Source organism: Leptopilina heterotoma, unplaced genomic scaffold (assembly GCF_015476425.1).
Source record: "Leptopilina heterotoma isolate Lh14 unplaced genomic scaffold, ASM1547642v1 Lhet_60, whole genome shotgun sequence".
Taxonomy (NCBI): Eukaryota; Metazoa; Arthropoda; class Insecta; order Hymenoptera; family Figitidae; genus Leptopilina; species Leptopilina heterotoma.
In genome coordinates, this window is record NW_025111138.1 from 5,168,769 (window position 1) to 5,416,841 (window position 248,073).

The 248,073-nt window shown below is 23.7% G+C and overlaps 14 protein-coding genes and 2 non-coding genes across 20 annotated transcripts; 7 read left to right on the plus strand and 9 right to left on the minus strand.

Moving 5' to 3' along the window:
* Nucleotides 1-301: 301 nt before the first annotated feature.
* On the minus strand, nt 302-46,500 carry LOC122509298 (RING finger protein 44-like). Of its 4 annotated transcripts, none has more exons than XM_043623251.1 (10): nt 46,063-46,500; nt 37,466-37,797; nt 12,969-13,170; nt 12,365-12,452; nt 12,069-12,115; nt 9,635-10,204; nt 7,381-7,713; nt 4,932-5,206; nt 4,197-4,503; nt 302-1,812 (listed from the first exon to the last, which is right to left on the minus strand). In XM_043623251.1, the coding sequence occupies exons 2-10, from the start codon at nt 37,513-37,515 to the stop codon at nt 1,738-1,740; spliced, it is 1,947 nt and encodes a 648-aa protein (XP_043479186.1). In that variant the 5' UTR covers nt 37,516-37,797; nt 46,063-46,500; the 3' UTR covers nt 302-1,737. The 4 variants fall into 4 exon arrangements, with proteins under 4 accessions (XP_043479186.1, XP_043479189.1, XP_043479188.1 ...); XM_043623254.1 differs by lacking the exon at nt 37,466-37,797 and adding an exon at nt 17,346-17,476 and having other exon boundaries at nt 46,063-46,499; XM_043623253.1 differs by lacking the exon at nt 37,466-37,797 and having other exon boundaries at nt 46,063-46,499.
* A 721-nt stretch (nt 46,501-47,221) lies between these two features.
* On the plus strand, nt 47,222-58,009 carry LOC122509316 (proline-rich nuclear receptor coactivator 2-like). The gene is made up of 2 exons (XM_043623276.1): nt 47,222-48,076; nt 51,253-58,009. The coding sequence occupies exon 2, from the start codon at nt 51,323-51,325 to the stop codon at nt 51,755-51,757; it is 435 nt and encodes a 144-aa protein (XP_043479211.1). The 5' UTR covers nt 47,222-48,076; nt 51,253-51,322; the 3' UTR covers nt 51,758-58,009.
* Nucleotides 58,010-65,674: 7,665 nt separating this feature from the next.
* On the minus strand, nt 65,675-72,250 carry LOC122509440 (cytoplasmic dynein 2 intermediate chain 2-like). The gene is made up of 10 exons (XM_043623534.1): nt 71,898-72,250; nt 71,670-71,754; nt 71,370-71,585; nt 71,059-71,293; nt 68,244-68,445; nt 67,923-68,122; nt 66,713-66,855; nt 66,361-66,563; nt 66,175-66,246; nt 65,675-66,000 (listed from the first exon to the last, which is right to left on the minus strand). The coding sequence occupies exons 1-9, from the start codon at nt 71,954-71,956 to the stop codon at nt 66,177-66,179; spliced, it is 1,413 nt and encodes a 470-aa protein (XP_043479469.1). The 5' UTR covers nt 71,957-72,250; the 3' UTR covers nt 65,675-66,000; nt 66,175-66,176.
* A 221-nt stretch (nt 72,251-72,471) lies between these two features.
* Nucleotides 72,472-92,239, plus strand: LOC122509303 (E3 ubiquitin-protein ligase RBBP6). The gene is made up of 15 exons (XM_043623262.1): nt 72,472-72,679; nt 73,333-73,516; nt 73,599-73,833; nt 73,925-74,164; nt 74,242-74,408; nt 74,752-75,096; nt 75,296-75,611; nt 77,832-78,325; nt 78,506-78,572; nt 78,832-79,113; nt 79,390-79,500; nt 81,782-82,066; nt 88,809-89,033; nt 89,222-89,410; nt 89,492-92,239. Exons 2-15 carry the CDS (start codon nt 73,351-73,353, stop codon nt 91,815-91,817), a joined length of 5,448 nt encoding a protein of 1,815 aa, XP_043479197.1. The 5' UTR covers nt 72,472-72,679; nt 73,333-73,350; the 3' UTR covers nt 91,818-92,239.
* Nucleotides 92,240-93,970: 1,731 nt separating this feature from the next.
* Nucleotides 93,971-96,667, minus strand: LOC122509378. The gene is made up of 5 exons (XM_043623390.1): nt 96,510-96,667; nt 96,202-96,326; nt 95,479-96,124; nt 94,724-94,933; nt 93,971-94,298 (listed from the first exon to the last, which is right to left on the minus strand). The coding sequence occupies exons 1-5, from the start codon at nt 96,535-96,537 to the stop codon at nt 94,147-94,149; spliced, it is 1,161 nt and encodes a 386-aa protein (XP_043479325.1). The 5' UTR covers nt 96,538-96,667; the 3' UTR covers nt 93,971-94,146.
* Nucleotides 96,668-97,099: 432 nt separating this feature from the next.
* Trnaq-uug lies at nt 97,100-97,171 on the minus strand. Its single transcript has one exon. It is a non-coding gene; the product is annotated as a tRNA-Gln (tRNA).
* A 306-nt stretch (nt 97,172-97,477) lies between these two features.
* Nucleotides 97,478-97,549, plus strand: Trnaq-uug. Its single transcript has one exon. It is a non-coding gene; the product is annotated as a tRNA-Gln (tRNA).
* Nucleotides 97,550-97,969: 420 nt separating this feature from the next.
* On the plus strand, nt 97,970-101,280 carry LOC122509458. Of its 2 annotated transcripts, none has more exons than XM_043623566.1 (4): nt 97,970-98,145; nt 98,363-98,913; nt 99,258-99,432; nt 100,941-101,280. In XM_043623566.1, the coding sequence occupies exons 2-4, from the start codon at nt 98,363-98,365 to the stop codon at nt 100,986-100,988; spliced, it is 774 nt and encodes a 257-aa protein (XP_043479501.1). In that variant the 5' UTR covers nt 97,970-98,145; the 3' UTR covers nt 100,989-101,280. The 2 variants fall into 2 exon arrangements, with proteins under 2 accessions (XP_043479501.1, XP_043479500.1); XM_043623565.1 differs by lacking the exon at nt 100,941-101,280 and adding an exon at nt 99,679-100,138.
* On the minus strand, nt 100,131-101,569 carry LOC122509459 (28S ribosomal protein S18c, mitochondrial). The gene is made up of 4 exons (XM_043623567.1): nt 101,380-101,569; nt 101,172-101,239; nt 100,560-100,770; nt 100,131-100,283 (listed from the first exon to the last, which is right to left on the minus strand). Exons 1-4 carry the CDS (start codon nt 101,456-101,458, stop codon nt 100,192-100,194), a joined length of 450 nt encoding a protein of 149 aa, XP_043479502.1. The 5' UTR covers nt 101,459-101,569; the 3' UTR covers nt 100,131-100,191.
* Nucleotides 101,570-101,697: 128 nt separating this feature from the next.
* On the plus strand, nt 101,698-175,702 carry LOC122509483 (Kv channel-interacting protein 1). The gene is made up of 5 exons (XM_043623601.1): nt 101,698-102,802; nt 166,865-166,934; nt 167,022-167,092; nt 173,012-173,290; nt 175,564-175,702. Exons 1-5 carry the CDS (start codon nt 102,638-102,640, stop codon nt 175,609-175,611), a joined length of 633 nt encoding a protein of 210 aa, XP_043479536.1. The 5' UTR covers nt 101,698-102,637; the 3' UTR covers nt 175,612-175,702.
* On the minus strand, nt 146,096-166,160 carry LOC122509482 (dynein regulatory complex subunit 5). Its single transcript, XM_043623600.1, has 9 exons — nt 166,046-166,160; nt 163,519-163,791; nt 157,079-157,270; nt 156,503-156,679; nt 156,103-156,241; nt 154,337-154,574; nt 153,061-153,216; nt 152,423-152,537; nt 146,096-146,555 (listed from the first exon to the last, which is right to left on the minus strand). The coding sequence occupies exons 1-9, from the start codon at nt 166,090-166,092 to the stop codon at nt 146,102-146,104; spliced, it is 1,791 nt and encodes a 596-aa protein (XP_043479535.1). The 5' UTR covers nt 166,093-166,160; the 3' UTR covers nt 146,096-146,101.
* Nucleotides 175,703-186,352: 10,650 nt separating the features above from the next.
* LOC122509485 (alpha-aminoadipic semialdehyde synthase, mitochondrial) lies at nt 186,353-193,406 on the minus strand. The gene is made up of 10 exons (XM_043623604.1): nt 192,968-193,406; nt 192,132-192,614; nt 190,782-191,007; nt 190,373-190,700; nt 189,336-189,705; nt 188,927-189,249; nt 188,383-188,632; nt 187,863-188,126; nt 186,927-187,308; nt 186,353-186,578 (listed from the first exon to the last, which is right to left on the minus strand). Exons 1-10 carry the CDS (start codon nt 193,061-193,063, stop codon nt 186,463-186,465), a joined length of 2,838 nt encoding a protein of 945 aa, XP_043479539.1. The 5' UTR covers nt 193,064-193,406; the 3' UTR covers nt 186,353-186,462.
* A 128-nt stretch (nt 193,407-193,534) lies between these two features.
* LOC122509486 (general transcription factor IIF subunit 1-like) lies at nt 193,535-198,811 on the minus strand. Its single transcript, XM_043623605.1, has 6 exons — nt 198,642-198,811; nt 198,086-198,129; nt 196,804-197,175; nt 195,884-196,499; nt 195,409-195,749; nt 193,535-193,904 (listed from the first exon to the last, which is right to left on the minus strand). The coding sequence occupies exons 1-6, from the start codon at nt 198,654-198,656 to the stop codon at nt 193,691-193,693; spliced, it is 1,602 nt and encodes a 533-aa protein (XP_043479540.1). The 5' UTR covers nt 198,657-198,811; the 3' UTR covers nt 193,535-193,690.
* A 98-nt stretch (nt 198,812-198,909) lies between these two features.
* On the plus strand, nt 198,910-207,518 carry LOC122509484 (intraflagellar transport protein 140 homolog). Its single transcript, XM_043623603.1, has 12 exons — nt 198,910-199,317; nt 199,465-199,750; nt 200,169-200,416; nt 200,517-200,835; nt 201,003-201,219; nt 202,494-203,364; nt 203,456-203,588; nt 203,856-204,344; nt 204,542-204,828; nt 204,926-205,202; nt 205,775-206,676; nt 206,772-207,518. The coding sequence occupies exons 2-12, from the start codon at nt 199,487-199,489 to the stop codon at nt 207,082-207,084; spliced, it is 4,320 nt and encodes a 1,439-aa protein (XP_043479538.1). The 5' UTR covers nt 198,910-199,317; nt 199,465-199,486; the 3' UTR covers nt 207,085-207,518.
* A 1,784-nt stretch (nt 207,519-209,302) lies between these two features.
* On the minus strand, nt 209,303-224,563 carry LOC122509487 (nuclear autoantigenic sperm protein-like). Its single transcript, XM_043623606.1, has 3 exons — nt 224,329-224,563; nt 212,141-213,661; nt 209,303-210,453 (listed from the first exon to the last, which is right to left on the minus strand). Exons 2-3 carry the CDS (start codon nt 213,659-213,661, stop codon nt 209,746-209,748), a joined length of 2,229 nt encoding a protein of 742 aa, XP_043479541.1. The 5' UTR covers nt 224,329-224,563; the 3' UTR covers nt 209,303-209,745.
* On the plus strand, nt 215,783-222,880 carry LOC122509488. The gene is made up of 5 exons (XM_043623607.1): nt 215,783-216,230; nt 216,316-216,543; nt 220,731-220,838; nt 221,163-221,300; nt 222,227-222,880. The coding sequence occupies exons 1-5, from the start codon at nt 216,152-216,154 to the stop codon at nt 222,484-222,486; spliced, it is 813 nt and encodes a 270-aa protein (XP_043479542.1). The 5' UTR covers nt 215,783-216,151; the 3' UTR covers nt 222,487-222,880.
* Nucleotides 224,564-248,073: the final 23,510 nt, after the last annotated feature.

Here is a 248,073-nt window from a genome sequence, read left to right on the forward strand (position 1 = left end):
TTGAAGATTAAGAGAATTCTTAAAAGACAGTATTTTCAAAGAGAGATAACTATCGTTCTATAATTATAGCAAAAAAAAGCGACTTCTAGAAAAGAGTCGCAGAAAAGAAAAACAAGTATTACGGCTCATTTTAAATTTTTTGGAGAAAATCCCTAACGAAGCACACATTTATACTTGGGATTATTATTTTCCACAATAATCTTTCTAAGCGTTCATTTTCATTAACACCTGTTTTACTAAAACATCTTTTCCAATATTGCAAGTAACGTATTATTTTGATATTTATTTTCATCTACCATACGTTTTTAGTATTTTTTTTTTCGTTTTTTTCTATCTTTTTACGAGATGCGCATATAAAAAAATATTAATCGTCTCATTTTCTTCTGTTAGAGGTAGATACGCAGGAAACAGAAGCTGCTATCGTATATTCTTTCAATTTGTCTAGTTTTTCTTCTTTTCTTTTTTTGTTAATAGTATTTTTTTTTCGTGAACTCGGACGACATTGATCTTCGCGATTTGCGACAATCCCTCCCTAAAAAAAGGACCTTTCACACCCTTTACAAGAAAAAAATTACTATTATCTTTTTTTCGCGGGAGGGAATAATTTCTGAAAGCTAAAAACAAAATTTAAATACCAAACGAAACTTAAATACCAAAGAAAACTTTCTTTTTGGAAAAAATAGACACCTGAATTATTAAAAATTATTCTTCCTATCTAGAGCACCTAAACTTACTAAACATACCTAGAAATTAGCTTCTTAAAGTTTAAAAACAATCACCTGGCCTGCAAAAAAAACACGTACACACTCATACAATTTTTTCATATCATAGGGAAAAATTCTCATCTCTCACAAAAACAATGCTGAAACCCTAACCGCTAGTTTTGGTTATAAGTCCTTCAATTGCATATTTACATTGACATTCACAAGATGAAACAATTAAAATATTGTTGTAGACGAAAAAAGTCAAACAGTATATATACACATATTATAATGAAAGTGTTTCGTTTACTACACACCAAAAAAAAAAGTGTGTATTATGAATGCACACAGACTGGTTGCACGTATATTTTTTTAGCCCTCAACAATTCGAAACGAAACAAATTCCCCTTTTTCTAAACGTAGAAAATTTCCAAATTGCGTCCAACCTTTTTCACACCTTCCCTTTTTCACAAGTGGTATTAACATTGAATCTAGCTTTTATTTTTAATGCAAAAAAAAAAGAGTTAGTTCTTTTGCGAGCGAAATGCGCACAACAATTAAAAACCCTAAATTAGATAAAAAGATAAACAGAAAAAATATATATGTATATAATTAATAATAAACAGATAAAGAAATCTCGTACAAATTACAAATAAAAAAAGTACGATAATATTTCTAACAAACACTCATCTTTGATTGCAAACAATGTCAAGATGCCTTTGCTGTCCCTCTTTGGCAGAAGCTAACAAGGACGACTTCTACTATATGGTGAATTATTATAATATTATCCCAATAAAGAAAATCGTCATCACGCTTCCCGAGTATAATCTGGTGTATATATAATATATATGTATATATATTATAAATCTCACGTTATAATAGGTTCTTTTTTTTTTGATAATTTGAAAAGAAAGTATTATGAGGCCAATTATCGGTACAAATTTGAACAAACCAGTAACGTGATGATTGGAAGTTGGGCCAGGACGAATTGTCTCGAACCTGATAATTGACGCTAATGCGCCTGTCCATCATGACGTCAATCGCTAGTTGAACTTCCATTGTTTAAATATTCCCCGGCATCGCCACGACAGATTGGACACGTTCTATTGGACTGTTGAAACAATGAAAAATATTTAATTTTTTTAAATTCTTGAAGAGATTTTTTTTTAAATTTATAATCAATATGCATACTTATGCATAAAAGGATAAAGAAGAAAAGTAGAGAAAGAAGAAAAGGAGAGAAAGAAGAAAAGTAAAGATAAATAAAAATAAAGAAAGTTAAACGAGAATAAAGAATGTTAAAAAGACAATTCAGGCCTCGGATTGACTTTATGGCACAAAAAAAGTCGATTAAAGATAGAAAAAAAATCGTTTATTCAGTGTTTGTTTGTTTATCCGCTTTCCTTAACATTCAGCAAAATACGAAATTATAAAAGTTTAAAATAGATTTCAAAATTCAATTCTTCAAAACTTGATTAATTCAGCTTTATATAAATATTTGAATACTTGTTAATTATTTTTCCACGGTAATTAAAATTTTTTAAATTTCAAATATTTTTGAAAATTAATTTAAAAAAAAAAGACTGAAACCATTTTGAAATTCAATTATTTTCTAGAATTTTTAACTTAAACTACTTCCCCTAATTATTTTTATAACAATTTCGACTGAAACCATTTTGAAATTCAATTATTTTTCTAGAATTTTTAACTTGAAATTCTTCTCCCAATTTTTTTCAATAACTTTTCAATGTAAATATTTTCAATTTTAAAATTAATGATATTCAAATTTAATATTCTCAAAATAGGATGAGAAATAGAAGCAAGAAAGAAAAATTTAGAAAATATTTTCTTTTCCACTTCACAAATTTGCGTTAAAAAGTAAATTTTTATTTTGAATATTAAAAGATATTTTTCTTAATAAGAAAGTATAATTTTTGTAAATTTTATAATTTTTAATTTGAAATAATTTAATTCTTGCACAGAATTTTATAAAAAAAATTTAAAATAATTGACTTAATTCGAAGAATTTCTTATTAAGAATTTTATCAAAATTTTTAGAAAAAATTGAATTCTTTTGAAGAGTTTTCTTAAAAATTTTTAAAATTAATTAAATTCTTTAAACAAATTCTATTTTATTGTTTAAGGAACTAATTGAATTTTTTTCAAAATTATAATTTGTGAAAATAATTGAACTTTTTTCAATATTTGTAAAAATAATTGAATTTTTTTAAACAATTTTATTATTATTTATGAAAATAATTGAAATTTTTTCAAAGAATTTTATTATTTATGAATATAATTGAATTTTTTCCAAAGAATTTTATTATTTATGAAAATAATTGAATTTTTTCTAAGAATTTTATTATTTATGAATGTAATTGAATTATTTTCAAAGAATTTTATTATTTGTGAAAATAATTACATTTTTTTCAAACAATTTTATTGTTTAAAAAAAAAATTGAATTTTTTCTTGAAATTTTAATGAAAATAATTGAATTTTTGCAAAGATTTTACTATATTTAAACAAAAATAATTAAATTGTGAAAGATTTATTAAAATTTTTTTAAATAATTGAATTCTTTCAAAAAATTTTATTATTTATGAAAATAATTGAATTTTTTCTAAGAATTTTATTATTTATGGATGTAATTGAATTATTTTCAAAGAATTTTATTATTTGTGAAAATAATTGCATTCTTTTCAAAAAATTTTATTTTTTAAGAAAAAAAATGAATTTTTTCTTGAAATTTTAATGACAATAATTGAATTTTTGAATTCTAAGAAATACTGCTAAAAAATATTTTAATTTCACTGTTTTAAGAAATAATTCTCATTAATTTTTATTTTCAAATTTTTATTTTAAGTTTTTCCTTTAAATTTCTTGAGAGTTCAATTATTTTCAAAATTTACAATTAAAATTCTTCAAAATTTGCCTTTTAAAAATTTTAATGAAATACTAAAAAAAATTTAATTATTTTCAATACAAATTTGTATTCAAAATTTCAATTATTTAAAAACTGTTTAAATATTTATTTCGAAAATTAAATTATCTTAATTTATTCAAAAATATTATTTGGAAGATTTGTCTATAGTTATTTTTCACACTGTATCCAAATAAGTTGTATTTTATACCAAAAAACAAGGTGTTTTGTTGTAACATTAGGAAGAAAACTTGAAAAAGTCGCAGTTGAAAATAAAATGGAAAAAGTCGTTTTTTTTTGCAAATAAGTTGAAAAAATCGACTTTTTTTGAAAATATGTCGAAAAAAGTCCTAAAAATTAAATTATCCGAGACCTGATAGTTTATAAAATAGAAAAAAAAGAAAGAGTGAATATTAAAAAAAAAATTTTTAAATAATAATGTTAGAAAATTAATGTAAGAATAAATAATAAATAAATAGGTAATAAATAATAAATAAAAATAAATTTTCTTGAAATGAAAATCTATTTCAAAAGAAAAGTAAAAGATGACTAATTTTTGTTAACATTCGCTTACCTTGAGCCATTTGTCGATGCACTTGACGTGAAATTCGTGTGAGCATGGCAAAACGCGAAGCGATTGCAATACTTCAAAATCGCACATGCAAACAACGCAATTTGTCTGATCGCCTTCGTGCGTGTCGGAATCGAATTTGTATGAAGGTAATTGATCAACTTCCGTACGCGACAAACCCCTTGCTTTGGCTTCGCCGAGTCTCTCGGCAAGTGACAATAGTGTCTCATAGTTTTCACTTTCTAATGCATCTGCCGCTGAGAGATCCGCCTGACTATACGGCGACAATGGTGGATTACTGAACATTGTTCTACAAGAAAAAGAAGAAAACAAATCATTAGAACCATCGAATTACATTTTTTTATCTTATCTAATTCTAAACATCCTGTGGAAGTTTCCTTCACCTTTTTCTTTCAATTTCAGTTCTCAACATGACTTTTCTAATTCTTTCAGGACTATAAATTAAGCATTTCTTTCGTCTCTTCAAAAACAAATAACGATAAAATTAATTTTCGTTATTTTCGTCTCTTTCAAAATATTGAATAACGTACAGCATATAAAATCGTTATTTATTGAACTTCTCGAAAAAATTAATTTTTCCGTCTATCTTTTTAAAATAAATAATGAAAAAATGGATTTCTTTTTGTCTTTTCAAAGTATTGAAAGTACAGGAAATTGAATAAATAAGGAAAAAACGAATTGAATTTTTTCGTCTTTTGAAAATGTTGAATAACGTACAGGAAATGGAACAACAGTCCCGGGAACGGTGAATGCGGTAAAGTTGACTGTCGCCGCCAGCTGGGTCTGTTCCTGGGCCTGCGGACATTATTGACTGAGCTGCTTCTTGCATGTATCCTTTCCAACTGATTTCCACGCACGTCGGACAGGAAAAATGAGGGTGGTTGCGCAACATGCGTTATCGTTTGTGGATTGTAAGGTTGAGTTATCGGGAGTGGCGGTGGTACCGGATTACCGCCTCTATGAGAACTTAATATCTCCAAATCCACTTCTCTCTGAAAACAAAAAGTTCAAAATTCATTAGAAATTTGAGAATAAAAGAAAGAAAAATTATTACATTCAATTTTTTTTTCACTTTTCTTTTTATTTAGAGAAATAATTGAAATTTCAAATGAAATGTGTACAAAACATAAATAATAATCAATTTTTGATTTCATATTCAAATTTTTTTTTAAATCACTTATTAAATACAAAATTAATTATTATTGCTTATATTTTCAAAAATTTTAATATAATACTTGGCTGGAATTCAACTATTTTCATAAATAATAACATTTTCCGGAAGAATTCAATTATTTTTATAAGTAGTAAAATTTTTTGCAAAAATTCAATTACTTTGAATACAATTTTAATAAAATTTCACGAAAGAATTCAATTATTTTTAAAAAATTTAATAAATCCTTCGAAACAATTCCATTATTTTAATACAATTTTTAAAATATTTTATGAAAGAATCCAATTTTTTTGAAAATAATTAATAAAATTTTTTACAAAAGAATTCAATTATTTTTAAAAATTTTAATAAATCTTTCACAATTTAATTAGAAAAATCTTTGCAAAAATTCAATTATTTTCTACAAAATTTTATGAAATAATTTAATTATATTCAGAAATTTTTATAAAATTGTTTGAAAAAAATTCAATTATTTTCATAAATAATAAAATTCTTCTTAAAAAAATTCAATTATTAATACTATAAATAGTAAAATTCTTAGCAAAAATTCAATTACTTTTTAAAACTTTTAATAAAATTTTTCAAAATAATTCAATTATTTTTTAAAATTTAAATAAATCCTTCAAAATAATTTTTAATACAATTTTTAAAATATTTCATGAAAGAATACAATTTTTAAAAAATTTTTAATAAAATTTTACGAAAAAGTTCAATTATTTTTAAAAAATTTAATAAATCTTCCACAATTCAATTAATTTTTTTTTTAAATATAATAAAATTTTTGCAAAAATTCAATTATTTTCATTAAAATTTCAAGAAAGACTTCAATTTTATTCTGAATTCGTTATAAAATTTTTCAAAAGAATTTAATTATTTTCTAAAATTTTAATAAATCCTTCGAAACAATTTTTAATACAATTTTTAAAATATTTCATGAAAAAATCCAATATTTTAAAAATTTTTAATAAATCCATCGAAACAATTCAATTATGATTATAAATAGTAAAATTCTTTGCAAAAATTCGATTATTTTTAATACAATTTTTAAAATATTTCATGAAAGAATTCGCAATTTTTTAAAAATTTTTAATAAAATTTCAGGAAAGAATTCAATTAGGTATTTGAAAAAAATTTTTAAAATAAAAAAAAATAAATTGAAAGATATTCTTCAAAAGAATTTAACTAGAATTTTCAAAAATTTTAATAAAATTCTTGTCTTAAATTTTTTTATTTTCATAAATAATAAAATTCTTCGAAGAAATTCAATTATTCTCAAATAATTTGATAAAATTCTTTCCAAGAATTCAATTATTATCATAAATAATAAAATTCTTTGAAAAAATTCAATTATTCTCAAATTTTTTTATAAAATTCTTCGTAAGAATCTAATTATTTTCATAAATAATAAAATTCTTTGTAAGAATCTAATTATTTTTATAAATAATAAAATTCTTTGAAGAAATTCAATTATTCTTAAATTTTTTGATAAAATTCTTTGCAAGAATTCAATTATTTTCATAAATAATAAAATTCTTTTAAGAAATCCAATTATTCTCAAATTTTTTGATAAAATTCTTTCCAATAATTCAATGATTTTCAATATATAAATTTTAAAATTAAAAATTTTGTTTTTCTTGATTTACAGAAAGAATTTTTGCTTTTCCCTGAACAAAAAAATATTCTGATGCACACTAAATATTATTAGAAAAAGAAAGAAACAGAAGAAAATGTTTCTGATACATTTATTTGTTTATGTCTTTAAGAAGAAAAAGAAGAAAGGGGAGAATACAAATAACAATAAAAGGAGAAAAAGAGAAAAAAAGTAAAAAATAATGGGGGAAAAAGGATGGGAAAAAGATGGGAAACAGTGAAATTAAGAGGAAAAAAAGGGATCAGGTAAAAAAGGGACTAATTCCGATCCCAGTAATTAAAATTTAGGCATCATTAAATTTAAAAGCAGTAATTTCAAAAAAAAAAGAAAAATCGTCAACTTACAGGCTGAGTTAATTGATGATGAGCAGTGTAATGCGTCGGGTGGACCGTCGGTGGTGGTGGATGCGCATGATGAAGTGCAGTGACTGGTCCTGGAGCCGGGAATCCTCGAGTGGGAGGTCCAACGAGAGATCCTACCAGGGCATGACTCGAGTGTCCTGGATGCGTTGTATGTACAGGATGCGCTGGATGTCCAGGATGTCCAGGATGCGCTGAATGTCCAGGATGTACAGGATGCGTCGGATGCGTCGGATGCGTTGGATGATTAGTATGCGGTGGATGAGCATGATGTCCGGGAGGAGCCGAATAATGACTATGATGATGAGGATGTGCCACCTAAAAAAACAATTAAATTCAAAATTTCAGACAAAAAAATTCAACTACTCTCCACAATTATTATTATTTAATAATAAAAATAATATTAATATAAATATTAATATTTTTTAATAGTTACTTAGTTTTTGGCTTTTTTCCAATCGTCAGGGAACAAAAATGTTACAAACTTTTAGGTATGGAATAAAACACATGGAATGAACATATAAATATATTTATAGAATTAAATTCTTTTCTCTTTCAAGTGCATTAAACTTATTTTTACTATTGCAAAATACGGATAATAATATTTATTTAAAAAAAAACACTGGATTCTATTTATTTTTATACAATCTTGTTCTATTTCAACTTAAAAAAAAAATTTCAGAAATTTCGCATCACTTTTGTTCTAATAAGTTCAAATTTTTACTAATTCAGATTTATTAATTACTTATTCAAAGAATAAGTTTTCTAAGAATATTTTAGAGATTTTATTGTTTTCCATAATTTTGCCTCAATAAGTAAATTTAAAAAAATTTTAAGAGATGACATTTTTTGTTTAAAAATATGTACCTAAATCTAATATTTTTAACTTTTATAATTTCGAATCTGAAATAATTTATTTTTTGTGTAGAACTTAATTAACATTTTTTTATAAGAATTCAATTATTTCAAAAAATTTATTGAGAACTTTGAAAATAGGTAATTAAATTCTATTAAAAAAAAATTTTAATAATTGAATTAAATCCAGAAATTTTGTTATAAAATTTTTTAAAACAATCGAACCACCGAAAAATGTTATAACTTACGAAAATAATTGAATTATTTCGAAAATTTTCGTTAAAATTTTTGAAAATAATTAAATTAAAAATGTAATATAAAAATAATTCAATTTTTTCAAGAAATTAAATTAAAAATGTATTGAAAATAACTAAATTCTTTCACGGAATTCAATTAAAAATGTATTGAAAATAATTGAATTTTTCAAGAAATTTTATAATAATAATTTTTATAAAGAATTGTATCAAAAGTTATGAAAATATTTGAAATCTTGCAATGAATTTCATTATTCATGAAAAAATTGAATTCTTGCGAAGAATTTCATTAGTTTCTGAAAATAATTGAAATCTTGTGAAGAATTTTATTATTTATGAAAATAATTGAAATCTTGTGAAGAATTTTATTATTCATGAAAATAATTGAATTTTTTTCAAGAATTTTATAAACGTTTCTGAATATAATTGAATTTTTTTTTATGAAGAATTTTATAAACATTTCTGAATATTATTAAATTATTACAAGAAAAATAATTAGAATTGTATTAAAAATAATTTCATTGTTTCGAAGAAAATGGAAATTCTTATGAGGAATTTAATTAAAATTGTTCGATTGAAAATAATTGAATTCTTATAAAGAATTGTATCAAAATTTATGAAAATAATTGAATTTCTGCAAACAATTTTATTAAAATTCCTAAAAATAATTTATTTGCTTCAAAGAATATGATTAATATTTTAGAAAATAATAAATAATAATAATTAATTAGCTAATATCTGATATTTAATAAAATTCGAATCTGAAATCATTTAAAAATAAATAAATAAATAATGATAAATAAATATTAGGTATAATGTGCATAATAATAATAGATTGAAAATCAATTGCCAATTCATTGAATACTTATAATTAAATTGTTAAAATAATTCCTTATTTAGTTTTTTTCAACATCGAAAAAATGACTAAAATTTATTGTTTCTAGTTGTACAATTTTTAGAAGAAATAATTTAAATTTTGCTTCTGAAGACATTTATTTTTTTAATTTTTTAATTTCTTTTGCCTTAAATGAAAATGTAATAAATGTAAAAATATGAAAGACAAAAAGTTTTTGAAGAATATTAAAGAGACTAATATGAAGATTAGTAAAAAATTGGATTTAAATTCTCACCTGACAAGAATGAGCGAACGCGTGCGGTCCAGCGGGTGTATAATATCCGTGAAGTTGACAAGGGAGTCTGTAGCCAGCGGTTTGAGGATGCCAGAGTGTATCACCGCTTACAGCGACACCCAAACCTGAAACTCCGACTTGACCAACTTCAACGACAACGGGTCCACTTGTACCTTGAGCAGGATGATGCGACGATCCACTTGGATGATGAGCATGGGACGGGTGAGCGTGAAGACTATGATGTGGATTGTGAATATTGTGATGATTGTTGTGTAATCCCGGATGTACATTATGTGAAGAAGGCAAATGAGGATTGTGTACACCCTGAAGAAATGGGCACGTTTGTGCATAGGTCTCAGATAAACGTTGATAACGATGCCTCATTAGTGCACTCTCACGTACATGGATACCTGGTGATCGTCTCTGTGGTGGCGCTGCCAATTCCCACGGTTGTGTTGGTGCATGTATCGTCGGTGCACTCGCCACTGGTGGCGTTGTCTCTTGAACTTCAATTCCAGAAACTGTGCTATTGCGAGAAATTCTGCGACGTTTTCGCGATGGCGATTCACTCTGAAAATTAAATTCATAAATTAATATTTTATTTCTCTGCTTTTTTTCTTTTATACATTTTTCAGGCCTCGGATTGACTTTAGGGCGAAAAATTTTTGCTTTAGTGGATAAATAGAAAATAGAAAAAAAAATCGAAAGTCTATTTAATTCAGCGTTTTCACAAACAATTTTTTTGTATTTCCCTGATTTTCCCTTTTTACTGATTTCTAAATTCAATTATTCGAAACTTGAATAATTTTGTTAAGTAAATATTTAAATACAAAATTATTACAATTTTTAACTACACTTCTTCTCAAAATCAATTATTTTTAATAATTTTCCGAATGTTCTTCGAAAATTCAATTATTTAAATACAAAAATTCAATTTTTTTTCATAATAATTGTAATTGTAACTATGCACTGTTCGTTTTTTAGTTATTAAAGAATGTATTTATGAAAAATTATAATAAAGAAATTCTTAAAAAATAAATATTTTAAAGATGATTTTAAATAATTTTGGAAAGATAATAGTTTTTCAATTCTATAAAATTGAAAAATTACCAAATAATTGCAATTTTAAAAAATCATTAACAAATTTTGAGAATTAAATTATTTTCAAAATTTGTAATTAAAATTTAAAAAAAACAGTTTTTTTCACTAAAATTTGACAAAATTTCAATTCTTTTCAATATTTTTTAATATTTATTTCAACAATTTTTTTCTCCAGAATTTTAATATTAATTCTGGAAAATTAGATTTTAATAAAATTATAATGAAAAAATTTCCAAGAATTACTTTTTTAAAAAATAATTTCATACAATTCTCTAAAGCTAATTTGTATTAATTTTTATTCACAAATCTTCATTTGAAGATTTCTTATTGAAATTTTTGAGAATTACATTATTTTCAAAATTTGCTATTTAAATTCTTCAAAATTTGATTTTAGACAAATTTGTTTAATTAATTTTCGAAAGACAATACCTAGTTTTTTAATTCTATACAATTAAAACATTTCAAAATAATTGAATTTTTGAAAAATATAAAAAAAATATAAAATTTTTAAATATGATTTCACCATAATTTTAATTTTAATAAGTTTAAAAAAGTAAATTTTTTAAAATTTTAATTTACTTTATTCTTTTTTATTCTTATTCTTTTTTATTTTTAAATTCTCTTTTGAAGATTTTTCATTAAAATTTTCGAGAACTGCATTATTTTCGAAATTTGCAATAAAAATTCTTCAAAATTTAATTTTTTGCAAAAATTTATGAAAATTTTATAAAATTTCAATTATTTAAAATGTTTTTAATTATTTATTTCAAAAATTGTTTTCTCTAGAATTTTAATAATAATTTCAAAAAAATTATAATAAAAAATTCTAAGAATTAGTTTTAAAAAAAATAATTTTAGTCAATGTTCTAAAGCTAATTTTTTATTAATTTTCATTTTTAAATTAATACCTGAAAATTTTTCATTAAAATGTGTGAAAATTAACTTATTTTCAAAATTTGCAATTAAAATTCTTCAAAATTTAATTTTTTCAAAAATTGTATTAAAATCAATTGTTTTAAATTAAATTTTACAAAATTTCAATTATTCAAAAAATTTTTAATTGTATATTTCGAAAATTTAATTAAAAACATTCTTGAAAAATAATTTTTGAAATATTTGTCTATGGTTACTTTTTACACTTTAAAAATGGAAAAAATTCATTTTTTTACTGCAAATGTGTTATTTTCTTGTACTGTTTGGTAGAAAACTCGAAAAAGTCCCGATTTTTGAAAATAATGCGAAAAAACTTTCATTTTTTGAAAATAGTCGTAAAAAGACGAAGAAGTCATAACATCCGAGGCCTGAATTTTCTATTTTGAACTAAGAAACTTACCTTTCTACCATCGTCTTGACTAGTTGGTCTATAAATTTGACTCGTACCTGGAAAATTAAAATTTGTTTACTCTCTTGCAAAATTTTTTTGGAAAATAATTCCAAAAAATACTAATTAAATATATAAAAATAAAATTTGACGTTTCGAAAAATAATGTCGAATCGTCGTTTAAATTGATAAAAATTTAATTCAAATTTTATGGTTGAGAATTTAAGTTTAACTATCATAAAGGTAAAGTGTGGATAGAGAAGACGGTTTCCCATGAATATCAAAAGTATTATAATAAAGCTGAATACCTTGTGCATTTCTGCGATACTCCATATCTACACCGTTGGCAGTCAAACCGGGGCTTATGTTGAGTACTGGACCGCGCATTGTATTCTCCTGTAAAAGAACATTTTCATCGGTTATTTCACAATTTCAACAAATCTTCCACAAAATATACTCATAACGACTGTTTAAAGGCTTTATCTAAAATAAGAATTCAATTCAAATTCTTCGCAATACACTTTTTTTATATTGTAGAGAAAATTCCCTCATTCATAATTATTTACATAATCGAAAATATTTCTTAAAACTCGAATAAAAGATTTTATTTCATTTCTTTTTTAAAAATACACTATTCAATACCTATATGTTGGAAAAATTATGAAAAAAGAAATATTTTTAAAAACTCAAAAGATATTTTATTTCTGTTTTAGAAATACTATTCGATAATTTGGAAAAATTATAAAAAAAATTGTTGAATAGATAAAAATTTAATTTGGTAAAAAAATATTTTTTTTTAAATTCTTTGGAAATTTCTCGAAAATTGAGTTTTAAAATTTCGTTATATAAAATTTTCTGTGGAAAGTAAAAAAAAGTTCTTGCGTAAGGAAAAAATTGAAGTCTTCTTTTTACCTGTGTGCAGATATTGATGTGCAGGAGAGGCGCAGTTGCTGGTGACTCGACAGTTTCCTGAGAAAAATTCGGTAGAGGATGCCTCGTTTGAGAATTGTGCTGAGGTGTTGTTTTACACCCCGCACTGGGTCCACCAATTCCCGTGCTAAATGGAACCTCCTTCACGACAGGACCTGACGAGGTACCGACTCCAGGACAGTCCCTAAAATCAAAAATAATAATTTCCACATTAGATTTTTTCAATTTCAATATTAATATCAATATTAACAATAACATTCAATTTTTTTCCAATTTTCATCTGACTTTCTAAATACATACTGAAAAAAATATCCACAAACATTCAGAATAATCGAAATTCGACAAAATAATTCCAATTTTCTATTGAAAAAAATTCCCTCAATAAGATTTCTTTTTTCACGACTAAAATTGATTGTAATAATAAATTTTCCAAGTGCTTAAAAATTTGCCCAATGTGCAAAAAAAAAAAAAAAAATTACTCCAAACTGACCAATAGAAAAAATGTGAAAAAATGAAAAGGAGAAAAAACAAGATGGAAAATAATAAATAAAAGAATATCAAAAATGTGAAGTATCTTCAAATATTGGAATACATTAATGTCTTCCCCTAGTAACCCAATACAGTAATAGCCGGAGAGAGTACCTAATACCAAATAGTAAGGCTTCCTGATTGGAAAGCACTAATGAACGCAAAGTATCGTTTCCCATTAAAACAAAATCAATATTTCAACTATGTCGTCGTTCTATCGAAATTATGTCGTGATATTTCAGCAATTTTCTAATCTCAAAATCACTCGAGTGTATAAATCAGGTATCAAGAACAACGAGTTCAAGGTTCAAAAATCTCTCCATCGGTCCTCGAGAAAAATAAGAGAAAAAAAAAGAATCCAAAAAACAAAAGATGAGGAGAAATGAAACATCTTTGTATTCAACATTTAATCGTTTGAATTTTCAGTCCCTCGGATCGACTTTAAAACACGAAAAAAGTCACATTAGCAGTGAAAATTCAAAAAAAAAAAAATAAAAACGTTCGAAAAAGTCGTTTATTTTATTCGGTATTGTCACAAATTTAATTTTTTATTTCCTTGATTTTTCCCTTTTCACTGATTTCTACATTCAGTTATTAAAAACTTGAATAATTTTGTGAAATAAATATTTAAATACTTATAGGTATTAAAAAAAAATTAAAATTACATTTTACAAATTTCAATTTCAAACATTCTAAAATTTATTTATTTCTAGAAAACTGCAATCTCTTCAAATATTTAGTTATTTTCAGGAATTAAACATCTTCTCTCATTCAATTATTTTTAGTAAATTTTCTAGAGTTTTTCGAGAATTCAATTATTTACAATACAAAAATTTCAATTTTTCACAATAATTGGAACTGCAAAGCTTCATGATTTCTATTTAAAGTCATTCAGGTCAATTATTTAAAAATTATGTAACCAAAAATAGTGAAAATAATTTACTTTTAAAGATACTTTTAAAAATATATAATAAACCAATTTTTAAAATTTGTTTTCAAAAATAGTGAAAATAATTTACTTTTAAAGATATGTACTTTTAAAAATATATTATAAAACAATTTTTTAAATTTATTTTCAAAAAATAATATTGAAAAACAATTTTTGAAAGACAATACGGTTTTTAATTGTACATAATTGAAAAATGTCCAAATTATTGAAATTTAGTTAAATTTGTTAACAATAATTCAATAATTGAATTTTTCTAAAAGAATTTTTGGAAAATATTAAAAAATAATCAAGTTTTTAAAGAATATTAATTACAAATATAAAAATACAGGATTTCTCGAAAATTTTAATAATGAGTTTAAAAAAGTAAAATTTATAAAAATTTTAATTTTCAATTTCAAATTCTCATTTGAAGATTTTTCATTAAAATTTTCGAGAATTCAATTATTTTCAAAATTTGCAATTAAAATTCTTTAAAATTTCATTATTTAAAATGTTTTTCATTATTTATTTCGAAAATTGTTTTCTCCTCAGAATTTTAATAATAATGCTAAAAAATTAGGTTTTAAAAAATTATATAATGAAAAAATTCTAAAAAGAACTATTTAAAAAATATTTTCATACAATTTTCTGAAGCTAATTTTTATTCTTTTTCATTTTTAAATTCTCTTTTAAAAATTTTCCATTAAAATTTTCGAGGACTGCATTATTTTCAAAATTTGTAATTAAAATTCTTCTAAATTCGATTTTCGAAAAAATTTTATTGAAAATTTAAAAGAAATCAATTATTCTCAAAGAAATTTCACAAAATTCCAATTGTATTTGAAAGGTTTTTTATTATTTATATTTAGAAAATTGTTTTCTCCTCAGAATTTTAATAATAATTCTAAAAACTTAGGTTTTAAAAAAATTATAGAATAAAAATTTCTAAGAATTTCTATTTAAATATTTTCATACAATATTCTGAAGCTAATTTTTATTTTTTTTTTCATTAAAATTTTTGAGAGTTGCATTATTTCCAAAATTTGTAATTAAAATTCGTCAAAATTGTATTTTTGCAAAAATTTTAATGAAAATTCAAAAGAAATCAATTGGTTTCAATAAAATTTTACAAGATTTCAATTATTGAAAATCTGTTTAATTTTGCATATTTCAAAAAATTCATTATTTTGAAAAAATTATTCAAAACTAATTCTCGGAAGATTTGTCTACAGTTATTTTTCACACTCTATCAAAATAAGTTGCAATTTGTACCGAAAAATGGTATTTTGTTGATATTTTTTGAATATCATATATATTTATTGAATATTTCGAAGAAAAGTTGAAAGAGTCTCAATTTTTCAAAAATAAGTAAAAAAAAGTCGCTTTTTTTGAAAAGAAGTTGAAAAAATCGACTTTTTTAAAAAGAAGTCGAAAAAAGTCGAAAAAGTAATCCGAGACCTGATAAAATGTATAAAATAGAGAAAAAATAAGAGAGAGTCGAGAAAAGTCGAAAAACTTGATCTTATCCAAAGAATGAATTTTTAAATCGAAAAACTTTAAAATCAAAATTGCTAAATTAAAAAAAGCCTCATATTCATCAGAAGGGTAAAAAACTAAATTTGAATTCAACCAAGAGGTTTTTATTCCCCACTTCTTTTCTCTCTCTCTCTCTCTACTTCAAAAACTTTCTCGGGGGGCTTTCGAGTCTATCGATTTTCTGCTAATAATTGGAATGAAAGTTTTTTTTTTTCGATCGCTAAGTTTTCGCACGGTCACAAAGAGTGCATCAACAAACCCCTAAATGAAAAAGAGAAAAAAAATTCGAAGGAGGATAACTTAGAGAATAGGATATTGTGTATATGTATATATATACGGATATATACATATGGATGAAATTATTGTTGTCGACGTGAGTGTGGAATGGCAACGGAGGGTTTATGATTAAGCTTGTCGATACGGGTACTCCCGGTGCCGTTCATTACGTTGTCCATGAGGGTAATGCGCCAGTAGGATCCTGGTTATGGGGGTGCCAGCTTCCAATACATTTACATGAAACAACTGCAACTCACAGCAGATTGGTCTAGCTCTCAAAAAAGAAATTTTCCCCCGAATACCCTCATCTCCAAGAAAAATATTTCTCTTTCTCAAAATATTATAATCTAACTCTCAAACAGAAATTTTTCCCACTTTTTCGAAGATTCTCATTTTTAAAATCTAATCCATCTCTCAAAAAAAAATATTTCAGCTTTGAAAAATATTTCTGTTTTAAAATATCAAAATCAAAATTCAAAACAGCAATTAATCAAAATTCATAATCAAAATTGAAATAGAGAAATGGGAATTTTAAATCAATTAACTAGTTGATGATCGAAGGAATTAATTTTTTTTCGCTGTAATATAAGCGAGCGATAGAAGAAAAGTAACAAAAAATTTCTTTTCCTTTTTGGCAAAATTAGAAGAAGAATTAGAAGAGAATGAAGACACGGCCCTGAGACGACTCGAAACCGAGTCTCAACTCTCGTGCAGAAGGTGAATACGGACCTGATGTTTTCCCAGGGCCGTTCGTTCTCTCTTGCTCTCTTTTTTTCTCCCACTCTCTTCTTTTTGATTGGAGTGTTTTCAGGGCCCGTATTTCTGCCCCTTGACTATCTCTCTTCCTCCGATAGTGATAGTTGAAAATTCTCTCTCTTTTTCTCTACTCTCCTAACCAACATTTCATTTTCTCTCTCTCTCTCTCCTTCTCTCCTATAGACGAATATCGAGCCTCCACTTCGCGTGGCAGCAGCATTTGCTTTCGATTCGGTTGGAGAGGCCAAATGTAGCAAATTGCACGCATTTTGGGTTTCCTCTCCTCAAAAAAAAACGACAGGAAAAAAAACACCATCGGGATCTTGCCACAGTACCACAAAGAAATAATGATGTCGATAACGTTGTTCTTTCTCCTCTGTGGTTTTTCGTCGAATTACAAACACGCTTTTCAAGCTGTTGCCTTTCTCTCGCACATAAATAAATGGGGGTTGAATTATACACGGACCTGCGAATAAAAATTTTCTGTTAAAAAAACATTATTATAGCAAAAACAAATTAGTAAAAAAAGAAATAAATCCCGCCTAATCGAAATAATATCCATTTAAATTACACCAAAAAAAATTTCCCTTTCAACGAAATTTGAAATCAACCCAACTTAAAAATACAAATTCAAAGAATGATTTCCCAAAATTTAAAAAAAATCCTTAATTTTCATTCAACGAATTGAATTTTAAATAAAGAATTTAAAAGAAAAAAAGTTACGTTATCAAGTGGAAACATTTTTCCTTGATTGAAGAAACAAAAAAAAAAAAAGAAAAAGAGTACGATTGCACAGAGCGTTTGAATTATTTCACAACATCGAGAGAAAGTGAAAGAAAAAGAGAATTCGGAAAAAAGGAGAGAAAAACTGTGGAATAAACGGAACAAAAAGCGAATAGATGTCAGAAACTTGACCCAGAACAAATATAAACGGATCATTGCTTGCATATGGTATCGTTTCAAAGAATCGAAAATAAAAATCGTATACTGAGAAAAGCGAATACTTAAGAGAATAATAGACGATGTCCAACTTCGCATCACAGCAGGGACTTCCGGTTTGTAAATTCAAAAAGAAAAAATAGAAGAGATTGATTTAAAAGTGTGCGAAATTCGAAATCTGTATTTTTTTGTCGAATAATCAATCAAAATTTAAAACTACTGCATCATTAAGATCAATTATTGGAATTTATAAATATCACCAAATTTTTGAAAGATCCAAATGTACGAAAAAAGATTCTGTTTGTTAAATTTATTTCAACAATTTGTAAATAAATAAATTTAGTTAAAAATTTTACTATTATTAGGTATTAAATTATTTTTTTTTATTTAAAGATATAAATTTTTATATTAATTTTTCTGTTAAAAATTTATCGAGCAAATAAAATTTTTATTGGTTAAAAACTTTGCTTTAAATATTCAATAAACAGAATTGTGAAAAATATTTCAAAGAAAGAATTTTTTTTCAACATCAGAGTTGACACAAAAATTTGATTTCATTTCTCCCTTATTTCCAGAGAAACTTTTAACTTTTTTCGTGATCCTTTAAAAAAAATTTTAACGGGAAGTTGAATTATAAAAAAAAGATAATTTTTAGAAGGAGAAATTTAATTTTAAAACTTTAAAAGTTTCTATCAAAAGCCACAAATTTGAGTGAAATTATTAATAAATTCAATTATTTTTAATAGAATTCTTAAAAATTTCAATTATTTGAAAAAATTTCAATTACTTGTTTGTGAAAATTCAATTATCTTAAAAAAAATAGAATTGTAATATTCTACAAGGTTAGTTTTTCAGATTTTTCAATAAAACTTTTCGAAACTTCAATTTTTTAACAAAATAAAAAATTTCAAGATTTTTAAAATTAACTAATTAATAACAATTTTAATTGTATTTCCTTAGATTATTTTAGATTCAATTTGGACTGTTCAAAATTATAAAATTTAATTGTTTACCAAATATTAAATAAATATTCTTTGAAAATTCGATTTTTTTTAAATCTCTAATGAAATTTGTTAACAAATTCAATTATTTTCAGTTCAATTTCACAAAATTTCTATTAGCCTGATAATTATTTAATATAATTTTTTTAATTCAAGTATCTCTATAAAGTTGAATAAAAATTGCTCGGAAAGCAAATTTCATTTTCAGAATTTTTAATAAAACTTTTCAAAACTTTAATTTTTTTTAACAAAATTAAAAATTCCAATCTTTTTAAAATTAACTAATTAATAACAATTATAATTTTAATTCTTTCTGTATTAAATTATTTTAGTTGCAGTTTAAACCCTTTAATACAATTTCTAAAATAATTAAAGAATTAAAAAATTCTTTGAAAATTCGAACTTTTTGAAATCTTTAATGAAATTCTTTAGCACACTTAATTATTTTCAATTCAATTTCACAAAATTTCTATTAATTCAATAATTCAATAATTTATTTTTTTACATAAAATTATTTTTTTTTTAAATTTAAAAATAAAATACTTTTATAAAGTTAAACTAAAATTTGTCAAAAAGCAAATTTTTCCAGAAATTCAAATAAAACTTTGAATAAAATTATTTTAGACTTAAATGTCATTTTAAATAAATATTTAATGTTTTTAATCTTTTCAATAGTGAACAAAATTCAAGGAGAATTCAAATTTTTCATGCTTTTCAAGTATTTCAAAAATGTTTTTAAAGATAAAAAAATAGAAATTTTTGCAGTAATTACAAAAATTTTGTATTTTTTCAATTCTTTCGATTAAAATTCCCTGATATTTCCACTAATTTCTCTGACCTATTTAATTTTCCATGAATTTTTTCCAACTTCCCGTGGTAACCCTCAATGTTATGGAATCAAACTTACAATAATTTAATAAGAAAGAAAAAAATAATGAAGAAAGAACCAAAAAATATTTCTAAAAATTCATTGACAATAAATTTTGGACTCTAATCTTTTTTCCAAAAATTATACGAATGGAATTCTTTTTTTAAAATTTGATTAAATAAATTGAAATTAGTTTTTAGTATTAAAAAGTATGAATTTTGCTTCCTCTCAGAGAAAGTATTTATATGGTTATCTCTATCAATTGGTGAAAATGGAAAATTGACAAAAAAAGCGAAAAACGAATTAAAATTCGTTTCTAGAAATTCGAATTAACAAATTTTAGTTGCGTTCCAATAACGATAGTGACAAAATTCCATAATCTTCAAAAACTTTTCTATATTTCAGGAGAGAAATATTTTCCAAATAGCGAAGAAAATGTAGAAGTAGTAGAAGAAGTCGTCGACGACGAACAAGAAGAAGTTTTCTAAGCAGATGGAAATTATCCGAAGAGTATTTTTAATAAATATATACTCAAAAGAGGTAATTTTAATTGCCGTTGCACACATGTCGCACAATTTTCTCGCACATATAAGAAATATTCATTCCCTGCTGCATATCACTCTAGATGGCACAATGATAATCGTTTAGGACAGGTGTAGCACCTGAATGGCACTCACAAGAGGGTGGTGGTTGTGTATCTTGTCTCTATATATGTAAGTCGTATTTACAAGCCATATTCTTCATTGAGAGGTTTCACTTTAAGTGCCTACAACAGTCCATAAAATATAAAATTATTACCAAGAAAATAAATTACAACCAGTTTCAGGTAATAATAAACAAAAATAACTCAACTGCAAGTGAAAAAAAACAATTATCTAATTTTACATTCGGCAAAAACAATTTTCCAAAAAAAAATTATGTAACGCTACTTATATTTTTAAATCCTCACTTAGAATATTAATTATCGTACAAAAAAAATCCATTTACTAAATTAATTAATTTACACAAAAAATTCTTTCCAATCATTTTTTTTTTTCTATATCAAAAAAATCTTCAAATTTCAAGATCAAAAAATTATAAATCTCCAAAAGCTATTTCATAATTAATAGAAAACAATAATTGCAAAATACTAAATAATTCCCACGTTTACCTTTCTAATTACTGTGAATTTCATTAATAGAGAATAAAAAATTGAAAAATAGAAAAACATTTTATGAAAAAAAAAAAAATAAAAAATTGTGTAGAAACATTTGGACATTTGAAAGGAGATAAAAATTGTAAAGCAAGGCGAGAGAATTTTTCCGAGACGGGAGAAATTCTCTAGGTTTGAAAATAAGGACCACGTGTTAAGGCGCAAGTAATTTACAAGTTTCGAGAGTCACCTTGTATAAAACAGCTGGCACTGGGGGAAGAGAAGAAACCCGTTTACCTTTAATCTTACTGACTCGAGCCACGAGTGCAAAGTAGAAATATAAAACCTAAAAGTCTCAACGAGAAACATAGCGGGATCTCGATTTTTGATTTTCCAGGCCATTTATAAATCTCTGATACATTATTCGATCACATATTTATTTTTCTCTTTTTTGAAATCCAAGAAAAATTACCTACTCGAATTTTTGAAAATAATTTCAAAAAAAAAAGAAGAAAGATTTATTGATAACACGCACAACATGTGCAAGTCTTGGATCTACTTTAAAGGCGCAAAAAAAGTCGCTTTAGTTGATTAAAAATAGAGAAAAAAGTGGAAAAAGTCGTATATTTAATTCAGTGTTGTCAGAAAAATTTTATTTTGCATTTCCCTGATTTCTAAATTCAAATATTCGAAACTAGAATAATTTTGTTAACTAAATATTTACTTTCTATTTGTTGTTCAATGGGAAATAAAATAAAAAAAATCAATTTCAAACATTCTGCAATTTGATAATTTCTAAAAATTCTAACTAATGACCCTTCCAAAATTAAATTATTTCGTGCAATGTTTAACTAAACTTCGTTTCTAAATCAATTATTTTTGATAATTTTCTGAAAGTTTTTCGAGAATTCAATTAATTAAATTTAAATTCTGAAAATATTTTGATACAATTTTCCGAAGCTGGTTTCTATTAATTTTCATTTTTAAATTTACACTTGAAGAGTTTTCATTAAAACTTTTGAGAATTAAATTATTTTCAAACATTGCAATTAAAATTCTTCAAAAATTCATTTTTCATTTTAATGAAACTTTAAAAAGCTAGATTATTTTCAATGAAGTTCTACAAAATTTCAATTACTTAAACTGTTTTTAATTATTCATTTCAAAAATTATTTTCTTCAGAATTTTAGTAATAATTCTAAAAAATTAGATTTTCAAAAAATTGTAATGAAAAAATTTCTAAGAACTACTTTTTAAAAAATATTTTCATACAATTTTCTGAAGCTAATGTTTATTAATTTTCATTTTCAAATTCTCATTTGAAGATTTTTTATTAAAAATTTTTAGAATTAAATTATTTTCAAAATTTGCTATGAAATAATGTTAAAAATTTCATTTTTTTCAAAAATTGTAATGAAACTTTAAAAGAAATCGATTATTTTCAACGAATTTGTACAAAATTTTTATTATTTAATATGTTTTTAATTATTTATTTGGAAAATTGTTTTCTTCAGAATTTTAATAAAAAATCCTAAAAAATTAGATTTTTAATAAATTTTAATGAAAAATTTTCTAAGAATTATTTATTAAAAAATATTTTTATACAATTTTCTGAAGCTAATTTTTATTCATTCAAACACTGAGAGAAATGGATAGTCAGATTTTGATGTTAAAAAGATGATGTTACACGATACTATCATTATGCTACTGCCAACCATCACAGATGCTAAAAAAAATATAGTTATGCTACCCCGTACTACCAAGATGTTACTCCTGATGATATTGATGGTAACGGTGACTATCTAGATAGCTGTCTGTATACGTAGCATTAAAGATGGTCACCCTAACCACAATTATGTTACCCACTACTATAAATTTCTCTCCGTGAATTATCAAATTCTTATTTGAAGAATTTTCATTAAAATTTTCAAAAATTAAATTATTTTCTAAATTTGCTATTAAAATTGTTAAAAATTTCAATTTTGCAAAAATTTTATTAAAAATTAAAAGAAATCAATTATTTTCATTAAAACTTTACAAAAATTTAAATTATTAAAATGTTTTTAATTATTCATTTCAAAAATTATTTTCTCCAGAATTTTAGTAAACAATTTTGAAAGAAATAAAAAATTATTTTCTCCAAAATATTAGAAATAATTCCGAAAAATTTGAATACTATTACTTTTTGTATGTTTTTGAATTTTCTGAAATATGTAATAATTGAAAGTATTGAAAATAATTGAATTATAAAAAATTAGAATGAAAAAAATTCTAAGAATAACTTTTTTCAAAAATATTTGAATATAATTTTTAGAAGCAAATTTTGATTAATTCTCATTTCTAAAATTTACATTTAACGACTTTTCATTAAAATTTTTGAGAATTCAATTATTTTCAAACTTTGCAAACAAAATTCTTAAAAATATGATTTTCACAAAAATTTTAACGAAAATTGAAAAAAAACACTTATTTTAAATAAAAATTTATAAAATTTCAATTATTCAAAATCTTTTTAATTGTGCATTTTGAAAATTTAAATAGAAAAATGATTCATAAAGAATTTTTCGAAAGATTTATCTGTTATTATTTTTCACTCTATAAAAATCGAAATAAGTTGAATTTTATATCAAAAATATAGTATTTTGTTGCAATATTAGGAAGAAAAGTTGAAAAAGTCTAAATTTTTTAAAATAAGCGGAAAAAGTCGCACTTTTTGGAAAATAGTCGAAAAAGTCATAATATCCGAGGCCTACATGTGTAAAAGAAGAAAAGTGTTTATTTCCCTTCGTTGAAAAATTGTAAACTAATAATTATACGACATGCACTAAAAGAAATTATTTCTGCCTGTCGTCTTGAATATGGAGGAGACAATTTTACTGCTGGAAATCATCAATAAAATGGCAATGCTTTAAAATGCCCCCAAGAAGTCGAGGAGAACTTCGAAGTTTGTGCCAAACTTTCAAGAGCCAAGAAGCAAATATCCAAGGGCCAAAACTCAATAAATGGTCACCATTTATTGGGCATATAAAAAAAAGTAGAAGAAGAAGAAGAACAAGCTCCAAATAAAATCCATAGAAATTATGGCAGGGAAAATTTTTCCATTTCGTCTTCTATTTATAAATACAATAATCTCAACAAAAACCATTCATTATCCAATATTTTCGAAAATTGAAAATTCAAATAGAACCAATAATTACAAAAGAATAGAAAAATATTTCCAGAGAAAAGTAAAATATTTCAACATATTGTAAATCTTCATTTTTAATAAATACGATCACTTTTTCTCTAAAATAGAAAATAATTTTCAATTTTTACTATATATATATAGTATATATCCTTTTACTAATTTTTCTTTCAACAGTATAACATCTGTGACGACAGTGTTCTCCGCCCAATTTCCATTAACAAAGATAATTTTCCAAAGATCTACCTAAGAAATAAGCCATACTGAAAATATCCTTCGTATTAGCGTAATGACGAATCCCTCAAATATTAACAATTGTCGTACGAAAAGTAAAGGATCGAGAGATTTCATCGCTTATAAACACACCCATAAAGGAATATTACCGAGTGTGTATTCATATTATTAATATTTAAAGTTTTAAATGAAAAATTTTAATCTTTTTCGTATTGGGAATCCTTCTGATATTTTTAGGGGGAACCATGTATATAAGAAAGGTTAAGAAATAAGCCGAAGATTTAAATCTTCCAAGATGAGAGAGAGGGAGAGAGAGAGAGAGAGACTCTCTAAATAAAATAATCCATATACCTGGACTGCAATTTCGAGAGGGTCAGTTCAAATTGTTAAATTTTTCACACAAGGCTTTAATTCGTATGGCATAAATACATTATTTACAATCCGATTCTTATTTTGTTCAGAGAGTAAGAAAAAAATTTTCTTTCCTTAACAATTATAAAGAAAATCAAGAAGTGTTTTATACTTTCCGAAATATTTTTTACACCCAGATATGGAATTTTTCCTTATTTTTACTATCCTTCGTATTTTGGGTTTTTACGTTTATTTCTAAAAGTTATTTCTTTAATTTTCAAGTCGGTATTTTTCTTTTCTAACAGATGGGATCAGAGTGATTTTTCTCATGAAATATAAAAAGGGGAAAAGGAATTTTAATTTTAGGTTTGCTACGAAAATTTGATTTTTCTTTTTTCTGATTTTTCACTAATTGCCAGAGATGGAATTTTGATTTTATGAAAAAAAAATTGAAGAAAAGTTCAAATTTTTAAAAACAGGTTATTTTTAAAGACAAGAGTTTGATTTTAAACCAATTTAAAAAAAATTACTGTGGCTAAGTTTCATAAATTAGGTATTTTAATAAAATTCTTTTAGGAAAATTCAATTATCTTTTAAATAGAATTTTAATAAATTTCAATTATTTTTTAAATATCGAATTTAAATAAATTTCATTTATTTCAAAAATTGTCAATCACTTACTTATAAAAATTCAATTATTTTTAAAAATAGAATTGAAATAATTTACAAAGCCATTATTTTAGGATTTTAAATAAAACTTTTCGAAATTTCAAATGGAAATTTTATTACTTTAAGGGAATAAAAAGGAGAAAAAAGGGAAATAACTGTGATCCTCGTAGAAGGAAAAATTTTTTCTTTCATAAAAAAAGCAAATTTTTAGAAATTCTACCTAATTTTCAAATTAGACTTTAGAATTTGTAGAAATGGGAATTGGAAATTTCGAATTTTGAAATTAGAATTGAAAATTGAGAATTTAGAAATTAAAATTTAGAAATGAGAATTGAAAATTGAGAATTTTGAAATTAGAATTGAAAATCGAGAATTTCAAAATTAGAATTGAAAATTGAGAATTTCGAAATTCTAATGGAACATTTAGAAAATTTAGAAATGAGAATTGAAAATTGAAAATTTTGAAATTAGAATTAAAAATCGAGAATTTCAAAATTAGAAATAAAAATTGAGAATTTCGAAATTATAATTGAAAATTTAGAAATAAGAATTGAAAACAGAGAAATTTGGGATGAAATTAGAATTTAGAAATGGGAATTAAAAATTGAGAATTGAAAACTGATAATTTCGAAATTAAAATTTAGAAATGAGAATTGAAAATCGAGAATTACGAAATTATAATTGAAAATTATAAAAAAAAAAAATTCAATTCTCATTTCTAAATTTTCTAAATGTTCAATTAGAATTTCGAAATTCTCAATTTTCAATTCTAATTTTGAAATTCTCGATTTTCAATTCTAATTTCAAAATTCTCAATTTTCAATTCTCAAAAAAATTCAGAAAATTTAGAAATGAGAATTGAAAATTGAAAATTTTGAAATTAGAATTGAAAATCGAGAATTTCAAAAATAGAAATAAAAATTGAGAATTTCGAAATTATAATTTAAAATTTAGAAATAAGTATTGAAAACATAGAAATTTGGGATGAAATTAGAATTTAGAAATGGGAATTAAAAATTAAGAATTGAAAAGTGATAATTTCGAAATTATAATTGAAAATTTAGAAAATTTAGAAATGAGAATTGAAAATTAAGAAATTCAAAACTAGAATTTAAAAATGGGAATTAATAATTGAGAATTTCGAAATTCTCAATTTTTAATTCCCATTTAGAGACAAGAATTAAAAATTCAGAATTTTGAAATTAAAACAGAGAATTGAAAATGAAAATTTCTTTCCCTAAAATAGAATGCTTCTAATTTGAATGTAAAAACCTTGGAAAATAAGCATAGAAATTTAATCTTTTTATAACAATTGAAATATATTTAAAAGAGGGAAATACTATTTGCGACTTTTCTAAATCAGAATTTTCTTTTGAATTTTCAAAATGTATATATATATCTATATACATGTATACTTAAGTAGTTAAGAAGGTACGGTCATAGTCGTAATTGTTCGTTATAAAAGGGACGGGAAAGTAAAGGGGCTTCGATGATGGTCATAAGGTTTATGTCGTTTTACGTTTACGGCACTGGGTTCTATTCCAAGGTACAACCGAGGGTTATACACCGTAGTTTCAGGGTGGGCAATGCATTTCTTGAAAACCCCAGGTGAAATGTCTATGAACAACACCTGCCAATGATCCACTCCTCATATACCAGTATTAAGGATCAAACTATTCTCTCGCCTCTATAAATTGAAAAACTTGATTCTCCTCTTCGAAATTTCACATCTTCAATACGCTAATTCGAGAAAATTAAAAGTCTCCAACTCTTTCGAAATTTCCACAATTTTTCTCTCTCTTTCTCTCTTTCTCTCGTGAATGGTCGAAAATTATAAATTTCCTTACCTAAAAAATATAAATTTCTTTTAGAATTTTTCTACTAACAAATTAACAATTAACAATTATAAATAAAATAATTAAAAACATTTAAACAAAAAAATTAAATATATCCGAAAAAAAGAAATTGAAGAAACAGAAAAAATAAAAACGCCTTTCGTTAAAAGTTCGAAACACACCTGAACAACCAACACTCTAATGCAAACATGAACCGGAAAGAAAATCAAATAAAAGTTTCGTGACTAACAGTCACATTTCTCAATGATTGCTCAAGTTTATTTAGTTTCAAAAAGGACAAAAAAAATAGTATATAAACTAATCTATTGTTAATCTCAAAGTAAATACGGAAAAAGAAGGAAAAATTTTCTTCTAAGAGAAAAAGAAAAAAGAATACCAAATTACTCCAAAAAAGACAATTCTACTGAATCATTCGCATCTGTTGAAAACAAAGTAACTTTTTTCTAAAAAATTATCAGCACATCTCAAAAAGATGAAATCGAAGAAGTCTTAACAAAGTTTGTTAAATTCAAAGAAGAAAGAAACAAATATTTTTCTTTCTGAAGAAATTAAATTCATTTTCATAACAACGAAAGGGAAAACAACTTTTGGAAATCTTAAAAGAAAAAATTAAACTGAAAGTTGTAAATTTGTGAACTAAATAATTTTGAATAATTTACAGAAATTTAAATGATATCTACGCTCATTTGAAAACTTTAGGGGAACAGGTGAATGAAGAGAAATTGAAACAAACCTTCGCCCTCAAAAAAAAAAAAAAAAAGTTTGTTAAATGGAAAAAAAGCAAAATTTGCCTAATGTGAAAGAAAAATAAAAAGCGCTAAGAAATTTTCTATAATGTCCAATACAAGAATGCATAAGCCCTGCGCACACATAAGAATACGTAAACACACATAGTGATGCTACAATTTCCATTTGTAAAGTTTCCCTTTCCAAACCAAATTTGTAACAATGCCGCATTCTCCTTTGGCTTAGTGCCTATAATAATTTTCCCAACACAAACTCCAACAAAACGTCCATCGATGATGTTTGTCTAGCATTAAAAATGTAAAGCCTTCACGGCAGACTCTCTTTCCACATCTAAAGGACTGTATTGTTATTGTCTGATTGTGAGCATGAATTTCAAATAATATATATCCCCATATCGAAACATGTGCGTGTAATTGCAAGATCATCTGAAATGATAAAGTCGAATGCATTTTTTTCTCAGAGTTATAAAATTAAAATAATAAAGTCGACTGTATTTTTTTCTATCAGTTAAAGTAAAGAAATTTAACCCAAAGTATTCAGAAAAATATCAAATTATTCAAATAATTTTTCAAATGGTCTATGAATTTTCTTTCTCAAATTAAAAAGAATCCATAAGTAGAGTTACAGTTGCAATTTTTGGAAATCAATTATTTTATCACTTATTTTTTTATTAAAATTATTGAATTTTCTTACAACTTTTTTAAAAAAATTAAGTTGAAAAAGAATTTCAGTTAAAATTTTAGAAAATATAACAATTTTATATTTTCAAAGAATTTTATTTTCTCATTTTAAAAAATTATTTTTAAGTGATTATTGTATTTTTTAAGAATTGTAACTAAAAATTTGTAAAATAATTAAATTTTACAAAAATTTTTGTATTTAAATAATTTGATTATCTAATGAGAATTGACTTAAAAAAAATTAAAAATTTTAAAAAATAATTGAATATTAAAAGCATTTTAAGAGGAATTTTAAAAAACAATTAAATTTCAAAAGGTTTTTAAAGAATAAATAATATTTAAATGTTTATTTAAAAGTTATTTATATTATTTATTTTCCTTTAAAAATTATTAAAGTTTTGAATAGTTTTATTCAAAAATTCTATAAAAAATCATTTCCTTTTGAGAAAATTGCAGTTGTAATTTTTAGAAATAATTAAATTTCAAAAGGTTTTTTACATTGAAATTATTTGAAATTTCAATTAAAAATTAAAATAAATAACATAAAATGTTTAAATATTTGTTTTAAAAAATGAGAATAATTATTGAATTTTAAATATTTGTTTAACAAAAATTATTGAATTTTTGGATAATTTAATGTGGAAATTCTAAAAAAAAAATTAGGTTTTTGAAGAATTGTAATTAAAATTTTTATCAAATTTTATTAAAGTAAATTTAGTATTTGAAAAAATTTAAATTTATTACCTTTAAAAAATGCTTTGAAATATAATCGTATTTCTGAAGAATTATATTTCGAAAAATTATACTTTTTAAAAAGTAATAAATATCCATTAAATTTGAAAAAAGAAAGTTTTTGTAACTAACAAGGGGTGGAAACATTTCGTTAAGTTATAATGTTTATAAAATTATAATTATAATGTTTATAAAAATATTGAAAAATTGGTTAAACATAAAGTAACTATAGTTACTATTAAATAGATAAAATTGTTATTTAATAGATAAAAATGCACTTGATGTGCAGTTTTTTTTTGCATTTGGAAGAGAAGAAAAAGAACAGATACCAAATGAATGCAAAATGACACGATTGACGCCACAAATTCAAACTCGAATGTTAAAAAGATTGAAACGCATACGGCGAACGCCGTTTCCGGCGTGTGTTTCGTAGAATACCAAATGATTTCGAGGGCGTATCAATTTTCAAAATAGTTTTGTCGAGTTCCTTTAAAAATCGTCAAATTCACATCAATTCCCCTAATTTTTGAATCCACTTCCTCTTAATTACAACAATATGCGAATTTTTCAATTATCCAACTTCTTTGCATTCTGCTGATGAAACTATTTCCGAAAATTGACCGAAATTTGAACAAAAATTAGAGCAAAATTGTTTTCGAAAATTAGGCGAAAATAAAACAAAAATTAGACGAAAATTAACCAAAAATTTGACGAAAATTAAACAAAAATTGGACGAGAATGAAACAAACGAGACGAAAATAATTTTTGAAAATCGAACCAAAAAAAAATTCGTTTCTTCCTAAAGAGAGAAATTAAAAGTGAATTAAGTCCTAATTACTGTAATGTGAAGAAAATGTTGAATTTTCGAAAAGGAGAGGAAACAACAAAATAATGTTCAATGAGGATAAAGTCTAATAGCACTTCAGTTGATATGTATCGAAGCAGATGTTTCTTATCTGTTGAAACGTTTTTTGCCCAACAGGAACGATAAGCTTCATCAAGATATTTGGATATCTAACAAAAAGAGTTTCCTGTTTCTAGAAAAGCAGTTGCTCATGAAGCAACATTTGCTTTCAAATTGTAATCCACAGAGTGAATGTTTAAAAATCCAACACAATTTTTTCCACGAAAATCCAAATATTCCTTTTTCTTGGCACCACATAAATATTTTTTATTATAATACAAATTTTCTTTTTTTGAAAATAATTTGATACTATCAGAACTTCCTATCAAAAATAATTATTAACAAATAAAAATGTAAATCGAAAATGGAAATTCAACTCCAAAAGTTACAAATAGAAAAAGAGGAATAATTCCAAGGAAATTGTAACTAGAAACTTTTGTTTATCAACTCAGGATCATTTTTCTTCAGAATCAGCAAAAAAGAAAAACGGTCAGTAACCAAATGAGGCAAAGATTCGCACAACTGCTCCAATTCGAAGGCATTTCCAATGCGAAACAAATCAGGGACTCTCTTCTTTTTAAATTATCTAATTGTAAACTAAACGAGTCTTAAAGAATTAAATTGTGTAATTCCAATAGACGATCATGTGGGATGGTGTAAATTGTCAGAGCTCCCAATGCTTATGAACAGACTTGATATTTCTCTGAGCTTTTGCGTCTCTTGGGATGATATAACCAGCGTTAACAAGTGTATATATATTCTCTGGATGAAAAAAAATATATATCCCTACCGTATGGGGTAATACTCCCGCGTTGCCGGCATATTTGCCCTTCCTATCCCTCAATTGCTGGACTCTCTCTCTCTCTTTCTCTCTATCTCTCCTTGACGGGTAATGGAGATCACACCAACACGCCAACACCACCAAGAGAGTTTTCACAGATAAAAGCACCACATTCAACCACTACCACAACATGAAAATGTAGAACCACGCGCGATGGCAGCGCGCAACAAACTGAAGCTGAAAGCAAAACTCCGTTCGTTCGACTGGAAGTGGGAGGGCAAACTAAAGGGAAGGTGCGGGTGTAGGGAAAGCCCGATACAGGGCCGCACCTACATCCTTCATTTTCTCCTGATAATATATATACACAAAAACCAACAGCTGCGAAAGCAGCTGCACTAAAAGCTTCAACACTTGACAAAAAAACATTAAAAAACATTAAAAATCAACACTAAAAAATATTCCACCTGAATAACTATAAAACCATTATAAATTAATATTTCTTTCAAGTATATTAAGCCGGGAAAAACGAAAGATTACCATCGTTTTTCCAATAAATGAACCAAAAGAAGAAATTTTATCAAAAAAAAAAAAAAACGAAGAAAAATGCCAACGTCAATGAAGAAAAATGCTCACTAGCCAACGATGACGAAAAAAAAGCTGTACGAAGAAGAAAATTGATACTCGACTTGTAAAAAGTTTTCAACAATTTACGCCAATGATGTGATTATTTAAGGAAAATAAAATTTAATATTCCGCGATACGGAAGCTTCTTGATACTTGAGAAACATGCAAAGAACAAACGTAAAACTGATATCACCACGTTGTTTTCGTAACAGTCACGCTCCTATCCTGAAGAGATACGAATAAAACCCATGATAGGAAATTTCTACACAATGAATACCTAAAAATGAAAAAAGAATGAAATAAATATTTGTTGAAAGAATTTGAAAATAACGTTGCTTATTGTTGAAAATTATTATTTTGTAAATAAAAGACTTCTTCTTTTTTACCTTCAAGCTTTCAGATCGTCAAACTTTTCAGGGAGCATGATTTTTAAACTGAAAAATTGATTTTTAACGACGAAATTTTTAATTGATACCAATTTTCAAAAAATTCAAGTTGTACAATTTTTAATGAAAAAGAAGAAATTATTTTGAACTAATTTTTCCTGACATTTTGTTTTTTTTTCTTATGCAATAAAAATTTTTTCATTTTCTTCTTTGATTTATTTACAATATTCTAATCGTCAGATTCAAAAAAATTTTGAAACTATTAAAAAAAAAATCCAAAGTTTATTTGTATAACTATATTTTTCGAACACAATTTGTTAATGAAATTCAAAAAATAATTTTAGAGCTAAGAAGAAAAAAAGGATAAAAAATTACGAATTGTTTTAAACAGAATTTTTCATGAAATTAAAGACAATTTAATGGAGATGGTCAAAAATAGGGATAAAAAATACAAATTGTTTACTAAGTTTGAAGAAAACTTTTACTACTTTTATAGTAAAAAATTTCTGGTAAAGCATTTTTGGTAATTTTTACTACTTTTGGAGTAAATTTTGCTACTTTCAAAGTAAATTTTACTAATTTTTACAAATATTTACTTCGAACGTAGCAAAATTTACTCCAAAAGTAGTAAAAATTCCCAGAAATGCTTTACCGGAAATTTTTTACTATAAAAATAGTAAAAGTTACTTTATATTTTTCTCCGTCTAGAAAAATGAAATAAATATGAAAAATATAGAAGATAGAATAAATAAGAAAAAATATAAAAAATAAAATTGCGTTTTGTTAAATAGTGTAAAATTTAATTTAAACTATTTTTAAAAAACACAAATTTGATGTTCTATTATTTTTTGAAAAAAATTATTAATTAACAATAAAATTGTTTATCAAGTTTAAAGAACAATAAAATAAATATGGAAAAATACAGAAAAATGAAAAAAATATGAAAAACGTAGAAATACAAAATAAATAGGAAAAAATATAGAAAAATAAAATTAGATTTCGTTAAAAATAAAATATAGTTTAAACTATTCAAAAAAATCCAAAATTTATTTGTTTAATTACTTTTTGAACCGAATTGTTCATGGAATTCAAAAAACCATTTTAGAGAAAGTAAAAAAAAAGGATAAAAAAAAAATAAAAATTGTTCATGACATTAAAAAAAAATGTTAGAGAAGGACATAAAAAAGGGGAAAAAAATAAAAATTGTTTACTAAGTTTAAAGAAAAATAAAATAAATATGGAAAAATATAAAAAACTAAAATTAGATTTTGTTAAATATAAAATTTAGTTTAAAGTATTAAAGAAAAATCTGTTATTATTTGAAATAATTAATAATAAAATTCCAAAAATAGAAGAGAAGGGCAAAAAAAAGGTAAAGAAATTACAAATGGTTTACTAAGTTTAAAGAAAAATAAAATAAATATGGAAAAATCTATAAAAATATAAAATAAATAAGAAAAAAACGTAGAAGAATAAATAGGAAAAAATGTAGAAAACTAAAATAAATAAGAAAAAATACAGAAATCAAAATAAATACGGAAAAAAATGTAAAAATCTAAAATAAATAAGAAAAAATATAGAAAAATAAAATTAAAAAAAATGACAGAAAAATAAAAGAATTAAGAAAAATTGCAGAAAAGTAAAATAAGAAAAAAAATAGAAAAATAAAGAAATTACACAAAATACTAAATAATTCTATGACAAAAATATTTTTTAAATCAAACTATTTCTTTTTCTAAAAATTATACAACTTGATCTTTTCCGAATTTGAATAAAATTCCATTTCGGAGTTAAAAAACGAATTTTTATAGTTTTTATAATTATGTAAAAAAAAGAGAGTTTTTGTACCTTCGTGAACATTTACTTCGTGAATTTGTTACTATCGTACGTAAGATGATGAAAAAATAATGTTGAAAACTCTTGCAAAACTTTCTTGCTCTTCTTTTTAAGCCAAATATCGAATCAATGTTTTTCTCCTAATCTATATTAGCGAAACTTTCCAACAATGAAACTGTTTTTCAGTCAATGGAGTCCTAACATTTTTTTCCCCTGAAAAACATTAAGAAATTAGTAACGAAAATCATAAAAGAAAATTTGATTGTCACATTTTAAAAATAAAAAACTATTTCTCAAAAATGTGAATTTTTTTTTCTCATTTTGAATTATTTAACTGAATTACCTACTGTTTAAATTGTTTTATTCAAATACTGAAATTATTTATGTAATTAAGTTACTTAAATTATTCAATTAAATTACTTTTTAAATTATTTAATTTAAGTACTTAAATTATTGAATTTAATTATTTTTGCTAAATTATTCAATTTAATTACCTAATTTTTAAATTATTTTATTATAATATATAGATTTCAAGTGACTGTAAAAAGTCTTTCTGAATAATGGAAAAATTTAATTATCACGTATTAAATTTTTATTTTTCTGATTTCTTTTTTCAATTTCAAAAGTAAAAAATTTTCACACCTAATGAGCGTCTCTATGTTAATTAAAAGAATAATGTATTAATTGTCCCTCAATTTTTTTTCACTTCAAATATTTCTCCATCAGACAATTTTGAAAAAGTAAAATTTCTGAAACAATTTCTAATTAAATATAAGAATTGAATAACCTTGAGGAGACGAACAAAAAATAAAAACCATTCGAATGTAAATGCGCGCGTTATGAAATTTTTATAAGCTTGTCGATTTAAATTGATACGTTAATTTAAATGTGAATATTGTAAGCCAAAGAATTTCCTGTCTTGCAAATGAAAAACGCTGTGAATTTTTTTTTTTATTTTAATTTCGAGAGTGTTAAATATTAAAAGACGGAGAAAATCTATATTTTTCAAAGAGAAAAGTTTACAGTTTTACTATTTTTTTTGTAGTGAAAAAAGAAATTATTTTTAAATAAATAAATTTTACCAAAATTAAAAAAAAATCAAACTTATCTCGGAAATTTGGTTTTTAATAAAATAATTGAATGAAACTCCTTTTCTTATTCCAATAATAATTTCAATTCTAAATTTTTATAAAATTCAAATATTTTCAAAACATTTTTTAACTTTTTTTCAAAAAATTATAATTTTTCTTTACATTTTTTATTATAAATAAAAAAATTCTTTCAAATGTAAAATTTACTTCCATAAAACTTGATAAAATTTACAATTATTTGACAATTTTTCAATTAATTAATTTCAGGAATTCAATTATCTTCAAAGAAAATTGTAATTAAAATTTGTCAATTAACAATCTAATTTTTTCAGAATTAGACTCATTATAAAATTAGTGGAAAGTTTAATGAGTTTTTAAAATAAATATATTTAAATATTATTGAACTTCTACATAAATTGAAATTTTCAAACATTTTAAGTTGAAACCTTCTGAAATTTAATTATAATTCTAAAAATTGCTAATGTTTCTATTCTCCAAAATTCAATTCTTTTTTTTTAGGATTTTTAACTGAAATTCCTTTCTAAATCAATTATTTTTCAATACTTTTAATTTATTAAAAAGAAAGTTCACATAAAATACAATTAGAAAATTCAATTATTTTCTAGAAATTTTAACGAAAAATTTTGTACAAATAATGGTTTTAATTTAAATTTTCAATTTTAATTTAAAATTGCAATTTCTTTTTGGAGCCGAGTATAAATCAAAAATTGTTTAATATTTTCGCTGGAAATTCTGAAAATTGCTATTTTTTTTGTTCTATTGAAAAATGAATTAAATGCACAAAATTTTTTTAAAGAATTTGAAATTTCAATTAGTTTGAAAGGGGTCGTCCATAAATTACGTAAGACATTTTGGGGGGAGGGGTGGGTCTGCTAAATCTTACGAACCGTAGAAAAAATGGCGCTAATGTATGTAAAAAATCTTACAAAGGGGGGGGGGGGGGTGGTCAAATTTTCCAAAAAAATGACTTACGTAATTTATGGACGGCCCCAAAGCAGAATTTAATTAGAAATTTGTATGACTTTCTTGCTGACAATTCTAAAAATTGTTAGTTTTTTAGTTTCTTTTTTTTTAAAGTTAATTAAATCTACATATAAATGATACTTACTCCAAAAATTTTTATTAGTATTTAAAATTGTAAAGTTTTTCTGCAAGTAAAGTGTAAATCGAAATTTGTAATATTTTTTGTAAAAAGCAATTAAATGTACTAAAATTATTAGAATTTCATATTTCAATTTATTATTTTGGATGAAGAATTTAATTCGAAATTTGTAATATTTTTTACAGAGAAATCTGACAATTACTTTTTTGATTTTTATTTTAATTTTGTAAAATTAATTAAATTCACCAAAATTTTCAGTAGAATTTGAAATTTCAATTCTGCGGAGTATTAATAAAAGTTTGTAATATTTATGTATTTAAATTTCTGGAAATTACTGAAACATTTCTGAAAATAATTCTTTTCCCTGTATAGTTAACAATTTTTATTAGATTTTAAAATTTAAAGTTTTTCTTGAAGCAAAATATAAATTGTATAATTTGCAATATTTTTTTTACTAGAAATTTCGAAAATTGCTATTCAATGTATTTAAATTTCTAAAAATTACTGAAATATTTCTGATAATAATTTTTTCTTTCCTGTAAAGTTAACTAAATGAACGAAAATTTTTATTAGAATTTAAAATTGCAATTTTTTTTTGAAGCAGAGTATAAATTTGTTATTGTTTTTAATAGAAATTCTGAAAAATGCTATTTATTTTCTTTTTTTCTAAAATTAATTTAGTGTACTAAAATTTTTGTTTGAATTTGAAATTTTAATTATTTAGAAATCAGGGCATAAATAATAGAAATTCGTAACATTTTTTCCTTGGAAACTCTTGAAAAATTACATAAATTTTTTCAAAATTCTAGAAAAAAATTTTTTACAATCATTTCTTGGGAATTTGGTTTTGAATAAAAATGTGCCTACATAAATGTCACCAATTCAATATTTGTGAATGAAATGAAAATTTGAGATGGAGTACACACGAATATACATCTATATATATAACGTGGTAGTAAACAGAAATTTGAGCTCGTGTTTAAAAAAGGAATGTATAGGAATTTTTCTCCAAAATGGACATGGCGTTGAGATACACTATTTATTCGGTCAGCCGAATTCTAAAGGAAAGGATCAGGTCTACTTCCCTGAGGCCCATTGGGTTTTAACCCACACAGACACAGACACAGAGACACTATATCTACATCTATAGATACACTCACACTCTCAAGTAAATCACACATGATGAAGAGGAGAGAAGGTTGTTGGAATGAACCGGAGGGGTAGCGTCGACCCTACGGACGGAGAGAGAGTGAGAGAGAGAGAGAGAGTGAGTATAAACCTAGGGAAGTCCCCTTCGAAGCAAGAGAAAGGCCGTACCTCGATGCGGGATTCAGAACTCCTGCAGACTCCACTACCCATTCGCGCATAGGATTCTACCAGGCCTCACAAAAGTTCTTCAAAATGTATATAGAAGAAGCTTGTATTTGAAACGTGTTTCAAAACGCAAAGTGCACAAGGTTTTCGTCCCCTGAATGACCATAGCATCCGGCTCTCCAATATATACACGAATCCATCCACTCCTCCTATAATCTTTTATGCTCTGCCCATTTTCGAATCTTTGACTTTTGATTTTTTTCAAGTATTCCTCGTGGTTGGATGATCCATTTTAACATAAGCGAAAATATCTTTCTCTCATTTCCACTTGAAACCTATAAAATAAATCAACTAGATGAAAAAAAATCCAAGAAACAACATTTTATTTTTTTCCCTACACTCTTTGTACAAAAAAAAAATAAATATACTCTCTTGAAACATTATTTTATTCAATTGAGTTTTGAAAAATTGACTTGAAAAACCGAATTACAGGTCTTGGATCGACTTTAAGGCGCAAAAATGTAGCTTTAGTCGTTTAAAAATAGAAAAAAGTCGAAAAGGGCCTTTATTTATTTGACTTCCCACAAAAAATTTGTCTTCTACTATTTCCCTGATTTTCCCCTTTCATTAATTTATAAATTCAATTATTCAAAACTAAAATGATTTTCTTAAATAAATATTTAAATACTTATTCGTTTTTCCATGGGGAAAAAAAATTTCAATTTAAAACCTACTGAAATTCAATAATTTCTAAAAATTACAACCATAATCCCTTAAAATTCAATTATTTCTACAATTTTTAACTAAACTTCATCTCTAAATCAATTATTTTTAATAATTTTCCGAAAGTTCTTCGAGAATTCTACTATTTAAATTTAAATTCTTAAAATATTTTCATACAATTTTCTGAAGCTGGTTTTTATTAATTTTTATTTTCAAATTTTCATTTGTATATTTTTCTCTAAAATTCTTAAGAATTAAATTATTTCAATGAAGTTCTACAAAATTTCAATTACTTAAACTGTTTTTAATTATTCATTTCAAAAATTATTTGCTCCAGAATTTCAGTAATAATTCTAAAAAAATTAGATTTTTAAAAAATTATAGGAAAAAAATTTCAAATAATTAATTTTTAAAAAATATTTACATAAAATTTTCTGAAGCTAATTTTTATTAATTTTAATTCTCAAATTCTCATTTGAAGATTTTTCATTAAAATTTTGGAGAATTAAATTGTTTTTTTAAATTTAGAATTAAAATTCATCAAAGTTTCATTTTTACAAAAATTTGAATGAAAATTCAAAAGAAATTAATTGTTTTCAATTAAATTTTACAAGATTTCAATTATTTAAAATATTTTTAATTGTTTATTTCAAAAATTATTTTCTACTGAATTTTAGTAAAAAAATTGGAACATGATTGTTTTCTCTAAAATATGAAAAATAATTCTAAAGAATTTTAATGCTATTATTTTTTTCATGTTTTTGAATTTTCTGAAATATGTAATTGAAAATATATTGAAAATAATTTAATTTTAGAAAATTAGAATTCGAATAAATTCTTAGAATTACTTTTGTCAATAATATTTGAATATAATTTTTTAGAAGCTAATTTTCATTAATTTTCATTTTTTAATTTAACATTTGAAGGTTTTCCATTAAAATTTTTGAGAATTCAATTATTTTCAAAATTTAGAATTAAAATTCATCAAAGTTTCATTTTTACAAAAATTTGAATGAAAATTCAAAAGAAATTAATTGTTTTCAATTAAATTTTACAAGATTTCAATTATTTAAAATATTTTTAATTGTTTATTTCAAAAATTCTTTTTCTTAGAATTTTAATAATAATTCTAAAAAATTTGATTTTTAAAAAATTATAATAAAAAAATTCTATGAATTACTTTTTTAAAAAATATTTTCATACAATTTATCAAAGCTAATTTTTATTCTTTTTCATTTTCAAATTTTCATTTGAAGATTTTTCATTAAAATTTTCGAGAATCAAATTATTTTCAAATTTTGGAATTTAGATTCTTCGAAATTTGATTTTCGCAAAATTTGTAAAAAATATTTTTAAACAATATTGTTGAAAGATAATAGTTTCTCAATTCTATATATATATATATAATTGAAAAATATCCAAATAATGGAAATTCGGTAAAATCCTTTAAATTGCAATTGAAAAAAAAGAATTCAATTTAAAAAATACATTTTTTTCGAATCGAAGAGATTTGAAAAGAGTGTTTCCGAATTTCAATTCTACTAATTAAAATATCGAACAATTTAATATAATAATGAACTCTTTGAAAACTTCCTTTTATCGCGGACCCAATTAATATTCAGATAATAAAAAAAGAAGAACAAAGCGACTGACAGAGATAGGAATATAGAAAATATAATTTCTCTTATTACTCAACCAAATTATATTCTATGGAAAACTCTCATTATTTCTGAATATATATATGTATATATATAATTATATATCGTACAAAACGAAATAGAATGTGGAGAATATTTTGTGGACAGAGCATCTAACAAGTAGATAATAAAAGAACGAAAATAATGTTTTTATATCAACATGACATGCGACAATATTCGCATGTTGGAAAAAAAGATGTGCTAAATGATGGGCGGAATTTTTTTTTTTTAATTCAGAGAACTATTTTTTTCAAAGGCGAAAAAAAATTTAGGATTAACGTAATTAATATGATATTCAGCTCTAGTAAAATTAAAAGTTTAAGTAAAATATTAATTAATTCTACAAAAAAGCAAGTAATTTTTAGAATTTTCAGTGAAAAAATATTACAATCTTTTATTTATCTACTTCGTTTTCAAAATAATTGAAATTTCAAAATGCTAATAAATATTTTCTTACATTTAATTAATTTTCCAAAAAGAACAAAAATCGTAATATTTAGAATTTCTAGTAAAAAATAATGCAAATTTTACAATCTGCTTCCAAAATTATTGAAATTGCAAATAATTTTAAAATTTCCAGAATAATTGAAATTTTCAAATAATTCTATGCACTTCGAAAATAATTAAAATTTGAAATAGTTCCCTTCGCACTTCGAGAGTAATTGAAAATACAGTTAATGCAAATTCTAAGCAATTAAATTTCATAATGTCAATTTTAAGTAATAAAAGTTTCAAAATTAATTGTAATTCTCATAAGTAATTGTTTTAATTCATTATAATTCAGAATAATGATACTTTTCAATTATAATCATATAGTCGCAGGCAATGTTACTTTCAATTAACGGTATAAAATTAATGTTCGTTTCCACAAATGTCAGTTTCATTAAATGAAAGTCGTCAACTTATAATTATAATCGCAATTACTGAAATCTGTCCATTATTAAGTATTTTTAAAATCATCAATTACTCTAGAGAAAAAATTACAATTATTTCGCCTTTTTTTCCACATGAAAATAATTTTCTTCAGATTCGAATTTTATTGTTCGTTTTCTTTCAGATTTTTAAAGAAAAATTATCTAATTTCTCAAGTGCATTAAAATTTGGTAAAATTGATTTTTTTTAAATAAAAAAAAGGCGAAAAACAAAATTTTAATCTGGAGAAAATTAGTTTCATGTGTGGAAAAAAGGGACAAAAAATTATAATTATTTATTTAATTACAATTGTAATTATTGAATTGTAATTATTAGGTAAATATTTCTAAAATTGTCAATTACTTTAGAGAAAATTTATATAATTGTTTGCCTTTTTTTCCACATGAAAATAATTTTCGCCAAATTAAAATTTGATTGTTTCGTTTTTTTCAGATTCCAATACAATTATTTAATTTCTAAATTCTTTAAAATTTGATGAAATTTATTATTTTACTCCAATGAAGTTCATAAACGTTTATAGTCAATGATTTAAAAAAAGCATTTTTCACACGAATGACAATAAATTTTTCCTCTTTTACAAATTTTTCTCTTTTAAAAATAATTGATTACCAAAATTTGTAAAATAATTGATCAAAATAATTAATTGTGAAATAAATGATCAAAAAAAAAAATTGTAAATTATTCAAAACATTTGCAAATTATTTCTAAAATAATAATTAATGAAAAATTTGGTTAAAAGTTTGTAAAATAATAAATTAACAAAATTCGTTAATAATTTGTAAAATAATTAATCCAAAAATTCGTTAAAAATTTTGTAAATTAATTAACCAAATAAATTCGTAATCAATTATTTTTGAAATATTTAATCAAGAAAATTCATAAAGTAAAAAAATTTATCAAATAAATTCGTAAAAAAATTTGTTAAAATATTAATCAAAAATATTTGTAAAAAATTTGTAAAATAATTGATCAAAATAATTAATTGTGAATTAATAGAACAAAAAAATTGGTAAATTAATCAAAGAATTTGATAATAATTTGTAAAATAATTAATCCAAAAATTCGTTAAAAATTTTGTAAAATAATTAACCAAATAAATTCGTAAACAATTTTTAAAATAATTAATCAAGAAAATTTGTCAAGAAGTTTGCAAAATTATTAATCAAAAATATTTGTGAGAAACTTGTAAAATAATTAATCAAAAAAATTGGTAAATTTGTAAAAAATATTGAAAAAGTGAAAATTTACAGAAATTCGGTTAGAAAAATATTCTTTCTTCCGAATCGTCGAAAATAGAAGTTGTGAACTCTACATTTAATTTCGGATAGAACGTGTTAAAAATTCAAAATTTACGTAACAATATTGCAATTATTAAAAAACGAAGAAGTAAAAAAAGAAAAGTGCCTACGGTGATTGCAATAAGGAATCCAACGGAAAGATATCCTGTACTTAATAAAAGATTATAGTTGCTGGTATATAATTCGAGGATAATAAATATAAAAGCAGCACAAATGGTGGTTAATCCAAGCATATCTTTTTCTTGGTAAACCTTATACGCAAGAGCAGGTTACTTTTGCTTGCTTTTGTCAGAAAAGGTATCGCCACTCTTTTCGCCTTGAAGATTATGAATCATATGAATAGAGGATCAGATTTTTTTTCTCTCCACTAGTGTTAAGTTACTTGAGGGATAAAATGGTACAAATGTGTGACCCATCATTGTCAAGGAAAGTCAAGGAAATCCTCTTTTTTTTTCTTTTTTCCAATTCATAAATATATATATATATATATATATATATATATATATATATATAAAAATATGTGAACTTTTTTTCTCACTGTCATTTCTGAATGACAAATCTCTATCGTGATATTTTGTCAATAGATATCGATTTTTTTTTCGAGGAGCAGTCAGTTTTGAAATGTGTGACAGTTTAATGAAGCTAAGAACAACAGACGCCTCCTGTTGCTAATCAAAGTCGCGCAAACACACATCATCAGCAAAATGCAATTTCGAGTCATCAACTTGTGAACTACGTCATCCTGAAAATGAGAATGAGTGTATATATTTTATTTCTGTTTCAAGTACGAGTAGATAAATCTTTTTTTTTCCATACCATGTGCGCACTCTGAGAAAAAAAAATCAATGAACACTTCTTTTCTGAACGTTTTCCCAAAATTAAATTGTTTTTTTAATTTCTCTGTAAAATTAGATGATTGTAGAATAATCAATAATGAAATCTCGACGAAGATCATCAAGTCCAAATATTAAGATGAGAAAGTTTAGGAATTTCGAATTTTTACGTAATCCACATGCGGCTAATTTCCAATTCGAGAATTTTTTTTTCCCCCTATAACAGCGCTGAGAACAAAAATATCAACTGAAAAAGTCAAAAATTAATATTCAAATTTTGCAATTTTTGGATATATTTAAAAGAGGGAGTGAAGGCAGTAAATTTTCACTTTTCTCAGATTAACAGAATTTTCCCGTTTCGGATAATCCTTTGCTAATCCACAGGAGAAGAAAATTTTTCGGTAGATTTTGAAGCTTACTGATATCGAAAATTGTATCTTTTCTTGTGTTTTTACAATAAAATAAATATATTTTTTCAAGAGAGGGGAAAAACGGAGAAAGGACTTAAAATCTTTATACTTGAATCAAAATAATTTTTTCCTAAGTAATTAAATTAAATAAAATAAATCAGGATTGGCACAAAAATTTAATTTTGTCTTTCCCTCACTTTTCCCTGATATTCAGTCAAAATTTTGACCTTTTCATTCTGATTTACTCTAAAAATGATTAGATACGCAAAAATAAAATAAAATAAAAAAATAAAATAGTAGATACTGAAAATCATTGAATTGAGGTAAATTTTTGAAAATAATAGAAATTTTGCCAAGAATTCTATTAAAATTTTAAGAAATAATTGAATTTCAGAGAAGAATTTTATTAAAATTTTAATTGTTTTAATAAATAAAACAATAAATGAGAGAATCGAATTGTAGAAACAGAAAAATAAATGTATAAAAATTAAAAATAAATGAACTGAAAGAAGAAAGAGCAATAAAACAAATAATAATTAAAAGTATTCGTCATTTTTGACCGGAGAACAACTTTTTTAAAATAAATTTCAACTCAATTTGGTCCAATTTCATGAAACTCATCAAGATCACTTTAAAAAAATGAAGTCAGCCTGTATGCTGATTATTTTCAGTCACTATTTTTTTATTACATGAACGTCTCCTTTTTTTTAAATAAAAAATTGTTACCAAAAATAATTATTTTCTCTATTATGAATTTCTTTTTTCTCAAAGGGGAAAAAAATCGAAATCTGATTAGAAGTACATGGTAGAGAGCTAGAGAAGTTTTTTTTACTTCGCGAATAGAATTTTCTTTCCCAATTGAGACTAAGGAATCTTTGAAAATCGATATATAGCTGTGAGTTCAAAGAGAATTTCGAAGCTTGAAGTTATCTAAAAAGACTTATCAATGAGTTTTAAAAGAGAAAGACTGAAGAACGAGTGAGCAAAGGACAGTAATGACTAAACGCGTTAGTATCGAATGCAGGGTCAAAAAAAAAAAGAAGGGATTCGCATCTACAAAAGCCAGGGGCGTATCCAAGATAGTATAGTATACAATTTTATAGAACGCATGCGTTCCTTCGGCGAGATTAAAGTGTTGACACAAAATCCAACTGTGTAATATCTTCAATTTTCCTTTTAACAAAAGGCGAAAAATATTCTCACAAAGAAAAAATAGGCGAAAGAATTGAAAAGAGAATTAAAGGAAATTAAAAATGCATTAAGAGAATTGAAAACGAATTCAAAGGATTGAGAAAGAACGAAAAGAATTGAAAAAGAATTAGAAGAATTAAAAATTAATTAAAAGAATTAAAAAGAATTAGCTGTCAATTTTCCACTGAATTTAAAAAGAATTCTAAATTTTCAAAAATGTGAATAAATTTTGAAAGTGGAGTATAATTTTCCGAATTGGAATTTTTCTGTCGTCATCAGAACTTGGGGAGAACAGGTGTTGATACAGAGCTCCTTCATGTGTATAATGTATGAATTGTAACCCACACTGGAGTTCTCAAATATATTCTAGGAAAATAAGAAAACTTGGGACTGAAGAGGCCGAGGGAATGAATCATCTTGTGGCAACCGTGAGAGTTGAAAACGTCTTCCTCCAAATGCTACCAGAGGCTAATGACACACACTCCAATAATAATATTTCGAAAAAATATCCTGTTCCTATAATGTCAAATTTCATTTCGTTTTTCTAATTATAACCTATTTGGTCAAAGTGTCAGTAAACTGTCATTTTGTTCAATTTTAACCTCACAATTTATATTCGTACAAATATTTAATATTACTTATAAATTATACATTGAATATATTATACATACCACCGAATATTTTAATTGTGTACCCTGTATTATAAATTATTTAATCAATATTAAAAATTAAAACAATTTCTCAATTTCCCAATAAACAAAATTTGAATATTCCCGCCAATGAACGTGACATGCGAATTCAAAATGGCGTCCGAAGTTTAATCACATTTAATTGTTAATTGACAATTGTATTTTTCTCCTGTAGTTAAAAAAAATAGTTTACAACTTTCCCAAGCACGCAAACAACACATGCTAATCTTTCTAATTATACTAAAAATTACAATTGCTAGGATAAAAAATAGATTTCTATCTATTATGCAAATTGCGATCCAAAATACACGCACACACAAAACGTGTATAAACAGAGAGTATATACGACAAAAAAACAAGAATATATTGCTTTCAAACAAAGAACAAAGAGAGAGAGAGAGAGAGATATTTCCTAATATAATTTCAATCTTTGTACTTACAATTTAATGAATAAAAAAGTGTTGATAATCACATTAGTTTGGATTAATTAAAGGATGAAAAAAATGTCATTAAACCCATGACCCTATGTAAATAATATACACCATGCACTTAGTTCCCTTTTGTTAGATTATTGTGAAACATGGTGATAATTGTAGAATAATTAGGTTAATTTTGATATAAAGGCGAAATAGTTATTTAAGATAATATTGAGATGAATTTAATGAAATTAACATTCATCGAGTGGAAATGTTTCTAGTCATTTTATCTAGAATTTGTTTGAGTCGTTTGAGTATAGAGCAAGTATATTGAGCACATTTTTAGAATACAATTGAAAATTACAAAATTACAAAGCAGTTGACGATTAAAGTGTAGAATAGTTTCTTACCTTTAGTTCAGGGATTGTCGAATTTTCACTGAGACATTGTGTTTCACTTATAAAAAAAAACACTGCTTTTTAACGTTGATAGAAAATAAAAATTGCCGACGTCCACAATAACTAGCGACTGGAAACATAGATCTAGAGGTCGCTGCAGTAGCTGTGTGACTTGTTTCCTTTCTCTCCTTCTCTCTCTTACTTTCCTTTTCTTAATGTTTTCTATCCTTTACACACACTGTGTTCAATTGAAAATTGAACGCCCCACCCATTGTAAATAGACAATTGAAACGATATTCGACGAATTTCTAAATACTTGATTCTTGATCTTTGATAACAAAACTTTGTTTTTCACTAATTAGGAACTGTTATTCAAGAAAAGGAAGTAACTTATTCAGTCAGGAAAAGCAGTATTGATGTTCTGGCGTTTAATCAACAATGCAAGCTTCCAAAATCTTCCGCTTCGTTGTTATGTGGAGCCACTTGCCAGACATGCATTTTGTTTCCTCTTTGCTTGGTCGAAAAGCGTCATTTTTTATTTTCAGTTTGTAAATATTATTTCACTGGAGCTAACTTTTTAATTAGGGAGTTAATATTTTTGAATAGAATAAAAATTTTGGTTAGACAAAAATAATTGCAACATCTAATCAAGCCTTTGGAGCTTCAGGAGTAAAGTATTTCTTATGTATTAACTTTAAATTATTATAAATAGAACAAGTTAGTACTAGTAAAATAAGCATAAACAAAAATAAACACAATTATATTATAATTGTTACTAAAATATAATTTAAAATAAACTATTTTGGAAAAATAAACTATTCAAATCGACCGCCATTATTCTTTAAAGCGCAATAAATGAAAGCTGGCTTTTGATTGGTTCAGCAATTCGGATCGTTATGAAATCAATTAGTTACTTTATCTTCTATATTTTCTCAAACTTAGTTAAATAAACCATTATATTATTGAAAAAACCTTTTAAAAATTATCCCACGTGTTTTATTAACATTTTATTTGTTAAAATTATCATAACTTGGAATTTAGAGACAATTATCGAATTTAGCCGGAAATGGCCGAAGCATATTCACGCTTTCTGATTGGCTGCAGGGAACATATAACAACACTGTAAATTGGTGGACAAATAAAAGGAGAAGGGGGAGGAAGAATGGAACTTCTGCTCCGAAGCTGTCACAAAGCATAACAAAACCTGCGCAAACTTTAACCTTCACAAGACAGAGAAAAGTGCTAGAGGAAGGACGTACTCGTCGACCGAGAGTGTGGTTTTTCCGACTGCGGTTTATAACGGGCCGTTGTGTTGTATAAAAAAAAAGAATACGGAAATTAACAATTGAGTTAAAAATACAAAAGTCAGGAAAGAAAGTTTTTCAATTTCATGATTAGAAAGTTGAAATATATCCAAAAAGGCGAGAAAAACCCGTTACTCGAGCCTGCGAGTACCGGAGAAAAATTGAATTTTGTGCGTCACGTATTTTTTTGGAAAATTCGCGTCATTCTATAACTCGAATTGTTACGTGTTTCGCAGTGTATAAAATAACAAACAAAAAAAATAAAAATAAAGGACAATTGTAGTCAAAGAAAATAGGTTGACGGTTCCTGTCGTTTGCGAGACAAAAACAAAAAACATCAAGTCGCGTCCACCATCTTTGTGCCTCCAGCTGTGCTTAAAAAAAGAGAGACGGAGTCTAGTCGCCAGGGCGTTTGTTCGGGGTGTTTTTAGTGTGAGAAAAAAGGTGACCAAAGGTCACCGAATGTGGTCAAATTCGCAAATTAACAGTAGAAGCAGGACTGTTGGAAAAATAGAAACATCTAGGCCGAGGTAGCATTGCGCTTGTGGAACAGGAGGTTCACGGAGTAACCCCACCAAGCTCTCCTCCGCGTTCCCCTTACTCTCTTGTGTCCTGAATAACTAGATTATTGCGCAGTTATTAAAATCGCTTTATAATCCGGTCAAGGAACGAGATTTCAAGAGAATCAACATTCAAAAAACGTGTCCCGACCATCAAAATTGGTAAGTTTTCGAAAAAATTTCACTTTGTTCCCTGTACAGACAAAGGAGAGGCTGATTTCTCGTTTACGAGTTCACAAACGGGCGAGTGCACTGTAGCGTCTTTGTTTGCCTATATATATGCTCTGTCAATAACCTTTGTTTATTTTTTTCAAAAAGTTATAACCATTCTTTTAAACATTAATTAAATAAAAAAAAAGAAATTAAAATACACATTTTAATCTGAAAATCGAAAAAATAATTTTCAATTCGTTTTTTTGAAAACAAAAAAAAATATCCATTGATTCTTTGAAGACGTACGTGGGAACTTTCTAATATTGTCCTTTCTAACATACTTTTTAGTTCCATATGTTTTTTTATTGCGTTACGAAAGATATTATTTCGTGTAAAGAAATATTTTTTTAGAGAAAACATTTTTTTTATACCGAGAATATGTAAAAATGTCGAGATATTTCGATTTGGGAAAATTTGTTCACTTTTCAGTTAAATTTATTTTTATAAAGAGAAAAAGAAGTAATTGTTTTCTAAATAAATATCTATTGTTTCGAATCGTTTAGTTTTTCCAGCTTTTTTTTGAAAAATTAAAAACAGAAAAAGAAATCAAAGTCGGCTTTCGAATTTCTAAATATTTACATAAACATCGGGTTATTGATTTCTCGAAAGTGTGCAATTTTAATATCACAATCTTCGCTTTCGTGACGTTTCACGAGTGAATAACCTTTAGAATCGATTTTCACCAGTGCGAATTTTTTTCTGTATGTAAATACAGGTATGGAAATAATAGTTTCTCCTAAAAATTAAAAATAGAATAAAGACTTACGTCCTTATTTTTAATTTTTAGGAGAAACTATTTGAGTGTGGTCACATTGTTTGTAAAATCAAGAAAATGTCAGGAAATCAAAATTTTTGTCAGTAAATTCATGGAAATGACAAGAAAAAATATTATTTATCATGGAAATTAAGAAAATTGAGACTTTTTCAACTTATTTTAAAAAATTGCGACTTTATCGACATTTTTTTCAAATATTGCAACAGAATACCAAATGTTTTTAGTGTAAAATGCAACTTATTTCGATTTTTATACAGAGAAAAATAACTATAGGTAAGCAAATCTTTCAAAAACTATTTTTTAATCATTTTTTAAAATGATTAAATTTTTCAAATATGTATATATCTATAATAAAAACCTTTTTGAATAATTGAAATTTTGCAAAGATTTAATTGAAAATAATAAATTTTTCTCATGTAATATGTTCCAATTTTTGAAAATCAACTTTTGAAGTATTTTAAATTGCAAATTTTGATAATAATTGAATTATCAAAAATTTTAATAAAATATCTTTAAAATGTAAATTTATAAATGAAAATTAGCTTTTAATTTTTTATTAAATTCAATATTTTCAATTACATATTTACAAAAGTTAAAATACATACAAAAAATAACATTAAAATTTTTAACAAAATTTTTTATTAAAATTCATCAAAAAATTAATTAGTTGTTTTAAATTATACAAAAATTCTTTAAAGAAATTCAATTATTTTTGTAAATAGTAAAATCTTCGCAAAAATTCAATTATATTTTCAAATAGACAAACTCAGGAAAGAATTCAATTTTTTTTAATTCGATATAAAAAATTTCAAATGAATTCAATTATTTTCTAAAATTTTAATAAATTCTTCGAAAAAATTCAATTATTTTCTGAACTTTTAATAAATCCTTCGAAACAATTCAATTTTTTCTATAAATAGTAAAATTCTTTGCAAAAATTCAATTATATTTTCAAAAAAAAAAAAAAATTCAGGAAAGAATTCAATTTTTTTCTTAATTAATTAAGAAAGAAATTAATTAATTCGTTATAAAATTCTACAAAAGAATTCAATTATTTTCTAAAATTTTAATAAATTCTTCGAAAAAATTTAATTATTTTCTGAACTTTTAATAAATTCTTCGAAACAATTCAATTATTTTTATAAATAGCAAAACTCTTTCCAAAAATCCAATTATTTTCAAAAAAATTCACGAAAAAATTCAATTGTTTTCTTAATTAGTTATACAAAATTTCAATTATTTTCTAAAATTTTTTTAAATTCATCAAAAAAATTCAATTATATTTGTAAATAGTAAAATCCTTTGCCAATATTCAATTATTTTTAATACATTTTTTATAATATTTAATGAATGAATTCAATTTTTTTTAACTTTTAATAAAATTTTTCAAAATAGTTCAATTATTTTATAAAATTTTTTATAAAATTCAATAATTAAATGCTTATAGTTTCAATTATTAACAAACACGATTATTTGAAGAACTTGAAAGAAATTGTTCATTAAATTCAATTATTTGAAAATTTTTTAAAGAAACTCCATTATTTTAAAAAAAAATTCAATTAAATTTTTCAAAAAATATTTAATTAGAATTATCAAAAATTTTATCATAATTGTTCTTGAGAGTTTAATTATTTTTCTAAATAGTAATAATTTAATAATTTAAGAAGAAAACATGGAAAGTTACAATTTATTAATATAAAAAATTGAGTTTTTGTATTTAAATAATTGAATTCCAGAAGAACTTTTGGAAAATTATTTAAAACAATTTAGATTTAGAGCTGAAGTTCAGTTGTAAATCGTAGAGAATAATTTAATTCAGTAAGGATTATAATTGTAATTTTCAGAAATTATTAAAATTCATAAATTTTACTCATTTTCCGTATAAACTTTCATAGTTTCCTATATAAAAAAAATTTTTTCAGGGAAATCGATAAACTGAATGATCCTAAAGTGCAGAACGTTCAATTGAACGAAATTTATTTATTTCTTCTTCAATTTAAATATTTATTAGGTACAATAATTTTTTGTCACTATAAAAAAAATAAATTATAAAGTTTCTAATTGTAAAATTGAAGTTTTTAATTTTTATTGCGAACAGTAATTTATAACAATTTTTCGTACATTTGAATATTCAAAACTTGTGGATCATTAAACTAAAACTTGTGACCAACCTGTAAATACAGATGGTTTCTCCTAAAAATTAAAAATAGAATAAGGACATAAGTCCTTATTCTATTTTTAATTTTTAGGAGAAACTATTTTTTCCACTTGAAAGAATTTTCTTTGAGAATTTTTTTTTTTGTGAATTTTTTTCCATCAAAATTTGGCAGATTTGTATTTTTGTTTCTAGACGGGAAGATCTGGTGTTTTATGGGAGAAGGAGCGCAATAACAAAAAAAGCAGTCAAAATTTTGTGAGCCATGACGAATTCAACGCCAAAGTTGAACGATAAAGTGGAGAGGCAGGGATCGCCTAGCACAGGAGGAAAGAGGAATAGCCAGAGATGTGGCTTAATAAAAACGACCTTCATATTTCCAAGTGGAGGAGGACGCTCAAAGGGTTCTCCAGGACGATTAAGTTGCAGTCCACCGTTTTCATCGCGAAATAATAATAACATTAACAACAACAACAATAATAATAATCTAATACGTACATCACCGACGAAAACTGAAAGTCCACGTGGCAGTCCAACGAATAGTTTTTATGCAGGAGCAAAATTCTCAGAACCACCATCGCCAGCGAGCCTTCCAAAACCGCCAAGTCACTGGATGAGTATAATGGACACATGCCACAATTCTGGACGTTCCTATAATATCAACGATCATCTCAAAATGCTTTTAAACGTTCAGGCTTGATATCCAACAACAAGAACAACAATAATGCATGGTTCGCGAGTGGCGTCTCCGTCTCCCCGGAGGAGTAGAGACAGGTATAGTAACCCAAAATGGACTTTGGACAAATCAATATCTAATTCAATTAATTAATGATTGAAAAAGCAAAATTTTTCAAAAATCAATTTTTAAAATGGATAAAAAAAAGAGGGTGCTAGCGCCATGTGTTCCGTGCGTACGTCGTGTTTAGGCTTTTAAAAAACCCTGTTCCTATAAAAAACAAAAAGTAGACTACAGACTTTGATACACGTTTCTGCTATAATTGCAAATGAGAAAAAAAAGCCCAGCGATAAAAAAACGTCTACCGTCAAACTACCTTTCGATGTGTAATAAACATTTAATGAATCTACGCGCCCTGTATAAAAAAACTGTATACATATGTATTTTAGATTATCATATAATAACGAAACACATTCACACACACACGCCGTGATAAAAAAAAAGTATATCGACTTTTCAAACCAGAAAAAAGTCCATATACTCAAAGAATTTCGAGAGATAAGCGCAAAGCTGCACAATGGGTTTTTTAAACGATGCGCTTCAATACCGTTTTTTAATTATCAAAAAAAAAAAAAAAAAAATCCCCCCCCACGGACGATCTTTTGAACACGTTTTTTTTTCTCTCCTGACTTTATCAATTTTTTCAAACATTGATTGAAAAAATTGCATTCGATTTCATGAAATTGATTCCTTTTTTTTGCACTAATCGAAGGGAGGATGAATTTATTTTCGTTTATCAAAGACTTTGTTTTTTTTTTAAGTTTTTTTCGTGGCTTTGTAAGTATCTCTCTCTCTCTCTCTTTTTCTCTCTAAAAAAAATTTAAACAAATCGGTGTATTTAAACAAAAAAACATCTTCGTGAGATTATTTTTTTTTATTGGCGTGTTTGATACGACGAACGAATCATTGATCGAATGAAAATGAATCTGACCATGTGAGTCTGAATATATAAATTTGTGGGTGATAATATTTCTAAGTAAAATTATTATGATTAAAAATTGAGCAAATCCATTTTCGTTGAAGCGAAATATTTTATTGAATCGCGAATATTTTTCCCAAGTTCCCACGAAGCGAACTGGTATCGCAAATTATAATTGCAATTATAGTTTTTTTTTTTTTTTTTTTGATTCGAAAAAATTGAAGGGAAAATTTGTGGAGATTTAATTATATTTTTAATATTGAGATATATATTTTTTCTTGTTATTATTTTTCTATCAGGACCATCGATGAAAATATTTTATTCTCTAGATTGAAATAATGATAAAACATAAATAAATTGAAAAATAGCAATTAAATTCCGCGGCTTTCGAAATGAAGATTGATTTGCTCAATAGGAAAGAAACAAGTTACTTGTTTCTTTGTTTCCAATTAATTATTATTATGATTCAAAAGCGATTTACATTTATGATATATGTATTATTTTTTTTTTTTTACTTAAAAGTGGTATAAATTTTCGTTTAGAATTTCTAATGCATGGGTTGCATTATATTTTGGTTTATTTATTTCTTTTTTATATCGCTTAGTGATCAAAAAAAAAAATTAATCAATGTTTATTTTTTTAATCTGTAAGTTTTTATTATTGAAAATATTATAATTATAATAATCTTGATATTGTATAATTATAACTACTTATAATTATAATCTTGATGTTTATGATTATCTCGATATTTATAATTATCTTGATGTTTATAATTATAATAAAAAATGAATTGCGCAAGTCGCTTTCATTTCTCTTTTTTTTTTTTCTTAAAAATTGTGATTGGCTTGAGTATATGTGAGTTTGAATTTAAGAAATGAATGTGAAGGGAAATTTATGATTTTGGGTATAATTGAGAAATATTTGGATTGTGTAAAAATTTGTCAAGATTATGAAATTTAGACTCTCGTTTAATAATTCAGTCATGCAGTAAAATCACGTTTAGTTTTTTTTTTTCTCGTTTTTAGTTTTTGAAAAGAGGAATTTTTAAAATGGTATCTATAGTATCTGAATATCACGGATCAAGACTTTGATTGATTTAATCCAAAGGACAAAATTTGCAGATTTTCATTTTTCAAGTATTTTTTTTTATTTTTTGCTAAATGACGACTTCTTCAAAATTACATATCAATTTGTGCGAAAAGAACTTTCATTTTTTTTAGGAAAATACGTAAAAATTTAAACGTTCCCGTAAATTTCAATTTTTCGAAACATTTTTATTTTTTAAAATTAATTTTTTTTTTGTTTTTAAAGAGACGTACCGAAAAAATAGACTTAAGATCTATTTCACTTTTTTTATATTTTTTCTTTTGACAAAATTTATTTCTTATTTATTTTAAAAAATTTTATTGAAAAAGAAAATTCAGCAATGAAAAAATTGATAATTGTACTTTGTTGAAGTCGAAAGAAATTGAAATCTCAAAAAAGAAAAAATTTGTATAATCAATTGACAACGTCACGTTTTTCAATAAATGAAAATGTTTTTGTATTGTACTTGAGACGTTCGTTTTAAGTAGAGAGTAAAAAAAAACCGGTGATTATTTTTTTATTCTTTAGCCAGTATTCAGATCTCTTGTTTAATTGCGTGTTATCTAATTTTATTTAAATGGTAATTGATTCGTAAATTCTGATGATTTTATTTGCAAATCAGTTACTGCGAGAGGGAATTTGTAATTATTTGCCAATTACAAAAAAAAGAAAGAAAAAAAATACTTTTTAATTAGTTTTAAATATAAAATTTCGAATAGAAATGTTAAATTATAGTTTTTAATCTAAATATTCGATGTGAGGAGATTTTAACAGATTTTTATCTCCGAGACGATTGAGAAAGAAAAAAAAATCCCAGTGACGTTGTTTTTTTGAAATACGGATTTTTTTCAGTAAAAATAAATTTATTTACAATAATTGTTACATATATCTGAAATTTTGTTGCTTACGATTTAAATTTACTAGTCCAATCTGTGTTAATTAAAAAAAATCGAAATTAAATTTTTACTAGAAAGAATTTTTTTTCAATTTTTGTCAATCTTTTTCAATATTTTCAAATTTTTCAGACAAAATCATTTTTTTTATATCGATATGATTGTATCAATATATAAAAAAAAATTGAAAATAATTCTTGTCCGGAAATTCTGTACATAAACAATTGGTCGAGATAATAATTTTTATCAGTATTAATTATTTTGTAAATAAATGACACGCGCTTTAACGTCAGCGACACGGGTATCTTAACATTTTTTTTATTTTCCTTTTCATTTGCATGAAATCTTTTTTTTAATTTCAAAACAAATCGAGTCGTTTGAAGAAATGACATTTTATTTTGAAGAAAGAAAAAATATTAATTAATACAATCAGGGAAAAAGGAGAAAAATCAATCGGTCGAACGATGAAAGAAAAAAAAAATATATCTTAGCTGTGATGATGACTCTATAGGTACTAATAAGTTTTAATTAATTACTGATCTATGTATATTATATACACAATGCGCATATATATATATTATATATATATATAAATAAATAAAATATGTACATGATTAATAATAGGAAAAAAAGTAATTAATAATTGTACAATAATAATAATTTTAAACAGTCGAATGTAAGGTCATAATATGATATTTCCAAGTATAGAAAAACGAGCAATATTATTGATTCGCGACACTAACAATGTTTATTGATACAAAAACAAATTGTAAATTAATAATTAACAATGAACGTTGAAACACAGAATATTTCCCTTTTTTTTATCGATATAAATATTCAAATCAAAATTCTGCTTTTCAGCGATCATTGTTCTTTCTAAAAGTGGGATTTTAGATTTACAAATGCGATGACGAATGGTTGGGTCATTCGGAAAAAATATAGCAAAAAATAAATAATTTTTCGGTAAAAAAATCGTACAGTTGAAAAAAATGAAATGTTTTAATGAAAGTAAAATTTTTTAATTTGCATTTTCGATGGCCCCCCCAATCGATCGGCACTTTTTAATGTGATATCGTAACGTACAAAAAAAAATCGTCGCAATTGATCCTTTTCTTTGCAAAAAAAAAAAGAAAGGAGCGAAAAAAAATGATTTTCTATTATTTCAATGAGAGAAAAAGAAACTTTTTCGATCAGAAAAAAAGAAAATTATTTTTTTTGGCGCGAAAAACTGAACATGGTTTTGTAAAAAAAAAGAAAAGTCGCGCATTATCCTAAAATGCCAATCGGGGAATAGCGTTTTTTATTCTAAAATACAAAAAAATAAAACACGACCAAACCAGAATTTGGAACAAGGTCGTTATCATCTCTTCATCGCAGAGTTCATCTTCTCCCTTCGTTTTCTTTTTTCTATTTCTATAAAAATACAAAAATATGTACATAAATATTTCACACTGAATGCAATTCTCTCAATTTTATTATAAGTTTTAAATGAAAAAAAGCAGGAAAATCAATTTTCAAATTGAAATCAATTTCAATTTTTTTTCAAAAAAAAAAAAAACAAGTTTATTTTTAATCGAGGACCAAAAGAAACGAAATTTCCTTCTTTTCGGCAAAATTGATTTTTATTCCGTTCTTTTCGAATTTGAAAATATTTTTTTAATTTTAGTCTTATTTTTAGATTAAGGATTATTGAAGCACATCGGAAATAAGGCCAATAATGCTCGTTCCCTCTTTTGCATAGAGAGAAAGTTAATTTTTTTTTTATGTAAATGAAAATAACAATTTTTTTTATTCGAATTAAAGGAAAATTTTCACTTTGTGCAAAATGAGGCGATCGAATAAATCTGTCCAGTTGCAAATTTGCAGCTTTTTTCTCTCATTTTTCTCATTTTTCGTATAAAAATAAAATAGTATAAGAATAATCCAGGACACAAAATACACAAACAATATGTCATACTCATACGAGCCAGCATACAAATAATTAATGAAAAAACAAAAGCGCGATACCACATCCGTTATAAAATGATTAAGCCTTAAATTTAGAATCGAGTTTACAGCTGGGGAAAAAAAGGGAGTAAACGTAAAAAAACAAAAAACAAAAAAAAAAACAAAAAATACTTCTTCTTTCCAAAGAGGAAGAGAAAAAAATGTCAATATTAATTTAATCGATTCGTTAATTTCCAAATATTAAACCCCGATTAGAATTAATATTGACATTTTAATGTAAGTCAATAAGAATTTTTTAGATATTATCTCTAACTGTGAGAAAAAAAATCTAGCTTTATCATTTTTGTGATTCGTTATAATTCTATAAATGTCGATATTACTGTATTTTATAATAGAGAATATCATTTCGGAATTAATTTGAATGAGACGCAAAATATTGTACGACCGATTTTATTGAGTCTATCGGAAAAAAATTCCTCTAAATGAAAAATTAAAGAAAAAAAGACTTTGAACAATAAAATCGGTGGTTCATTGTGTTCGATTTAAATCTCCCTTTTTTTTCTTTTCTTTTTTTATTATTAAAAAAAAATATATATATATTCTTAATTCATTTAGTATAACGCTCTGTGAGTTCACGCGACCTTTTTAAAAGTTTGCAGATTTTTTATTGAAAAGGAAAAAAATAAAATCGCGTGAGTTCCCAAAGACGTGACTGATTTCAACACATATATATATATAAATATAAATATATATAAATATATATTTATATAAATATATATTTATATTTCTGAAAAAAAGAATTGGCTCTCCTATCTTAACATCATTTTTCGGGGTTTCTTCTTTTTTTTCGGAATGAAAAATAAGAAAAACATTACTTTTTATATATTATAAGAGTTGCGGACTAGTTGCGTTCTCGTCCGTCGTAAATTCTGCTGCGCGTTCAGCAAAAAATCGTACTGATTATTTTAAGAGAAATAAAAAAAAAAATCGAGATTCGATTATGTACCTTGATATATCAAAAGATATGTTTATCACAACAAAAGCAAACAAAAAAAAAAACTGAAAATAAAAATGTGTTAAAATAGTACGATGATTGTGAAAGTATTGTGTATGTGAGCGTGAAACAAACCGACAGAGTGCTTCCTTGTTCAAAGAAAAAGGGCATATTTTCTTTATTTTCTCCAACAAATTATGTAAAAAAAAGCCAATTTATTTGAAAATGTGCTCTTTTTGTATTTTTTTTTTGTATCCATTATAATGTTTGACGCTCTCAATAAAATGGACAAGTGGTGAAAAAAAAGAAATGGAAAATTTAAAAAAAAAAAATACTTCGGTCCGAAAATAGAAAATTGGAACGTCAAACATTCAAGCTATAATTGCCTTTTCTTCTCTGTATTAAGTTACACGTATTATGTATACACTTTTAAGATATGTAATTCACTTTTTTTTCTCTTTTTTTCGTTTTTTATATCTTGCTCTTAAAGCAAAAATTATAATTGATTAACGAAATGTTTATTGACAAAATGTTAATCCCAGATATTGTAAGTTGTACGAGGCATTTCCTATAGTTTGTTTCTTTTTTTGCGATTTTAAAGTTATATATTTGTTACCAGCGACAATGGTAGTTGTTTATATTTTTAAAAAAAACTAAGAAGACGAATACATAAACAATTTAATTCTTCGAGAGAAAAAACAAGAATAATTACATTTTTTTCTAAAAAAAAAAAGAAACAGAAAATAATTTTTATTTCATTTTATTTGAAGAATTAATTTTTATTAATTAATTAATTATAATTAAGTACAATAAGTACATTAATTAATTATAATTAAGTACAATAAAGTACATTAATTAATTATAATGAATTACAATAAGTTCGTTAATTAATAATAATTCTTAAAATAATTGAGAAAAAAGATTGCAAATTAAAAAATTATTTTCCAAACGAAATTATAATTGAAAAAATTATTTTCCGAGCGAAATTATAATTGAAAAAATTATTTTTCAAGCGAAATTATAATTGAAAAATTATTTTCCAAACGAAAATTACCAAATAAAATTATAGAATTGAAAAAAAAATTTTACAAACGAAATTATAATTGAAAATAATTTTTTTCGAAACGAAAATTATGATTGAAAAAAAATTCCAAATAAAATAACAGAATTGAAAAAATTATTTTCCAAGCGGAAATTAATATTGTAAAAAAAAATTGAAACGAAATTAGAATTGAAAAAATTATTTTCAAAACGAAAATTACAATTGAAAAAAATCTAACGAAATTATATAATTTAGAAAATTATTTTCCAAACAAAAATTACTATTGAAAAAAAATTCCAATAGAAATTATAATTGAAAAACTTTTTTTCTAAACGTAATTATAATTGAAAAAATTATTTTCCAAACGTAAATAACAATTGATAAAAAAATTCCAAAGAATTGAGAAAAATTAAAAAAAAAATGATAGAATTGAAAAAATTATTCTCCAAACGAAAATTACAATTGAAAACAAAAATTCCAAATAAAATGATAGAATTGGAAAAAATTATTTTCCGAAAAAAGAATTATAATTGAAAAAAATTCTATTGAAAATTAATTTGAAAATCGATTTCGAAAAAATTGGTAAAAAAACATAAAATTCTAAACAATTCTAAAAATAAATAAATTCTTTACAAAAAATATATTCTCTCTGTTGAAAAAATTAAAATTACTAATTTTTACTTACAAAGCGATTGGAAAATTTTTCTTTCATAAAAATAGAAACAAAAAATTTATTCTAACTTTGAATTTAAAAAAAAAATTATATTCATTCTGTTAGAAAAAATTTACATCGACAATTTTGGAAAATTTTTTTTTCTTTCAAAAATAAGAACAAAAATATATTCTAACATTTTATTTGAAAAAAAATTATATTCTTTCTGTTAAAACAATTAAATTTTTATTTTCCGATAAAACAGAAGAATGAAAAATAATTTTTTCTCATAAGGAAAATAATTTTTTCCCATATTAGAAAAAAAATGCAATTTTCTCTTTTTTTTTCCTCCGAAAAGAAGTGTGATAAACAAAAATTTGATTCCTTCGAGGATGAAAGATTTAAAAAAAAGAAAGCAGCAGAAATTTGATTTTTTGATTTAAAAATGAAAGAAAAAAACAAAACAAAAAAGACGAGATATGATGAATTTTTCGGATAATGAGGCAATTCCTCGAGTATGTAAATTTTTTTGAATGAGAGAAGCAAATTATAATATTGTGTAAATGTATGCATGTTTTGTGTGTTTGTCAATGCGTATGTGAAAATTGAAAGAAAAATAGAATTTAGCCTTATGTTTTAAGCTACGATCACTGTGATTTCCGTTTAATCTCTTAAATGGTCAAGCGGACGCAATGCAATGAATCGAATAAGACTTTAAAAAAGAAAAAATAATGCACGAATAAAAGAGCGATTGTTAAAACGAAGCGACATTTTTTTTTCCTTTTTTTTCCAACAATTGTAAGTGTGCGTTCATGACGCAAAAATAATAAATGCGTCCAAGAGACTATTAAAAAAAAAAGAGCACGAACTTTGCATACAAATATTTAATGTAGCCGGGGTGATATAGATATTTTGTAAATGATTAAAAAAAAAGTTATATCAGAAGTTAAGATGAACAGGAAACAATTAACAAGTGCTAATGAAAGTTAGGGGTAAAAAAAAGTAAAATAGAAGTGAAAAAAATAGTGAAAGAAGAGATGAAACAAAAAATAATAGTGGGAGGGAAGTGATTGTAAAGTGAAAGAAGAAAAGAAGATGCAGAAGAAATGGAAAAAGAAGAAGAAGAAGAAGAAGATGGAAGTGGAGGATTTGGCGAACGTGAAGGAAAGGCTCGCAAAGCGTAAGAACGAGAGGACATCTGCTCCCTTTGTGCCAGTAAATCGCATCCGATTGTTTTTTTTCGGAAAACAAGTTGTACTCGTCGTGTTTGCGTAGGGCGTGCCTGACCAATTCCAAAACATCTTCAGAAAAAAAATCAAATTCAATAATAAAATCCCGTTTGAAAATTCTCCAAAGATCAATTTTTTTTCGTAACAATTGAAAGACCCGAGAGATCGGGGAATGGACACACAACGGTTAGGAAAGAAGGGAGAAGGTGCTATTGATCCTCGAGTCTGCAATTGAAAAGAAAAAGTTCCATCATCTTCCACGAACCAAAAGGTGAAAAAGTCAAATGGAAAGTTTCCCTTCCCCCCTCTCAGAGAAAGGATCAAAGAAACGAGAATTCTGAAAGGAAAGAAAGAAAAACCGAATCACAAAAGCTGGAAACTTAAAATGAAAAAGAAGAAGAAGAAATGAGAGAAGAGTACCGAAAGTTTCATCGGAGAGTTTATCAAAGAATTGGGAGTTTTTTTTTCCCCCTCATCAAATGAATATTTGCTTCTCATTCCAAGCAGATTCACACTCCCTCTATCCCTCTCTCTGATGAATTAATTGCAATTTACAAAAAAAAAAATGTGTCTTTTCATACACATACAGTCGCTCATAATAACAATTGAAAAAAAGCAGTTAGAATGTTAATAATAAAGGAGAACTTTGAAAATAATAATTATAAATAATAAATGAAGGCCTGGAATTATTTGTCCAATGCAGCAAACATATATAAAAAAAGCTCATTGGCAACCTTCTCGATTTAACGAGGAGGATAATTTATTATCAGTCCTTCTGTCACAAAGTGGAGATGCAATGATCGAATTCGAGACTGAAGGCGAGAAAAAGAAAAAAAAAGAATGAATATTTGAATGCATGAAAATGAAAGTTTCTATATGGAAAAAACAAAATTATGTGAAGGGAAAAAATATGCGTAAAAAATCCTTTTTGCGATAATTTGCAAAGAGGGACCAAAAAAAAAAAAAAAATATATATATATATATATATATGATGAAAAGAACAACTCAAAAAACCACGAGAGAGAATGAATGCTCGAGGGATATTTGGAGTCTACTTTCTCGAAGATGAAAAAAGAAAGCTTTAAATTGTTCGAGTTTTTTGAAATGCTGTTTAGATAATTCGGTATTTTTACCTGAAAATTTTACATCATTAGATTCAAGATCACTTTGATTTTCAAAATTTACATGCACAATTGAAAATTAATCAAAACGAAGAGAATGGCATTTCGAATTTTTGAGAAAGATGGAACGAGGTGGAAGATTGAAGAGAAGTTCGAGGATGTACAGAAAGAAGAAGTGAAACAAGGAGGAGGAGAAGTAACAGAAGAAGAAGTAGGAGAAGGAGAAAAAGAAGAAGAAGAAGTGAAAGGAGAAGAAGAAGTAAACAGGAGAGTAAAAAAGGACCAAGTTTAAAACTTGTTTCCGAAAAAGTATTCACCGATGGAAAATTTATTGATCTCATTCATTTTTTTTTTCCACATCAGCATCAATTTTATTGACAATTTCATAAGAGAGTCTTTATCATTCCACAAAATCGATCAAAATTCACTTTTGATTGATTTGCAATCAACGTGAAATGTTTTCAACATTGAAGCCAAAAAAAAAAATAATAGCCAAGACAAATCTCTAAAAGCAGAAAATTTTCAAAAACCAATTTTTTAAGAAGAAGAATAAGAAGAAAGAAGATGACGAACAACAAGAAATTTACAACAAACAAACCAATTTCTCAATATACTGTGATCTATCCTTTTCCTTTTTAATTTCCCGTTAATAGTCTAAAAATCCAAAAATCATTCCTTTCCTGCAAAACAAAAAATTTTCAAATCCTTTTTTTTTTAATTTTTATTCACAAATCCGTGTACCTAATTTACATAAATCCCGTCCACATCCAAAATACCAATTTTTTTTCCTTTTTTTTTAGGGCCCTTTTCAGGGCCCGCAAATGTTTTCCAATGAAGGAATATGCTTTTCTGGTTCAAACATGCAAACAAAAAATCTGTCCTTTTAAGGACAAAAAAAACGTATAATTGGTTCTCATTTTCTAATGAGAAGGTTATTTCTGTCTTTTTTTGTAAATGTTAATCTGATTTTATTGTGAACGATTAGTTCGGAATAAAATTATTGTTAATGTTTTATGAAAAAAAAGAAGAAAAAAATGGTTCAAACGTAATGTCTTTTATAAAGACGAGAAAAAAAATAACGTAAGAAGGTTCTCTCTAAATTTGAAAAAAGTGGAAATTTGTCCACTAATTGAATTTAGTAAAAATTCTCACTAATTTTTAGTAAAAAGTAAAATTTTTACCAAAAATTCTCATAAATTTTTAGTAAGATTTACTAATTTAATTTAGTAAAAATTCTCAATAATTTTTAGTAAAAAAAATAATTTTTAGTAAAAAACAATATTTGTCAAAAATTATCAATAATTTTCTGTAAGTAAAATTTTTTACTACAAATTTTGACAAATTTTCAGTAACGCAAATTTTTTAATAAAAATTCTCGATAATTTTCAGTGATAAAAAATAAATAATTTTGTAGTAAAAAATAAATTTTACCAATAAATTTGAGTACAAAAAATTATTTTAGATTAATAAATAAAAATTCAGAAGAATTTGTAGTAAAAACAGTAATTTTTAGTTATAAAACAAATTTTACCAAAAAATTCTCAATAAATTTTAGTAAAAAAAATTTTTTTATATTAATAGATAGAAATTCTCAATAATTTGTAGTAAAAAAATATATTTTTTATATTAATAAATAAAAATTCTCAATAAGTTTTAGTAAAAAAAAATATTTTATCATAAATTCTCACTAATTTTTAGTTAGAAAAACAAATTTTACCAAAAATTTTCATTAATTTTTAGTTAAAAATCAATTTTCAAACTTGATATTTACTAAAAATTCTCTCTATTATTTAGTACAAAAAAAATGTTTTACCGGAAATTCTCATTAATATTTAGTAAAAAAAAAAGGTTTGAAAAAAATTCTCAATAATTTTTACTTAAAAGAAATTTTTCACACGTTTATAGTGGTTCTAATTTTTCCTTACTAAATTTTTAGTTGGTTTTTCAAAACGTTAAAGAAGTTGACAATGTTTATAATTAACGATTTAAACAAAAAATGTTATTTTCTTGTGGCAGGAAAAATATTTCTTTTTCTCTCAATCGTTGATTAGAAACCTTGTGAACTTCACCGACGTTTCTTTAAATTACATTTTAAATTTCAATTAAATTGAAAATTACTCGCAAATTACTAATTTAAATAAAACCATAATTTTTTCAGTTAAAATTTCATCAGAAATGGGAAAAAATCTCGGTATTTATTTTTTCATAATGTTTAAAAATTTTGTCAAACTCAATTTTTATAATTTTATGATAAAATATTACAAGTGATTTAATAATTTAATAATTTTTTAATAAAAAATACTCTAATAATCGTTTCTTTCTAGGATTTTTATTTTTTTTCTTCACAGCTAATTTTCCACGAATTTTCTTTTCTCTATAGTTTATTTTGTTTCTTATTTTTTCAATTTTTTTTTGAGGAATTATTTTGAAATAATGGAAATAAATTTAAATTGGAAAAACGAAAGAATTCGTCCTTGATCTTTCTTGTGGGAGAAGAAAAGAGAAGAGATATATTCATCGTCATAGTTTGCTGTTTTTAAGACAGCAATTATTCTGAGGGTCATTGACATCAATTCAGTATAACGCAGAAGTTGAATATAAATGACGAAATGGAAAAACATCTTCAAGGAATCGACTGTTTAGCAACGCAAAGTGGCGACTATTTTTAAAAATGTAAGTGGAAATTTTTAAAAAAAGATTTTTATTGTCATTCAAATGGGTTATTTATTATCGATCCTTTTAGAATTCAGCTGCGTCGTTTTTTGTGATTTTAATTTGGAATTTTTATATTTTAATTAAGAATCTTATATTTCATTTACGAATTTTGTATTTTGTATTTTTGACAAAATTAATTAATATTTGTAAACTATTTATTCTTATCTTTTTATTGTTTGGAAAAAAATTCCTTTTGTTTCAATTGTGCGTATTTAATGACACTATTCAACTCGATTAGATAATTACTTAAGTTCTTTTATTATGTATTATGTACGATTAATGAAATAACATGAATTCTAGAAAATTCGATAAATTTAAATGACTCAAAACATTCTTTAACACAGCCAAGAAATTACGCCAGTGGAAATTTTGAATGCGTCGTATTTACAAGTCATATAACGTAAAGCAAATGATTCATCGATGATAATTAATATTTCGTTTCTAAATTTGACATATTTTTTGAAAAACAGAATCTAATTTCTGAATTAAAATACTTTTTTCAATATTAATTTTTAAATCAAAATTCAGTTAAAATTAAATTGTAATTTAATTTTATTTAATTTATTTAAATTTGAATTTTGAAATTTGAATTTCAATTACAACTTCAAATTTTTTAAAAATTAATTTTTTTGAATTAAAATTTTCTATTTTCTTGGTAAAATTGTTTTTTATTGATCAGGATTTAATTTTTCATTGTGTCAGCATTTTTTTAATATAAAAAGTTTAGTTTGAAGTTGAAAAACAGACAAATAGTGTAATACAATTTATTATTCTTTACTGAGTGAAATACGTATCATTATCTTCGTAAACGTAGATTATTTGAAGAAGGAAAACATTTATAATTTCTGCGTCGTAAAATTTCATCAAGGCCTTTTTAAAAATAAGCTTCTTCAAAAATTGTTTACATTTTTTTTAAATTATACAATTCTTTATAGAAGCACTACAAATATCTCTAGGCAATAATTGTAATGATTATTAAAAAAGTTTTTAAAAATAGTTTGAAATATATTTTAATGTACATTCATTATAAATATATTTATATGAAACTTCTTTACAATATAATTTCCTTTTTTCCATCAAATTTTAGAACTTTTTACTTTTATTTTACATATTATTTTGTTGAATTTTTTTTAAATGAGTAAAAATTAGTATTTTAAAAAAAAAATAAACGAAAATTAATTTTTTTAGGAGAATAAATATTTTTTTAATAAATACGTAGAAATTATTTGTTAAGAAATAAGTAGAATTAATTTTTTATAAAAATTAGTAAACATTATTTTTTATAAACATTAGTGAACATTATTTTTTATAAAAATTAGTAAACATTATTTTTTTAAATAAGTAAAAATATTCATTTAAATAATAATTTAAATAAGAAGTTTAAGTATTTTAAAAAAAATTTCTCCTGATGCTTGTGCGGAGAAAAGTGTAATGCATACTGTGTTGTGCTTTTTGATAAAATATAAAGTTGCAATCTTTCTTCATTTGGCTTCAGTGCTGAGACATTTGAGCCAAGTCTCGACCAGAGTTCGCAGAAAAGATTTGTCTCATTCCTTTTTCATTTCAAACATCTATTTCGAGTCTTGCCATTAGAATCTTTCCTTCCTGACTGTAAAAGCGAATATTCCTTAAATTATTTCTCCAAATAATTCGAGATAAAATATAAACTTTCGACTTCAAATTTTAAACGAATTCTGAATTTAATTCACAAGAATTTCTATCTCGAATATTAAATTCCTAATTCAAAGTAATACGGAAAAGGTAAAATTTTTTTATTTTATACCTTTATGAGTAGTATCTTGGAATTTTCCAGATTTCGAGGCAAGCACGAGTGTCTCCCACTGCCACCATGTCCCTAAAATAATTAACAGATTTAATAGAAGAAATTGTAAACGAATTTATAAAAAGAAAATTTTAGTTAAAATTTCAATATTGAACTTTTTATTTCCTTCATTTTTGACGAATATACCTTTTTGAATTAAAGCTAAGACTGCTCGTATTTTCCCTGGTATCAGATTGTAGGATTACATTAGGTAAAGCACTGCCGGTATTAACATTATAAAATCCAACAATAGAAGTTGCTCCATAAGCGGCAAAAATATCTTTGTTTCCAATACACCATGAAAGTCCAATAGTTGTACTCTCGAGATTTATAATCTTCTGATTTGCAGTCTGCAAATAAAAAAATATCAATCAGTAAAAAAGTTTTCTTAAAATCCAAATTTTCAATTATTTAATTATGAAAAATAAAAATTTTCTATATGCGAAGAAATTCTTTTGGAAAACGTTAATGTTAAATGTTAAAAAAATTTTCTATTTACTTGATCAAAATCGTAAATTCTGATTTCTTTGTCAGTGCCACTTGTTACGAAGAGATTTTTCGTTGGCGAACATTTGATACTTGTTACACTTCCTTCATGTCTATTGTATTCATCAATAACCGGATCTAAAATCGACTCGTCTCCTTTAAAAATAGAAAGTTGTGTATTAATTAATTATTATTGTTTATATTTTCAAAAATTTTAATATAATTCTTCGGAAGAATTCAATTATTTTCCATAAATAATTGAATCCTTTTCAGAAATTCAATTATTTTAAAAAATTGAAAAATATCCTTGTCAAGAATTCAATTTTTTTCATAAATAATTGAATTCTTTACAGAATTTCAATTATTTTCATAACTTTGAAACAAATTATTTTCAAAATTTTTAATTAAAATTATTCAAAAAACTACATTATATTAAAAGAAACACAAAGAAATTCTTCAAAAGAATTTAATTATTTACAAAAACTCTAATAAAATTATTTAAAAAAGTTTAATTATTTATCAATAATTTTAATAAAGTTTTGATAGTAAAATTATTAAATACAAAGAACTTAATTATTTTCTATATTTTAATAAAATTCCTCGAATTAATTAAATTATTTTAGAAAATTGTAATAAAATTCTGAGAAGAATTTAATTATTTTCTAAAAATTTTAATAAAATTTACTATAAGTGTTTAATTTTAATTATTAAGAAACACGATTATTTTAGACTTGGAAGTAATTGTTCATAAAATTCAATTACTTTAAAATTTTTCAATTCAAATTATTAAAGAAACTCCATTATATTTAAAAAAATAATTCAAAGAAATTCTGCGAAGGAATTCAATTATTCTCAAATATGTTGGCAAAATTCTTTGCAAGAATTCAATGTTTTTTAATACCTACATTAATTTTAAAATTGAAAATATTTGAAAAGAAAAATTATTAAACAAGTTAGGAAACAAAAAAGCAGACAAAAACAATTAAATTCAAACTGCGAACAGATTAACGGAATTGAACGATTATTAATATAAATAAAATTTTTTTGATTATTCAATTTTCTATATTTGAAAATTGTCGAAATAAAAAGTTTTCTATATTTGCCATTTTTTCAAATAAATTTTCCTGAATAAAAAAATTTCTATTTGTAATTTTTTCAAATGGAAAAAAATGTGTATTCCCTTCTCAACGAAAATGGTGTATAAAAATTAAATAATAATTTACCTTCCACAGAAACGGCTTGATCGACGCTGCATTTATAAACACCGCCGCATAATGTCCCGACAATGAATATGGACGGATCCTTCGATGAGAAATCAAAACTTGTGATTGTTAATCCAGCTTCAATTGCACGTTCTCGAGTTCCACCGGAACTACGAGGTCTTGCACTCTCAGATGGATTGTGCTCCTTGGCCACCTTGAATCTACAAGAGAAAATGAGAATTTTCAGCGCTAAAATTACTTAAATCATATGGAAATATTTTTTATGAATATAAAGAATTATTATATTTATAATTATGCAAAAAGAAGAAGAAATAGGATTACCGTTTAAACAAAATAACTGTCGTAAAATTAGCCAGAAGCTTGTGAAGTAAAATATATCCTTCGGCACTCGCCGATACCAATAGAGAAGAATCGGTTACAAGTTTTGTATGCCACTGAAGCTGTGATACAAAATCGCCATGAGAGAAGACTTGAACAGGAGTCACCGACGTATCATCTCGAAGATTCCACACCAAAACATCACCTGAAATATTTATTTAATTTTACGACGTGATTGATTTGTTTTTAGAAAAAAATTTCTTTTTATAGAAACTTTCTTTCTTAGAAATTTTCTTTTTATAAACGATTATTTACACTAGGGAAGTTTTTATTTCTATAAACAAATATTTACAGTAAGGAAATTTTATTTATTTGTAAACAAATATTCGCAGTAAGAAAATTTAATTTATGTAAAAAAATATCCACACTAAGAAAATTGTATTTATATAAATTTATTACATTTATTCATTTCAACTTTGTGTATTTAAAACTTGAATTTCTACATATCTTTTTTTTAATTTATCAAATTCGTTATTTATTAAAATTTGTTAAATTATTAAATTATTAATGTTTTTACTGCTCATAAATTGTAAATATTTGTAATAATTGTTACAAGGTGTCTAATATAATTTCTGTAAATTAAAATTATAAATTCTGAAACGAAAAATATAACTAGAACACATTTCTTAAATTGTTTAAAATTAACAGTATTATGTTAGAATATTTCTGTAATAGTCTGTAGAAAATCAATTAAGTAAACCAAAAAAACAATTTTTAGACGAAATATTACTTCTTAATGACTTAATATTATTAATTAGGAGTTAATTGATTTTAACTGTTCTTCACTTAACGGTAAAATGGAAATTTATTTTATTTAAACGATACTAGTAGACACCTTGCTGTTAATAAATTGTAAAGAAAAAATAAAATACATTTTTTAATAGAAAATCTGTTTTTTTATTGTTGTAAGAATTAATAATAAACTGTTTTTTAAGAAATGTAATTTTTCGAAATTTATAATTCTTCAAAAATATGATTACCTATATTTCAAAACAATTTTTAAAAGTAATAAAATTAAATTTTTCCAAATATAAAATTTATTTCAAAGAAAAACTTGCTTTTTTGTTTCCTAACTTTATAAATAATTTTTATTTTTAAATGTTTTCAGTATTAAAATTAATGTACTGAAAAACACAGAATTCTTGCAAAGTATTTACCAAAAAATTTGAAAATAATTGAATTCATTTCAAGAATTTTATCAACATTTTCTTCAATAATTGAATTCTTTCGAAAAAATGTAATTAAAATTGTATTGAAAATAATTTCATTTTTGGCAAGAATTTTATTAAAACTCTTTAAAATAATTTAATTGTTTTGAAAAATTTATTTCAATTTTTTTGAAAATAATCGAGTATTTTAAATTATTTTTACTGAAAATTTTGAAAGTAATTGAATTTTTATTAAAACTCTTGAAAATAATAGAATTTAAATAATATTATAAAAATAATTGTATTCTTTTGAGAAATTTTATTAAAATTGTATTAAAAATAATTGAATTCCTCCGAAACATTTTATTATTTATGAAAATAATTGAATCCCAGTAAAAAATGTTGTTATTTATGGAAATAATTGAAATCTTACGGAGGATTTTATATTCCATAAAAATAATTGAATTATTTCGAAGAATTTTATTTGAATTTTTGCAAATAATTGAATTTTTCGACTCATTGCAGAATTTCAATTATTTTTAATATACAATTATAATCAAATTCTTCAAAAAATGTAATTATTCTTAAAAATTTTATTAAAATTCGACGAAAGAATTAAATTATTTAAAAATTCGATGATAACATTATTTATGAGATTTGAATTTTATGAAATATTCAATTATTCAATAAATTATTTTTTTGCATTACAAATTATTGCAGAGATTAAATTATTTTCATTAATAATAAAATTTTCTTGAGGAATTCAATTATTTTCACAAATAATAAAACTTTTCGCAGAATTTAAATTATTTTTAACACAATTTAAAACAAATTTCTTGAAAAATGTAATTATTTTTAAAAATTTTGTTAAAATTCGTCGAGAGAATTCGCTTATTTAAAAATTTATTTGATAAAATTCTTTACGATCATTCAATTAATAAATTATTTATTTTTGTATTTAAATAATTGAATTCTAGTTGAATTTTCTAATATAAATTGATTTAAAAATCAATTTCAGTTAAAATTGTAGATAATAATTGAATATTAAAAGCAATTAGGCGTGAATTTTTAGAAATACTAAGATTTTTGAAATTAATTTTTTTGGAAAAATTGTAATTGAATTTTTTTTAATATTATTTGAAGTTTTTATTTTCTAATGTATATTTAATTGAAGAAATTTACGAATAATTGAAATTCGTAAAATTGAATAATGTAAACAAATGGATTTGAAAATTGTCAAAGAACTTTTTCGAAAATTATTTGTTTTAAAGAAGAATTTTAGTTAAAAATACTTAAAAATAATAATTTAATTGAAATGATGAAAATAATTTTAAAGAAGTTACAGTAACAATAATTTTATCAATTTGCCATTTTTAATTATTATAAAGCATGAAGAAATCGAAGACTCGGAGTTATCGATTTCTTCATGTTTTATAGTTAATGATAAAATTTAATTTATAGTTTTAAGTAAAATGTTTTCTTTTTTGACTCGGACTGGTTAAATTTTTGTCAGAAATTGGTCCGTAATTTTTCATATTTAGTCCGTATTTTTAAATACTTTCACTGGTTCGAGCCATGTAATAATAATTAGAAATAAATAGAAAAATTACCGTTGAATAAACCAGCTGCCAGTATGGAAGGTTCGTGTGGATGATAGAGAATTGACGTTATACAGGAATTAACTTCCAAAACTTTATTAGGAGCTGCTGGAAATTTATTATCACGTGTAAAGTTGTAAATTTTTATTTTCGACAGATGATTACACCAATTCTCGTGAAATGTAACACTGTAACCTAATGCCAGTGATCCACCACCAGGACTCCATGTTAATCCACTTATTTTCGTCTGTTGAAAAAAATTTGAGATTAAAAAAAATAGAAAACTAAGATTAATCAAGTATTAATTGTTATAAAATACTTTCTTTAAAATCAGGATTATCCCAGGTTTTCATTTTTGTCAGACAATTCACTGCTGAGAATGATTCACTGGTAGTTTCTGGATTATAATCTTCGAAAGCATTACTACCATAGGTCTCATCCAGAGCTTCCAAAATTCCTGGTGTAACTCGTTTTAAAAATGCTGCTAATCTTTCGTAATTGAATTCAGGAGTTTTTTTACTTTCCGTCTGAGTTTGAGTCTAAAAAAAAGTAAAAACAGTTAGTATTTGTTTTTTAATAACAGAAAAATAAATAATTTTTTCCATGTAAATTATTATTATTACCTCGACACTTTTTTTTTCTTCACTTTGAGAAGAACCATCTTCGTAAACAACAATGTCAGTTTGTATATTTGATGATTTTTGCGATCTAAAATATCTCTTGTAATTAATTTTCACACTAATTGTAAATTTGTCATGTTATTTAAATAATTTATTTAATATTCGCAGTTTTTGTTTTGAATGTTTTGAAAACAAACATAACCTCAAAAGAAAAAAAAATTACAAACTTACTTCTCTGTTGAAGATTGAGATCTAAAACCAACTGGATCAAACGATTTATCAGAAAACATTTTAATTAATTTTCTTAAATTTAATGTGCCTAATATTAAATATCTTAAAAAATAGTTTTTTAAATTATAAACTAGTGTGCACTGTGCAGTTCAAACAATAGTTGTAAAATTGTTTTCTAAAGCAAAATAAATAGCAGTTAAACATAAGGAACACAAGTATTAAATACAAATTAACAAAGTTAATAAAGATTGTAATAATTAACTCTTGAATCTTAATTAATTATTATAAATAAACATGAAATAAACTACCGAATGAGAAATTTTTGTTTTGACAGTTACCGGCACATAATTAACCACATTTCCTACATTATCAATCAATAAGCCAAGTGTTAATTGATTTTTTAAACTAAGCGCGGAAGCAGCAACCAATCCTATTAGTCAATCGAGACCATGCGCAGAGGAAAACTTGTCCACGAATCAGAATTACACATCATTGTATCAACAACCAATAGTCTGCAAGTTTTGCAATAATATGCGCAATAGACAAAAAAAAACTGTGAGCCTTGAAGATTGTACGCCATTTTCAGCCATTTTCCAGCGACGACCAGCCGTTGATGGCTTAACAGTTTAGGCTAAAATCAATCAATTACTGCGTCTATCGTTTTATTTAAGAGTTTTTCTCTTTTGTTTGTTAAATTAAATAACAATTCTGCGACATCCGGCAAAATTTTTATATTCCTATTGAGAATTTTGGATCTGGAACATGAGACTTCCAAGGCGTGGGTAAGTAATTGCATCCATTTTTTATTCAAGTAGCTTTTACTCACTTTATTTCTTTAAAAAGAAGTCTGCATGGAATAGTCTAGAATAAAATTTCTTGATAATCGGAATATTTTTGTTACCCTAATTCAGTTTTATGGACAGGGTAATTTTTCGAGTATGGAACTTATTTTTCTCCCTTGAACCCCAAGAAATTGTATTTGTCTATATAGTTAAAAATTTGTCATGCTCAACGTTTGCAAATTGTCGGCGTTTTTCGTATTTTTTCAGCTGTGTCATTATGGGAATATTCTTTATCTTTTACTGCTTATTATTTATTTTAAAATTAATTTTCAATGAAATTATAATGAAATTCATTTCTACGAAATAATTTCTCGATCATTTCGTTTACTTTGTTTCTCTATTAAAAAAAAATTGGAGTTCAATATTTCTATGAAAGAACTGGAAAAAATTGTTTTTTAAAATTATTAACCAGATGCGTTTGTATTCATTGATTTAATAAACTATATTTTGTCTATCAATTGCTATCAATGGCAATATTGGAAAGGTCATGAATCATGGCGATTAAATGTAAACTTCTCCATGGTAATTACTAGGTATATATTTAATTTTTTTTTAAACATTTTAATTTAATTTGTTTCTTTTATCCTTGATAGAATATATAAATAAGAAGAATGTCGGTCCATTATAAATTTAAATCCACATTGGATTACGACACAGTATCTTTCGATGGCTTACATATTTCCGTAGGAGATTTGAAGAAGGCTATTTTTCATCAGAAGCGTATCGGTAAAAATACCGATTTTGATCTACAAATAACTAATGCTCAAACAAAAGAAGGTATTTATTTTTTCTATTTTCTTTCTATTTTTATTTTCTATCTTTTTTTTTTCTTTATCAAAGTTGCTTCTTTTTATTTTAGATTACAATGATGATAATGCACTGATTGCAAAAAATACAAGTCTCATTGTTGCACGTGTACCATTGACGGTACAACAGAAAAGATCATGGGATCGTAATGAAGCAGTTCCGTTTGGAAATTCCAAAGAAGAAACAGCTTTAGGACGTGGGGTAGATTTAACGCGACTTGATGGCTCAGAAGAAGATAAAATTCGCGCTATGATGACGCAATCTACTCAAGATTACGATCCATCAAAGTAAGATATTTTTTCCCCTAATTTATTTTTTTAAAATTTTTGGTATTGTAATTTTTGAATATATGTTAATTTTAAATAATTTTCCTCGCAGTTATATGAAAATACGGGGAGCTAATCAAACTGGAGAAGTTCCGACCAATTACAGATGTTTTCGGTGTCATCAACCGGGACATTGGATTAAAAATTGTCCTTTGGGTTCGAATCAAGAGCCTATTGAAATAAAGAAAAGTACCGGTATTCCTAGGAGTTTTATGGTACCTGTTGATGGTCCATCGGTTCCTGGCGCGATGATGACGCCTACTGGTCATTACGCGGTACCTGTTATCGATCAGTAAGTGTATTTTTACTTCTAAATTATTTTTCTTTCGTTTTATTCATATTTTGTTTCATTATAATTTTTACTTACAGTCAGGCGTATAAGGAAGGGAAAAAAGAGCGTCCGCCTTTTTCCCAGGATCCTGATCCCGTGGTTGAAAAGCCAGAAATTCCTGATGATCTGCTTTGCAATATATGCAAAGACCTCATGACCGACGCTGTCATGATTCCTTGCTGTGGAAATTCATTTTGTGACGAATGTAAGTTTTTTAATATTCTTTTTCTAATATTGATATTGATTTTTCTAATATTTAGGGAAAAGTCGGGGATTTTTATTAAAAGGACTGGAAAAAATCTAATTTTTAGAATTTATTTGAAAATTCCGATTTTTGATGTCTTTTTTGTTTGCCTTATAAAGTATCAAATTACCACGAATTCTAATATAAAACTTTCAATTTTAACTAATTCTGAATTTAATTAGAAATTTTGAAGAACTCAGATTTTTGAGAAACGAAATTTCTAATATTCTTATAGTGATAAAAAAAATTCTATTTAAAATTAAAAGAATTTGGTAATTTTATTGACGCAATTGCTTTGTTGCAGGTATAAGAACTTTTCTCCTCGAGTCGGAGGATCATGAATGTCCGGATTGTGCCGACAAGGACAATTCTCCGGAGACTTTGATTCCGAATCGTTTTCTGCGCAATGCGGTGTCAAATTTTAAAAATGAAACTGGATACGCTAAGAGACCAATATTTAGACCACCAAAGATACAACCGGAAGTAGCTGCCGAGCCGGCAAAAGTGGACACTGCAACCGCAACAAGTCAAGAGAAAAATGTACCTAGTCAAGCAGTTGCACCAAATTCATCTCAAGAATCTGTGGAAAAATCGCCGTCTCAAGTTGAAAATTCACCAAAGCCGGTAGCGAAACCAGCATTATCGACCAGTAAGTTTTCACAAGTTTGCAAAATTATTCGAAATCGAAAAATTGTAATAATTATTCTATTAATCATTACAATTTTAATGAAATAGAATTTAATACAAATAAAATTTTAGTAAAATATCTTTATTAATTATTTTTATTATATATATTAATTTATCGTTCATTTTAAAATTTTACTAATTAAATTTATCTTTATGTTTAGTGATTGCAGAATCTGCATCAGCAGCTGCTTCTGCTTCAGCGGCGGCAACTACACCTGCTCCTGCTCCTGCAGCTACTACTGCTACTGCTTCAGCAACTCCAGCACCTGAACCCGAAGTTCCAAGTGAAACAACAAAATTGCATACCGATGATGAATCGGAAGTTCCTCCTCCACCGGGAACTGAACCCCTTCTACCAATACCTTCTGCGCCTGATGCGTTGGAGCACGAGAAGAAGGAAATCGAGGAAGATTATCCCAGAGAAAGACATCATCGGGAAAATAGACGCGCTTACAATCGAGACACTCATCGCGAAAGGTAATTTAATATACTTATACTATTAATTAAATGGGGCTTGTTATTAATTATTAAAAAAGGGAACAAAAAAGTAAACAACTGATTTCAAACTTCGAACAAATTACTGAAATACAACGATTATTATTATTAATATATCAGGGTTGCCGCAGGTCAGGGAATGTAGAATCAGGGAAAAGTCAGAGATTTCTATTAAAAGTGCTGAAAAAAATTAAATGTTTAGAATTTATAAGAAAATTCTGAATATTTGTGTCTTTTTGTTTCCCTCATAAATTATGAAATTTACACAAATTCTAAAAAAGCCTTCAATTTTTTCTATTTCTAAGAATAATTTATTTTAAATAACATATAATTCTATTGATGAACTGCCATAAATTTTTTACTTATAAATCATTTAATGAAGTATTTTTTTAAAAAATTTTAATTTCAATTTTGTTAAAATTAGTTTCAATTTTAAAAATTTTAAGCCAATTCTTTGAAAGAATTCAACTATTTTAATAAATATCAAAATTCTTTCCAGAAACTCAATTATTTTCAAAAATTTGAAGAAAAAAAATTCTTGTCAACATTTTAATTATCTTTATATGTAAATGCAAAATTCTTCATCGAAATTCAATTAATTTCTGGTATTTTAATCAAATTCATTGAAAAATTCAATTATTTTCATAAATAAAGTTATTCAACACAAGAATTCAATTATTTTCAAAAGTAATAAAATTCTCGTCAACATTTCAATTATCTTTGTAAACAGCAAAATTCTTCGTCGAAATTCAATTATTTTCTGATATTTTAATAAAATTCATTGCAAAATTCAATTATTTTCATAAATAATTATATTCATCACAAGAATTCAATTATTTTCAAAATTAATATAATTCTTCGCAGAAATCAAATTATTTTCAAAAAATTTAAAAAAAAATTGTCAACATTTCAATTATCTTTATAAATGAACAACAAAATTCAATTATTTTCAGGAGTTTTAATAAAATTCATTGCAAAATTCAATTACTTTTTATAAATAATAGTATTCATCACAAGAATTCAATTTTTTTCAAAAGTAATAAAATTAAATTGTTTTTAAAAATTTTAATAAAATTCATGGCAAAATTTCAATTATTTTCAAAAATTTTTCTTAAATCAATGATTTTCAATATTCTACTATTTTAATAAAATTTCCCAAATGAATTCAATTATTAACGAAAAATTTTAATATTCTTCACGAACATTCAATTATTTACAAAAAAAAACTTAAAATTCCACATGCATTCAATTATTTAAAATAGAATTTGCATAAATTTTTTCGAAAAAATCAAATGTTTTAAAATTTTGCATTAAATTCTTCGCAATAATTCAATTATTTTTATAAATTTTAAAATTCCTTATAGGGATTTAATTACTTTTCAATTCAATTATTTTCAAAAGTAATAAAATTCAAAAATTTTAAAATCTATTACTATTTTAATAATATTTCCAAAAAATCCAATTATTTAAAAACAATTTTGACAAAATTCTACACGAATATTCAATTATTTTCTAAAAATAATGACAATTTCACAGGAATTCAATTATTTTGAAATAGAATTTGCATCCATTTTTTTTTTTAAAAAGGCAATTATTTGAAACTTTTTTTTTTAAATTCTTCGCAATCATTCAATTATTGTTCATAAATAATAAAACTCATTGCAAAATTTCAATTATTTTTAATACAATTTTAATGAAATTTCGTAAAATTAAATTGTAAACAAATGAATTTGAAAATTCTCAATAGAACTTTATTAAAAATTATTAAAAATAATTAAATAATAGAAATCTACAATTTAAAAATAGTAGAAAATAATAATTGAACTGAAATAATTTCGAAGAAGTTACTGTAACAATATCGTTATAATATAACTCCGAGTTATCGATCTTTTCATGTTTTAGAATAATAAATATTCTATAAGTTATTGAATTTCAAAAGGTTTGAGTTTGAAATTTTTGAAAAATTCGTAAATAAATGTAATGGAACATTTTTTTGAGTATCTAATAATTTCTAGAGTGAATAAGAATATTCTTTAGGGTCAGGGAAAAAGTCAAAATTTTGTCTGGAAATCAGGAAAAAACAAAATTAAATGTTTGTGTCAACCCTGTATAAATTAGTAATACTGATTTATTACTATTAGTATTAAATATTTATAACTGAACACAAAAAAATTTATTTTTACACAAAAAAATCTCTTGCAGACAATCGCATCACGGTGATTATCAAGGTGGTGGATCGGGAAGTCACATGATAAATCAATCACATTCAAAGTCATATTCAAATCATCCGGGATCTGATGGACACTATCAACATCATATGCATTATGACTCTGGAATTCGAAGATCAACTGAAGATAGAGCTGGAACGCCTACTGTTGATGAACCTCATTTACATGCGCCTCCAGCGGCAAATCAACCACCACTGTTGCCATTTCCACCTGGTGATGAGAGAGTACAAAATACTGGTTACAATCCACCGCCACCGAATATGGTTCAACATAATCCGCCTCTATTGCCGGATCCCTATATGGGTCATCGTGTTCCCATGTATCCTCCTCATCAGCAACAAGGACCTCAGTATCCGCCTCCACCGCGCTACGAGAGGCCTCCGTACTCACAATATGGAGGTGCCCGTTCCGCTCCACCTCCTCGAGGCTACACTGGACCACCAAGACCCGCAAGAGGAATGATGAATCGTAAGTATATTCTATTAAATCTCTAATATTTCCTTTTTTGTTAAAATCATTATTGCAATAATTCAATCAGTTCTATTTATTTATTTTTTACCAAGAGTTCTCTTTTGGTAAAAAAAATAGATACAGTGTCTATATATAAATTCGTTGAGGCAAATATTAAATAAATAATTTTTTCTCCAGCCGGTTACAGAGGTATTCAACCACCACCTCCAGGTTTAGGACGAAATATTCACAATGGAGGACAAGGGTAAGTCGAAGTTAGATTATTATTAAGAGTTAATGAATTGAAAAAATAACAGTTTTAATTATATTTTATTATTAAATAAAACAATATCTTTCTAAGCAAATTTTTTTTTAATCTTTTGTATAAAAACCGAAAAACATTTTTTATAAACTTTTTAAAGGAAAAAATTGTAAACAAAATTTTTTTAAACGTTGGAAACTTGACTCGCGTTAAAAATTGTCAATTTTTGCAAAGATTTTTAATGTGTAATCTTATCTTTTAGTGTCATTGATGATCCTTTGGAGGCTTTCGAGCGCATGCTACGAGAAAAAGATGAGAGAGATCGAAGAATGGGAAAGCATCGTAGGCGCACTAGAAGTCGATCTCGATCAAGAAGTTACACAAGATCAAGATCACGATCCTTTGGTCGTAGAACACCAACACGAATAAGTCGATCGAGATCTCCGCCGTCCAAGAGACGATCCTCGAGATCACCACCACCTCTTAGACGTAGTCGAACGCCAATTAAACGAAGGTCTCGAAGTGGAAGCTTTTCCATGAGCAGGTAATTTTTTTTATTAATTATTTTTTCCCTTCTGTAAAAATTAAATTTTTCTTTATTTGTTCTTTGGCTTTTTAATCTTACTCAAATTGTTTCAAATATGTTTATTATAAATTAGTTTCTTTTATTTATTTTTTATTTACTCATTTTTAATTTTAACTTATTTTTCGCTATTTAAGTTTTATATTCATTCAGTATTTCAATATTGAAGAATAATAATTCAATATTCTTGTTTAAGAATAATGAGAAACAAATTTAACTTTAATTTTTCGTTTTCAGGTCGAGATCCTTTTCTCGAAGTCAATCACCAAGGGGTTCAATACCCCGCGATAGAGATCGTGATCGCGATGCACCTCCTAGATACAGATCTCCCGCCAGATCACCGCCAAGGTAAAAATAATTTTAAAAAGAGACTTACTTTTCTTTTATTTTTATTATTTACTTTTTATGTTTACTATTTACTTTATTAGTACTTCAGGATTGCCACAAGTCAGGGAAAAGTCTGGGATTTTTATTAAAAGTTCTGAAAAAAATTAAATTTTTAGAATTCATGGGAAAATTCTGAATTTTGGTGTATTTTTTGTTTGCCTAATAAACTATGAAAATACCATGAATTCTAATACAAAACCTTCAATTTTTTCTTTTTCTAACAATAATTTATTTTAAATAACATAATTCTATTGAGGAACTATCAAAATTATTTCTTAAAAATTATTTAATAATTTTACTCAAATATTTCAAAATTAATTGAAGTTTAATTAATTAATTAATTCTTAGAAATAAAGGATTTACAGAAGAACTTTTGTTAAAAATAATTTAAAAAATTGAATTTTGGAGAAATTACAAATGATTTTAGAAACTCAATTATTTTCAAAAGAAATAAAATTCTTCGCAGAAATTCAATTATGTTCAAATATTTGAAAAAATAAATTCTTCACAGAACTTTTCAATTATTTTCAAAGATTATAATAAAAATCTTTACACGAATTCGATTATTTTCATAAATAAAAAAATTCCTCTGCAATTCAATTATTTTCAAAAATAATTGAATTCTTTAGATGAATTCAATTATTTTGAATGTAATTTTAATAAAATTCTTTTCCGAAATGCAATTATTTTCAAAAATTTTAATAAAATTCTACGCAAACATTTAATTATTGTTATAAATAATAAAACTCTTCATAAATTCAATTGTTTTAAAAAAAATTTAATTAAAAATTTTACGTGAATTCGATTAATTTCATAAATAGAAAAATTCCTCTGCATCTCAATTATTTTCAAAAATAATTAAATTAAGATGAATTCAATTATTTTGAATGTAATTTTAATAAAATTCTTTTCCGAAATACAATTATTTTCAAAAATTTTAATAAAATTCTACGCAAACATTCAATTATTGTTATATAAATAACAATAATTAAGATTATAAATCTTTTCTCTATAAATAATAAAATTCTTCTCCGAAATTCAATTATTCTTAGAAATTTTAATAAAATTCTACGGATACTTTCAATTATTTTTGTATATAATAAAACTCATCGCAGAATTTCAATTATTTTTAATACAATTTTAATCAAATTTCTCGAAAAATGTAATTTTTCTTAATAAGTTTATTAAAATTTGTTAAAATAATTCCATTACCTATTTAAAATTTTGTTGATAAAATTCTTTATGAGAATTCAATTTTAATAATCATTTAATTACTCAAAAAATTATTTATTTTTGTGTTTAAATAATTGAATTCTCGTAGAATTTTCGAATAAAAATTGATTTAAAAATGAATTCTAGTTAAAATTGTAGATAATTGAATATTAAAAGCTAATGCTTTTAATATTCAATTATTACTTAAAATTTATTTATTGTCTTACAATTAGCATGAATTTTTAGAAATACTTGAATTTTGAAAAGGTTTCAAATTAAAATCTTTAATAATCGAAATATTTCATACTTTTAACTAAACTTTTTTTTTAATAATTATTATTAATTATATTATATTCCGAATAATCGATGAAATTTCTTAAAATTGAATTTTAAACAAATGGATTTAAAAAATCTCAAAGAACTTTTTCAAAAATTGTTAAAGTAATTGATTTAAAGATGAATTTTAGTTAAAAATTCTAGAAAATATTAATTGAATTAAAATTTTAAAAATAATTTTATAGAAATTACAGTAACAATATTCTTATGATATAGAATAATGATTTTATCACTCTGTCATTTTTAATTATCTTCTTGTTTTATAATAATATTTTTGTAAAATGTTAATTTGAAAAAGATTTGAAATTGAATCTTTTGTAGAATTTTAATTACTGTGGAAAAGTAATAATGATTAAATATTTATTTAAACAAGAAGTTCTTGATGTTTTCGAATAATTTTACAAGTAAAGAAATTCGTAAATAAACGAATAGAACATTTTTTTTTTAAGTCTTAACATTTTTTTTATCTAATCATTTATAGAGTGAAATATAATTTTATTTTTTAGGGAAATAGTCAAAATGTCTGGAAATCAGGAAAAAGTCAGAGGAAAACAAAATTAAATTTCTGTGGCAATCCTGTGTTTACTGTTTACTTTAATTTTAGTTTTACTATTCATTAGTACTTATTTATAATTCTTAAATAATTAAAGTAGAATAATTTGGTCTAACGATTTTATTTGAATTTCTGTTTTAGATTTCACAGAGATCGTGAGCGTGATCGTCCAAAATCCCGCGAGACACGAGAACCATTTAATACGTACTATAATGATCCTCCAAATCAGGACTATTCGTTCAGAGATCGAGACAGAGATTTACCACCACGTGATAGACCATTACCACACAGATATCCACCCAGGAATCAAGCACAACATAATGCACCATCAATGATGCCTCCAATAGCAGCTGGAGGTCATCCACCAATAATGCCGATGGGACACCCACCACCGGACAGGAAAGACTATTATGATTCCTACAACAGGTATTTTCGCCCTAATAGTTCTTTAATTCATGTACACGCTAAGCAGACAGTTTATATCGAAATACGTTATGCCGCTGTCCTGGTTTAAATAAGAGACTACCCATTGTGGCGGTTTTTTTTTCATTTTCAAATCTTTATTTTGAAAGTAGTAAACAAAAAAGAAAAAAGTGTGTGTGTGCACGCAGTGAGAATATTTTTTAAATAGTTAGCGTTTTATTATTCAAATAAATTGCGACCTGAGAGTGTTATAAACATTTCAGGAAGACAAAGATATAAATAGTGTGCGAAACAGTATGATATCTTCTTTTTTTTTTAAGAATTTCAATCTCTATGAAATGGAGGTTTTTTAAATTTTTTTTCTCCATGTTTTAACATATTTATTGGTTTGGAAAATATTTTTATTAGCAATTCTATGATTCTTCTATGAAGAGAAAGACAATTACAGTGAATGTGTTGAAACAAAATGATATTAATTGTTTTTTTGTATCATTTTTTTAGAGGATACAATTACATTACCTTGCAGGACGTACAATTGCGTCAATTTATTTATTTATTTATTTACATATTTATAAACGGGACAAGCTCTTTTGTATAAGTTTAAATAAACGACAAAATTTTTTTTAATTTTTCAATTAAATTTAAAAAGAAAAATTTTCGTTCATTTAAAGTCTCAAAACTAGGCAAATGAAATGTTAATAATAATTTTGAAAAGTAATTTCTTGAAATTTTATTTTTTACACACATTTTTCATAAATAAAAAATGTTTACATGCATATTTTGTAAATAAAAAATATTTACATACAATTTACAGTAATGGAGAATATTTAATTTTCTTACCTTTCGTTGATTCTCGTTCATCGCAAAAACCGGGCTGAAGAAAATAAATGTTTAATTAAAACTCTATTAAATTAAAAACAGTAAAAAAGTGGAAGAATTCATATAGAAAATAATTTATTTTCATGCAAATTATTCCACAATTATTTAATAAATTATTTTTTCGATTTTTTGAAGATGTGTGTAAAAAGGTGAAAATAATTTGAAAATCCTGCAACGTAATGTGATTAATGTAAGGAGATTCTTCTCAATATAAAAAGAAATGATGCAAAATTTGGTAAAAAAAATAACACCTGAGAAATGTGATATAGAAACTGTACCTGATATTTTATGAAAAACAAGTCATTAGATTTTTAATATTTATCTATTTTTAAAATGAAACTTCGATCAAATGTTCACATACTCATGGACGAACATGGACACAATTTTAATTTACAATTGTGTGATTGGAAATAATTTCCATTACAAGACTGTTATTTATAGAATATAAATAATAATATTAATGATAAAAGTAATAATAATAATTAGTAATTAATTAAATTCTTTAGTGAAAGACCAATGTTTTGAAGAACAAAGCAATGAGAAATTGAAATCGTTTATATATTTCCAAATAAAAAAGTATTCATAAGAAACTTATTTTAAATCTGAAAATATTTTTGAATTGATTTTAGTTTTATTACTACGTCAGATTAATAAATTCTTATTTTGATCAATTTAGGTAAAAAAAAAAATTATGTGACAAATTTATAATTTGTCTAAAATTAAAATCAAAGTCAATATGTATATAATTTGTCAAAAAATTAAAATCAAAATCAAAAATAAGTCTAAAATCGAAATAAAAAATTTGTCACTATAAAAATGCATAGTAAGTGACTAATTTTATTTTGAAAGAAAAAAGAAATTTTTTTTATTAATCTTTAAAAATAATAAGCACGTTTTATTGCTCTTTCACTTTAAGAATTTAATTTTTATTCAAAAAGAAAAAAAAACTGTTCCTTAAAGAATGGATGTACAAAAATCTGAGTGTTCGGGGAACAAAGAAAAAATATTTGTATTGGTATATAGAATTAAACATCGACAATGTTTAATAACTAAAAAATAATCTCAAAGCAAATGTTGGAACTGAAATCAAAAACATCGACAATGTTTATATCCCTTAATTGAATAAGATTAAATAACTTTTTACTGTTATTTAATCATTTATTCGTAGAAAATGTATAGAATTTATGAATTGCTACGAAGAACAACTAAAGGTTAGTATCTCTAAATTTCGAAAATAATTAATAACAGTATTAATTTACTTTAAACATAATATGAGGAATTTTATTTTTTTGGCAGAAGTATTTTTTGTCGATAGTCTGAAAATAAAGATCGAGAATTTTTGTCTATTAAAAGAAGCGATTTTTAGATAATTATCAATAATCATTATATTATTTCAAGTACATTATTATTTAGGGTAATTGTAGGAGGGGATAATATATTACAAGGAACTGGTGGTATTATATCCACCACTCCATGGTTAACAGTAAAACTTAATCTATATCCAGATATCATCAAAACTGATGATACCAGGATGAGATACTTTAAGGACAGCATTGCTGTTATGTAAAAATATCTTCTTTTTCTAAAGAATTTAGTATCAAATAATACAATGTTCTATGTGTTTTAGTTTATCGCCCTAGCGTGCTGCTTAAAAACAAGATCGAGGGGATAATATATTAATATATTATAATATATTAATAATTATTAATTTAGTTTAAATATTAAATTAATAATTATAAATTTAGTTTATATTAAATTAATAATTATTAATTTAGTTTATATTAAATTAATAATTATTAATTTAGTTTTTATTAAATTAATAATTATTAATTTGTAATTTCCAGGCACCTATTGAAAATGTTTTGCATTGTCGTAGTTTCCAGTCATGCCTAAAGCACACTCCAGAATTCTACGACAATCCTTTAAATTCCGTAGATTGTGATCTAGATTTCGTGCTAAAAATTATTTAACTTCTTCATTTGTCACATAATTTTGACCTTCTTCATTATTTGTGTGATGATCATTCATTAGCTCTTTTCGAACTCTTTCCTGTAAATTTTCACAAATTTTTGAATTTATTAATTAATATTTAATATTAATTTATAAATCAGAATTCATTAATTAATAAACTAATTAACGTCAAAGTAACGGAGAAAACAGGTAAAAAATTTAATTAATTCCATTGTCATTCTGTCAAGTAAATTATTTTGCCACTGATTCTCGATTATTAATTGAATTTTTCTATTGTAGGAATTTTCATCAATTTTTTTGATGCAACCTGGCCTTTATTCCAATCGCTTGAGATTTTTCACTAGAGACAGTAAAATGAAATTTCTATTAGCAGAATGTCAATTTTTTCAACGATATCTATATATATAGATACTTGAGTAATCGTCTGAAAAGGAAAATGAACTTTCCAGCTCACTTAAGAGTTGGCCAAATGTTTCTGCTTGTGAGTTTAGCATAAACTCCTCGGCCTTCACTTTAATCTTTTTTTTTTGCACGAACTTGAGCAAAAATTGATGCATCTGTGGTCCTACGCTTTCCGCTAATTCTCGACATTTGTTGATAAATTTATTCACTCATGGAATATTTTCGCCATCAAATTCAGGTAATAAATCTACCAAAGTTTTTAATGCTGAAAAATTGTTATTTATTATGTGTCTGGAAATTTTCCAGACTTTTATTTTTTTATTCGGCAGATGTGAAGCGAAACTTTCAAGTTTTGTCAGACTGCCCTTCCTTTACTGATCTTGATTCAGGACCAACAGTGAATATCATCTTCATAGCAAAGAAAAGTTGCTAACTTTTCTCTTTAGTGCTAACAGGAGCTCTCAGCTTTTTATAGTCGAATTGTTGACCTGCACATTATTCTTCTACCTCATATACACTCATTCCGACAACAATTTTCAGGATTTGACTGTTTTTTGTGTCGTTAATTCTTCAATTGATAGACTCAATTGAAGTATTCTAATCTTTGGTTCATCCAGTTTTAATGAATTATTTAACATCTTCATTTGTCACATAGTTTTGACTTTCATCATTTGTTTTGACCTTTAATTGATAAACTCAATTGAAGTATTCTGAACTTTGATTCATTAAGTTTTAAAGAATTATTTAACATCTTCATTTGTCATATAGTTTTGACCTTTTTCACTATTTGTGTGATGATCATTCATGAGTTCTTTTCGAACTCTTTCCTGTAAATTTTCACAAATTTTTGAATTTATTAATTAATATTTAATATTAATTAATTTAATAATAATTTTATTAATTAATAATATTTAATATTAATTAATAAATCAGAATTCATTAATTAATAAACTAATTAACGTCCAAGTTTGGCGAGTCACTCTCTCATAATGTCATTGGAAAAATCGTTATTTTGTGCCAACGACGACAAAACGAATATTTCACCCCGAAAATATTCGAAATATATTCAAGAAGAAAAATTACAATCTTTAGATAATTAATTCATTCAGTAATATAGTCTCTAAAATATCTGAAATTAACAAAAATTTCTTAAAGAAAAATATTATTTTTTCGTATTATAACAATATTAAGTTTTCCTTATATTGTAATGAAATAAAATTTTAATATAAGGAATAATGAGAATATAAATAATAAAAAGAAAAAAATGAGAAAATTTTTCCAAATCAAAAAAATTTATGTTTAAAGTCAGTTATTACTGTTATTAAATTTTCAGCAATCTGAAAAAAATGAATTACACACAAAATTTCGTCGTACAATGAAATTTGTAATTTTGTTTCTTACATTACATGGTTTATTATTTATTTTTTTTTTTTCACCAATGTTTTTGTTATTTCGTGTATAGATGTAAGAACTATCAACGAGATAATTAACCATGAGAATTGTGTTGAGAAAATTATTATTTGAAAGAAAGTAAATTACACAAGGGAAGAAAGTTTTGTAATTACAGTAAATATTCTTTAAGTCCATGAAATAATACAGAAACTTTTTTTTCCACTAAAATCGACTATGGCAATATTTATTACTTAAAAAACTTTTTTTTACACTTTCTTCTTTTTGTATTATAAAGTACACTTCCTCTTTGTATATAACAACGGATTCTTGTAAATAATGAAAAACAAAGATATTTTCATTTTTCAAAAAGCACATTATTATTTGTCCCTTTCATTTTCCTATAAATGATTTCTTACTAAAATTGCTTTAAAATATTATTCAAAACTGATTTGCATCGGATTGAAGAAAAAAAAAGATGCAAATAAAAATTAAATATTTTCTAAATTGATTTAATTGATTAAATTGATTATTTTTATTATAAAGATAAAATTCTCATCAAAGTTTTCAATTAGCTTTTTTGGTAAGATTGATTTATATAATTTTTTTTGAATAAAATTGGTTATTCGAATAAAAAGCAAGAAAATCATTTTTGTAAAGAATTTAATTTATTATACGTTTCCATGTTTTTCCATTTAATAATTAATAATTAATAATTGATACTTTAATTAATAGTTTAATTTAACAATTTAATAATTTTGAATAATTAAAGATTATTCATACAGTTCAAATTTATTTAGTTTTAAGGATAAATCGATCGACAAAGAAGTGCAAGAGTTGATATTAAAGGAAAATTGTAAAATTTCGACGAAATACAATGCGATATTGTACGGAATTTTTAAAGAAAGAAACAATTGTACATATTAAATAATACAAAATTTATATGTAGACTAAATTTTTTTAAGGATTTTTAGTTTTTTTTTGTAGTTTCTAGATTATTTTAGCGCATTAAAATTATTGTTATTAACATCAATTTCTTTCTACGAATATTGTATACAAATATATATTTTTTGTAAAGAATTCTAATAAAGAAAAAAAAAATGAAACTCAATGTAAAAAATGTTCGAACAAGTGAACGAAGAATGAAAATTTTCCAACGTGGTCCATCATGGATTTTGTGAGAATGCTGCTTTCCATCCGATTCAAAAGATCTTCAACACTGGTTTCTGATTCAGGTGAATTCAGGGCCAAACCAACATTTTTAACACATTTTTAGCAATGAGTTTGCAATGTCTTCCAGTTTCTGATTAATTTTCAACGAAAATTTATCTTAAAAACAAAGAAAAGTTTCACTGATTTTCTATAAATGTTAACAATTTTACGAAATTTAAGAATAAAAATAATAATAATTACATTGTGAATGTAGAAGCTGGTTATAAATGTTGGTTTCATCTTCCTTTACATCTAATAATTTACTTTTACAGTAAACACGACGGAGACTAATTACACAATGTTTCGTAATTTGATTAGCCATTTCCAGCCTAATTGATGACCATTTCAAAAAAGTTATTCTAATCCATTTCGAATAAGTCTATTGATTACAGCTTTGTCATTTCAATAAAGTGACTTGTTTGTCATGTTGATAATTTGGTAACTTTCTTCAAATGATTTCCAAATATTCTATACTTTTGTTTTTTTAGTAAAAAAAATACCTATGTCATTTTTGATTTTTTCTTTCAAACTTCAAGGATAAGGAAATGTACGTCTTTTGTTTTTTTAAATAATGTATTTTTCTTTTATCTCCAAGGGGAATGAAGTATTCTAAAAGTGTAAATATTTAAAAAATGTAATTTAAATATAAATAATAATAATAATAATAATAATAATAATAATAATATTAAATAATGAAATAATGTTAGCTGTTTGTTGTAATCTGCCAATTATTTAGTAAACTATATTTGCTGTGTACGAACAAGTTTTTAATTTTAATTTAGATATTTTTGTCTTTTATTTTTAAAAAATTGACATTTTTATGAATCCTTGAAGTTTCTGGGATTGTTTTAAATATTTGAAAATAAATGTTTTGATTATTTTTTGTTAACAGATATCCGCCTGGACCACCTCCGGCTAGGTATAATAATAGTCCTCATAGAGAACACGCTCATAAGCGATTTGATGACGTCGCGCCGCCCGGTACAGAAGGATATTATGATTTACCGCCTCCTGGTGTTGATCATTTAGAAAGGCCCACTGACAGACAGCCAAGAGAGCCAGCCTCCAAAAATCAGGAACCCGATGATCGTGAGAGGGGACCTCCTAGAGATGACAGGTAATTCCATTCTCTCCTGAAGTTTAATTTTCGAATTTAAAATGAACAATCGTTAATTTAGAAATTTAATTCAAAAAGGATTTTTTCCTTTAGAAATTAAATTCAAAAAAAGATTTTTTAATTTAGAAATTTAATTTTTATTTTTTTCTAATTAATTTTAATATGTATTTTAATATGTAAAACAATAGGGTAAGAGATCGTGAAGAGAGAATCAGAGAAAGGGACGATCGTGATAGACCAGCGCCGTTAATAAAGGAACGTGAGGATAGAAATCGAGAAAAAGACGATAGAGACAGGAGGGATAAAGATCGAGATGAGAAAATTCCTAGAAGAGATGAAGACAGGCAGTTCGAGAAGAGAGATTATGAGAAAGAACGGTAAATTCCCTAAATTATGCATTTTAATAAACATTATTTTTTTTATTCGAGATTTTCTTCTAATCAAAAATTCATTTTCAGCTTTAGGGATGAAAGGGATCGACACAGAATTGACGATAAGGGACGAATGCGAGAAAGAGAACGCGACAGAAGAGAAAGAGATTACGACAGAGATAAGGATCGCGAACGACATGAACGTTATGAAAAATCGTTTGTCGACAGGAAAAAGAAACGCAGTCCAAGTCCCTATGTATCGAAATCAAGATCCGAACTGAAGGACGCGTCACCCGAACGTTCGCGAAAGAAGGATCGCGATCACGACGATAAACCCGATGAGAAGAAGAAGGAGAAGAAAATTAAGGACAAGAAAAAGAAGAAGGACAGCGAGGAAAAGGAGAAGAAGAAAAAGAAGAAAAAAGAAAAGAAATTAATTCAGAAGGAAGCGCAAAAGGAAGAACAGACAAAATCAACAGAAACAGTCGTTGAAGAAAAATCTGAAGAGGAAAAAGCTGCCGAAGCTTCCGCTCTTCTTAAAGTCGAAAACATCAAACCCGAAGAATCACAAGAAATACCAGTCAACAATGAAACAAATCTCCCATCAGCACTCGAGGAATTCGACGAGAAATCCCTCGCAATTAATCCCGAGCCACCTGAAACTGAGAATTCACCGAAAGTTGAGGAATCCGAACCAGGTTCAAATCCACCGAATCCAAATTTCAAACCCATTCCAGAATTAAAAGCGGAAATTAAACCCGAAATCAAAGCAATCGATAGTTTGTACAGTGGTTTAGACGATGCTGAAATAAATACCGTGATTACGGAAAAATATACAATTCTCCCCGAAAATGAAACGGAGGAAAAAGAGGAAAAACCTGCCGAAGTTGCCAAGTCACCAAAGAAGGACGAATTTCTAGCCCCAGTTCCCGAAATTTCCAAATGGGAACGTGACGAAACTATCGAGAAGGCCGAAATACCCCAGGAATCGGACGAGAAACGTGAGATCGACGAGACAAAGGACAATAAAGTAGTCACGTCCGAAGTACTGAAAAGAGCCGAGAACGCAATTTTCCAAAAAGCCATCAACGCCATAAGGCCAATTGAAATTAAAAAAATAAGCGAGAGTCGTAAAATTTTGTACCAAAATCCAGAACCAAAAATTCTCGAAGTCGAACCACCGCGCGAACAAAGAAAAAGTGTCAACGTGACAATAAACGTCGGCAAGAACGAGAGAAACGTCGAAATCACCGAACCGGCAAAGAAAGCAAAATTAGATCGCTCCAAATTCAAACCAATACCCGAATCCCATTCACCAACTCGACTCTCCGCTAAAGAGAGACTCGGCGATAAAGTCGAAGACGACAAGGAACGTAAATCAAGTCCAAAAATAATTATCCGCGAATCGAAAATCGAACCCAGAAGAAGTCGCGAACGACGACTATCGCCTTTGGACGAAAAGAGACTGGAACCCGTCACTCTCAATCCAGAACGAAAGGTCTTTTTGGAAGAGAGAAAGAGAATTATCGACCGACCCAAGGAGAGGAACAATCGTCCCGATCCCAGAGAACTGCGAATCGATCCCCGTCCCGATTTACGCGCAGATTTACGTGCCGCAAAAATAGAACGCGAACGAGAACGCGATCGAACCCCTCCAATAATGTTCCGCAAACTCGACATTCCGAAACCAAGTCGAAAGGAGGAGGAAATTGACAAGGAAAAGGAGAAGCGAAAAGAGAAGAAACGAGAGGAAAAGAAACGAAAGAAGGAGCATCGCAGTAGAAGTAAATCAAAGGATCGAAAGAAGAAGAAGGAGAAGAAGCACAAAAAGGACAAGGACAAACATCCCGAGAAGAAGGCGAAACACAAGGAGAAAAATTCCGTGGAAAAAATAGACATCGATCAAGCTTCAATTACCGGAAATTCCGAGAGTGTGACAATAGTCGAAGAAACGAAAAAGCAACGGAAAAATCCACGTCTCGTCTCCGATCGTAAACGCAGCGTTCTCGATGAATCGAATTTCGAACCTGATTATTCAGCCACTGAGTCCGAGTCAGAAAACGAGGAGAAAATCCTACCCACCAAGAAAGCAAAAATCGACGAGACACAAGTAATAAAAGAAACCGACAACAAATTAAAGAAACGAATCAAATCCATCAGCTCCGATGATGAATCGAGTAGTACCGAGACAACATCCACCGAAAGTGACAGTTCCGATGAATCACACAAGAAACGCAAGAAAAAACACAAGAAACACAAGAAGAAGAAATCAACCAAAAAAGAATCGAGCACCGATTCTGATAGTTATACAGATTCATCTGATTCAAGTACAGAGGAAGAGAGACATCGAAAGAAATCGAAGAAATACAAGAAAAGCAAACAGAAGAAAAAGAAGAAGTCAAAGCATAAATGACGTCACTAAACAGAAGGAGAATTTTGAATTCAATGCCCTTTCGATCGCTTCGTTAGATTTATATTTTTTTTTAGAATTTATTTTCAATAAGCTGATTATTAGATATTTATTAAGATTTTCAGGAATCTTTAAAAAAAGTAATTTTGTCATTCGTTTTGGTTTAGGAATGAAGATACACGTTATTCTTTAAAGATATACGATTAATTATTTAAAGAAGAAAAAAAAGTAAATAAATTGTACAGAAAATAAATGTGTTACGGGATAAAGCGATGAATGCTTCTTGTCACATATTATTAATAACCATGAAAAAAAAGAATTATGAAAAATAAACATGGAAGTCAACATTAATGTTGTATTGTACTTTTCACAGTATGTCTAAAAAAAATAATGTAGAAATACAATAAAATATAAGAATTCGTAAATTTTTTCGCATTTTATTAATATTCACCAATCCCGCAAAAAAATTATTATAACGAATGTTGTTTTTTTTGTTTTATTCGAATATTTATTTGAAATTAGATCTTCTATCTTCTAAAGTTAGTTGTTTGCTTTTTTAACTTTTTAAATAATTTTTCTTTTCAAATGTTTCCAATTTTTAAATTAATGTAGGTACTGAAAATTATTGAATTCTTGTAAAAGAATTTTATCAAAAAATTTGAAAATAATTGAATTCCTGCGAAGAATTTTATTATTTATGAAAATATTTAAATTCTTTCAAGAAATTTAATTAATAGACTGAAAATAATTGAATTCATCTAAACAATTTAATTATTTATGAATTTTTCTATTTATGAAAATAATCGAATTCACGTAAAGATTTTTATTAAAATTTTTGAAAATAATTTAATTCCTAAAAAGAATTTTATTTCTTATGAAAATAATTGAATTTTTTTAATGAATTTTATTATTTATAAAAATAATTAAATTTCGAAAAAGAATTTTATTACTTATAACAATAATTAAATGTTTGCGTAGAATTTGACTGAAATTTTTAAAAATAATTGAATTTCGGAGAAGAATTTTAGTAAAATAAAATTAAAAATAATTGAATTCATCTAATGAATTTTATTATTTATAACAATAATTAAATGTTTGCGCAGAATTTTACTAACATTTTTGAAAATAATTGAATTTCTGCGAAGAATTTATCTAGGTATATTTATGAAAATAATTAAATTCGTGTAAAGATTTGTATTAAAATTTTTGAAAATAATTTAATTCCTGCAAAGAATCTTTGAAAATAATCGAATTCTTTAGAGAAATTTTATTAAAATTGTATTACAAAAATTTTATCCCTTCAAAGAATTTTATTATATACGCAAATAATTGAATTCGAGTGAAGAATTTTATTAAAAATTTAGAAAATAATTGAATGTTTAAATAAATTTTATTACAATTTTTAAAAATCAATGAATTTTTTTCAGGTGTTTATTTAAAATTAATTATTATTTGTAAAAATAATTGAATTCTTATGAAGAAATTTATTTAAATTTTTGAAAGAAATTGAATTATTTTGAAGAATTTCGTTGAATTTTTTGAAAACAATGAAGTTTTTTAATTATTTTAATAAATTAAAAATTTGATTTTTGAATTTGATTAAAATTTTTAGGATATAATTAAATTTGATAAGCTTACTAGTTTTTTTAATAATTGATTTCATTCAAGAACTTTATTAAAATTATGAATAATTGAATTCTTTGAAAGCATTCTTTAATTTTTTCAATATAATCGATTTTGTCAATAATTGTAATAAATTTTACCTATTAAATTTTTTTAAAATTATTAATAGAAAATTAAATTCTTTTGAAGAATTATTTTTTTTAATTTTTTGCAAATAATGTAGTTTATTTTATAATTTTAATGTAAAATTTTGAAAATAAAGAATTTTTTTCAAATTTCTAAAATAATCGTGTCTATTAATAAATATAATTAAAAATTTCGATTTTGAATTTTAATAAAATTGCATTAAAAACAATTTAATTCCTGCAAAGAATTAAATTTAATAAAAATAATAATTGAATTCTTGCGAAGAATTCCAGTATAAAATTTTTGAAAAAAATAATCAATAATAATGAATTATGTACTTAATAAGGAATAGTAATTAATTTAATGTTAATTAAATAATAAAAATCGTCCAATTTTTTAATAAATATGGTTTTGTTTATTTAATTCTTAGTTCAATATTATTAATCACAATTCTTTAATTTAGAATATTTTAGAAAAAAAAATATTATATTTAAAAAAAAATAGTTCTCTTAAAAGTACGAGATCGAATTTATCAATTTCACTGTCACTTAGTAGGAACAATTAATAATGTAAAAGATTTTTTTTAACAGGAACTCATCGTCGAAACTTTCAATTCTTTGAAGGCTTGAATTATACAAAATAACAATGGTAGACTTTTGCTTTTTTCCGTTTCCTTAACTCCCAAATCTTGCGCAAGGAACGATCGGTCCAGAGGTTGTTTTCCCAATTCACATTCTAAAAAAGCAATCATTTTATTTAAAAAATAATTAACAATTAATTGTAAATATTAATAAATAATAAATATTAATTTCAAATAATTTTCTTTTTATTATTAAGGAAAAAAAAAGTATTACTCAAGAGAAGAAAAGTATTACTCAAGAAAAGAAAATTATTACTCAATAAAAAAGAAAATGTTTCGTTCGTAAAAAATTTTCACAGCAAATGATTTTTTTTAATGGACAAAAGTTAAATATTTAATATTATTATTATTTTTCCATAGGAGATAAAATTTTCGTAAATTTGAAATTTTAAACCTTTTGCAATTCAACAATTTATAAGTAAATAAATATTGCCATTATTTTGAGTATATAAAAATTAGGATAGAAAATAAATGTTTTGAATATAAAATATAAAATAATAATAAGAATAAAAAAAATTACCAGTAACGAAAACATTTGTTGTGTATTTGTAGCCAATCCAATCAAAATATTCTCTAATCAATTCGTTCAAAAAAAGCACATCGTGCGGTGATTTTGGTCTCTTTACTCTGCTAGATTTACTAGAACCATCCAAAAGTTTCATCACTTCAGTTCTCATTTCGGCTTTAATTCTTCCAAGTTGTCCATCGGCTTCCAAAGAGTCCCGTACAGCTGAAAGAAAAATTTTAATTTACCCAAAAAGGACCAAACAAATAAACTAATCCATTCGTATCGAAATAAACTATTAAAAAAATAATTCTGCACATAAATTAAAAGGTAATAAATTAAATATATTTAATAAATTACTATCCACAAGTTTTGAAGGTTCAAATGAACGAAAATTTTTAATTAAAAATATTTTCAGAAATTACTGATTGTAATAAAAATTAAAAATTAAAACTTTATTAAAATTAAAATTCAGAAACTTTATAATTAATTTTTTTAAATTCTAACAAAATTATAGTAATTAAAATGTAATTTGACGAATAAGTAAATTTGGTTCTTTCGAAAGTTCATTAGAACTTTAGGATCGAAATAAATTAAATATATTTCATTCCAATTTCCATAAAATATTGTAATAAAATTTTTAATTTTGTGACAAAGTAATTTTGTCCTATTTTTATAATTTGACTACTTTGACTGATATTAATAAACATTTAATTTTCCGTGAAGTATTGGCACCAATAAAATAACTATCACCGAAGCAATAAACTTACTTTCCGACTGAATTTCAATTAGGGGAAAATTAACCCCATCAACTAATTGATCATTCACTGGATCATCAACATCTTCCTCAAACTCATTTTCATTTGAATCAAAACTATTGGCCTGTGTCAATAGATCGTAATTTTGACCAGAAATTTGTATTTTTGGATATTTTTCATTCAATAACAATTGACATATTTTCGTATCCATTAATTGTCGATCAGAATTTAATATCGAACTAACAACATTGTCAGTATTTAAATTATTTTCTTTCAATTCTAAAGAAATTTCTTGATTAAAATTATACAATAAATTATCGTTCATTTCATTTTTAATCGTGAGCGACATTTTTTTGTTATCTGATCTTATTTTGTTTTGTATTATTTGTATTCTTCGTTGCGTTACACCGAGAACGTAACAAAGAGTCTTTTGACAAACCAACACAATTTTCGTTCCAATTTGTAATTTATAGTGGAATACCGATTGTCTTTGGGTAATTATTTTCTCTTTCTTTTTTTTCGTCTCAATTAAATCCATACAATTGATAATATACTGCGATTGTTCTTCAAACGTTTTCTCGTTAAATAAATCGAAGAGATTTCGTTTATCGTCAATTGTAAGTTTATGACATTGATGACTGCATTTACATATTTGAATCTAGAAATTAAATTCATTTTTAATTTCTCAATTAGAAATTTGAAAATTGGTATTTTTTTCATTCATTTTCTACTCACTTCGGAAAGAGGAAAACTTGCTGGCAATAGGGCATCTTGTCGAGAAACAGAATCTTTAAATTTTGTTCGTTTTGCATCTTGCAATAATCCATCCGTAAATTCATATTTTTTCTTGCTTGAACTTCCTACAGATTTTTTTTTTCGTTTTTATAAGAAGTTATAGACCGCGTTTGTAATTTTAAACAATACTTCATGGAAATTTAATATATTAATCATTTTCTAAATTGTTGACACTATGCGTTATCGCGGACGATCGAAATCTATTTTCTGATTCAACGAAGTTCGTAAATATTTAACGAAAAACTTACCGTTTATTAAATCCTTCTCGGTTGCCATTGTCAAGAAACTATAATGCAATTATTTACAACGAATAAATACTGTTTTAATTACTTTTTATCACTTTTTGATCTTTGATTTCGGTTAAATTAACTAAGAGTAAAATTTGACAGTCGCATGTCAATACAAACAGTTGCCATGGTTACGCTCATTTCCCATTGGTTGCGTGTATCAGCGAATCCCCACTTAGCGCGAAATTCAAATTCGACATAAAATCAAATTATCAATAAATTAATAAATAATAATATAAATAAATAAAAGTAAAAGTATAAGAAAATATTCACAAATTAATTATTAACAATTAACATTTATTTATTTAATTTATTTCAAGAATTAATTATTAATTATTTAATATAAAAAAAATATAAGTTCCAAGATGAAAATTCTTATACTTTCTCCTTTTCTGTCTTTCTGATTTCGAATTACGCTTTGAAGATTATACAAGAAAATTCACAACCAAAAATGCGAATTCTCTTTAATCTGCGGTATTTGTAAAATTTTAATTAATCCAATTCAACCATATGGCAAATTACTATCAAGAAATCGAAAATAAAAAAAATATAGGTTCTACCGAGATTTGAACTCAGATCGCTGGATTCAAAGTCCAGAGTGCTAACCATTACACCATAGAACCGTTGTGAAGTTTTTTGAAAAAATTTCGGACCAACTTAATTAATTTAAAAGTGCATATAATTAGTATAGATAAAAATGATAAATAATTATAATAAATATTATAAGTAACACTTTAACATACGGAGAGATAATTGTTATTTTGACAGTGTCAATAGTTTCGTTCTAAATACAAGGACTTTGGATTTTTTCTCGAGAAATTTTATTAAAAGGATTTTTTTTCATAAAATAATTATTATTTTGTTTATAATAAATGAATTTTTTAATTTTTATTAAGTGGGGTGAACATTTTAGCAAAAAACTTCACAACGGTTCTATGGTGTAATGGTTAGCACTCTGGACTTTGAATCCAGCGATCTGAGTTCAAATCTCGGTAGAACCTTTGTTTTTTATACTTTTTATTTATTTATTTATACTCTTTTGTAGTGAATAAATTTTAAATAAATTCTTTGGGGGATTATAATCTTTTTAATGAAAAAGATAAACGGTTTTTGTGAGAATATTTGTTATTATTAAATTTCATGATGATTTTTATTATTTTTTTTTGATTAATTAATAAATTAATGTGTATAAAAAAAAGAAAATTATTTTCTATATTTCAAATTTTGGCGCGTTTACAGCGCATTCTAGCGGACGAATTTGAAAGTGACAGCATGTAAAAGGCCAACGCAGAATAGATCTGTAACCGGAACCGCAATCGTAAGCGTAACCGTAAGAATGAGTTAAAGAAGGATAGGTATATTGTTTATCCTTCTCTAACTCATTCTTACGCTTACGGTTACGATTGCGGTTCCGGTTACAGATCTATTCTGCGTTGGCCTAAACGTGTTTGCTCCTGTTTGTTTTCTTGACATTTGTACAAAGTGTTTGTTTTCTTTATTTAATTTCGCTTTGTTTACTTATGTTCAGTTGCATTTCGTCGTGTAAATAGAAGTGTAAACTGTGTTTGTCTTCTGTCGCAGTGTAAACATCTTAAAGGTATATTCAAATATTTATTTCTTTCCAAAAATTTACGCATTTTACTTTTGTACATAACCTCACTTTTTGTATACTTGTTTTGAACGTTTTGAATAAGTGTTTTTTAATGTTTTTTAAATACTCAATTACTATCATTATAAATATGACAAAATCGTTGTAAATTATTGTTTCCGAATTTAATTTTTCATTTTCAATACTAGAAAATTGTCAATTTCAGATGAGTTTCTATAATACGCCATTGAAACATGGCAAGGGTATCAATAAACCCTTTCGATCGCCTCTTATTACTGGCGATAAAAATGACAGTACACCGAAAAGAGACAGTACGCCTTTAAGATTAAATCCAAATTTAAATAAGAGATCATTAGGTTTCAAATCTCCGATGAATTCTCGAGGATTTAATTCACCAATGAAACCATTATTGTTGACATCACCGTCGAAAGATTCAGAAGTTGAAACGAATAATTATTCGTCACCTTTGAAAAGAATAGAAAATAATTTACCATTAAAACGTTCGAAACATAATTCACTAAAGCTTCAATATGATGATTCATCTTTACAAAAATCTGAAATTAAATTACATTTGAATTCATGCGAAAAAGATTCGTTTGTACAATCAACCAAATTCATCAAATCAACAAGTGAAAAAGATGAGAATTCAGATAATAATTCTCTTCGAGATAAAAATTGGATCATTAAAAATGAAGAAGAAGAAGAAGAATCGTCTGAGAATTTTGAATTTAAGAAAACTCCTCCAATTTCACCCAAGTGAGTTCGAATACCTTTTTCTATTTTTTTCTGGCAGATTAAAATTAAAATTTCAATAATTTATTTAAGTATTTTTCGATTATCATATTTAAAATTTGACCTTTATTCTTGAGAAGAATTTTATTAAAATTTTTGAAATTATTAAACAAGAATAATTAATTAGTAAATTAGTTAATAATTGAATTTTTTTAAAGTTTGAGTCTGAAATTATTCAAAAATTCATACTTGAAAATAAAAAGTTTTGTAATTTGGAGAATAATAATAAATTGAATATAACGTTTCGCGCATATCATTTGCTAGTATTTTTATAATTATTATTAATATAAATTGTAATATTTTTTTAGAAGTCAACAAGCAATAATTGAGAGTCCAGAGTATCAACCGGTCGTAAAACTTCAGCGTTTGAGTCCAAGTATTGTAAATATATACAAACAAGATTTGATCCTATTGATTCAGAGGATAAATGTCAAGAAACAAGAAATGGTCGAATTGAGAGCGAAAATTCCCCGGGAAAGAAAGGTGTGTATTTTTTTATTTTTATTATCTGAAAACTGTGATGCACAGCAAAAATAATTTATTTTAGTATTCTCATAAAGAGACAATTGAAAGAAAATCAATTTATCAGCTTTTAATTAGGAATTATATCGATTTATTATATATACACTTTATATTGATTTATAAAATTAATTATAAAATTACTGATTTATAAAAATTCGAAAATTATCATTTTTCTAAAGTCAGTTATCACTTTGCTGTATTTTGCAGCATAATCTTGAGGAAATAATGATGTCGATAGGGAAATGGAGAGAGGCGTTTGCTGATGCTTTAGAAACATTACGTTCAAGTTTAACAGAAAAAAATGGACGTTATTTTAGTGCAAGTGAAGTCTTAAAAATATTATCCATTCCACATGACATAGTTCATTTTTCCGAGGAAGCGAATGATTTCATTTTCCCAAAAATTTAGTCCATAAGAAATTTTATAAATTCTCCAAAAGAAAAATTTAAGTTAAGAAATTTACAAATTTTTTAAAGGAAAAAATTGAAGTTAAATTTAAGTTTATAAATTATTTATAAATTCTTTAAAGGAAAAATTATTATTCAATATTTTCCATGTGAATGAGAAAAAAAAAGTATTTGTGTCGAGTAAGTAAATAATTCTTGTAAAGATAATATATATTTTTCTACTAAAATGTGGCTGTAATAAAATAATATTAATTTTGTAATAGCAAATTTTTTATTCTTTACAAACAAATCAAATTATTTCTATATGATAAATTTAATGACTGTGAGGTCTTGTGGGATGATCGGGATCAAATAATTGCGGATCGTTAACGTAATCTATTAATTTCATCGTGTATGGCATTAGACCTGAAAAAAGAAAGGATTTTATAAATTTTGAAAAGGACGATTGATTTAATTACAATTAAAATGATTAAAACGTAAATTCTTTAATTAGAACTTGTTTTGGCAAAAAGTGTTTTACAATCATTTTAATTCTTTAATTTTTAATTCTTTAATCCTTTGAAAATGTATTATTTATGAAAATAATTAAATTATTTTGGAAAATTTTATTAAAATAGTAGATATTGAAAATCATTGAAATTTTGACAAGAATTTATTAAAATTTATTAAGAAAACACTTACCCATAGATTGAGCCTTTGCAATTTCATTTTCCACTTGTTTTTGCCTTTTTGCGCATAAACCAGTTATGTGTCTCCCATAAATTCTACCAGTGTATCGACTTTGAAATTGAGATAGTAATCGAACATTTTTGTAATCTGGTTCTATGCTATGTTTACATAAAATACACTGTATTTTATCTTTTTGATATGGATTCTCATCGAGTTCAATAGGCTGAAAAAAAATATTTATTTACTATTCTAATTTTGTAAATTTACCAACTTTTCAATTTCAATTTCTTTCTATTTCTAATATAATTTTTAATTGTTTTTACTTTTCTCTTTATTTACGAATAGAATACACGAAATAAATTTAATATTTTTTCAAAAATTTCCTTTTTTCAGATATCAGAAGATTATAGCGACGAGATGTTAATAGATTTTTTTCCTTAAATTTTATACGAATTTTTTAGAAATGATCAAGTTTCATCGACTTTTCTAATTATTAAAAAAATTGTTCTTTTATACAAAATATTTATTAAAATATACGAGATTAATTCTAACTGATCAAGTTTCATCGACTTTTGTAATTATAAATCATTGTTTTTTGCGAAATAAGTATTAAAATATACTTACAAAATCATCTACATGGGGATTTGTGACATCAATCTCTTTCGAAAAACCACGAACTGATCCGCAAGTTGCTGTTAATGAAAATTGATTTAATAAAAGTTGTTGTTAAACACGCTTGTTTTAATTATTATTATATTATAAAATAAATTCTTAATATATTACAAAATTTAATTTGACATAAACAGTGCGAACATAACCTTAAAACAACTACCTCGCAAGCCAAGGGGAATATTTGCTGAACTGCATAATATACTATTGAAAATTGTCCTTATTTTCGGTAATAATGACATTTTTATTTGTTTTTTCTCTTATATTAAATGAATTAAATGTTAAATAATCGAGGAGATAGCCGGAAGCACAACCTAACCTCTTTTACTCAAGTGTCGATAAAACAGATATTGTAGCAATCTATCTTACCGACCATTACAGACTGTGCTTAGTAGCAAAGTCTACTCACAGATGTCGCTCGGGAGGCAAAATTGGATGTTGCCAAGTTTTTTTCCACAAACTGTCATCGGTAGCAGACGACAGTCAGTTCGCGGCGGTGCTCCCGCAAGTGTTGTGGATGTTGATTTTCAGTTTGCGTGTTTGTTATTATTCACAGAAGAAAGGATTTGTGACTTAAAATTTATTTCTTTTCTTCTACATTCAACATTACTTTATGTGGTAAAAATTTCTCAAGAAGATGAACAAATGATGTTTTTTCATCTAACAGAGTATCAACAATATCGCCATTCTGATCGAAGAAAAGAGTTCTATTTTTCAATGGTATAGCAGATGAAATACAGCCCCCATTATCTTCGATCCGGCATCTTCTCCTCTCCCTATCTGCTTAATATTTCCGAAACGAAAATATTGCTAAATAAAAAAGAAAACAACAGTGTTTCTTAACCTCTACAAATAATGATTCACATAACGCAATCAGTAAAGTTTTTCTTGGAATTTATCCAGGAAATAAAGACTTTTCTCCCTTGATGTTATTGTGTCCCTTCAAACATAAAATCCATCTTTAATAAATAACCAATTTTTCACTTTTATTGCTACTGGAACTAAGAATGCAAATTGCAAAACAAAGAAAAAACAATGAAAATTTATTATTGATAAAGTTTTAAAAATGATAAAGTTTTGTTAAATTTTTCGAATCACACGCCTCTTTTGGCACATTAAACAAAATAACGATAAAAATGACCGTGAATAAAGTGGTGACGTTAATAATCTCGTAAACAATCATGAAAGTAATTATAGAAAACATGACTGCCCTCGATGCCATTTTGAAAAATAGAAAATTACAAGAATATCGAAAGTGATACAGGAAAGAAAAAAAAAGATGTTGACAGTTTTTCATCGGGTGAATGCTCTGATTTAAGGAACGGGATTTTTTTTTAAATAACAAAACAAGTGCTGGTTTTTCCTTTTTCGCGAGTGAAATTTTTTTTTGAGAAAAAAGTGTTTTAAAAAAAAGGAAAAAAATGGCGACACCTCCAGATTCGCCGGGAGCAGAAGACGCACTTTTCGAGTTTGAAAATCCACGACCACGACACCAAAACACAAGGCCTGTTGCCCTCGAAGAGCTCTTGAGGCAAACAAAATTTTCCCGACAGGAAATCCGTGTTATGTATCGCGGATTTAAACAGGTACAATATTATTATTATTATATGTTTATTTACAAAAAAACAAATGAGGCGTATCGAAAATTTGTCAAATTTTCAAAATATTTGAGTTTTATATATTTTTGTCGGTTTTGAAACAATATATATTATCGTAAAAATAGTTACAACTTTTTTTTTACCTTTTTTTTGAAGGAGACATGTTGGTGTGTCTATAATTGTTATATTGATCCGCAGGAAATTAATAATTGATATAAATACTTATATATTGACAGAGTGAATTGTTTTCGATTTTCATTCATAAACACTGTACATGTCGAAGGATAAAATTCTTTTTATATTTTTTAAATTACATTCAAATTGACTATTGTATTTACTTTTTGGTTCACAAAAAAAAAATTCAATGACAGTTTAAACGTGATTTTTTTATTTGCAAAAAGTAAATAACTTGACATAATTTTATTAACTAAATAACTAAATCTATTTTTTTTTGTATATTTCAAAAATAACAAATAATTTGACATAATTTTTCTTTGTTTGTAAAAATATGAAAAACTTAACCTAATTTGCCCCCCCCCCAAATATACATAATCTACAATTCTATCTCCTCCTTTTTTTTATCCAATATTTTTTTTCCGGCCACAATTTGTCCGCACGAAAAAAATATTGATTTACTAAAATAATCTCCCTCTTTTAATCTAGTAAAACAAAAAAAAAATTCTGATTTTATTTTCAAAACGGAAATTCAATCTCTTCAACGTGGATTGTACGATATGTAAATTAAATTTCCAAGGAATATTCGATGTTATCATCTAAATTACTTTATAAAAGGTTACATTTGAAGTGGAAATCAAAAAAAAATTTTTTTTAATAGTAAAAATTTACAAGCGTTTTATTTTCTTTTTTTTGCTCGAAAATATTTTTTGTGACTTTTGGCATTTATATATATAAATGGGAAAAGACCATTTTAATTTTTTTTCTTTTTTGTTGAAATTTTAACGTGTGTATAGTTAAAAACTGAGACGTGTATATATATGCAATATTCGTCTAGCGCTTTTGTCCGTCAATGAGTTCTCAAAGAAAACCTGAAATAGGTGCTTAAGCGGTGCAATTAAAGTACTGAAAACCCACTTGAAAAAAAAAACTTAAAATAAATGTAACTTTAAAACTTTACATGTTTTACGTGAACACACGAATTCCAGGTGTATATTTACATTTTTTCCGCCATTTACATATATGGATGTGATAATAGTGTATTATTATTATTATTATTATTATTATTATTATTAATATTTATATTTCTATTCAATTTCTACATACATATATAAGGTAATTTTCGAAAAGTTTATATTTAAATATATTTTAATAAATTGAAATGAACTGAAATAAATTTAAATAAATTTAAATAATAAATTGTAATAATATTAATAATTTAAATAATATTTAAATAAGTATATGGTGGTTGAAATGTAGTTTTTTTTAAACACTTTTTGTGTTCTCGTGAAAATTAGGGGGAAAATAATAAATTAAAAATGTTTTAACTTCCATTGAAATAATTTTAAATTCTGCATTTGTTTTTTGACAAAAAAAAACAATTGCTTCATCTAATTTTGAGAAATTTTAATTATTGTAAATATAATGTCTTTTTTTACTTATTTAAAAAAAAAATTGAAAGTTTTGTTAAATATTGTGACAAATAAATATATGATGTTCTTTAACACTTTTTGTGTTCTCGTAAAAATTAGGGGGTTATTTATATTTATTTAAAGAATAAATCAAATTTTCAACAAAAAATTGTAATTATAATAAAGTAGAAATTAAATTTTTGACATTTATTTAAAGAAAAGAAAATTTTGTTAAAAATCGTGATTAAAAAATAAAAATTTTATATTCAAATTTTTTAATTCTCTAAAAAAAATACTTGAGATTTTTGTTTAAATTTTGATGAAGAAATAGAAATTTTGCAAATTTTTTTTACTTTTTAAAAAAAATTGGATGTTTTGTTAAAACATTGTGGAATTAATAACCATTTTTACTAATTCAAATTTAGAGAGAATAGTATTTCAAAATGTGAAAGAAAACTATAAAAATAATAAATAATATAAATTCTTGACTCAATTTTAATTAAACATTTTTTTTGGAGTTAAAAACACAGCTTTTCATTTTTGAGATTAATATCAAGTGCGGTTAAATCTTTCCTGAAATTCATTAAAATCTATATATTTATAGGGTCAAAATTCGTGAAGTGGGCAACTAATTTTCAGTTGGTCAATAAGTTTTCATAGAATTTATGTTTTTCTGTTTGAAATAATAAATAAAAAATACAAGTTGAACAGTTTTGCAAAATTCGTTTTTTTGTTGTACATATTGTTAAACAAACTTTTTTGCATGAATTTAGAAAAGTTTTTTTTTTAAATAAAGTAATAGGTAAAATTTAATGATTTTTGGTATGGTTATATAAAAATAACACGATTTTTGATTAACATTTTTCATTTTAAAATTTAACGTAATTTGATAAATTTATAAACAATTTATTTAAACAAATGAAAATAAATGCAACTTCTCGATCTGTTATTTTATTTTTCAAAATTGAATATTGTTCCTTATTTAATGCCCAAGTATTACCAAAAAGAAAAAATTGGTATTTTACATTTGTTCAAAAGAAATAAATAATTATGTTAATAATAATAAGCATTAAAAAATCATAAAATCTTAAAAATATTTTTTTTAGCTTCATTAATTAACAAAATTAATTATAAAAACCTATTAAAATAATGTTTGAGTGTTTCTGATGTATGAAAAAAGTATAACAATTTATTAAATTGTTTAAACAATTAATTGTTGTTATTTTTTTAAATCTGCACTTAGGACTGGAAATTTCTAGTTTTTTCTCAATAATTGTGCAATTTGTCAAGAGTAAAACATCTTGTAATGATAAAAAATAAAAAATAAATTAATTAAACATTGTTTAAACAATTAATTGTTATTTTTCTCATAAAGTGTACTTAGAGCTAGAAATATCTAGTTTTTTCTAAATTCAATCAACTAAAAAAATTAAATTTAAAAAAATAATAAAATAAATGTTAATAAATTGTTTAAACAATGGTTAAATAATAAATTTTTAGTTTTTCTATTACACTTAAGTGTTTAAGTTATATAAAAAATGTCACAATTAAGAAAAAACTAGGAATTTATAGTTTTAAGTACAGTAAATTGAAAAATTAATAGAATAAATTGTTTAAACAATGTTTAAATATTTAATTTTTTGCTTTTCTTTGATACGTAAATGTGGTAGTTACAAGAAAATGCACAATACAGAAAAAACTAGAAATTTCTAATCCCAAGTACACTTTATGAGAAAAATAACAATTAATTGTTTAAACAATGTTTAATTAATTTATTCTTTATTTTTTATCATTACCAGATGTTTTACTCTTGACAAATTGCACAATTATTGAGAAAAAACTAGAAATTTTTAGCCCTAAGTGCATATTTAAAAAAATTACAACAATTAATTGTTTAAACAATTTAATAAATTGTTATACTTTTTTCATACATCAGAAACACTCAAACATTATTTTAATAGGTTTTTATAATTAATTTTGTTAATTAATGAAGCTAAAAGAAATATTTTTAAGATTTTATGATTTTTTAATGCTTATTATTATTAACATAATTATTTATTTCTTTTGAACAAATGTAAAATACCAATTTTTTCTTTTTGGTAATACTTGGGCATTAAATAAGGAACAATATTCAATTTTGAAAAATAAAATAACAGATCGAGAAGTTGCATTTATTTTCATTTGTTTAAATAAATTGTTTATAATTTTATCAAATTACGTTAAATTTTAAAATGAAAAATGTTAATCAAAAATCGTGTTATTTTTATATAACCATACCAAAAATCATTAAATTTTACCTATTACTTTATTTAAAAAAAAAACTTTTCTAAATTCATGCAAAAAAGTTTGTTTAACAATATGTACAACAAAAAAACGAATTTTGCAAAACTGTTCAACTTGTATTTTTTATTTATTATTTCAAACAGAAAAACATAAATTTTATGAAAAATATTGACCAACTGAAAATTAGTTGCCCACTTCACGAATTTTGACCCTATACATTATAGGTAAATTCTATTTGAATTTTCTTCTCAAAATTCCAACAAAAATTAATTAATTTTTAGCAAAACTTAATTCACACGTTGTTGAAAAATTATGCATATATATTTTTATATGAAATATAAATTTAAATTAATAACAGAATTTCGGATATGATATAGATAAATAAATAAATAAAAATATATATATAAAAAATATAGAAAATAAAATATAATTATAAAATCGTGGGCAAATAATGAAAAGGGAGAATTGAGTTTTTGTTATCAGTGATCAGTCTTTTATACTCTTTTTCATAATACTTTCCTGTAATAATGGAATGTATGCATATCACGCATACCTATATATATATATACATTTTTTGTACACGTATATATATATATATATATTTTTTTTTCTCATATACATATTCATACATACGTATATATATAATCCTTGCCACAAAACTGTTTCACAGAGTTAGTAGCACAAATAATAATCGATTATATTGTATAATAAATTGCCTTGTTAAAACCCAGCTTATTCATCATCGAGAATAATTAACTGCCTTAATTGATAGACACATTTACCTTCTAACAATTTAAAATAATTAGTATTTTGGTTAAATTATACCCCCACGGTGTTTTTTTCAGAAATTAAATTAAATTTTGATTTACAGTTATAAAGTATGCGAATATAATTTCTATATAAAAAATTATATAATTCGTATTACGTGCGAAGAAGACTTAAATTAAATTATTAAATCACATTTATACAGTGTATTAAGACGATAAAATAATTTTTTTCTGATTAGACTGGAAAAATTATTATTTACATTAATTTATTTCGCTTTTCTGCTTTATATCAAATTTGAATTTCGCGCCATTCTAGTTCTGTAAAGTCCCGTCTAGAAGGCGTGAAAATTCACTCGCAAGCGAGTTGGAATAGACGGACAATGATTAAAAACAAAATGTAATATTAATAATATTAATTTATAATATTAATATTATTCATTATTTCAATTCAATTATTATTTTTAAGAATTTTTAACTAAAATTCTTCTTTAAAGCAATTTAATTTTCGAAAAAGTTCTTAGACAATAATTTTCAAATCCATTTATTTACAAAATTCAATTTTACGATTTTCAATTATTCGTAAATTCTTCAATTAAACATACATTAGAAAATAACAAATTCAAATAATATAAAAAAAAAATTCCATTAAACTTTTTTAAAAATATTAATTTCAAAATTCAATTATTTCTCAAAATTCACTCTATATTGCTTTTAATATTCAATTATTATCTAAAATTTTAACTGAAATTCAATTTTTAAATTAATTTTTATTACAAAATTCTACTGGAATTCAATTATTTAAATACAATAATAAATAATTTATTGAATAATTGAATGTTTCTTAAAATTGAATTCCCATAAAGAATTTTATCAACAAATTTTTAAATAATTCAATTTTTTGACGAATTTTAATAAAATTTTTAAGAATAATTAGATTTTTCGAGAAATTTGATTAAAATTTTATTAAAAATAATTAAAATTCTGCGATGAGTTTCATTGTTTGTGAAAATAATAATTGAACCCCTGTAAAAATTTTATTATTTATAAAAATAATTTAATTATTGGGAGGAAGTTTATAAAAAAGTTGTAAATAATTGAATTCCTGGGAAATTTTTATTATTTATGAAAATAAATAAAATTATTTTGAATAATTGAATTCTTTTAGAAAATTTTATTAAAATAGTAGATATTCAAAATCATTGAAATTGTAGAAAATTTTTTGAAAATAGTTAAAATCGTGCCAATTTTTAAAATTAAACCTTTTTAAAATTTTATTATTTATAAGGATGTATCTTAAAATGCTTTTAATATTCTATTATTATGTAAAATTTAAACTGAAATTCATTTTCAAATCAATTTTTATTGGAAAATTCTGCTAGAATTCAATTATTTAAATACAAAAATAAATAATTTATTGAATAATTGAATGTTTCTGAAAATTGAATTTTCACCTAAAGAATTTTATCAAAAATGTTTAAATAATTAAATTCTTTCGACGAATTTTAATAAAGTTTTTAAAAATAATTACATTTTTTAAGAAATTTGTTTTAAATTGTATTAAAAATAATTGAAATTCTCCGAAAAGTTTTATTATTATTTGTAAAAATAATTGAATTTCTAAGAAGAATTTTATTATTTTTGAACGTAATTAAATTTCTGCAATAATTTGTAATGCCAAAAAAAACAATGTATTGAATAATTGAATGTTTCTTAAAATTCAAATCTCATGAATAATTTTATTAAAAAATTTTGAAATAATTGAATTCTTTCGACGAATTTTAATAAAAATTTTAAGAATAATTACTTTTTTCGAGGAATTTGATTAAAATTGTATATATATATTAAAAATAATTGAAATTCTGCAATGAGTTTTATTATATTTATGAAAATAATTCAATTCCGAAAAATCATTTTATTATTAACGAAAATAATTGAATCCCTGTAAAAATTTTCTTATTTATGAAAGTAATTGAATTTATGAAAAATTTGTAAATAATTGAATTCCTGTGAATTTTTTATTATTTTATGAAACTAATTAAATGTTTGCCAAGAATTAAATTAAAATTTTTGAAAATAATTGAATTTCGGGGAAGAATTTTATTATTTTTAAAAATAATTAAAATTTTGAGGAGAATTTTTTTTTATTTTTGAACTAACGTTTTTTCTTTTTGCTGTAAATTTCGATTCTTTTCTTATATTTTTCGTTTTTTTTTGCGCAAAAATGGGATTCAGTGTAAGTGATTAAAAAAAAATGTAGTGGGACTAAAATTACTTGCTTTCGATATTTTTATCGGTTTTTTCCGAAGAAAATTATATAGACAGTAACCGGTAGCCGCATATTAAATTCTAAACTCTAGTATCCAATATGCATGACCTACTTTTCATAACGACTCGATACACTGATAGTGTACCTTCCGTAGACGTCATTTTCACACACCTTGCTGCTATCTTTCATATTCTCAAAACCTTTTATCTTTCCTTTTGGCTTTCAACTTTCGTAAGGACTAATTCTAAACAAATAGTTTCTTAATGACTTTTCGGAGTTGTGTCATTGTTATTTATTACTATTATTATGCATAACATAATACTTAGTAATTATTATTATTATTATTATTATTATTATTATTATTACTATTGATTATTATAATTCTAAAAATAATATAGAATAATAATAATTTAGTTTGGATTTTCACCTATAAACTATAAAATATTTATTTGCTACACTGAGAAAAAAATTTAACTGAAATAACCGATTACTTGACTATATTATCAATTAAATATTATACTCGAATCATAATTTTTTATTTGAGTCAATTAAAAGGTATTTGAACCAATAATTTAGAGAAAATTATTAATTTATTATACTCTTATTATTTATTATTTTTTTTAATGTTGCGCTCTCATTAATTTTTTCTTTTTTTTCATAATTATTATTATTATCATCAAGATTGTTGCTGTTTCTGCTGCAACTTTACAGATAAAAGAAAGAGATCTTGAGGAATAAATTTTTAACATTGTTATTACTAACATAATGATATGCAAACTCCCATTCTGTATATAAAGTATATTTTTAGAGGAGACGAAAAACAAAGTTGTCCTTTTAAAATTCTTTTTGTATCATTCCACTTTATCTCCCAACGGGAAGTTGCCAATGTTAACGATTGGTTCAATAATGGGCCATGCTTGGTACCCAATGGTTTTTTCTTGGCAAAACAATTGGCAACCATCATTGGACCACCAATGGTTTAAACTTGGGATGATCACGCTACTGCCAATGATCGGTAGCCAAGCATCGGGCCAATATTATTTGCCAAGGAATTGCCAAGGAGACAAAATCGATTTTCAAAAGCTTGATTTTTTATTGGCAGCCAACAAAAAACCAAGGTTTTGAAAATTGATTTTTTTTAATTATTAATTAAAATTTATTTTTAAAAAATATATTTTTCAAAAATTTATTTTAAAAAAATATATTTTTTAAAAATATATATTTTTTTAAATTAATAGAACATATTAATTTAATTTGTCACCTCTGGTAAAACAAAGATGAAAGACTGATAAATTCCCTCACTTTATATTTTACAGTGGAGGGATGACTGTGAATGTCTTTGCGAGAGAGGAGCAGGTACTTATATAGAGCCAGTGAAACAGGTCACAAGCGAGAAGAAATCACTAGCATGCACTCTGGCGGCGCTTGTCGGAACTGTTTTCTGGCGCGCATGCATATCCTGACGTTATCGACACAGCGCTTGGCAACCAACGTTGCGCCACTTCCGACAAGCGCCGCCAGAGTGCATGCTAGTGATTTGTTCTCGCTTGTGACCTTTCTCACTGGCTCTATATAAGTACCTGCTCCTCTCTCGCAAAGACATTCACAGTTATCCCTCCACTGTAAAATATAAAGTGAGGGAATTTATCAGTCTTTCATCTTTGTTTTACCAGAGGTGACAAATTAAATTAATATGTTCTATTAATTTAAAAAAATATATTTTTTTAAAATAAATTTTTGAAAAATATATTTTTTAAAAATAAATTTTAATTAATAATTAAAAAAAATCAATTTTCAAAACCTTGGTTTTTTGTTGGCTGCCAATAAAAAATCAAGCTTTTGAAAATCGATTTTGTTTCCTTGGCAATTCCTTGGCAACTAATATTGGCCCGATGCTTGGCTACCGATCATTGGCAGTAGCGTGATCATCCCAAGTTTAAACCATTGGTGGTCCAATGATGGTTGCCATTAATGTTCCAATAATGGAACGGAGTTCGCCAAGCATGGCCCATTATTGAACCAATCGTTTACTTCCCATTGGGCTGCTGCTGCTGCTGCTGCAAAAAGAACCTTTGTAGTTTTTAAAAAAATGACAATTTCCAAAAATGGATTTGTTACATATTGTATTATTTATTATATATTTATTTAACTAATTATTATTATTTAATATACTAATAATAAAATAATAAAAATAATAATAATTTAGGGAATTCAGGGAAAAGTCAGTTAAATAATCAGGACAATAATTTCTTTTTAAGTAACTTAATTCTTCAAGAACTATCATAAAATTATTACTTATATACTATTTAATGAATAATTTTATTTAAATATTTCAAAATCAATTGAATTTTAAAAGAATCGTGTTTACAATTTTCATAACCACACGAACTTCAAAAGGTTTTCATTTGGAATTTTATAAAATTTCCATTTTGAATGAATTTAATTAGAAATTTTAAAGAACTTATAGATTTTTTGAAAAAATGTTAATAATAATGGATTCGTAGAAGAATTACAATTAAAAACACTACAAAAAAATTGAATTCTAATGATTGCAAAAATTCAATTATTTTCAAAAGTAATAAAATTCTTCCCAGAAATTCAATTACCTATGTGTTCAAAAATTGAAAAAAATTCTCGTCAAAATTTCAATTACCTTTATAAATAATAAAATTCTTCTTTGAAATTCAATTATTTTTAAAAAATAAAAAATAGCTGTAGATAAATCTTTCGAAAATTATTTTTGAAAATTTTTTCCAATTGAATTTTTGAAATATACAATTAAAAAGATTTTAAATAATAGAAATTTAGTAAAATTAATTGAAAATAAATCCTTTTTTTTAAAGTATTTTATTATAATTTTTGCAAATTACCTATTATAGAATTTTTATTGAAAATTTTGAAAATAATTGAATTTTTAAAAATTTTAATGAATAATTTTCAAATGTAAATTCGATAAAAAATGAAAATATTAAAATAGTTTTGAAAAAAGTAATTCTCTGACAAAGTAATTTAAAATTTTTTAAAATTTACTATTTTAGAATTTATGAGAAATTATTTATAATTAAAATTCATCAAAAATTTGATTATTTTTTTAATATATTTGAAAAACTCAATTATTTACTTGTTTAATAAATTTTTTTGCAAAATTCAATTATTTTAGGGAATTTTTTATTTGAATTTGTTGCAAAATTTAATTATTTTCATAAATTTTAATAAAATTTATGTCTAAATTTCATTTTTTAGGAATTTTACTAAAATTCGTTGCAAAATTTAATTATTTTCAGGAATTTTTATAAAATTTTTGTCTAAATTCAATTTTCATGAATTTTATTAAAATTCGTTGTAAAATTCAATTATTTTCATGAATTTTAATAAAAAATTTTGTCTAAATCCAATTTTCAGGAATTTTTAAAAAATTTATTGCAAAATTCAATTATTTTTAGGAATTTTAATAAAAAATTTTTGTCTAAATTCAATTTTCAGGATTTTTTTAAAAAATTTAATTATTTTCATGAACTTTAATAAAACTCTTTGTAAAATTCAATTTTTTTCTGGAATTTTACTAAAATTCTAATTCATCTATAATTTTAATAAAACTTTTTGAAAAATTCAATTATTTTCAGAAATTTTATTAAAACTTTTGCCAAATTTAATTATTTTAAGGAATTTAATGAAAATTCATTGCAAATTTTAATTATTTTTCAAAGATTTTACTAAATTTAAATTATTTTTAAATAAGATTTTACCAAATTTCAATTTTTGAAAAAAAAATTTTAATTATTATGTAATTGTAAAACTATTGCGTCTTTTAAAAATTATTTAGAAATATTTTTAAAAAGTTAATTTTACGAATTTATTTATTAAAATTTTTGAAGGTATTCTACCTTAATATCTTTAAAAAGAAAAATGAACGGTTTCAATTATTATAAAAAATTGAATTTTTGTATTTAAATAATTAAATTTTATTTCCTGATGAAAAAATAAATAGGAAGTATTTAAATATTTTATTTAGAAAAATTATGTACAAGTTTTGATTAATTGAATTTAGAAATCAGTGAAGAATCAGGGAAATAGAAAATAAAATATTTGTGTGGCAACACTAAATTAAATAAACGACTTTTTAGACTTTTTTCTATTTTTAATCGACTAAAGCGACTTTTTTTGTTCATTAAAGTCGATCCGAGGCCTATAATAATTAAATATTTATTTAAAAATAAAGTTATTGATGTTTTGGAATAATTTCTCAATTAAAGAAATTCGTAAATAAATATAGAACATTATTTCAGTAATATCTAATAAATTGTAGAGTAAATCAGAATATTCTTTAGAGTCAGGGAAATAAAAAAAATAAAATAATAATTATCATTTACATGTTCGAAAAATAAATATTTTTTTATCCTTAGGTAAACGACAATTTAGCAAATTAAAGCAATATGTATGGGAATAATTGTTATAATAGAAGAGACTTTTGAAATGCGGGAAGTGAAAAATTTATTGACTAGTTAATTGAGATTGAACGTCAGACAAGGAGTTGTGTGAAAAATGGCATTCCTAAGCCTAAGTGGTTTTCGTTTTATATAAACTATATAATTGTTCTAGATAGAACAAAGGTCAGTAAGATTTCTGATAAAAAGATATTATCATTATGCTTTCAAACACAAGTGTGCTTGACTGCTCTAATTTCTTCAGTTAAGTGAAGGGCTCACGCTTCTTTTTTCTTCTCTATATTCAGCTGCTTTTGTATTAAAATCAACTTTAGTTTTTCAGTCAAATTAAAAAAGGAAAAAAAGAAAGGAAAAAAATGTCAATTAAATATTTGTCGACAGGTGTAAAGACAAGACGAAAAAAGAAAACATTTTTATAATTGTACCTCGTAATAATTAAATAATAATTAATAATTCAATCATAATTAATAATTTAATAATAATTTAATTTGAATTAAGTAATGAGTGACTTTTTTGCTTTTGAATTAGTAAATTAGCAGACATTACTATTTAATTATTTATTAAGTAAAATTCGCTCATTCAAATTTATATAATTTATTATATAATATAATAATAAATTTATAATAATTATTATTAACATTTTTAAATTTGTTATAATTATTATTAAAATTTTTATATTTGTTATTATCATTATTATTATAAATATTATTAATGATAATAATAGTAATAATAATAATAATAATTATTATTACTATTATTATTATTATTCTAATTTTTTTTATTATCGTAATATTAAATAAAATCGAGTAATAAAAGTCTCAAATAATAACAAATTTTTATAAAAGAAAAAAAATTTGAGGAATATAAAACTTGACAGTGGGAAAAAGTAATGTGCCTGCTATATATATTTGTTGAGAAATGGGTTTTATAAAAGGAGAATTGTGTTTTTAGTTTAAATGAAGGTTGAAAGTAAGGAGTGTTTCAGATTTGTAGCGTTTAACTCTTTTAACTGAACACGCGGGTGAAAAGTAGAGAAGGATCAACTCCGGAAACTCTGACATTTTTATACGTGTGATAAATACATTAGTAGTTTGTTGGAGAACGAATAAAATTTATTTTTTGTCTTTTTTTTCTCACAACTTTTGTTTATATTATATAAACCATTCGCATATATAAGAATCGCAATAGAAATTTTATTTTTTATCTGTCGATTAAAAATTAATAACAATGTCTAAAAATTTAATTAAAATTATTATATACAAATTGTATTTTTAGTGAAAAATTTCAATTTTTACTTTCGGTCATAATATATCAACAAAAAGAACAACAACAATATCAATAAATGTTAAAATCAACTGTGGATCAATAAATAATTATTGGTGTAAAATTAGCCCGTTAGGAACAAGTATTTAACTTGATTTATTTAGTAAATTATTAAACATTATTTACTCTCTAAATTTGAATTTGTAAAAATGTTTACTAATTTGAATTATTGACTGAATTTTTGCTTTTCAATTAGTAAATTTGACTAATAAATTAGTGGAAATTATTATTTATTAGTAGACTATTTATTAGACTATTTATTAGTAGACTTATTAGAATTTTTACTATTTTTTGTTAGTAAAATTAATTTCTACTAATTTATAATTAACATTTACTAATTCTAAAGGAAAAAATCAGTATTTTTTTGTAAATAAAAAAATATTACAAATATATTTTTCTAATTAATTAAGATAAAAGGGAACTCGCAGCAATATTTTTTTGTCTATTCCCCATAATCTGTGTATAATATAGAAATGTCAGAAAAAGCTTAAAACGATTTAACTAGTTTGGAAATGATTGAGGAATTACCTTGAAAAAGTCAGGGCTATATAAATGACTAAGGAATTCGACCCTATTATTACAATTTTCCCTATTAAACGTGAACAAGAATTTTTTGTCGGATTTTGCAGCTTGTGTATAGTATATAAATCGATTAGAGACTTTTTATTATATTTTCTTCATTGTAGTAGAAAATTTTTTTAATAATATAATAATATATAAATAATATTATTAATTAATTAATTAATTAATTAATTATTAGTAATAATTGTTAGTAATTATATTAATTATAATAACTAGCCACATGTCAGTAAAATCAGGGAAATGTACCAGTAAAAAAAAACTTTTGTCAGTAAAGTCAAGGAAATGCCAGAAAAAAAATTTTTGTCAGGGAAATTTAGAAAATCGAGATTTTTTTCGACTTATTTTCAAAAATTGCGACTTTCTCGACTTTTCTTCCGAACATTGCAAGAAAATATATTTTTTTTTAGTATGAAATGTAATTCATTTCGATTTTTACAGTGCGCAAAATAACTATAAACATAAATCTTTTAAAATTTGTTTTTGAATTATTTTTTTATTTAAATTTTCGAAATATACAATCAAAAAGATTTTGAATAATTGAAATTTTGTAAATTTTAATTGAAAACAATTAATTTTTTTCAAGTATTTTGTTAGAATTTTTGAAAATCAACGTTTGAAGAAGAATTTTAATTGCAAATTTTCAAAATAATTGAATTATCAAAAATTTTAATGAAAAATCTTTCAACGTAAATTTAAAAATTAAATTTGAAAATTAGCTTCTGATTTTTTAAAATTTAGTATTTTCAGTACTTTTAATAACATATTTCCAAAACTTCTAATACATATACATACAAAAAATAATAACATTTTAGAATTATTTTTAACATTTTGGAGAATAAAATCATGTTCAAAATATTTCATTAAAATTCATCAAAAAATTAATTAGTTTTTTTTTTGAAATAATACAAAAATTCTTTTAAGAATTTCAATTTATTGTTTTCGAAAAATTACATTGAAAAATATTTTTAAAAACTACTTAATTATTAGAATTATTTTATCATAATTCTTTAAGATTTAATTATCTTTGAATGAAAATGAAAATTTACTTTTTTGAACTTCTTAAAATTTCGGAGAAATCATGATCATATTCACAATTAAAATTCTTAAAAAATTTGACAATTTTTATTTTTTAAAATATTATACTTTGCACAATTATTATTATTATACTTTGCACCAATTCCTATTTTTAATCTTATTTTTGGAACAGGATTTTCCACAGGAATTAAGACATTCAAAAATTTCATTTTAATTCAATTATTATTTTCTAGAATTTTGAATTATTTTTTATGAAAATAATTGAATTCCTTAAAAAAAATTTATTATTTATGAAAATAATTGAATTCCTGTGAAATTTTTATTATTTATGAAAATGATTGAATTCCTGTAAAATTTTTATTATTTATGAAAATAATTAAATGTATGCATACAATTTTATTAACAATTTTTTTTTTAAATAATTGAATTATGTTTTTGGAAAATTTTATTAAAATAGTAGGGGAGAGTCTCCAGTTGTGAGACGGGTTTCATTTTTGACCCGTAAATTGTAAACGGGCAAACGAAATTGTAAATAAAATACACCGTTCGAAAGGTAACAGAAATACGCAACTTTTATTAAAAGAAAGTATAGTGTTTCGATGAACTCAAAAAATTTTACGATACATTTTCCGAGCACATCGATTTTTTCAAAAAAAAAAAATGTCTCCAGTTGTGAGACACTCATTAAAAATTGCTAAAATTTAATAAGTTTGACATAAAACGTTATGTTTAGTAGAAATAATTAAATATATTAATAATATATATTATTATATACTAAATAATAATATTTATTCGCCAAAATATGACTATCAAATAAACACAATTTAATAGCTTCAACAAGAGCATTAAAATTGATTTCTTCTGAATCAATTGACTTTTTTCCACTTGACATGCCCAAAAATACTAGAAAAAAGAATCAAAACAACATTTAAATAGTATGCCTGCAAAGTAGTATTTTTTATGCTGCCCAGATGGGTGTTGACACCGTCTCACAACTGGTGATATGCTGTGTCTCACACCCAGAAATTGGCGCTATTTTGAAAAAGGAGAATTAAATTATTTTCAACCGTAGATTGGAACAATGCAATGTTGCATCACAAAATATAAGGAAAACACTAAAAGAAAATGCATTACATTTACCTTTTTCAATTAATTAAATTGCAAAAAAAGTACTTTGCATTTATTGAAAAAACGCTTTTTAGTCGATTATCACACACAGTGTTAGTATTTAACAAAAACAGTTTATATATCCGCCTCGGTGTACACGAAATAGTTGGCTCATATAAAAAGAAATGTTTTTATATAAACCAATCGGCTTTTTAATATTGCATGTTAAAAAAAATTGACTGTCTCACAACTGGAGGTGTCTCACAACTGGAGACTCTCCCCTAGATATATTGAAAATCATTGAAATTAGAAAAATGCATTTTATTTTTGAAAATATGTAATTGAAATTAGGACAAGAATTTTTTTGACATTTATGAAAATAATTAAACTTTGAAGAAGAATTTTGTTATTTGTAAAGATAATTGGGATTTTTACGACAATTCTTTTTCAAATTTTGAACATAGTTGAGTTTTATAAGAATTTTATTTTTTTTTAAATAATTGAATTTTTGCAATTATTTGTAATTTCTCCAAAATTGAATTATTTTAGTGTTTTCAACAAAGATTTAAATTAGAAAATTTTTAAATTCTATTATTTTTAAAATTGCTAATTTTATTTTTAAAAAAGGCAGCAAGAAGTTAGTAATTTTGAATTGAGAAATAAAAAAAATCTGAGAATAATAAGATCTTAAAAAGGCCATTTCTACTCATATTCCGTTCACTTCATCTCGATTGTGAGCGACTTTTCATGCCCTCTAGGCGGGAATTCACAGAATTAGAATGGCGCGAAATTCAAATTGAATGAAAGAAAAAAATTAATTTAGAGGATATATTATAATATTTAATGGTAGTGTAAAATTGTTAGTAGTATAAATATAATATATATTTAATATATTGTATAATATGTTATAATACATTCTATATTATTTGATATATATTATAAATTTGATACATTATAAATATAATAAATTCTAGATTGATTTTCACACATTCTTATTGCAATAAGATGATGTTCCAAAACTACATCCAGTTTTGGAACAACATTGTCTCGATTTTTTTTTTCGAGGAAATATGCATCATTTTCCCCACTTGCAAGTACATAGAGTATATTATTGAGAGAAAGTTTTGTATATACCCATGAGAATATATAATAATGTATATACATATATAAGAAGATTGCATTTACAAAGGAAGAGTATACATATATACTTCCTGTATAAGCTGCTCCTCACTTGCACATAGAGGGTAATTTCAAACAAGAAGCCTAGGCCTAGACCTCTCCGTTATTGTTAAAGGTAGAAGGATATATTTGCTCATTGGCGTAGAGCCAGTCTTGTTATAGAACAGAACACGTGTACTTTTGAAAATTCAAATTCTTCAACCTCCTTCAAGTTCTAATCTAATTCATTATACATATTTTACAAAAATAAACGTTCCAGTTGATTAATTTAAGCTCGAGGGAAATTTACACCTTTTGCAATCATTTTTAGTCTTTTATATATATATATATATATATATATATGTATACGTTGAGAAATTTTTTCTTCTTCAAAAATAAGTAGTCAACCAAAAAAAAATATATTTGAATTAAAATTTAGAATTAAATTAAAATTAAAATTATAAATTTAAAATTTAGAATAAAAAAACGTAATTTTTATTGAATTAAACTTGTTGTGTATTGAATCAATAAACTATTTCGGGGGCAAAATTTATTAAAATGGAACAAATGTTTATTTAAATCAAATTAATATTTATTTTGTTTAAACAAACTTTATTTAGCAGCTAAAAATTAGGTTTCTGCAATAAAACAGAATATTTGTTGAGAAATTAACTAAATTTATTTTTTAGCTCTTCTCTATTTTTCTCTCTCGTTTTTTCCTCTTTTTTCTAGTTCTTCAGATAATCAATATTATTCTTTGGTCGAGGGCAAAATTTATAAAACAGAACCAAATGTTTACTTAAATCAAATAAATATTTATTTCGGATAAATAAACTTTATTTAGAATAAACTAAAAAGTTTTAAGTGTCCAAACGATATTTTTCGATTGTTAATAAATAAAGTTTGTTTAACGTAACTAAATATTTATTTGATTTAACTAAACAGAAGGTTCAGTTGAATGAATTTTGCATTTGACGAAAGAATTTGGCCATTTAAAGTAATTTTTTATTTAAAACAAACCAATTAAATCCTATTTGCTTCAAATACTGAAATTATTATTGCGATTCAAATACAATTTATTTGATTTAAATAAAAATTATTTGAACCAAGAAAATATTTATTTTATAATAGACAAGTAATCGGTTTTAATTAATTGTAAATAATTATAATAATTATAGTTATAATAATAATTAATTATTATTTTTATTATAACAACTAATTTATATTATAAATATACTGAAATTATTGGTTCAAACACAATTTATTTGATTTAGACAAAAATTACTTGATTCAAGTAAATATTTATTTGATAATAGACAAATAATCAGTTATTTGAGTCAAAGAAATTTTTTTCTTTGAAACAATAATCAATTATTTTTAGTATTATAAAAATTTGAAATCATAATAATTAATGATGATAATTAAATAAAATTAGAAATAAAATTAGAAACAAAATTATATAAATTATAAATTTTTAAATAAAAAAAAAAATTTTAATTATTTTTTCTAAATTTGAATTAGTAAAAACGTTTACTAATTTGAATTAGTGATTGACATTTTGCTTTTGAATTAGTAAATTTTACTGATAAATAGTAATTTTTACTTTATTGGTAAAATTTACTACTTCAAAACCAAAAATTCGGTCACTAATTCAATTAAGTAAAAATTTTTTATTTTTACCATTATTCAATTGTAGAGAAAAAAGTTTTATTTACTTTAATATAACTAAATTATTAATTTTTTAATTAGTTAATTAACTTTCAGTTTATGGCGGAGAGAGGGGTTTATTTATTATTAAAAAATTAAAAATTATCGAGCTAAATTCATAATTTTTTTTCTTTTTATTTAACAAAAAAAAATCATATTTATTTAATAACAAATGCATATTTTCAGAGCACGCATATCAGTTTTCTACCTTTTCTTTTTTGCTCAAGGTTGTGTTTACATTTTTAACACTCACATTACTATCGACTAAATTTACGAGTTCATGACTCAAGCACGTTTTCTACTCTCTAAAACGTGTGCGAATTTCTTTATTTACATTTCAATCCTGATATAGTGCATATTAATAATTAATATAGATATAAATAATACAGTAAATTTTTTTCTATTATTTCTATTAACAAATTATAAATATGACAATAAATTTTTGCGAATAAATATTATTATTATTTTTATTCTAAGATGAATAAAAATAATAATATTTATTTCTAAAAAAAGAAATATAACTTCACGTCCTCCTTATAGCTAAAAAAGAAATTAATATTTTATTATTATTATTTGTTATTATTATTGTTATTATTTATATATTTTTTTGTCGTTACCTATAATATAAAAAATTATTATTAATAATATTAATAATAATTTTTTTATAATATTATTATTATTATTATTATTATTATTATTGTTTATTGTTAATTTCTTAAATTTTTATCTAGAAATGAATTTTTCCTTATAATTGTTTTTATGTTCTATTATTGGAAAAGTACACAATAGAAGTTAACTTTTTGGTGACTAAATATAATATATTCTTCTCTGGAATAAATCAATTAAGTTTTCCAATTTAGATCAAGTTTATTTTTGCTGGTTCATTAAAATTAAATTTGTACCCTGTCCTAAATGTGATTAGTATAATGATAGGTATAAATAAAAGAAACAATAATACTAAAAATAATTATGACAATTATAATAAAAATATCAATATTAACAATACAAACATGAGCGAGAACTAGTTGGTGAATCTATTGTCCGTTATAGGGGTGAAAAGTTGTGAAATCAATATAGCTTATTTGTCCGAATATATATACAATATTTAATGAAGATGACTGTGTAATGAAGGTATGTAATTATATATTCGTATCTACATTATTAAAATTTTAATTAAACTTCATATATTATTAAATTTCATTAAAAATGAAATATATTTATATTTATAAGTCAAATAAATATTTAAAATTCATTATTATACTATATAAAGTTATATTAATTAAACGATTACATTATGTACTTTTTATATAAAATATAAATTTTGTTTTACATTTACACGTTTTTTATTATATATTCCTACACTGAAAAAAAAGTGCTGTTGAATCAAATATCTCCATGCTATTGAATTCCCCGTCATTGATTCAATGACACATTTATTAATCGAAAAGTATATTGCTTAAAATGAAAAAATGAAACTGTTTAAATTAAAAGTACGGTACTGTAGAATTAATGATATTGTGCAAATTGTTTCTATAGTTCATCTATATATAGCAACAGAATAATTTATTGCTTCTTTGACATTATTCATTTGAAGCATCTAATAGGTAAATTTGAAGAAAATGCGTGTAAATTTAAATCAAATGAAAAATTGTTTGCTCCAAAGAAGGGCGCTCTGAAAACGAAAGCATATGCTTTCGTTTCAATGAGTGGTGCTATTGCGGACTGCCTATAGCATATGCTATAAAAATAAGAACACTATGTTTTGAGACATTGACAGGTACTAAATTTATTGAAATACTTACCCACATATATTTATATGTTTATTAAACCTGTCGTTTTTGAGATTCCAATATAAAAAAGTATTATTTAAATTCTTTTAATTAATTAATGACTAGTTAAATATAAATTCCCTATATAAATTCCCTTATATACGCGAAAAATCTCGAGCACGGTATTTAACCACAAAGTAAGTGCCCAACGTTGAGAAGCGGATGTATTACATTGCAGCGCGGCGGTTCTCGTCTATCACGGAAGTTAAGCGTCGTTGGTCGCGGTTACTAAATGGATGGGTGACCGCTTGGGAATAGCCGTATTTTTCTGACTAAAAAAGATAAGTGTGTTTGAATGTGTATGTGTGTGTGTGTGTTTAGCCGTTGGGAAAAATGAAAATAATAATAAAGATGTATATGTTAGTGTGAAAAATTGAAAAAAAGATGTGTATAAAAAGTGTTGTGTTAAAGGTGTGAGAATTAATTATAGTATATAAAAAACATGTGAACAAAAATTCCCTTTTTTCAATTTATCGTTGGTATATATTTAACCACATAAAAGAATTGAATTAACAGTATGGTGTTATTCAATCGATAGCAACAACTAAAAAAATTAAGAGTACAAATTTTTGAATCATAAAAATGATGCTTTTAAATTTAAAAGTTATAGTCATTGACTCAAAAGCATATACTGTTAAATTAAAAAATTTTGTTTATTCATTCAAAAGGATTCACCTTCGAATTAACATAGTATGCTGTCAATTTGAGAAATATGCTTTTGTTTCAAAGAAAGTGATACTATCGAATCATTAGAATCGGTGCTTTCAAAACAACAGCATATACGTTAGGCAGCCCGTTATGACACTATTCAATGAATCAAACCCATATGTCATTGATTCAACAGCATTTTTTTCTCCGTGTATAATAAAAAAAAAAAATAATAAAAATACAAGAGAGAAATTTAAAACTGAGCTGAACAATAAATAAAAAATAAATATATATCTATGTTTGATATATAATAATAGATTGCGAGGTTCATATAATATACATATAGTTTCAAGTAGTAAAGGTCAATATTAAGTCAGACAAGTTCAAGCGAAAGTTTTCTGTTTATCGCTCGCCCTATTTTTATATTATTTCATTTTTTCTTTTCTATATATATTAACCTTTCAATTTTTATAAATTTATTACAGAGAAATATAAAATTATATAAATAAATAATAATATTATATATTATAATATTATAAATAATATAATAAAAAAAAATAATATATACATAAAATAAATGCAAAATAAACATAAATGAATTTAAAAGTGTAGCATATATTTAATTCTGTATTTTTATAATTTATATTTTGATAATAATTTAAAGATGAAAGAGGAAAAATAATAAGAAGACGAAAAGTAGAAGAAAAGAAAATTTTCTTAAGTTGTGTACGTAGATGTAAATATATATATATATATATATATATATATATATATATATATATATATATACGTTTAATGTCTGACTACACGTTGACCTTAATCACTTAAAAACTTTTAAAATTCATTATTAAAATTTAAAAGTAGAGAAAAGAAACTTTTATACGTATTTAAATTTTTTTTTTACACACCATAAGATTTTTTTAAGGTTAATAAAAAACAATTTTATTAAATTTTATTCATTTTTAACACACTGCTATTAAACGCAGGTTTTTAAGCTTATAGCATTAAAATTGTAATTTTAAAACAAATTATTCTAAAATAATTTTGATTATTATTCTAATTAAAAAAGTTTCCTCCACGAGGAAGTAAAATATTAATTATAAATAATGGTAATGATGATAACCAGCAACAACAACAATTATATAATAGTAATGATGATAATAGCAATAACCACAATTATATAATAATAATCGATATAATCTGTCCTCACGTGAAGTTAGTGTTGTTTTATTCCAATTTATTAATTTGTAAATAATAAAAAATAAGTGGAGTAGGAAAATTTAATTTTCAATTTCAAAAACTCAAAAAAGAGGTGAACTTGCAATTTTTTAAAATAATTAATTTATTATACTATGAATTATTTATTTTTGCATATAAATAATTGAATTCTGATAAGAATTTATTTAAAAAAGAATATTTTAGTTAAAACTTTGGAAAATAATTAGAAGTGTAAAAATAGAATTCTTTAGAAATAATTAAATTTCAAAAAGTTTTTTAGTTTCAATCTTTGAAATTATAATTGCTGTAAAAGTATCATAATATTTAAATATAAAAAAATTATTAATTTGTTATAGCTTCCTTGAAAATTAAAAGTTATTATTATTATTATTATTATTATTATTTTTTGTTTAAATTCTTAAAGTTTTTCAATAATTTTATTCAAAAATTCTAAAAAAAATAATTGAATTTTGGAAGAAACAGTTGCAATTTTTAAAAATAATTAAATTTCATGAGGTTTTTTTATTGAAATTATTTGAAATTTTAATTCCTCTGTGGAAAAATAAATAAGAATAAGTTTTTAATTATTTTGTTTAACAAAAAGTATTGAAGTGATGAATAATTTAATTTAGAAATTCCAAAAAAAAATTTTGTTTCTTAAAAAAATGTAGGTATAATTAAAAATTTTTAAAAATAATTGTACTTCAGAAAATAATTTTAAAAAATTGAAACAAATTAAAAATTTTGTCAAATTTCATCGGAATTATATTTAAATTTTATTTGTTTACTATTAAGAACTATTTTGAAATATATAATCGTATTTTTGAAGAAATGTAATTGAAAATTTGGAAAGTAATTGAATTTTAATAGAAGAAATTATAAAAATATAAAAATATTTTAGTAGAAATTTATTATTATCAGGAGTAAAAACTTATTACCTATTTAATCAAAAAAATATTCTAGTTGCTGTTAGAAATATCTTCAATAATTAAATTTAAAGAAAAACTGTTTGAGAAGTTATATTTTTTAATAAATGAAGAATTTTTATTAAATTTCGAAAAGCAAATCTTTTAACTTTTAACGCAGTGTCAAAAGAAAATTTCACTCGCGTTTAGTTTTGCTAGTTTATAATAACAATATTCGATTTTTGTAAGCCCGTATACTGACTGAATACATAAATAAATAATTAAATAAAAAATTGAATAAATAAATAAATACAGGGTGTCTACTAACCGGGAATTCCGGGAAAACCGGGAAATAACCGGGAATTTTATTTGACCGGGAAAAACCGGGAATTAGCCGGGAATTTTATACCGAACCGGGAATTTTTTCACAAAAAGTAAAAAAGTTTTATTATTTTAATTTGTTTTTAAAAAATCAATTTTTATTTCAATTTTTATAGATATTTATACTGTTTTCTAAATTTAAGTTAGTTAAAAATAATTAATTTGATGATAAAAAATCAGTTACCAATTCAAATATATTATGTAAATAAATTTAAAAAAAATTATGGAGTTAATAGAAATATTGTGAAATTCGACTGAAAATATGTAATTAAATTTGTTAAAGAAATTCATTAGAAACTTTTTAACAAATAGAATTTTCAAAGTATTTTAATTTAATAATTGATTAATAATTGAATATTATAAAGAGTAAAATTCTAATGTATTCATGTTTCTTACTGCGAAGATTAATAATTAAAATTTTTATTAGTTAATTTAAAAAAATATACATACTTAAAATTGTTTAATAAAATTGAACTTTCGCAAAATTTTTTTTAAATCTAAAAAATAAAAATGTTGTAATTTTTTAATTCTATTGTTCCAAGATAATTGAATTTTTCTAAACAAATCATTGAAATTTTTTTACTTTTTTTGAAAAATAATTGAATTTTTTTAAAGAATTTTATTGAAATTTTTCGAAAATAATTAAGGGGTAAGACTCCGTCAGAAAAAAAGCGATTTGCAAGTCGTCTTCCGATTTCTTCGAAACCTTGGGAAATAGAAGTCTTATATGAAGTAAATTTAACCCTAAAAGGATTTTGAAAAATTTTTAAAATGGCGGCCGCTACGCCATATTGAAAATGAGTGTTGCGTTTTTTTCAAAAATTAATAACTCTGAAACTTTTTGATCGATTTTAATAAAATTTACAGGCGATATAGTTAAAAATACGTAGTTTAATTTGATATTATGAACAAAAAAAAATTTCCAAAATTTGTCAAAAAAAAAGTCAAAAAAATTTTTTGAATTAATTTTTAGTTCAGTTGGCCTAATTTTTGAATTTTCTAATAAGTAAATATCGATTCCTTGTAATTTCACCTTTCATTTCATAAAAAAAAATTTATGGAGACTCTAATAGTTCTCGAGATATTGCGACTTTAGTGGGAGCGCGTACCGCGGAATTAAACTCCGTAGCGAGGCGGAATATGAAGCGAGCGTACAAACGTGCACAATAGGGTGTCCGTAACAATGCGACTTTCGAATTTTGTTTACGCCACCCCCCAGTTTAGTTCCAATAAAATAAAAAAAAATTTCCCAAAATTTGAAGCCGATTGATTAATATTAACACGTGCCAGAGATCCATCGAAATTTCCCATTAAAAATACATAGGAAAAATGCACTTTTTAAAAAAAAATTTATAACTTTTTTAATTTTCATGCAAAAAATTCTCCAGGTCACATTTGCCTTCATTTTTAGCTGCACTATAAGATAGCACTTTGTCAAAAATTTAATTTTGAAAAATTTTTAAAATGGCGGATGATTAAAGTGGGTTATAAAAATGCACCACAATATATCCAAGGTTTTAACACATAAGTGTTGTCAAAAATTAAAAAAAATTACTTACTCGGGGCTATTTTCGATCGTTCATCATGAATCTGATATCAGAAATTAATTTTTCCAAATTTTCGATCCAATATGGCGGGTTAAAAATTTTGATTTTCTACATTTTTAAAGTAAAAATTCTAAAACAACGTCAAGGGCGATTTTTGGAAGCGCTATTTACACTCAGAGAAAAAGTTTATTTCACTTAACCAAACTGTTTAATTAACCTATTTTATTTGTCACGATAAAACAATTTTGTACATGTGTGAATTTAAAAATGGCGATCTCACTTGTCTACAGTCCGCGTTCGCGTCAAATTTATTTGTTAAATCGGTAAATCAAAGAAAAAAAATTATAAGTGTCGGTTAAATAAATATTAAATACATTGTGTTCATTGACTTACTGCATATTTAATTTGTACCAGTGAGAAGAATATTTACAAAAAGGTTTTGTGAAGTTTTCAGTTTGTTGTTTCGAATAAACTTTTTTCTGAGTGCACGTATAAAAATCATAATTATAATATGTTTAATGTAATATTTCAAATGTTTTTTTACAATTAAGTAATTTTATTTATATGAAGAAATACATATATAATATTTTACTTAATTGTTATTTATTCTCCTCTAATAATGTTTGAGTTTCCTAATTTAATATTTTCTAGTATACATATTATTGGTTAATTTATAATTTATTATATGTATAATTTTAAAATATCAATAATTATATAATAAATTATCAATTAACCAATAATACGTACTAGAAAATATTAAATTAGGAAATTCAAATATTATTAGAGGAAAATAAATAACAAAATTAAGTAAACAAAAATATTTATTTAAATAAACCAAATACGTTTACTAAAACTATTTATTTGAATCAAACAAATCGTTTCTCTTGAAATAAACAAATTTTTTAGTTATATTAAATAAAATTTTTTGGTTAAGTGTAATAAGCATTTGGTTAATACAAATAAACGTATTGGAAGAAATTTTTTGGTTGAATCAAACAAACGTTTGGTTGACTGTATAGCAATGCATTTCTTTGGTTGATTCAACCAAAATTTGGTTGATTCGAACCAATTTTTTTCTGAGTGTACGAATCTAATGTTAAAATTTTATTTTTCAAATTATTCGATCCACTATGACAGATTCAAAATTATGATTTTCTACATTTTTAAGTAAATAGTCTAAATATTAATTTATAGATTAATATTTACAAAAAATAATTATTGGGATGTTTTCGAAACTCTTTTATAGAAATTTAACTTTTTATACCATTGCTCTTAAAAATCGATTATTAAAGGAATATTTAAAAAAAAATTTGAATCCGCTATGCCATATTAGATTCGGTAATTTAAAAAATAAATTTTTAACATTAGATTCGTAAATAGCGCTTCCAAATATCGCCCTTGACGTTGTTTTAGAATATTTACTTCGAAAATGTAGAAAATTAAAATTTTGAACCTGCCATATTGGATCCAAAATTTTGAAAATTAATTGTTACGGACACCCTATTGTGCACGTTTGTACGCTCGCTTCATATTCCGCCTCGCTACGGAGTTTAATTCCGCAGTACGCGCTCCCATTAAAGTCGCAATATCTCGAGAACTATTAGAGTCTCCATAAATTTTTTTTTATGAAATGAAAGGTGAAATTACAAGGAATCGATATTTACTTATTAGAAAATTCAAAAATTAGGCCAACTGAACTAAAAATTAATTCAAAAAATTTTTTTGACTTTTTTTTTGACAAATTTTGGAAATTTTTTTTTGTTCATAATATCAAATTAAACTACGTATTTTTAACTATATTGCCTGTAAATTTTATTAAAATCGATCAAAAAGTTTTAGAGTTATTAATTTTTGAAAAAAACGCAACACTCATTTTCAATATGGCGTAGCGGCCGCCATTTTGAAAATTTTTCAAAATCCTTTTAGGGTTAAATTTAATTCATATAAGACTTCTATTTCCCAAGGTTTCGAAGAAATCGGAAGACCACTTGCAAATCGCTTTTTTTCTGACGGAGTCTTACCCTAAGGGAAGTTAGTGACCATAATTATAATTTTATTTTTAAAATTTTAAGTCCCTCTTACAGTTTTAAATCAATTTTTTGCTTCTAAAAATTATACTATTTTATTATTATTTAATAATTATAATTATTGAACTTCTCTTAAATTTTTATCATTTTAAATTTCTGAATGTTCAAATAAATGATATTTATTTATTTCTTGAGCAAATTAAATGTTTATTACATATTAAGTAAATAATTAATTATTGCTGCTTATTATTTTCAAAAATTTTAATAAAATTCTTCACAAAAATTAAATTATTTTCATAAATAATAGCATTCTTTGGAAGGATTCAATTATTTTTATAAATAGTAAAATTCTTTGCAGAAGTTCAATTATTATCAATGTAATTTTAATAAAATTGAAAAATACAATTTTCAATTATAATTATAAAGAGACAAGATTATTTTTAAAAACTTGAAAAAATTCTTTGTTTAATTCAAGTATTTTCCAAGTTTTTAATTAAAATTATTGAAAAAAACATTATTTTCAAAAAATTTAATGATTTATTTATGTTTGAAATCAAATTTAAATTTAAATTTGATATGAAAAAAAACCGGGAAAAAATTAGGATATAGCCGGGAAAAACCGGGAAATAACCGGGAATTTTGTTAGACGAAAATAGTAGACACCCTGAAATAGATAATTATAATAAATAATGATAATAATAATTATTATTGTTATTATGGTTATTATTATTTTTATAAATATGCTGATTGTAAATCATAATTAAGACACATCAGTTGAAAGCGTCCGACAATAAATTGACCTTAGTCACTGAATTCTATAAAAATCATGCGCACGTTAACTTGTCTGACTTAATATTGACCTCTACTACTGAATGTAGAACCTTGCAATTTATTATATTGTGTAAATTCATATATAATTATTCATTGAAATTTTTTTCTATTGTAAGTTTTCACAGGTTTTGAATTTTTTTTACCAACTATAGTCAATTAAATCATTACTAAGAAAATAAATATTGAAAAATTAATTGAAATTTTATGAATAAGTTCCGGAATATAAATCAAATAAATTCAAGGAAATAAATATTTTGAGTATTTATATAATTGTCAAAAATTATTTTTAAACAAAAAAGTTTAGGTTTTTTTTTACTAAGAGAAACTGTGACTGTTTTATAACTTTCGGCAAATTATAATTTTTTTAAATAATAATTTATTAAAAAATTATAGCAGATTACAACAACAAATTTGCAATATTTATAATTGTGGTAATAAATTTTTAAATGTTTCTTATTACTTTTATAGCTATATATACATACATATTTGAATATAGCTTTGAAATTTAAATTGTTTGTATAAAAGGGAGAAGAGAATAATTTTTAAATTTTGTTGTGTATAGTTTTACAAATAGATTATATATAGTCATATATACAGTTGAAATTTTAGTACATGTTTATATCTATATGTTAGAAATTGGACTGCAGATTTTTGATATATGCAAAAGAATACTCGTATTGGACTGAAATGGAGCCACATACTCTGTAACTCCAGTGCTCTACTTTACATTTATTTTCTTTTTTTTCCTGCTTTTTTTAACACATAACGAGCAAATAGAAGTTTCCGAAACAAATAAATCGATGTACACAGTCCCTTTCCATTTTAGTTTCTTTGCCAATTGGCATAAAATAGAATTTCAAAATTTTCTATATACAAAATTTTAATTTCAATTCTCTGTGTTATTTCTTGATAAGGTAATTTTAAAGATAATTTTGAAAAAATTTTGAAATAAAAATATTTTAATAAAAGAGAATATTATTTATCTGAAATATATTACTATTTTATTTTGAAAAAAAATTTATTTGATACAAACTTGTCTTAATCAAATAAATATTTACTTTTTTAGAATTTTTGAATAAGCGGTGATTAAAATTTTTAGTTAGAATACTTCAATGAAATACAATAATATTTAAAAATAATTGTTTTAAAGGTGAGAAAATAAAATTCTTTGAAATATAAAATTTATTTTAATGAAAGTTAAGAAAATTTTCTATTTTTTCAATTTTCTATAATTATTTTCGGGTTTTCAACTGTTTTTCAAAAATTTTAATTGCGATTTTCTAAAAACCTCATTTTTTAAGAATTTTTAAATAAAATTCTTCAACTTGCATTGATTTTTTGTTTAATAAATATTTGAATTTTATAAACCTTGAAAAAATCTGGAAAAGTCAGGGAATTTTGATCGAAATCCCCGGAAAATTGTTGTTTTCTAAAGTTATTGTGTTTATTTCTTGAAATCTAATTTCACTTAAATATTTCAAAATTAATTCAATTTTAAAAAAATTGCGTTCACAATTTTCATAAGTAGATGAACTTCAAAAGATTTTGATTTAAAATTTTGTTCTAAAAATTTCCTCAATTCAATGATTTTTAATATTTACTATACTTTAATAAAAATTCCTAAAAGAATTCAATTATTTAAAAAAACTTTTAATTAAAATTGTATACGCATACATTTAATTATTTTCATAAATAATAAAAATTTCATAGGAATTCAATTATTTAAAATTATTTTCATATATTATTCAATTATTTTTATAAATAACAACATTTTTTTACAGGGATTCAATTACTTTCATAAATAATAAAATTCAATAATGTTGAATTTCAATTATTTTTAATACAATTTTAAATTTTAATGCAATTCCTCGAAAAAAGTTATTATTCTTAAAAATTTATTTATTAGTATTTAAGTATTATTTTCAATACATTTTCAATTAAATTTCTTTAAAGAATAAAATTATTTTCAAAAATTTTAATGAAATTCTTTGCGTAATAATTCAATTATTTTCAAAATAATTTTAATAAAATTCTTGTCAAAATTTCAATTATCTTTATAAATAATAAAATTTTTCTTCGAAATTCAATTATTTTCAAAACTTTTAATAAAATTCTAGGAAGAATTTCAATTATTTTTAAAACAATTTTCATCAAATTTTTTTAGAAAAATGCAATTATTCTTAGAAATTTTATTATAGTTTGTCAAGAGAATTCAATTATTTAAAAATTTGTTGATGAAAATTCAATTTTAAGAAACATTCAATTGTTTAATAAAATATTTATTTTTATAGTTAAATATTTAAATTCTCGTAGAATTTTCTAATAAATATTTATTTAAAAATGAAAAATTGAAATTCTATAGAATTAATTTTTCTCAATAAATTTAATGGAATTTTTTTTAATTATTTGAAGTTTTTAATTTCTAATATGTAGGGGAGAGTCTCCAGTTGTGAGACGGGTTTCATTTTTGACCCGTAAATTGTAAATGGGCAAACGAAATTGTAAATAAAATACACCGTTCGAAAGGTAACAGAAATACGCAACTTTTATTAAAAGAAAGTATAGTGTTTCGATGAACTCAAAAAATTTTACGATACATTTTCCGAGCACATCGCTTTTTTAAAAAAAAAAAAATGTCTCCAGTTGTGAGACACTCATTAAAAATTGCTAAAATTTAATAAGTTTGACATAAAACGTTATGTTTAGTAGAAATAATTAAATATATTAATAATATATATTATTATATACTAAATAATAATATTTATTCGCCAAAATATGACTATCAAATAAACACAATTAAATAGCTTCAACAAGATCATTAAAATTGATTTCTTCTGAATCAATTGACTTTTTTCCACTTGACATGCCCAAAAATACTAGAAAAAAGAATCAAAACAACATTTAAATAGTATGCCTGCAAAGTAGTATTTTTTATGCTGCCCAGATGGGTGTTGACGCCGTCTCACAACTGGTGATATGCTGTGTCTCACACCCAGAAATTGGCGCTATTTTGAAAAAGGAAAATTAAATTATTTTGAACCGTAGATTGGAACAATGCAATGTTGCATCACAAAATATAAGGAAAACACTAAAAGAAAATGCATTACATTTACCTTTTTCAATTAATTAAATTGCAAAAAAAGTACTTTGCATTTATTGAAAAAACGCTTTTTAGTCGATTATCACACACAGTGTTGGTATTTAACAAAAACAGTTTATATATCCGCCTCGGTGTACACGAAATAGTTGGCTCATATAAAAAGAAATGTTTTTATATAAACCAATCGGCTTTTTAATATTGCATGTTAAAAAAAATTGACTGTCTCACAACTGGAGGTGTCTCACAACTGGAGACTTTCCCCTATTTAACACAGGTTTACAAATTAAAAACTTTTTTTTGCCAATCGAACAAAACAATTTTTTTTCGAATAGTAGGTGTTTTTAAGTAAGAAAATCATAGTTTTAATTTTTTTCCCTCGTGCAGTTTTTCTGTAGCTTCAAATTTTGCATTTTCGAGGTGCGACGCCACTTAAACTTACCTGTAGGAAAATTAGCTTGTCAAAATATAATAAATGAGGTATCATTGGAAAGGTTATTAAATTACCTTTCGATCCATAGGTCACAGAATAAAATTCAACAAAAAACGAGAGAGTTACAGTCGATTAAAGATGAAATTTCATGACAATTTTGATGATTTTTAGACATTTGAGTAACTTCTACTATTTTTTTCTACATCAAACAGGAAAGAATGTTTAGGTTTTAATTTTTTTTATTAATGGACTATATCATTACACAAATTTTGAGCCCTTGTGGACCTCGATTGGATTAAAAATGACAATTCTACACTAAATTTAGTGAACGAAACTACATTCTTCATTTTTAGTATCCCTTAAACATTTGCAGCAAAAATTGAAGTAATAAAATTTAGTTAAGCTCTAAAGTTAGTAAAATCACTAATAAAGGATTTCTGAAATCGTAGATTTCGAATCCAATGTTAGTTTTCTAAATTTCAAAATGGCGGATCCAATATGGCGTCACGTTTTTAAAAATCGATTAAATTCGTCTTAAATTCGTTACTCGGGGGTTTTCGGGGTCGCTGATTACGAATCTGATGTCAGATTTTAAAAATTAAAAATGGCAGATCCAATAGGTGCGAATTCGATGGATTTTAAAAATCTCGTTCACCATTATGAATCCATCCTTTTCAATTTTCGAAATCCGACATCAGATTCGTAATCAGCGACCCCGAAAACCCCCGAGTAACGACTTTAAGACGAATTTAATCGATTTTTAAAAACTTGTCCGCCATATTGGATCCGCCATTTTGAAATTTAGAAAACTAACATTGGATTCGAAATCTACGATTTCAGAAATCCTTTATTAGTGATTTTAGTAACTTTAGCACTCAACCAAATTTTATTACTTCAATTTTTGCTGCAAATGTTTAAGGGATACTAAAAATGAAGAATGTAGTTTCGTTCACTAAATTTAGTGTAGAATTGTCATTTTTAATCCAATCGAGGTCCACAAGGGCTCAAAATTTGTGTAATGATATAGTCCATTAATAAAAAAAATTAAAACCTAAACATTCTTTCCTGTTTGATGTAGAAAAAAATAGTAGAAGTTACTCAAATGTCTAAAAATCATCAAAATTGTCATGAAATTTCATCTTTAATCGACTGTAACTCTCTCGTTTTTTGTTGAATTTTATTCTGTGACCTATGGATCGAAAGGTAATTTAATAACCTTTCCAATGATACCTCATTTATTATATTTTGACAAGCTAATTTTCCTACAGGTAAGTTTAAGTGGCGTCGCACCTCGAAAATGCAAAATTTAAAGCTACAGAAAAACTGCACGAGGGAAAAAAATTAAAACTATGATTTTCTTACTCAAAAAACACCTACTATTCGAAAAAAAATTGTTTTGTTCGATTGACAATTTCACTGTAAACCAGTGTAATTGAAGAATGTCGGAATAATCGAAATTTCGTAACATTAAATTGTAAACAAAAGAATTTGAGAATTCAATTATTCAATTATTTAAAAAAAATTTTTTTCATAAAATTCTACGCAAACATTTAATTATTTCCATAAATAATAAAAATTTTACAGGAATTCAATTATTTACAAATTTTTTTTACAGACATTCAATTATTTTCATAAATAATAAAATTTTTTACGGAGATTCAATTATTTTCATAAATAATAAAAATTTTTACAGAGATTCAATTATTTTCATAAAAAATAAAATTCTGTTCACGAATTCAATTATATATTCATAAAGAATAAAATTCTTTTTAGGAATTCAATTATATATTCATAAATAATAAAAATCATCTCTGAATTTCAATTGTTTTCAATAGAATTTTAATCGAATTCTTTGAAAAATGTAAATATTCTTAAAAATTTAATTAAAATTAGTCCAAAGAATTCAATTATTTAAAAATTTGTTGACATAAAATCCTTTATGAGAATTCAATTTCAAGAAACATTCAATTATTCATTAATTATTTATTTTTGTATTTAAATATGTAATTGAATTCTCGTAGAATTTTCTAATAAAAATTTGTTTTAATTTTAGGAATTCAATTATATATTCGTAAATAATAAAAATCATCGCTGAATTTCAATTATTTTTAATACAATTTTAATTTTCAATTATTTTAATAATAATTCAATTGTTATGAATAAAAAATTAAATTAAATTAAATTCTCTCTATATTATATTCACAATTATTTTCTACAATTCATTATTTAAAAGCCGAAAAAAAATATAAAATAATATCTTGAGATTATTATTATAATTATTAATTATAACATAATTATTATGATTCAAATATAATTATCGTATTGTTATTAATAATATAATCATTACATTGCTAATAATAATGCAATTGTTATGATTAAAAGTTAATTTTAAAATTAAATGAATTTATTAATTTTTTCGAAACAGCTGAATATTTAAATTCGAAACTTTGCGATTATCTCTCAAGTATTTTTAAACACTTTCTATTTTTTCTTTTCTTTAAATACGTATGTAGAAAAAATATTTTTATACATTCTTTAAAAAAACACTTACTGCCTTCCTTTGCTCTACTATAAATATTTATATACAAAGGGACAATTTCCCCTACTGGAGTATTAAATTAATCAAAATTACATTCTCTCTATTATATTCACAATTATTTTCTACAATTCATTATTTAAAAACCAAAAAACATCCCCTCTCATATAAAATAATATCTTGAGATTTTTTTTCAACAATGTTTCCTGTTTTTTTTTTTTTTTTTTTTACCAGGAATCTGAAAAAAGTAGTCACGTGCGAGACTTGAGTATATCTGACATATAGTCGACTAGAGATGGTTTTTTTTTTCTTTTTTTCTCGAAAGATTTGGACGACTTTAAGGAAGAGGACGGGGGGGTGGGGGGAGGAAGAAATATGCTTAAAAAAAGGGGATGAAAGAAGGTGAGGAACCGGGAAAAATATTTATAAGTGTGTGTGTGTGTATGTGAGTGAAGAAGAAAAGTGGGAAAAAAATGAGGGAGAGAGAAAGAGAGAGAGAGAAAAGAAAAGCGGAACGAGGCCAAGGGAGAGAAAGAGAGAAAGAGGGAGAGAGAAAGAGAGAGTGAGAAGGGAAAGAGGGAGAGAGTGAAAGAGAGAATGAGAGAAAAGATGTGATGCTGGTGGGCTGTATCGATTTCCTCTCCTTCCCCCCTTTCTCTCTCTCTCTCATACTGTTCCCTCCTCGACCCTTCTCATTCTCTCATCCTCTCGCTAGCAACACACGATGACGTCACAAATGCATCCCACCATCAACCAGAACATTGGATACATTTGTCTCCTGATCACATCGATATATACACCTTTATGTTTATACACACATACACACACACAAACACATTCACATACAAGTAACTTCGTCATTCATTCAGGAATTTCACTATTTAACTGGACAATCACCTTCTTATAAAAGAAAAATTCGATCAATTAAGAGAGAGACACTCTTTTTGAAATATTATGACAATATTTGCACTTTTAAGAAATTTCAATTTCTCTCTCTCTCTCTCTCTCTCTCTCTCTCTTTTTAATTTACGTTTATCTATATCATCGCGCACAAAAGAAGTGACGAGATATAGTGTTGGAAATGCAAATTTTTCTTATTCCTACTTTTCCCTTTTCTTTTGTATATTTTTACCGAGTCATTTGGAAATTTAATTAAATGGAAAATTATTCAATTGAGGGAATATTATTTGGATTATAATTGCTGTTTTGTTAAATTAAAAATGTACCGTAATCGATGTCATTTAATGAAACTTGATCTCTAAATTTGAATCAGTTGAAAATAACAAAAAATCAGTCAATAATTCAAATAGTAATATTTCTACTGACATTTAGTTAAAAACAACTGCTGTTTCAGTAAAATATTTTTTTAATGATTCAAATAGTCAAGTTTAACTAATTGTTAAATTACTTTTTTTTTTTTACTGAAAATCAGTTTTTTTAACTGATTCAGAAGCAAAAAGTCAGTCACTGATTGTCAGTTAAAACCATGATTTTTAACTGATTCAAATTAAGAGAGTTCGGAAAAATAATTTTACTTATTGTTTGTAAAAGTGGGCGTTAGCTGCGCTTGTCAAGGCACTGGCTCTAGTGCGTGACACTTGAAAATCGGAGTTCGATTCCTCCCAGAGTATAAAATTTTATTTTTCATTTTTTTTTCAGAATTATCACGCGTAAGATCAATTCAGGGAAAAGTCAGGTATTTTTATTAAAAAAAGTAAATTTTTAGAATTGAAAAGAAAATTCTAAATTTAGTTTTTTTTGTTTGATTTTTTGATTTTTTCTATTCCTATGACAATAATTTCTGTTTAAATAACTTTATTCTTGAAGAACTGTCATAAAATTATTACTTAGAAATTAGTGTTAATAAATAATTTTACTTAAATAATTCAAAATTAATTAAATTTTAAAAGAGTTGCGTTCACAATTTTCATAAATAGATGAACTTTAAAAGGTTTTCATTCGAAATTTTATAAAATTTCAATTTTGACTGAATTTTATCAGAAAAATTTTAAAGAACTTAGATTTTTGAAAAATTTTAATAATTAAAATTCTTTTGAAATTAGTTAAATTTTTTAATATATAGGCATTTAATTAATTATTAAAAATAATGGAATTATAGATGAATTTTAGTCAAAAACTCAAAAAAAAAAAATAATTGAAGTTCGGAAAAGTTGCAAATAATAGCAATTTTTAGTCGTAATTAAATTTTAAAAGGGTTTTAAATTCAAATCTTTGGAAAATCAGAATTTTTCATACTTTTAATTAATAATTCTGTAGAACTAATTTTTTTCCAAATTTTTAATTTCAATTCTTTTGAAATTAGCTGAATTTTTTAATATATATATTCAATATTATTTCCAAAATTTTAACGCAATTTTTCGAAATAATTTAATTGTCATGATAAATATCAAAATTCTTACCAGAAATTCAATTATTTTCAGAAATTTTAATAAAAATCTTTGCAAAATTCAAAAATTTAATTAATTATTAAAAAATAATGGATCTATAGAAGAATTTTAGTTAAAAACACTAAAAAAATTGAATTTTGGAGAAATTACAAATGATTGCAGAAATTCAATTATTTTTAAAAGTTAATAAAACTCATCACAAAAACTCAATTATGTTAGAAAATTTTTTGAAAATTCTCGTCAAAATATCAATTATCTTTATAAATAATAAAACTATTCTCCGAAATTAAATTATTTTCAAGAATTTAAATTAAATTAATTAATTAATTAATTAATTAATTAATTTAATTATTTTCAAAAAATTTCTCCAATTTAATGATTTTCAATAACTACTATTTTAATAAAATTTTCCAAAAGAATTCAATTATTTAAAAAAAAAATTTTCATAAAATTCTACGCAAACATTTAATTATTTCCACAAATAATAAAAATTTCACAGGAATTCAATTATTTACAAATTTTTTACAGATATTCAATTATTTTCATAAATATAAAAAAGTTTTTACGGAGATTCAATTATTTTCATAAATAATAAAAATTTTTACAGAGATTCAATTATTTTCATAAATATAAAAAATTTTTTACGGAGATTCAATTATTTTCATAAATAATAAAAATTTTTACAGAGATTCAATTATTTTCATAAAGAATAAAATTCTGTTTACGAATTCAATTCTATATTCATAAAGAATAAAATTCTTTTTAGGAATTCAATTATATATTCATAAATAATAAAAATCATCTCTGAATTTCAATTATTTTCAATACAATTTTAATCAAATTCTTCGAAAAATGTAAATGTTCTTAAAAATTTAATTAAAATTAGTCCAAAGAATTTAATTATTTAAAAATTTGTTGACATAAAATCCTTTATGAGAATTCAATTTTAAGAAACATTCAATTACTCATTAATTATTTATTTTTGTATTTAAATAATTGAATTCTCGTAGAATTTTCTAATAAAAATTTGTTTTAAATATAAATTTCAGTTAAAATTTTATAATTGAATATTGAAAGCATTATAGCTTGAATTTTTATAATTAATTGATTTTGAAAAGGTTTCAAATTAAAATCTCTGAATATCTGAATTTTTCATGTACTTTTAACTAACAATTCTGTAGAATTAATTTTTTTGGAAAACTTTATTCAAATTTTTTTTGAAATTATTTGAAGTTTTTATTTTCTAATATAGGGGAACATAGTCTAGGTCGGCCACCTTTTTGACTTTTGTTTATAACTTTTTTTTAAAAATGAATTTGGACAATTGAAGTATATGGTTGGAAAGTCCTGTTTAATAGGAACATTTTTTCTGTACAAAGTAAATTGACAGGTTTAAAAATGAAAAAGTTATAAAGATTTAAAAAAAAAAAAATTTGTAGTCCAGGTTGGCCATTACAGTCAAGGTCGGCCATGTTTAAAATTCAAAGGGCATTAATCGTTAAAAAATAAAATAACATGTTTGGAGTTACGGAAAATTGATTCTTTATTGTTTACAGTTTGTAACTTAATGAAATAACAAAATAATAACAATAAACAATATAAAAAAATAAATATAAATAAAAAAAAGTTTTGCACTAAAATATTAATAAAATTAAATAAAAATATTAATAAGATGATCAATTATATTATGAGTTATACAGAATTGCAGTTTTTGCAAATGAAGTAGCTCGTCCTCAACTTTGTGCATTTTAAACACATAGTGGCCGACCTTGACAGTAAGTAACATTACCGAATTGTTGTAAACAAAAAGAAATACGTTTCGGGATTCGATTTTTTACTTTGTTTTCCTTTCAACCATGAGTCCCACAAATTTTCTGCATACTTGCCTTGACGATTCAATTTGTTTTTTATCTTTTATTAATGGTTTTTCACATTATGCACAAAACTTTTTTTGAGCTTTTTTTGTACCGACGTCACAGAAAACACAATTTTCGATTTTCCGAAAATGTAATTGAACAAAAAGTTAGGTTTCACTAAGACAAGCTTCGACAAAAATGCGCGTAGGTGGCGCTAGTGAACTTGACAAAAAAACGCGAGTGGCCTACCTAGACAGTAGGCCAACCTTGACTACATTCCCCTATATATTTAATTGAAGAATTTTCGAATAATCCAAATTTTCCTAAAATTGATTTGTAAACAAATGGATTTGAAAATTGTCAAAGAACTTTGTCAAAAATTATTAAAAATAATTTTTTATTTCCATTATTTTTGATATTTTTATTTTTATTATTATTTTCCATATATATTTTTATTGTTATAGATACGAAATCTTTATTTTTTTGTTATTTTTGTTTTGTATTAATTTAATATTTGTAAAAGTTGTAAAATAAAAGGGTATTTAAAATTTGTTGGAAAAAAATTGGCTTTTGCACTCTACTCGCGGTGACAATAGAAACTTTTTTTTCGTCCGCACTCATATCAATTTTGGAACATGTAGATCTAGATTACATGAAATTGAATTCATGTCAACCTGTGTATTTATATGAAAGCCAGGAATCCGATTCCCTTTTTTTTTAATATAAAAATTCCTTTGCACGTGTGTATTCGACAATATTAATTAAATCACATTTTTTTTATAGAAAGAAAAAAAAAGTAATAATATTCGGTGAAAAAAAATGTATAACGACAAAATATTAATTTTTCTCTACATGAATATTAAGAGGGTGAGGGAAAAATATTAAACAATGGCTATAAATTTTGTACAACGATGAATTAGCTACAAAAAAATTTAAAAAAAATAATAAATAACGTAATGAATATAAAGTACAACAGTGAAAAAATGAAGCAGCTACGAAAACATTAAAAAATTATAAACTTTAATAAATAATTAACAAATAAATAATCAATAAATAATCAATAAATAATAATAATAAATTAATTATATGAATTTATTATAATAATAAATATCTACATAATAAATAATACATAATCAATAAAAAACGAAAATGAATCAACTATGTAGAAAGTGGTTGCGAAAAAATTTCCGCCAATATTAAATTATACTGCAAAAAAAAGAGATTTACGTAATATATTTAAACTAAAAAGGAAAAATTCCAATTAATTTTGTTAAAACAAAAAATCTTTGCAAAAAAGAAGTATTTATTGAATGGTGTACTATTCAATAAGTAAATTTAGAATGCAGTGGAGCTTATAAAGGATTATATTAAAATCGTGACATAAAATCAATTGTATTTAATATTTCAATGGAAAATGAAATTTCCCGAATAAAACGATATATTAAATTAAAAGCAATAAAAAAGCTTATCTTTTTAGAAATGAATGAAAAAATTAATAAACTTTTTATTATTAACAATTTTTGTCGCTCAATTGTGTTCACTTTTAAGAATTTATTAATTTAGTTGGGTAAATAATTATTTTATTGTTAATAATTAGCTATGTGTTAGTAATTATTAATACATTATTATTAATAAATAATTTTATTATTTTATAATTAATAACTAATTGTTATATAATTGTTATATTTGTTATTTGGCTATAAATAATTGTTTTTAATTTGTCATTAATTATTTTATTGTTAAATTAGTTATTTTAATAATTGCTTTCAATTAGCTATTTATAAATAATTATTTTTATTACTAATAAAATTGACTTTTTTTTTAATTCAGCTATTTTAATAATTATTTTCAAAATTAATTCACTTTAAATCTGCGAAACAATAAAAATTTTTATGATTTCTATTTAGTGGATGCTTTCCTTTTGATAAATTAGTGTATTTTATATTTAAATCAGATTCTCGAATTCAAATATTTGGAGAAATATTCACCGTACAATTATTTTTGTACTTTTTTCATTTTCTTGATTTTATGAAATTTGAATTTCGCGCCATTCTAATTTTGGGAATTCCCGCCTAGATGGCATGAAAACTCTCTCGAAAGCGAGATGAAGTAGAAATCAGTATATAACATACCACTGGCTCGTTAGATTAACTGACCAAAATGACAATAATTTATTAATAATTAATTATTAATAATTAATTATTAATAATTTATTATTCATTATTAATCATTATTAATTATTCATTTAATTTATTAGAATTTATTATTATTGCTTGTAGTCGATTTTTGTTCAAAGTCAATTAACATTTCTTGTCGTTTATTACAAAAAAAAATATTATATAATTAATTTTGTAATATTTTTCAACCCTTTTTGGAAAATTAATAATTAATTAAATTGATTCATTCAATATGCAAATTATTACCAAGCAGAATATGCAAATAATAAAAAAATAATGTCATGTTTAATATTTCTTTTTTGAACAATATTTTTGTGACCATGAAATTTTGAGTTTTATGTAACAAAAATTCAATATCTTTTATATGGTCTGTTTATAAAAATTTCATACTTTTATCGCTGGTTTATTCGGACATGAGCGGTATTAAATCTTATATACTTCGCCTTTAAAGTGCATTCGTAAAATTCAGAAGCACTTTAAACTGATGCATTTCGTTGCATTTTTACAATATTTTACACAAAAAAAGCCATGATATGAAATCAGAAATAATAGTCGAAGTGATATAGTAAAATTATTTAGGAGCCTTTTTTATTTTTACGACACCTGTGACAGGAAAAAAAGAATGAGAAACAATTTTTTGCAATTTGCCAAATATCGCTTCTTTAATTAGAAGGGAAATAAAAAAAATTTTTTTTTTTAGAGAGTTAATTGCTTTATTTATTTTTTATTAAAATTTTTTTTATTTTATTTTCTTGTTATTATAATATTGTTTATTTATTATTAAACGCGTAATTGTTTTATATTTGTTTTATTCAACGATTATTTTATTTATTTTTGTTATTTTTTTTTATTAAACTTTTTTTTATATTAATTTCGTTTATTTATTTATTATTAAACACGTAATTGTTTTATTTTTATTTTATTCAACGGTTGTTTTATTTATTTTTGTTATTTTTTTTGTATTAAACTTTTTTTGATATTAATTTTGTTTATTTATTTATTTATTTTTTAGTAAACGCGTAATTGCCTTACATATTTTTTACTCAACGGTTATTTTATTTAATTTTTTTTTAAATATTATTTTTTGTTATTCAATTTTTTTGCTATTAATTTTGTTTATTACTTTATTATTAAACGCGTAATTGTTTTATTTCTTTTTATTCAACGGTTTTTTTATTTACTTTTTATTTAATTTTTCGCTGCAAATTTTTTGTTATTTTTTTTTTATTAAATTTTTTCTCTTATTTTCATTTATTTATTTAGACGTAATTGTTTGAATGCTTTATTTATTTTTTATTCAATGCTCTTTCTATTAGTTTCTATTTATTTTTTTATGCAATTTTTTTTATATTAATTTTGTTTATTTATTTTTTATTGAACAGTTAATTGCTTTGACTTATTTTTTAGTACATTTTTTAATTTTTTTTTTTCAATTTTTTTACCATCAATTTTGTTTATTAATTTTTTATAGAATAGCTAATTGTATTTTTTATTCAACGGTTAATTGCTTTTATTTATTTTTTATTCATTTTTTTTTTTGCTATTCATTTTTATTTTTTTTTATTAAACTGGCAATTGTTTTATTTATTTTTTATTTAACGCTTATTTGTTTTATTTGTTTCTTATTCAATATTTTGGTTTATTTATTTTTTATTCAGCAGTCAATTAATTTATTTCTCTCTGAATTATTTATTTGTCTTTAATTCTTTTTGTCGAAAAAAATTCTTTTTGTGAGAAATTTGTTTTTTTCGGTTAAAATATGCTTTTTTGGGAAAATGACTTTATGTCTATAAAAATATGTTTTTCTTAGGCAATTATGGTTCTTTTTTGTGGGAATTTTTTTTTTTTATTTTCTTTTTGTTTTTTTATCACACAGTGTGTTAATGGCCTTTTTTCCATTATCGATTTTAAGTGATTTTCATTCGTAGTCAGCTTGTCGCCATTCTTGAAAAGCGTTACTGCAACTGCCCATGTCCTCGGCAACGTCTATTGAGAAATTGCGCATTATATAACAAGAGGCAGTTTATATCGAATTTATCGTGATTTATTGGATTGCAGGAAATGCCACAGGGGAATACATATACTTTTCTAAAGGCACCAAACCGATACGATTTATTTTTACTATAAATTGTGTATATATTTATATATTATACATGTATCCTTGATTGAAAAAGTATTATAATATTTAAATATGTTTACTAATGTATTCCTTAAATCGTCCCCTTATTCCCCTTTTCAAAAACAGAAAAGTAATTATCACCCCAAACTTGATATTAAACACCCATAAAAAAACAATTTATTAAAAAAAAAACAAAAAAACAAACAAATTCTAGTTGCAATTATTTAAAATAAGAAAAAAGTAAAATATAAAGGGAATAAAATAAAATTAAAAAAAAACCTAATACAAATTATACAATATCTGCTAATGAAAGTTGGTTTAAACTTAAAATTATACACCCGGGGAAAAAAAATCTAATGCATTATGGATGCGAATGTAATTTAATGTCAAGTGAACGATAAAAATTGATAACTTAATTCGTGTTCCACACCTTTTATATTATGTATTCAAAAAAAGAAGAAGGGGAAAAAAACTTGGGAATTTCTTTCCCCTTTTATTAATTAGGTCATTCTATTATGCCAATTTCAGTTTGGACAAGCAATTAAAAGTTTAAATAGTTCGCTCGCAGTCAACTCGAATCTTTTTTCTTTTTCTCTTTTTTTTAGTATACTCGAAGTTAAATTAGAGGAAATAAGTTCTAAACAATAAAGCGGTGAGTTCTAATTAAATTAAAATTAAGTTTGTATAAATGAAAAACTGTGAAGTTGCTTTTATTTCTTTATAAATATTTAGGTAATCAAATTAGTTTTTCAAACTAAACTTTTTATTTTTTCTGCAAAAATTATTGTATAAAAAAAAACTGTAAATAATTAGGAAATTAAATTAGTCTTTCTAATTTAATAAATAAAAATCAATTTTATTTTTGTTGCAACAATTAATGGAATAAAAAAATCCGTAACCAAATAACAAAATTATTTTATTATTATTGCATCAAAATCGAAAATTAAAAAAAAGTTTAGAAATGAAATTAGTTTTTGCAACGAAATATTATTAATTTAATTTTTATTGTGGAAAAATTAGGATAATATGCTTTTTACACTCGATTTTTGAAAATCGCTATCATAAGCTTCATTTTCATATTTATCTTCATCTCCTTCATTTTCGTCTTCATCTTCTTCATTTTCCTCATAATTTTTATAATTATTTTTATCATCATTCTTACCACCATTTTTATCACCAATTTTATCATCTCCATGTTTCTCATTATTTTTATCATCATCTTCATTTTTCTCATCATTTTTACCATCTTCACTTTCCCCATTATCTCCATCAGCTTCTTCATCTTCCTCATAATCTTCATCTTCTTCATTTTTATCTTCATTGCCTGAGGATGATTCCGCTCTTGTATGATAATATTTTGACGGCAATAAATTCTTTGCCTTTAAAATTAATGACGATATACTTCCAATGCTACTTGCAGCAGTTGATAAAAACATTTTTCCCTCATGTTTTCCCTTTTGAGTCTTATTTCTGCGAGAGAAAAAGAAAAAGGAAATTATTTGTTGGGCATAAAAGTAGACGAGAAGAAGAGTCTTTATATTTAGTAGAGAGTATAGGGACAAGTGAAAATAAATTTGCAAAGCGTATTCAGGGAAAAACATAATATATATATACAGTGCCTGATAAGCGAGCGACCTACAAACATTTTATATATCAAAAGCATCATTGTTTTCTTCATTTATATAAAACGATAGCTTTCAACTCTCTTTTTTTTTTTGTCTCACTTGGAAGCTTTTTTCAATTGTGCTTCTCAGTTTTTTTTTTATTTCTCAATTCAAAATTATGTAAAATGAAAAATTACATATACTAACCATGCAAATAAAAATCTCATAGTGTTAATTTTAATTTTTTATATTGTCAAGTTAGAGACTGATTATTTTCTCTTCTTTAAGATATTATTAGGTTCAGATTTTTTTTTTATTTCTCAATTCAAAATTATGTAAAATGGGAAATTTTTTAATTACAGGGCACGAACCAGTGAAAGTATTTAAAAAAACGGAAATTATTGGTCCGTAAAGGACCAAAAATGAAAAATTACGGACCATTTACGGACCAATTTCTGACAAAAAATTAACCAGTCCGAGTCAAATAAAAAAACGTTTTACTTAAAACCAAAAATTAAATTTTGTCATAACTAAAAAACATGAAGATATCGAACACTCCGAGTCTTCGACTCGAAGTGATCGATTTCTTCATGTTTTATAATAATTAAAAATGGCCCAGTGATAAAATTATTATTTTATATTATAAAAATATTTATTACTGTAACTTCTTCAAAATTATTTTCATCATTTCAATTCAATTATTATTTTTAAGAATTTTTAACTAAAATTCTTCTTTAAAGCAATTAATTTTCGAAAAAGTTCTTTGACAATTTTCAAATCCATTTGTTTACAATATTCAATATTTTACTAATTTAAATTATTCGTAAATTCTTCAATTAAATATCCATTAGAAAATAAAAACTTCAAATAATATTAAAAAAATTCAATTAAACTTTTTCAAAAAAATTAATTTCAAAATTCAATTATTTCTATAAAAATTCACGCTATATTGCTTTTAATATTCAATTAATATCTAAAATTTTAACTGAAATTCATTTTTATAAAATGAAAATCAATTTTTATTAGAAAATTGTACAAGAATTTAATTTATTTAGTATATAATTCAATTATTTAAATACAAAAATAAATAATTTATCGAATAATTGAATGTTTCTTAAAATTCAATTCTCATAAAGAATTTTATCAAAAAATTTTTAAATAATTAAATTCTTTCGACAATTTTTAATAAACATTTTAAGAACAATTAGATTTTACGAGAAATTCGATTAAAATTATATTAAAAATAATTGAAATTCTGCGATGAGCTTTTAATTATTTGCGATAATAATTGAATCCCTGTAAAAATGTTATTATTCATGAAAATAATTGAATTATTGCGAAGAAATTTATTAAAAAAATTTGTAAATAATTGAAATCCTGTGAAATTTTTAATATTTATGAAAATAATCAATTGTTTTTAAATAATTGAATTCTTTTAGAAAATTTTATTAAAATAGTAGATATTGAAAATCATTGAATTGTGGAAAATTTTTAAAAATAGTTAAAATTTTGTCAATTTTTAAAATTAAACCTTTTCTAAATTCAATTATTTCTAAAAATCTATCCTAAAATGCTCTTAATATTCAATTATTATGTAAAATTTTAACTAAAATTCATTTTTAAATCAATTTAAAAATTCTACTAGAATTCAAATACTTAAATATAAAAATAAATAATTTATTAATTAAATGTTTCTCAAAATTAAATGCTTGTAAAGAATTTTATCAAATAAATTTTTAAAGAAGTGAATTCTATCGATGAATTTTAACAAAATTTTTAAAAATAATTACATTTTTCAAGAAATTTGTTAAAAATTGTTTTAAAAATAATTGAAATTCTGTGAAAAGATTTATTATTTTTGAAAATAATTGAATCCCTAAGAAGAATTTCATTTATTTTTGAACATAATTAAATTTCTACACTAAATTGTAATGCAAAAAAATAATTTATTGAATAATTGAATATTTATTAAAATTCAAATCTCATAAATAATTTTATCAACAAATTTTTAAATAATTAAATTCTTTTGCCGAATTTTAATAAAATTTTTAAAAATAATTACGTTTTTCGAGGAATTTGATTAAAATTTTATATTAAAAATAATTGAAATTCTGCAATGAGTTTTATTATTTATGAAAATAATTGAATTTCTAAGAAGCATTTTATTATTTACAAAAATAATTGAATTTCTGTAAAAATTTTATTGTTTATGAAAATAATTTAATTATTGCGAAAAAATTTATAGAAAATTTGTAAATAATTGAATTCCTGTGAAATTTTTATTATTTTATGAAAATAATTAAATGTTTGCCAAGAATTTTATTAAAGTTTTTGAAAATAATTGAATTTCGTAGAAGAATTTTATTATTTATGAAAATAATTGAATTATTGCGAAGAAATTTATAGGAAATTTGTAAATAATTGAATTTCTGTGAAATTTTTATTATTTTATGAAAATAATTCAATGTTTGCCAAGTATTATATTACAATTTTTGAAAATAATTGAATTTGGGAGAAGAATTTTATTATTTCTAAAAATAATTGAAATTTTGACGAGAATTTTTCTAAATTTTTGAACATAATTGAATTTCTGCAAAGAATTTTATTACTTTTGAAAATAATTGAATTTCTGCAATCATTTGTAATTTCTCTAAAATTCTCCAAATTATAACGTACAATTTACGAACTTTTCGTCTTTTTCTCAATCAAATTAAGGACTTTACGTAATTTGCCCTGTAATTAACACTAAACCGGATGAATTATAATTCTTATTTCGTCAACAATTTAAACTTCTTGATTATATTTTGATTTTAATATTTCGAGGAGTAAATATTCTTCCAAATATTAAAATAAACAAAATATTATTAATAATAGTAATAATTGTAATTATATAATCATTATGTTCCTTTTTTTATCTAAAATTATTTTTATTTTCTATTAAAAAATAAATTTTTTCTGCGTGATAGATAGAAGTATGAGTAGATATTTTTTTTATTTCAAAAATGAAAAAACAATATTTTATTTCGCATTTATTTTATTGCTCTTTCTCTCTCTTTCTTTTTCTCTCGACACACGTTGGAAAATCAACTTTACACCTTAGGTACAAAGTGAATTTTCAAAAGTGAGAGAATTCTTGGAAAAGAAGAAGTAGAGAAAGATTGAGAAAAAAAAATTGTTGAAAAATTAAGTAAGGAAGAAAAGGAGAAAAATGAAAATGTTTCTCCTGGCAAATACGTGAAGGGCAATTCAAGTATATAGTGGCTAGTGGGCTGTAGTCCAAATTCTTTTCTCGCACATGTACAAATTTATTTTTCTCTCTGCACTGAAAGGCATTCTGTGTTATAAAAGTGGACACAAACTGCACACGCGTGAAAATATTCTCCGTGCACATATTTGGAAATTTATTTATTTTTTTAATTTCTCTACTCAGCTGTATTTTATTATGCACTCACAAATTTTGAATTTTAGCTTCTAAATGAAATTCATTTATTTTTCAAATTTAAATTCTGCAATAATATTGCTTCGTGTATTAAAAAATTACAAAATAATTTAAAAATGAAACGATTTTTACAAACGGAAAACAAATTTAAATAAATAGCAATTAATTTAAAAATCATTAAAAAAATTTTTTAAATAACAAAAAATGACCGTGCGGTATTTTCTTTTATAAAATATTCCGCAGCTCTCAAAACATGATTTCTCATATTTTTTTATGAGAAAAATTTTTCAGAAATCAGTCATACGTAAATGAAAAATTGACTGTATATCAAATTTTTGCGGGGTAAAGAAACTTTATGTGAAAGTATAATCCGTAGAATTCGAGAGTTATTATATATACCAATGTATGTAGGAGGGTGAAAAATATAGAAGAGAAAAGTTTTTCCAAAAGAATTATGTGTGATTTCACGTATACTTGAAAAATACGCACACCAATAAAAATAAGTTTCTCATTATATTTCTGTGTATCTGTTTCGGTGGGTGTATTTCAAAATCGATAAAGTTCAATTTGAGATTTATACTTTTATATAGTAAATAAAAGTTTTTTAATGACTGAGAATAAAAACTGTATTTAACTGCATAGCGAATTTCGAAAATTAGTTTTTTTTAAATATATTGAAGAAAAAAACCCCAGGGGGGAAATAGTTATTTTTAATGTACAGAAAATAACGAAAAATTCATAATAATAAATAGTTTTTTATAATTTAATAATAAAAATAATAATTAATATTAATATACTGTTAATTAAACTTTTCTTTTTTTGAATTTCGCGCCAATCTAGTTCACAAAATTGCCGCCTAGAAGGCATGAAAATCCTCTCACAAACGAAATGAAGCGAACAGATCTTGGTAATGATATAAAATTGTGACGTTTTATTGCTAAAATGAACGATTTTTGTATTATTCATTTTATAATCGAAAACGTAACAATAAATTGTAAATAATTCTTGTTAGTTGAATATTTATTTACAAAAATTAATAATTTTAAAAATTATTAATTTTTCCCTAAAGTTTTGTACGGAATGAATGGAATTTTTCTTATTTAAAACATTTTTCAAAAAAATTATTACACCCTAAGGGGAAATAATATAAATTAATTTGCTTAGTGAATTAATTTTTTTAATGTACGAAATACTTTTTTTTGGATAAAATACAAATTAAAAACGAATAAATAAAATTGATGCTCATTAGGGAATTGGGAACATTAGTAATATTATACAATTGGAAAACTGATATCGAAACATTAGGAGCATTTAATTTCTAATAACATCATTATGCTTTGGGAAATTCGATTGAAATGCTAATTAATAGTTGAAAGGAGCAAAAATCAATGATTATTCAAGACCATTATTTTCATGTTCTCCTATATGCAGAATGCAGGTCATCGACTCTTGATTCATATAACCGAGGAAAAGAGAGAGAGAGAGAGAGAAAGAGAAACCAATGAATTTTAAATCTGGCTCGAATCCAAAGCATTGTCATAGTTTTTTAAACCAAATTCTACGTGTGCAGATAAAGCATACTTTACACTTTCAGGGTGTGCCAATCATTATTCAACTTTTGTCCTCCTACGGAAAAAAAATTGAATTCTGTACTTACAATTTGCCGTCTACTTTTTTTTAAAAGAGAAAAGTTTACTTCATCGTTGTTATCTTTTATATTTTTCTTTTTTTTCTGTTTCGTTATTTTTTCTTTGCTTTTTTTGCTTTTCTTTTTTATCTTTTTAATACGATTGTATTGCACTATTCATAATGGATTATTCGGGAAAAGTTCAGCGAAAACATGTTCTGCTGATGGTGAATTTTTCTAAAAAGTGCTTGTTTGTCATCAATAAGAAGAGATTGAGAAAATTTTTCTCCATCTAGTCGAAACTTTTTGACAATAATAGTGAATTGAGAAATTCTGCTTCTTTAAGAAACATTATTTTTTTAGAAAAGAAAGTATTTTTTATTATTGTTTTTGCTTCTGAAGCACCGAGACAATTTCGGAATTAGTTTTAAAAATTTCCATCCAAAATCAAAGTGTATTTTTGATAATTACTTTGATGCTGATGAATCGAAATAGATTTGGATTCGTTTCCGAAATTTCGTCTCCGAAACAAAAGCATTTTTAATAATTGTTTTGATGCTGATGAATCGAAACAGATTCAAATTTGTATCCAAAGAAAAGTATTCTTGATTTTTTGTTAGGTAAACTATTATTTGCTAGAAGTAAAGTATAAACAATTCTTTCTCACCTGAAAACTGTCTGGCTGATCGAAAACAATGTTTCATAGTTAAAGTTGCACAAACGTGAATCGAACGCAACAATAAGGGGACAAATTTTCAGGCTCTCGTCGAATCGTACGCCAGCTTTAATCAAATAAAATTCTTAGTTAATTAATAATTCTATTTCTAATTCTAATATAGTGGAAATCGTAGACCTCTAAAAGACCAAAGGCCACAAAAATTTATCTTTAAATTCCAAAAATAAGGTCCAACTTCTAATTCTACTTCTACTTCTAATTCTAATTCTAATTGCAAATTCCAAATTCATCATATAATACCATTGCATTACAATTACATTGCATTACATTTGCATTGAATCAAAGTTACGAAAAGTCGTTTAAAACTTTAACGGTATCTGATTGCAAAAAAAGATTTATCGCCCACGGACAGGCGAAGAAAATTAATAATGATATTTAAGGAAAAAATTTATTGAAATTCATCTCTTTGATAAATTAAAGATAGTGATTAAAAGTTTGCGAAAGGCATACATCTGATAATTTTTGCAGATATTATCTCCGTTAATATATTTACAGATATAAAATCTAACGTATAGCTAATAAATAGATAGGTATGAGAGTTATTTGAAAACAGCAGCATAACTTCTTACCAATGGGTCCAAAGTCATTATTCGACACATCAAGTTCCAAGCTGGAGCATTTCATGTGCCCTGAAGCAATGACTTCCGCCATTCCGATACCCGTTTCTGGGCCAAGTCCACAGCCACTAATATTCAATACTTCCAGACGAGCGTGCTTGAGTAAAACTATGCAAACTCTAGTTAGCTAATGTCAGGACATGATAGACATTAATTTATGTCAATGTCTTTTAACAGAACATGACGTTTCAACTTTACCACTCGCTTTGATGCAATTTTTCTTTTATAGAGAAATATTTTTGGATATACATTGTATCGACTCAATTGTCGAGAATTCGATTCTTATAAATTATTGCGAGATATGCTTTTAGAAATGGTATTGATACTGCTATCATCAACCAATAACCATTGTTAAAAGTTATCCTCTATTTTGTTGTTCCTGATACAATCAAAAATAGCATAAAAGAATTGCTCTTTAAAATTTTGTTTTATGGCTAACGATAATTAATGCTTCCGTTCGGTATAATTTGAAATTTAGATTTTTAGTTCTTTTGGGGTATTTTTAGAATAAATGTGTGGTTCGAGCATTTGTAACAAGACTCGAGTAATAATTAAGATCCCAACTAGCAACTATATATACATATAAGGTGGAAAATCGTTATCTTCTCCGAGCCCAAGTCATGTTAAATTTAAGTTGAGGAAAATAGTCGCACCTCCTGTGAGCCGCAGTTGTTTCCAACTTTAAACCACCCGAGATCCTGTGGTCTCTTTGCGGTTTTATGAAAAAATTTTTCTCCTTTTATTGTCTCCTTTTCTCGTATTACAATCGTTTGTTATTTTCAGTTCACTTATTCTTACCTCAAAGAATTTATAACAAGAGAATTTTTATTCATAATTGCGGAGGTAAGATTCACATTTGTATAATTGCAGAAATGAATTTCGAATTAGAGTTTAGAATCCGTAATTTGGAGACAAATGTCGAATTAGATTAACATTTTGGAATCCATAGTTGTAGACAAATTCTGAATTAGATTAACTTTTGGAATCCGTAATTGGAAAAAGATTTTGAATCAGATACACAAATTTTGTATCCGCAATTGGAGACAAATTTTGAATTAGATTTAATTTTTTTTGTCTATAATTTGGAGACGAAAGTTGAATTAAAAAATTGTTTGCTTTAAAAGAGAAATTATGAAGAGAGAAATAAAAGAGAAAAGGAGACATTATCAAGAGTGGAAAAAAAGAATATTTGAGTGACAGTACTTTCAGTTATGGAAAATGTACCTACTGGAACAAATGTGCATTCCTCCTTCATTCTGTAGGGGATTTAGACGCAAATTCAGATGCTTCAGAGGCACTGAATGTTCTTCAAGTAAGCCATACACAATGCCTGCTACACCCACAGGACCAATTTTATTGTTCGCCAAGTGTAAAACTTTGAGATGCTTGTGCATTGTTAGAAAAAGACCAATGGCCTGTGCACCATTGTCTTCCAATTTACAATGTGAAAAATCTATTTCCTCCACCTGAATATAAAAAAATATTTTTCTATTTTACACTTTGATTAACATTTAGATATCCTTAACAGAAATTTACATCCTTAAAAATTCAAAACCAAAAATGCTTTGCACACAATCAAAAATCAAAATTTACGATTACTTTTGGATCATAAAAGCAAAAATCAGAATTTAGAATTAATCAGAAAATCCTTGGCGATTAGCTTTGGATCATTAAATCAAAAATCATTTATTACTTTTGGATCATAGAACGGTTACTTTTGGACAATAAAATCGAAATTATCTGCAGGATAATTTGGTTGGAGTCATTCTAAATTTAGGATAATTTTATAGTGCCTAAAAGTAGAATTTCGATTCAGAAAATTAAGCTCGTAGGTTTTATCAATAAGCAGCTGGAATTAGAAATCTAAAATTAGGAGCATAATGAAGATCGGTTTTGTAGATTATTTTTAGGAATCATCAAATTCTTCTTGTTTACATATTTAGAGCAAAAATATTCGTAAAAGATCTTCAATTATTTGTAAATGCTGCCTTTATAAATTATGCAATACATTTCGACTTGAGTCATTAGGAAAAAGATATGAATTATAGAATTTATCAAACAAAAAAGAAACTTGTCTCTATTTCTGTATTTGAAAACCTTCATGTAAGTCCAGTCTTTATTTTTATATTTTATTAGGTTTCGATTATTTTTAGGAATTTATTCTGACCTTTCTATTACAAAGCAACAGTATTTTTCGATTATTGTTTTGATCCTAATTTTAGAATCAAAACATTATGTTTCAAAAATTCCTATCGATAATAAAAGTATTTTTGATAGTCACTTCGATGCTGATGAATCGAGAAAATTAATTTCGGATTAATTTCTCAAATTTATGTCCTAAATGAAAGTATATTTTGATAATTATTTTGATGCTGATGTTGCGAAACAATTTCGAGATAGTTTCGAAAATCTGTATCCGAAACAAAAGTGTTTTTCGATTATTGTTTTGATTCCAATTTTTAGAACCAAAACATATTGACGGAATTGATTTTCTGTTTCGAAAGTTCCTATCGGAATTGAAAGTATTTTTGATAATCATGTCGATCCTGAAGAATCGTAACAATTTTGAATTCGAAAAATTCCTACCCAAATCAAAAAAGGTAAATTTCTTTTAATTTTTCGTTCGTTATTCCGTCTTGAATATTAACCTTCACGTACAAAAAAAGAATAAAGAATCCAATTTACCTAAATCGTGTCAAAATGATTTGTCATTATAAAATTGCTACTTAATGAGAACAGGAAATACATTCAAAGAACTTGATGATAATGTCTTTACTCATGTGTTCACGTGCTCATTTGCAATTATATATACATATTTATTAATAGACATGGCATGTCGTGATTTCGTGACTTGAGGGCAAACAAGCATCCGCTATAACTGACTCTATTGATTTCTGTATCTTATTTCATCAAAGTAAACTCCAACCCAACTTTGTGTGTCTGTGTGTGTGTGTGCCTTATATATTATTGTCTTCATCTGAAATCTAAACTCACGCTATTATTCACGGTCATTTCTTGAAGTAATGCTGCAACACGAGGTTGGTCCAAATTACTCTTTGTCAGGGAAAATTTCTTCAAAGAGAAACAGTCTTTGATTCCACGACCCAAGTTCCGGCAATCCTCAACTGAAAATCTAATAATATCATTAAGAGCATTAAAATAATTAAAATAGGTACTTATATAGGGCTCGAACTAGGTCCGTAAATCCCATAAAGGTTCGTAAATTTGCTTCAAGTCCATAAAAATCCGTAATTTGATTGAAAAGAGGACGAAACGTTCGTAAATTGTACGATATAATTTGGAGAATTTTAAACAAAATAACAAATGATTGCAGAAATTCAATAATTTTCAAAAAGTAATAAAATTCTTCGCAGAAATTCAATTATGTTCTTACTGAAAATCCTTCCATTCGAAACCATCGTTAAAGTAAATCATTCCAAAATTAATAACAAGCTCCCTGAGATTTGACAGTCGGGGAAGAATCATATTCATTGGAATATGTTGAACCGGAAATTCTGTTTCAGTACGCGATTCATCATCATTTTCCTTCTCTGATAATTTTAAAGGATATCTGAAATCAGTTTTCTATTATAGTGTGCAATTTCAATATAAATAGCACGTAATTGTACAGCAATAACAATACACTGAAAAAAATTTATTTGATTCAAATATAACCGATTATTTGACTATTATCAATTAAATATTTACTTGGATCAAATAATATTTATTGGAGTCAATTAAATTGTATTTGAATCTATAACTTCAGTATTTCGAAAAAAGTACTCTGACTCTAATAAATATTATTTCATCCAATTAAATATTTAATAATTGATAATACTCAAGTAATCGGTTATCTGAATTAAATTTTTCATACAGTGTAGGTAATAAATTTTCAGTTTATATACTTGAAAAAAAATATGCATATGAATAATATTGAATGTAGTGTTGTGTGAAAAACCAGATTATTTACTCTGTGGCCACAAGACAATGTATTTTAATAGTATAAATGAAATCGCGTAGAAGTTGTATGACTTCCTCGCAGGCTTCTTGCTCAACATCAAAATAGGTGATATCCAGTGATTCCAAATATTCCGCAAAATGTCGTTCGCAATAAAGTTGACGCCATGAATTTCCATGTTCAACAAGATTATTGAATTCCCATCTGAGATTTTTATTTCATTATACATATTATTGATTCAACTTTTTTTTACTGCAAATATTCTCTCTCTCTTTTTTTGCTTCTCTTTTTCTAAATGTCTTTCTTTAATCAGGGTTGCCACAGGTCAGGGAATTCAGGGAAAAACAAAATAAAGTTTTTGTCGCAACTCTGTTAAATAAATTTTTATCAATCGCATATAAAATTTCCAAAATTCTACGAAAATTCAATTATTTAAATAGAAAAGTAAATTATTTATTGAATAATTGAATGTTTCTTAAAATTTAATTCTTAAAAAGAATTTTATTAATAAATGTTTGAATAATTGAATTCTTTTGACGAGTTTTAATAAATTTTTTTAGAATAATTACATTTTTCGAAAAATTTGATGAAAATTTTAATAAAAATAATTGAAATTTTGCGATGAGTTTTTATTATTTGTGAAAATAATTGAATCCCTAAGAAGAATTTTATTATTTTTTAACATAATTCAATTTCTACGAAGAATTTTATTATACTCTTGAAAATCATTGAATTTAAATTCGTTTGTTTACAATTCAATTTTACAAAATTTGAATTATTCGGAAATTCTTCAAATAAATATATATTAAAAAATAAAAACTTTACAAAAATAATTATTAATTTCAAATACAATTTAAATAAACTTTTTCAAATATTCAATTATAATCTAAAATTTTAAGTGAAATTCATTTTTAAATCAATTTTTTTTAGAAAATTCTACTGGAATTCAATTATTTAAATACAAAGATAAATAATTTATTGAATAATTGAATGTTTCTTAAAATTGAATTTTATCAACAAATTTTTAAATAATTAAATTCTTTCGACGAATTTGATCAACAAATTTTTATGAATAATTAGATTTTTCACAAAATTCTATTACAATTGCATTAAAAATAATTGAAATTATGTGATGAGTTTTATTATTTATAAAAATAATTGAATCCCTTTAAAAAATTTTATTATTCATGAAAATAATTGAATAGTTTCGAATAAATTTACAAAAAAAAAAAAAATGAAAATAATTGAATTTCTGTGAAATTTTTAATATTTATGAAAATAATTGAATGTTTGCTAAGAGTTTTATTCAAATTTTTGAAAATAATTAAATTTTAGAGAAGATTTTTATAATTAATAAAGATAATTAAAATTTTGACGAGAATTTTTTGAAATTTTTGAACACAATTGAATCTCTAAAAAGAATTTTATTATTTACTAAAATAATTAGATTCCCGGGAAATTTAAAATAAAAAAATAATAAAAATAAATAATTTATTGAATAATTGAATGTTTCTTAAAATTTAATTCTTATAAAAAATGTTATCAAGAAATTTTTAAATAATTGAATTCTTTCGACGAATTTTGATAAAAGTTTTAAAAATAATTACACTTTGCAAGGAATTTGATTAAAATTGAATTAAAAATAATTAAAATTCTTGCGATGAGTTTTATTATTTATGAAAATAATTGAATTCGGAAAAAGAATTTTATTTACGATAATAGTTGAATCCCTGTAAAAATTTTATTATTTATAAAAATCCTTTATCTATGAGGAAGTAATAATTGAATTATTTAAAAGAAATTTATAAAAAAATTTGTAAAAAAATTTGTAAATAATGGAATTCTTTGAAAATTTTTATTATTTATGAAAATAATTAAATGTTTGCGTACAATTTTAATAAAATTGTTTTTAAATAATTGAATTCTTTTGGGTAATTTTATTAAAATAGTAGATATATTGAAAATCATTGAAATTAGAAAAATGCATTTTATTTTTGAAAATAATTGAATTTTGAAGAATTTTTATATTTATAAAGATAATAATTGGGATTTTGTCAAGATTTTTTTGTAAATTTTGAACATAACTGAATTTAATGATAAGCATTTTATTTCTTTTGAAAATAATTGAATTTCTGCAATTATTTGTAACTTCTTCAAAATTCAATTTTTTTTAGTGTTTTTAATTTAAATTCTTCTATAAATCAATTATTTTTAATAATTAATTAAATACATATTGACAAATGTAACTAATTTTAGAAGACTTTGAATTATTAAAGTTTTTCAAAAATCTAAGTTCATTAAAATTTCTAATTAAATTCATTCAACATTGAAATTTTCTAAAATTTCAAATTGAAACTGTCTGAAGTTTATTTATTTATGAAAATTGTAAACGCAACTCTTTTAAAATTGAATTAATTTTGAAATATTTATGTAAAATTATTCATTAAATAATTTATTTATTTTATGATAGTTGTTCAAGATTTAAGTTATTTAAAGAGAAATTTTTATTATGAATTGAAAAAATAGGTTTTTTTATTAGAATTCGTGGTAATTTTATAGTTTATGAGTCAAACAAAAAAGACACAAAAATTCAGAATTTTCCTATGAGTTCTAATAATTTAATTTTTTCAGTACTTTTAATAAACATTCCTGACTTTTTTCGATTTTTCCTGAATTCCCAATATCAGAATATATATGATTATATTATAATTGTAATAATATTAAAATTGTATATTCCATTTCTTTTTTTTTTATAAAAAAAAATTTGAATTAAAAATTTTTACATTCTATTTTTAAAATTGCTAATTTTATTTAAAAAAGTGAGTGAGAAGTCAGTTGCTAATATCATTAATTACTATATTAATTACTGGATTCGAAAAGTGAACTTTTTGAATTTTTTAGTGTATACTTTACTTTCATTTTTCTTTTAATTAAACACCGAACCGAAATTAAAAGCTGAGGTTTTCAGGAGCATTTGGGATTGAAATAATTTTCCAACAGGGAATATTATAAAGGATAGTACTGGGTTATAATTACATATATATAGAGAAGCAACATTAGCATGTTCAATATTGTCTACATTTATGGGGTAAAAGCTGTTTAAACCACCTTATGATAAATTTAGCGACCAGTTTACTGACTGTAACGGAGTTACCAGGCTTATATCTATACGTATACATTCCAACACAACGGCTTCGGTTAATTTACTCAATATTTTAGGCAAGGAGAGAGAGAGACTGTATTCATGCATTTACACATTAACATGCAGAATATTAAAAGCCTTATCAAACTTTAACCTTCTCTGGTATAAATCAAATAAAATATATACTTGTACAGAGGAAGCTTTTAACATTTTTTTTTGTAAAAAATTACTTTTTTTCTTTTTTCTTTCAACTTTTCGGTTTCGCTATAAAGTGATTTTTGGTGATTTATTCGATTCCACTTGCAAAGTTTTTTTTTAAATATATCTAAATTTGAATTTGTAAAAATCTTTACCAATTTGAATTAGTGACTGACTTTTTGCTTTAGAATTAGTAAATTCTACTAATAAATAGTTCTTTCTACTAATTTTATAGTAAAATTTACTAATTCAAAAGCAAAAAGTCAGTCACTAATTAGTAAACAATTTTTACTAATTCAAATTTAAAGAGTATTTTGCTACTATTTTTTTTTAATGTACAAAATTTTTTTGATGAATTTAGAATAATGTAATTTATTTCAATTTGAAATATTCCAGTTCGAGAGCAGAGTTGTCACAAAAATTTATTTTTTATTTTTCACTGATTTCCAGAAAAAAATTTTTATTTTTTCTCTGACTTTAAAGAATATTATGATTCATTCTAAAAATTATTAGATAGTCAAAAAAATGTTCTATTATATTTTCTTTAATTACAAAATTTTTCGAAAACATCAATAACTTCTTTTTTAAATAAATATTTTAGAATTATTATTTATCAACAGGAATTAAAATTCTTCAAAAGATTCAAATTTAAACTTTTTGAAATTCAAAAACTTATAAAAATATTTAAATTATAAAACAGGAAGAAATCGATCAACTCCGAGTCTTCGAATCGGAATAATCGATTTCTTCCTGTTTTATAATTTAAATTTCCATAAAATTTTTCAAATAAAATTAAATATTCATTTACAAAAATTCTAACAAAATCCTTCGCAAAAATTCAATTATTATATTTACAAGTAATAAAATTTTTCACATAAATTAAATTATTTAAAAAAATGTAATAATATTCATTGTAAGAATTCAATTATTTTTATTAATAATAAAATTTTTCGCAGGACTTCAATTATTATTATTAATACAAGTTTGAATTAATTTTTCGAAAAATATAATTTTCAAAAATTTTTGGAAAATTTTTTGCAAGAATTCGCTTCTTTTTCACAAATAATTAAATTCTTCACAGAATTTATTTTATTTTTATTTCAATTTTAAATAAATTCCTCAAAAAATGTCATTATTTTGAAAAATTTTATTAAAATTCTTCAAAAGAAATCAATTATTAATTATTTTTAATAATTTTTGAAAAAGTTCTTTGAGAATTTTCAAATCGATTTGTTTACAATTCAATTTTATGAAATTTCATCGATTATGCGGAAATTCTTCAATTGTATCACTGTAAATAAAAGGTTCTGAATTAGAGCTGATTTTCGGTATTAAAATAGAACCAAATGACGATTAAGTACTAAATTAGTACCTTTCTTTTTACAGTGATATTAGAAATTAAAAATTTGGTAGAATTTAAAAAAAAAGTTCAATTAAACTTTTCAAAAAAAAAAAAAAAATTAAGTCTACAGAATTGTTAGTTAAAAGTACAAATAATTCAGATTTTCAAAAATTTTAATTTGAAACCTTTTCAAAATTTAATTATTTTTGAAAAGTCACGTTAGAATGCTTTTAATATTCAATTATTATCTAAAAGTTTAACTGAAATTAATTTTTAAATCAATTTTTATTGGAAAATTCTTCGAGAATTTAATTATTTAAATACAAAAATAAATAATTAATTGAATAATTGAATATTTCTCAAAATTGAATTCTCATAAATAATTTTATCAACAAATTTCTAAATAATTAAATTCTTTCGACGAATTTTAATAAAAATTTTAAGAATAATTAGATTTTTTGAGAAATTCGAGTAAAATTGTATTAAAAATAATTAAAATTCTGTGATGAATTTTATTATTTATAGAAATATTTAAATTCCTAAAAAGAATTTTATTATTTATGAAAATAATTGAATCAATGCAAAAAATCTTATTATTTATGAAAATATTTGATTTATTGCGAATAAATTTATAGAAAAATTTGCCAATAAATTGAATAGCAGTAAAATATTTATTACTTATGAAAATAATTGAATTTTGGTGAAGAATTTTATTAACGTTTTCTTTAAATAATAATTGAATTCGAGTAAAAAATTTTATTGTTTGTGAAAATAATTGAATTCTTACAAAGAAATTTATTTCATTTTATTTTCATTATTGAAATGATCCACAAGTTTTGAACGTTGAAATGAACGAAATATTTTGTATTAAAAATATTTTCATAAATTATTGATTTGAATAAAAATTTAAAACTCAGATTCTACGTGTAAAAACTTTAAAAATTAATTTTTTGGATATTGACACAAAAGTATTGTAATAAAAATTGAATTTGAAGAAGAAATAAAAAAATTTCGTTCATTTGAACGTTCAAAACTTTAGGATCATTTATTGAAATCATTTTAATTATTTCGAATCATTATTTAATTATTTATTATTTTTATATATTAAAATTCTTTAGTGGAATTTATTTAGTTAAAATAATTACTATCAATATTAATATCGCTTAATATAATTAAATTTTTGCGTAGAACTTTATTGAATTTTTTTTATTAAATAATTGTATTCTTTTGGAAAATTTTATTAAAATAGCAGATATTGAAAATCATCGAATTTTGGAGAAGAATTTTAATTTAATTTAATTTAATTAAGTTATTGAAAAAGAAATTATTGTCAGAAGTTGAAAAGATTGAAGGTTTTAATTATTAGAATTCGTTTTAATTTTATAGTTTATGACTAATTTATGAGGCAAACAAAATAGTTTTAAAAAATTCAGAATTTTCTTATGAATTCTAAAAATTTAATTTTTTCCAGTACCATCCCTGATTTTTCCCTGATTTCCCTGACCTGTGGCAACTCTGGAGAGTTATAATTTGACAGCTTTCTTTTCTTAAATTTACTATTACTTCTAACTATTTTGTTATTTTTATCAATATCATTATTATTGAGTATATGAATTTTATTTTCGAACTGAAAATGATTTTCTTTTAAATTGAAATTGAAAGCCAGGATGAGTATTGTTCGAAATGTTTAAATTCGAGATTTTTTTTTGATTTTTTTTTTTCTTTACTGTACACTTGGTGGAAATAGAAAAAAAAATTGCCTCTTAATACCTAGCTTTAGAGGCACGTTCCCAATAGTATTCGTATGGTATCTCCTTGATAATTAATTTAATTGGTAGATTAGTGGGAAGTAATTCGAGTAAATGATCTCGATCCTCGGAAGTCGGAAGATTCTGTAAAATTGAATTTTTCTCCCACTCTTGAACAATTACTTTTAACGAAAGAACCTTCAATTCAGGTACAATGTTCTCATTCCAAAATTCATTTTCTCCTCTAAGTGTCCTATTTTCCTCACGAGGCAGTGAAATTGTCTCTGATGAACATCTAGATTCATATAACAATATATTCATAAGAGAAAAGGGAGAGAGAGAAAGAGAGAGAGAGATAAAGGATTTCATGTTGATCCTATATAAAAAGCCCTTTTTGTTACTGCGAAATATTCTCCTTTTCACCTGGAATTTCCTCTGAATTCAAGCTCAAAGGAAATTTCTTACATTCTTACTTTTTTCTTGTTGCAAAAAAAAGTGACAAAGAAAATTAATTATATTCATCTTTTCTTTAATTATTTAAAATGTTTGAAAAAAAAGAATTAATACATAAAGAAATTTCACTTGAGTATTTTTCTACACTTTTTGTTACAGTTCGCTATTTTTTGTAAATTTTAATATAATTATAAATTTATAATATAATATATCTTTTCGTTAAAAAAAAGTACTAATGGTACTATTTCTTAAGACGAGATTTTAAATATCAATTTATTTTGTCGTAAATAATTAATTACAAATAATAACACTTTTCGCAGAATTTCAATTATTTTTATTAAAATTTTAATCAAATTTCTCGAAAAATGTAATTATTCTAAAAACATTTATTAAAATTCGTCAAAGGAATTCACTTATTTAAAAATTTATTTGACAAAATTCTTTACGAGCCTTAAATTTTAAGAAACATTCAATTAATAAATTATTTATTTTTTTATTATTTTAAATAATTGAATTCTAGTAGAATTTTTCAATAAAAATTGATTTAAAAATTAATTTTAATTAAATATTAGGAGCATTTTAGGATAAACTTTTAAAAATGATTGAATTTAGAAAATGTTTAATTTTAAAAATTTGCAAAATTTGAACTATTTTCAAAAAATTTTCTCATTTTAATGATTTTCAATATCTACTAGTTTAATAAAATTTTCCAAGAGAATTCAATTATTTAAAAAAAGTTTTTCATAAAATTCTTGGCAAACATTTAATTATTTTCATAAATAATAAAAATTTCACAGGAAATCAATAATTTACAAATTTTTTATAAATTTCTTCTAAGTAATTCAATTATTTTTGTAAATAATAAAATTTTTACAGGAATTCAATTATTTTCGTAAATAATAAAATGCTTTTTAGGAATTCAATTATTTTCATAAATAATAAAATTCATCGCAGAATTTTAATTATTTTGAATTCAATTTTAATCGAATTCCTCGAAAAGTGTAATTATTCTTAAAAATTTTATTAAAATTCGTCGATAAAATTCAATTATTTAAAAATTTGTTGATAAAATTCTTTATGAGCATTTACTTTTGAGAAATATTAAATTATTAAATAAATTATTTATTTTTTAATTTAAATAATTGAATTCCAGTAGAATTTTCTAATAAAAATTGAATTAAAAATGAAATTCACTTCAAAATTTTAGATTATAATTGAATATTTGAAAAAGTTTATTTCAATTTTATTTGAAAGTATTTTTTTTTAAGTTTTCATTTTCTAATATTATATTAATTAGAAGAATTTACGAATAATTGAAATTTTGTAAAATAGAATTGAGGCCTTGGATCCAATAACTCGCCCGACGCTCGGAGGAACGCGCAACTGCCAGTCAGTGAGCAGTGAGCGCCTCTGGGCCACTCACTGCTACCCGACTGGTATTAGCGCGTGCCTTCGAGCGTCGGGCGAGTTATTGGATCCAAGGCCTCAATTGTAAACAAATGAATTTGAAACTTTAAAAAAAAAAACTTTTTAAAAAATTACGAAAAATAATGGATTTATAGAAGAATTTAAATGAAAAAGACTAAAAAACATTTAATTTTGGAAAAATTACAAATTATTGCTGAAATTCAATTATTTTTAAAAGTATAATAAAATTCTTCGTAGAAATTTAATTATGTTCAAAAATAATAAAATTCTTCTTTGGGATTCAATTATTTTCACAAATAATAAAACTCATCGCAGAATTTCAATTATTTTTAATACAATTTTAATCGAATTCCTCGAAAAATGTAATTAATATGTAAACTTTTATTAAAATTCGTCGAAAGAATTCAATTATTTAAAAATTTATTAATAAAATTCTCCATCAGAATTCAATTTTAAGAAACATTCAATTGTTAAATAAATTATTTTTTTTTCTATTTAAATAATTGACTTCTCGTAAAATTTTCTAATTAAAAAATTATTTAAAAATGAATTTCAGTTAAAACTTTAGATAATAATTAAATATTAAAAGCAATAAAGCGTAAATTTTTAGAAATAATTGATTTTTGAAAATAATTTTTTTTGAAAAAATATTAATACCTATACAGTACCTGTAGGCTTCGAAAGTTGTTTTTGGTATTGTGTGTGGAATTCGCATTTTTTTATAGTCGTTACTTTTATTTCTCCTTGAAAGTTTTAAAATCTGTGCTATTTTTATATTTAATGAATTTTTGTGACCTATTTAAAAAAAATAATGTTAAGAACGAAAGTATATATTTATTCTCTGTAAGCAATTTTTTTATGACATTTCCAGATGGTGACTTTTCTTTTCTATTTATTTGTGATGCAAACGTGTTCGTCTCTGTAATAAAAAGAAAATAATAACTTTCTCAAAGAAAAAGTACTTTTCTCTTAGTATATATTTTCATATTATAAATTATAATACGGTAAATGTTTAAAAGAAACTGTTTTAAAATTAAAATTTGTCATAAATTTCCTTTTCTATTTTTTATATATAGAAATTAATTACATTTATTTGTTATTAATAATTTAAGTGAATTAATAATTATTAATAATGAATAGATAATTAATAGACTGAAAAAAAAATTTATTTGATTCAAATAACCGATTACTTGTCAAAATAAATATTTACTTGAATCAAATAAATTTTATTTGAATCAATAATTTCACTATTTCAAGCAAATACCATTTAATTGAATTACATTTAGAATTACAAAAATTATTTGATTCAAACAAATTTTTTTTCAGTGTAATAATAAATAATAATAATTATACATAAACTAATTAATATAATTAGTAATTATAATTAAATAATATTTAAATAAAGACAAAGAGAATTTATATATATAGTATTCGTGTTAAGAATTGAATTTTTTTGTTTTAAATATATTTTTTTCTTTATTTTACAGGAGTGCCCAGAAGGAGTGGTTCATGAGGATTCGTTTAAGGACATCTATGCCAAGTTTTTTCCACATGGAAGTAAGTTGATCATTATTATGTAAGAAGTGTGTTTTTTATTTTTGTTTTTTTTTCCTTTCGTAATTAGTTAATGGTCTGGATTTTCAGACTCCAGCTTCTACGCCCATTACGTGTTCAAAGCTTTTGACGTAAACTGCAATGGCGCCATCAGTTTTAGGGTAACTATATTCATTCGAATATTTTCATTTACCTAAAAGTACATTCCTATTTCAGTGTGCTCAATCAAGTAATTACAACTTTCCTTGAAAAAAAATTTTTTTTCTCGTTTTTTGAATTAGAAAACGAAAAAAAAAAATCAAAATTTTAATAAAATTCTTGGCAAAATTTCAATTATTTTCAAAAATTTCCCTCAATTCAGTGCTTTTCAATATCTATTTTTTTAATATGATTTTCGAAAAGAATTGAATTATTTTAAAAAAAATTTTTTACAGAGATTCATTTATTCTGAAAAATAATAGAATTCTTTTTAGAAATTCAATTGTGTTTAAAAATTTCAAAAAATTCTCGGCAAAATTTCAATTATCTTTATTAATTATAAAATTCTTCTCCGAAATTCAATTATTTTTACAAATTTTACTAAAATTCCTGGCAAAATTTCAATTATTTTAAAAAAATTTCCCCTCAATTAAATGATTTTCAATATCTACTGTTTTAATACAATTTTCCAAAAGAATTGAATTATTAAAAAAAAAAATTTGATAAAATCCTACTCAAACAATTAATTATTTTCATAAAGAATAAAAATTTCCCAAGAATTCAATTATTTACAAATTTAAAAAAAAAATTTACGCATTAATTCCAGTATTTTCATAAATAATAGAATTTTTTACAGAGATTCAATTATTTTGAAAAATAAGAAAATTATTTTTTGAAATTGAATTATGTTCAAAATTTTTTTTAAAATTGTCAAAATTTCAATTATCTTTATTAATAATAAAATTCTTCTCGGAAATTCAATTGTTTTCAAAACTTTTAAAAAACTTCTTGGAAAATTTCAATTATTTTCGAAAATTTCCCAAATTAAATGATTTTTAACATCTATTTTAATAAAATTTTAAAAAAGAATTTAATTATTTAAAAGAATGTTTAATAAGTTTATTCGCAAGAATTCAATTATTTTCATAAATAATAAAATTTTTTATAGAGATTAAATTTTTTTTTTGAAAAATAATAAAAATCTTTTTAGGAATTCAATTATGTTAAAAAATTTCCCTCAATTCAATTATTTTTAATATCTATTTTAATAAAATTTTCCAAAAGAATTGAATTATTTAAAAGGAAAATTTTATAAAATTCTACGCGAACATTTAATTATTTTCATAACTGATAAAAATTTTACAGAAATTCAATTATTTACAATTTTTTTTATTAATTTATTCGCAACAATTTAACGTTTTTCATAAATAATAAATATTTTTAAAGAGAATCAATAATTATTTTCAAAAATAATAAAATTCTTTTTCAGAATTCAATTATTTTCAAAAATTTCAAAAAATTCTTGACAAAATTTAAATTGTTTTAAAAAATTTCCCTGAATTCAATGATTATCTACTGTTTTAATAAAATTTTCCAAAAAAATTCAATTATTTAAAAAAACGTTAATAAAATTCTTCTTAAAAAATTCAATTATTTTCATAAGTAGCGAATATTTCACAAGAATTCAATTTTAAAAAAAAAATTTTTTTAATTTATTCGAAACAATTAAATTATTTTCATAAATAATAAAATTTTTTAAAGAAATTCAATTATTTTCATAAATAATAAAACTTATTGCAGAATTGCAATTATTTTTAATACAATTTTAATATTGAATTTCTCGAAAAATGTAATTAATCTTTAAAATTTCATTAAAATTAGTCGAGAGAATTTAATTATTTAAAAATTTGTTGTTATAAATTTCTTTACGAGATTTAAATTTTAATAAACATTCAATTGAGCCTCCCAATTCAAGAACTCGCCCGACGCTCGGATGAACACTCTAACGCCAGTCAAACGTTAAGAAAAGTTACAAAAATTAAAATTTGAAATTTTGATTTTTCAGAAGCACTACCTTGTAGGAAATTGAATAGCGCATCTTTTTTTCCTTTGAATTTTTTTCGTAGGATGAATATTGTCGGAAATAATGACGAAAAATGGTAAAATTTTGTTTTTCAAATTTCATTGCTTTTTAAAACATAAATCATCGTATCTTCGACAATTATTGTCGAATTGACTTCAAATTTGGTATGCAAGTCTATTTGGGTTCTGGGAAAACGATAAAATGATCAGAATGTAAAAATTTCCTAATTGTTCACTAATTTGTTAATGTAAATAAAGGCTTGTCAATTTTAGGTTAACTTACCTTCGTCGACAAAAAGTCTGCGGTGAACTTTCGAATTGAAAAAACTTCCAGTGAGACATTTGTTTATTAGTATATAAGGAAGTTTTTTGTAAAATATTAGATTGATTTAGTAAAAAATGTGGAAAATATTAAGGTTTAAAGACAGCGCGGAGAGCGCGACATCGAGTCGCGGCGTGCAAATATCACTAAACACCAACTTTATAGGACTCAGTTGTTGAATTTGTTCTTATTACCTCGGTTATTACTCAGTACTTATAAAAAAGCATTAAATAAATTATTGGGATATAATTATAACGCTATGTTTAACATTATAACAAACATAAAAATTCTATAAATAATAAAGAACTAGCAACAATTCGCGCGGCTAACTTTTTACTACATTTTATAAATAAAATTAGCAATTTTAAAAATAATAGAATTTGAAAACTTTCTAATTTAAATTTTTGTTGAAAACACTAAAAAAATTCAATTTTGGAGAAATTACAAATAATTGCAGAAATTCAACTATTTTCAAAAAAAAAAAATAATAAAATTCTTCTTATAAAATTCAACTATGTACAAAATTTGAAAAAAAAATTTTGTAAAAATCCCGATTACCTTTATAAATAACAAAATTCTTTTCCAAAGTTTAATTATTTTCCTAAATGTCAGAGAAATTCTTGTCCTAATTTCAATTATTTTCAAAAATTTTTCTAATTTCAATTATTTTCAATATCTACTATTTTTTATAAAATTTCCCAAAAAATTCAATTATTTAAAAAAATTTTTAATAAAATTGCATATAAACATTTGATTATTTTTAGAAATAATACAAATTTCACAGGAATTCAATTATTATTGTTATAAATAATAAATTTTTTTTAAGCAATTCAATTATTTTTATAAAAAACAATTTAAAATTCTAGAAAATAATAAGAATACCTTCAAAGAATTTTTTTATTTAGGAAAATAACGGAATTCTCGCAAAGAATTTTATAAAAATTTTAAAAAATCCTAATTAAATTCTTTTGAAGAATTTCTTTGAATTTTTTTTTAAACTAATGGAGTTTCTTTAATAATTATTATTAATAATTAATTATAATAATTAATATTAATAATTAATTAATAATAATAATAATAATTAATAATAATAATAATAATAATAATAATCTATTATTTTTAAAATTGCTAATTTTATTTATAAAATGTAGTAAAAAGTTAGCCGCGCGAATTGTTGCTAGTTCTTTATTATTTATAGAATTTTTATGTTTGTGATAATGTTAAACATAGCGTTATAATTATATCCCAATAATTTATTTAATGCTTTTTTATAAGTACTGAGTAATAACCGAGGTAATAAGAACAAATTCAACAACTGAGTCCTATAAAGTTGGTGTTTAGTGATATTTGCACGCCGCGACTCGATGTCGCGCTCTCCGCGCTGTCTTTAAACCTTAATATTTTCCACATTTTTTACTAAATCAATCTAATATTTTACAAAAAACTTCCTTATATACTAATAAACAAATGTCTCACTGGAAGTTTTTTCAATTCGAAAGTTCACCGCAGACTTTTTGTCGACGAAGGTAAGTTAACCTAAAATTGACAAGCCTTTATTTACATTAACAAATTAGTGAACAATTAGGAAATTTTTACATTCTGATCATTTTATCGTTTTCCCAGAACCCAAATAGACTTGCATACCAAATTTGAAGTCAATTCGACAATAATTGTCGAAAATACGATGATTTATGTTTTAAAAAGCAATGAAATTTGAAAAACAAAATTTTACCATTTTTCGTCATTATTTCCGACAATATTCATCCTACGAAAAAAATTCAAAGGAAAAAAAGATGCGCTATTCAATTTCCTACAAGGTAGTGCTTCTGAAAAATCAAAATTTCAAATTTTAATTTTTGTAACTTTTCTTAACGTTTGACTGGCGTTAGAGTGTTCATCCGAGCGTCGGGCGAGTTCTTGAATTGGGAGGCTCAATTATTCAATAAATTATTAATTTTTTTATTTAAATAATTGAAGGATTTTTTAATAAAAATTGACTTCAACTTTAATTATCATAAAACATGAAGAAAACGATCACTTCGAGTCGAAGACTCGGAGTAATCGATTTTTTTATATTTTATAATAAAATATTCTTATAAGTTGTTAAATTTCAGAAAAGTTTCAATTATGAAATTTTTGAAAATTAAAATTTTGCGCTAGTTATTTTTAATTTTTTATTTATTTAAAGTACATATGAACAAATTTTTATAAAGAATTGCAATTGATTGTACTTAAAAATAAATGAAAATTAATAATTAAAAATACTTTTCATTATTGAAAAGTATTTTTCAGTATTTTAAAAAAATAATTAATTAATTAATTTAAAAAAAAAAATTAAAAAAAAAAAAAAAATTAATTAAAAATTAATTTTTATTTATATTAATTAATTTAATTTTTTTTTTTTAAATTGAAAAGTATTTTATTTTTTCAATAATGAAAAATATTTTCAGTATATTATTTTTTCACTATTGAAAAAATAATCAATTACCAAAAATACATATATATAAAAGTGATGCACCGATAATTGAAAATACAAAAATTAATTTAATAAACTGATAGACTAGTGCGGTTATCGCTTTAAAAAAAAATAGACAGGCCTTTTTTGATTAGCTAAAATACGAACAATATTGGAACTGATTCATTTATTTCCAGTTGAAGAAATAAATAAAAAAAAATATATTTATATTCACAAACTGTCGAACACAAATAATGAAATTCAATTCAAATGGTTTTTTTTCCATTATATCCGCGACTACAATATTTGCTCTAAATAAATGTTTTCTAGATCGATATTTTAATTATAAAAAGTAATAAAAATTTTATTGTCTTGGAAGACTTTCTATTTATTTGCAAATACTTTTTGCAATTGATTTTTGTGCACATAAAGCAACTTTTTTTTGTATATAGTCTTAAGTACAATACACAAAAAAGTTGATAATTTAAAAGTTAAAACATCTTTCAAGATGAAAACTTTAAAAAAAAGAAGTGGATATTTTTAGCTTGTCAGCAGAATTTCAAAAGAATCTTCTTCTTCTTCTTCTTATTCTTAAATGGAAATTAAAACGATGCTCAAAAGAACGTAAAACAGAGTTCACTTATTCAGCTTCCTCTTTTCTTTCTATGTAAGAATATAATAAGAGATTTTTTTTCCTTTTTAGAATAATGAAAAAAAGCAGATTCTTTTTAATCAAAAAATTTTTTTCGCAAATGTTTCTCACATTTTTTTCTCATTTGAAATTTTTTTCTTTCACAAAAAAAAATTATAAAAATATATCTAAATTTTAATAACAATATTAATTTTTGTTTTTCGATTATTTAGGAACTAAATAAATAATTTAATAAGAATTTTATTTTACATTCATTAATTAATTATTTTGTAATTATTAATTAACTACTTATTCATTAATTAATTATTAATTATTCACTAATTAATTATTTTGTAATTATTAATTAACTACTTATTAATTAATTAATTATTAATTATTCACTAATCAATTTTTGTGTAATTATTAATTAACTACTTATTCATTAATTAATTATTTATTATTCACTAATTAATTATTTTGTAATTATTAATTAACTACTTATTCATTAATTAATTATTTTGTTAATATGTAATTTACTGATTATTAATTAATTAATTAATTAATTAAATTAAATTTGATTTATTAATGTGTTGTGTTGAAATTTTTTTTAGGACCTTCTAGTAACACTTTCGACACTTCTGAGAGGAAGTGTTTATGAGAAATTAAGATGGACTTTTAAATTGTACGATATCAATGGAGATGGTTGTATAACGAGGAGTGAACTCGGTGAATTAGTGAATGCAATTCACGAATTAATGGGCAGAAGACATCATCAACTTGCCGAAGATGAAAAAAGAGCGAGGGATCAATTGGATCGAGTTTTCCGGAAGTTGGACCTAAACCAAGACGGAATTATAACCATCGAGGAATTTATTGAAAGCTGCCTCAAAGTATGATTAAAAAAAAACAAAAATAATAATTTATCGCATGAAGAAAGAATAAAAAAAAATTTTTTTTGAAAATAAATGAATTTTAAAAAAAAAAAATTTTTAAATAAAAAAATTAAAGATATAAAAATTGAAAAATAAAAGAAATTAAAAATAAGAAAATTTAATAATAGAAGAATTTAAAAATAAAAGAAATTAAAAATATGAAAATTTAAAAATAGAAGAATTTAAAAATAAAAATTTAAAAATACAAGAATTTTAAGGGCATTTGAACCATTATGACGTCATAGTTTGTGCAAAGCATTTATTCTAAAGCCGTAACGTCATAATGGTTCAAGTGCCCTTAAAGCTATATAAAAGTTTTTAAATAAAATAATTTTTTAATATCGGAATTCAAAACTATATAAAAATATAATGAATAAAATAGAAGGAAATTTAAATTACGAGTTTTAATCAAGAAAATTAATAATTGAATTTTCTTTTGTGAAACTGGAATAAAATTTTCTTATTTTTTATTTATTTATTCATTTTTTATTTCTTGAATACACAAATTTTTTTTGAATAAATTGAATATTTTTTTTTTTTTTGACTTGACAAAAGAATTTTTATTTATTATTGCAAGAATTAATTGGAGTATTTTTTATTTTTTATATTTATGTAAAATTAATATTTTTGACACTTCAATTGAATATTTTATTTATTGTGGAAGGAATTAATTGTTTTTTTTATTTTATTCTAATTTTTCTATTTTCTTTCTTTTTTGTTATGTCACATTTCATGAAAATTTTTCATTTTTACTTTTCAAATGAATTTTCAGTTATTATTGAAAGAATTAATTAGAGTTTTTTTAAAATTATGTAAATAATTTTTACTTATTTCTTTATTATTTTTATTTTGTCTAATTTTTTAAAAATTTCTTTTTCCTCACTTTTCAAATGAATTTTCATTTACTTTTGAAAGAATTAATTAAAGTTTTTTATTTATTTGAATTATTTTACTTGTCATTTATTTTCATTTTGTTATATTTGTTAAATATTTCTTTTTTTTGACTTTTCAAATGAATTTTCATTTATTATTGAAGGAATTTATTGTTTTTTTTTTTTTGTTTTTATTATTTTCTTTCATTTTTATTTTGGCATATTTTTTGAAAATTTCTAGTTTTTAATTTTCAAATGAATTTTCATTTATAATTGAAGAAATTATTTGATTTTTTTTTATTTATTTTGCTTCTTTTTTAATTTTATTTCCTCATATTTTTTTAATATTTCTTATTTTCTTGACTTTTGAAATGAATTTTCATTTAGGTATTACTGAAGCAATTATTTGATTCTTTTATCTATTTTAATTATTTATTTATTTTACTTCCTTTTTAACTTTATTTCGTCATATTTTTTGAATATTTCTTATTTTCTTGACTTTTAAAATGAATTTTAATTTATTATTGAAGGAATTATTTGCCTTTTTTATTTATTTTAATCATTTTACTTCCTTTTTAATTTTATTTCGTAATATTTTTTGAAAATTTTTTTTTTTCACTTTTCAAATGAATATTCAATATTCAGGATTTATTATCGAAAGAATTAATTGAAGTTTTTCTATTTATTTTCATTATTTTATTTCTTTTTTATTTTAATTTTGTCATGTTTTTCTTGAAAATTATACTTTTTTGATTTTTTTATTTCTTTTTATTATTTTTTTTTTTCATTTTTATTTTATCACCTTTTCCGAAAATTTCTAGTTTTTAATTGTTAAATGAATTTTCAGTTATTATTGAAAGAATTAATTGGAGGTTTTTTTATTTATTCCATTTATTTTGTTTCTCTTTTATTTTTTTTTGTGTCATAATTGAACGAATTAATTGATTTTTTATTTCTTTTAATTATTTTATTTTCTTTCTCTTTTATTTTTATTGTGTCATATTTTTTTCAAATTGTCTTATTTTTATGACTTTTCAATTGAATTTTCATTTATTATTGAAGAATTTATTTGATTTTTTTATTTATTTCAATTATTTTATTAATTAAATTATTATTATTAAATTAATTTGGGGCGGTTTTTGTTTTATTTTTTACTTTTACGTTTTTACTTTATTCTAATTTAAATTTAAAATTATTTCTTATTTGTTTTAATTATTTTATTTTACTTCTTTGTTTTTAATTTTGTTTATAATTCTAATTTGTTTAATTTTAATTTTTGTTTTCTTTAATCTCTTTTTTTTATTTTAATTTTATTTTTATACACAAATAAATAAATAATTTAATTTTTGCTTTTTTCAGGACGATGTGATTACACGATCGTTGACGATGTTCGACTCTGAACTTTGATCTCCGCCTAAAATCATACCTTCAGAAAAAGAAGAAGAAGAAAAAATAATGCCCACGATTAATTCAACAATCAATGGTAACGATTCATCGACATGGTCTTTCTCGTCTTCAACTTCACCATCGCCACCCTGTTACACTTTACTGCCGTATATCACGTCAGCTATTTCATCTCCAATTTGTACAACAAATCACGACCAACAAATTTACTTCCTACTCACTGCTCATTGCTGGAATCAATCGGAAAAAGATTTGTTTTGCTGAATCAATCTCTTCAAATCAACGCCGCTAACGTGCCACGTGAAATCACAAGAGAAACAAAAATCCAAGTAATTTCATCTTTCAATTTTTGCAAAATTCTTTCTATTTCCAAAATTCCACTTTTCTTTCTAATTTCATTTCTTTCAAAAAATAATTTTTAATTATTCATTTTTCCGAATATTTGATCCAAAAGAAAAAATACTGCTCAAGAATTTTTAAACAAAAAAATGCATTCGATTCGAAACTTACGGAAAAAAAATGAAACAAAGCATCGAAGCAAAAAAAAAAGAAAAATAAAAATTACTACGAAGCCAGAGAGAAATGGCAAAGTGAGAAAATCAAATTTTCTCGGCTAACTCCAAAGCTAGCCGATTAAAAGAGCTTTACAAAAAAAAATGCACATTTTTTTTCTGGTTATTAATTTATACTTTGAAAGAAAAAAAAATTTCTGGCAAATTCTCTAGTCTATTTCAAAAAAACTATTTCAAATAAACGGACGGTAATATTTTTTCAAAAGAATTCACACAAATTTAACGATAAGGACAATTTTTGCCTTCTGTAAATACACACAAAAAAAAAATAGGAAATTCGATTTCCGACGAAAGTGAAATCTTTATTCCTCGTAAAAAAAGGAACTTGAATCAAATCTATTTAAATCTTTACTGTTAAGAAACAATCTTTATAAACAATTTTCATATATTCTACTAGGTTGTTGAATTTCGAAAGAAAAAAAAAACAAATAAACAATTTTGGGAATTCTTTTTTTAATATTTACAAAAAAATCTATGCCGAAAATAAAAATCTGTCCAGTTTCTTAAAAAAAAGCAAACAAAAAATGTTGATATGGAAATATATTTAAAATTAAAAATAAAAAAATATATCTAAAAATGAAAAAATGAGAAAAATTAACTAAAATTAAAATTACAAGAGAATTTTAACAATTTTCAAAATATTTAAAATATTTTTTCTCAAGAGACAATTGTTTCTAATTTTTTATTTACAAAACGATCATTGACAATCTTGAGCCGATCGGCCCCCTTGGAACTTGGGGGGAAAGTTAATTAAAGCACATTTAATTAAAATCTAACCAATTTACAGAAATACGAGAATTCGATAAAATCTATAATGAAAATGTATTATTAAAATCTTTTGTACAGAATTTCAAATGAAATATTCCAAGGGAATTGAATAATACTCATTTGACTTTATTTTGTCAACTTTTCCTCTTAAAATTCGCCAAAATATTATAAAACTCTTCAATTTTTTTCCAAGCAAAAAAAAATTATTACCAAAGTGCTGAAAAAATATATAAAATGTACAGAGAATCAGAAACTATTTGCGTGTGTAAAAAAAAAATTTTAAAGACTATTACAAATATTGAGTCGTAATTTTTTAAATCGATGAACTAAATACAAAAGAAAAATGAAAATAAAATTCGTAAACGAGAAAAAAAAGTACACTACAATATATTGTACTGTTTAAAATAAAGAAACACTTTCATCGACAATATCGACATTCGAAGAATGCAAAACGAAAAAAAATGCGTAAAAGACACTTTTCCGTTTAAGAATTTATCTCACAAGCGAATTAATTTTTTAAACTCTTCTATTAGAAATGTAAAAAAAATTAATTAATTAAAATTATTAAATTTTTGTTACTAATTAATGTATATTAATTGCTGATAATTAATATCGACAGATTAATGTTATTATCAATTAATCGACAATTAGTTAATTATTGAATAATCAACAATTAGTTAATTATTACTAATTGACAATTTAGAATTCTAATTAATATTTTAGTTAATTATTACTAATTAATAAATGTCTAAACTAATTGTTAATTAATTAATTAATTTAGTTTACTAACAGTTAATTAATTAATTAATTAATTTAGTTTATTAATAATTAATTAATTTAATTATGAACGAAATTATTAAATAGATTATTAACTAAATTATTAACTAAATTGTTAAATAAATTGTTAACTAAATTGTTAACCAAATTGTTAACCAAATTGTAACTAAATTATTAATTAAATTAATAACTAAAATTGACGAACTAAAGTTAATTTATTAGTCATTAATTTAGTCAATTAATTGATAATTAAAAAATTAATAATTAGTAATGACTAATTTAATAATTTAAATTGTAAATTAACGATTGCAATCTTGAAAAGAAAACAAAAGCAATCTTTATAACAAAGCAACGAAAATTGGGAGCAGTATTGTTGCTAGTTTGCAAGTAAAATAAAAAAAAAGTAAAAAAGAGGGAATAAACTCATTTAGAGGAAAAACAGTGTAAACAAGAAAAAAAGTACAATTTTCATTACGTTATTATATTTATATACAACGTAATGTTTGGAGATTTACTCAGTGTCGGATTAAGATTAGAAGTTCAGAGAAATGCCAAAGCTTTGATACCTACCTCATATATTTATGAAAAAAAAAATTATGCACGTGACTTTGAATGAAAAAATAATATTATTTGTCCTTTGAAAAAATATTAATTTATTTTCTCTTATTATTATTTTTCTCATCAAATTTTTTTTTCAAAAAAGTATAAAAATTTAAGAGTTTAAGAAAATTTAAAAAAAAATCTTCTTAGTAGTTATTCAGCAAATAATTATAATAATTTTTCATATTCAATATTTGATAAAAAGATTACTATTTTTAATTTAAAAAAAAGTTTTATTATCTCAGTTAGCAATATTGTCACAAATTTTTTTTAATTTCTCATTTTTTAAATTACGTTTCTCGAATTTTTTTCTTCGGTAAATTATTTTTTCGTTAATAGAAACTCGGATGAAAAAATAATTTTTTATTTTTATATTTTATTTTGAAAGTAGAAAAATGAAAAAAAATGTCATTTTAATTTAATTTATAATTTGAAAACTAATTTAATTATAAATTATGTTTTTTTTATTTCCATCTTCTTATTTAGAGAAACAATTTCTATTTTTTTCGAAAATTATTCAGAAAAATGTGAAAATAAAAAAAGTTGTCAATTTAATTTAATTAATTTAATTATTACTATAAAAACTATGTTTTTTTATTTCCTTCTTCTTATTTAGAAAAAGAAGTTCTATTTTTATTTTGAAAATTATTGATAAAAGTGGGAAAATAAAAAAAAAATTGTTAATTTAATTAATTTATAATTTGATAATTAATTTAATTATGAAAATTATAGTTTTTATTTCTTTTTTGTTCTTTAGAGAAAGAATTTTGAAAATTACTGACAAAAATAGGAAAATAAAAAAAATTGTCAATTTAATTGAATTAAAATAATTTGATAATTAATTTAATTATAAAAATTATTAAATTCTATTATTTCTCATATTTTTTAATGAAAAAAAAAATTTTTTTTCTTTAAGTCGAACGAGGTTAAAAGCAGAAATAAGGACAAGAAAGTAAAGCACGCCAATATATAGTTTGTAAGCATTAATTAAAAGTGGTACACATTGTAGTCGAGTTTTGGTCAGATAATCGATTAAACGAATCCTTTTATAGGACCGGAAATGATGCTGCGGTTAATACTTGAGTTGCCAAAAGCGATCGTTTGTCCAAAATTCTCGACTCCAACTAATGTTTAAATATTCTTGCCGCATTCGGTAAACCACTCTCTAACTCTTCTGATAACAATCAAAAATCGTAATTTAAGACACGTATTTTATTTTTTTAATAATATTAACAACAATTACGCTAATTAATCGTCATATGTACATTAAATGGATGAATCTTGTATTTTTAAATTTCTGAACTACTTAATCTGACACTGTGCATTAAAAAAAAATGAATAATAAAAATACTCATTCTTTTTTTCAAAATTTTTTTATAATTCAAGTCAAAAATATTTTTTTTAATTTTACGTATCGACAACCTGGGGATTTTTTTTTGAAATTTATTATTTTTTAATTCAAATTGATAATAAATTAGAAATTCATTTTTTTTAATGTTAATAAACAAGAAATTAATTATTTTATAATTATTTTTAATTGGAATTGTTAATAATTTTTTTTTTGCAATTACGATAAATAAAAATATTTTTTTTTTATTAAAAACAAATAATTATTTTTATTTATTCTTCAATTGAAATTGCTAAGAAAAAATTATTGTTTAATTCTTTATTTGTTTGGAAGTTTTTTAAAATAGGAATTTTTTAGGAAAGAATATTTTATTTTCAATTAATTATTTTACTGTAAAAATTAAATTTTTTACTTTTCGAAAATTATGCTGAAACTAAGAGCATTTTGTGCCAAATCTAATTATATCACTCTTCCCTCTTCCTCCAATGTTATACGATAATTGAAGCAAAAAAAAAAATCACTAGACCACTAATTAGTTTCAAATTGCAAATTTTAGAGGCGAAATCGTAATTGTTAATTAATTACGATTTTCGATAAATGATTTACTGCTTTCAATATTTTCAATAGCAATAAAGTTTTCAACATTTTTTAATTCAATTTTCATAAATATTTCACTTCAATTTAATCGAATTAATTTTTTTTGTTAATATTTTGTTATAAATAATACACTAAGTTAATTTATTAATAGTTGTTGACTATTTTTTTTAATTGTTCATTTGTTAATTATTATTTATTTCTATTTTGTTACATTTTAATATTATTAACATAGTAATTAATTTATTGATTAAATATTATTGAAGTAATAATTTAATAATTATTTATTCATTGTTATTATATATTTATATAGATATATGTATTTATTTATTTATTTTTGTTAATAATTGAATTTTTTTTCAATAAGTTTAGCTCAATTTCTGATAAAGAAAATCAAAAAGAAAAATTTTCATTTTCACGAATTAAAAGGGATTTGTACATATAAATATAGATAATAAAGAAAATTATAAAAAAAAAATTTGCAATAATAACCTGTCACTTAAAATTTACAAGCTTACAGAAAATTGTTTCTCGTGGCTGTGAAATCAAGTGCGTCCAATAAACAATACCCAAATGACAAATGAAAATATCACAAATAACAAAAAAAAACGTTTTTTTTATCAATTAATATTTTTTTTATGTTAAAATAACACTTCAAGTGGTCTTTTTTGATATTTTTTTCTCCTTTAGGGGAAAAGTGAAAACAAAAACTACACAAAATTTGTGTCAAAAAATATTTTCTAATTTTTTCAAAAATAATTTTCGAATAGTTCAAAAATAATTTCTGATAATTTTTCTTTTCTGAAGCTAATTCAAAAATAAATTTTTAAATATTATTTTTGGAAAAATTATTTCATTTTCCAAAATAATTCAATATTTTCAAATTGAAATTTGAATCCAAACATCGGTTTTTACTTCCGAAAATCTGCGGTGATTAATGATCAGTAAATATTTCATATTTACGGCAATAATTCCGTTTATTGAAACTGCAAATGCGTACAATAAACACAAATACAGTCGCTCTTGTGAAGACTGTATTTGTTGATTTTGTTAAAACTGTAGCAATTATTTTCTTTTATTTATTTATCATTTAATTTTTTCATTTTTTGTAATATTTAAATGTTTGCATTTAAATCACTGGAAAATTTTTTGTTTTTTAGGTATAAAATTTTTTTAATTGTTCTTTTTTTATATTTTATAATATTTTTAATATTTATATTATTTTACTATTTTCCTAGAATTTGGAGTAATTTAATATTATTATTTATTTTTACTGTTATAATTTTAATTATTAATATAATAATCAATAACAAATAATAAAATACAATTAAAAATAAATAATAATTAAATATTCGAAAAGAATTTTTGAATATCTAATTAAAAAAATTGAATATACATTAAATATATATTATATTTAATTAATTGAAAATTCTGGATTCAAATAAATATTTTTTTCTTGAATATAGAATATTCGAAAAAAAATTTAATTCAAAATTGAAAATTTTCGAAATTCAAATATTTTTGTTCGAATAATGAATATTTGAAAATAAGATTTGAATTCAAAATAGAGAATTTTCTAAATTCAATTAATTATTTTTGTTCTACTAAACATTTAAAATTGTAAATTTTCGTAAAGAAACAATTTTTTGAAATTTAATTAATTGAAAAATTTTAATGGAATCAAATTTTTTTAGTTATTAATTATTTAATAAATTGAAAACGATTAAACATGAATTATATTTAATTAATTAGAAAAATACTCGATATTTAATATAAGAAAAATTGAATTTATTTAACAAAAAAAAATAAATAAATAAATGGAATCAAGTTTTTCAAAGTATTTCCGCGGTAATAATCAGTATTTTAAATCATGTGATAGTCCCGACTATTGTATACTATTAAATAATAGTCAATATCATTTAAAATACATATTTATAAATATTTAGTATCCATTTAGCAATTAATTGTAAATAAATTAAAATCTAGATTATAGTTATTGTAGTATTAATAAAAAATTACCATATAAAATGTCCAATTTTCACAATTATTTCACAAATAATTATTTGTGTAGAATATTTGTGGAAAATTGGAAATTTTTTGTTGAAAAATTCACTTTTCTATATATTAAATTCCTATTTTGAATGTTTCAATTAATATTATTTGTATTCAATAGTTTAAAAAAATCACTTTTTCGATTCTTACAAAAGTATTTTTTTTTTATTTTCCTTTTATTGTAAAATTCTTTTCAATTTAATTTTCAATTTCTTTCTCCTATTTCTTTTCAGATTGGTATAAAAAAAATGGGCTTCCATACAATAAAGGGTATAAAAATAGAAAAGGAAAATACGAAATAAAAGAATTAAAATTATTACATTGTGTTTTAAAATCAATTTTTTTGTTATCGAGATGTAAGAGTATGATTTAAATGGAGGGGAAAAAATAATAAATTAAACATTAACTAGATTCGTGTTAATCTCGTAAATATGTGTTTCGATCTTTTTTTTTTTTTTTTGAAAGGGAAAAAAAATAATTGCCATAGTTTACTTATTTTATTTTTGACTAAATACTAGATTCCAGTGTTTGTGAAATCTGATATTCGATATATGAAACACATAAAGAGAATTACATACCAGAACCAGGAAAATGTAGTGCATTTGATATATATCGGATCACGTGTGTTTATACTTTGCGTGTATGTACTGCTTTGCAATGAATATGAAATAATAATTTTGAGGTCACTTGATTGCTTTAATAGCATATATACGGTCTCCAAGTTATAACCAAGTTTTACTTTTTATAAACGTTGCCATGACAACATCCGTTACATCCCCTTTGTGTATATTCAAATTCTAAATTAAATTCAATTCAAAATATAGAAAAATAAATAAAATAAAAAAAGAAATTCAAATATCAAAAAAAAAAAATTTAACTCGAAATAAAGAATTTTCTTTATTCGAAATAATATTTTTTCTCGAATACTGAATATTTTCAAATGAAGGAAATTTAATCCAAAATTCTTTTAATTTCGAAAAATTTAGTAATTCAGTAATTCAAAATTTTTATTCGATTATTGAATATTCAAAAACAAAAAAGTTAAGAAATTAAAAAAAATAAATTCTAAATATTTTTGATCGAATATATTGAAATTTTCCGAAGTTAAAAAAATTTAAATTCAATATCTCGTCTAGAAAAAAAAGTTGTAAAAATTCGAAGTGAAATTCCAGAAAAATAAATTTTCCTCGAAAGTAAAAAAAATATGTTGAAAAAAAATTGAAAATTGAAAATTTATTATTAAAATTTCTCGATAAGAAAAGAATTTGACTTTTGAACACAAGGAACACAAGAAAGAAAATAAGGGGACGACTGAAAATTGAAGTTTACCTTGGAGGATATACTCGCTAGGTAAATTCTCAAGTTTTGGTCGTCTCTCTTCTTAATACTTTGGCTAAAACAACTTCTTACAAAGTTTTATATTTTCCATACTTTTTTTTTGTATTCCCAAAGTACTAGGGAACAATTTAAACTTTCGAGTAAGAGACGGAAATTCCGGTATCCACTCTTCATTAGACATTAAACTCTTTTTTTTCCCATCTTCAAATTTTTTTCTTTACTAAAAAAAAATTTTCTCTATAAATATAATTTAAACAGCAAAAAAAAAAAATTTCTAAAACCATGAAAAAATGAAAGAAAAGGAGAATTTAAATTCTCAAGTAAATAGAAATCTTTACGAAATATTCACGCAGAATGAAAATATCCAAACGACCACTTGAGATGTTACTAAATAAAAAAAATAATTATTTACTTTATTCAATAATTATTTGTAAAAAAAAATTGATAAGTGAAAATTTTTATTATCGACTGTAATAATAAAAAAAAAAAAATGCAAATTAACATCACGATAGCCTTTAGCGCGCGATTTGATATTTTCTTTTCCTCAAATTTTATCCACGAGATTAGTTTAAAAAAAAAAATAACATATAGTTATAGTAAGTATATTATATTAAGTGCGGTGATATGTCTCAAAAAAAAATAATTAAATAATAATTAAATTAGACATTGTCAAATATTAGATAGTGTATGTACGATCGTAGAAAAATTTTGACAAATGCAAAAAAAAGATCTTTGACTCAATAATATTGCTATAGTCGATCAAATGAAAAAAAAACACTTTAGTCAATTCTTTAATGTTAGGCAGTTGATAATAATTAATAAAAAGGAAAAAAATAAATCTTCGTCATACAAGTCGCGAAAAAAAATTTAGATTTAAAGAACTTAAGATATCAAAAACGGTTTTCGTAGAAACAAATATCCCTTTAAAAAAGAAAAAAGTAATTATAATAGTATTTATAGATACGTAATTCGATTTTACTTTTCATTTCCCCCAAATCATCAAAGATAGAAAAAAAATTCTTTTTCCACAATTCATTTATGCTCCAATAATTGACATCATCCGCAAAATTCGACGAAATTGTCCTGTAATCACTTTTCAAGACAATTATTTTTCAATTTTCAACGAAGAAATTAAATTTTGTATACTGAATTCTCTTTTTTGTTGTTGTTATTATTATCATATTGCGTGTATATTTTATATATAATTAGATGAATTTACATATTTATAATTATTATTAAGTTAATATAAATATATTTGTATTTATTGTTAAACGTTAAAAAGTGTAAAGAAAAAATTTTATCAATTTAGAAAATATCTCGAAAACCTTCCTCTCGAATGGTTGTTATTAATCGATTGTATTTAATTTGTATAAATACTGCCGACTTTGTGAATGTATCATTTTATTAATCATTGTTATAGAAAAAAAATGTTGCACAGCAAAACAGTGACTCCGAAAAAAATTTTTTCAAAAAAAAATAATATTAGGTAACAAAAATTTATTATAAATATTAATATTATTAATACTATCAATATTAAGAGATAATAATAATATTAATAATAATAATATTAGGAATAAATATGAAATTTCAATTTCAATTTAAAATAATTTAAATTTTTTTGTACTTACAAAGACTTCTTTTTTGAAATTTAATTATTATTTTAAAAAAATGTAATTTTTAAGAAATATGATTATTATTGTAAATTGTAATTTATTTATTTATTTAATAATAATTAGTTAGATATTTAATAATAATTATTTTTTTAATAAATAATAATTATTATGAATTTATTTAAAATTAAATTTCATTGAAAAACTCTACTTTTAGTCACTGATTTGCCGTACAATTATTGCAATAAGTTTGTTATTTATTAAAAAAGAAAAGAAAAAATAAGAAATTATCCTAGTCGGTACGTCGCTATTTAAATAAAAAGAATAAATTAAAAATCAACGTCGTAGACGTATTTGTGTAATATCACTGCTCGCCATTATGCTCAAAGTAACACCATTTTGAACGTAAGTTGACACTCTCGAGCTTTTTGTGAACGTTTCCTTCCGTAAATATACATATATAGATATAATCACAATTTTCAGGTTGAATTAATGAAAAAAAAAATCATAAAAGAAAAATTTTATTACGATTACTCCTGTTAAAATAAATTAATGAGAATGTTAAAGAAAAGCAAAAGTCGTTAATCGTCATTAATTAAAAAAAAAAAAAAGTGTTTTCTTTTAAAGAAACTCGCGTTGATTATATCTTGAACAATGAGTGATCTAATATTATTGTATTGTTGGCAGTTTTCCATGAAACTAGTGGCGATATCAATAAATTTAACGACAGATTTTGAATCACGTATAATTGTCTTCTAATTCACCACAAATCGATTTTTCATTTCTGTTTAATTATCAATTATTTAATTTTATCTTTATGATTTTTTTCTATTTTTAATAATAATTTTTTCTTTTTATTTCAATAATAACTGATTAACTATTTTAATAATTAAATTACTGAATTTAAATTGATTTAAATTAAGAATTAAGTATTAATAATTAAATTGTTGAATTTAATTCTCTTGTTAAATTCACGTTTGAATAGATTATTAAAATTTACGATGATATTAAATATTTTAGAATTCATAATACGAAATTGTAGATTGTTAATCGAAAGTTATATGTATAATTAATTGGCGAATTGATTGCTTACCTAATTGTCTATTTAATTAATTACTTTTTCTGTTACAGGTGTGTAGTGTGCATTGTATCAAAAAAATGATTCGAAATGAATTTTTTTTTTCATGATTTGTTTTCACAGCCATTTAGAAGTTTCAAAAGACTCGAGACCCTCGGCTCTCAATCGACTCAACAATGGACGATAGATGTCTGGCGTAAATGGAAGAACGTTCCCTCTTTGTTGAATTTCACCTGAAGAACAAAAGAAGTTTTTTTTCGCATTCCATTACCTTTATCACTTGAGATAAATCTTTACCTTCTCTTTTTGAAACAAAAGTTTTAATACTAATTTGTTATTATTTTACATTGAAATAATTTCTTTTCTCAAATTTTAATTAATTCAAACAGATATTTTTTATTTTATCAAAATATAGGAAATAGTAAAGAAAAGAAATTCTTTTTGTTTTAATTATTTCAGAAATATTTCTTTTCTATTCGTTAATAATTTTTTTTCTATTTAGTAAAGAAAATTTGAGAAAAGAGAAAATTGTTTTTGATTGATTTTGAAAAAAGGACTTTTTGGAAAATTGAATAATTTACCGTCTAAAATCATTTTAACGGCAATGGCAGCTGGGAAGCCAACTGTACGTGCCATAGCCGAGTGTCCTTTAGGATCTCCATAAATCACCATATTAACACCTCGCAGTTCGCGTTTACCATCTGGCCATCGTATACCGATATCGTGCCTCAAAATGACTAAATCTCTCTCGTTGTGCTCAAATTTCAACTTATTCGACAAATAATGAGAAAGCGTGTCAAGTGGTGTATTCAATTTGAGAACTAAATCTTCCTCCAATAGTCCAAGATCCTCGATTGCCTTCACTCGCTCCTCCGAATTCACTCGTTCAATCAATTTTCGTTTTAAATTTTCATAGAAAATATTTTCATTCGGCAAACCGAGGAAGTTGCAAATTAACGATCTCTAAAGAAGTGAAAACTTTTCTTTAGTAATAGAAAAATAAAATTCTTATTTTTTAAAATAATTTAAAAAATTTAATTTTCTCTTAATTAATGAAAATTTTGTTTATCTAGTATACAGAGCTTGAAATAGGTCCGTAAATTTGTTTCAAGTCCGTTAAAGTCCATTTTTTTAAAAAAAGATTCTTAAAGTCCGTAATTTGATTCAGAAAAGGACGAAAAGTTTGTAAATTGTACGATATAATTTAGAGAATTTTAGAGAAATTACAAATGATTGCAGACATTCAATTATTTTCAAAATAATAAAATTCTTCGCAAAAATTCAATTATGTTCAAAAATTAAAAAATATTGACAAAATTCCAAATATTTTTAGAAATAATAAAATTCTTCTCCGAAATTCAATTATTTTCAAAAATTTTAATAAAATCTTTGGCAAAAATTTAATTATTTTCATAAAATATAAAAAATTTTACAGGAATTCAATTATTTACAAATGTGTGATATTTTTAAACAAATTTTTTTTTGTAAATTGATATTTTTTTGAGTTTTATTCTCACCCAGGTGATTTCGGGTCCATTTGGATGCAAGATTGGATTTGGATTCGGATCAATTAGACCGAGAAACTGAAGAGCTTGAATTGTTTCCGTGAAACCTTTGAATCTCAAAGTTCCTCGCAAAATTGTTTCAGCGTTTTGAATTCCATAGAGATCACGATAATTCGTGCTATCACGATTTGGAAAGCCTTCAAGTGCAAATCCAGGCAAAAAATCTAAATCTTGAACCGCTGACATTAAATCACCACCTCCGGTTATTTCGACAATCTGAAACATAATTTTCGAAAGCCAAAATTTAACAATTACTCTTCAACTATTTCGTAAAACTTATACTTTTATACTTTTGTATAAAAAAAGATACAAAAAATAAAAACTAAGAAAGATATAAAATATAAAAAGAACAGAAACAAAACAATATATAAAATGGAAAAATAGAAAAAAAATTGAAAAAATAGAAAATTGAAAAATAGAAAAAAGTATAGAAAATAAAGAGTGAAAAGTTTTGAAGAAAAAAAACACTCGCCTGCCCTTCGTGGAAATATTTTGCAGATGATAAAGTATTCAACAAAACACCACGCGGTGACCAACTGAATTTATATCTAAGAGGATTATCAGAACATTCCGGAGCCGGAAGACCACCGCACCACGAGACGAATGATTCAATTTTCCCCCCTCCTTGTCGCACCCCTTCGAAACATTCCAAAGCTAAAAGATGATCAATTCCTGGATCTAAACCCACTTCGTTTAATATCGTCACACCAGCAGATTCAGCTCTATTAAAAAAATATTCAAAATTAAAACGATTCAAAAAAGAACAAAACACATAAATATTTTCACAAAACGTAGAGAAAAATTAGTAATACTAATAATTAAAATCGAAAAAATTGTCTTTTTTTCTCTTCTTTCAGGCTTCGCAGTCGATAATTAATTTTAAAAAGTCGCGAAGAATTTTATTATATTTGAAAAAAAATTATTAGTATCAAATCGTAAAAAAGTAGTAAATAGTAGGTTTTACTAGATGAGTTTTGCAAAGCTTGTGTTTTTCTAGAAATAAAATTGAACCTTACTGATTATGCAAAGCCTTCACATCATCATTCATATAACTCGCAGTCACCAAATGTGTTTTCGTTTCAATGCAAGTTTTTGCAATGACATGATGTAAAGAATACGGCAATAGAGAAACGACAACATCGGCAGAACTCACGACATCCACTAATGTATCGGGTCGTTCCAAAACATTCAAAAATATCGGTTCAACGCCCGGATATTTATTAGCTAATGCATCAGCTTCGTCTTTTAATTGAGAGCAAACGACAATTCCGACATTCTTATCGCGATGTAAATATTCCACTACTGGTGCCGACACGTATCCGGCACCTAGCACAACAACCTACAAAAGAAATTGATTAGATTAACAAACATTATTAAAAACAACAATTTTTTTCCTTTCCTTTTTTTGCACTTTTTCCTGTTCACCTTTTTTGATTGCTCCGATCCATTATCAATGCAAGCCTTATGCCTACTCTTCAAATTTAATTGTCTCAATTCTTGGATATATTCAAAATTTGATGTTAATTTTCCATTAGAGGCAATAATTGCCCCACTAACTGCTGAGGAGAAATTATGTTCTTCCAGTGATTTTTTTGCATCCGACTGCATAATATCCAATAAATGTGGAAATAATAAATCGCCAAAAAAATCAGTTGCCTCACGCGGTAATTGCGTTGGCATATTATCAATGGAACAAACAAGTACACCGGGTCCCTTGAACGATTTCGTATCTTTATTTCTATCGGCGTCGTACAAACAAAAAGGCGTATCTATTGTCGTACACTCGTTCATAAATCTATTTGACAGTAATTTTTTTTTTTTTTTGATAAGATAAATGTTCTTTTTTTTTCTTTCGATAAAAGAGAGTTTTTATTTATGATAAAGAATACTTTTCGATTATGATTTCAATTTCGATTTCCATTTCGAATTTAATTTCAATTATCATTTCGATTTCAATTTAATTTCAATTTTCATTTCGATTTCAATTTAATTTCCATTTCAATTTCGAATTTGATTTTAATTTCTATTTCGATTTTAAATTTAATTTCAATTTAATTTCAATTTTTTTTCGATTTCAATTTAATTTCCATTACAATTTCAACTTCAATTTTAATTACTATTTGGATTTTACTTTTATTTTATTCTAATTTACATTTCAATTTCGAATTTAATTTTAATTTCTATTTCGATTTCAAATATAATTTCCATTAAATTTTAATTAAATTTCAATTTTTATTTCGATTTCAATGTAATTTCCATTTCAATTTCGAATTCAATTTTTACTTCGATTCCGATTTCAATTATAATTTAAATTTCAACATAAATTCCGTTTATTATTGAAATTGATTTGAATAATAAAATAGAATTAAATGGATGATATAAAATGAAATTGATAGATAAAATAGAAAGTAATTTAATCATAATCAGCAAATATTAATTAATATTATCATCAAGTTACTCACTCGATGCTACCACCGGGATCGGCGGAGATATCGCAAATTGCCAGCATTCTGTGAGGTAAAGCCGGTGCGCCCACACTTATCGGAAGCCATGGTGTATTCGCCGGTCTCAATAAATATTTTGCATCCGGTATTGTCATTAATTTTGGCGAATCGACGGCCCAGTAGATTCCATTAATTATAATCGACGCATAGGGCGCAATTTTTTTACTAAACGTTGAAATATATCTCTCTGGATGCTGATCATATTCCTCTGGATCGAAAACGCCATCCTCCTTTCTTTCCAAATGATGTCTTCGCCTCACTTGACAGGCGTATATTTTATTTGTGTCTAAATACAAGAAAAAGTTGAGGATTATTTTTATTTAATTTTAGTGTTAAATTTTTTGAGAATTGAGAAAGAAGAAATCACCTCCGTGTTCGGCGACTTTTCTCAATGCTTCAGGAGCCACGTACTCGTGGGGAAGTTCCTGAAAAACTTCCTGAGCTCCTTGACTGACATTTCCACTTCCTGTGAAAACGACGGTTAGTGGACCAATTGATTTTGGCAAAGCACCAAGCGCTACTTCATAACCCGCATCCCTTATCGACTGTCTTGCCATCGATGAATCACGATAATTGTGCGCTGGACCAATATGCTAAAACACAATCTTTAAAATCTCTCTCATATAACGCACTTTCTTTAAAAAAAACTTCGATCCAAACCAAGAAATTAAAATTACTATCAAGTCTAGTCAATTTTCAAATTATTTCATTATCAAAAATGTTCGAATTTTCAAATTCGTAAAAACTCAAGCAAATTTAAAACTCGATCGAATTTCAACAGGGCTCGAAGCAGTAAAAGTATTTAAAAATACGCACTTTACGGACCGAAAATGAAAATTAAGGATCATTTACGGACATTTTAAGAATTTTTAACTAAAAGTCTTCTTAAAAGCAATTAATTTTCGAAAAAGTTCTTTGACAATTTTCAAATACATTTGTTTACAATATTCAATTTTACAAATTTCAATTATTCGTAAATTCTTCAATTAAATATAGATTAGAAAATAAAAACTTCAAATAATATAAAAAAAATTCAATTAAACTTTTTCAAAAAAATTAATTTCAAAATTCAATTATTTCTAAAAATTCACGCCATTATTGCTTTTAATATTCAATGAGTTTAATTATTTATGAAAATAATTGAATCCTTGTAAAAATTTTATTATTTATGAAAATAATTGAATTATTGCGAAGAAATTTATAGAAAATTTGTAAATAATTGAATTCCTGTGAAATTTTTATTATTTTATGAAAATAATTAAATGTTTGCTAAGAATTTTATTAAAAATTTTGAATATAATTGAATTTCGGAGAAGAATATTGTTATTTCTAAAAATAATTGAAATTTTGACGAGAATTTTTTTTTAATTTTTGAACATAATTGAATTTCTGCGAAGAATTTTATTACTTTTGAAAATAATTGAATTTCTGCAATCATTTGTAATTTCTCTAAAATTCTACAAATTATATCGTACAATTTACGAACTTTTCGTCCTTTTCTCAATCAAATTACGGACTTTACTGACATTTTTTTTTAAAAACGGACTTTTACGGAATTGAAGCAAATTTACGGTTCGTGCCCTGAATTTCAACAAAGCTAAAACTAACGAGTTATAAAATGTTTTCGTTTAAATTTAAAAATTCCTTCGAATTTGAAATATATTTAATTAGAATTTTGAAATTCGTTCAAAAATAAAAATAAAAATTGCTTCCTCACCATAAAAGGAGTGTGATGTCCAAGAGCCAATAACCGAAGACCGAGTCCATGTAAAATATTCACCATACCAGCGACTCCGGCATATTTGCCAAAAGCAACGATACGCTGTCCATTGTCGTCGGTTAATTTTTCATAATCAATGAGACGAATATTTTTCTCGAGTATCGCATCAAGAAGGGGCATATTACCCTCCTGGGCCTTAATTGTATGCGAGAAGAAGCAATAAGTCTTGTTTGGAATTAATTGATCAACGGGAACTTGTTTCACGCCAAAAATCACGGACGCTGAACTTATGTCCTCTTGTAAAACGGCACCAGCCGAAAGGTAAGATTGCACCGGATATGCCCTTCGATTGCTCGGCTGTATTATCACCTTCACTCCCGAACGTACCAATCTTCGGACATTCGTCGGTGCCAGAGATGCTCTCCTCTCCCATACTGATTGATCTTCTCTTCTTATCGCTATTATTTTACCCTTCAAACTCTAAAGCAAAAAAAAATTAATTAGTTCACTGCTTTTTCATTTTTTTGGAGAGAGAAAAATATTTATTTTCCTCTCTCTCAAAAAAAAGAAAATGAAAAAATAATAAAGTCAAAAAAAGAAAAATAATTTATTTTTAAACATTTTAGATAAATAATTTATTTTTAGATAACTAATTTATACTGTATGTGATAAAAATAAATTATAAAATCGAATAGAAAAAGAAAAATAACTGGTCTTTCATTTTTAGACGACTAATTGTTTACTGTAAATGATAAAAATAAATTATAAACTCTAATAAATAATAAAGCCGCATAAATAACAATGTCAAATAAATAAATAAAATATCAACATACGCTCAAAAGCCGGAAATTGGAACTGATGGCACATGTTGGAAGAATTGATGAAAATTGTCTGGATCGACTTAAAAAATTCTGTTGTAAAATTCTCATGACACTCGAAGAATTTCCAAATAATATTAAAAGTTAATAAATAACAAAACGAAAATTTAATCACTTTTTCCCTACATTACCGAAACACTGTTTTAAAAATACACCTGATAAAAATAATTAATTCCAAAAACTCGTTGGCAAAAAAAAGTTAATAAAAAAAACGTTTACCCGCAATGAAATCTCGACAGAAAATGATAAGAATAATATACACGAGGAGGAGATGGACGCTTGAAAAATATTACAAAATTCACTGATAAACTCCACTGAGGGCACTAAAGATAAGTATCTTCTTTCTCCTATTCTCTTTGTGTGTTTCTTTTTTTTGCGCATTTTTTTAATTCCTAAAAAGTAATTTTTTAAATCCCTCACACACTGTAAATTTAGATTCAAATGATGAATAGCCTAAAAAGACAATCACATGCTTGTTAAAAAAAAATTTGACATATCGCGAAAATAATTTATTATTATCGGTATTGTGTAATTACGCCTTTATTGAGGCAAACAATTTTTTAAAATTATTTACACAAACAGTACGATTAGAAACGGCAAACAAAGAAAAGTTGATAATAATGAAATTAAACATACACTTTTTTTTTAAAAAAAGAAAGGGAAAAATTGCGCGTGTCCCTAATTAGGTTGAGACTTTATAAATAGATACATTTTATTTTTAATTGTTTGTTTCGTTGGATTAATACGTTTTAAAATTCCTGTCATTGTATTAACTAATTGTTCTGATGTTAAGCCTGTTTTTTTCGATTTAAATTTCTGCAGTAATTCAGTTGTTGTCATTGGTTTACGCATGAGATAACGTCTCACTGCCTCTTCCGTTATTCCAGATTCACTGAAATTAATGTAGAAGAAAAACATTATCAATGATTGAAAGTACTATTAGTTCTATTATCAGTATTAAGTGATATATAAGGGTGATTCTCCAAAAAACCTCATTTTGCATGTAATCAAGATTTTCTAAATAATTATAATCATTTGGGAAAATACCAAGTCATATTTCCCTATTTTATCACTTTTTCTAAATGTTCTGCAAGAAAAAGTTGTAAAATTTTATTGTTTAATACATTTTTAAAATATTTTACCACCTCAAAATCGATTTTCTAACCTGTCATCTAAGTGCTTTTCATTTTTTCAATAGGTAAAACAATTATTTAAAACATGAAAATTGGTACTTTATTAATTTTTTCTAAAAGTTATGATATTTAAGAATAATTTTCAAAAATATAAATAAAATATGTCGTGTAGTTTTTTTAAATATAGAAAATGAAATTTGTCATGTAGTACCGCGTCATTCCTCTCACTCGTTTAATATTATCCAATATTTTTGCTGTGGGTAGAGATATTGATTAATTATTGTGATCAATATTTAAATTAACATCTCTAATATTAATTTCTTAAGTTACTTTTTAAAAAATGTTATTATTTTGCGTTAAAAAAATTAAAATTGAGACATAAGCAGAGATTCACAACCTAAAGTGTCATTCCTCTCACCCCTAATAAAAACAATATTAATATATATAAATTGATCGCAAATTTTTTTCACATAAAGTTATCCTTTATAAACACGATAGGGCATTCTAAGCTGGAGGAAAATTATTTGTCAATTAAATAAAATTAAAAAATGTTGAAATCGTCATTCCTCTCACCCGTCATTCCTCTCACTTTTTTGAATAAAAATTAAAAATTGATATGATTGTCGGTTGTTTACAAACTGCCAGTGAAAAGTGAACCTAAAATGTATGAAAAATAATTTTTGACAATTGTTTAAAGAGATTTTTGATAACTGTAAGTATTTCAAAATCTATAAAATTTATAGATAATATTAATAAATTATAATTTTTAAATAATTTTTTGTAAATAGAAAAATATATATAATAAAAAACGCCGGCGCCAAATTTTAACCTCTTAATTTTTTTGTAAATTTTAATTTAAAATATATACTTTAAAAGCTAAAAGTTAGCATGATCATGCTATAGAGGTGGTAGATTTTTGAAAGCTCAATATAATTGACTGCATTAATGCATAAATAATAATTTTTTTTCTTTTCTGTTTGTAACTCACAAAAAGGAGTATTTCGGGAGAATCACCCATAAATTAAAGTATCGAATGATGTGAAATTTTTTTTTCAATATTTCAGAATTAAATCTTAAAATTTCTTCATTTTAGGAGAGTTTTATATGTAATTTTAAATCAGTTTTCCATTCACTATTTCTTTAATTTTAATTTCAATTTGTCTTTAATTCTAATTTTAATATAATATAATTTTTTTCTCTAAATATTTTTGAGTAAATAGAAAAAAGATGAAATTGAAATTTAAAGTCTTGTGCTAAACTCACCTTGAACTTGGAGTAAATGGCGTGGGAACTGAAGTGTAATTATCCAACTTCATTTTCTTCGTTTGAGACAAATCTGGAGAGGCATTTATTTTTCTTTTCATTAAGTCAGAAGTGGAAGCTGCAGGAGTTGGTGTCGTTGATCTGGAACTATGGGCACTATTCGCCTTTTTGTCCTTTTCTTTTTCCTTAGGCACATCGGAATCAGAATCTGACTCGCTGGAAAAGTCGCTCGACGAATCCTTTCCAGTCGTTGATTTTTTCACATCTTTTTTCTGAACACTCTTCTTCTTTTTCTTCTTGTCTTTTCGCTTCTCTCCATCTTTTCCCGACTTGTCCTTTTCCTAGAAAAAAAAATCCAGTTTAGACAAAGAATCTTATTGTTTTCATTGTTCCAAAAATTCTTTTCATATTTTTTCCCTCTATTTATAAATTTAGCAAAAAAAAGGAAAAAATTTATTTTTAATATTTAATTTACCTTGTCAGCCTCCTTATTTCCATCCTCTTCATGTTTATCGTCATCATCATCCTTCTTCTCCTTCTCGTCTTCATCATCGTCCTCCTCATCTGAGACGAGTAATTTCCTCAAAGCATCCTCCTCGGCGACAGATTTGATTTCCTTTTTCTCCTCTAAATCTGACCCCGATTCACTTGATTCGGACATGTAGTCACATTCTCGTCCCTCCTCATCACCATCATCACTCTCTTCAAATGCATGATCGTCATCTTCAAAATCATCCTTCTTCTTCTTTTTCTTCTTGGCGTCAATTTTCTTTGATTTTTTACTCCCCTTTTTACCATCGTCCTCATCTGAATTCTTCTTGTCCTCATCGTCATCACTATTTGAACTATCATCATCACTCACCATCCATTCATCCATTTCTGAAATCATGAATTCCTTGGATTTTTTATTTCCCTTCTTACCTTTACCATCCTCCTTCATATCCTCATCATCTTCACCCTCTTCATCGTTCTTCAATTTCTTTCTAATCATCAGGGAAAAATAATTCACCACATTATTTCTGTGAGCGAATTCTGCTTCCGCTTCCTCCGCACTTAGTGTCTTGTACCTTTGAATCGGTTGAAAGTTGAACCTGGGGGAAAGATAATTAAATTCTAGATGGATTTTGATTTTAATTTCAATTAGATTTTACTTTTAATTAAACTTATATTTTCTTTTAATTTTCCTTAAGTTTTATTTTAAAGTTTTATTTTTAATTTCACTTAAGACTTATTTTCAATTTTACTCAAGTTTTATTTTTAAATTTACTCAAGTTTCATTTTTAATTTCACTTAAGACTTATTTTCAATTTTACTCCAGTTTTTATTTTGATTAAGTTCTTTTTATAAAATTAAATAAATTTACTAAGGGAACAATTTTAAAGGATAAAGAATTACCATTCATTGAGAGGAAAAGCCTCAATGGCTCCGTCTTGAGCGTGAGTGAAAATATAATAAGACGCGTATTGACTGATTCCACCTTCTTTAATTCCGCGGAATTTTTTTCCAGTTTTACCGCCAGCCTTAAGAATCCAGGGTTGATCCTCGGGTTTGTATTTTCTGCTTATAATTCCGTATTTCTTTTTTCGAGCCTCCTCCCTTGCATCGCGACCAAACTCCGAACCAGCGCCAAATTTCGGAGCATCTTCATCTTGTCCTTTATATTCTCGTAAATTATTTTCACGTTCCATTTTAACTTGTGCCCATTTTGTAAAATCCACGTTCAAAGTTGACGTGAATCTCATCACATTGTGCCTTTTCTTTGTATTTCTGTCAGAAATAAAAAACAATTAATTATTTTATATATAATGTTAATAAAATTCTTCGCAAGAATTCAATTATTTTCATAAATAATATTTTTTATAAAAATTCAATTATTTTTAAACAAAATTTTAATAAAATTTCACGAACAAATACAATTATTTTCTAAAATTTTAATAAGTCCTCCAAAACAATTCAATTATTTTCAAAAAAATTTCACGAAATAATTCAATTTTTTTCTTAATTCATTATAAAATATTTCAAATGTATTAAATTTATTTCTACAATTTTTTTAAATCCTTCGAAACAATTCAATTATATTTATAAATATAGTAAAATTCTTTTCAAAAATTCAATTATATTCAAAACAATTTCACGAAAGAATTCAATTTTTTTCTTAATTCGTTATAAAATTTGTCGAAAGAATTAAATGATTCTTTAAAATTGTAATAAAATTCAATAATTAAATGTTTAATTTAATTTAAATTTAAATTATCATAAAATTCAATTATTTAAAAAAATTTTAAAGAAACTCCATTATTTTAAAAAAAAATCAAAGAAATTTTTCAAAATGAATTTAATTAGAATTTTAAAAATTTTTAACAAAATTCTTCACGAGAATTCAATTATGTTCCTAAATAATAAAATTCTTCGAAGTAATTCAATTATTATAAAAGAAGATATTATATAATAACATTGCAAAGAAATTATTTTAATATTGTATAATATTTTTATTACTATAATAATATTTAATATTATTTATACCATTATATTAATTAAAATTAAAATGATCATATTATGGAGAAGGAAATTGTAAAAGTTCTTGAAAAGGACGCACGATATAAATAAATTAATTTATTTTTGACCTTTTGCAAGAAAGTAAATAAAATATACAAAGTCTTTGAGAAAATATACATACTTTGGAACTCGAATACTGAATTCCTGAGCAGGACCAACTGCCGGCTGTAATAAAATAAAAAAATATTTAAAATTATCTCAAATTTCAGTTAAAAAAGAATTAAAATGTTGAATAAAAAAATGCAAACGAGAAATTAAATTAAAAAATATTAAATTCGAAAGATAGTATGTTAAAAACTTGAGAGTATATCTGAAATTCTAAAATTCCAAAATAATAAATAAAATTTATGTAGACACCTATCTTTCATAGTGAATAATGATTATAAAGTTTAAAATTCCGTTAAATAATAATTAAAAAGGTTAAAAAGATAATAAATTGGGTGCGGTCATGTGCCCCCCAATATTGCATCTTTTTAGGTTAGATTTTGAAACAGAAAATTAAAAATTTACAGAATGTTCACTTATAACAATTACTATAACAATAACTGCTGAATATTTTAAACAGTATTTAACCAATTTAACATGATTTCTTTAAGTTTTTTTTCATTATTTGTAAATTTCTAAAATTTTGACATTTACACAGAAGAATTTCGTTTAATTTAAATTTTGTTGCTTACCTTAGGTGCATTCATTTCTCCAAGCAATTATATGCTTGAATAATTAAATTACAATTAAACTATAAAAGTATTGATTCAATTTTTATCGCAGTATTAGAAAATGTTTTATTCTTAAAACATGACTAATTGTAGATTCTAACCTCTAAATAAACCGTTTTTGTTTTTGACATTTGACATATATATGTATCGAATATTCTCGAAGTAAATATAGCTTTCTGATTGGTAGATGGTTATTTACGGACAAGTTCTCAGCTAATCAGAGTTACGTTTCGGCCATATTGAAAAATATCGATGTTTGTTTATGTTTATCTGCTTTTTGGAGAGTTAAAAAAGTGATTGTGTTTAGAGTTAAAAATCTAAAATATATCAATAAAAATGAAGAGAGGAAGAATAAACAATTATCGATTTAACGTCTCCTAAGTAATGTTACAAAAGAGACAATGCTTGAGATTATTATCGGTTTTTCTCCAAGACGTCAATCAGTAACCTTTATTTGTCTCTTATGACCATCATGAAATCAATATTTTCATCCCTGCATGCGTTTTATACATTTTCTGATGATAAAACAAATGAAAGTTTAATTGTGTTGTTTTTTACAAAACAATGACAATGGAACTGATATTATGAGGCAAAAGTTATTTTTGGAATGTCTCACGTTTTTAAATAATTAAAAAAGGTAATTTCTCCATCAAATATATTGTTGAAATATTTATTATTTATTATATTTAATATTATTCAATATAGATCAATATTTAATATTTATATGCTTATTTATTTGAAATTTATATTTATTTTTCACTCACGTATAATATTTTAATTCAAGGTTTAATTTAAAGTCTGCGAGAATGACACTGTATTTTGATACACGGGTGCAAAATCCTGAAAGCGCTTCAATTAATACTTGCGCGATTTGGCATTCGAATTTGCCATTTCTTGCGGTTGCGGCTTTCTCTCAAGACAAAGGGGGCTTTGTGACACTTTTCGACGATCAAGGGGAACCTCTTCAGGATGTTGAATCACCAGGTCATTCGGTGGCCCAAGTCACGGCTCTTGCTTGGCATCCTGAGAGAAAATGGCTAGTTATTGGCTGGGAAAGTGGCGAAATGCGGGTTAGTATTTAAAAGAAATCCAAAAACTGGTTTAAAGTACAATAAAGTAATTAAATTTTTCTTATGTGTTAAATTAAATTGTAAGTGAACTAAAATTCAACAATGAGTCAAATTAAACTACAGCTAAAGTTTAAAATTGACTAAAATTTAACTCCAATTAAATTGTAAATTAATTAAAGTTTAATGATTTGTAAATTAAATTGTTAATGAATTAAATTTTAATGATTTGTAAATTAAATTGTCAATGAATTAAAAGTTAATGGTTTGTAAATTAAATTGTCAATGAATGAAAACTTAATGGTTTGTAAATTAAATTGTTAATGAATTAAAATTTAATGGTTAGTAAATTAAATTGTTAATGAGTTAAAATTTAATGGTGTGTAAATTAAATTGTAAATGAATTGAAATTTAATTACAGGTCTGGGCAGGCGACACTGGTTCGAATGAATTTAATACAATCGTAACTCCACATCGGGATCCTATTCTTATTTTACAATGGAGTCAAAATGGAGGAAGACTTGTATCGGCCGATGCTGCGGGTTCGGCAGTTGGATGGAAAATAGATTCGAGAAATCAACTTTTTATGACTTTTCATCACGAATTAAAGGATTCTTTCACTCACATTGCCTTTAAGATTTCTCCTCTAAAACCTGCGGTCGATTTAAGGTACTTTGAATTTTTTACTCTTAAACTTTTACTTCTTTACTCTTTTACTTTTTTACTCTTTTCAAATTTTGGGATTCTTATTGTAAACTAAATTTCGCAGTGGCTTGGCAAAAGCAGCAGTGGCAGGCGATGAAAGAGCCCTGGATCTCTTTAGTTCGTGGCGGCCGAAAACCGCGGCACCAACGGCAATACCAACACAAAGGGACAATCACGCATTCTACATTGGCACCGCAAATGCGACAATTTATTTTGTTGACATTCAAGGTCAATGTGTAGAAGTCATCAACATGAACGATACGACTCTTCATGCTTTATTACATCATCAATCGAGGGATTCTCTCGTTGTTTTGACAGCGGGACTAAATATTGCCCATTATCAAGCTGATCCGATAACTGGCCAACTAACCGAATTGACAAAAGTAATTTTCTAATCCTCTATTTTTTTTTTCATTTATCTAATTCTCTGTAAGAGTAAATTTTATTATATTGGGAAGTACCTAGAATTATCGTTAATAGTAAATATTATATTGGGAAGTAAAATTACCGACAATTGTAAATTTTATTATTAAAATATTTAACTCCACAGGTGAAACTCAGTGGAAAGAGTGATATTTCACGAAGTGGTCCCTCGATTTGTTGGACAGGTGGAAATACTCTCGCGATTCTCACAGGCGAACTCGATGTGAGATGCTGGGATCTTCATACAAACGACTCTTACGTTTTATCACCATCGGAATCAATAATGGGAAATGTCGCCGCGCCACAGGAAATATGCACCAGTTTATCCTACTGCAAAAATAATGGTATTGCAACTGTCTAATTTATTAAAAAATTTTCCCCTTTTTGTACAAATTATTAATTTTAATTTAGTTACTTAATTCCTTATTGAATTAATTCCTTATTTAATTATTTATCTCCCAGGACTCGAACTAGGTCCGTAAATTTGCTTCAAGTCCGTAAAAGTCCGTTTTTTTTTAAATGGTCCGTAAAGTCCGTAATTTGATTGAAAAAAGGACGAAAAATTCGTAAATTGTACGATATAATTTGGAGAATTTTAGAGAAATTACAAATGATTGTAGAAATTCAATAATTTTCAAAAGTAATAAAATTCTTCGCAGAAATTCAATTATGTTAAAAAGTTTAGAAAAATTCTCGTCAAAATTTCAATTATTTTTAGAAATAATAAAATTTTTATAGAGATTCAATTATTTTCGTAATTAATAAAATGCTTTTTAGAAATTCAATTCTTTTCATAAATAATAAAACTCATTTCAGAATTTCAATTATTTTTAATGCAATTTTAATCAAATTTCTCGAAAAATCTAATTATTCTTAAAAATTTTATTAAAATTCGTCAAAAGAATTCAATTATTTAAAAATTTGTTGATAAAATTATTTATGAGATTTGAATTTTAAGAAACATTCAATTATTCAAAAAATTATTTTTTTGCATTACAAGTTAGTGCAGTTTAATTATGTTCAAAAATAATAAAATTCTTCTTAGGGATTGAATTATTGTCAATTAAAAATTTTATTAAAATTCTTTGAAATAATTTAATTATTTAAAAAATTGAATTTTTAGAAATAATTGAATTTTGAAATAAATTTTTTTGAAAAAGTTTAATTGAATTTTTTTTATATTATTTGAGGTTTTTATTTTCCAATGCATATTTAATTGAAGAATTTACGAATAAATGGATTTGAAAATTGTCAAAGAACTTTTTCGAAAATTAATTGCTTTAATGAAGAATTTTAGTTAAAAATTCTTGAAAATAATAATTGAATTGAAATGATGAAAATAATTTTGAAGAAGTTTCATAATTTTTGAAGAATTCTTATAATATAAAATAATAATTTTTGTCAATATGCCATCTTTAATTATTATAAAATTTAATTTATAGTTTTAAGTAAAATGTTTTCTTATTTGACTCGGACTGGTTAAATTTTTGTCAGAAATTGGTCCGTAATTTTTCATTTTTTGTCCGTTATGTCCGTATTTTTTAAAATACTGTCACTTGTTCGAACCATGAATTCTCCTTTTTTAATTATTTAATTCATTATTTATTCCCTTATTTAGAAACCCTCGCTGCTGGTACAAATTTAGGAACGATATTTTTCTGGAAAAAGAAAACGGGCTCTGACTCAATTGAAAACAGTTGGCCAACATGCCCTGAATCGTGTACAGTTCACGGAACAGTGAAACAACTCGTTTGGGGTGCTGTAATGCTACGAAGTCCTCTACTCGCAGTAAATTGTATCACAAACGTTTTCATTCTCCATCAACAGCCAATGTGTGCCGCCTATAATGACGGTATTTGCGCCAGTCAATTGAGTCCAACGCAAATTTTCCTGCAAAAAGATGATAAAAGTCATATTCTAAAGACCGAAATTCAAGTACAAATATTGGCAGTCAATAATGATTACGTCGCAGTGTCTTCCGGACGACAAATTGCCCTCTATAGATTGAAAAAAGATGGTATGTTCAGTACATCGTCAGTGTCGAATTTCGCTTGTGACACGGAGAAAATACTCATTTACGAGAGTATTTTGGTGATTTTAACGCCAATTGTCATTCAATTGAGATCAATCGAGGGAACAATTATTCAAACCCTGTCAACATTACCCGAGGAGGGCGAACCAATAACAATGGAATTGACAGGACAGTATTTAACAGTTGCTTCATTAAATGGAATTTTAAAGATATGGGATCTCGGTAAACGTGAGGCGAAATTATATACACGTGCAATGACATGTTATGAGGCAATTAGCGATTTTGCCGAGATTATTGAAGCTAAATGTAATTCTGATTGTCGATATGTTTCAATTACTGTGGCGATGGCCAATTTAATGCCGAGCTCAATTTTATACGTTTGGGATATTGAGAGCGATCAATTGCATGAATTTGATTTTGCCAATAATGACGATGGAATTGATGATTATTCCGCATTGTAAGTATTAACTGATCAAATTAAGATTTATTCAAATTTCAGGACTCGGATCGACTATTTTTTTAATATTTGAATAATTTGAAAATTCCAGAGTCACGAAGTGTAAAGGAAGATTAGTGACCGCACATTGTTGGGACACCGATGATCCCAGACTTTTGATTTGTCGAGCACAAAAGCCAGAAACAAGAGATTCAAAATCAACAAAGTCTTCAAGTGAATCTGACGTAAGTTTAAAAAAAATTAAATTCAAAAAATTTTCTACTATTTTCCTATTATTTTATTTTCACAACTTTTTATTAAATTATTATTAGATAAATAATTATAAATTATTTAAATAGTTGTAGAATTTATCACTCGGTAAAAGATAATATTAAAATAGTGTTTTTATTTTAATATTTGACTTGGAGGATTGATAATTTTCTTGATATTTTAATTTATTGAAATTAAATTATTTTTCCATTATTCCATGTATATTTTTGTTTCTCTAACAGGAATCGGCGAATGTTGTTTTGGTTTCAATGTTTGCGAGTTCCGATCATGGAATTGTCGTTCAGGATGTGAGATCATTGAACGATGACAATTGTCGTCTACTGGGCGTACAATCGCCTCATATAATAATTTTAAATTCCGAATTATCATCAAGCAGTGATGGTAAAGTTGCTCGTCTAGTAATGAAGGATTTCGAGGAACTAGAGGATTGTGATTTAACAACAAAAAAGGCTATTTTGGATTTTTGCTTCTATTTAAGTATCACCAATATGGACGAGGCATTTAAGGCAATCAAGACAATTAAAAATGAGACCGTGTGGAAGAGTCTAGCGAAAATGTGCGTGAAAACGAAACAATTGGATATGGCAATGTTGTGCTTGGGTCATATGAAACAGGCGAAGGCAGCGCGAGCACTTCGCGAGGCAATGCACGACGATTCATTGACACTCGAGGCGAAAATTGGAATTCTCGCTATTGAACTCGGACTGCATGTTAGTTAATTTAATTAAATTCAATTAAATCCAAAATTTCTTAAAAGATACTTAAATTAAAAATCTCATGAATAAAAATACTTAAATTGAAACTAAAAATACTAAATACTAAAGTATTTTCAACAAATTTTCTATATCAAATTTTCTAGGTGATAGCATTTGATTTTGGTTGATTGAGGGAATTCTGCTTTTTTCAGAACGACGCGGAACGACTTTTTCGTGAGGCGAAGAGATTGGATCTAATTGGATCGTTACTGGAGGCTCGTAATAAATTTAAGGAGTCATTGACATTGGCCTCGAGTGAGAATAAAATTCGTGAGAAGACATGTTATTATAATTATGCGAAAGCACTGGAACGACAGGGAAAAATAACGGAGGCCATAGAGAATTATACGAAAGCCGATTGCCATAGATTTGAAGTGCCTAGAATGCTTTTGCTCAAGCCGCGAGATTTGCAAACTTATTTGAATACTTCCGAGGATCAGTGAGTATTGCAATTTTTGAAAATTAAAATTCAACTAATTTTTTTTGTCGATAACTTCTGTTAATTTATTAATTTAATAAAAATTGATTTTCTTCAGAGATGTGAAGAATTGGCACGCGCAGTATACGGAATCAACAGGCGATATGGAAGGCGCATTACGTTTATATGAAGCCGCTCAAGATACTCTCTCAATGACGAGATTATTGTGTTTTCTTAATCGAGAGGACGAAGCTTGTGAATTGGTTATGAGAACGAATCATGCAGCTTCTGCATATCATTTGGCTGCGCATTATGAGTCAAAAAATAATGTCACCCAAGCAGTTCACTTCTATTCGATGGCTAAAGCTTACACGAATGCCATTCGATTGTACAAGGTATCGTAAAATTTATTAAATTTCGATTAATAATTAACAGGCCTCGAATAATAGGATTTTATCAACTATTTTCCAAAAAGACAACTTTTTTCTACTTATTTTCAAACAAAGCGACTTTACTTTTTTTTTCTTTCATATAAATGCAACAAAATACCACAGAATTTGGTCAGACAAGTCATTTAATTATTTTCGAAAAATTAAATTACAATATTTTTAAAAAAACTAATTTTTACGATTCTTTTATCATAATTTTTTGAAATTTAATTATCTTCAGAAAATGGAAATTCAAATTTTCAAAACATTGAATTTCTTAGAATTATTTTTAAAATTTTGGAGAAAGAAATCATTTTTATAAATTTTAATTAAAATTCTTAAAAAAAGGTATTGATTTATAGAAACTAATTGATTTATAGAAATTTTGTAAAACTGAATTGAAAATATTTAAAAAGGAAAATTATTTAAAAAGTTAGGAAACAAAAAAGCAAACTAACTTTAAACTGCTAACAGATTACCGGAATACAAAGATTATTAATCATTTAATCAATTGCCTAATTTAATTGTTTCTTTATTAGGAGCACGACATGACAGAGGAATTATGGCCATTGGCAATGTTGGCGCCGCGTCAATCGCAAATTGACGTTGCAAAATATTACGAGGAGAACGATAAACCGGACAAGGCAGTGTTACTCTATCACAAATCGGGATTACTACGAAAAGCAATGGATCTCGCTTTTAAAACACAACAATACGATGCTCTGCAAATAATCACAATGGACGTGAATGCCGATTCAGATCCGGCATTAATACAAAAATGTGCCGATTATTTTGTTCAAAATGAACAAATTGAAAAAGCAGTCGATTTACTTGCAACCGGAAAAAATTACATCGAAGCACTGCAATTAATTCAAGAGCACAATATCACGCTCACTGAGGATTTAGCCGAAAAAATGACAGTCGAAAAAGTTGAGAAGGACCTGGAACGTGAAAGATTGAGAATTTCGACATTAGAGAGAATTGGAGAAATTGCATTTCATCAGGGAAATTATCATTTAGCGACAAAAAAATTCACTCAAGCTGGCAATAAATTGCGAGCAATGAAGGCATTGCTAAAATCGGGTGATACCGAAAAAATATGTTTCTTCGCACAAGTTTCACGTCAACGGGAAATTTACATTATGGCTGGAAATTATCTTCAGTCACTCGATTGGCAAAATCAACCGGAAGTTCTGAGGAATATTATTAATTTCTATTCAAAGGGCAAGGCAATGGATTTGTTGGCGAATTTTTACGTTGCCTGTGCGCAAGTTGAAATTGATGAATTTCAAAATTATGAAAAAGCCCTCGATGCTCTTAATCAGGCAGGTAAGTGTTTGGGAAAAGTTGTCGATCCCCGAGATTCGGAAGTTCATCGAAGAGCCATTGAAGTTGTCAATGGACGAATGTCAACGGTGAAACGATATTTGGACATTAAAAGGTGAATGAAATTATATAAAATAAAAATTATTTTCAGAAATAAAATATTTATTTTTAATAAAAATTTATTTTATTGAAACGAATATTTTTTTCTAGATTATTTGATCGAGGCGATACGGAGACGGCGATGAATCAAGTGCGACATTTGTTGGATACAAAAGGCGACGATTTGGAGCAATCGGTACGTCGTGGGGATTTATTTGCGACGATTACTCAACATTTTGCGGATATTGGAAAAATGGAGAAGGCACGTGCAACTGTTGAAGAATTGAAGCGCCTTGTTCCTGGTATTAATTTGAGTTATTATTATAATGTTAATCTACTGGAGGCGCTTGGCTATAAAATAAATGTCGAACGCGAGGACAATTCAGACAAGGATGATGGAATTGAGGAGCTTCTCGGTGATTGAATTCTAACGATTTCTCATTATTCATTTCACTTTTTTGATCTCATAGAATTTAAAACATTTACTTATTTTAGAGATTAATATTTAAGAATCAGCACTGAATAGCCTCGCTACCTCTTTACATCAATCGGCAATTTTTTCAGAAAAAATATTTGAAAAAATTGCAGATTCTTTTTAGTTTGCTGTAAAAGTTATAACACAAAATCTGAAATTTATATTAAATTTAAATTCGCATTTAAAATTATGCAAAAAGAATATTTATCAGAATTTATAAATTTTTCAACAGTTGTGTAAATTTTTATCATCTCAGGCCTCGGTTGAGAGTTCAAAACTAAATTTCTGAATTCAATTATTTAAAATTTCAATATCTTGTTAAATAAATATTTAAAATATGTACTTTTATATATTTTTTTAAACGGGAGTTAAAATTTCTATTTCGAAATTTTTGAAAACAATTATTTTGATTATGTAATTATTTCTAAAAATTTCTACTCGAATACTTCAAGAATTCAATTATTTTCTAGAATTTTCAACTCAAATTATTTTATAAATCAATTATTTTTAATAATATTCCGAAAGATCTTTGAAAATTGAATTATTAAAAAAAATTAAAAGAAATATTTAAGTTTTTAAAATATAATTATTTTCAAAACATTTTTTTTACATCATTTGACATTTTTCTTCAAAAACACGATTATTTTTAGAAAATTGTCATAAAATTCAGCAAAATATAAAATTTATTGCAATGAAATGTCGAAATTTCCAATTTCCTAACAATTTTTGAATTAATTACTTTTGTAAATTCAATTATCTGTAAAAAAAATGTTTATTTAAATATTTTCAGAATTTATAAATTCAATTATTCAGAAACTAAAAAATATAACAGGAACTTTTCCAAAATTCAATTATTTCCTAGAATTTTTTACTAAAATTATTCAAAAATTTAATTTTTTTAAAAATAAATATGTATTTAAATAAAATTGAACTTTGACATCAATTGAAATTTAAAAAAATTTTTAAGTTTAAAACTTCTGAAATTTATATATTTGTAAAAAAATTTCTACTGTAACTTCTCAAAAATTCAATTATTTTCTAAAATTTTAAATTAAATTCTTTTTTATAATTTTGAGAATCGAATTATTCAAAAAAACAAAAGAAATTTCTTTTAAAATACGTCTAAAAAATTTTGATTATTCGAAAATTTTTCAATTATGGATTTTATTGAAATATTCGAAAAAATTACTAGTAATAATATATAATTTGAATATATTTGAATAATAATTTTTCATAGAACTAAATTGTTTAGAATTAAAAATTTTAATTATTCAATATTGAGATCTTCAAAAACTTCAATTTAAAATCTTTTTAAATTTAATTAATTCTGAAAATCTCTACTACATATAAATATTTTATTATTCAATTATTTTCTAAAAATTTAAACTTTAATTTATCTAATCTAATCTAATTATTTTGCAGAATTTTTTTAATACAAATTGTTTTCTAAATCAATTTTATTTTGAATAATTTTTGTATTTACAAAAATTCGTATTTTGTAAAAATTGGAATATTGTAACTTTTCATTTTTTGAAAACTTTAAGATGAAAAAATGAATTCAAGTAGTATTTATTCGCAAAATGCAAAAAAAAAAAAATTATTAAATTCAAAATCGCATTTTAGTAAAAGAAGTCGAAGAAAGTCGCATTTTTTGAAAGTAGAAGAAAAAAAGTCACATCATCCGAGGCCTGATAGAATTATACGAAAATTCAATAAATTTACATTCATATCTAAAATTGCGCAAAAGAAAAATATTTGCAAAAATTTATAAAAACTTATAAAGTTTTATAATTTGCGATCTTCTGACAGCATAAAATTCCGTCCAATGATGTAATGATTGCCTTATCTAGTTTTTAGAATCAATCCGTCCAAAATTTTGTAGGATCAATCCAACAAAATTGTTACTGAAAAAGTATTGTTGCTTTATAATATAAAAAAAATTCACTATATATTTATAACATAAAAATGTTACAAGAACGAAAAATTATTACAATATTACAATTATTTAAAAATAAATTGTAATAAAACGATTATTTAAAAATAATTATAATATTATTAATTAAAATTATATTTCTAATTATTAAAATATGTAATAAAAATCAAAAATTGTATTTTGAAATTTTACGAATGTTTTCGTTTCGGCTAGTGTGAATAAATTGCAATAAACTTAGAAAAGAACGAACATTATTTTATTATCAGCCTTTAGAGGTTTTACAACGTTTTACATATCCTGGATATAGTACAGCGTTTCTTAAAAAAGAGAAGAAAAAAAAACGAAAAGAAAAGACATTTAAAAAAATTATCACACTTGGTGCTGAACTAGAACGTTGAATAATAAATAAAAAAGAATAGTTATAATCGAGTATTTAAAAAAAAAACATTAAGGCTAAGACTTATAGTTACTATTTCGTAGTTTTGTTTTTAAAATTAAAAAAAATATATTGTGTCGATGAGACATTTATCATTAGTGTCTCATGTTTCTTCGTTAAAAAAAAGAGTAGAAAAACGATCGCGTATAAAAATTGAGGTACGGAATTTATACAAAATACATTTTTATTTTTGTTTTTTGTATTTTATACTTATACGGTTTTTTTAAAAATTGAAAAAAAATTATTCTACTGTGGAGGGTTTCTTGCATGGTGAACTCTCATCGCCGCCGGCCATATCTTCTTGTTTGCGTTTTTTACGAATAAGATGGGAAATATCGTTGACTGATTTCTTTGATAGACCGGAGGACGAGGATGATGAACCTGAGGATGATGCACCGCCACCATTGACGGCAGCGGCAGCAGTAGCAGCAGAACTTGTACTTGCGCCATTTGAACAACTGCCAGCAGCTGATTTTTCGCGAATATTTTCAATAATACGTTTGCATGCCTCCTGTTTTGCGTCTTTCATATCGGATATTTTCTCACCAATTTCCGGTAATAATTCCTTGAGTTCTTTGATTTCACCTTCAATTGTGTAGAATGGATCGTCGGATTTTGGTGGTTCGGTGATTAATTCGAGTTCCTTGATTCTTGATTCGAGAATTGAACTTGCCTCTTGGAATTTTTCAATACTCGTGTCAAATTCATTTGTATAGGCGTAAGCCAAACCAAGTTGATAATAAATTTCGGCAATTGCTCGTGGTTCGCAGGGTTCAATTTTTTGTAATAAATCTAAACACGCTTCGAAATCGGTCATTGCACCAATTGCATTACCACCTTCAATGGCCACTTCGCCGAGTAATCTGTGAGCTTCCGCTAATAATTTCCAGCCCGATGGTCCACGTTTAAGGATTATTAATTTTGCGAGATCGAGCACTTCCCAAGCGACCTTTAATTAAACAGAAAATTTATTATTAATTATTGCATTAAATTGAGAACTTAAAATTAGGGACGCTACAAAAATTTAATTTTCATTTTTCCTGATTTTTCCCTTATTTTCAGACAAAATTTTGACTTTTTCCCTGACTTCAAAAAAAATTTTGATTCATTCTAAAAATGATAAGATAGTCAAAAAAATTTTCTATTTCATTTATTTACGAATTTCTATAATTGGGAAACTTCGTAAACATCAATAATTTCATTCTTAAATAAATATTAAATCATTATTATGTTTACACAAGAATTAAGATTTTTTAAAAATTTCAAATTCAAATCTTTTGAAATTTAATAACTTATAACAAAACTTTTATTAAATATCAAGATAGCGATCACTTTGAGTCTTCGACTCGAATTGATTGATATCTTCATGCTTTATAATTATTAAAGATTGACGAGCGATAAAATTATAATTTTATATTATAAAAATATTGTTACTGTAACTTTTTCAAAATTATTTTCATCATTTCAATTTAATTATTATTTTCTAGAATTTTCAACTAAAATTATTCTTTAAATCATTTCTTTTTAATATGTAATTTTTTAAAAAGTTCTTTAAGAATTTTCAAATCTGTTGGTTTATAATTCGATATTACCAAAAATTTCGATTATTCAAAAATTCTTCAAATAAATATATATTAGAAAATAAAAAATTCAAATAATTTCCGAAAAAAAATTAAAACTTTTTCAAAAAAAAAATAATTCTACAGAATTGTTAGTTGAAACAATGAATAATTCAAAGTTTCAAAGATTTCAATTTGAAACCTTTTCAAAATTCAATTTTTCTTTAGTGTTTTTAATTGTACCTAATTCTTTTATGAATCCATTATTTTTAATAATTAATGAAATATATATTAAAAAATTTATCTAATTTCAGAAGAATTTGAATTATTAAAATTTTTCAAAAATCTTAAAATATTCTAAAAGTTGAATTCATTATTATTTTTGAAATATCTTTAATAAAAAAGATATTTTTTATTTGAACGTTCAAAACATTTTAAAAATTTGTGAATCAAATGATCCACAAATTTTTATATCGAGTTAAAATGATTTATGATTTTAATTTCCAAGAAAAAAATATATAATATAAATTATTTTTGAAGGTAAAACAATTTTCGCGAGTGTTTGAAAAACAAAGAGAGAGAGAGCAAATTTTTGAACACTATCTTATCGCTATTCTTCTCTCGAAAACTATTTATACAGGTGATATAGTGTTTGAAAACAAGATAAAATTTATTTTCAATTCCTCTTGTATATATCTTGAGGTTTTCATAAGAAACAAAATATTAGTTATTTATATTGTGATTATTATTTTTCAAATATGTTACACAATCTTATTGAAAGTCAAGAGAGAGAGAGAGACTGTGATCGAAATTAATTTTGAAGGAACTAAACAAATCTCGATTCAATGATTAATTATTCTGTAAATATTAAAATAAATTCAATATCTATTCTTTTGTAAAATTTCTTTCATAATTATATCAATTTTATTAAATTTAATTAAGCCAATTTTAATTTAAAATCAATTAAAAATAACTAAAATTAATAAATAAAAAATAATTAAAACTAATTTTGATGCATATTACTCAGTTCCTAAAAAAGGGGAATTTTTATTTCAGTCAATTTTTAAATGAATTTACCTGGAGATTGTCAATTTCTTCGTCGTCCTCTCCATTCTCCATCATACTGTCATTTTCAGCGGAAGATTCTCCATTGGTGGTCACCTTACTCGAACTAGGAACAGCCTCATCCGTTGATTTTGTTGTACTATTTTCTACAGTCTTCTCCTCCTTTCCATCAACTTTTGGTGTTGAATCATCAGCCTTTTTTTCTACCTCTTGTTTCGATTCCTCGACTTTTTGCTCGTCTGTTTTATTATTCTCTTTCTTTGATTCCTGAGCATCAGTCTCCATTTCGGAATTCTTCGATTCATCGGCTGCCTTCTCAGCAACTTCGTTTTTCGTCTCTTTTTTCGAAACTTCCTTTTTCTCTTCAGTCTTCTTTTCGTCTTCCTTAACTTCCTGTTTTTCTTCCGTTTTCTTCTCCTCTTCCTTCACTTCCTTCTGTTCTGTCTTCTCCACCGCTTTCTTTTCGTCCTTCACTTCTTTCTCTTCCATTTTCTTCTCTCCTTCTTTAACCTCTTTCTCTTCCGTTTTCTTTTCGTCTTTATTCACTTCTTTTTCTTTCTCTTCTGTTTTCGTTTCCGTTTTCTTTTCTCCTTTCACTTCTTTCTCGTCCGTTTTCTTTTCCTCTTCTTTTACTCCATTCTCTTTCTCTTCCGTTTTTGTTTCCGCTTTCTTTTCGTCTTTCACTTCTTTCTCCTCCGTTTTCTTCTCTTCTTCTTTAACCTTTTTCTCTTCCGTTTTCGTTTCTTCTTTCTTCTCTTCTTTTTTGTTTTCTTCTGTTTTCTCACTCTTTTTGTCCTTCTCTACCTCGGTGGTGACTTCTTTCTTGTTCTCTTCCTCGGTTACTTCCATTTTCTCCTTTTCTTCTGTTACTTTGCTTTCTTCTTTAGTTTCAGTGGTTTCTTTCTTCTCCACTTCTTCAGTCACCTCCATTTTATCATTTTCGGTTATTTCGCTTTTGTTATTAGTTTCAGGACTTTCTTTTTTCTCCTCAGTTTCAGCAGTGACTTCCATTTTATCTTCTGCTACTTCGCTTTTATTATTTTCAGTGACTTCCTCTTTTTTCTCCTTCTCAACAGTTTCGGTTTTTTCTTTAGTTTCATCGCTTTCCATTTTTTCGTCATTATTCTCAGCTATTTCGTTTTTACTTTCGGAAATATTGTCTTTGGGAGTAGTTTCTTTCTCTTGCTTTTCAGTTGTTTCGCTCTTTTCATCATTGGAGTCCTTTTCGTCGCTCTTCTCTTCATCGCCATCCTCATCTTCTTCGGCCTCATCCTCCTCGTCGGAATCGTTGCCAGGGACACCGGCACCCAATACGTTGCTCTCCTCTCGCGCTAGGCCAAGAAGTGCACGTCCATAAAGTAAATAGGGTTCGGCCAATTCGTCAGCACGATCGCCATGATCCTTGACGAGGAGTTCCAGAGCTTGGACCAAAGTATTTACGGCATTGTTGTAGTCGCACACCAACAGGTGACGTTTTCCCAGCGATAGCGCTGATGCTGCATCGAGAGGAGTCTTTTCTGACGCGTCAGCCATCTGGAAAAAAGTTTTTCCATTAATTTTACTATTTTTTCGCAATTTTACTAAATTAGAAATTATTTTTGTAATTTTTTTTACAATTAATATTGTTATTACTTTAATAGCTTCGAAAGATTGTATTTGATAATATTAATATTTCTAAATATATTTTAATGCTGATTTCTTTTTTATTTATTGCGATTATTTTTGTAATTGCAATTGTAATTGTAATTTTTCCATTAGAATCATTCGAGAAACTGGAATATTCTTCTTTCGGAATAAATCAATTTTTCGAATTGTGAAAAATTCGTAATTGAAAATTTCCTTCTTAACAGTAATTTCGCATTTGTTTCTACGTCTAATTCTCACTTTGGTCCCGTTGAGATCAGATGTGTTTCTAGAATATAAATTACAGAAAAATTCAGGAAGAGTTTAAAAAATCCAGGTTTCGCACTCGATAATTAATTTTTTAAAAATATTTTAAAAAGTAGCTTTAAGATCGAAAAAATAGTCAAAAAGTAGCTATTAAAGAATTAAATTTAACAACTAAAAAAAGTTCGTTTTAGATGATTCACAAAAATAACAAAAAATTGATTCTGCATTTTATTTCCCTGACTTTTTTCTAATTTTCATTAAAATTATTTACGTTTTTTTCTTATACTGCTAATAACTTAAATTCTAAATTTTTTAAATTTCAATTTAAAAATCTTCAAAAATACAATTATATTTAAAAATAATTTTTAAAAGTAGAAAAAAATTCTTTAAATAATAAAATTTATGTATTTAAATTATATTTGACAAAAATTTTCAAATAAAATTAGAAATATAATTCAATCTTTTTGAATTGTTTACCAGAATTTAACTTTTTCTTTAAAATTTTTAAATACAATTTTTCAAAAGACGAATTTTTTCATAATTTCTAAATTAAATTATATTAAAAAATATTGAATAAATTTTATTCCATAAATATGGAAATATTTATTTTCAAGGATTTCAGTTTAAAAATCTTTTGAAATTTAATTATTTCTGGAAATTCATAGTAAAACATTTTTAGTATTCAATTATTATCTAAAATTCTAACTGAAATTCATTTTTATATCAATTCTTATTAAAAAGTTCTACGAGAATTTAATTATTTAAATATAAAAAATAAATAATTTATTGAATAATTAAATATTTCTTAAAATTGAATTTTTATAACGAATTTTATCAAAATTTATTAAAATAATGGAATTTGATGGAGGAATTTTAATAAAATTTTTAAGAATAATTACATTTTTCGGAGAATTTATTTTAAATTGTTTTAAAAAATAATTAAAATTCTGCGATAAGTTTTCTTATTTATGAAAATAATTTAATTTTTGTGAAGAATTTTATAAAACTTTTTTTTAAATACAAATTAATTTTGTTTGAAAAATATTATGAAAATTGGATTTTAAATCATTGAATTCTTGTGAAAATTTTATTATTTTTGAAAATAATTGAATTTCTGTGAAGAATTTTATTAAAATTGTATTTAAAATAATTGAATTTATCTAAAGTTTTTTATTATTTTTGAAAATAAATGAATTCCAGCGAAGAATTTTATTATTCATGAGAATAATTGAATTATTACAATGTTTTCGAGAATTTAATTAAAATTTTATTGAAAATAATTGATTTTCTATACAAAATTTTATTATAATTTTTTCGAGAATTTAATTAAAATTTTTGAAAACAATTGAATTCCAAAGAAAAATTTTATTATTTATGAGAATAATTGAATTCTTACCATTTTCATTACTTATATAAAATTTTATTCAAATTTTTGATAATAATTAAATTTAAATTAAATTGAAAATCATTGAATTGAAGAAAATTTTTGAATATAATTGAAATTTTGTCAAAAATGTTATACAATTTTTTTGAAAATAATTGAATTTTGGAGAACAACTTTATTTATTAAAATACTACATATTGAAAGTAATTGAATTTCGAAAATTTCTTGAAAATAATTGAAATAATAAATAATTGATTTTGAGAGTTTTATTAAAATTTTGGAGAATAATTTTTTTATTTCAATTTTTAGCGAATTTAAATTCCCCCCAAAAAAATATTTTTTAATATCACAATTATCTAAAAAAAGTTTTCAAATAGTTGCAAATCGTAAAAAAAGTAGGAAATAATTGAGTGTAAAGCCTGAAAATCTCTTCCATATGAAAAGTACTGAAAGAGTATCAAAAATCTCTTCCCCCATGGAAAATAAAAATTATTCTTTAAAAAAGAGAATTGGGGACAAGAAAAAAATTCCTATTATCTGCAGCATCCAAAATAGGTGAGGGGGGCGAGGAAAATATCATCGATTCAAAAGCGTCGACGCGACGCAGAGGGCGTCCATGCTACCAGTACACAGGGTGGCGAACTTCCCGTTCATGGAGTTAGTGTACATTTGAAATTTGTACCGAGAGTAGTAAATTCAAAACAGGTGCAATTTTTTTTTTCATCACGCGCCTGGGTACAATTAGAAAAATGGAGACAACACGTGTACCCAGGGCTCCAGCACCACGTCTCATTTTTCTCTTTTGCACTCTCACTCTTACTTTTGCAGGTAAATATTTCGATTTAAATTCCAAAAATGAAAAAAAAAGAAAAGGATTTTCTTAGAGATTTTTTCTTTTTACTAAAATTTTTAGCAACTGGGATGTTGTGTGCGGCAATTATGTCCGATTATTGGGAGGAAGTCGAATGGAATAGGGACGAAATATCCCAGGCAAATATAAATCCCACGTGGTATTTGGACGGTAAAGTTGCCATGCTCGAGGCATTACCTGTTCACGGGAGCTTTCAGCGCTTTCAAAAAAAGCACGCATTTTTGGTTCCAATGCACGGCGGAATATGGACAATGTGTGTATCACTCAGTGGTAAGTTTTCACAGTGTTTACAGAAAAATTAAACTGCTTCTCAAATACTTTTTCAAAAATGCAAAATAACTAGAAATTTTTAAAAAATCTACAAAAAAAATAAGAGTCTGCAAAAAGGAAAAAAATTAAACTCTTCTTTTTAATTACTTTTTCGAAAATGAAAAATACAATTTTACAAAAATTACAAAAATAAAAAAAATAGTTGACAGTGTTTGCAAAACAAAAAATTAAACTGATTCTCAAATACTTTTTCGAAAATAAAAAAAAACTAGAATTATTACAGAAAATTTTACAAAATTCCCAGAAATGAAAAAAAATGTTTAGTTTTTGCAAAACGGAAAAAAAATAAAACTTTTCTTCTGAATTACTTTTTCGAAAATGAAAAATAACTGGAAATTTTACAAAATTCAAAAAAAAAAAAATTGGAACAGTTTAATTACAGTAAAAAAAGTGAGACAATATTTAAACTGTCTCCGTATTAAATGTAAAAATTAAAAGGAAAAAATTTCCAAAAGAAGATTTTAAATTATTAAAAGTATTGAAAAAAGGAAGAACTTTTAGAATACTGCTGATCAGAATAGTGCCGTGAGCTTTAAAGTTCAGGTTCAAAAGTTCATTACTGGCATTCACGTCAATTTCATTTCGGGAAGGTTAAGGGAATACGCATACAATGTTGAAGGCTTTTTGTGAAGATTCGTGTGTAGATGTGAAACTTTTGACACAGGCGAAAGCTTAGAAAAGAATTTCTTGCAAGCGCCTTGACTCTGACAGTAGTAAATATCGACCAGACGATTAGAATCTCTAAATTATACGACGAGCACATGCCTTAAATTACATAATCCTCCCGTCTTTTTCCGTCTTAAATTAATTTCTCCAAAAACAATACATCTCTAAATTTCTATATTAAAAGAAATTCTCCTCTCCTGCAAAAATAAAATAAATTAAATTAGAATGAAATCAATGGAAATTAATTTTACTTTTTCAATTACCTCATGCTTAGTAATAAGTTTTTTTGAATTTTTTCAATAGTGGAAAGTATTTTAATGAAAATTATTCAATTTTCCTAAATTTTGTCAATAGTGAAAAATATTTTAATGGAAAATATTCAATATTTCCAATTTTTTTTCAATACTAAAAAATATTCAATTTTTCTAAATTTTTTCAATAGTGGAAAATATTTTAATGAAAATTATTCAATTTTCCTAAATTTTGTCAATAGTGAAAAATATTTTAACGGAAAATATTTCAATGGAAAATATTCAACTTTTCTAAATTTTTTCAATACTAAAAAATATTTTAATGAAAAATATTCAAGGTTTCTAAAGTTTTTCAATATTAAAAAATATTTTAATGGAAAATATTCAATTTTTCTAAATTTTTTCAATAGCGGAAAATATTTTAATAAAAAAGGTTCAACTTTTCTGGAATTGGATCAAAACTTTCAATTCTAATACAAAGTGGACAGTTTCAGTTTTTATAACTCAATTTCGCGGGAGTATAAATTCAAGATTAATGGAAAATCGATGCGAGAAATATCTATTATAGAAATGGAGATAAAATGTTCCTTGTATTATAATTTATAAATTTACAAAATGAGTTTTTTTTCTCAACTTTACGCTAATAATTATTAAAATTAGAACAACAAAAATTGTATCGCCGAGTAAAAACGAAAAAAAGACTTTAATCTTCTTTCAATTAACAAAAAAATATTTGAACAAAGGTTCAAATATTTTCCTTGGTGAACTAAATCATATTTTATAAAGTACACTTGAACTGGAACAAATGAACACATTTTCTAAAGTAAATGTGTGAAAGAAAAATTTATTCTCTGTCACATTGTCGGAAAATAATATGTCAAAGTTAATAGAAAACGTGATTCAAATTTTTTCTCTTGATCCCACATTAACTTAACTTTATGTGAATAAAAATCTTTTCTCATAATATTTACACATTGTTCGTTTAAATTGTCTCTTTTTCCTTCTCTCGAAATGAAAAATGGAACATTTTTCTTATTTTTGTTTTTTCTATAAGTAAAATAAATACTAAAATAGTCTTTTTTCTCTAAAGGAAAAATTGAATATTTTATTTATTTTTATTTTTTGCAAGTAAAGTAAATAGTAAAATAATTATTGTATTTATTACTTGTCTCTCTTTCTCTCTAAATGAAAACTAGAAAATTTTATTTATTTTTATTCTTTTTGAGTAAAATCAATATCTAATAAAATATTTATTTAATAATTTACCATTTAATCTATTTATAAACAGTAAATAAAATTCATGATAATTTTTAATTTATTTTATTTTGTCAGTTTCTATTGTTTTTGTTTTTTTTTATTTTTTTCAATTATCAAACGGAAGCGAGAGTAAATTTTTGTTTCTTAACTATTAAAATAAAAAAATGTAAAAATAATGAAGATATAAAAGAGTTGAAAAAAAATCGAGAAAAAAAACATACGTGTGATATATTTAAGATGAAAGGAAATGAAAAAAAAAATTAAATGCAATTTGTCGAGTCGATATACGAGTAAAATACAGAGAAGACAAGTTTCGTTGAATTAGTTTTTAAAGGTTTTTAGTATTCAAAGGCAGATTTTATGGTTCTTTACCACGCCAAGCACGAGTTATTATTGCCTATTAGCATTTTCTACAATAGTTTTTAAATTATAAACACAACAATATGAACCAAATCAAAATTCTTTATGACTTATGCAAATCAATTAGGAATTATAAAAAAAGAAATTCTTTATACAATTTAATATTCTGTTGATAAAATTTCAAGATTGTTTTTAAATTCTAATCTTTTTAATTTCTCTGATTTAAAATTTTCTGTATTCAAGCAATAAATTTTTTAACACAAGATTTTTTCTATTAATAAAAAACTAAATTAAAAAAGAATTAATCAAATTAATTAAAAAAAATTAATAATAATTAATAAAAAACTTTCATATAATAAGAAAAATATCTTATTATATTGAATTTTTCTTATTTTTTCTATTTTATTTCTTTTGTTTCTATTTATTTTATTTTTTGTTTTATTTCTGTTTCTATTTGTTTTATTATTATTTGCATCATTTTTATTTATTTAATTTCCATTTCATTTATTTCTACTTCTTTTATTTCTAATTATTTAATTTCTATTTCTTTTACTATTATTTCCTTTCATTTTACTTTTCTATTAATTATTTTTCTTATTGTACTTTTTTACTAACAAAATTCTAATTAGTAATTGAGCAGCATGAAATTTAATAGACGTTGGAAATGAATTATTAAATTAATAGAGTCATTATGATTCTATCGTCTCTTGTCCTTCTTCAAAATATAATTTAGACACAAAATCGAAATTAATTTTCATACTTGGAAACTTTCAAACAATGCATACAATTAATTCTGCTTTAATATCAAAACATAAATTTACTCAGAGTGTGATTGCACATAAAATTAAATATCAAATTATTTAAAAATAACAAAATAAAAATTTGTTTTTAAAACTAAAAATTAAGAAATAAAAATTGATTTTCAAAAAATTTTTCAAACTAAACTTTGAAAACAGAAATAAATGAAAAATAAAAAATAAAATAAATTGAGTAAATAAAAAGGAATAAATAAATCTAATGGAATAAAAAGAATAGAATAAATAAAATAAGTAGAATAAAAGAATAGAATAAAAAAAATTGATTAAAAAATAAAATAAAATAGAATAAATAAAACAAATACAATAAATAAAATAGAACTAACAAAATAAGAGGAATAGATCAAATAAACTGAGCAAATAAATAAATAAAAATGAGTTGAAAAGAAAATTTCCAAAAAATAATCTTCAGTGAAAATAATAATCGAATAAAAATAGTATTGTGAAGAATAGAATTGAAGTCGTAAAGAGTTTTGCAATGAAGCGGGTAATACGAGAAATAATGAGTTTGGGATTTTAAAAACGAACGAAATGATAAATGAAGAGTTTTTAGGAAAAAAAATAAAGAAGCGTTCATTTTAACCTAGACCTAGTGAACTCGGGAATTTTCGATCGATTTCCACCCACCAAGGAGAAGATTTATTATTACCCGATTGTTGAATTTACTTCTCACAAAATGTTTCACTTATGACCTCTATGATACCTTCTCACATTTATCGCGAAAAGAAAATTTCTTCCTCCCGCACACTTTAATGTAGCAAAAAAAATTATATTTCAGATGAGGAAATTCGTCTTTTAGAACGAATAGGCTTTCCACAAGAAAGATGTATTAATTATTTATATCCTGATGAGGCTCACGAGGAAATGAGAGCTGTTTGGCAAAATCGTAAGCTAATAATTTATTATTAACGTTTATTAATTATTGTGTGGTTTTTTTCCCATTGACTTCCCGTTTCTACTGTAAATAAATAAATAAATAAACGATTAAATAATACGAAAAATAAGAATGAGAATAATTATAACAAAAAAAATAATAAAAATTATAAGAATAATAATTATAATAGTAATAATAATGTTAATAATAATAAGTAAATAAAAAAAATCAAAGATTTAAACAAATTTCTTTGTAAATAAAAAAATAGTTCTTTTTGAAAAAAGAATTATGAACTAAAATTGCCGAATGTTTAAAAAATATTTACGTCAATTTCAGGCATGCAAAATTTGAGTATTTCCTGTTCATTGGTTTGCCTGATAATTCTTGGCACTGCTGTTTTGGTTGGCTCATTTGGATTGTGCCGACATCAAATATCAGCTGTTCTTGTTACTGGTGTAATGTACCTTTTGGCTGGTGAGTTATATATTTTATAGAAAATTAGATTATCTTTGTTTTAAATTACTTGCTCTATTTATTTTATTTCTTTTTTCTTAAAATCTGTTATTTCCTGAGTTTTTTTTTTTGTTGAAATTTTTGTTGAAATTGAATTCTAATTTACAATTAAATTAAGGAAATAATAAAATAGATTTTATTTTTCTACGATTGTTAATACTATATTAATATATAAACATAATAAAATAGAAAATAAAAAAAGTCATAAAAAAGTCATAGAAAATAAAAAAATAGAAATTTCAAAAATGAGAAAATAAAATAAATTGTAATCAAAAACAAACTAAATTAAATAGTTAAGTTTTAAGCAACAAAATAATTGTTCTTACTATATAGATTACTTTTTTCGAAAGGGAAACAATTCTCTATTGAAATATTTAAAAATTTTTACTTGTTTTGATTTCACAAATACTGAATTTTTGTTTCGGTGAAATTTAATTTGACCTTTTGTGGAAATAAATAAAATTTTCATTATTCACCTGAATAGAGAAATTGTTTTGAATTATACTGAAATCGACAAGAATATAGCTAATTAATAAATAAAAAAAAATTTGTTTTTAAATTAAAAAATAAAAAGTAATTGAAAAACAAATTTAAAAAAAGCAAAGAAAAAAAAGGAATTGAAAAATAAATTTAAAAAAATCTAAAGAATAAATAAAAAAGAATTAAAAAATAAATTAGGAGAAAATAAATAAAAGAATAGTAAGAAGATGAAAAATAAATTTCAAAAAGAAATGAAATAAAATAGATTACCTATAAATAAAAAAATAAATAAATTCAAAAATAAATAAAAAACAGAAAATAGACTAAAAAATAGAAAATATATATAGAAAGTAATAAAAAAGCAAAAATTAAAGTGAAAATTAAATTAAATTTCTATTTTTTTGCAGCCACTTTTGCACTTTTTACATTGACAATAATTCATTACAAAAGAGCACAAGATCGAAATCCAAGAATTTTTAATGGACCAGAAGATGGAGTGATAGGTGGTTCTGTACCACGAAATATTCTAAAAGCGAGAATCTTCAAAACCTCATGGAGCATGGATTTCGGATGGGGTGGAGTGACTCTTTGTTCTCTTGCATCTGTTGCTTGGATTTTACTCAGCAAAATCATGAGATTCAGTCCAATATCTATTATGTTCGCGTAGCAAAGGGAAACCTTTCAGGTTTAAATTTCAATTTCTTTTTTAATGCTATTATTATTGTTACTGTTATTATTTTTATTATTACTACTGACATTATTTTCATTATTATTTTTCTTCAATTAATATTATTATTATTATTAATGTTAGATATTATAATTTATAATAATTATTATTTATTATAATTACTAGTGTTATTATTATTTTTATTTCTGTCACTATTATTATGAGTCGATGAACAAATAACGAACAATATTTTTCAAATAATATGCGAACCATGAATGACGAAATAATTTCGATACAATAAATGCACAAAGTATTTCTAATTAATTCATTCAATTTCAATAGATAAATAATTTCCTTTGACAAATTTCTAAAATAATAAAACGATTCACATATCATTTAACTCAAAAAATTCTAAAGTAAAAATAAAATTCTCAACTGTAAAGAAAAATGATTTTTTTTTTCAAAACATTGATTACAGAATATTAAATTACAAAATTAGAATATTCTACGAATAAAATATTCTCATTAATTTTTTTTAAAAATTCATTTAGATATTTTTTTTAAAGAATTGAACATATTTTTTTAGAAAAACATTTTCTTATTTAGTTACACACTGAATAAACGAGAGAATACTGAGAATATTTACAAGATGCTTTTGCACTTTACACTTTTTCTATATATAATAATAAATAATCGAAAAATATTTTTTAGCAAAACTAATTTGCATTTTTGTAAATGCGCAAAAGCTTTGTGATAATGTGCGAAAAATGTATTTTTTACAAGCACAAATTTAAAAGAAAGGAATTAAATGCATTTGTAAATTTTAATTAGCAGACAACAACAAAAAATAGCATATATTAGTTAAAGTAGAAAATATAACCGAAACTTGTGTAAATATTACCATGTTATCGTTAAATATTATTACTATAATAATATTTAATTAAAGTTCAATAAAATTGCAATACTTGATTGTAAAATTTTCTATGAAGCCAATGACTGTATTTATAATGTAAATTATTTTAAGCTTCGACAAATTTGTAAATACTAAACCTTGTGCTTTCATTAGACTGATTAATTAGTTGATATTATTCGCAAAATGCTTTTCTACAAAAATAATATTTGTGAAATTCAAAATGCCTTGTACTGAAGTTGAAATAGAAATAGAAAATAAAAATATAGAAATATTTCTTGTCTCCTTTTAACCTTCAATATAAATACAATTTACAAGATTTCAAAAACTTCGATACTTTTCATATTTCCTTCACAATAAAATTAAATTTCAAATTCATAATTAAAAATTACGTTAAAATTAAGTAATTAAAAAATTTAAATTAATTTACTAACTCACTTTTTTAAATAAAATTATTTTTTCTAAACAAAATTAGTTCATTCAGAAATTACCTAAGTTCTTGCATTTAAAAAATTTGAATTCGAAAGAATTTCCCGCCTATGAAATGGTGAACATAACCTACAAAATGGAGGAGGCACATTTTGACGAATTTACCGATTATATCAATTTTAGAGGAAATAAAACAATCTACAAAGACATTTTCAAGAAAATAATGCGAGAATTACTCTTTTCTCGTAAAATGCAACAATTTTTCATTTTCCTTTATACAATAATTTGTGCAAAAGAAAAAAAGAAAGCAAACGTGATCAAATGTCGAAAATGTCGACACACCAAGTGCAATTTAAGCGTCAACATTTTATCAACATTATTAATACAGTTAATCTGTAATTAACAATATTTAAATCGGCTTCTTTCGACTTAGAACTAAAACAATATATTTAAAATAGCAAAGCATTTTTTCTACAAAGAGAATAATCATAATGGAAACTTACCGTTGAATTCCGCCTGTGAAAAGATTATTCTGAAGTATAACAGATAATTACTTTTCGTCCAACTTGATCCGTACTCAATGGAAAATTCCAAGTTTTCCCCGCTGAATTGAAGATCCAGGCAATTTGAGGACTCCTACAATTGATGATTTACTTAAGAATGAAAACTGAGCTGCAATGCTTTGCCTTGTTTAACCGGTAAATGTTCTTTGCAAAGTGTTTAACCGCGCAATGACCCCTATAACTGCGCGCAAAAACTTGTTTTAATCTGCGCAAGTCATTTGTTTACATATTGCCAGCACTAGATGGCAGGATTAAATTTGAAAAAGGAATTTTTTTAAAGTGCATAAAAAATGTTAAAAATAAAATAATATTTATGAATTCAATATTAATTGAGAAATTAATGCACTGGTAAATCGGAATTAAAAGCAAGTAAGTGGTAAATAAGTAGTATTTTTCGGTAATTAATTTATTTATTTAGAAATTAAACCGCCTTGTTATTCTTTGCTGTCATGTTGGCAAAATTGTAAGAAACAAGTAGTTCTTTTTGTGCCTAATTTTGGTAGCCCTTTGAATTATGCCCTGTTCACAGTGTTTGGCGGTTTTTTCGCAAATTAATTGCAGGGCAAATGTGGTAAAGCGGGAGTTTTTGAATTCAAAAAACGTTTAGAATAGAATAAATGGGTAAATAAACAAGTGAGCAAAGTAAATATGTAAATAAATGGATAAATAAATAAGTTAATATTATTTACTTATTTTTTGTACTTATTTATTTCTTTGATTATTTAGTTGTTCACTTATTTATTTTGTAAATAAATAAGTAAATAAATGGGTAAATAAATAAGTAAATAAAAAAGTAAATATATGAGTAAATATATAAATAAATGAGTAAATAAATTATTGAATAAAGAATTAATTAAACAAATAAGTAATTAAAATAAACAAATAAGTAAATAAATAATTTAAAAAAAATAATTAAATTAATAAGAAAACAAAAAAAGTAAATATATAAGTAAATAATTGAGTAAATAAATTATTAAATAAAGAAGTAAATAAACAAATAAGTAATTAAAATAAACGAATATGTAAATAAATAATTAAACAAAAAATAAGGAAATAATTAAGTAAAAAAATAATTAAATAAATAAGAAAACAAAAAGAATAAATTATTATAATTAAATAAATGAGTAAATAAATTAGTAAATAAATAATTAAGTAAAAAAATAATTAAATAAATAAGAAAACAAAAAAAGTAAATATATAAGTAAATAAATGAGTAAATAAATAAATGAATAACTAAGTAAGTAAATAAAAATATAAATAATTAATTAATTAATAATACCTACTAATAATAGTAATAATTATTAATTTAAAAATAATTATTTATTTATTTATTTAAAAATTTATTAGGTTAAAATATTTAATTTACAAAATGAAATAAATTAAAAAAGCAAAACAGTAAATTAAACTAAAACATTAAAAATTAAATTAAAATAGTTCTTAATTAATTTCTCCCAGTTTCAAATTTTTCTAAATAATTTTTTCTAAACAAAAAAGGTAAAAAAAAATGAGACGCAACTCGAGATAAATACTTATATATCTGTGTATTTTATATTGTCGACAAAAAGTAACAATGTACGGTTAAACCGTATAGTTTATCTACAACAATCTACAGTAGATTACAATGTTTTCCTGTGTTGAATGGGCGGTGGTTTTTTTTTTTGTTGTTGTTTTTTTTCATATTTTTTTTTCATTTTTTTCTTTTTTGTTAATTTTTTCGGGGAAGTGACAAGGGAAATATTGGACGGGGAAGGATCATGGTCGATGCAGGCCTTCTTCGTTCGTGCTCCTTTTTTTTATATAATTTTATATGTATATATGTATATGTATTTAATTCTATTAAATTTATCTTCTAAATGATAAATTATTATTTGATAGCTTTTTCTATAGCCGTACTCAGTACGGAACAAATGCGTACTGTTCGATTTTTTTAAATTCATTTTTAATTATAATTTATTTATTAATTTCCTCATTCTTTTCTTTTTTTTTAAATAACTTATAAATATCGATCCATTGCGCGACGCTCATTTTTTTTTTTTTTTGCGAATTAATTTATTTTTCATTTAGTAATTTTTTTTTTCTCTCTTTTTTTTCTGTTCGACCGCTTCACCGTGGAATCTCGTTCGAAAAGGTCTTTTTATTTATCGTTTTTTTGTAAGAAAAAATTATTTTTTTTTTGTTAAACCAATTATTTTTTCTGATAAAAAAATTATTATATCTATGAAAAAAAATATTTTCTGTTAAAAAAATTATTTTCTATGAAAAAAATAATTATTTTTCGCTAAAAGAATTATTTTTAATCAAAAAATAATTATTTTTTGTTGAAATAATTATTTTCTATTGAAAAAATAATTATTTTTTGTTGAAATAAATATATATTCTATTGAAAAAATAATTATTTTTTGTTTAAATAATTATTTTCTATTGAAAAAAATTATTCTTTGTTAAAATAATTATTTTCTATTGAAACAAAATTATTTTTTGTTTTAAAAAAATTAAAATCGTTGAAATGAAAATATTTCTTTCGTTATTTTCTTATTTTCTATATTACTATTCAATAAAAAAGAAAATCTCAATTAATGAGGATTATTTGAGAAAAGAAATTGAATCTCTCTGGAGAAAGGGGATATTAGCGAAACTGGATTTTTTTTTATTTTTAATAAACACAGAAAAAATTTATTTATTTCATTTATTTAGTTTAAATCATTAATTTAATTTAATGAATTAATGTAAATTTAATTTTTTCCTAAAATTTATATTGGGCCTGAATGAAATAAAATTATTTAAATCAAAATTAATTAAATTAATTAAATTAATCAAATAAATTAATTAAGACAATTAATCAATTATTGTACAAAACATACAATTGTTATCAATTGTTAATTGTTTAATTAAGTAAATTTTATTACAATTGTTATTGAGTAAAAATTTATTAATTGAAAATTTAAAATTATCAGCAAATCCTGATAATAATAATTGATTAATATAATTATTAAAATTTTAAAGAATTACTTTATTAATAAATGTTAATTATTATGTATTAAATGATTTTTTGTAATAATGCTGAAATAATATTTTAGTAATTTACAATAATATTAATAATAATATTATTTATTGATTATTTTTTAAGGGGATTTGAACCTTGATGACGTCACAGTTTGTGCAAAGCATTAGTTTTAAATTTGTGACGTCATCATGGTTCAAATGCTCTTAAAATTTATCAATTATTAATATTTTAATAATATCTTTGTAATAATTATATTAATTTATTTTGATTGTTTCAAAGTAAACATTTATTTGAAATTTTCACTTCATAGACAAATAATAAATTAAGAATAATGAAGAATAAAAAAATTTAGTGTAAATATAAAATAATTAATAATAGAAAAATTTTATTATTTAATAAAAATAACAACACAAAAAATGATTAAAAATTGGAAAATAAAATTATTATTTACTATTCGATATTTATTATTATAATATTGTAATAATAAATAAATAATAAATTTTTGCTCAATATCCCCATTTTTGTGAGAGTGACTCAATGAATTCTACATCGCGGCTAATTATACTACATATTTATATAAAAATTAACAATTACGATGATTTTTGAAGGCATATTACAATATAATGCATCTGATTTTTCCTTCTTGGACATTTTTTGTATATATCATCAAATTACGGGAAAAATAATTATAATACTTATTAATTATTTCTGTTTTTAATAGACGCGGTATATAAAACGTAGACGTTTTTTTTTCGATTTCATTTCTTAATAAAAAGAACGCGTAAAATATCCTCTTTTTTTTACTTTGTACAACATCCAATTATTTATAATTATTAATTATACATTATTATACTTGATTCGACGGTTGATGCGACGAGAAAGTGACAATCTTAGAATATAGAATTTTAGGTAATAACAGGGGAGGAATTTTCCGTTTTTTTTTTGTGAAAAATGCGGTGAAATTTGTGAAATTCTCTCGCTCTCTTTCTTTCTCTCTTTCTCTCTCGCTTTTTTGCCATTTTTTATTTTTTTGCCATTTATATAGTGCGTGGAAACATTTTTTTATTTTTTTTGTTTATTTTTTTAATAAAAAAAAGAGCGCAAATGCGATATGAGGCATTTTTCTACTTCATTTAAAAAACATTCACTATATAATTATTTATTTCATTATTTTTATTTCTTTTTTTTTTTTTGGTGGGTTTTTGTTTCTTCAAAAAGTGTATGTGCTCAATGGGTCAAAGAAGACTGTACATTATGTATATGTTTATAATATTTATGTAGCGTATAATATTATAATAATTATAACAGTCCTTTTTTTTCAACAACAATAAAGACTCTGAAAGGATGCAGCAGAACGAAGATTTTTTTTCCATATTATTTACGTAGCATATTATTTTTTTTATAATATATTTAAACTTCGCACTATCGTCGCATTTTAACGGCATTTTTGTTTTTCTTTTTTCAGATATCTTTTTATCTTCTTTGAATGAGAAAAAAACCTCTGTGACACCAAATTCTTGAGGGAAAAATATTAAAATTTTACTATAGAAAGAAATTTCTTTATTTTTTTTTTGTTTGAAAAATATATTATTATTATTAATCATTTTATTAATTCTGCGCACTATTAACGTTCGTCTTTTAATAATTTCTTCATACGACACTTCAATAATTCTTTTTGTAAGTATAATTAACATTTTTTCAAGTAATTAGTATTTTTTTAAGGAATTCTTTTTTTTTAAGTAATTAATTATTCAGTAACTATAAATTAATTATTAATAACGTGTATATAATAAAGAATAGAATATTTCTCCAATTTTAATGAATTTCGTAATTATTAGTTGTTAATTAATTAAATAAATAATCAATTAATAATTGCTTAAAATATATTTTCTAAGGAGTAATTATTAATCCTCAATAAGACGATGAAATAAATAATTCTTTAAGTCATAATGAATAAAAATTGATTTATAATTATTAATTAAAGTAAACAATTCTTCTTAACGAGTCGTTCATAATTAATTAATAATTAAAAATTAATTAATAATTCTGCATGTCAGAAGTAATTAATAATTAATTAAGTGACAAATTCCCCACAAGTAGTAGTTGATAATAAATTAATTATCAATAAGTAGTAATTAATTATTAATTACTCATTAAATTAATTAATCGAAAATATTAATTAATTAAACATAATTAAGAGTTGTTAATAAGTAGTAAATAATTATCAACTGCTCATTATGGAGAATTGTTAATTAAATTAATAATTAATAATTTTCTGTAAGGAGTAGTTGATAATTAATTAATAATTAATAATACTCAATGAATTACTACTATATTAATTAATAATTAATATTAACAATTTTCATTACAAAGTAATTAATAATTAAGAATTCTTATAGATGAGTTATTATTAATTAATTAAATTAACAATTCTTTACAAGCAGCAGATAATTTTTAATTAATAATTATTCATCCTGAATAAGTAAAAATCAATAATTAATTATTCTCAATATCAAGTAATGAATAATTAATTAAATTAACAATTTTCCATATGGAGTAGTTGAAAATTAATTAACAATTAATAATTTTCAGTAAATTAGTGAATAGTAGTTAATAATTCTCAATAAGAAGTAATTAATAATTAATTAATAGTTAAAAATAAATATTGCTAATTAATAATGAATAATTCTCAAGAAGTTGTGATTAATAATTAATAATTCTTAAGAAGTATTCAATAATTAGTAGATTTTTAATTATTCTAAAATAAGAAAATACTTGATAGTTAATTAATAAATTAATAATTATAAATTCTCGCTAGAAATTAATTATTAATCAACAGACAATTAATATTTACTCGACATGGAAATTAATGCAAAGAAAAAATATATTTTCACGTAATATCAATAATTAATAAATAATCAATAAATAATTGGCTAAATATTCTTTATCGCGATATTTCTTGGAGAATTCGTCGTTAATGTATTTTAATCTATTTCAGCATCAAGAGGTTTTTCGAGTGAATAGTGGATGGAAAAAGGGGAATATTTAGAATAAACAGGAATTTTTTCTTTTTTTTCATTATTAATCAGATTTGAGTTTAGGTGAATATAAGGATATATTATTATATTTCTTTTTAATGTAATATTATAAATGGAGTAGCGCATCTTGTTTTATTAAATTTCTTTTGGTTAATTTTTCGACTTTTCACTAAATTTTTTGTTCGTTTTTCTCTCTTTTTTTCCCGGGATGTGATTACACGTTCACTAATTATTATTATTATATATAATAATATATTATAAAAGATGACGTTATTTTTATGAACGTATAATATAATTTTTTAATTTCTTTTTTTTTTTTTTTTGGTTTTCGTTTTTGTTGATTTTTCTTTTTTGTTGGAATATGAAATTTTTTTTTCTGTCTATTCGCATCCGAATATAATAATATATACGATGTCATCGCGCGATCAAATGGATTTTATTTGATAATAATTTGTTAACTAACCGTTATTTTTATCAATGCTACAAATTGCATGGGTATATAATAATATATAAGAGTATTTTTAGATATGCAGGAATTTGCGAGGTCCTTCCATTAGCGCATTTGTATATATATTAAATATTTATATATAAACTCTGATGCGTATGTATATAATTAAGTATATACCAGAGGAAGAAACCGCATATATAACAGTAATTCAGAGTGGTAAAATTGATTTTTAATAATAACTGTGTGTTTATGTGTGAGTGTGAATGTGTGTGTGTGTGCATTTTAATAACAAGACAAAAACCGAGAACCGTGAATACAATTTTTTTTTTCTTTTTTGTAAACTTTTTTTTACGCAACTCTTTTTTTTCTATTCTTTAAAATTTACTTTTATAGAGACGGTCTGCATAATATCCAGTTCCACATTTTTTTTATTATTATTATTTTATGTAATATTTTATAATTAGTAATTATACAATTACTAATTAGTATAATTTACATAATTATAATTAGTACATTTTATACAATTGTAATTATTGTGAATCATACAACTATAATTATTAATTACTAATTACTAATTAGTAATTAATAATTAATAATTAATAATTAATATACTAATTACTATAATTTAAATAATTATAATTAGTATAATTTATATAATTATAATTATTGCAATTATATAAATTTATAGCAGTAAATGCACGAATTTTTTTTTTGCAACAAACTTTTTCATGTTTTCTTTATATTTATTATTATTATTAATTTTTTGAATGTTAAATATTTATTATATAAGGAATTGAACACGATTTCTCGGCATTTTCTCTCGTATATTTTTTCGCAATTTTTCCTTTTCATTTTTTCTTATATTTTGTTTGTAACTTTGAATATTGATTTATGGATATAACTGGTTCGTTGCTCCAAATAGCAAAATATAGTATTGTTGCAATTTCTCGTTTCTATTTTGAAACCAAAAAAAAAAAAATAAATAAAAAAAAAAATAATAGAAAAATAGATTTTTTTTTCACTACCGGAAATATTTGTGAAAAAAATAATAATATTATTAAATTACTTTTTAATATTATTATAAAATTATTACTATTAATTAAACATAGTTTATGCCTTTAGGCTTTAAACGTATTAATAATAATAATTATTATTAACAATAAATAAAAAATAAATAATAAATATTTTATTGTAGAAATATTCTGCTTAAAAAAATTACCAACATATTTTTTTTTTGGCAGCACAGTTTTTAGCGGTTAATTTTTAATTATTATAAAAAATAGAGTGGAATATTTTAATTTGAAAAAAACAAATTGCAAATAGGGTAAGTGTACCAATTGCCGAGGGTGTTCCATTTGTCGATGTTACCATGGTAATAACCAAAAAATATTGTCTAAAATGTCTCATTTGTTTGTTTATATAATATTAATATATTTTTTTTACATTTATAACGCATAAAAAAATTAATATTTATTACTTTTTTTCATTTACAATGTGCTACACTGTTTAAATAAAATTCAAAGTTTGTTTACTCGACAACAGGAACCATCCTCGACAATTGGTACGTTTACCCTAGTAGAAATTGGAAAAAATAGGAAAATAGAAAATAGAAAATAGAAAATAAAAAATTGGAAAATAGAAAAAAATAGAAAAATAGAAAATTAAAATTAAATGAAAAGAATTATCTAATAGAAAAATAAAAATTAAAAACTAGAAATTAACAATAAATATTGATTGCTATTTGGAGTGGAAATATTTAATAGAGTTTGAAGAGCATTAAATATAGATTTGTTTTTTTTTTTTGAGAATAAGATGAAAGCGATATTTAGCGTTTTTTTTTATCAGTTATTACAGTATAATTTACAAAGTGGCATTATGAAAACGGTTAAAATTTCTCTCACCAGAAGAATATGTGGCAAGTCTCTCTATTATAAAAGTAGCCCCCACTAGCTACTGTGTGTAACGCTTTGATAAAGAGCGAGTTTAGTACCTTGGAGTATTCTTATTAAGCGTAATTCGCGCTTCGATAAATAATTTCAAACGATACTTCTCTTTACTCTCCCCCCTGAACAAGGCTATAAATTATAATTTTCACACATCATCAATAACAGTATTTTCAATTTTACTTCTTCACTCGCAATTTCAAACAGAAAAAAAATTAATAATAGGCGTTAAGTAATTAATTAATTAAATTAATTATAAAAATTATTAATTAAAAGTTAAGTAATTAATTTAATTCATTAATGATTATTAATAATTAATTATTAACCAATAATAATTTATTTACCATTAAATTTAATTATTGTGAAAATAATTTAATTAACCAATTAAATTACTATGAGTAATTTAATTAATTATTATAATTAATTAATTATTATAATTACCTATTTATTATAACAAATTAGTAATTTTTTTTAATTATTAATTATTTTAACGAATTACTAATTGTTATTAGTAATTAGTAATTATTGTAACAAAATACTAATTGTTTTTAGTAATTAACAACTATTGTAAATAATTACTAATTGTTACTAGTAATTAGTTGCAACTAATTACTTTTGTTATTAATAATTAGTTGCAACTAAATACTTTTGTTATTAGTAATTAGCAATTATTGTAACAAATTCCTAATTGTTATCATCATAGTGATTATTATAATTTATTACTAGTTGTTTTTAAAAGAAATTAATTTTTGTCAGAAAAAATTACTAATTGTTATTAATAATTAGTAATTTTTGTCATTAAAATTACTAATTGTTATTAATAATTAGTAATTATTGTAAATAATTACTAATTCTTATTAATAATTAGTAAATATTTTAATTAATTACTAATTGTAATTAGCAATTTATATTGATTGCAACTTTTTTGCTAATTGTTATTAGTAATTATTTAATTAATTATTTCAATAATTGATTACTAAAAATAATTTTCAAATTCGTAACAATAATTAAAATTAACGTAAAATAGTAATGATCTACTTATTATTAATTATTATCTATTTATTCAAACCAAATTTTGTTCGGAAATAATTAATCAAAAATTCATTTAGTAATTGAACTAAAAAACTAAAATAAGAAAAATTCATTCGAACACGTTACGTTTAGAATAAAAAATTTTTCTTGAATTTGTAAAATAAGATTTATAAAAAAAAAAAAATACGAGAATCGTTTTTTTTTATAATCTTTTATTGTTCGTGTCGTCATAATGACACGTCTAATTGTGCGCCTTTTTTATTTAATTTAAATATATATTTATATAACTATTCTATATATTTTATCTGTATGAAATTTTCTCAGTTTAGTTTCAAGTTCAATCCAATTATTTTATTATAAAAAAAAATTATATTTCTTAATAAAAAAAATATTTTGTAATTTTGTTTTTATAATTTCATAATTCCATGGATTTCACAAAATTTATAGTATCATGTTTTTATATTTTCAAAATTGGAAAATCTTCTCTTTTCATGATTTTATAAATTTTTTTTCATTGTTTCATGATTTTATGATTTTATATTTGTATTTCATTATTTTATAATTTATAGTTTGATAATTTTTTATTTTCTTTTTAAAAATATAAAATTTTTTCTACCAATGTCGGTTTGTAAGTTTCAGAAAAAAATTTCGTTTTTCGCCAATTTTTACGAATAAAAAAAAAAAAAAAAATTGCGACGAGAGAATAAAAAAATGAAAAATTCAATTATTGATGATCAGTGATATAATTTATATATATGTATATATAGTTTTTCACGGAACTAAACTTTCATTGAGTTCGATTAAGAGATTGTTTTGAAGGTGTCGTAGAATTACATTTTTCTTCTTCTTCTTTTTTTTTCTTTTGATAATAATTATAGAAATATATGGCATGCGTCGTTACAATATATATATATAAGGATTCAGATGCAAGAGGTCATAAAAATGTCTATAATATTTACATATTGTTTTTTTTTATTCTTTTGCCTAATTTTTAATCCCTGTCTGTCTAACGCAACTTTTTTTTATCTACTTTTTATAACCGCATATAAGTGTACATCGTTTTTTTTTTCATTAATTATTTATTTAATAATTTTTTTTTTGTTCTTCTTCTTCTTTAATATAACCGATTTTTTTTCTCACGTTACTTAAATATATACAGTCGATCATCGTGTCGTATGTTCTTTTTTCTCCATTTTTGTTTTCTTTTGAAAACTATATTTTGAATAATATAAATTATATGATAATTGAAAAAAAGAGGATGAGACAGTTTGTGAGAATGATTTTTCAAGATCTGCGAGTAAGATCTGGATTTCTGTATATTTGCCCCCTCTCCCCCCCCCCCCTCCCGAGGAAAAATAAATTCGTTGTCAAAAATTGAATTTTTTTTTCGAAAATCGATAATAATTTCCAATAATAATTGTAAATGAAAAATTCAAAAAATAATTGCAAATAATAATTATAAATAATAATTGAAAATAATACGTATAAATATTTGTAAATAATACGTATAAATAATAATTGTAAATAATACGTATAAATAATACTTATAAATAATACTTATAAATAATACTTATAAATAATACTTATAAATAATACTTATAAATAATAATTATAAATAATAATTATAAACAATAATTGTATTATTAAATATAATATTTGGAAATAAATATATGAATATAAATAAAAATTCCTAATTAAGTTTTATAATAATTAAAGAATTAATAATTATTTTTACTTTCCGTAAAAATTTCAAAAGTTATTAATTACAATAATAAAACTATGAAAACTATAATTATAAGAAGTAAAATTAAAATAATAAAAATAGTAATATAAAAAAATAATTTTTTCGTAAATAAAAATAAAAATATTCTCTGATTATTATTAACTACATTTCTAATTATAAAAAAAAATCACGGCAATAATAGAAAATTAAATGTCAAGGAAATGGCAAAAAAGTAAAACAACAAAAATAACTCAAGTAGTTCGAGTCGATTTTTTGTCAGACACTCATTTATTCCCTTTTTTGTTTTTTTTTTGTTATATTGCAAAGGAAAAATTTCTTCAAGTGAATTTTATTTTTATTTTTTATTATTTTTTTTTTGTCAATTTTAATTTTTTTATATCGTATAACTTTTCTTATAATTTAAAAACAATTAACATGATAGAATATATAATTAGATTATACACAATTTAGTAATATTAACATCATTACTAAATTCTTATAATTAATTATTTACTAATTTTGAGTTAATAACAATTATTTTATTTTTCGTAAATATTTCATTTTTACCATTGTTTTCTTTTTATTTATTTATAATAATAATAATAATTTTTTTCAATTAAATATTTTTTTTTGAGAGTGATTTACTCGCAGAGAAGCACGCAACAGTGCGAAATATAAAATATATGTAATATATATATGACACTAAGAGATGATAACGACGACGACGACGACGATGACGACGATGACGACGATAATTATAATTAATAATATTTAGAATCGATTAACATCTACCTACTTAAATTTATTTTGAATTATATTTCTAATAATACCGTTAATAATCGTATTTTATGTATATATATATATATATTTTTTTCTCGAACGTCTCTCTCTCTTCAACTATCTGATATGTGCGTTTGCGTCTCGTCGTCGTTGCCGGAGAACATTTTTTTTTTTATTTTTTTTTTCAAAATCCGAACTGTCGGCAAGACTAAGATTTTTTGCTCTAATTTTTTTTTGTCTCGAAATGAGTCTCTCATGGAAGGGTTTATTTTTTTTTCTTTTATGTTGAAATACACATGGCTCGACAGAACGGAAGACTCGCAATTAATGAAATATCCAAAGACAATTTTTCTTCATTTATTATTTTTTTTTTAATATCATTCACGTTTTTCTTTTCTCTTAAAATTAAGACTAGAGAATAAGAAACAAAAAGGAGTTTTTTTTTTGGAATCTCTGCGTTAAAATTTTTTTTCTCGTAATTTATAGTTTTTATAATATATAAATATGTATATTAGTCGATAATTTTTTTTTGTTAATATATTATAATTTATAACACCCGTGATCTTTTTTGTTTTTTTTTTGTTATAACAATTTTATTTTGTTATTATTTTTGTTTTTTTGTTATAATAACAACACAGTAACCTGCAGCAGAAATTCTTTATAGACAAATTTTTGCGTGTTTGTGTTAATTTTTCTATTTCTCGCTTCCATTTTTTTTTGTCATCGGTATCTTACAAAGTAAGAGACGTGATTTAAAACATCTATAAAAAAAATGATTTTATTTATTTATTTATATTTTTTTTTGGGTTTTTTTTCTCAAATGTCGCGTGAAAACACTGGTAACAAATTTCATACATCTATTTTTTTATATTATACTCCGCACCGCAAACTAACAAAAAAATCATTTATTTATTTATTTATAATTTATATTTATATGTTATGTACTTTTTTTTGTTAAATCTTTGAAATATATAAAACATTTTTCGGGCTACTAAATTGTATATATTATTATATTACATTAACAACCTAACGATGTAGACGTTTATTTCTTTTTTTTATTTATTTATATATATATATATATCTATATTTTTATCTCAAAATTCGACAATTGAAATACATCACAATTTCTCTGTCTTTCTCTCACTCTCTCGCTCGCTCTCGTTTTAATACTTATCTAAAATATAAAGTACAAATTACTAGGGAGAGTGTAATTGCGATTCAAATTTTCGTTTCCATTTATTTTTACATTTTTTTTTTTTTTTTTATAAAATTGTAAAGAAATGTTTTTCCTAATTTTTATGATAAAGAAAAAATTTGAATTCAATTCAATTCAATTCAATTCAATTCAATTCAATTCAATTCAATTCAATTCAATTTAATTTAATTTAATTTAATTCTGACTTTAATCTTCTGTCCGTTGGATTTATTTCAATAAACAAATAAATAAATAAAATGAATAAAATTAAAATGAGTAAAATTCAATTCAATTATATATAACAATTATTTTCTATAATTGAATTGAATTGAATATTATACAATTTTATTGAATTGAATTTTATTGAATTTTATTCAATAAAATACAATTCAACACAATTAAAAAACATTGAATTAATAATTTAATTACTTTAATTGATTCAATTCGATTTAATTCAATAAGATTCAATTCAATTATACATTTCAATTAGGCTTAAAAATTATCTTGTCTAATTGAATTCAATTAAATTTTATTAACTTTAATTAGGTAATTTATTCAATAACATTAGTTTAATTCAATAAAATTCAAATCAATGTAATTCAGAAACATTGAATTAATAATTTAATTATTTTAATTGATTCAATTCAATTACAAGATTATATTAAATTAAATCAATAAGATTTATTTCAATTATACATTTCAAGTGTATATAAACATTATTTTGCATAATTGAATTGAATTTTATTGAATTCAATTCGTTTAATTCAATAAAATTCAATTCTACTCAATAAAAGTCAATTAAATTTAATTCAATGAATTTTAATTCGATTGAATTCTACATTTCAATTAAATATAAAAATTAACTTAAATAAAGTGTGTAATAAAATAGAAATTTTTTTAACAAATAAATTGAATTCAATTCAATTCAATTAAATGGAATTGAATTCAATTGAATAGAATTCAATTTAATTTAATTCAATTCAATTATTCCTTTCAATTATTCTACATTTAATTGAAATGTAAAAATTAAATAAAATAAAATATTTAATGTATGTAATTGAAATTTTTTTAACAAATATATTGAATACAAATTTAATTAAATTCAATTCGATTGTACTTAATCAAATATAATTAAATTATTTCTTTCAATTATTCTACATTTCAATTAAATATAAAAATTAAATTGAATAAAATTTTTATTGGAATAGAAATTTTTTTAACAAATAAATTGAATTCAGTTCAATTGAATTGAATTCAATTTAATTTAATTCAATTCAATTATTCCTTTCAATTATTCTACATTTAATTGAAATGTAAAAATTAAATTAAATAAAATATTTAATGTATGTAATTGAAATTTTTTTAACAAATATATTGAATACAAATTTAATTAAATTCAATTCGATTGTACTTAATCAAATATAATTAAATTATTTCTTTCAATTATTCTACATTTCAATTAAATATAAAAATTAAATTGAATAAAATTTTTATTGGAATAGAAATTTTTTTAACAAATAAATTGAATTCAGTTCAATTGAATTGAATTCAATTTAATTTAATTCAATTCAATTATTATTTTCAATTATTCTACATTTAATTGAAATGTAAAAATTAAATTAAAGAAAATATTTAATAGAATTGAAATTTTTTCAAGTACAAATAAATCCATACAAATTTAATTAAATTCAATTCGATTGTACTTAATCAAATATAATTAAATTATTTGTTTCAATTATTCTACATGTCAATTAAAGGTAGAAATTAAGTTGAATAAAACTTTTATTGGAATAGAAATTTAATTTCAAGTACAATTTAAATTTTATTTGATTAAGATAAATTATATTTAATGAATTGAATTACTTGAATGAATTGAATCAATAAAATTGAATTAATAAATTGAATTTATTTTAATAAAATCCATTTTAATTAAATTTTAATTCAATTCAATTCAATAATTTATTTCAATAAAATGTATAGATATTAAGTTAAATAAAGTTTTTAATTGAATAGAAATTTTTTCAATCACGATTAAATTACATTTGGTAAAATAAAATAAAATTTAATAAAATTCAACTCAAGTGATTGTAAATTTCATTTATTTCAATTAATAATAATTTGTCGAAAGAGAAAATGAAAAATTTTATATTTTTATTCAAATTAGTCAATAATGAAGTTTAAATTTCAAGAAGCAAATAATTAAAAATATGAAAATAATAGAATATTTATAATGATAATATTTTATATAAATAATTATATTTTTAAACAAAAATGTTCAATAATAACCAAAAAAACCTTAAAATATAAAATAATGAAGTAGATGAATAAATAATTAATTCCAAAAAAAATTTGTTAATGTTTTATCAAATATTTATTATTTATCCAAATGATTTTTATTTATTAATATATTCATTTATTCATTTATCGAAATTCAAATTCAAATTGTATTGAAAATTGTTGGAAGAAAGTAATTTATATTTTAAATTTTGTTTTCGTTTAAAATAAATGGAAAATTGAAAATTCGATTTTATCTCTCCACTAATTTATTTAAATCGAGTCCAAATTTGGACCAAATTATTTCCTCATTCTAAAATCTATTCTCTATATAATGATAATAATAATCAAGTCACCTCTGACTTTTCTGTTTTTACACATTATTTTCATTCATTTCTTTTCTTATTTTAAATTTTATTCTTGCTTTGTTTTATAATTGTGATTCGATACTTCGGGAAGATCGTATTGTGCATCATTCTATTACCGCTTTTCTTATAAACGATATTATTTAATTATTTATTTATTTTTCATTTACGCTTCTACTCGCTATTCCGGTTTTTTTTTAAATATATATATAATCTATATTTGCGTTCTTTTAGATCCAACGGATAGCAAAAAGCCGAGGTTTTGATACCACATCAGTCACGTGCGTGTATAATATTGAATTTATTATATAAACGCGTTTCATTTTTGAAAATTGTTTTTCATTTCCACACTTTTTTTCTTTTTCTTTTTTTCTTTTTCTTTTTTTCTTTTTAATATATCTGTCGATTATTATTCGTTCATTTTTTTCAGCTTTATTTCTCTTTTTTTTTTAATGTAATATTTCATTCGTAACAAGTTTCAGGAAGAAAAAGCATTCCTTGTAAATACGATACAATTCTTTTCATTAAAAAGTTTCATCTCTTTTCTTAAAGGCAGGCTTTGTCTGCTGTGATTATAACTTTTGTAAAATTTTAAGATCGAAGAGTTTTTTTTTTGTTTGTTATTTTAGAAAGGCGATGTGCAAAGTTAACAATAAAGTCGCGGTAGCAGAGATTTTTTTATTCGTTTCGTTCAATATTGTTGCAATTTACAAGTGGAAAAAAAAGAAGATTTGTTTTTATCTATTGAAATGAAACACAAGAGGACAATTCCATTTGTTTGAACAATCATTGAACGAATCACGGGAAATAAAGTTGAGAATTGCCTTTTTTTCTTTCCTTGGTCCAATAGCTGCTAATTTAATTACTTTTTTTATTTACAACAAAACTTTTCAATAAATTATAAATTTTTTTTGCTTCAACGAAACAGAAAAAATTTTGCACTATCCAATTATTTTTTATTTATTTAAATTATTTTATTAATAAAAAAATAACTCACGCAATTAATTTTTGCAAACATTAATAAAATAATTAGTTACACATTGAAATTTTGTAATAATTAATTAATTACTAAATTAATTAACTATATAATTAACATTGTAATTATTTATTAAATGATTAATTATTTAATTAATTTTTTGTAATAATTATTAAAACAATTAATTACACATATTTAACTTTTGTAATAATCAATAAAATAATTAATTACACAATTAATTTTTATAATAATTTATCAAATAATAAATTATACAGTTACACTTTGTAAAAATTATTAAAATAATTAATTACACAATTAACTCTTGGAATAATTATTCAAATAATTACTTACACAATTAAAGTTTGCAATAATTAATTAAATAATTACTTATACATTTAACTTTTCCTATAATTAATAAAATTGTTACCTGTTGTAATAATTAATCAAATAATTAATTACATAAGTAATTTTTTTTAATCCTAATAAAATTTGCGTTTGAGACAAACTTTTTTTCCTGTGATCAAAAACTTTGCTTTTAATATTTTTACTGATAATATTGTGAAAGAAAAAAATTTGCACCGCGCCATTATCAATTATACAGAGAATCGTGAAAAATTTGCATAAAAAAATGTTGAATCTTTGACTTATCGCCATAAATTTTGTCGTGTGTAAAATGACAATTACAATAATTTTATTGACAATAAAAAATATAATTGTCTATCTCGTTTAAAGAATTTTTTCTATAATACATTTTTATATGCAAAATTTCGTAATTGTCATTTTTAATTTAGAAAATCTCATCATATAAATATATTTATAATATTAATAATTAAAAAAAATATTAAATATTATATATAATATTAATTAAAAGTCGTATTCAAGAAAAGAATTATTTCATTAAATCAATTAATTAACTAAATTTTTCTGAGCAATTATAATTTATTTATGACATTAGAGTAGAATAAGATTTATTTTTTCATTGATGTTTTATCTCTTTGATTTATCAGATTAATTAATTAATTTACTTTGCTTAAATAGTTAATTTATTAACATATTCAATTTGTTAATGTAGCCAATAAATTTATCTAATTTTTTCGTAAAAAAAAATTAATCAAATTTTTTACGATTCCCTTTCTTTCTTCTTAATTTAATACATATTAATATTGTGAAATAACTATCTGTGAATTATTGGTTCCGAAAGGGCAGACGCATATTTTTTGCTAAAAGGAGAAAAAAAAAACAATGAAAAAGAGAAATTATTTTTTAATTATTTTTTTTGAATTTCATTAATTAATTAATTTTATTTTTAATTTAGATGAAAATTTTTATTTTTCATAAAAATGAATGAAAAGTTCAAAAAAAATGTCAACGAAAAAATTTTCTACAAACAATAAAATTCAAAATAATAAATAAAAAAAGTAAAGAAAAAAAAAATTGAGTCAAAAACCGTAGACTCGGCTTATAAAATAAAAGATAAGAAATTTTCCTTTTCTGCATTTTTTCTGTTTTTTTCTTTTTTTGCTATTTTTGAACTGTATAATAATATTTAATATACGAGAAAGGCTTCATTTGAAAATTTCGATTCCAATGAACTTATGCGTATAATAATTTTAAGTGTATTTCACGAGACGTTATGAATTTCTCTAGAATTCTTCGTGTTAAAATTTTTATAAATAATTTTTTATATAATATTATTTTTCTTGAATTCTCATTTTTTTTTATGGTCTTTTTGCTATATACGTTGATTTTATGCTTCTGCGGAGTTTATATTTATTATAAAGCTAGGCCGCTTTTAGGCGTTTGACTACCCGATTATATATATGTAATAATTATAAAGAAGAACTCGAAATTAATAATATACATATATATGTCAAATATATGTATAAATATATGTCACGTATGAAATTATAATAAAATATTATTATTAATATATTAATTATTATTTTTAAACTAGAAATTGAAAATAAAAATTCAAAATTAGAAATTAGAGCTAACAAAAATTGATTATTTTTATAAATAATAATATTCTTCAGAATAATTCAAATTTTAAATTAATTAATTTTTATTAATTATTAACAGAATTTAAATTTTTTTAAAAATATTCTTCGCCATAATCCAATATTGTTTTCATTAATAAAAAAATTCTTCGAAGGAATTCAATTATTTCCTTTTTTTTATAAAATTCTTTGCAAGAATTCAAATATTTTTCTAAATAAAAAAATTCTTCAAAGGAATTCAATTATTTTCAAATTTTTTGATAAAATTCTTTACAAGAATTCAAATATTATTCTGAATAAAAAAAATTCTTCGAAGAAATTCAATTATTTTCAAATTTTTTGATAAATATCTTGAAAGAATTTAATTATTTTCAATTATTTATTTTTCAGAACAATTTTAATAAAATTTCTCGAGAGAATTCAATTATTTTCGCAAATTTTAATAAAATTCATCGAAAGAATTCAATTATTTTCAAAAATTTTAATATAATTCTTTATATGAGAATTCAATTATTTTTTATACAATTTTTACCGAATTCCTCGAAAGAATTTTAATTTTTTTTTTAAATTATTCAATAAATATTCAATTTCTATAAAATTTCTTGATGGATTTCAATTATTCATAAATTTTAAAAGTTTGAATAAAATTCTTCGATGCAATTAAATTATTCTCAAATTTTTTTATAAAATTCTTTATTCAATTATTTTTCTAAATAAAAAAATTCTTCAAAGGAATTCAATTATTATTAAATTTTTTAATAAAATTCTTTACAAGAATTCAATTATTTTTCTAAATAAAAAAATCCTTTGGAGGAATTCAATTATTTTTAAATTTTTCGATAAAATTCTTTGCAAGAATTCAATTATTTTCAAAAAAAAAGTTCTTCGAAGAAATTCAATTATTTTCAGAACAATTTGTATGAAATTTCTCGAGAGAATTCAATTATTTTCAATACAATTTTTACCGAATTCCTCGAAAGAATTTTAATTTTTTTAAAAATTTACTCAATTTTAATTTCCTTTGAAACAATTTAATTATTTTCATAGAATTTGAATAACATTCTTGGAAGATTATAATTATTTTCAAATCAATTTCTATAAAATTTCTTGATGGATTTCAATTATTTATAATTTTTAAAAGTTTGAATAAAATTCTTCGATGGAATTAAATTATTCTCAAATTTTTTGATAAAATTCTTTGCAAGAATTCAATTATTTTCCTGAATAAAAAAATTCGAAGGAATTCAATTATTTTCAAATTTTTTAATAAATATCTTGAAAGAATTCAATTATTTTCAAAAAAAAAGTTCTTCGAAGGAATTTAATTATTTTCAGAACAATTTCAATAAAATTTCTCGAGAGAATTAAATTATTTTCGCAAATTTTAATAAAATTCATCGAAAAAATTCAATTATTTATAATTTTTAAAAGTTTGAATAAAATTCATCGAAAGAATTCAATTATTTTCAAAATTTTTGATACAATACTTTATTAAAATTTAATTACTTTCAATACAATTTAAACTAAATTGCTCGAAAAAATTTTAATTTTCTTTCAAACAATTCAATTATTTTTAAAGAATTTTAATTTTTAATATTATTGAAAGAATTTAATTATATTCAAAAATTTTGTTACAATTTTTTATCGTAATTGAATTATTTCAATTCAATCTTAACTAAATCTTTCCAAAGAATTTAAATTTTTTTCAATATTATTAAATTATATTCAAAGAATTTTAATTTTTCTTTTGGAATTTATAAGGACTAAGTAATGATTATTATTAATTATATGAATTAAAAATTAGTTATGATTGATTGGTAATTGTAACTATTGATTTTGAAATTAATTACTATTTTTACTTTACATTCAAAATCCAAAGACTTTGGAGAAAAGCTTCGAAAAATGAATAAAATTTTTAACTTTTTTAATAATTAATAATTGTTAATAATAAAAATAATAATATTTTAATATAATTAAATACCGTATATTTTTATTTTCGTCTGAAAATGTTTTCTTGTATTTTTTATATATATAATAACATTTGTCTTTTCTCTTCCCCTAATATCGTCGATATCACGTTAAAACTATCGCGTATAATAAATATTTAAAACATGAATTTTTTTTTAAACATTTTTATAAAGTATATGAACTTGTATCTTTTCGTCCTCGTTCTCTCTATCACACATACATTTTCTCTGATAATAAAAAATTTATCTTTTTTTTTCATCCTCTTCATAAATAGTGTGTACATATAACAACGATATTATATGGTAACGTAACATTTTTTCTTCTTCATTTTTTTTTTTTGCTAACAGTATAACGATTTTTATTAAATAGTGTCATAGCGTGACATCGAGAGGATTGAGGGAATCGCGCTGAGAAAGTGACTGCTCATTATTTATAGTAGAGATGATGAATAATTATATAGTTAGTAGAAATTTAGATCAAAGATTTATTTTTGTATATTATGGTAAATTTTTTTTTTCTTTTTTTTAAATAGAGATAATAGAGAGTTTGAAATAAGTGTTTTTGTGTGGGGACTGCGTGGGTGTATAATATGTGCATTTACGCAATTTTTTTTCTTCAAATTCTTTTGCGCATCTCGACGCACGCACCTGCCCTTGGACTTTTATTTTCTTTTATTATTTTTTGTCTAAATATCGTCAACTTTTTCCATTCCTTCCTTATACTTTTTATTTCCTTTCGCTCTCTTTTATCATCATCATCATCATCATCATAATAATTATAATAATCATAATTATCCTCATCATTATCATCTTCATCATTATCATCATTAATTATAATTTATAATATTTATAATCCTTCTGCTTTTTCTTTTTAAATATCTAAATATAAAATTTATCCAAAGAAAGTAAAAGTATAATTTTCTAATTATATTTTCGTTAATTTTATATTTCATCTTTTTTTTTTACTTTTTGGTAAAATTATATATTTTTTTGTTGATCGATCGGAATTTTTAGTTTGTCACACGCACGATTCGGGACCAAAAAATACTGGTATTTTAAAATATGTGTCATCTCTATTTTTTTAAATTGGGTCTTAATGATTTTTCCTTGTCTATGAAATATTATCGATTGTTCTTTGATTCTGTTTCTGATGCTTAGCTCCACGCAAAGAAGAAACTTGAGCCCTTGGAAGTTATTTCCGAAGTAGGTACTTGAAAGTTATTTTATGATTCAAGGTCTCTTTTGTGCATAAGTGCTGCATTTTTTCATCTAATCACTATTTTTTTCATTTTTCTTCCCTTTCAAAAATAAAATATTTTTTGCTTTATTTCAAATTATTTTGCTCTTGATTATTAAAAAAAAATTTTTTTTCTTTTCTTTACTTTTTTTCTACATGAAATTTCAAAAAAAAATTTTAAACAAATAAGGGTATAAAGAAAAAAAAATGAAGTAAAATGTAGGAAAAAAGAAGAAAGAAGTTTAGAAGAAAAGAAGAGTAGAGAGTAAAAAGAAGAAGTTGGTGAAAGATAAGAAAAAAGGAAAAGTTAGATAAAAAGATAAGAGAAAAGTAGGGGATGAAAAAGAAGTGAAATATCAGTAGGAAAGAAGTAGAGAAAAAAAGAGAAGTAAAAAATTAGTGAGAAAAAGAAGTAAAATATTTGAAGAAATAAAAAATAAGTAAGAAAAAAGTGGAAGTGGAAGAAGAAAGTAAGAAAAAGAGGAAATGAAAGAAGAAAAAAGAGAAAAAAATTATCTTTAAAAATCTAACTTTTCAGAATTTTAAATAAAATTCTTGAGAGAAGATTATTTATTTAAAAGCAAAAATGTCAATTATTTTCAATATAATTTTAGGAAATTTCAATTATTTTCAGTGCAATTTTATAAAATTTTAATTTATTTGAATAGGTTTAAAGAAATTTCAATTATTTTTTTAAGTAATTTTTTTAAATTTTACTATGTTTTAAAATCTAAGAATTTTTAATAAAATTTTTGAAAAAAGATAATTTTTACATTTTAGAAAAAAAAATTGCAAACTTTCTTAATATAATTTTGGAAAATTTCAATTATTTTTAATGTGATTTCAGAAAATTTCAATTATTAGAATAAATTTTAAGAAATTTTAAGAAATTTCAATTATTTGAATAAATTTTAATTATTTTCAATGTAATTTTAGACAATTTTAATTATTTGAGTAAATTTTAAGAAATTTCAATTATTTTTAAAGCAATTTTTGAAAATTTTAATTCTTTGAATAAATTTCAATTATTTTTAAAGTAATTTTTGAAAATTTCAATTCTTTGAATAAATTTCGATTATTTTCAATGTAATTTTAGAAAATTTCAATTATTTGAATAAATTTCAAGAAATTTCAATTATTTTTAAAGTAATTTTGGAAAATTTCAATTATTTGAATAAATTTCAATTATTTACAGTGTAATTTTAAAAAATTTCAATTATTTGAATAAATTTGAGTAAATTTCAATTATTTTTAAAGTAATTTCAGAAAATTTCAATTATTTGAATAAATTTTAAGAAATTTCAATTATTTTTAAAGTAATTTTTGAAAATTTCAATTATTTGAAGTTAATTAAAAAAATGTCGGAAGTTGGAAAATTAGTGAAAAAAAGAAGTGAAATTTTAGGAAAAATAAAAAAGGACTAAGGGAAAAGTGTGAAAAAGAGAAATAGTATTAAAAAAAGGTCAGAAAAAGTCAGAAAATGTATTAAAAAAAGAAAAAAATAAAGAGAAAATGGTTAAAAAAAGGAGAGAAAAGTTTAAAAAAGGAGAAAAAGTCTAAAAAAGAAGAAAAAAAGTACAAAATAACTAAAACAGAATAAATTTCCCAAACAGCATCAAAAAATCCCAAGAAACACTCGAGAATATTCATATAAACAAAAAAAAACCATTAAACCCCCAAAAATCAAATTTTTTCAAAATTGATTC

Excerpts from the sequence above, each read along its gene's own strand:
- LOC122509298 (XM_043623251.1), bottom strand. The coding sequence starts at position 37,515 with ATGCGCGAATGGGTAGTGGAGTCTGCAGGAGTTCTGAATCCCGCATCG. Across the intron at positions 12,453-12,968 it reads ACATCAATATCTGCACACAG|GAGAATACAATGCGCGGTCC; the intron begins GTAAAAAGAAGA and ends GTTCTTTTACAG. Across the intron at positions 1,813-4,196 it reads GCATCGACAAATGGCTCAAG|TCCAATAGAACGTGTCCAAT; the intron begins GTAAGCGAATGT and ends TTGTTTCAACAG.
- LOC122509316 (XM_043623276.1), top strand. The coding sequence starts at position 51,323 with ATGACGAATTCAACGCCAAAGTTGAACGATAAAGTGGAGAGGCAGGGA.
- LOC122509440 (XM_043623534.1), bottom strand. The coding sequence starts at position 71,956 with ATGTTTTCTGATAAATCGTTTGATCCAGTTGGTTTTAGATCTCAATCT. Across the intron at positions 68,446-71,058 it reads GGCAGCTGGTTTATTCAACG|GTGATGTTTTGGTGTGGAAT; the intron begins GTAATTTTTCTA and ends TAAATATTTCAG. Across the intron at positions 66,564-66,712 it reads GAATTTACGATTTTGATCAA|ACTGCAAATCAGAAGATTAT; the intron begins GTAAATAGAAAA and ends TTTTATTTGCAG.
- LOC122509303 (XM_043623262.1), top strand. The coding sequence starts at position 73,351 with ATGTCGGTCCATTATAAATTTAAATCCACATTGGATTACGACACAGTA. Across the intron at positions 73,517-73,598 it reads TAATGCTCAAACAAAAGAAG|ATTACAATGATGATAATGCA; the intron begins GTATTTATTTTT and ends TTTTTATTTTAG. Across the intron at positions 75,097-75,295 it reads GAAACCAGCATTATCGACCA|TGATTGCAGAATCTGCATCA; the intron begins GTAAGTTTTCAC and ends CTTTATGTTTAG.
- LOC122509378 (XM_043623390.1), bottom strand. The coding sequence starts at position 96,537 with ATGGCAACCGAGAAGGATTTAATAAACG. Across the intron at positions 96,327-96,509 it reads CGAGAAGGATTTAATAAACG|GAAGTTCAAGCAAGAAAAAA; the intron begins GTAAGTTTTTCG and ends AAAAATCTGTAG. Across the intron at positions 94,934-95,478 it reads AATTGAAATTCAGTCGGAAA|CTGTACGGGACTCTTTGGAA; the intron begins GTAAGTTTATTG and ends TTTTTCTTTCAG.
- LOC122509458 (XM_043623565.1), top strand. The coding sequence starts at position 98,363 with ATGAGTTTCTATAATACGCCATTGAAACATGGCAAGGGTATCAATAAA. Across the intron at positions 98,914-99,257 it reads ACTCCTCCAATTTCACCCAA|AAGTCAACAAGCAATAATTG; the intron begins GTGAGTTCGAAT and ends ATATTTTTTTAG. Across the intron at positions 99,433-99,678 it reads AAATTCCCCGGGAAAGAAAG|CATAATCTTGAGGAAATAAT; the intron begins GTGTGTATTTTT and ends TGTATTTTGCAG.
- LOC122509459 (XM_043623567.1), bottom strand. The coding sequence starts at position 101,458 with ATGTCATTATTACCGAAAATAAGGACAATTTTCAATAGTATATTATGC. Across the intron at positions 100,771-101,171 it reads ATCCCCATGTAGATGATTTT|CCTATTGAACTCGATGAGAA; the intron begins GTAAGTATATTT and ends ATTTTTTTTCAG. Across the intron at positions 100,284-100,559 it reads TGCAAAGGCTCAATCTATGG|GTCTAATGCCATACACGATG; the intron begins GTAAGTGTTTTC and ends TTCTTTTTTCAG.
- LOC122509483 (XM_043623601.1), top strand. The coding sequence starts at position 102,638 with ATGGCGACACCTCCAGATTCGCCGGGAGCAGAAGACGCACTTTTCGAG. Across the intron at positions 102,803-166,864 it reads TGTATCGCGGATTTAAACAG|GAGTGCCCAGAAGGAGTGGT; the intron begins GTACAATATTAT and ends TTTATTTTACAG. Across the intron at positions 167,093-173,011 it reads ATGGCGCCATCAGTTTTAGG|GACCTTCTAGTAACACTTTC; the intron begins GTAACTATATTC and ends AATTTTTTTTAG.
- LOC122509482 (XM_043623600.1), bottom strand. The coding sequence starts at position 166,092 with ATGCGAATTCCACACACAATACCAAAAACAACTTTCGAAGCCTACAG. Across the intron at positions 156,242-156,502 it reads TTCGAATGGAAGGATTTTCA|ATTTTCAGTTGAGGATTGCC; the intron begins GTAAGAACATAA and ends TGATATTATTAG. Across the intron at positions 154,575-156,102 it reads AAATGACCGTGAATAATAGC|GTGGAGGAAATAGATTTTTC; the intron begins GTGAGTTTAGAT and ends TTTTATATTCAG.
- LOC122509485 (XM_043623604.1), bottom strand. The coding sequence starts at position 193,063 with ATGAGAATTTTACAACAGAATTTTTTAAGTCGATCCAGACAATTTTCA. Across the intron at positions 188,633-188,926 it reads GTGAAGGCTTTGCATAATCA|AGCTGAATCTGCTGGTGTGA; the intron begins GTAAGGTTCAAT and ends TTTTTTTAATAG. Across the intron at positions 186,579-186,926 it reads CGTTAAAATGATTTTAGACG|GTGAAATTCAACAAAGAGGG; the intron begins GTAAATTATTCA and ends TTTGTTCTTCAG.
- LOC122509486 (XM_043623605.1), bottom strand. Across the intron at positions 197,176-198,085 it reads TTCAGTATTCGAGTTCCAAA|AAATACAAAGAAAAGGCACA; the intron begins GTATGTATATTT and ends TATTTCTGACAG. Across the intron at positions 193,905-195,408 it reads CCATTTACTCCAAGTTCAAG|TGAATCTGGAATAACGGAAG; the intron begins GTGAGTTTAGCA and ends CATTAATTTCAG.
- LOC122509484 (XM_043623603.1), top strand. The coding sequence starts at position 199,487 with ATGACACTGTATTTTGATACACGGGTGCAAAATCCTGAAAGCGCTTCA. Across the intron at positions 199,751-200,168 it reads GGGAAAGTGGCGAAATGCGG|GTCTGGGCAGGCGACACTGG; the intron begins GTTAGTATTTAA and ends ATTTAATTACAG. Across the intron at positions 205,203-205,774 it reads ATGCCATTCGATTGTACAAG|GAGCACGACATGACAGAGGA; the intron begins GTATCGTAAAAT and ends TTTCTTTATTAG.
- LOC122509487 (XM_043623606.1), bottom strand. The coding sequence starts at position 213,661 with ATGGCTGACGCGTCAGAAAAGACTCCTCTCGATGCAGCATCAGCGCTA. Across the intron at positions 210,454-212,140 it reads AAGAAATTGACAATCTCCAG|GTCGCTTGGGAAGTGCTCGA; the intron begins GTAAATTCATTT and ends GTTTAATTAAAG.
- LOC122509488 (XM_043623607.1), top strand. The coding sequence starts at position 216,152 with ATGGAGACAACACGTGTACCCAGGGCTCCAGCACCACGTCTCATTTTT. Across the intron at positions 216,544-220,730 it reads AATGTGTGTATCACTCAGTG|ATGAGGAAATTCGTCTTTTA; the intron begins GTAAGTTTTCAC and ends ATTATATTTCAG. Across the intron at positions 221,301-222,226 it reads TGTAATGTACCTTTTGGCTG|CCACTTTTGCACTTTTTACA; the intron begins GTGAGTTATATA and ends ATTTTTTTGCAG.